Source organism: Podarcis cretensis (assembly GCF_951804945.1).
Source record: "Podarcis cretensis genome assembly, chromosome: 4".
Taxonomy (NCBI): domain Eukaryota; kingdom Metazoa; phylum Chordata; class Lepidosauria; order Squamata; family Lacertidae; genus Podarcis; species Podarcis cretensis.
In genome coordinates, this window is record NC_137173.1 from 80,160,621 (window position 1) to 80,416,209 (window position 255,589).

Here is a 255,589-nt window from a genome sequence, read left to right on the forward strand (position 1 = left end):
GCTGTGGGTTAAACCACAGAGCCTAGGGCTTGCTGATCAGAAGGTTGGAGTTTCAAATCCCTGTGACGGGGTGAGCTCCTGTTGCTCGGTCCCTGCTCCTGCCAACCTAGCAGTTCGAAAGCACATCAAAGTGCAAGTAGATAAATAGGTACCGCTCCGGCGGGAAGGTAAACGGCGTTTCCGTGCGCCAGAAGCGGCTTAGTCATGCTGGCCCCATGACCCGGAAACTGTACGCCGGCTCCCTCGGCCAGTAAAGAGAGATGAGCGCCGCAACCCCAGAGTCGTCTGCAACTGGACCAAAAGTCAGGGGTCCCTTTACCTTTAACAGGTATACTACAGTTCCTGGATTCATTGGGGGAAGACATGCTTTAAATGCAGATATTAGGGATGTATTTAGGCTGTATCATACATGCTCAGAGGTCTCCCCTCTTTATTATTTGGGTCTATGTTCTTGAGTGTCCTGGCTCATATTGAACTAGAACTGCACAACTTGTGATCCACCAAGCCAAGTGAAACCCACCAGTCATGTACAATGCCCCATCACGACTCAATAAACCTACTATATTTGCTTTGCCTAGATTAAAAAAGAAAGACTTACCTAGCATCTAGCTGGCCACAATGCATGACTGATGTGACGCATGGTGCTTTACAAGGTGGAGTTTCACCAGTTGACGTTATTTTGGCTGAGGTAGTGTGCTAAGATTTCCGAACAAGCTAAAGGAGAATGCACTGAGCAAGGGGACAACCTCAAAGCAAGGAATGTGTTCTGAAAGTTCAAGGATGCACAAAGTGTTATCTGGCAATCAGGTGACATCAGGAACACATTCTTCAAAGCTGAAGGAATGTATGAAGTGTGTGGGTTTGCTGCTGATTAAAGCGAGTCAGAAAATGATTCAAGTTATTTTTTCCTCTGGATATGTACACCTGGAAGATACAAATTTGAAACCATATTTAGAGTCCTTAAGGCAGTACAAACAGGATAAACCCTCTTGATTTATTCCACTTTTGCGTCAGCTTGTGTCCAGGCAGTAAAAGTTAAAAATTCACATGGATATTCCCACCCTACGAAGCTCAGTACTTTAGCACCCTTGACTGTGTAAAGAGCGGAGCTTTTCTCTCAGGCCCTGTAACTTCACAATGGTACAAAGAACTATTTAAGTTTCCCTTTTTTTCAGCATGCAGCATTTTGTTAAAGCTCCTCTGAATGAGAGAATAAAGGCTTCTCTCAAGGGCAGAAAGGGTCTTCTGTATTTCTTCTGACAAACTTTATAGTTCGCATCATAGAAAGTTGTCATCTTTACTAAAATATTTGTTTCATATCATCCATTTCCCCTCTGCAATATTAATAAATGTTTTTGTGCCTTGAGCAAGGCCTGTCTTGCCTTCTGTGCTCCTTCTTCAGCAGCCAGTGCAAAACAGCTGGTCTGGGGTTCCCATTCAGTCAACGGTGGCACATTATAACGGATGTAAAGATAGAAGTTTTCTGCTTCCACAGATAGTTGGGCCCTGCTTTTACTGTTCAGAACAGTGCTTGCACTTGTGAGCCTCTCGAGGCCAGCATGATGGGGTTTGCAGGGGATGTGCCCATGATGATTGCAGCAGTATACTATTGACTGCAGTGTAAAATGGACCAGTTTAAGGGAACAACCCAGTTGTGTGCTTAACAAGCAGTCTGGGTAAAAACTAGAGAAGTCCTGTGTTTGAGAGACCCCAGCTTTGGCTGCCCAAGTTTGATGAGACAGCAGGAAAAGACAGATAACTTTCAGGATGATGCAATGGCCCTTGCACCAGGGTGTCACAGAGTTAGGATTTACATTGGTCATTGAAAAGGCTATGGGATTTTCCTGTTAATTACTGCATAAGAACTACTGGCTCCCAGGAAGAAACTGCCACAGACTCAGGATGTAACCAAGGAGCAAAGCATGCTTTATGTTCATTCTCTTTTTTATTTTTTTAATGTGGGGTGCCTGACAAGGAATTTGCGCATTTAGAAAATCTGCTTTTAAAAAACCCCTTGATCTTGAAGCACAGTTCCTGCAGCAAAATAATACTTCCCTAGCCCATATGGCTGTGCAGCTTGTTGAATCTTGATTTAAAAATCTCATAAAGTGATGACAGCAGTGCCAGGGCTCTAAAGTTGCTGCTGCCACAACTTGTAGTGAGTTTTGCCCCCATCGAGTTGCAGCTAATTACTCGTCCTTTCCTTATTCTTGGCTCAAGGCCCAATGGACTCATTTCTTATCCCCTCCAGTTACAACTTGGATTCTGCTGCTCAGGGATTTATTCCATTAGACACCATCTTTCACACAGCTTAGCTCAGTTGGTTAAAGCGTGGAGCTGATAACACCGAGGTTGCAAGTTTGATCACCATATGGGACAGCTGCATATTTCTGCATTGCAGGGGGTTAGACTGGATGATCCTCAAGGTCCCTTCCAACTCTACAATTCCATGATTCTATAATTCTATTTCAATCCTTCCCTGCTAACCCTGAGCTGCCAAAAACACATACACACACCCTTCCTTTTGACTGTTACATCAAGCATGTGACATATCCTACAAACCACAGCCCCAGGGTTCCTTAATAAGGCCTGTAATGACATTCACCCTTCCTATTTCTCAGATAAGAGGGTATTCAACCAAGCAGTCGTGTTTTCATAGGTTTAGCTGAGAACTGCCAACAAAGCATTCCTAATTCATTCTTACATAATTAGGTGTACGGAAATGACTTACTAGAAAAGGGAGGATAGATCTCTGCCTTAACACAAAAATAACTGCCCACAGTCATGCTAACTTCAGATATTGTTGAATGAATGTGGAGGCCAAGGATTCTAGTGCATTTATACTTCAAGATAAGTGCATGTGAATTTAGATCCTTCCTCTAGGTAAAGGTAAAGGGACCCCTGACAGTTAAGTCTAGTCGCGAACGACTCTGGGGTTGTGGCGCTCATCTCGCTTTACAGGCCAAGGGAGCCGGCGTTTGTCCGCTCCACAGTTTTTTCGGGTCATGTGGCCAGTGTGACTAAGCCGCTTCTGGCACAATGGAACACTGACACCAGAGCAGCGCATGGAAATGCCGTTTACCTTCCCGCTGGAGCGGTACCTATTTATCTACTTGCACTTTTGGCGTGCTTTTAAACTGCTAGGTTGGCAGGAGCTGGGACTGAGCAACAGGAGCTCACCCCGTTGCGGGGATTCGAACCGCCAACCTTTTGAACGGCAAGCCCAAGGCTCAGTGGTTTAGACCACTCCTCTACTGTATTTCTGTTTAAATTATTTTAGAACAGCTGCATATATGTTTGTGTCTCTGTATGTACTATCTTTCTAGAAAAAGAGGTGCCAGAACTCTCCATGAACACCTCCCTTGTTCTCATATAATGGCAATGGTGCCCACCTGAGATGTGCCTGAACTCAGCTCCGACAAGTTCTGGTTGAAAAAAAAGCCCTGGTGTGTGTGTGTTCTGACTTTTACAATAATTAATTACAGGATGGATTATAAAACTCAAAAGCAATGAAAGCATCACATAATCAGTAAAAGCAATTCAGTCACAAAATGATCTGAAACGTGCCACTAAAATGTCTTCTTAGAAATCATGCTAGCTTGCACATATTAAAGCTAATCATTAAAGGCCCTCCCAAGTGAAATATTTCCTAAGTGCTTATATCTATAAAGAGGGGTGCTACTATAGAAAAGTTGTGTCTCTGTTACTCACTCTGGTTAGCAGGACACCAGGAGCTGGAATGAATAACTTTTTCAATTATCGCAATGGACAAAATTCAGCCAAAGACAAGTGCTTCTAAATCCTTTTGATATCAACAGAAGGGCAGGGTATAAATAAATTATTATTATTACTATTACTATTAATGAGTGCAAGTTTGGCTAAATCATACCCATGTTTCCAGTTTGATGGAAAACCATAACTAAATTTCCTCCTTTCATATTCTAAATTAGGTTTATTGTTGTTGAATATTTCCTCCAGTTTCCATTTGAAAAAAGGAGAGTAGCTCAGTTAAAAACAGAAGAAAACAAAATGAGCCATGTAATATTTTCTGAGCATTCTCTTTGTGTACGACCTATTAGATTATTGCAATGCCTGTAGTTGGGTTCTTCCTGGTAAAAGCGTAACAAATTTATTCATAAATAAAGAGTTGGCAAACTTAGCAAAATTACAAACAATGGATAATTATATAATCAACCTATTTTCCTCTTGCATGTTGGTCAGGTGTGTTTACTGAACTGCCTAAAACCAGGTGGTTATGTAAAATGCAGAAGAGTTGTCAGGCCAGCTTCTAATTTTGTAAGATGCGTACCTTAAATTATATGTATATTTAAAAATAACCAAGAAGAGCCAGACAGCACTGCAGGCCTCCTACTTCCTGTTCTGTATATGTTTAGGTTAAGTAATGTAGACTTGATTAAAATGATTACCCAGAAGCATGTAATTCTCAAAATGAAAACCAAACAGATTAAGGGGTTGCCTCTCAGTGCTGTTATTCTCTTTTATTAAGTATTGTTATTCATATCTATATTCCACCCTTTCCCCAAGGAAATAACATAGCATGCATGGTGTTTTCAGTTAATTAGGAAATGAATTCACATATTACAAGAAGGCTAGGTATACACTGTACATATCATGATTCAACCAAGGTTAAGCACTGTCTGTTCTGTTAAAATCAACTGAGTGTTAAGCACATGCCTAATTCCTCCAATGGAATTTAAAATTTCCTGAACTTTTACTGGATTATTCCCCCGTTTCCCCTCCAAAAAACAAATGATAGTTGGTATTTTTCACACAGCTTCCAAACAAAAAGGATAGGAGAGTAAACGCTTACTCCCTTTTACAATTCCTTACATACTGGAGAAGAGACTGGGACTCAGGATAGCAGAAATATATCTCACTGCAGCATGCTTTCAGCTTTCCACCTTAACAACTGAAGCCAGAAAATTTAATTGGAAAGAGACCTCCTCAGGCATCAGCTGTGGTAGTGATTAGGATGGTTCAGGTCGGTGGTTTCTTAAACATTCTGCTTTTGGGAAAACATTTCCACATCATCTTATCTGCTGTAAAATGGCTGTACCATTATTCCTGGGCATGTTTAAGGGTGCACAGTCAGTTTACAGAGTTTCATAGCTTGGCAAGCCTCTCTGGTCACATTTTTGCCCTGTGTGAACTGAAAGACCACGTCCAGGACTCTCTGCTGTGATGTGCACTGCAGGAGATTTGTGTCTTCCAAGAAATGTGTCTTATCATTACTAAACTTCTAATTCTGCTGGAATACCAGGGTTCCCTGAACCAAAGTTTTGGCTATGTGTGCCTCATTTTCTCTGTGGACCGTGAGTGTTCAAGCCAGGAAACTGTGGGATAGTTAACACATGTACAGTGGTACCTCTGGTTAAGAACTTAATTCGTTCTGGAGGTCCTGAAACTGTTCTTAACCTGAAGCACCACTTTAGCTAATGGAGCCTCCTGCTGCCGCAGCGCCGCCAGCACACGATTTCTGTTCTCATCCTGAAGCAATGTTCTTAACCCGGGGTACTATTTCTGGGTTAGCAGAGTCTGTAACCTGAAGCGTATGTAACTCAAGGTACCACTGTATATCCATAAACTTGAAGACAGCAGCATGCAGTGATGACTTCCATGTATGAATGGGTCATCCTTGGTGTAACACCACAAGCAGATCTTTTCCATATCTCCTTAAATATGTTTTTCAGCTTTCAGTCACCAACTGTATGATAACGAGTGCAGAGAAATTAAGCTTGTAGTTCTATACGTGCTGACCTAGAAGCAAATTCCATCTTAGATTTACTTCTGAGAAGACCTGCACAGGATTGCATTTGGAATAGCATGTGTGAATCAGGCCTGCGGCTTTTGTCCTTGTTTAATACTGCTGCTTCCCCTGAGCCCTTGGACTGTGCAAACCTAATGTAAGAAATGCCAGTGAACAAGCTCTGTTGATCTTACTGTTTTTGCAAAATCCCAGCAGACATTTGAGTTATTTGGATTTTAGAATCTTTACATTTGTGTTGTTTTTGTGCATGTGTTTAAATACTTTCATATTCTGGGCTGTCTTTCCATTTTTCAGGCTGCCAAGCATTTGTCTGCTGTGTGAGTCAGGGCCCCACCCATGGAAGCAAGGCTGTGCTTGCTTTGCATAGCAGATGGAAGCTGTCATGCCTAAAAATTCCATTATGGCAGGATTTATTGGAAATGAAACTTCTAACAGCTAGCTACCACGCCAGCAATTTTTTTTTAAAAAAAGTCAAGGCAGTGTTCTCTGTTAACTATAAATAAGATGGAAAATAAAGAGCGTATTCAAAACAGGAAGAAGGGCCATTCTGTTTGACCTCAAACATACCCTGTAACATTAAAGTTTTATTCCCATGTGATAATTCTGTTTAAGTTAGCAGTCTGCTCTCCCATGGAGTTTTATGGAGTTTTTCTATAAGTCAATAATTCATCCATGCTATGCAATTCTTGTCTTGATATGTGTGTTTAATTAATCATTTGGGTTACTTTCCACAGAAAGACAGCCAATGTGAAAAATATCATTGTCCAGATTGGCTTGCTGATAATTGGTGACACACTGAAGTTATTTCTGCTGAGAGCTGTAGTTGGTAACAAGTAGTGTACACCAGACATTCCCAGAAGAGTGAATGTGGACCTAGCAAAGAATTGTGAGAGACATTGGGGTGTGCTGTTTAGGGAATATTTTGTACCATTTCATAGTTATCAGCACTGTACAATAAGAATATTAATACATATTAATATTAGGGTCTGATCACAGAATTTTAAAGTTTTCTCAGATAAAGGGATTGAGTGAAAAATTAAGAAAATTGTATTATTAGTGTAAAGAAGGGTTACCCCTTCAGGTTGGTTTTTATAGAAGGTTTGATTTTATGTACATATTGATTGTAAAACTGAATGAACTGGTTGTTGCAATATTTGTGTAGAATTATCCAAGTACTCCCTACTCCAAAACAAATGCTGGCTTGCTAACTATCCTGGAATGCTTCACATTAGAGATGGCAATGAGACAGCACAAACTGGACACATTCCTTCACACAAAACTGCATCTCTAAGCAGATGAACTTGTCTGCTCATTGAACAAAAAAGGTCACCATTATTGCATATTCCTTCCACAGTTTGCTCTAAAGACAGCTCATAGACACTCTGAAGGCAGCATTTGGGACATTGTTTTAAGCTACAGTGGTACCTCGAGTTACATACGCTTCAGGTTACAGACTCCGCTAATCCAGAAATAGTACCTCAGGTTAAGAACTTTGCTTCAGGATGAAAACAGAAATCGTGCTCTGGCGGTGCTGCAGCAGCAGGAGGCCCCATTAGCTAAAGTGGTGCTTCAGGTTAAGAACAGTTTCAGGTTAAGAACGGACCTCTGGAACGAATTAAGTACTTAACCCGAGGTACCACTGTACATGTGTGAACAAAAATAAAATGCATAACACAATATGAAAGAGTTGCAGGGCTATATTTCATCAAAAGAGGAATGCAAAGTTAAAACTTTTAAGCAGAAACACATTTATTTGTTTTTTTGCTATCTACTTTTCTTTTTGTTCTTATCAAGGAATAATGTTTCTAGGGACAATCTCACAATGCGAGGACACAAGTTCACATCTCTATTCAGCCATGAAGTGACTACAATGACCATCTCTGAACTAAAATAGCTGCTCCTTAACCTCCCTGCTTCCTTGCCATAGCATTGTAGTTTCCGTTAACATTTATGTTGCATTGGGGACAAGGCCCTGAATCATACAAGTTCTGGGAATTATCACAGGAGCTGCAACCACACAGAGTTGCACCTGACAGGAACCCTGTTTCAGTTACTATTGATAGTGATATACAGCTAGTTCTGACCTATAGTAGTGAACATACCAAAAAGGTATCAGTAAAGACTTGTTGGTTAACACAGTCAATTACGCTCCCTCTTCCTTCCTAGAAACAGGATCCGACTGAAGGATACAACTTTACCTTGAAATAGCACTTCAGATTTCTGAATATATTTGAATATTCACATTTTGATCTGGAGCCAGTTTAGTTTATTCCGAATTCCCCACCATACCATACAGAAGTTTGTGCTGGTCTGTTTACAGTACTGATTATATTCTTAGCTTAGTTGCCAGGGAACAAAGCCTAGCTAAATCCTTGTGTAAATCAAAATACAATCTCTCTTTCTAATCCTGTTGTCTTACTCTTTATCACAATTCCTGAACCAGCCTTTAAACATACTATGAAATTTACATGGAACTGTTATTTCATTGAGACTGAGGAGGATCTGCGCTATTCTCAGGGTGTATATCCTCGTGGCATACCCATTTTGAATGAGGCACCAGAGTACATTTCCTATTTTCATTACTACTACTGAATCATATTTATTTATTTAACCTTTTGTTATAAGCTATCTGGGCAGAATTAAAAGTATCAAGTTATATATACAACAATAAAATAAGAATACAATAGAACATAATATATGAAGAATTAAGCTGTAAAAATAAATGTTAAAAGCTGCAACACGGTTTTAAAAGCTTGTGATTTTTTTGCTGGAAAGTAATTAGAACAGCCATTTATAATAAAAAGTAATAGTAATATAATAATTTATCAGGGCTACAACTGTTATAGATCATCACTAAAGTTACAATAATGTTTAAATGCATTTTGCTTAAGCTTACCTAATTCCATGAGAATTATAGCCTGCAGCTGATTAACAATGAGGCCACTTTTAAATCGCTGAGCCTAAGAATTAAGGGCATCTGTGCATCACATTTTTATCCTACATTTTCTTTCTGAGAGTAAAACTAGACCAAAAATAGGATAAAAACCCACATTTTGCTCTGTTGTAGACCAGCCCAGATTGGGAGCCAGATACTGATGACATTTCAGCAAGTTACCTAGAGTGTATGAGATAGAGAAGGGTATAAATAGTAATTAAGTCACAAGCTGAACTTAACCATCAAAGGTAATTGACTAGGGAAAAGTGAGGGCGAATATATGTACACCATGCCCTCCATACTCTGGCAACTGCTATTTAAAACTCACTTATATATTGTCATAACTTTTTTCATTATTTTTTTTAAAAGAAATTGGTCAACTGAACCCTGAATAAGAATGTCATTTGTGTTTATAATTTCCTTTGCTCCTTAAAATAACATTGTAAATGTTCTTGGGAAGCCATTCAAGATTTTGGGTGCAATGGTTAAGTCTTTTGTCACCAAAGCCTCAATAGCATTCTTTTTAAAAGAAAGAACAGTGAAAGGTCACCAGAGACAGTACCATATTGTTTGCTGAGAATTACAAAGGACAAAAGAGGAGAGTCATTTGACTTTAGCACACCTCCTTACTGAAATGGTTGCCAGTCACATAATTAACCAGACCTAGCAAGAAAAACAGAACAGTTTGACAGGACAGATGGTATCTATTAAAAGTTGTGTATTTATTTCACATACATTCTAACTAGCATTTAAAAAAATATTCTATAATTTAAAATGACTATCCAGCGATTTCTCCTTTTAAGTTTAAAAATTTTAGCTGAGAAAGGCCTATAGCCAATAAACAGCATACCTAATTAAACTATTTTATGCTTTTTAAAAAGAGAACATACAGACCCTGTCAACAATCTCCAAGCACAGATTTCAGGATTTATTTTCAAGCAGTTGTTATTGAACAACACAGGGATAGACAATTTGGTCGAGAGGCTGTTGATCTGAGATGGTTATGGTGAATTAACACTTTGCTATAATCAGAAAGCAAAAGCCAGGATTGTGGGCTGAAAGTGGAAGATGGTTGAAGAGATTGGCCATGCTTAGGAACAGAAAAGTCCGAACATCCCATGTTTTCTCATTGTTTAAAAGGACTTTGCTGGACCATAAAAATGAAGTCAGATTGTTCTGACCCCTTTAGATAATGCTGTTACAAGCAAATATGTGTCCACTGCCACAGCTGAACATTCTTAAGTGCTCTGGCATTGCCTGCCTAGAAATTCCTTTGCAAGAGACTCCCACGTTCTGGCAAAATATTCACTATTTTGGCTTCTGCACGTAAGATAATTTAAATGGCAGTTATAAGAAAAATGCTGTGTTGTATGAATAGTTCTAAAAATGTCTTGAGTGATGTTAACAGTAGTGCCTAAGAAGCAAAAGGCTGCTCAAATAGCTCATTGATAAAGTTTTTGCAGGCTTTTAACATAGGCAGGATGGGATGTGGGTGGCACTGTGGGTTAAACCACAGAGCCTAGGACTTGCTGATCAGAAGGTCGGCGGTTCGAATCCCCGCAATGGGGTGAGCTCCCATTGCTCGGTCCCTGCTCCTGCCAACCTAGCAGTTTGAAAGCACGTCAAAGTGCAAGTAGATAAATAGGTACCGCTCCAGCGGGAAGGTAAACAGCGTTTTCGTGCGCTGCTCTGATTCACCAGAAGCGGCTTAGTCATGCTGGCCACATGACCCGGAAGCTGTACACCAGCTCCCTCAGCCAATAAAGCGAGATGAGCACCGCAACCCCAGAGTCGGCCACGACTGGGCCTAATGGTCTAGGTGTCCCTTTACCTTTTAACATAGGCAGGCTAGAAAAAGTCTAGATCATCAAAGTTCTTTTTTTGCAATTTTAAAAGGGAACACACTTGAGACATAATTATGTCTTCTCATCAGTGGAAATGGTAGTCAGCTAATAGAGGTATATTAAAAAGAGAAACACCTAGCTCAGGAGAGCACAGCTTTTAAAATAAAAATTAATGGGGAAATAGCTTGAATTTTAGAGATTGCCTTGTCAAAACATTAAAAAAAAAAACGGGATCTGAGCAAACCCTATAAAGGCCTAGGAAAAGATGCCACTGTCAGAACTGTGAGATTTTTTTTTGTCTAAGAATTAACGTGAGAGCATGCTGTTTGCCACGGTTGCCAGGGCCACCTGACACATGCACATTCAATGACTACAGCAAATTGTGGCTTTGTATGTGTCAAGGAGCCATTAGGGATCAAACACCACAGACAGAACTTGCATATCACTTCATACACGATGCTTCTGAATGATACAAATGTGATCAAGTAATACATGTACATGTGTCACGCATGTACATTATGGTCTGCCTCGTCGTCTGCTAGCAACAATAGATCAACATCTTCCTAGTTTTGTGAAAAAGAAAAAAGTTAGGAAGCAGCAGATCAACTCCAATGCAAGCTAAATGCTAAATACTGCTGCCATCTAGCAGCTGAACTTAGCCACTGTCCTAAAGGATAACACAAGCAGAGTATCATATCCAGGTTATTTTGTTGGGGGCACAATTAAGTCCTTCTAATTACCTTTAAAGCCCTAAAGGGTTTGGATCCAGAATCAGCTACATCCTTCACCACTACTCTGCTTTGCTGCCCAAGATGTGGAGAGGCTCATCTCTATGTCTCACCTATGAAGGAAGATACGTGTCTGTGATAACAATGTCTATGCAGCTCCTCTTCTGTTCAATAGTTCAATATTTATTCCAGCAGGTTTCTGCCTGGCCCAGATGTTTTTATCTGTTTTTATTCTGCCTACCTCTGTTGCATAATATTGTTTGATATTGTTTCATGACACTGTGAATTTAATTGTTGACAGCTGCCCTGAGTAATAGATACGCACAAGGGCAGCCTAGAAATTGTTAATTAAAAAAAAAAAAACTTTTGTTCTATCCCTGCATCAACAGTTCATATCGTACAAAATGTTATAGATTCCCGTCATAAAATGCATTGTGGGATGTGGAAAAGATTATTAGACATTATTAGCAAAGCGCCAGTCCAGTTAATGCAAAGGAAATACTAATAAATTAACATATCATGTTTTCACCTAGCAGTGGTTAGTTATTTCATGGAATACCCAAATTCAATCCACTGAGCTCCCTGATAGAGCTGGCAAATGTAACCACAAAGTGCCAAAATGTAATCCCATCCATGCACACACCCTCCATGTTTTGCTAATAAGTTACATTTTATGAATTGGTGCTCTTGTTTTTGTTTTGTAAGCAGCTGTGTGTATGTTTAGAAAAAAAAACTATTCTAGCAGGGCATAAATGCCAAAATAATAAATATTTATCTGTACACATTTTCCTGTCATGGAACATCCAACTTCTACATACTATGAATACAACATAATTCACTTACATCTGTTCAAATCATAGTAATGGAAAAATCCAGACCTGTATGTTTTTACTTTTCCCAAGGGCACATGTCCTTACATACTTCAGAAAAACTAATCTACGATGAAAACAAAATGCAGATTAGGTGCTATTCTTAAAAAAAGGATCACATTGACCTTTTGGGGAATTCAAGCTGTGTAAATATGTTGGTACACAGTCAATGTTTTCATTTCTCACTTAGCTAAATTAATTTCAGATTCAATTTAATTCTTCTGCATCTTGACTAGAGTATGCTTGGCATGGGCACCTCCAATTATTTTTATAGTTCTATATGCAAGTTTTATGGCAGGAGACAGCCACAATTTTTTAAGCAAAGCTGAAGAGCAGATGAAGCAACTTAATTTAAAATACAGGTGAACGTTTCACCTATAGCTGCTTGTATTGCACCTCTGAAAACTCTGGTTGCAATTTAAGCAACCAGCTTGTCTCTTCTGCAGAGCAAAAAGCTGTAATGAGAGCTTCAAACAAATCTCAGGCTGTCCATATTCTCCTACTATGTACATACAAATCATGGGATCATATCCATGCACTGTGAAGATAATCCCCACTTCATGTTGGCACACTTAAAAAAAAATTATACCAGTAATATTTAACAATGCTTACACTGGGCTGAATTATATTAATGCCTTTGGAACTTTTCCATTTTATTACAACTTACATGATAAAGCAAGAAGTGTCAACCAGAAGTTACAACAAAAAAGTTTTAATAAAAATGTAAAAATCTATCCAGTGCCATAATACATAGGTTCTTTAAGAGTTACTACGCAGGTGGCGCTGTGGGTTAAAGCCTCAGCGCCTAGGGCTTGCCGATCGAAAGGTCGGCGGTTCGAATCCCTGCGGCGGGGTGCGCTCCCGCTGCTCGGTCCCAGCGCCTGCCAACCTAACAGTTCGAAAGCACCTCCGGGTGCAAGTAGATAAATAGGGACCGCTTACCAGCGGGAAGGTAAACGGCGTTTCCGTGTGCGGCTCTGGCTCGCCAGAGCAGCGATGTCACGCTGGCCACGTGACCCGGAAGTGTCTCCGGACAGCGCTGGCCCCTGGCCTCTTAAGTGAGATGGGCGCACAACCCCAGAGTCTGTCAAGACTGGCCCGTACGGGCAGGGGTACCTTTACCTTTACCTTTATGCTCTGCTTATTCAAGAGGTTGAATCAGCAGAACGGTATCTTTGGACTTCATTTCACTTCTGGTAAAATAAAAGGGTGCACACCATGAAGGATGAGATATGACACCTTCACATCTCAAACGACAAAAGGATAGAGCCGCCAGATTTCAACTGCTATGGGTCATGAACACAAGTAGTACTGTGGATTGGGAAAGATTGAGCCAATTTATCTACTAGCTGAATGGCACGGCTGCTACTTCCTACACAATTTTGTTGACATCTAAATCCATTTCTCATGTAGAACAAGCAGATCATGTATGATGTAACCACATGTGGTGTTGAATTTGAATCACAAGAGATTTGTATAGACTACCATTTAATTTTCTTTTTAAAAAATATTATTTACATTGTAAATGCTATCACTTACCTGCATTAGAGAACGCACAGAAATCTGTACTAATTCCAGTAATAAATATCTGAAGTAATAAAAGCTGATGAAACATTACCTAATACATACAATTTAACAATTATAATGCAGAGATTATTTTTATTGTTAGAATAGAAAACAATGCTTAAAACACATTCCCCAAATTATAAAGAACAATAATACAAGACAGCATATATATGTCCAATACATCTGACATTACTCCAGCTATTTCACACACATTAATATGCACTTCAAATAGAGTGAGAGCAGAAGCACAACTACTTAAAAAATCTAAACAAGCAAATTTATTGAGGTGCAAACACTGATTTTTCCTTGCAATACTTATAAAAATGATCACTACTTATGATTCTAGACAAACTACTATACTATTCCATGCACAATTTAAAACAATTTCAGTTTTGTGATGTTTATACTAAATATTGAGCTATTCAATATATTTCAAATAAAAAACTGGATTTTGAGAGTTAACTGAGTGGGCGAATTGCCGCATTTCTGCTATTCCACCTCCTTATTTTAGTAATTTAGTAAATCATAGTGAAAACCTATGATGTTGGGAGGGTTAGGAAAGTGCAAGCAAGGTGTAGCTAGCAGAATCTGGACAATTTAAGAACAGGACGAAACATATTAAAATTAAATTTCAAAGTGTTTGTGATCATGTCTCACAAGGTCTAGTGAAACTGAAATATTGCCCCAGTGAGAATATTGCTGATGGCATGCCCAAGGCTTTCAAGTTTCAGAAACATGAGAAATGTGTTTGCAATTGAGTCTGAATAAGCATACAGTGGTACCTCGAGTTAAGTACCTCATTTGTTCCGGAGGTCCGTTCCTAACCTGAAACTGTTCTTAACCTGAAGCACCACTTTAGCTAATGGGGCCTCCTGCTGCTGCCACGCCGCTGGAGCACGCTTTCTGTTCTCATCCTGAAACAAAGTTCTTAACCCGAGGTACTATTTCTGGGTTAGCGGAGTCTGTAACCTGAAGCCTCTGTAACCTGTATAAGTTTTTTGTGTATGCTCTAGTTCCGATAAGGACTGAGGGGGGTGTTTGTATATGTGAAACTAAAACTAGTAGTCATTCCGTATCTACACAGTATAATGTAAACAATATAGAAACAGATGGCTTCAGGGTCAGAAGCACGAAGTGTTCATGCGCAGTGTGTCTCTGGGCCTAGATAAGACTGAAAGGGTTGAGTTTGTTCATTTTTTCTCTCTGCTCTTTGTCCTGCCGCGAAGGGGAGAACCATCTCCAGATGCAGCATGCTAGCAACTGATGCATGGGTTAATGAAGTACAAAATCATTAAGCTGTAAACCGGAAATAAACCTTGCTGCCTGTACCGTGGGTGTGAAGTGAGTTTATTGCATCGGTGATTGACTCCACAAAAGGCTTGACAACGCTGCGCAGAGCGGAGCATGCAGAGGAGCATGCTGGACACCTTGTGAGATGGAAAAGATGCTCACAAATATTCAACAATCACAGGAGTCAGAGGATTCTGCAGCTGTCTCCCTCTTGCAGGCAAAGTCGTCTGTCCTTAGGAGCGCCCTTCCAGCTACCATTGAAAGGACTGCTACTGTTGCAGTGGAGAGGGCAAAAAGGAGCTGTTTGTCGGGGCATGTGGATCAGGGAATCAAAAGCCCACATTCCCTGGACATATACCCAGGATGTAGGGTGGAGAGAGATGTACACCACCTCTGGGCTCTGCTTCTGTCTCTCACCACCTCCAACCTTCTGCTCTGGGTAGCGAAGTACTGTCAGGGCTCAGAATCTGATAATTCTGTTGCCAGAGAATTTGTAACAACCCATTGACTGCTCTGTCCATGACTTAGTCTCCATTTTTTGTTTTAAAAACAGCACTCCATATAATCCAGTACAGACCTATTACTTTGGTAGTTCGGTGTTAACTATTTCTGCAAACTAATGGCTACAATATAGCACAGTTAAGCAAACTAGGGCCCATTCAAATAAATGAGTTAAGTGCACTTAATTTTGCATTTAATTGTGGCCATCATGTTTATTGTGACATGTTGATATACTTGCATAAAACAGTTAAACCGCATTACTGACCACAAGCTAACATTTTTGGAGATTCTTCAACTTCCAAATAAATATGATTAAGTCTGTGGTTCAGTAAGTGATTCGATAAGTGATTCGTTCAATGGTTCGGTGCCATCAACTGGCACCTTATTGGCCTCTTCACTCTGAGTAGGTGGCTCAGTTATGGTATCCATCTGTTTTTTATTGGCCTCTTCATTATGACGACTTTGGCAATGGGTTAGATGCTTCTTAAAGCCTCTAGGAAAGTTTGATTCAAAACTGCAACGTGGACATTTAAGCAAACTCTGACCATGAGCAGCAACATGGTTTTTAAGGTGAGATTCCAAGAGAAATGCCTTTCCACATATGTCACACTTGTACGGACTGTGAACATTATGCTTGTTAACCAAATGATGCAAAACAGCACCTTTTTTCATAGCCCGGCAGCAACAAATTTTGCAATAATATTTGCCTTTGCCACGCTTCATATATTTTGCTATTTCTTCTTCCGAGATAAAAGCTTCCTTTTCTTCAGTAAACTGCAGCACACACTGAGGCTGAGTGGGACTAGCTAAATCAATTTTAGTGTCTTTATTGAGGTCAGAAGTTTCTGGATCAAACTGTTCTTGATCACTGTTTGATTCCTGCTCCTTAACTTCAGAGGTATCCATTTCATTATTTCCACTCCCACTGTTATTTAGGTCTATATTTGCAGTTTCCTGATTTTCCTTCTTCAGTTTCTTCTTTGGACAAGAAAATAATACTTTTGTAGCTTCCTTGGCTTGTATAAGCTGCTCCTTTGGAGCTAACAGACTACTGAATGGATTCTCACCTTCTGGCTGCTCAGTGAAGAAATCTTTACCAGATTCGGAATGTACCTGCAAGTCTGAAAAAATGGGTGCAGCAGACTGACCGAAGTCAGAGACAGCAGTTTTGTGAACTTCTCTGCCTGCTGTTTCCAGTGGTCTGTGGACATCAGAACCAAAGTTCTGCTTTGGATCAGAAGGCATAGGAGTAGGTTTTTGGAGCTCAAGTGAAAGAGAACCTTTTGAAGGCTCAGCAAAGAAACCTTGCCGTTGTTTCTCAGGGGAACCAGAAAGTGCCTTCTGTGGGTCAGCGAAGCTTGCATGTTTCTGAATTTCAGGAGAAACTGAAGAAGCCTTCAGCACTTCATGAGTAAGAACAGGTGGTTTCTGAGGTTCTCCAAAGGGAACATGCTCTGCAACTTCAGGAGAAACTGCAACATGTTTCTGGGGCTCTTGGAAGAAGGCATGCTTTTGGGCCTCAGGTGAAACAGGAGGTGGTCTGTGAGGTTCAGAAAACAGGGCATGTTTTTGGACTTCAGGAAAAGACATGTGAGTTTCATGGAAGAATGGACGTTTTTGTACATCAGCAGAAGTAGGGGGAGGAACAGATTTCTTAGACTCTGGAAAAAGTGCCCGTTTTCGGGGTTCGGAAAACAAAGCACGTTTTTGGAACTCAGAAGAAACAAAAGCAGCAGGCTTCTGAGTGTCTGAAAAGAAAGGAGACTTCCGAGAGTCAGAAGGGAACTTCCAAGGGTCAGGAGACACAGGAGCTGGCTTACGTTGCTCAGGAAAGAACGAAGGTTTCCAAAGATCAGGTGACATTGGGGGACCAGACTTTCTAAGCTCTGTTGGCATGGGATGTGCAGAGGGTGGTACTGCTGGTGATGACCTCCATGTGTCAGGAGACAAGACAGGTTTCCAGCCTTCAGGATAAACAGAAGAAATGGGTTTCCAGGGCTCTGAGGAAACAAGACTAGATTTCTGAGACTCAGGCAAGGAGGTAGATTTCCAAGGCTCCGGCACAAACCTCTGAGGCTCTGGGGACATCATAGAACCTGGTCTTCGAGGTTCTGAGGCAGGCCTCCTAGACTCCATTGACATAGATGTGGGGGGTTTCGGGGACCAAGGTGACACAGTAATAGAAGACTTCTGTTGTTCGTGGGAAATATTAGGAGCAGGCCTCCAGGGCTCTGGAGCAATACTAGGAGCAGACCTCCAGTGATCGGATATTGGTGGTTCAGGTTTTCTTAGTTCAGGGGAAAGCGCTGAAGCAGGCCTCCGCATCGGAGGAATATGTCTGCGAGTTTCTGAGGATATAGCCGATGTAGATTTCTTTAGCTCAGGAGACACAGCTGGAGAGTGCCTGCGGGGCTCAGGAGACACTGCTGGAGAGTGCCTGCGAAGTTCAGGAGACACAGCCGGAGAGTGCTTGCGCGGCTCAGGAGACACAGCTGGAGAGTGCCTGCGAGGTTCAGGAGACACAGCCGGAGAATGCCTGCGAGGCTCGGGAGACACAGCCGGAGCAAATTTCTGTGGTTCAGATGCAGCCACAGGTGGAGATGCAGGCACAGCAGACTTCTGAGGTTCTGGGGATACAGGTTGTAGCGGTTTTTGTGGTTCTAGAGAAACAAGTGGTGCAGGCTTCTCTGACTCTGAGATAGATACATGCAGTTCTGGATGTACATTAGAGAAGGGTTTTTGTGGCTCAACATATGTGACTGTGCCAGGTTTCTGTGGCTCAGGGGAGATAGCAGATACAGGTTTTGATACATCTGAGGACTCCACCGGAGTGGGTTTCAGGGGCTCTGGAGCCACAAAAGGGACTGGTTTTGATGGCTCTGATGACACCACTGGAATAGGTTTTGGAAGCTCTGATGATGCAACAGAGATGGGTTTCTGTGGCTCTGTGCATGCAACTGGAGCAACCTTTGGTTGCTCCATGGATACAACTGAGATGGACTTTGGTATCTTGGAAGGTAACCCAACGTCAGGCTTGAGGGCTTCAGAGGAAGCCAGCTTCTGAGATTCGGGAGAAACAGTGGGTTTCAGTGACTCAGGAGGCGGAGAAGACTTCTGAGGTTCCACAAACTGAGGTTTCTTTACAGTTTCTGCGCCTGTTGCTAACAAATCTTTTTGCTCTTCTTTCCATTTGTCAGGCATTGCATGATGTGCTGTGATGTGATAATAAACGTTGCAATACATTTTGCTGGTAAAAAAACATTTGTGGCAGTGGAACAACTTTGCACTTTTCTGGTAAAATATAAGTTTCCCCAGTCCTGCAGTATCCATTTCATCACAAAACTCGGGGTGGATAGTACCCATATGAATCTGTATGTTTTCATAGTCAGACCCTCTGAAACTGCAGTGATCACATTCCAAGCGCTCTGTTGTTTTACGCAGGATCTTCAACATGTCCATTTTTCTATTGTCAACTTGCATAACACTACACATGTTTCAGACTGTAAGCTCCAGTATTCCTGAAATAAAAGTTAAAAAGTTAGCACACGACACACAGAAAAGTTTGTTCTTATTAAAGTAAAATTAACTAAATGAACACTCAGCTGAATAATTATATCTCCTAAGAAAAATCAAATCATTTAATCTTGTTAAGCTGTATATCACAATCACCCTATGTACAAATACTTCTGAATATAAATCTCTTCATTGTTTACAAAACCATCAGCAGTTGCTGAAGGCAATTTACTCTGTTTACCAATTCCAGATGGTTCTTTCTGTTGCAGAAAGCCTAACGAAACACACAATCTGCAGAGAATATTCTGCTAGTTCCAGACCCTTTTATTTAAATCCTACAGGCAAATTCCAATGGAATGGAGCTAGCAAATATATGGGTTGTGAATTTGGCTTGAAGTGAGCTGATCTTCCTGATTTCACTATTAAATTATGCTGTATTCTTCCTCATTCTGTATACCAACTAAACCAGTCAAAACCCAGAAGGGTCATTACATAGTAATGTAGATAACAGTTGTAAGGTACGAAAAAATAATTTTTATTATGAATATTTTGCTATGTGCCAGTAACACTCACTCTTAAAAGGGTTAAACTTATAGCTCTTTGCAGGTGTTACTATCTCCCATGTACAGTAACACGGAAGCAAGGAAATGAGCCATGCAGATTAAGTCCCATTCCCAATGCCACACACTCCATCCAGTGCTTCCCCAAAAACTTATGCATATGGCATAGACAGCTGCAGTAGAAGGGTCTTAGTCACAGCTGGAGCAAGGCAAACCATAAGCCCAGGTTCAGATGCAATGCTATGTCAAAGAATGACTTTGTTCCGGAGGTAGCATGGAAACAGGAGTCCTGGCAAGGAGCACAGTGACTGCAATCTTCCCCCTAGGAACCTGCATATTTTTTCATTCATGCTAAACCATGGGGTCACAGTAACCTTCATTCACTATTTCATCAAAAATAAAAACTAACCAGAACTTTTGATTTCCATGTTCACTGCTACATGGGACACCCCAGGATGCAACCTTAATGCCATTTCTCAAGGTACCATATACTACTCAGAGTATTTAGAATATTAAAATATTTGACACTGAAACTATTAGCAATGTAGAAGCACACTGACTCCATAGCTTTCAGGAAGCTAGTATTGTATAGTGTAGCAGGAAAATAATTTGTGAAACAGAAGCCTCCAGTCAAAATCTCAAATAAGCCCAAACTCACTGGATATTTTTTATTTCTCAGTCCACCATCTGCAAATGGGGATATGTGAGAACCTAAGAGGAGCCCACTGGATCAGGCCAATGACACATCTAGTTCAGCATCCTGTTCTCACAGTGGCCAACCAGATGCCTGTGGGAAACCCCAAAGCAGGACCCAAGCACAAGGGCACTCTCTCCTTCTGCCACTTCCAGCAATGGGTATTCAGAAGCATTATTGCCTCTGACTGTGGAAGCAGAGCACAGTCATCATGGCTAGTAGCCATTGATCCTCTTTTAAAGCCATAGTACTGGCTTGCCTCACAGGATTGTTAAGGACTACTGAGATAATGCATCTGAAGCACACTGAAAACTAAGGAAAAATGATGCATAAATACAAACTATTAAATATTTAAATATAAAATACTGTTTTCTTGATGACAGATAGGTGTGAAGCCACGACTGAGTTTTCTTAAGATTGGCAGGTACATACACTGCTAACATATTTATTAGTGAGGACCACAGTTCACAATATATCTCTTCTCCTGCAGATATTGTACACATCACTCCTCACCTACAGATATGACCCTTAAGAAATTGAGACTTGCTTTAGAAAGAAGTGCAAAGTATATCACGCTTGGGTGACCTCTGGAAGTTATTCTACCAGTAGTTATTTTTACCAGTGCCTTGGTTTATTTTTAATGATTGTACTATTTGCTTTTAATAAACAATAGTATTTATTAAAATGTTTTTAAATATTTATTTTTATTCTGTATTTTGGGTTTTTATATTGTGATTTTATGTTGTAGCTGCCCTGAGACCTGTGGGTATAGGGTGGTATACAAATTTAATTAATAATAATAATAATAATATGAAATACTAACATTAATATAATGTTCCTCCTGTGGCACAACGGGTCAGTGCATTTGGCTGTTAACCAGAAGGTTGGTGGTTCGTGCCCACCCAGGGACAGCTGTGGGTAGGATTGCTGCAGGGGGCTGGACCAGATGACCCTTGGGTTACCTCCCAACTCTACAATTCTATGATCTGTGTCTGTTTGCCCATAGCAGTACTAGTACTCATGATACATCAGGAAAGTAAAAATGGTTTGGGAAGTTACGGTTAAAAACATAGCACAGGTAACAACTAAACATAAGATTTTGTACTAACCGACTGGGATGAAATCTCCCCTCATCTAAGAACACCACATTTTTACTAAAAGAATCAGGGCACCACACTAGGAATATTTAATAGGATTAGATTAATGGTATGCCAAATGGTAGCCTAGTACATGCTGTCATTACTAAATGCACCAAAGCCAACCCCTTCACCTCATGCTGAAAAATGAATTCTACTCTTCCTACCCTACCCTCTATTCCACCATTCTCTCCGCCTCATTTCCAGCATTCCTGGTCCTGGTTTCAGAAAATCACATCTCCACAGGCAAGCATGTCACATCAGAAATCACAATGCAACTTAAGAACTTTCTTTTTAAAGTTTTGATGGGGCTACTTGTATCTGTCCTCAACAGATGAACAAGCATCAGCCAAACCTTTCAGTGTATACAAACTATCTGTTTGGTTATTTGTTGAATTAACTGCTTCCAGGCTCTGGAAACAGCAAACAGAACCACCTTAATAAAATGGCAGTACAGTTGTACCTCGGGTTAAGAACTTAATTTGTTCTGGGGGTCCGTTCTTAACCTGAAACTGTTCTTAATCTGAGGTACCACTTTAGCTAACGGGACCTCCTGCTGCGCCACCGCACGATTTCTGTTCTCATCCTGAAGCAAAGTTCTTAACCCGAGGTACTATTTCTGGGTTAGCAGAGTCTGTAACCTAAAGCGTCTGTAACCCGAGGTACCACTGTATAATATGCTTTCCATGAGACTATTTAAGCAATGGTATTTCCACCAACAGAATAAAACATGTCTTGAAATGTGCATCCCACTGCTGCAGTTAGGTGGAAAAAAATCCAAGTCGATGTTGGCCTTACACCAAGGATGGGGTGGGTACCTGTGGCTCTCGTGATGCAGGTGGTCCCCAACACCTAATGGGGCCTGATAACCCCCAGGCAGCAATTACAGTGGTACCTTGGGTTACAGACGCTTCAGGTTACAGACTCCACTAACCCAGAAATAGTGCTTCAGGTTAATAACTTTGCTTCAGGATGAGAACAGAAATTGTGCTCCAGCGGCGCAGCAGCAGCAGGAGGCTCCATTAGCTAAAGTGGTGCTTCAGGTTAAGAACAGTTTCAGGTTAAGAACGGACCTCCAGAACAAATTAAGTACTTAACCCGAGGTACCACTGTACTCCTAATCCTAAATAACTGAGCCTCGTAGTCCAGCCTTCAGGAAACAGCAACGACCTGCTACTGCGCATAAACGTTGAGAGCTTAGGGCCGACGGCAAGAACAGTTGAACACGGGGGAAAAAACAGAAACGGTTTGATCGTGTGCACGCACAAGTCTGCCAGCAACAAGCGGTTTGCAATATCAGTGCGGGAGGGAGAGAGGAGACAGACAAGAGGAGCTGTGCGCGCGCGCAGAGAACGGGGGGGGGGGGGGGGAAGGGAACCGAGCGCGCGCAAAACGCTATGCGAACGGAAAGGGGGAGGGGACAAAAAGGCTACTGTGGCGCGTTAAAAAAAAAAAAGGGGCGGGGAGGCGAGCCGAGCTTTTCACACCTGAGGTGAAAAGACGTCCCTCTTCCTTACCCTATTAAACTGGGCGGTCGAGGTGGGGGAGGAGGAGAAGGAGAAGAAGGAAGGAGGGGCTGAAGAAACGGCAAAGTACCTACCCGGGAGAAAACAACGGCGACGGAGAGAGAGGCGCTACAATGGCGGCTGCTCTCACAAGCCAGAGAGATGCCGGAGACTGTGGCGCTCGCAGGAGTGGGGGGGGGGGGGAGGCGTCGGCGGCTGAAGGCGCCAGGCGAAGGTACTGAGGCGGAGCGGTGGGTAGGCCGCGCAGCCACACAGGCGCCCTCTCATTGGCTCGCGCAGTCCAGCTGCTGCCCAACTGCTGCTTGAGTTCGCCCCGCCGCGCCCCGCCCCGCCGCTGTAGAATTCGGCGCAGGCGCGTGGCGGCGAGTAACGTCGTTGGAATGACGCTGTCGGCGAGGGAAAGAGACTGCTGGAGGCGCCATGATGCCGCCATCTTCCTGCGCTTCCCGACCCGTGAGGAGGAGATGGAAGTTGGGACTCCTCGGTCGTGGTGTTTACCTGACAGAGATTGCACGCTGCTTAGTTCTCGTGACTAGGTAGCCATCCTACAAGTTGGGGGCTCACGTGATTGGAATTAATTAATAATTATGATATTAAGTAATTATGATTGATAATTATTAATTTATAATATAATATTTTTTTCTGGCATTTGTGTGTTGGTTTGTATGAATAATGATAGAAAAGCAGAAGGTTGGCTCTTGGTTCTCTGATGTGGTATTTTTCAGTTTCGGACGAAATGCAGGTGAGAACTAGACATAAATTGTATGGCAGCCTCTCAATATGTCACAACCGAAGGGAAGGTTACCTGCATTCAACAGCCTGCTGAGGACGCCCTGGGTTGCGAAAGCATTTGTTGCATTTTGCAGAGGATTCTGATGAAATGGACACACCTTTACATCCTTTCATTTGTATGCCGCCTTAAAACCATGCTCAAGGCTGCTTACAACATTTTTTAAAATGACTTGATTGAATCTTTATACAGCCCTATACCCGGGGGTCTCGGAGCAGTTCACAGAATAAAATCAAGATACAAAACCACAAAATACATAATAAAAATAAAAACAACAACCAAATAGCCCCCCCAAAAACACATTTTAAACATAACCAAGGTTGTCATAAACACTAAATAAAACACCAAAAAGTACACAACCAAACTGAACGATTTCCACGTAAGTCATAATCAGATCTAAAACAAAGATACAAAAATAACAGGAACAAACTCTGCCCCAACAAAATCCCCTAAAATATACCTCAGCCCAAGAGTGTTCAGCAGCCTCAGCTTTTGTAGCTGGAGTCAGTCTGGGCCCTGGCATTTGAACTTCATATATAAATAGCACATACATGTGTGTTACATTTCATTTGTTGCGGGAGGGAAGGCTCCACAGCTTTTCTCCATAATGAATACAGTGTATAAAAATATATACCGTATACACACTAGCAGGCTTGTGCACAGCATTGCTTTGGAACCAGTGGCGTAGCATGGGTTGTCAGCACCCGGGGCAAGGCAAGTAATTTGCGCCCCCTAACCCCCAGATGTTGCGCCCGGTGCGGCCGGCCCCCCCTGCACCCCCCACACTACGCCACTGTTTGGAACTCTAAGAAACCGAAAAATCTGTGAAGTTTTGAAAGGTTCAGTCTTGATTCAAAATGGTGCCCAATTGTATCCAAACATAACACAGATGAAAACCTTGATCTCAGGAACCACCACACTAAATTTGGTTAAAATTAGTGTGATTTTGAGAGGCTCAGCCTGCCATCTTGATTCAAAGTAGCATGCAATAGTATCTAAATGAATAAAAAAAACCTGCTCCGTATCTCAGAAACTATGCAAAATTTGGTTATAATTCCTTAACAACCATCCAAATGCATAAGACAAACAACTTTTCAATATATATTCAATATTTGGCAACAGATATTATTACCTGAAAATAATCATGCATCTGATGAATTAGAGTCTACTTTATAAATGCTTATACCTCAATATTCCTGTTAAATTCTTAAGGTGCCACAAGATTATACGTGTATTCATTACACACACACACACACATTGATTCCTCAAAGTGCAGTGTTTGCTGACCTCTACCGGCTGATAACCTAAAAACAACAGTAACAAATCAGAGCTGAAAATTTGAAACATCCTTATTTGTATGGGGAAGAAATAATATATTTCTGCAACTAAAAGTGTATCATCTGGTGTTCTTATGTTACAAGAAAGGAAACTATTTTTGTTACTTTGTTGTGTTGCTTTTTTGCTGTTGCTTTTTTAAAAAACAAAACAAAACACCATGCTGTGATTTATTATTTCTGCTACTTTGAGTGAACTACACATAAAGGAGCATATTTTCCATTATCAACAAGCAGGTAAGGCCTTGCTTGTAGTACTGTGCAGTGCTGCAGTGCAGGGCCTCCTCTGTCATGGTGCTTTGGTTGTGGAATTCGCTTCCATTGGATACACATATGTTCCCCCACCCCATTGGTTGCTTTCAGACATCAGGTGAAGATGTATCTGTTCCTTTGAGTGTGGATGAGTTCAATAACTAGGTTATCTGCTTTAGGAGTATCTGTTTTATTGAAATGTTCTTGTCAATGGGTATTGGTTTTGTGGTTTTAACATACCTATTTTGCAAGGCTTTTGGTACTTAGTTCTGAAGGATATCAGTAAGAGGATATATTAACCATATTTAATCTTCCACAAATCCATGTATGTAGGTTAACACAAAGAAAAATGGTGTGTATCTGTTTTTAATATGTGGGGCTTGCGCATAAAGTAGCAGAATTTACATTCCATCATTAGGCAGATTTTGTGAAGTATAGGAATAGGTTTTTAAACTTTAAAAAAACAAACACAAAAAAAAATTATTATATTCCAGCACCTTAGGGCAGCTGGCTCCCTTTCCCCCTTTTTCAATGAAACAGACCACAGACTACAAGATAAGTTTAAAATAATTTACTTACAGTTACAGAGACTTGCATATTCCTAAGTAACAATAATAAAATGCAGGAAAATTTTCTTAAAGGTTGTGTTACCAATCTATTAATGATTTTAATTACTATTACTATTTTATTATTTTTGTGTTGTGTTTTAATATGGTTGTTATATATTCCTGCCTATAATAAATAAATGACTTATAAACTGAAGTTGACTCAATATAAAACAGAAGTTTTTAACAGGTAGCAGCTACTACATACTAGATGTAGGTTGCCTGCTTGGGTGGGGGCTAAAAGTCACATCTTGGCCATCAGAAGCTAGCCAGTGAACGAGATGAAAATCTGAGTTTTTGCAGCTTGTTGTTCTAAGGCTGTGTATTTTTGGGATGATGACAACAACAACTGATGTTCCTTTAACAAAATTCGTTGTGTGAATTAGTTAATGATTGCTTGTTTGATTTTGTATGCTCAGTTTTGAAGCCTAGAAAAAAAACAGATATGTTTTTGTTTTTTAAAAAAGAAATAAAAGGAAAAAAGTGCTGTCTTCTTCCAAGGTAATTGACTCTCTGTAATACTACTCCTGGAAAGTGGGGAGTGCAAAACATGCTTATGAAACCAGTGGGACTTGAAAAAAAAAACAATGCCTGCATAGAATTAGGCTGTGTTTTTTGTTTTTAATATTATCCTCCTGGTGATATAAATATTGAACACCTGAGTCCTCCTTGGGTAAAGAACCTGAGTTCAGGAATGCAAACACTAGCCATGTATTTATAGAGCACGTGGAGTGGGCTGAAGTCAAGCCCTTCTCCTTTAGAGTCCATAGAAACAACCTTGAGAGTCTGTGATCTCTATTGCAAGCTGAAAGCAAGTAGACAGTGTCAAAATGACTTCCCTGCTGCAAGAGAAACTCTATGAAGCTCACACTCAGGCACCTCCTCCCAGTAAAGACTTCCATCACTTGACCATCACAAAAAATGAGGTAAAAAATAGATTGATTTATTGCTCTCCCTGACTGGAATGTGTTTTACTGAAGAAAGCTCAAGAGAGGTGAGAAATCTGCATTTGTTGGATAGCTGATAAAGGCACAGGGTCTCTGCCAGGAAGAAAAAGGTGGGCAACCCCAAGCATGGTTGTTCAGGCAGATCTGCTAGGGAAAAGCAAACAAATGGTGGTAATCCTATCATTGTTTGCTTTTCTTTTTGTAAGAAATGTAATTAATTTCTGCACAGATCTAGATTATTACAAAGTCCTGCATTTTTTGCTTTATATCTGGACTGACTAGGCTTTTGACAAAATAAAATAGGACATAATAATGCCAAAACTGACTCATTATTTAAACCTGAATGCTTTAGGTTATCTGGCAGTCCTGGAGGATTACATTTCGACCAGATCGAGAAAGGATTTGCCCAAGAGAAGTTAAGAAACCCCATAGAGATTTTCTCTTGGATGAACCATTGCACAGCAAGTATTGAGTGGGCAAAGAAATAATAGAATTTTGATTACCCTCCCCTCTGGAAAAAAAGGTTGTGTCTAATGGTCATATTCGTGCTTTTACAACCTAATCACGTGCACGTTGACTCTGAAATAAACCCCGGTGAATTCAATGGGACTGTCTTATAACAGACTGATCCTATGTATGTTTACTTGGAAGTACATTGCATTGTTGAAGAGGATTTACTCTCAAGAAAGGGTGCATAGGATCACACAACCTTGGGATAAATATTTGGGCTGCAATCCTAGGCATACTTCCATGGGATGAAGTGCCACGAAACTCAGTTTGGTATTACATCTGAGTAAACTTGCTCAGGATTGGATTTCGGGTCTTAAATTTCTTATTAATAAACTTTGGCCGTGCAGGTGGAACATTCGTAAAAGTGAAACACTGAATTCCATCCACTTACTGGGAGTAAGACCCATTGAATTCAATAGGACTTATTTCTGGGTAGACACAGTTAGGATCGCAGCCTTGGTTGTTTGTGAATAGTCAGAGATACCTAAATGCTCCAAGTGCACTAGAAACATAAAGGACGCCTGGACGGTTAAATCCAGTTAAACTTGACTATAGGGTGCGGCACTCATCTTGCTTCAGACCGAGGGAGTCGGTTTTTGTCCACAGACAGCTTTCTGGGTTATGTGGCTCTCATGACTAAACCACTTCTGGTGCAACAGGACACCGTGACAGAAGTCAGAGTGCATGGAAATGCTGTTTACCTTCCTACTGCAGTGGTACCAATTTATCTACTTGCACTGGTATGCTTTCCAATTGCTAGGTTGGCAGTTTGAAACATAAAGTGAGATCACAGGAGTGTAACTGAAAACCTCAGATACTGTAATTCCCAAGTAGTCCATTTCATTGTTTTTATTTTTGTATTTATATTTGGGATTTTCAGTGGTTTTGTTTGTTTAACTGCATTTACATTCCTTCTGGAGATAGAGAATTGAAACTACAAATTATGGTTTAAGAAGTCAAGTCTGAATTTCAGATCAATATTGGATGGCTAATGTAAATAAACTGGATGGTAAACAATTGAGAATGACTGCATTGGGCTCTCAAAGTAAAATTACTTATTAAAATGCAGGGGGAGACAAATACACAGTGGTTAAACATACTAAGTTGCAGCATCAAAATACTTTTAAACAAATGAAAAGGGAAGCTAGTACTAAATGTCAAACTTATATGAATACTAAAAAGGGTTTTTTCTCCAAGTGTGCGCTATTGATGGGCCAGGTCTATAGAAATTATTGTGTAATATTCCATTCTGTAGGGCAGGGAATATGTAGCCTTTTAGGTGTCATTGGATTCAGATTCTCATCAGCTGAAGCCAACATAGCCAGTGGTCTGGGATGATGGGAGTGGTAGTCTAGAAGCATATGGAGGGTACCATGTTGGCTACCCCTGATATAGAGGAATATTTTTAATAAAAACCCTGCTAATTCCTTGTCACCTACTAAATCACAGTTTAATTATTTCTATTTATTTAGAAATTATACCCCATACTAAATAGAGTTATCCCTGCTCAGCAGTTGCATTATTGACAAAAGAGTTTCACTGACAAAGTCCCAAGGAGAATGACATCAAGACCTACAACGCATTGGCTTACTTCCTTATCTTCCTGTTTCCTGGCAAATAGCATAGTATTGCAATATGCTGAATAATGTTATCAACCAAGGTCATGCTATACAGTAGAACAGAACATTTAGTCAGGGAAAAACAGAAGACTAGTGGATTTTTAAAATGTAACCCTCAATTTGCCAAAAAATTCCATCAGTAGCCATATCGAGCCATATCCCTGCTGTCAGGTAATTCTTAGGCGTAAACTAGTCTTGCTGCAACTGATAATCTCTCCTCGCTTCTTGGGTTGGTTGATGTTGGGAAAGATAAATTTAGTGAGCAGGGAATTTCTGAAGGAAAATGAAAATGGGAGGTGTGCCTTAATGGATTGTTAGCTCCATTGCAATCCCCAATATGTAAATCAACTTTAATTTTTATTCAGTGGGAGAAATATGTCTTAAAAGATAAAAAGAGCTTTAAAAGTCAAATCTCTACATCAGTTCTTACAACCACCAGTGACATAATGTCAGGGCAGGTGTCATGTCCTCTGCCAATTGCACGACAGGCTGATGCTGCATGCATAACTCCATCCAAGTCGCTGCAAGCACTCAAAAAGCAACTCTTGCAGTGGTGTGTGAAAAGTCAGTCCAGGAAAAGTTCTGTGAGTGGCACTAGCCTTGATACAATCACCTGGGGCTGAAAAGAGCCAACTTGTAAACTACCCAAGAAACAGCTATAACCAGTGCTTTTTTTCTTTAAAAATGTTTGGGGGTACTCTCATTTTCCTACTCATATCGAAATACTGCCCCTCAAAGAGGCCAAAGTGAGATTCACAAAATATTTAGAGGTATGCATACTTCTGCATCCCCCCGGAAAAAAAGCACTGGATATAACATTGACTTTTGAGTACACACGTGTGTTAATGGCACTTAACCAGCATAAGCAAACCATCTTGGGGTGGTCACCATTTGATCCCAATAGGGTTTTCGTTGGTTTGTTTTGGCAAGTTAACACTAAACCTTTTTTCTTTCTTGATATTGTCACTACTTCTCCCTTTACCAAATGCCCATTGCACATGGCTCTTCCATGACATTTGTAGAATCAGATCTTAACTCTTAGAGTGCTTCCAGAATGTCACTATTTTCAGGAGGGATTCAATCATATACTAGCAAATTAAAGTTGATTTGGAACTTTTGCGTAACATACCTGCTTTGACAGAGGATTGAGTTTTTTTGTGGAAAGGAAAGCATGAGACAACTCTTTCTTCACCCAGTGCCATCCAGTCTCCCCACAAACCAATCAGGATGAAGACTTTAAAACAGGTTATCTGGAAGTGGCCTTAGTTGTGTATGAAGCATCAGTTGGATGTACTTTAAATGTATGGTACAGATCTGCCCAATCTCTCATTTTTTCCATGGAAATACTTCACATTAATGGAATGCAGTGTCAACTGCCAAGCAGTTAGTACATTTACTCCATAGGGTTAAATTTAATTTTGTTTTGTCCCCTGTTGCTTTTTAAGACATTCATTCCTTCTATAGACTTAGCTGTTTGTTCTGGTTATGTACTTAACGAATAGTGCTAGACCACATGGTGTGGTAGCTATGGAGAAATCCATTTATCATTCCTAATACCTTAAGCACACACAGCAAGCCTTCGTGCCTTTCTGATTAATATAATTATACTTCAAGTCAATTTTTATTTATATTTGGAACCTAAAAGGCTTCCAGAGTTCAAAGGGCTGCAGTGTGTGCATTGCGCTTAAGAACAAGAATTGCTTTAAACATGGTTGGTGAGTGCAAATAATATGCCTTTCAGTATGACATGCCTGGGCAATTCAGAATTAGTATTCTACTTAATGATTATCATGGCAGCTTGCCCTTTACTCTGTGCTAAATTGCCTATTCTTAGTATGATAGACTGAATTGCCCTTCTTGTATCAGGCTTTCCACCAACGCACAGGACTTATCCTTATCTGGCTTACGGGTGCTTCCAGACTATTGCTGTATTCAGGCTTGAATCAATCACATAGTGGCAAATTCAGGTTGCAGAATTAAAGCTGATTTGGCGTTCTTGTGCAAGAAACCCACTTCCCCACAAAAATTGACTTTTTACAAGAAGGAAAGTGAGAGGGAAATGCATTGGAAAGTGTGAGTTAACAATTGCTTGATATTTAACTTTCCTATAAACAAATCAGAATGAATGCTCAATAAACAGGTCATCTGGAAGTAGCCTAAGTTTCAGTCTTCACAGTCATCGGGTATCATATTAATTATATTTATTAATAGAACAACCATGCAATCCTATATATACTCAGAAGTAAACCATGTTGCGTTCAATGAGCCTTACTTCCAGGTAAGTTAGGAAACAGCAATAGAATAAAGTTTCTCTTTCTTTTTTTGTATGTGCCCTTTCCCATTTAGCTTAGCACAGTGCCTTTCACTTTGGCAGTATTCCTGTTTAAAATCTGTTTGCTTGTATATTTTTTCTTTTACTCAGAACAAATGCAAGGTGTCTTTGGGAAGAAAACGCTAGACTACATTCTCAGCTTATGTCAAGGACGCTATGACTTCCTCCATCGAATTCCTGACCATTTGATCATACACATCCTGTCATTTCTTAATACAGAGGATATAAGGCAATTGTCACAAACATGTAAAAGGTTTCGGCAGGTAAAAATTCTGACAAATGTGTAATCTTGATGCAATCTAAATAATTTTAGTAATATATAGACTTGGTTTCAATGGAGCTTTACAGAAGTAGCAAGTACGATCAGTTACCAGTGGCAGTTACCGTGTAGAACCAGAATGAGCTTAAGAGTAGACCAAAAGATTTGCAAGTTATGTTGCAGTCTGAAAAGCAAACAAATACATTGTAAAGAAAATGAGAATCTGGCCTACTCACACATATTATATATCATATATTGCAAATATTTATCTTTTAGCTATGCAATACTGAAGAATTTTGGGAAAGAAGAAAAAGAGTGCAAGATAAAGACACTCTTGATATACAAACTGTCAAGGTTTCAGCTTACAAGAAGCCAACTAATTTCAGACAAAGACCAGGCTTTTTGCCACGGATGCAAAGAAGGCAGACCACATTCTTCTGAAATTGATTGCAGATTATCTTGCAAGACTCCTGCATTCCACTTCAGCTAAAATAATCTAGGTACCAAAACTATCTTCAGAGGCAAGACTTGCAATTTCAAAAATTCACCAAGCTGGTACACAGGAATGAAAAAGCCTGCACCCAGTGATGCATGTAACAATATACAGAAAACAAAGCCGAAGCTACAAAGTGACATCGTAAAATCATATTCATAATGAAGAACACACAACATAGTAATGCATAGGCATTTTTGGACAATAAACGCTTCACAGCACCAGTGAGCTTTGGATCACAGAAATACTCCTCATGATGCAGAAGCGCATGGCGTTTCCCTTTTCAGATGCCTATGCATCTGTGTGTTCTAGAAGCGGCAAGAGCTCAGTTCACTAGCAGGAAATGTAGGGAAATGGCTTTTCAAGTTGTGTGTTGTTTACTTCTCAAAAACATGTTAAGATGTTGCAAATAATTGCACAATTTTTCTCAAATTCAGAAAAACAAGCGAGAGAATCATGTGTATAAATAATAAATGTAATGTGAGATCCAGTAGGTCCCTTATGTTTCTGCCTTTTCCAGGAGAAAGTGCACAATACAGTTTTAATCATATGCTGAAGACACTACTCTTTACCTTGGCCTTTGACACTTGAGATGTATATTTTTAGGCCCCATCATATTATTGTGAGAGTAATTTGTTTTAAATTCTTTTAAATGTATTTTATATTGTGACCTGCCCTGAGGCTTTAGGGTCAATTTTGTTATTGTTGTTATTAACCTTTGGTCTAGTTTTTCTGGTTTATCATCTGGGAAACAAAAGAATAGTTGAAATCAAGTGGAGAGTCAGATTAGCACAGTACTTTTGAAGCTGGTTTGGTGTTTTTAATCCATGATTTCTATTTTTTAATCGTTTTGGTATAGTAGTAAAACACACCAGGCAAAGCACTATTCAGATCATCAGATTTCAGTTTAATATTCTAGTGGTTGAAGGTCCAGATGATCCCCTTTATTTACATTAGAACAATCAAATGCTGATAGGATGACAGTAAAAAAAAGGTTGAGGACATGATGTAAAAAAGTAGTCAAAAGAAGATCTGTGTTTCAGGTAAACAAAAAGCATATCAGTATTGTCAGAGTGATGCTCTGATATCAAGGCCTGTGCAGTTGCTTACTAAGAACAAGAATATATACACAAAAAATGGATTCTTAACGAGCACAATAAACAGAGGGAACAGTCGTAGCAGTTTATTCCCTCAAACACATTCTATTTCCATAGCTTTTACCTATCAACATAAGTGTTTCCACTGGTGACTTATGTAAAAACATACTATAGGAAATATTAACATACGAAACAATGTCACTTATATCACATATTAAAAAGTGGCGAAACCTTTAAATATGCTATTTCATGACAGACACAGCATTAAATATTCAGGCTTTTCTCTGGTCTAAACATACAAAACCTTTTACAAGGCAAAAGCAACTCGGAAACAAAAGAACACAGACACTTACCTGATGTTCTAGCAAATGAAAGAGCAAATTAGACACTACAGCACCAGACCCATGGGTTGCTTCTGGATTCGTATAAAGCAGGATGGGCAGAAAGTGATGACCCACTCCCCCCCCCTTGAAAGTGCTTGCCCAAAGCTGGTTTTCTTCAGATGGGGTTTTGAGTCTGAAAGTAACTCCTGGTGGAAGAAAAGCACTTGGATGCAGGTGCAACTGACCCAGAGCTGCTTGCTGGGAGGGAGAAGCAGCTTTTGGCAAGAAGGAGGAAAGCTTTAGCACTCCCATCCTACCTGCACTTGCTAGGCCTTAATCTTCCCACTCTCCTTCACTAGAATTTGGCACAACCCCAAATATAATAGATGGATCATGCTGTCTTTCTGCCCCGTTTACCCTTGAAAACCAATGTAAATGGATTGAGGTACTGAGGCCTGCAGACACTGGACACAAATGTGCAAATTGTGCGTTTTAACCACCCATGATCCTGCGGTTGAGTACTGTCCTGTAATAATCATTTAAATATTATCTTAATTACAAGGGTAATTTGTTGTTTATAGTTCTTTATGCAGCAATGCACTTACTAAACTGGGACTTAACTCCTTACAGGACCAGGCTAATGTACTTGCGTGTTATTCTCTCGACTGATCTAAATACAGTTACACTCTGTATAATGTCTTATTCTCATGGTCTTGTCATACTGAGACCTGTTAATGCAATTTATAGAACATAAAATGCCTCAGTTAAAACTGATGGAAATGGATGCTTTAAAGAATTCCCCTAGAGTGGAACATTTCAGAAAAGCTTTATGCAAAACACAAACCTCAAAATATGCTTGGTACTATCAGAAGCTTCGAAATCCTGAATTCTACTGTAATATTCAATAACATTGTGTCATAAATACCCTTCCCAATTCTCAAGCCACAGTATGCCCTATGCCTATGTGAGCCATTACTCCATTATGTATAGAGGCACGTATTTGCGTAGCATGTCAGTGATGATAATGGCAATGAAATCCACCTGAAGAACTGCCTTTAAAAGTCATGCTATTACTATCATAACATACCATCAAATATGTATCTATATGCATAGGGATGAAAGATGCCTTCACATGCATATAGTTAGAAACAGAGTAAGTGCACAGTGATGATATTCTCTTGTAACATTTATGTAATGTTGCCTGTGGCCTAAACTTCTACTAGAAAACTAAAAAAAAAAAGTTTTCTTGGTAATGGTGGGCCAATTCCGAGAACATATAATATTTTGCGGGACACTAAATCTTAAATGCTGAAGTTTCTGTCCATGTTGTTTTATTCTGCCTCTTCGCTCTTCTCAGAGCCACCTCCAGGTGAATTGTCTGCTTCATACTTTCTATCATAAGCTTCTTCTGAAGACTTTTCAGTGCAGTCATAGGACCTACTTGTAGACCCCGTATGCGTTCGAATGCGAACTCCTGGCTGGTATAGTTGCATGGCTGGCCGATCCTGTGCAGAAAATAAGAAGAAAGGAGATTAAGGCTTGGAGAAAATCATTTATTATCCACACAGCAGATCTCAAAATGTCTTAACTGTCCTGTGAAAGAAAAGAGGACTGTTTTTGACAAACTGATTTAACAACAAATGGGAAAACTAGGTTATAAATATCTGACACTTATTACCTCACTCTTAGCCCCTGAGAGCCAAGAACTTTAAGCAAATTAAAAGAATATTGGACAAATTCAGATTGCTGTTTTGGGAGGAAAGTGATGCTTAAGAACACAGTACCAAAGATAGAAAATTTCTCAAAATTTTAATCCGTTGTAACAACTAGAAGAAATTTGACTGCAATCAAATATGGGCACAAACAGTTTCAAACACGAAGACAGTCCACAGTTTCCAAGGTATAAAGGTAGCATAATAACGCAATTGCTAAGCTTTCAGAGCTTGATTTAATAATCTAGCTAGCCAGTAAGGGTAACTTAACCATAACTTCTTGTTGATACAAACTCTCCCAGCTCACTAAACCCTATTACCTCTTCAGCTTTAACACCTCCTCTTACCAGTCTTCCCCCTCTTTTCCCTTCGACCACTCGTTGTGCTACCACCACCCCACAGGCTCTTAGCCTTCTTCCCACCATTCCTCTGTCTCCAACCAGTGAATGACAAGGCCTTACAGTAGCATAAGACCAAAGCTGCAATTCTGAACAAACCTATTGGGGAGCAAGCCCTATAGAAGTGAGTGGGACTTGATTTTCAGTAAACCTGTTTAGAATCATGCTGCACATCCCTGATAAATTGTAGTTAACAGCACAATCTCAACCACATCTACTCAGAAGTATGTCCTAAGGAATTAAATGTGGCTCAGTTCCAGGTAAGTGGAGCTGGGATTCCAAATGACAAGCAGCATAGCTGGGTTATCTAATGCACAAAGAATGCTGTTGTTGCTGGGTCACAGGAACTCATTCTTTGCAATGTTACAGCTACACATATCCACAGGGTCAAGTGCAAGAATGATACCCAGGTGTAAATTACCGATTTGCTGGGCTACATCAATATTAACAACAGCTAAACTGTTAAATTTCTTTACTTTGAAAATCTTCATAATACAGTCATACCTCAGAAGTCGAACACCTTGCCAGTTGGATGTTTTGGCTCCCGAACGTCGCAAACCCGGAAGTGATTGTTCCGTTTTGTGAACGTTCTTTGTAACCCGAACTTCCTTCATGGTTCTGTGGCTTCCGATTGGCTGCAGGAGCTTTCTGCAGTCAACCGGAAGCTGTGCCTGGGTTCTCGAACATTTTAGAAGTCGAATAGACTTCTGAGGTACCGCTGTATTAATTTCTGCTTTTTTTTTAAGATAACTATGTACTCAACTTAAGTAATGATCATGGTTTCTACCTCCTATTATTCAACTGGTAGCAACAGTACTTCAACTTAGATCATTTGGGCTATTGATTCCCTTAGCAGTAATATAGTAGGTCCAAACATAGGGGCACAATATTTTTGAGTGATTAGATGAGTATAGGTTATCAGGGAGAGCATAAGCATTCTGACATGTGTTTATTAAAGCAGATAAACATTTTTTTAAAACAACCCAGATTCTAAGAACTGTGCTTCATAAAAGCATGCATTTTAAAAATGCAAACAGAGGCATCATTAGCAGCAAAGACAGATTCCAATACCTATCACTTTAACAGCTTTTGCTGAGTTAAAAAAAATGGAGGTTTTCATTTTAGTGAAAATCAAATGTTTAAAAAGTTCATGCTGAGATGTCAAAAGCAAATCTTGTATGACCTTGAAGTAATTTTACTAATGAAAGATTATCCTAAATGAATAAAAGAACCTTATTTCTTATGCGCTCCTTTTTGGATGCCATGTCATCACACTTGTCCTCTTTACCCAGTTTGTCTACTGTGTCCACAGTGAAGCTGTAGTTGTAGTTCACTTTCTTCCCTCGATCTTGGCTGTATCCTTTTCCCCACTTCACCTCATCTTCATTCCTTCTCACAAACTTGTCAAATTCATAGTGACTTCTGTGTTTTCGGCTATCATCCAGGCGATACCTTTGTCTCTCAGGTTCTTTTTCACGAAATCTTCTCTCTGAATCTCTTTGCTCTTTATCACTATCATTTTGAGACCTGTGTTTAAAAAAAATGAAAAATCCAAACATAAAAAATAAACTACTTAAAACTCAGGTAACAAGGCATATGATGCCTAAACAAAGCTCCCAGTTTATTTAGTGGTGTTGGAGTAAGGGCCAGCTATGCCAACAGTGCAATACTATGTCTGCTCAGAAGTAAGCCCCATTGCCTTCAGTAAGGCTTACTCCTAGATAAGTATTTACTTCTGAGTATGCACAGGATTGTGCTACATATCTTGTTTCTAATTATTAAAGTTAAAAAGGAAGGGTTTTGGGAATTCAATAATTTATTTTGTATAAGGTAAAGACTTACAGATCCTAGGAGTCCCAGAATGTCAAGAGTTGGTTACTCCTTGCCTAGCTTTGGGTGTCAAATGTTGGTTATTTGATTGATTGATATAATGCCCTTCATCCTAAGTTCTCGGGGCGGGGGGGGGGTACAGAATAATATCAGCTCCCAGCAATGTGATATGAGCATGTTGGATGACCGAGAAAAAATTCATAAAGCATGAATTAAGGTTTGTTTGTTTCCCAAACCATAATTAATACTATTAATATAGTTTATTGGATTCAGATGACGTGCTGTGGTTACTTTTGGAAAAACCCAGAGGTTTTAAGTCAAAGAGATGTACCAATTTCAACTGCCTTGAGGATGCAACTCCATCTTCAAGATAAAGCACTACTTACTTTTCCTTAAGTTCCTTCAGCGAACCTTCCAGGGGCTTAGATTTTATACTCCCGTGCCCAGGTGATTTCTCCCATTTACTCTCGTCTATGTCAGCTTTTTCTTTTTCTCTGTGCTTTTCTGTGGCTTGCTCATCGCCCTTCTCAGGTTTCTTAAGAAGCTAATAAATATTTTTGTAAAATATATGACTATTATAAACGTTTTTTCTACATCTTTACAAATGTTAACATCTCACAGAATACACTGGTGTGCAGGAAAATCTACTTATCGCATACTTGCTTGATGTGTCTTTAGCCCCCCCCACCAAACCCCCACCCATATGACATCAGCTTTCAAAACCAATTAAAAAAGAATTTATCACGATCCAGCGACAATTAAGCATTTGAATAAGTATGCCTAATTTCAGTGAGAGAATTAACCACAGACCAAGATATCGCCTGTTGAAATAAACTACATTTTATAACTGCTTAGCACTGATGCAAGGCAGTTCTGCTGCTGTGGGTCTGAAATATACAGAAACCTCAAGAAGAAATGTCATATCTAGACCTAATAACTGTAAAAGTTACCAGCATCTCTTAATCCAAATTCAGCTAAATATATAAATAAATTATAGATAATATGGAAACTGATTGACAAAGCATTAACTCCCTCTAATGTTCTGGCATTCTCTGTTCAAACATGCGCTTCAAATATATTGACTTGTTTAACTATAATAGTATATGGTTAATGTTCAGAATGCAATGAATACACCATAAATGTATGATATTGTGTGTGTAGACATATGTAAGTATGTGGAAAGATATCCGTCTGCTTTTAAATGGGCACACAATTCATTCTGCCAGAAATGGGATGCTCTCTCTGTCCCCTGGACTTTTTCTAAAGAATCTCAAGAGGGAACCACAATTATTACTACGTGTATTAATTCATGCAAGGATATATTTTATTCAGTCCCTGATTGCCTTTTTATATGCCGACACTGATCCTAATGTACTATAATCTAAGGAAGCTCACAGTAGGAGTTTCACATATCCCCTATAACCTCTGAAAAGCCTCTCTGGAGACCCAGGGGCCCTTCTGAACAATGTATGATGGCACCCAGGAGCTGCTAGGTGGAGGAAGGAATTGAAAACTTTTCATTTGTGAGCTTCCTTAATGTATCTTTTGATCCAAGCCTAATTTTGGGTAATTCCACCATCCCACATCACCCTCTCCCTTGCTCCAAAGGTTTGGGGGTGGGGACTCAGGCAGCTGTAGGGATAAAAAGAGAGGTGGAAAACTTCATTCTATAACCTTCCTTAAGTTAATTTATCTTAGAATTCAAATCACTGTTGTGATGTTTCTCTGTTCGGTATATTAGTGGAGGGAAATAGCTTTTTTTTTTAAAAAAAAGATCTGATTATTAGTTTTGCAACATAAAATTTAATTCTGCTTTTACTTTCATGATTTGAAGAATTTCCAGAATTTGAAACCATATTTCATTGACACAGATAACTGCCAATGAAAACGGTTCAGTTAAAGAACTTCAAAATGGTAACTACTTTCTTGAGTTAGGAGTGGGAAATTTACGCATCTACTTTGCAATGAAAGACATAAGCCTAATGCAAGATTCAAGATAGGTTTGGCCCTCTAGAAAAAAAAACCCCTCTAAAAATAAAAATTCTGTAATAGGGAATCCAAATACTTGGCTGAACTCAGTGACTTGAATATACTTTCTGTGTTCCTAATGCTATAGTCCCAAGCCACTGACATGGAAGCACTGAAATCAATGAGACTTCTTCCACATGCATGAATTTAGGGTAAGGATACACATCAAGCTAACCTACTGTAACTCTGGTACATCTGAAAGATGGGAGATAGCAGGGAAAAAATACCTTGATCCTTATTTCTTTTTCAGCCATTTTCTTTTGCTTTTCAGCTTCTTTTCTTTTACGCCTTTCTTCCTCTCTGCGCTTCCGCTTCTCATCTTCCCTTAGGCGTTTTTTTTCTGATTCTCTTCTTCTTCGTTCTTCCCTTTTCTCTTCTCGGATTCTCTAAAACATTGGAAATGTTTTATGTAGATTTGTAGAAATATTAAAAAGAACTTAAAGCACAAAGTTTAGTGCTTAGTCCAAAACACAAACATACCTGTTTTTCTAATTTTCTATTTTTAATATATTCCAAAAGTGGTGTTGTTCTTCTAGCTAAAACACAAAAAGTGATATAGTATCTCGTTTCTAATACATAAGATTGATTATAAATGAGATTTCTTGTCATTCAAGCTTTAAAAATGTAATTACTATATGACAATGAACACAATTTTATAATGGGCCATATAGAAAGTCCCTGTTACTCTATTACATAAAAACACTCATTTCTTATCATAATAGTTTGGAAAATCAGTAAAACTAGATAAGTATCTGAGATTAATTGATGTCTATATCATATTTTATTTTTCTATAATTTTTTTAATGGATGCAACCATTTAAAGAAGGAAAAAACTGTGCTGCACAATACTGTTATACCATATTCTACCTGAGTGGTTGGTGTTTTGATTGCATGCAGTGGCCTCGAAAAGTTTGCCATTAATGAAATACACATTTGTGTAAAATTCTTCCTACAGATTTGTGCAAAAGTAGCATCTAGTTAACGGTTAAACTCCTGAAAACAGTGGGGGAAAGCTTTACCTGTGTACACAATCATTATTTTAATCTTGATCAAATAGTGATAGAAATGAGTGGCAAAAGCATTGGAACATCAATCTGCACACTTTTTTTTCTGATTGTCATGTAAAATTTAGCTTCTGATTCCTGTACGTTTTCACTGTAGACACAGCAGGTCAGTTGCAGGTAAAATCAATAATAATTTCCAAAGTGCTCAAAACACTTCTCATATATTTTCTCTACAATCCTTACAACAGGTGGATTAGGGAGAACTGATTCTGACCTGTGGGGCAGATTGTTCTCTCCCCACCCATAGTGGGCCAGGTTTGACAGGTAGGTAGGACTGTCCACCTGTCAATCACCTGATGATACGATAATGAGACAGTGCCAATACAGGTCTCACAGAGCGCTTTGCATGAGACTTGGCAACACCCGACAATCAGCTTCAAACCTCCTTTTAGCTGAGCACAATCATTATCTGCCCCACATCTGAAATTGCATATGACAGCTGTTGAGATGGTGCCTGTGCTTTGGCTGAAATGGCCTCATGGACTAAATGGGGAGGTCTGGCGAGCCTAAATCATCTATATAAACAGACCCACAGGCAGAAGGTTCCCTACACCAAACCTGTAAGGCAGTCTGTTGTAATAAACATTACAGATCTGGAGCTGAGAAATGGTCTAATGACAGCCAGTGAATCCACAACTGGCTAAAGATTTGAACCACATATGTTGAGCATACCTTGTGCTCTTATCTACCAGCTTACACCAGCACACTCATATTTAATGCCGTATTGACCCATAGTTAATTATCTGTATAAGTAAGTCCTTAAAATGTATACATTTTGGATCAAAATATAAGTTTGTGTAAATGGATATCAAAACTACTACTCCACCTCAAATCCTATAAACATCCAATTCATATATTATTGGAGCAGCATGGAAAGCAGTTCCACATTATCAGATCACCTACATTGGTTTGTTGAATGGTATGGTTCTTTGGCAGACATAAACTGTTCAGCAACCTAATGATAGGTAAAACTGTCAGTTCAGCTGACCCATGTTCCCTTTTTACAGGTGTTATTAATGTAATACAGGATGGGATAATGGGTTGAGGGGGAACTGTGGCTCTCCATATATTGTTGGAATACAACTCTCATCATCCTTGAACAGGCTGTCTGGGTCTTATGGGGGTATGAGTCACATTATCCACAAATATGTCCTCTCATATGTACATTATTAGGACTGAGATGTTATGGAAATGCCTTGTTATCTCTTTGATTGCACTGCATATTATTTAGATATTTTCCACACTCCATTTTATTAACCATCTGATTATCAAAGTAATTAGGATTTCTTCCACAATTTTGGTAAAATAAGATTACAGTATGTATTGAATATTATAAATACCCACAGTAATGGTCTGTATAACTTTTTTAATAATTAGGAAAGTTACTAATAACAAGCCAGGACTTTCATCCTAGAGATCATCCTCAGCATTCAATACTGAATGCTTATTAACTGCTGAATCTATATAAAGGAGTAGTTACTGTGTTGTTAAATGAATTATCTTACCGTGCTGGTAGCATTTTGAGCCCCCCCTCCAATTCCAGACCTTGAGTTTGCAAAGAGTTTGTTTTTATCTCATTCACTTTAATTGGGATCAAACTCCAATGCAAATCCCTTTCAGCAAAACTTCCCTTTCAGTGAAACTTTCAATTTTAAAATTAACATAATGGAAGACAGGGCTGAAACAACAGAGCAACCTCTTCTTTATTGTAGAATAATCTCTTGATTATAGAAGAAGTGGCACAGGTTGGGGAAAAGTTTTGTGTATTTCTGATAGCCAACTGGTGCCTTTTATGATCTCAAATAAGTATCAGTGTTATAGAGGCCAGTGTAACACACAAAACTTGCATTGCACACAATAAGTTATTAAATTAAGGAGTTTTAGGTTTAAAACCTTTTACATTTATACCCTTAGCCCACCAACAGTTCATGATCATAAAATACTACTAATGATATCTCACAAACCTCATAGCTATATGGACATAGTACAGGCCTGCAGAGTGCAAATCTGTTGTTCAGGTAATGTTTGAAAATAAACAGGGGATGTTCTTTTTATTAAGAACTTCTGAAATGGTGCTAGAGATAACCATAATTTAATGAATGTAACCTCAAGAGTGCTAATGTGGGACTAATAAAATATGATCATATAATTCAGAAGCATTCACTAATGGAGGAGATCAGCTTAACAGACCAATGAGTTCTCTTGTTTTTGCCTCAATCTCTCCCAGCAGAGTCTCAGGGTTAGCACATATTTTTTCTTCTTCTGCACAATAACTTTCTAGAAATTTTCTGTATTCTGGATCTATGAAAGAAAAAAACAATTGAAAAGAAAGTTAAGCATTGCATGTCAAATATATTACATGAGAAATTATCCATTAAGCACAGTAAATCAGGAAAATGTTTTCGCCATGAAAATGAGCTTACCATCTTCTATGCTTCCAGCTTTTGCATCTTTCTTCTTCAGTTTCTTTTTAGAAATCTTTTGGAATGGTGCAAATTCAACAACAGCTGGATATTCTAAACCTTGAAAGAACCACACATTGGTTGAGTGACTAAAAGTAAATAATATGCACATTTTGAGACTGAGAGGAACTTATTCCCAGGTCCCTCAGTATAAAAACCTGAATTAAAATGGGAAATTTTATTTTTCACTGACTTAGTTTATGACAAACTGTCTTGATCCAGAAGAAAAAAACCGTAGGCAAATACAAGCACAGATAGTGCCAATGCAGATAGATATGTGTTGGGTTGGTCACATCTGCATCACAATGTTTATTGAAATTTCACTACTCTAGCTAGATACATCTCTTAGTGCAAATGTAAATCTCAATCCATGGTCACTAGTATGCTTATAAGTAGAGGTGGACTGGAGACAATTTAAACAGTTGGCACATAAACCTTTTCATTTTTATTTCTTTAAACCTGGCAAAAAAAATGTAACATAGCTCAAAATAACTAATATATCAACAAAGATGCCAATACTGAATGATCAAAACATTCAGTATTGGCAACATAAGGTGCTACTGGAAGGAATTTTTTTATTTTGTCAAAACATTTAGATAATGTATGGTATGGTTATACTTCATTTTAAAGTGATTTATTCAGTCTCTTGTAATTCATAGGATAGCATTCCTACTTAAGGGTGAGGGATACATCATTTAATAAACAGATAAAATATATCAATAGCAGTTCACTACACAGACATTAACTTTATCTGAAAACTTCAACTGATTTCAAAGTACAACCTTGTCTTTCTCAATCACAGACCTATCAAGGTAATTTCCAGTTATATATACAAGGGCCCCATCAGTGGAAATGAATGTGCATAAAAGGATGGCTTTGAGTAGATTCCTGCTACTGAGAGAACCTTGAATGAAAACCAGTGAGGCCCCATCAAACTTTGTGTTCTTCTGAGTTTACCATAATCAAACATCATGCAACATTTTGGAGGTCAAGTAAGAATTCTCTGAAACTTTGATTTCTAAAACATGGTACACCTGTGGCAAGTTTGAACTTTGGAAATATTGACCTATCTTTTCCTTCATTACATGGAAAGATTAGCTATTGTTAAAGAAAAACAAACTATCTACCCTTTGAGCATGTAGAACTAGTTGTGTGGGTCTTAGATTTCTGGCCATAATAAGGAATGGGTTACCTTTACTGTCTATGAAGACATAGCCATCAAAGCGATCTCTAAAAAGAAGGATGTCATCAGGATTTCTAAAATTAATATATGCTCTTGAGTAGAGATGAGGATAAAGACTGAAACAAAAGTGAATGTTTTGTTAGTTATGTTTATCTTCTAAAAGGAAGAAAGGTAAAAGTATAAATTACATCAATTCTATTAATATTGATGTTTATCCACATTAGATTGGCATTTCAAAGTAGGCATGCTTTATATTTCTCCAAATTCAAATGAAATTGTTATTTTTATACTGCCGTTCATCCACAGATTTCAGGGTAGTTCACAACAATGGAATAGTGATTGTTGCTGTTCAGTCGTTTAGTCGTGTCCGACTCTTCGTGACCCCATGGATTACAATAAAAAATGATAATGAAGTAGAAATTTCTTAGCTAAAAACTCTTAAAAGCCATGAGATGCTTTGTTACATGCACAGACTAAGGTGTGGAATGTCTGGAGCCTAAATTCAGTACGTATAACTTTCCACTCAGTGTCCAAGTATGCTGTAATTCAACCAGCCCATCTTTTAGTCACTGTCCTCCTGCATCTTGCCTTCAAGGATACAGTGAATCCACTCATCCTTTGGCTGAGTAGTCTGAGTACAAAGGGCCTGAGAAACCATGAATGCTGGAAGATCTGACATGAGAGGGCTTTAAATGAAAGATAATGGAATGGTTTCATTGCAATGTGCCTAGAAGAGCACTGCAGCAGACATGGAAGAATGGTAGGGAAGGATATTTCTAATGAATTGTCTCTGCACCTTGCTTTCCATGAATACAGGATGTAGGATAGCAGCCATAGACTCCACAGCAAAATCAAACAAGACCAAATGATGTGTCTGGATCTATTTCGCACCAGCGCTGTTTTGGTGCCTCTAATTTGGGCTTCCAATATATCCCAAAATGACATAACAAAAGCTACTGAGATCCCACTTTCAGCAGGGATTACATGACCAGGCCACTGCAGTTCTACAATCATGTAACTTAAAAGCCTCATATCCTTACGAAATTTGCAAATGTTGGCAGTGTTTTTAAGTTTTGCTCTTTCTCATAGCCTAAACATTTTGTTCTATTTGAAGAAAGAGAAGAGCTGATAACTCACAGAACATGAGCTCTGAGAGGAAGGTAAAAGAAGAGCCATCCAAGCTTTAGAACTCTTATCACCTGTTCAATAAAATACCACTAGGACGACCCCTGCTTTCTCAGAGGCTTTGTAAGGACTTGTATGCCCTGAGGGGAGGTGAAAACATGTGAACTAGCCCTAAATGTCCTTAAACACACAAGTAGCTAGAGTGTGGCTCTAATAACCACAATATATAAAGTAGATTTTTAGAGAATCTTTCATCATATTCTCAAAGGTCAGTGTGTCACATCCAGACTAGTGGGAAGAAATCCATGATGTCACAGGCATACATCATGGTAGATAACAACAATAAGGCAGCTGGATTTCACACACATTCAACTCGTTAAAATGCTATAATATTATATATGTTTTTCATAATTCTGTTTGTTTTTAAAGTGTAGTATAGACGAATCTGGATCCTGTTGGTATTAATAGCGTGATGCAAGCATGTTTAAAATGCCTTCCCCCCCCCCCATAGAGACAATTGACTATGTTCTCACCTGGGATCAGAGGTACAAAATTCAAAATAATCGTGAGCAGGAAGTGGATGTAGCTGTTCCTCCAGCTGCTCCTTGGTAAAGCTAGGAGGTAGCCGCCGTATAACTACCTAGAAGCATCACATGTAAAACTGAGGGCAATCATTCAGGAGTATTTGTCTCATTATTTTTATTCCATGTCTGGGTAAATAAACACCTCCCATTAGTATTACTCAGAATTTCTTGGAAGACAAAATGATTCTAGTCCCCAGGTCTGGCCTCAACACATGTATTCCTGTCATGGAATTCTACTCAATATTGCTCCAGAGCAGAACTACAATGTATAGTTAGCAGAGTAAAACCTTAAACAAATGAACATAATGGTCTGCCAATCCTGAATGTATTGGATTTGTGACCGTTATGCTCTGTTGGATGAAATATTAATTGCCGCTGGTCAACTCTCACAATTCCTGGCATGCATTACATGGTGGCATACTGGCTCCCCTTCCTCCCTATAGCAACCCTGTGAGGTAGGTTAGGACGAAATGCCATGGCCCAGTGGAGATTTGAACCCCAACTGCTCACTACACAGCACTACATACTCTTTTAACATCGACTTGGAATCCCCTTTTGATAGTGAACGGGGTGGGTAATGGTGGCTAAGATATTGCCTGCCTCTTTAACCAGATGCGGAGGAGGGTCTGAGACAGACCGTGGCTTGTCCAAGGCGAAAAAGGTGGTCCGTGCCCTGTGGAACGCCCTCCCATCAGGTGTCAAGGAAATAAACAACTATCTGACTTTTAGAAGACATCTGACGGCAGCCCTGTTTAGGGAAGTTTTTAATGTCTGATGTTTGATTGTATTTTTAATATTTTGTTGAAAGCTGCTCAGATTGGCTGGGGAAACCCAGCCAGATGGGCGGGGTATAAATAAATAATAATAATCATAATTAACCAAGGTCCTGAGTCCCCTTGGCTAAAAAGCTGGGCCAGCAGGTGGAGGAGCGCGCAAAACGCCTTCCTCTCTGCGCATGCGTTTTTACCTGTCCGTCGGCCCTTTTCTAAGCGTTGCTCACCTTGGTGCGGGCGCGCGCGCGAGAGAGCACACATACACCCCGCCCCCCGCAGCTACTGCCCCGCCCTGCCTCGCGCGCTGTCCCTGGTGCTGGAAGGGAGCCCCGCCCACCTGTCCCGCCCCGCCCCGCCCCTCCCCCCTTCCCAACTGCTTCTCACTTTACTCAGAGCCGCTCTTTTCTCCTCCCGCTGCGGTTTGCCCGGCAGCGGCGGCAGGCTGGATGGCGGTGGTGGCAACGGGGGCGGCGGCAGCGGCGGCGGAGGAGGGGGCGGCGGCCCCGGGGACGTCGGAGGGGTCTCTGGTACCCGACGCGGGGATTCCCGCTGAAGCGGAGCCTCCATGGGGGGCCTCTCACAAAGCCCTCCGCCGGCCGTCAGCGACGGCGTCTCTGGCGCGCATCAGCGCCGCTCCGACCTCTCTCAGCGTCCTCATCCTCCTCCCCCCTCCCCCCACCACCTCCAGTCAGCCAACCGCCAACCCTTGCCGGGAAGCCTCGCGAGAGCCAGACCCCTCGTTCCTCAGGAATGTCTCGCGAGAGGTGAAAGGATGGGGTCGACAGCCTATAAGCGCCTTCCGAATCTCTCTCCGTTTCCGCCCCGCCCACGAGTCTATTTCAAAGATGCGACTACCACCTGTGCATCTATTCGGCCTCTCTTTCATGCGGGGCGGGGTTTAGAGCACAGGGTCTATTGTAGTCCCGTTTTGATTAGAAGAATCGAGGACCTTTGGGTTATACCCTTTTAAGTTTGCGGTGGGGTTTTTGTTCTTTTTTTTATTATGTATTTTGTGTGTTTTTTAACTCTTGCATTTTTAAGCTGTGAATTGCCCCGAGCTCTACGGGTGAAGGGCAGTATACAAATTAATAGGAATAATAATATTTGGTTCTGAAAGTAGCTTACATCACAATATCAGGAAATCACATATTGAGACATTCAATAGCAGCAGAACAGATCAAAGTGCAAAAACCCTAACTGCTGCCTTTTCAGAATTCTTGTGCAAGAGCAGCTCTCTCTCCCCCCCCCCCGTTCATTTTGCTGTTTTGCATAATGAGGAATGGGTGGTGGCTCTCCAGATGTCACTGGGCTTCTGATTTCCCTCAGCTCCAGCCTACAAGGCCACAATGCTCAGGGATCAGGAGAGTATGTAATCCATCAACATCTGGACAGCTGCCTCAACTGGTTCCTCATCCCTGATAAGAGATTATGTTAAAGAAGCATAATGTGATAAGCAGCCCTTTCAGTTCAAAAGGCTCACTTTAGAAATGTGGCTGGCAAAAAGTGTTTTTGAGCAAAGTACATTAATATGCAATGACCTTAGTTTTGAATTAGGGAATTGAAGCTGGGCAGCATAAAATAAGCATGACATAGCCACACCACCAGGTAGACATCCCCTACAACATGCCACAGAAATGAGTCTCATTGTCAAGCACACTGCCCTATGTTGCCTCACCACAGCAATTCATAATTATTAGGCTGCAAATGTTTTAAGCACGACACATTGTGTGCCTTCAATACTCTAGTTTATCCAGCATCTCCATTTAAGTATTATTGTAGAATACTGTAAGAATGTTTTCAAAGTGATTGGGGATTTGCTGTAACTTCTTGTGGTAGTTCTGGGCTGTATGTGTACACAGTGTGTTTCCACCTTTGGGGTTTGAAGCCAAGCATATAATGTTAACTAACCACAATCCATTTGTAGTAGTTTATTGAGAAATACTTTTGTTTGATGTGCTCCCATCTGATTTGAAAGTGTAAGCAGCAGTTAAGCTGTAGTGTGTACCTTTGAGTCAGCCATTGTGCATGTGCAGACAACAGTTTGACTGAAGAGTTAGGTGCAGGGAAATAAATTCGGCAATGCTCATTGGGTGAAGACATCTTGCCTGCCTCCCTCTCTGATGAGCACAGCAACATAAAGTGACTTGAAACACAGTGGCTGGAAACAACCTCACTGCATTTTAAGCCACTAATGTGTATACAGTGGTACCTTGGGTTACAGACGCTTCAGGTTACAGACTCCGCTAACCCAGAAATAGTACCTTGGGTTAAGAACTTTGCTTCAGGGTGAGAAATCGTGCGGTGGCAGCAGGAGGCCTCATTAGTTAAAGTGGCAGCTCAGGTTAAGAACAGCTTCAGGTTAAGAACGGACCTCCAGAACGAATTAAGTTCTTAACCCAAGGTACCACTGTATAGCCTAGATAGATGACAATAAGAAGTCTCTTGTGCCAGGGAACCATCAAAGCACACTGAGGTTCCCAAGAGTACATTGGATCTGCCACACATCTAATGTCCTAAAAGTGCAGCTTTTAGGAGACAGCCTCATGAGTTAAATTTGGATCTGTGGATTCTAATTACCGTATTTTTTGCACATAACACTCACTTTTTTTCCTCCTAGAAAGTAAGGGGAAATGTCTGTGCATGATATGGAACGAATGCCTGCGGGTGGCGGGGGGGATCTGCTACAGTCGTGAGCAGAGGATCCATGGTTCCCCTTCCTTCCCTCCTCCGTGGTTACAAAGCATAGATCCACATGGATCCTCAGGATTTTTGCATTGGGCTACTCCAAACTCACTGTCAGATCACATGTCTGTGGCCACAGCATGAACCACAAAAATCATATATCCACTATTTCGTTTAGAATATTTTTTTTTTCTTGTTTTCCTCCTCTAAAAACTACGTGCGTGTTATGGTCGGGTGCGTGTTATAGAGCGAAAAATACGGTAGGCCTGCAGGCTGAAGGATCCCTATGCCTGTTGTAAAAGTTTGTAGCGCAGCAGCACCTGAATTTTCATTTAACCAATAACCTGTGTTTGGATGTAACTTGTGTCAGGAAGATAGTGTGAAGAAGTAGTAAGGAATCTGAAATGACAAATGAGGCTAGACAAGAGTATTTACTTCCACACTTAAGACTTGGCAACAATTAAATTGGGGGGGGGGAATGCATTCAGGTGATAAGAATATTTTTTTACAATTGTGTGTATGAGTCAAACAGAGCAATGAAAACTTTAATTCTGGTTTAAAGAATAAAATATAGTATCAAATCATCAATTTTGCAGGGGGTTGTTATGACACATATTTAACATGGAAATATAGAAAGTTAGAAAGCCAAGGCAGGAATTCATCAGCTCTTGGACACAGAAAAAAAACATGTTGTAAACTAAACATTTTTCAACATTCACAGTCTTTTTTAGTAACAGATATCACAGGATGCAGTGAAGAGTTTAAAAATACATATGATTATTTTGCATAATAAAATTGGTATAAACAAACACACTGTCACAGTCATGGGCAGTTCTCTGATGTCAACAGCAGTTGAAGAAGGCATGAGGTGACAAAAATGCACATTACACGATGATGAATCTATTCTAGCATTTTAAAGTCAAGTACTGTGATCTGACATTGATGTTTCTAACATCATATCACTTTCATTCATTTCAATTTCAAAGGTTTCATCTAATGGAGGGGGTGCTTCCGTAGTTCTCCTCTGATGTGGTGCTTCCACTGCCATGATACTACTTTCTTCTAAGGTTTGCTTTTCTATATCAAATTCCAATACGTCCCAAGCAGGTGAAATAATGTTCTTTAATGTCTTCATAGTATGCACATCAAAGTCATAGCATCTTAATTTATCCTTAATTGCAGTTCCTGAAAGAGATTATTAATTTCCGCCATGAGATTACTTTCATGTAAAAATACTATTTCTGTCCAGTCCCATAGACTCTTAAAAGACGAAGTTCACTATCTATAGAATCACAGAATTATAGAACTGGAAGGGACCACAGGGACCATCAAGTACACCTGTCTGTGATTCATTTTTTACTTTATTATTACATTTTTATCCCCCCCCAAGGTGCTCAAGGTGATGTACATGGTTCTGCTCCTTTCCATTTTATCCTCACAACAGCCGTATGACGTAGTTTAAGCTGAGAAACAGTGACTGGCCCAAGGTCATCCAATAAGCTTCATGGCTGAGTAAGGATTTAAACCCTGGCCCTAAATACATCATAGATAATTAAGAATGCGCACAGTAATTCCTATGTCAAGAAAGTTAAACTTCTGTTGGTATTTATTTTATGGAACCGCACCCCCAGTGGCAGCATCATCATTAAACTTTGGCAATTGCAATGGTGAAAGAACTGCATGCAATGCATACTCTACTGCGTAAAGGTAAAGGTAAAGGGACCCCTGACCACTAGGTCCAGTCGTGACCGACTCTGGGGTTGCGGCGCTCATCTCGCTTTATTGGCCGAGGGAGCCGGCGTACAGCTTCCAGGTCATGTGGCCAGCATGACTAAGACGCTTCTGGTGAACTTGAGCAGCACACTGAAACGGCGTTTATCTTCCCGCCGGAGCGGTCCCTATTTATCTACTTGCACTTTGACGTGCTTTCGAACTGCTAGGTTGGCAGGAGCAGGGATGGGGCAACGGGAGCTCACCCCATCAAGGGCATTCGAACCACTGACCTTCTGATTGGCAAGTCCTAGGCTCTGTGGTTTAACCCACAGCGCCTCCCGAGTCCCACTCTACTGCGTAGGGGGGAGCAAAACTAATGTTTCCAAAGTTCAACACACAGATTCTTCAGATGGGGCTAAGAAAGATTCCTGTCTGAATCCATGGAGAGCTATGACTAGTTAGTGCTGGACAGCTTAGCTAGACAGTGCTAAGCTAGGTGAACCAATGGTCTGACCTGGTGTAAGCAGCCTCCCTCTGTTCTTAAACCAAGCTGTAATTTCTTACCAAAATAATTTAATAAAGCCATTGACCTTCTGCCTTCTTGGGGGACTCAGCAAATGGTTTACTAGTGATAAGTGTGCCAGTGCTCTTCATGGAAAAAATGTGTTAATGCTCTTCGTGAATGCACAGCCATAGCGCTGTGGGAACATCTGAATAGCTATAGAGCAGTAACAAAATCGCAGCTTACCAATGTAGGCTTCAGAATCTCCAATATACATTTCTATGCAATGTCCAAGCATAGTCACTGAAAACGTATCATCTCTTCTAAGACCGAGGGCCTGATTAAAAAGGACAAATTACAAAATCAAGAAAAGTGAAAGATCATACTGAGCACATCAAGCTTGACACCAATTCCCCCTCCCCAATTTTATAAAGATTACATACTGTATGAAAATAATCAATTGCACTTTCAAAATTTCCCATCAGACTGTGAATGTATCCAATGGAAGAATAAGTAGAAGCATTCTGAGGAATCAACACTAGAGCTTGACGATGGTATTCGAGAGCTTCTTCATACTTCCTATTAAGAAAAACATGGATAAGGATATAATAATAATAATAATAATAATAATAATAATAATAATTTATACCCCGCCCTTCTGGCTGGGTTTCCCCAGCTACTCTGGGCGACTTCCAACAGAACAGTAAAATACAATAACCTATTAAACATTAAAAGCTTCCCTAAACAGGGCCTTCAGATGTCTTCTAAAAGTTTGGTAGTTATTTTTCTCTTTGACATCTGGTGGGAGGGCGTTCCACAGGGCGGGTGCCACTACCAAAAAGGCACTCTGCCTGGTTCCCTGTAACCTGGGTTCTCGTAGCGAGGGAACCGCCAGAAGGCCCTCAGTGCTGGACCTCAGTGTCCGGGCAGAACAACTGAATATTGTTTCATTCACATTATTAGGAAATACAAATAGTAAACAATTGGCCATAAAAAAACACATGGTACACTGGGCTGGTTCAGATGTTAAAGCACCCTCCTAACATGGAAAGTAATCTCAGCAGAAGTTCTCCTGGCCATTTCAAAGAATCTCAGTTTAGCATTCCATGCAAACCAGGAATACTGGTTAAAAACAAACAATGGTTATTTGTTCAACAAGCTAATTTTAAACCATGGGTTATGAAGCTGGCTTTTAAATAAACCACTGGATTCACACTGTAAGGTGAACGAAGCTGAAATTATTTAAAACTGAAAATAAACTCAGCAGTAGTGTTCCTACCACCTGCATGAGAAAAGAGGAAAGGAGGGAGTGCATGAGCCTGACATTTCTTTAGCGATGCTTGTCCTATATGCTACTAAAACAATGGCTTGGCATTCACGCAAACCAGCCCACAGGGTGGAAAGAAGAATGCAGAAGGAAGGGAGGGAAGCTGTGAGATGACCTACTTGTGTAAGTAGGTGTTGGAAAACTATCTATGACTTTTGAAGGACAATGAAGTATCACATCCTGGCCTCAGGAACTCTATGCAGTACCTCAGGTCTCTGAGCTTTCACTGTTCTATCATAAAGACTAGAAGCTTGTTTTTTAAAAAATGCAATAGCTGAGATGTTTAGAATACCATGTTCCACAATACATTCCATTTCAATATATAATATGAACATGCCAGATGATAAATATGCCAGATTATAAATATAATTAAATGCATACAGAAGGTTTAGTAAAACTGGAATGCCATACCATTTGAGGATAAATACTTAAAATACTAAGTACTGGTAAAAATCGCTGTTCCACTTACTTAAGCTTTCTGCATACATGCCCCAGATTATTCAATAAAGGTTCCCACTTGTCAACCGTCACCTGCAAGACAAGCATCACATCTAAAGACAAAATTGTAATGCCTCTAAAACAAAATCTTGATTGAAGTAAACAAGCTATTCCATTGGCTGATTAAAAAAAATATCAACACCCATGCACCAAAGGATAACTTGTTATTTGAAAACTTTTGGGCAATACCATAGGTGAGAAGGTGGTGATCTGCATATGTATTACTTCTGGGATATGGGTAGCTTATAAGCAGAGCGCTTGGTGGGATTCTTCAAATGTAGCACTTTGGAGTCCTGCTATCAAACAGCTGAGATGAAATTATGGCCAATTCTATATATCTATAAATAAAAATAAAATACCTCATTTCCAATGGCTTTGATCTTTTCTAACGCATCAAGAAACCACTTTTCTGCAGTTTTCCAGCTGAAAGAAAATAAGTCACTAAGATAAAACACATTTAGAGGTCTCTGTCTTATGTCTCTTCAAATTAACAGCTTATCTATTTTATTACCTATAGGGCCTTGCGTCCAAAAATGCCATTAACATGTAGCATTGAAAGATGTATGTGTTTTGTTAATGATGCTTACTGTTCCAATGTAAAAATAATTCCCATGAGATACAAAAGCAGTGATAAGTACTTAGCTGTTTTTTGAAAACCGCATCTGATCACTGAAGGAAAAAATAATATATTTCCTAAACTACAGTTATCAGTGACTGTGATAAGTGGTGTAACTGCCATTGCATTGTCAACATGATATAGTTTATATATGAAATAGTTGAAGTCACACATTAATACTAGTACTAAGTTCATCAAGTGCACAAGTGGGTAGTATAATGGTTTCTAGGTTTTGGAGGGGGAGCTAACAAAGAAAGGAAATTATGTGCAGATATCTGGTACAAAGACAACCCAAAGTTAAAAATAGTAACTTACTCTCCATTTTGAAATGCTACCACCCCAACTTCATGCATCACAAAAGGGTCTTCGGGTGCAATACTTAAAGCTTGGCTGAAAAACCGCTCAGCTAATTTTGAGTTGTTGGTCAAGCCGTACTCCAGCCCAATATACAGCATTGGCAAATGGCAGCTACAAAAATAAAGAACACGAACAGTAATTAAAAAAAAACAACCTAAGACATGAGGACATTTGAGGCAGCACTGCATTTCATTTAAACAAATCTTTGATCTATAGTTTTAAAAATACTGCAAACACTTTTAAATGGGGGGGGGGACAGAATAGTTAAGTTTCCTTGTTTTGACAAGCATATCCATAATATTGGACTAGTAACTAATGTAAAGCTTACTTTCTAAGAGAAATATTAATATCGCTGCAAATACTGAATACATCTCTGATGGCAGATGTTTTCCCAGTAAATTATTATTTTTGTTTATTTTTCATCTAATATTAATACCCTTTGGTTAAGATGGTTTTATTGAACTACATCCCTATTTCCTGGCAATCTAATTTTGACCTACCCTTTCATCAGCTGGGCTGCAGTGAAATAAGCAGCCATTGCTTGGTCATGCTCACTTTCAACTGCAAATGAGTGCCCATATGCAATCCATGCTGGTCCGTATGTTCTCTCAAGAGTGGTGGCTTTGCTGAAACATAAAAACCAGGTACGTGAAATAAGAGCCAATGAAACCTGCAATGCTAAACGTAATGCTTAAAGCTGTAACTCTGAAGTACAACTACTCCGGGAATAGTTATTTACTGAAGTGTGCCAATACCAGTCTTCAGGCATACAGAAGGTTTCCTGGACCTTACTTAGTTCATCAGTGCTAACAGTACAAGGTTTCTTAAAATGGTAAACTTACAAGACAGCAACCCTTAGGACTACAGAAGACAAAGTGAGACTTACCTAAGGTATCTTCTGGCGTGTTCATTTTTATGGCCAACCATAAGATAATAACATCCTACAGCAAACCAGGAGACCTAATGGCCAGATAAAATTCAAGACACGTTAAAGCACACTACTGATATGACAAGTTTGTATGACCAAGTAAGCCAAACTATGGCTTACTGAGACTGTGCAAACATAGGGGTCCTGGAGAAGAGCTTGCAGCTACATTGCTTTCTCCTCCCTAACCACAAGCAGAAGCCCAAAGTAAGCCTTCGTGCAGTAAATAAGCAGTAAAAAGGACCAAGGAGAAGGAAGGTGGCTGCAGGCTATTTTCCATGGATCCGGATTGGTAAGCCTTGGTTTGGCTTACTGTGTCATGAAAACAAGGCCAATGTATGGGATCGGTTCCATTTCAAATGTAGGAACATAGTGGGTTCAAGCAAACAACATTAGAAATATGTTCCTTTTTTATCACTTTTTTCAAAAGGTAGCAAAGAGACATGTATCAGTTAACCAACCTTTCAGCAAGTACAACAAGTGCTCTGCAGTTACCAACATTTTATCCCTTTCCCAAAGGAAATGGTTTGCTGGACTGTTTCCTTATTTTTGTGGCACGGAGTCCACAATATTTAGTGGCTGAGAAAATGTGACTTTGTTGAGCAGCAGGTATACAATTTGTGATTGCCAGTGCTGTGCACACTGTGGTTCAACAACTTGTGGATTTGATTCCATGCGTGATGAGTAGTACAATCCCTTCTCTACCATGCCTATTCTATTTGTGAAATTTTAAAGATTGGGGAGGGAGGGTCAAAAGCTAAGCATTTTATGTACCATTAAGCTGAGGAATATTCATGTAGCCTATACAGAAAATTGGTACTACCAATAAGGCTAACATTCATTAAACTATTCATAAACATAACATTCATATTCATAACATTCATAAACTATTCATTACCATAATAATGGTAATAACATTTCACTTTAGATGTATATGGTACTATATGGGTCCTAACCTTTTAAACTTTTTTTTGATGGTATTCATAGCACATTTATGAAACAAAGAACAGAAGTACAACTTACAGGATTATTTGGGTACAAATCCACCAGTTTATGGGAAAGGTAGAAAAGTTCTAGGAAGAAGAAATATATTTATGTTAAGCAATAGTATATATGTAGCAGCTTGTGTTGAATGTTGATAAAATAAAGTGTTATGCCTTTTTGTTCACATTTTTATTGGATTGAAAATGATAATTAGAATAAAGCTGTCAACTGTTTCTCTCAAACTATCCCATATAATATATTCTTATGTTTTCAAGTCTATTTTCAAAGGCGCTCATTCATAAGTCATGCTAAGGCAAACTATGGTTTACCAAAACCATGCAAATGTGTTGGCTCTTGAAGACGACGGGCACCTGTTTTGCTTCTTGACAGTCCTTTAACCATAGCATGGCATGGCAGCCATGCCAGGGTTTAGCTTAGCATGCCATGTGAACCCAGGATTGTGGCTAAGGTCTCCACATTAACCATAGAGCAAACCTGGGCTAGCGATCATGGCTAAGGAGGAAAGATCTTAATCACAACCCTGCATTTGGGCATCACCATGGTTTAGCTGTTACATGCTAAAAGTTCTGGGCAGGGAGCTCCAGGAGCCAGGACATTTGTGAGGTCCTAATGAGTCACAGTCGGCTTACCATGCCATATGAACCAGGCCACTGACAGCCACTCTAGCCTGGCTGGCATCTTAACATAAAATATTCCGTAGACAATTTTTATTTAACATGTTATGGTTTAGTATAGTAGCTTTTTCATTTAGTAGTGTGGTTTCCAGTTTTCTTTACAATAGGATGCCAACTTTGTCACTAGAAACAAGGGGATCAGTAGTCCTCATCCCTTGGGGTGGGCCTTCCACTTAGCAAGATTTCACATTTCATTTAACTATTTTCCACTACGGATGACTCACTGTTACAATTTTTTTCCTGGCTCTCCACTGAAAGCATACACATTTCTCCTTTAAAAATTAAAAAAGGAGGAATTGATTTTAAGAATTGTATAATATTAACTACTTAAGTAGCATCTTAATAGCTGCAAATTATAAAGGCATAAAATGCAAATATACTGTCTAACAGGATGAATAATTTTCTGCCTTTAAATGAGAAAATGGACTCATTTCTACTGCAGAACCAGCAGAAATGTGTAGCAGGAAATCATCAATGAAAGAGTGAAATATTGCTGTATTAATTTTAGTTAATATCAAATCCATCATATATGGATTAACACACAAATATGGGTCCTTATGCATCAATATCTGTCTACAAAATCTCATATTTTATTTATTTATTAAGGCTTGCCTTCGATGCGGCTTGTCTAGGAGAGGAGCAGAATTCTACCCATGCAGCAGGACCCATGCTTCCCCCTGCAGGTTCCCTTGCATCCTAAAATTCTGCTCCAAAAAGCTGAGACACCCCCCCCCCCGGAGCAGATTTTGGGGGTGTGCAGGAGGAAGGAGATGAGGGTTAAATCCTGTTGAATGAGTAAAAAATCTGCTTGTTCTGTGTTGAATTCTGGCCTATGCAGCCAATCCTTCCTCCATGTGACAAGCCATGGTTCTCTCTCCTATACTATTTTATTTTCGCAACCACTTTGTGAAATAGGTTAGGCTGAGATTTAGAGACTAACCAAGGCCACCCAATGAGCTTCAGGGTGGAGTGGAAATTTGAACACACAGCTCTAGAACCCTGGTCCTTGTTCTACTCACCACACCATGCTAGCTTTTAACTCCTGAATTAGAGCTGAAAGGCCTATTCAGGAGTCAATGCAAAATATAAATAAACAAACAAACAAACAAATAAATAAATAAATACCAGGAATCCCTTTAAAAATAATTAATATTCAATTTGTATTAAAACACCTTCTCACCATTTGCTTTATTCAGCTCCACAAGTGTCCCAATATGCACAGGTAAACAACTGGCATGGAATGGATCCTTTTCCATTACTCTAAAAATAAGCGGAAATAAAAACCCTCAAGGGACAGTAACTTCATAAAAATTGAGGCGCAAATAGATCATTGTTCTTGCAAAATATGGTAGAATTGCTTATTACTTTGTATCCTTCCCATCATACAAAGTACTCAGAGAGGCACTAAAAGACTGTAGTTTTCAGCTCCAGATATTAAAGTTCTCCCCCCCCCCCTATTTTTTTAAAAATAGGAATATAGAAAGGTGCCCTATACTGAATCAGACCATTAATCCATTTAGCTGAGTATTGTCTACAATGACTGGCAACAGCTCTTGAGGGTTTCAGGCAGGAGTCTCTCCCACCCACACCTGGAGATACTGGGAAACTGAACCCAGGACATTCTGAACATGAGGAACTGAGCCACGGCCCTTCGCCGCTGGGGAAAGAAGATTAGACTTAGCATTCACTCAACAGGAGGCTCCATCCAGTCATGACTTGCTGACAAATGTTATCTGTGAATACAGTCATACCTCAGAAGTTGAATGGAATCTGTTCCGGAAGTCCGTTCAACTTCCAAAATGTTTGAGAACCAAGGTGTGGCTTCTGATTGGCTGCAAGAAGCTCCTGCAGCCAATCAGAAGCCGTGGAAGCCGCGAAGGATGTTCAGGTTCCAAAGAACATTCACAAACTGGAACAATCACTCTGGGTTTGCGGCATTTGGGAGCCAAAACGTTAGTCTCGCAAGATGTTCGACTTCCAAGGTACGACTCTACTATTTTACCTTGCTAGACATATTGTACACTTAAAAACACATTGTGTGAAATAGCTTTCTTTGTGCCCTGCTTAAAGTTATCCACTTCCAAATGCACATATTTGGTAAATGAATAGCTAAACCCAGAGCTGGGGAACCTGTGGCCCTCCAGATGTTGCCAGACCACCATGGATGAAAGAATGGATGAAATTTAAAGACTATTTAGTTAAATTTAGTTAAATATGCTAAGATAACTTAATTGGAAAAACTTGCAAATACCAGATAGGCTTAGGATTTAAATATGTGATGTTAGAGAATAATATGTTTAAAGTTAAAATGAAAAGAAAGAATGATGTTAAGTGATTAAGTTAATTTTATGAGAAATTTGGTTTTGGAAAACTGTTACAATGATATACACTGAAACTCAGCCGGGGGACTCGAGGAAGTCATTTAACAATGTTACTAAGATTGGATTAAGTACAGTTAAGATTTATATTTGTTTGTTTGTTTAAAAATTTTGGAAAATCAATTTTAAAAATTGGGAAAAAAACCAACCCAACAACTTGCACTATCCCCAACTATTGTCCCTGCTGGCAGCAGTTTATGGGAGTTGTAGTCCAGCAATATCTGGGGGACAAACCTCCCCAACCCTGATCTTATCTCATCAAAACTGTCATACAAGACACTTCAATGCGCCGAGCCCCAAACATTTATCCCCCAAACGTTTAGTAAAAGACTGAGAAAAGGCTAACAGGCAAGGTGTAAGTGATACAATGACAGCTGGTGGGATTCCAAACAGTAGCGACCAACAATTAACACATCCAGGCTTTACATTCATCTCCGCTCTATGAAAAGATGCTTTCAGTAAAGAGTGAACAATTATCTACTGGCTTCCACAATTGAGTGGTTTCAAATAAATGCTATTTCGTAACAGGCTGATGATATATGTACTCACAGAGAAGTGAGCTTGTAGCACATCTTGAAATCGCAGTTATAGTAATGCCTTTCTGCTAAAGACACGACGACATCCAGATTATCTTGGAGACCATCTACAGATTCAGGGATCAACGTTTCACTGGGTTTATTATACTGAAAGAGAGAAGAAAGGTCAAGAGAGAACCATGTGGTTGCTCAGATCCATAATACCATTATTGCTAGAGGGCAATGACATACCTCCTCCCGCCCCTATTAGACTTTGGTTCAGAAGCTTCCACTTTGTTTGGAAAGGTGGCAGGCAAGACCTAACAAGATGGCAAGAACCAGTAAATGCATTTTGCTCTAACACCTTCTTTTCAGATGGATGACGGAGTATCCATTAAACTCGGTTCTTAATCCAAACAAGGCCATGCTGTATCACCTATCAGTTGGCTTACTGAGTGCCCTGAGACAGGGTATCGACATTTAAAAAAAACACTGTAAAAGCCTCATAAATTCAAGCAGTCCTATTGTTAAGGGTGGTGACGGGGGTGGGTGGGGGTGGGGCGGAGATTGCCATCCTTTCTGTTCACATGAAAGACAATCTACCAGGATCATTCCGTTCTTCCATGGGTCTTTGTTTCTATAATAATAGCCAGATTGCCTGAATAGACCTATATGGTTTAGGAGGTAGTCTTCTCACACAATGAGGGTGGGAGTAGGGAAAGGGCATCTAGAGATGCCCTTCCTGCTATTCATATCAACAGCTACATTTTACAATTAAGGTTCTAAACTGTGTAGGGAGCCTTCATGAGTATAGCAGACTTGCTGCTGCAGATGTTTGCCCTTCAATGCATGACAAGTGGCAGGGGAATGTGATGGCAACACAGTGAAAGGCGCATAGCTAGCGAGAGCATCTATGCTCTCCACTGATGAGGTTCTAATTGTGTGAGGAGCAGAATACATACATAGGGCTACAGAGTTTTCCAAATGATAATCTGAACCTGATCTTAGCTTCATATTTTGAAAACTGTTTCCATTATAGCCATTATGACCCTTCTAGAATTATTAAATATACATTTTATATCATATTTGGATACACTGAAAGCTTTTGAGGGGTGAATTCTGATTGATTAATAAATAGTATGCAAGGTCACAATAACTGATGCAAACTGCTAAGACACAAAAAGAAGTAAATCGTAGGTGCTAAGATGCAAAATATTGGCTATTGGTTACATTATTGGTTACATTAAACAGAATGTTATCAAATTTACATTTGAATCAATGTAGATTTCTTTTAAACTACAGTACTATTACCTTTTTTAATTTGTTCTCAAACAGAAAATGTAACAATACTACTTCTTCTTCTGTGCACTGTTTTCCTAGAGGTAGAGATTCCAGCAGCTCTTTTTCTGAACACATCAGTTACAAAAGTGAATTCCAGAAGAATGGTAGAGAATAATAAAAACACAATAAAACATCAAACATTAAAAACTTCTCTAAATAGGGAGGGTAAGTGATACAATATACTTCGTGGCATTGTATTTGTATGGTGTAATTCATATGGATCAAATTACACATTGTTTGGGATGACATTTTCCATATTTGTACAATGGTATAAATGTGGTGCGTTATTTCACTGAACATGAGATTTGCGGCAGGAGCAGTGCTCAGGTAAAAATGTTTCAACTGCTACCACATACAGCATCATAAAACATGTTGCACTGAGATATAAGGTTCTGACATACAGTCAATCTTTCTAGAGAATTAGGAACACTCTGCTACTTCCTATGTATGTTTACCTGTCTTTGTCTATTCTGCTGGGAACTGCCCAGAGTGACTGGGGAAACCCAGCCAGATGGACAGGGTATAAATAATAAAGCTATTATTATTATTCTATAAATATGTCTCCAAAACTTTTAGAACCTGTGCTTCCCTTCTGAATTTCCTCTGCCCTGTGCCTTTCTCCTCTCTCCTGTCCTGCAAATCTTACAATCTGACATCAATAACACATTCCAGAAGTGAGCATGTGGAGTTATGTGCCATCATATGCAGTTATGTACCATTGATAGATTGGGGTGGAAAATAGAAGGGGAAAAGATTCCCCCCCCCCCAAATCACATTCAGCAGCACTTCCTTTTCGGGATGATAAAATAGCAGAGATGTGAATCACCGTCTTTTTTTCCCCAGGGAGACATGAGATCTTAGCTGGTAGGGTCGAAGGTTCCTAGAAATTCTCTCTCTCTTCCTGTAATTCCTTCTGCCTTAGAAACACCATACCCAAAAAGGGAGGCTTGCTTCATAATTTAATAAACACTAGCCTATTCATTGCAGGGAATGGTAGGGAAGCAGGATGACAATGGCATTCATACACCAGTTTGAAGGCTGTATTTTATATTCAGACTGATGAAATGCCTATCATTATGGCAGAAAAGAAGTAAAAGAGGATTTGCAGGATCATCATCAGTGGGGGAAGGTGCTGCTGGTTTTACCCCTAACTGCAACATTGCCTTCAAATTCATTTTCATGGGGGAAATAAAACGTACTTTAGCCATTTGCTAATACAAGGAAGGGAAAGTAAAGAGTACCGCATTCACGGGCGCAACTGAGCTGAGGGCTACCACAGTGAGCATGTTGCTATCACATGATGGCAGCAGTGCTGGCTGAGGATCCAGTAGATCCTGTGTCAGCCCAGCCTTTCCTCCACAAAAACACCCTGCTTTGGAGCATTCTGAAGTCTACAGCCACTAGGAACACCACAGCTGGCATCTTCCATCCAAACTCTGTTTGGATGGGCACACAAGGATGCTCCATGGTGACCGTACTTCCCTGCCAGTGGCAGAGTTGCTTCATTAGTGGAGGCTGGTGGCACCAGACAGTGCTGGGCAGAGGGACACCTCCACTTCAAAAACAAAACATTAAAAACCTCCAGCAAGGAAGATTGTGAGTTTGAGCTGCTCTGTTGGCTTTGGAGAATAACCAGCAAAATTTATTTATTTTGAAAACTGGTATCTCTAATCAGCGGCTGATATAATTTAATATTTTGTTGATTAAAACAGTTTTTTGGACAAAGAGAAATAATGTTTTAAAACTGGAGGGGTGATGAGAGTTCTCCAAACCTTCTTCTGCTGTCAGCATATGGTGTGATGTTAAAAGGTCAAATGCTTCGAAGCAGTAAACATCGAGTTTCAAGGCCTCTTTGTAGCTGAATGTTGCCAGGGTTCTGTTATCAAGTGCATCATAGATCTTCCCACGCAAAAGGCAAATAGAGCTCTTGATCTGATGGGAAAGGATAGGTGGAGGTCAGAGAAGGAATTGGTGTTTGCAGTTTGATTCTGAGCACAAATTAAAACTTAGAAACAAACAAAAAAATGCATTTTATTCATCAGATTGGACCATTCACACTGCATCATACTTCATAAAATTCATAGTTAAGTGTGTTATACATCTGTACAGTGATTAACCATGGCACAGCCCATGAGGTGTGTACTTGATTCATGTGTGTCTTTACTTTATTTATACAAACACGAACCTTTTAAAGATGAAATACTGTTTTTACAAAGCCAAAATTTAAAGACATAACACAAGGCTATTGCAAATTAACATCACCACAAAGCCTTCTAGTTACTTTTCCTGCAGCCTTGAATACATCATATGCTTACATTAATTTATATCTGTCAATATGTTACTCACTGAAGATTGTGAAACCTCCCAGTCATTGGAACAGTCCTTTGGACCACTTTCATCCTTACAATGTTTTTCAAACAGTCTTTTGTTGATTGGTTCTTCCATGTCAAGAATATCAAGAGCCTGTTGATATTCTTTTGCAGCATACTGTACAGAGAAACTCAAAGTTATGTTATGTTTAAAGTGGCCATGCAAAAAGTAATATTTTTTTTTAAGAGCTCATCCACCAGCAGTCTTACCTAATTCATTCTGAACAACAACTTTACACATATAAACACACATACCACTTTTGGTTGTTATACAGGCATACAAAGTCTAAACCCATCTCAACCTCAACGTCCACAGAGTTGCCTTTTTTTTTGTTAGTTTCATTTAGTCCCTACATTCTCTATTTCCCTTTAAACCTTTGCCACCATACCAAGACTAGCTTTCTGTGCTTATTACAGTGGTGCCCCGCAAGACGAATGCCTCGCAAGACGGAAAACCCGCTAGACGAAAGGGTTTTCCGTTTTGGAGGTGCTTCGCAAAACGAATTTCCTATGGGCTTGCTTCGCAAGACGAAAATGTCTTGTGAGTTCCTGCGGGTTCCCCCCCCCCCTTTTCTAAGCCGCTAAGCCGCTTATCCGCTAAGTGCCGCTAAAAGCCGCTAAGCCGCTAATAGCGCTAATCTGCTAAGCCGTCAATGGGCTTGCTTCGCAAGACAAAAAAAACCGCTAGACAAAGAGACTCGCGGAACGGATTCTTTTCGTCTTGCGAGGCACCACTGTACTTTGTTCTTCTGTTTCCCACAGAGCTGTATTTCCTATTGGGCTTACTGGCGAGTTGTGCCAGGGCGCTGGCCTCTCAGGGTGGCCTCCCCTTTCCCTGCACACCTGCCACCTGTGCGCTGTCAACCATATGGCTGGGGAGCGTGCAGCTTGCCTCCCAAGCCTCCACAGGAGGAGAGCGATCCCTGCAGAGGCTTAGGATGGAAGCTGCGCCCCACCAACTATATGGCTGGCAGGTGTGCAGCTTCCTTCCCAAGCCTCCGTGGGAGGAGAGCAATCCCCACAGAGGCTTGGGGAAAGGTCAACAACTCTGGGAAAGGCAGGGGGGTAGCACCGGAGGGATCTTTGAACCACGTGCCAGATATGCTTAAGACGGCCCTGGTTTCCCACCCTATTCCTACTGCATATTATTTAGATGTGAGCTTTCAAGAAAGGAATGTGTGTTTCCTTTATTCAATAGTGTTAACTGTCCTGAATCTTCAATAAGCACAGATTTAAAATAATTACAGTGGTGCCTCGCAAGATGAAAAGAATCCGTTCCGCGAGTCTCTTCGTCTTGCGGTTTTTTCATTTTGCGAAGCAAGCCCATTAGTGGCTTAGCGGATTAGCGCTATTAGCAGCTTAGCGGATCACCTGATAAGCGGCTTAGCAGCTTAGCAGATCAGCTGATAAGCGGCTTAGCGGCTCAGCTGATAAGCGGCTTAGCGGATCAGCTGTTTAGCGGCTTAGCGGCTCAGCTGATAAGCGGCTTAGCGGCTCAGCTGATAAGCGGCTTAGCGGCTTAGAAAAAGGGGGGGAAGGGGGGAAAAAACCAAAGGAACTCGCAAGACATTTTCGTCTTGCAAAGCAAACCCATAGGAAATTCGTTTTGCGAAGCACCTCCGAAACGGAGGTTTTCCGTCTTGCGAGGCATTCGTCTTGCGGGGCACCACTGTATAGCATTTAAACTACCATTTGAATTGCAGTATTTTTTAAGCTAGCAGTTACAAAATAGTTCAGGTTTTCACATTTCTATCTCAGCTGCAAATAATCCCTTCTGCCATGTGATTTTCTTATACATACTGGCTGCTTAGTGAAGAATCATTCTAATGTAAGGAAATACTTACATGACATCTAGCAGCAAGGTATCGACATGCTTCATATAACTAAGGGAGAAATTAAAATTGTTTAAATCATTTTGCACTTTGAAAAGGTATAACTTTTTAAAGAATAAAGATGGTGATGCCTGGCATAGCATTGTGATTCTTATACTTGGTACTTTCAATTTACAAGTCTGTTTATCATATTTTGTCCAGTTCCTTTAATACATTCTTCATGCCAAGAGTCAATTCTTTCACTGCCTTTCTAACTGAACTGCTCTCTGTCATCTTCTTTCTGCCAACATAGATCCTGCTGACTTAATTAATCTTGAAAGAATCCTATTTATCTACGTATTAAAAGAAAGAAAAAATCTAGTAAACAGAAGGAATGTTTTCAATAGAAATTGTCTTATGCTACTTTGCTTTTCTGTAATCACTACCCACCGCTGGCTTCAGCAAGACACCTGACAGCAAGTTAGCAGTTTATGTTACCACTTCTATGCTATTTATATTTCTTACTTTACTCCCATTGCTTCTACAGTACTGCAGTATTGGCTTAACTGCTATCAGCACCTACAATTTCAATAGTTCCTCATGTTCGATTCCATCTTATCCCTATTTGGTGCTTTGACTATTTTCTCATATGTTACCTATTTCATAAATTATTACAGAAGGTGCAGCAACCAGCATGTCTGACAATGCTCGACTTAGCAACTTGTACAATAAACCAAAAAGGCTAAAATGGAAGAAACAAGACTGGTCTGCAGTATCTTACCTTATCTAGTTTTCTTGACCTAAGGGCATGTGCTGCCCTGTGGTACTGAGCTGTGAGGTAAAGACACTGAGCCAGCCAATAGATATCCTGTGGGTCTTCTAAAAATGAAATAGCCACACAACTTTATTCAATATGATCCCCCACAAAACTCATGTGCTTTATCTTGCTTGTATGGGATACATTTTGTTCACAGCACGTTGAAAAAACAGCAACACTTAATTTACCAAAAGCAAGTATTTCTATAATTGATAAATTAAAGAATAAAAAATCCTATCTTTGTCAACCTGAGAAAAATGTCTAAGCACTAAGTTAAACCAGCCATTAGAATTTTGCATTGCATTTAACAGTCTTTTAGACATAAGGGTATAAACAATGGCCACATGACTGCAATTTTGGAGATAATGTGCATCAGATACAAGCATTAGAAACATTTACTGGGGAACTAGATATACTACCCTGTCATTTTTTTACACCAATGCAAGCCAGATTAGAGTTACTGTATCCCAGTGATGGTGAAACACCACAATGTTGGAAGTTTTTATTCATATAATTCAGTTATGGGAAATCTCTGGATGTGGACCTGCCATACCTCCTCATTTGGCCCACCAGCAGGTTTCCAACAAGTCACACCCTCCTGCTCTGCATGTGATGCTCTATATATGACATCAGTTGTAGGGCTGGTAAATATTTCTCTCCCTGATAAAAGCGGGATTTGCAAGCACAACCCATCACCGATCAGCTGACCATGAGTTCCTGTAAAGCGCTGCACTATGCAAGTGCTGTTGAAAAGCTGATCATTGATTTTTGCAAAATGCTGTGCCTTTGCCTGTGCAGTTTGATTTCAAACTGTGCTGGCAAAGGAAAATGGGTCCCCTGATGTCACTGTGACATACAGTAGTTTGGTTTACAGGTGGGCAGACCCACCCACCTGTCAAGCTTTGCCTGCAGGTGGTGGCGCAAGTAAGGATCCATCCTGCTGGCTTGATCCAGTTTCCCACCTCTGCTGTAAATACAGTACTTCAAAGGTATCAACCCAAGCAATCCAAGCCTGAAAGACATGTCATGGTCATTCTGAAGAAAAATAAACACAATATAGGAAAGGGAAATTCATTTAGATGACACTTCACAGAAATAGTTTTAGAAAAGGTGACTGCTGTATAATTAAAGTTAAATATGTAACTTACCATGAGACAATGAAGCTACTTTATCTGCCCAAAACAGAGCACTTTGATACTGTTGCTGTTTTTAGGAGCAAAGAAAGAACAAGTATTACACATGTTTTTCCTATAACAAATTGTATTGATTACATTTGGTTCCCACCCTTTATCCAAGGGACTCAAGGCGACATATATAGTACTCTCCCCCGCTGTCACCTCCCAGTTTTATCTTTTTATCTACTCTGTGAGGTAGATTAGGCTGAGATAGTGTGACTTGGCTCATGGTCACAGAGAGAATTTTATAGATGAGTGGGCATTTCAACCTATGTCTCCTTAGTGTTTCTCTAATAAAACTGGATTATTGCTTATACAAATAAGCAATGAACTTTTACTTGTCCACCAGGAGAGAACCAATCTGGTATTATTATATATACAATCCATTTGATCATTTTGCAAATGAGGAATTGAAGCTAAATGACCCACCCAGAACTATCAACACTTTGAGACACTGAACTATCGCCAAGAGAAGGACTGTCACTTTATATTGGAAGGGTCTCCTGTACGTTTAACTACAGCACAATGGACAGAAACTGTGCCACTCACTGAAACCGCCTCTATCCGCTAGGAAAGGCACAAAGCTTCTAACAGGTAAGTAATGTGGCGGTGGAAACCCGGGACTGGTACGGAGAAAGACAAGACAGGTGAACAATAGGTGGAGCCAGAGCCAACAACAGCAGGCACATCTAGCTAATTCTAGTTTGATAGAATCATAGAACCTGTAGAGCTGGAAGGGGCCACGAGGGTCATCTAGCCCAACACTCTAGCCGGGATTTATGTTGGGGAGGCAGGCTTTATGTTGGCGGGTGGGGCAGAAACCAAACTATTAGTTACCGGTAAGTATTTCTACTCACAGTGGTATTTTGGGTTACATATGCTTCAGGTTACAGACTCTGCTAACCCAGAAATATTACCTCGGGTTAAGAACTTTGCTTCAGGATGAGAACAGAAATTGTGCTCTGGCAGCACAGCAGCAGCAGGAGGCCCCATTAGCTAAAGTGGTGCTTCAGGTTAAGAACAGTTTCAGGTTAAGAACGGACCTCCGGAACGAATTAAGTATTTAACCTGAGGTACCACTGTACTTAAAAGGGAATGGTGTGGGTTGGGGGGGATAAGGTATTTATTTTGCAACGCAGATACTAATACATGGGGCTTCTTTTGCAGACAACTGCACTCAACTTGTGATAATCAGAGTACAGTGCAAAGTTCTTAACCTGAAGCACTATTTCTGGGTTAGCGGAGTCTTTAACCTGAAGCATATGTAGCCTGAAGCGTATTTAACCCGAGGTACCACTGTACTTGATTTAGGTCATGACTCCCCTGCAATGCAGGAATCATTTGCCCTGCAATGCAGGAATCATCGTGCGCCTCGAATCCACGACCCTATTAAGATCTACAAGCGCAACACCTTAGGAAGTGGCAGCTGGCTGGCTGCCTGCACCAACCCTTAGGCTGGCTGCAAGTAAGAAGAAGGCAGGCAATTGTGGGGGGGGGGAGGGTTTGAGAGGAGGGTGAGCTGAGGCTGAGCTTCCCGTCCAAAAAAGAGTGGGCGTCGGTGGCGGCTAAGGAGCGACGTTGGGGACCCCGAGAGAACGACGTGTGGGGGGGCAGCGTCTCCCCACCTTTCTCGCCTCGGCTCACCTGGTCTATGTACTGCCTCACCCGCTTCCGGAGGCGTTCCAGGTTCATTTCCCCGCACAGACCCCTCGGGGGAAGCCGGCCGGCCAAGCCGCCGCCTCGCCTCAAGCTCCTTCCCGTTAAACAACCGCCGCTCGCGGCTCCTCTGACAAGGTCCGTCGGCAATAGCGCTCCCCCGCGACATCGCCTCGGTGCAACAGTCATAATTGCACCCTCGGAAACGCTGGTCCTGCGCGCGACGTTCCGGCAGTTCCTAGAGGCGTGGAAAATACAAACCGCTTGCGTTTTTAAATGTGCACTGAGCGAGCTACGGGGGCGGGGGGGGGCGGCGTAAGTATTGTTTAGGCGGGCGACGGGGTTATTGATATTTGTTTTTCCGTATTCCCCCCCCCCAGATCCTTTGATTTATGTGGAAATATTGGTTTGTTTATATTTATTTGATGGATTGATTTATATACCGCCCTTCATCAGGGTGGTTCACAGACAGGGACGGATTTAGGTTTGATGAAGCCCTAAACTACTGAAGGTAATGGGGCCCTTTATATGTCCAGCTGTCCTTTGTCAACAACAAATTGTCGCTGGTTTTTGTGTTGAATAGATGCTATATGGTAATTTATGGACCTTGTTGTTGTTGTTGTTTAGTCGTTTAGTCGTGTCCGACTCTTTGTGACCCCATGCCAGGCACTCCTGTCTTCCACTGCCTCCCGCAGTTTGGTCAAACTCATGTTTGTAACTTCGAGAACACTGTCCAACCTGTCCTTTGTCAACAACAAATTGTCGCTGTTTTTTTGTGTTGAATAGATGCTATATGGTAATTTATGGACCTTACAGCTATCTAAAGCCATTTGCACATAACAAAATAATGTAGTTTTTATTTTATTTGTTTTTTTATCTTATATTTTGGAAATGTACATCCAGTGGTTTTTTTCCCCTTCAAATTTTTTTGGGGCTCCCAAGAGAGTGGGGCCTTAAGCTATAGCTTGTTTAGCTTATACGTAAATCCGGCACTGTTCACAGATACAGGATAAAAAACATGAAGTAAAACAGAACAGCAAAATGATAACACCACCACTATTCCCACAGACACATATTTAAAAAAAGGCTGTGAGGATATCAATTAGCAAAAGGCCTAGTTAAAGAGGAATATTTTTTTGCCTGGTGCCTAAAGACATATAATGAAGGCGCCAGGTGAGCCTCCCTGGGGAGAGCATCCCACAAATGTTGCCACCCTCTGGACTGTTTATATGGGGAGAGGAGGAGACTTCCGGGTTGACGCCATCGCCGAATGGCGGACTCCCTCCGAGCTCCGGAGGGAGCCTGCTCGGCAGGGGCTGGGTTCTACCGCGCCGGCGACGCGGGGACCCTCAAAAACCATGGGCGCTGAAACCCATGGGCATGGTGACTCGGCGGGCACCGTTTGCGCCCCCCGACCCGCGAAGGAGCCTTTTTAAAGGCTGCGGAGCGGGTGACAGGGGGGGTGGTGGTGCTGTGAGTCCTCCGCTTCCCCTGCCGAGCGGAGCCGCATGCCATTCGACGGAGAGCGCTGACTTCTTCCATTGAAAATTTGGTCTTTAAAAGAATAACCCGTGAGTAATTGGAACTTGGATTAAAAAAGGGGAAAAATTCTATTTAAATTCGGAGCGAGCGGGGGAGGTGCAAAAAGGAAGTCAGCCTCCCCCCTGTTGTAGAGGAGCTAAAGCAAAGGATTTGACAACTAAGATCGAGTGTAACCTTTTTTTGATAAAGTTATTAACTTCGCGATGGAAAATTATAAGACTGGGCTGGAGGAGAAAAGTGGAATGTGAATTAAAATGCAACACCCCCCCCCCCGGAAACCCCGGGAGCGATCTGAAAGAGCGCCGGGAGAGGAGAAATAGAGGTTTTGACAGCTGTCAAAGGAGCTGTCAAAGCGGAAGAACAAAAAGAGAACTTTGTTACGAGGACTTTGCTGGTCACATTTGTTACAAATTGGATATAAATTGTTTAAAACAAGGAATAATAAGTTACTTTGACTGTTGGGTGTGATCGGGAAGGAAACTGAGTTACTATAATCCCTCTAGAGGAGCTGTGGGACACTACAAGTATTGTTGGCATCAAATTTGAATAGGACTTTTTATCGCCTGGGAAACTGCAGAAATGGAACACTATTTTGTCTACAGAGGTCTACACACTAAAGGAGACAATAGATTTATCTATTGAAGAATGGAAGGGACTTGACGTAATGTTTTGTTCCTGAATAACCAAGCCTCTGCAGAGGAATTAGAAGCTTTTTGGAATTAGAACATTTGTGCAGGAGAGCAGGGGGAAAAAACAAAGAGGAGGAGAGAGAACAACAAGAACAATAAGAATAACAAGAACTGGACAAAGTTGGAAGATAGACTCCTTCCAAGATTGGACATGTGAAACCAAAGATGACCAAAAGATGGCAAAGACTAATAAAAAGACGGCAAAGCGGACTGGTGAAGGACTGTGGTTTAGATGTGGGAGCTCCAGGATGACAGTAGACATTGATGGACATTGGGAACGCAACCGGGAAAGGGGGGAGGGAAATTTGGAATCCAAAGGGTGTTAAATTACATTTTATTCTTTTTTTTATCTTTCTGTTTATCTTAATCTGTATTGCATATTAAAGACGGGAACTCGTGGAAGGGAACAGGTCGATTTTAGGGGATGGGAAAATATTTTTTTAAAATTGGGCCAATGATAATAATTTTAAAATTTGGGGTAAGAATTTGTTGAATCTATTTGAAAGAATTGGAATACAAGAGGGGGAGGGGAGGGGAAGTCCTGGAAAGATGCCAATGAAAATTAGGTTTTAAATTTGGCTGTTTTTCTTTTTCTGTTATATTTGAAAATCTTTAATAAATATTATTAAATATATATATATATATATATATGGGGAGAGGAGGTCCTAGGGTAATGCGGTCCTGAGCTCGATTCGGTTGTGTACTTTTGATGTGTTTTATTTATGGTTTATGACTACTTTTGTCCTGTTTGTGACTACGTGAATCTTTTTATGTTGTAAACCACTACGAGCGAGGTTTTAACTATGGAAAGGCGGCACACAGATAAAAGACTACTGTCAGGACAGGATGAAAGAATGAAGCAAGTCGTGGCTTAATAGCAGCAGTCCCAGAAGGATGTGATGAAACCAGTTGGTGATAAGATTCTAACTCCCATCATCCCTGACTACTGGCTATCTAAAGCTGATGGAAGCTGGAATCCAAAAACATTTAGAGAGGCACCAGTGCCCCATCCTTTGTGCACCCATTTTCTACAACCAAGTCTATTCTATTTGTTTTGGTAGCAGCCCTTCGTCTGCATGTAACCTGATTAATCAAGATGGGGTCTCAGAAGCTGGACAGGTTTGGGCCATTACATTACCACCTAAGTTTTTGTAGCAGACTCCAAAGAGAACACTTCATCTTTACTGTCACCAGAGGAAGACTTTAAACATTTTATGAAGACAACTGGCCTTTATTTCAATAGCACTTACTTTCAAGTAGTATGTTTCAACTTTTGTTTTTATCCAATGCCACTTTACTTCCACTAAGGGAACTCAAAGCAGCTAACATTAGATACAAATAATCAATACAAATATAAAGAAGCATGATAAAATAATAATAATAGTAATACCAATAATACTACAAATGAACTGAACAGATCATCAGTTCATCTTTTCCCAAAGTCATCTTAAGAGTCAGGTCTTCATTTGGCACCACAAAACATGTAGTATATGGGGATGTCAACACTATTTTATTTCTTGGCTGAATATCTTCTTTAGTTGCTTAATTTCTCTCTGCATAGCTTGACACAGGGAATCCTATGATGTTGATTGAGAATCAAAGGTGGATCTTAGGTTGAGACTGGTTGAAGAGCACTAACTAATTTCCTGCTCAGCTAACCCCCAACCCTAAGAACCAGAGGCATGTGCCCCTGCCACTGAGGGTTGTGCATATGGGAATGTCACCATCAGGCTGAAAAAGGTTAACCATCCATAATGTAGACTAACTCAGTGCCCCCCAAACCAGGCACTCAGAATAGTTAAACAGATTATATCTGAGATGTTTCAGTGATAATTGAATGAAGTTGGCTCATGAATGGAGAATCTCCCTTAAGCGTGAATAAAACCCTGTTTATAACTATTTGGGAAAACATTTTCCCCCTGGTAATTTTATTATTATTATTGTAAGTTTTGTTTTGGTGGAAATTCTTCATCTTTGGCTGTAGTCACAACCCAGATCCCTGCATTGCAGGGGGTTGGACGAGATGATCGTTGTGGTCTCTTACTACTCTACAATTCTGTGATTCTATATAATTCACCCAACCATGCTTTCTTGGAAGTAATTCCCACTGATTTCAATTGGATATACTTTCCAAGTACGTGTAGGATTGCTGCTCTGGCCAGCTTGCTTATATGCTCATAGCTGTCAAGTGTCCCTTATTTGAAGGGACAGTCCCTTATTCCAGCGCCATGCCCCGCTGCTGTCCCTTATTGATGGATGTCCCTTAAATGTCCCTTAAATGATGTCCCTTAAAAGGAAGCAGCTCCTCTCCCTCCCTCCCTGCCGGCCAGGGAGGAGGGAGGCTCCAACTGTGTTGTTTGGCTGTGTTGCTCACCCAATAAGAAGTCTAAGAACGACTGGGGGTGGAGCTTGCATGCCTTGTGTGTGGCTAGTTAATGCAAGCTGAGGGGTTTTTTGAATACTGGACGCCATTTTGTTGCATGTGCTGCTGCAAACTTTGCAGTGCCAAGCCAGGCCGGGGAGCCATCTTAAGTTGAGGCTGCATAGGCCTTGTGGTGCATGTGATTCAGATTCTATTCAGTTGAACCTCTGGTTACAAAGTTGGTTGGACAGTGTTCTCGAAGCTACCAGCATGAGTTTGACCAGACTGCAGGAGGACAGGGAGACTGGAGTGCCTGGAACAGGTGAGGCTGCAGGTCCCTTATTTTGGCCGCTGGTCCCTTATTTTCAAGGCTGCTGGTCCCTTATTTTCAAATCTGTAAGTTGACAGCTATGTATATGCTATATCTAAGAAGAATGTCTAGAACTTATTACAAATAAAGATTCTAATATCTACCCTTACTATAACCAAGATAATTTCTTAATTATGCATCCCCTTATATCAGGTCTTCCGTTTAGCAATATCCATTATCCAGAGTGTCATCTTAATGCATGGAATCACACTTTTTCTACTGGATTTTCTCTTTGGTGATCATTACTTGGTTTTTTTATTTGATGAATCAGTTCTTCTTCCTCTGGTTCCTCTGCTTTGTTTGTCACACACCTATCTTTCAGATCTCTTTTGTTCTTTCTGTCTCTTTCTGCTGTTGTTTTCTTTAATTTTAGTTCCTATGGAGGGACAAATAAATGATAAATTCATGTTTACTAGAATGAATATTTTTAGATGAATATTTTTAGGTAGATTTTTGTACGACTGCTGCAAAAAATGCTAAACTACTAGACCCTTTAAACTCTAAGAACAAAATATTATTAATCACAACTGTAAAACAAAACAAAACACCAATGTATTAAACACCAAGGAATTTAAATCAATAAATTGTTCTCTTTATTTGCCCTTTAGACGTCACATTAGGCTATATCTTGCACTGAGCTTTTCTTTATCATTTTTGTTGCTCAGACCAGTTTTCTCAAAGCACATGCCATTGCAATCTGAATTGAAATATATGGTATTTACACCTGAGGTGTGGGGATTACTAGTTTAGTTTTCTTGTAAAAGCAGTGATTCATGGGCTGAAGAATTTGAGTTTCAAGACGTTTTGCAATTTGTGATAAATGTAAGATAGATGGCAGCTTTGCAACTTGAAATTCGTTTCTTATGTGTTGCATTTAAATCTCCATTTGTTGCATGAAGATAACAGGCTTAAATCCTTCTTAGGGGAAGGTGCCTTTCCTTTTCTCCAACGTCTAAAAAATTGCTTCTGCTGATCTTTGAAGCCAGACCTGAAAGCATTACTCAAGAACATAAAAGCTGACCTTAGAGGGATGGGGAAGGCAAATGGACTCTCATTTTGGTGCTAATGGTATACTTCAGCAGAAAGAAAAAAGGCAGGAGTTAGAAAGATAAACGTTCTTCCTCTGACTAAGGAGAAAAGTGTATGTGCAAACTGTAACTCTAAGATGTAGGGCACTGGTTCTCAAACTTTTATTTTCAGGAAAAAAATTTGCTTGTGCCATGCCAAATATTTCTTGATAAGAAATACATTGGAAAACAAAAATAGATTCCTAGCAGTGTTTCATTTATAACACAGAACACAACTACTTTATAATATGATCATAGGACATCCAGAAAGTTTGAAACATTGCAGCTACCCAAGAACATTGAAATACCCTTTGGTGTAGGTAGAGTTTGCAGATTTTTAATCCATGTATGTACTCATTTTGTTCAGAAAAATAGTTTTCTGATGCTCTGGTGCATATGCATGGAGTTTTGAGCATAATATATTTCTGTGTCCTATTTCCTCTAGTCAACAGTGTGAGCTTCATCTTGCATCATTTAAAATCTCAACACTGCCTATCAGTTAGCTTCTGCAAACTGCCATATTAATTGGCCCAACAGTAGAAATAATAAGGCTAAGCAAAAATTGATACTGGAAGCAAATGCTGTTTCCACGCACATGCAAAATGTAGTTCATAATACTGAACCAACTGTTAAGTGGAGTTGTGTCTATGAAATTATGTAGACAATATTCTTGCAAACAGATTTGGGTCCATGTGCATTTTTCCTACCTATAATCCATCCTTTCTAGCTTAATTAAATTGGCTCAGAAATTTGACCTGTGGTATGATTCTGTAATGTTTAATCAATTGATTATTTGTTTAATCTGGAAACAGAAGACCAGGAGATATGGACCCACCAAACTGAAGAAATGTGTTCATATTTTAAAACTGGACTTACCTTTTGATCCTGCAACTTGCACAACCCACGAGGATATCTTGCAATACTGTTCATGTAGTTTTCAGCCTTTTGCCACTCTTCATTCCACTTTTGGACCGTATACTGAGGTTTGCAGTTCATAATTCTTTCCAGGATGACATGATTCTCCTGGCTTACTTTTCGAAATTCTCGTTCTCGTCTTTCTCTGTTTAAGCTAAAGGGGGGGGGTATTATATACTGTTGAAATAAAGACTCTATCCACAGCATGGAGGGGAAATACACCTATAGATATTCTTGGCAGCTACAACGCTTCATGTGCAGAAGAAAACGAAGATTAGCACAATTGAAAAAACACAGACATAAATACCATATACATACATACGTGTATAAACAGAGTACTAATATATTATGAGCAGTATATTATGGTTTGCCTTACCAAACCAATTTATAATAAGTAATTGAGTATATGTTTTATAAGAAAGATAGTATTATATATAGTACAATTTTTTCCACTAATAAAAACCCCACCCACCCTGGATAATGGATTCAAAAATTCTGCCTAGCATTCTCCTTAAGGGAAAATTATATCATGGCTCCCCTGTCTCATGCTAGTTGTCAAATTGATATGGTTCACTCCAAGTTCTACTGCTTGTGTACCAGAAGTTTGATATGAGATTGTTCCTTGCCGTAAGGAAATCTCTGGACAGCCAACAACCAGCCTCTGTGTGCCTATCCACAGTTGGATATCATATAGATATTGTGACATATCCCAATCATCACTTGGAAGATGTTATTGGTTAATACACTTTTGTACTATTGGAGGTCTCAACAGGGAACAATCCAAAATCTCAGTTTATTTTTATTTTTTAACTGTTTATAAAATTTTGTGTACAGGTAGGAGACACTATGGATAATATTGGGCTAGAACAACTCCTGTATTAGTCCCAAGTTAGTACTGAATCTAACTGCACCCTTTCGTTGGTCCCCCTTCTCTACCAATACATTTACCATCCTGCTCTGTTTTTGGACTATGCACATTTAAAAAAACACCTTTGTGGTTTAAAAAGTTTTTTAAAAAAGGAAAAAAGCTTAGTGTCACTTTCTAACATTTTCTATGTTTGAAGACCCCTTTCTTTGGATGATTAAATTGTCAAAACTCCCCACGCCAAAGGAATGGCAGCTGAAGTGGCCTTTACACAAACATCTGAAAGATGGCATGCCTGTAAAACAACCCCAGAGCTGCTGCTTATTATACAGGTCATTAAAGCGTAGGGTATTAAGTGCCATGGTCAATACTGTTAATGTAACTGGATAGCCTTATACCAGTTTGATTACAAGCCGTACCTTTTGGCCTCATACTCATTTTTGTTATCAATTCTTCCTTTGGTCCTCATGATACAAGACATCTTCTCTAGCAGCAAACGGTTCTCCCTCTCGATGATTGACAGGCGGTCCTTTTCCAGCTTAAAAGACAGGGGGATACTTAGGGAAATGAATTATGTTCCGTACATCCTCTCTTACCAAGGACAGCTACAGCACTTGATTCCCCCACTCCCTTCACGCTTGTAATTTTGCGTTCTGTGGAATATGACGGTAGAAATGCAATATTTCAGGATGAAATTCAAAAGTATATGAGCTCTGTACACACTTAGAACTTACTGAACTTGAGTCTTAAGTAATGCAGAAAACTATTAAAGTTATCAGGGTTAATAAGGGGGAGGGGAAATAAAAACTGCGTTCTTAAATCATACCAAAGACCCATCTCATTCAGTATGCTGCTTCCAACAGTAGTCAGTTAACTAGAGTCCCTCGGGTTGTTTTTTACTCAGGCCTTTGGTAGTTAAGTTAGTCTATAGTGTGTTTCTCATCTTTTAGTGGGGTGTGCTTCTTATTGTGTTGTTCTATGAGTTTGTGGGATGCGGGTGGCGCTGTGGGTTAAACCACAGAGCCTAGGACTTGCCGATCAGAAGGTCGGCAGTTCGAATCCGCGCGACGGGGTGAGCTCTTGTTGCTCGGTCCCTGCTCCTGCCAACCTAGCAGTTAAAAAGCACATCAAAGTGCAAGTAGATAAATAGGTACCGCTCTGGCGGGAAGGTAAACAGCGTTTCTGTGTGCTGCTCTGGTTCGCCAGAAGCAGCTTAGTCATGCAGGCCACATGACCCGGAAGCTGTATGCTGGCTCCTTCGGCCAATAAAGTAAGATGAGCGTCGCAACCCCAGAGTCGGCCACGACTGGACCTAATGGTCAGGGGTCGCTTTACCTTTACCTGTGAGCATTGTAGGAATTTTGTATTGTACATTCTTTTAAAGATTCTGGTTTTGAATTCATTTTACCTGTTCATATTTTATCTTATGTCACTTTGAGACCTTTTTTGTATAAAATAACAACAACTAATAATAATAATAATAAACTTCATTTAAAAATCAAAGCAGCAACATACCTTAAGTTTTCTTAACTTCAAATGAAGATGCCCATATGTTCGAGGAGTAGAGGTGTCCACCACAGGTTTGGTAGTCTGAATCTGCAGTGGAAAACAAAACACTCCTGGTTTTTAGTCTTTAAATGTGCCTATAGAATAGAAGGGAATTTCTATCGTGATTTAGGCGGCAAAGCCATTGTACACTATGCCCTCTCCCTAATCTTTGCTGATTGATTCTATTATGACAATGACCCCATAAGTAAGTACAAATATCAGACATGAAGACGGATCCACATAAGAACAGCTTGCTGAATCAGGCCAAATGACCCATGTCTAGCATCCTGTTTTCACAGGGGCCAACCAGATGTCTGTAGAAAAACCCAGAAGCAGAACATGAGCACAAGAGCACTACTGCCTCCAGTAGTATAACATACATGGCGGTAGAGCATAACAGACATGGCCATTGATAGTCCTCTTTCAAAGCCATCCAATTGGTGGCCATCACTGTCTCCTGTGGAAGCAACTTCCATCATTTAACTATGTGCTCTGTGAATTAGCTCTTTCTTTTACCTGTCCTGAATCTTACAACATTCAGCTTCTTTGAGAGCCAGTGTGGTGTAGTGGTTAAGAGCGGTACTCTCGTAATCTGGTGAACTGGGTTCGCTTCTCCGCTCCTCCACATGCAGCTGCTGGGTGACCTTGGGCCAGTCACACTTCTCTGAAGTCTCTCAGCCCCACTCACCTCACAGAGTGTTTGTTGTGGGGGAGGAAGGGAAAGGAGAATGTTAGCCGCTTTGAGACTCCTTAAAGGGAGTGAAAGGCGGGATATCAAATCCAAACTCTTTTTCTTCTTCTTCTCTTCTTTGGTTGTCCTTGAGTTGCTAGTGTTATGAGAGGGGTAGAAAAACGCAAAGTCCTACTTAACCATCTAGTCAGCAGGTGGGGGGGGGGGATGTGTAGAAATTATAAAAGATGGTGCAGTGCCAAAAACAAACAAACAGAAAGATTAGCACAAATAAACGATAGTGCCAGAGCAACCTACTTATTTGACTACCCAGGGACCAGCATTCGCCTCTGAACTTTGAAAAAAAGAGGTTGATGTTATAATCTAAATGCAAAAGCCATCCATATTGAGCAAAGGAAAAGCCCTAAATCAAAAAGGTTAATTTTCACCTTGAGTGCCAAAGTCAATGACATATTTCCTTCTGTTTGTATCAGTTTACAGCAAAAAAATATTACAAAGGATGATATCCAAGGAGTTCATTGATTTCAGTGGGTCTGCTATGAGTATGACAAATGTTGGCTATCACCCAAAAACTATAAACTCTAGAAAGCTAACATTTCTCCAATGGCTAGTTCTCATGTAGGTTTTCTGACACTAATTAACCTTTGTGCGTGTGTGGCTGTATAATTTGTAACAGAAGAATAGTGGTATGAGTTTTACTTTCCCCTGCGGACTCATAGCTTGGAGGAGCCCCCAGATCTGTATTTGTGGAATAAAAGAACACCCATTGATAAAAACCATTGATAAATGCAATCCCTTTTCGTCACGGAAATTAAAGGAGTGTAGGAAGTGGCCCACAGCGTTCGCGTGAAATGCTTATTAATTTTTCTTGGAACGATTTTGAGATTGGACCGTTTCTTTGTAAATAAATTCTTGGCATGGTAGCAATTCTTTGGTTTAAAGTGTGGAGGGGAGTCAAGAGGGAGCAATGTACAGTGCATACTAAAACAGCAAACTGAGCGGGGGCTAATTGTTATGTCCTTGGCAGAAATGCAAAGGCATTTCCTCTCAGCAAGTTTGGCTTTGTGCACGAAGCAGTTTGCGATGTTATAAGAGCGCCGCCACACTTACCTTTCTCTTGTGTTCTTCGTACGTTGCTTTGTCCCACTTTTGCTGAAGGTATTTATTGCCACACGGCAAAATTGGCTGGTAGGATCTGTGCATCTTAAAACAACATGAATTATCTCTAAAGAGATAATCTCAAAGAGAGTGCATCATTGGCCAGAAGCTTCTTGAGCGAAGCTCTAACAACTGTGGTGTGTTTGCAGCAGGTCATGTGGTGGTTGCTATGGTATCACTGAGGCAAAAAGTGAATAGCTGGTGATAGCATTTTCAACAATATGTTTGAGAAGTAGCAAGCAAGAACCAAGAATCTAAGACTGCAATCCTGTACACACTTTTAAGGAAGTATGCCCCACTGAAGACAATGTGACTTGCTTACTGAGAGTGTAGATATGTATAGGACTGAACTGTAAAACTAAGATTCCAAAGGATATCCTTTTCAACACATTAATTTCTGGAACAATTACACTTCTAATTTTTTTATAGCATTGCAAGCAAGTATAGATTTGCACAAAAGTAGGATGCGGGTGGCGCTGTGGGTTAAACCACTGAGCCTAGGACTTGCCGATCAGAAGGTTGGCGGTTCGAATCCCCGCGATGGGGTGAGCTCCCATTCCTCGGTCCCTGCTCCTGCCAACCTAGCAGTTCGAAAGCACGTCAAAGTGCAAGTAGATAAATAGGAACTGGTCCAAGCACATGTGGCAGGCCATACTGGATTGTTTACCTGGAAGAGGGTAATCTGGAAGTGGGCGGGTATTAACTTCAGTCCCTTGTCATGGTCAGATCACCTACTGTTGAAAGTCAGCCCTTTGAAAGTTTTTCCCTGGAGGACCTATGATAATGGTGATTAATTAAAGTTGTATACCACCCTTCATGGGACGCGGGTGGCGCTGTGGGTTAAACCACAGAGCCTAGGACTTGCCGATCAGAAGGTCGCCGGTTCAAATCCCCGCAACGGGGTGAGCTCCCGTTGCTCGGTCCCTGCTCCTGCCAACCAGCAGTTCGAAAGCATGTCAAAGTGCAAGTAGATAAATAGATACCACTCCAGCGGGAAGGTAAACGGTGTTTCCGTGCGCTGCTCTGGTTCGCCAGAAGCGGCTTAGTTACGCTGGCCACATGACCCGGAAGCTGTACACCGGCTCCCTCGGCCAGTAAAGCGAGATGAGCACCGCAACCCCAGAGTTGGGCACTAATGGTCAGGGGTCCCTTTACCTTTACCTAGGATATCAAAATCCCAGACACATAATGAAATGTGCCCTCTGTCATTTGTTAAAAATGGTTCTCTGCTAAAGACTATATTACACATTATTGTGTCGAAAAAAATCTTAGGTAGGAAATAATGAGAAGCAGCCTGTAGGATCATTGTATGTGACAATTCCACATATATGGGGTCTTTGTTCCCACCGCCGACAAGCACATGCACATACAGTGAGAAACCCACACAATTGTCACACACATCTGCATTGCATATAGAAAGCTTGCAATGTGTGCATGCACTTCCTACGACATTTAATTATATATTAGAAACCTTTATATCCTATTTAAGGATGACATCAGAAAAGTCCAGCATCCTGCTCTCACATTGGCCAACCAGTTGCCAATGAAAAGTCCATAAGTAGGAGCTGAATGCAAAGGAATTCTTCCCCAGTTCTGATTCCCAGCAGGTGATATACAGGGACATGCTGTCTCCAATGGTAGAGCATATTCATCATGGTTAGTAAGCCACTGGTAGCCTTAACTTCCATGAATTGTGATTACTTTTAATGGTCCCAGAGTATCAGAAGCTACTAGGGCTAAGACCAGTCAGGAACCCTTGTGTTTTGGTACAGCTGCCTCACGTGTTTCAGTTTGCTACCAGAGTTGCAGTTTAGGATGTCCCTAGGTAGCTAGGGATGAACGGCCTTTTATAGAAGTTAAACGTTTCTGCAGAAAACCAGTAAAAGGAGAGGGAGTATTTACTTATTACATGTTTTATCCCTTCCTTAGAACGAGGTGCTGTGAGTGAGCACATACTCTAAAAGTTTAAAGGAATTTGGAAACCATACTTCAAAGCACTGCAAATTATCCCCTTCTCAGATTCATGCTGGGACTGCCCAGACAACTAGAAAGGAGGAGAGACAATTGGTAGCAGCAGCAGTGGGCAGGCAGGAGGCAGTAGCAATAGTGTAAGATGTCACCCATGAATTACAGGAGGATAGCCCTGCAGGCAGTAGAGGGAGAACACGCCATCTGCTAGCAATACTGCACTGCTCAGTATGACTTATGATAGGACTCACCTTGCCTGATTCTGCCAGATTCTGCCAAAAATTTGTTAGATAGTGCAAGGTTTCACTTTGGAGCTGATGTTGATTTATCGAATTCCAGCCTTGGCTCCGCCTTAAATCCACCCAATTCCTCCAGGCTCCATCCCCGATCTCCCAGATTCTTTTCTGCGCTAGCTTTCACCCCACACCGCGGGACTGTATTTCTACCCTGCCTTAGTTCTGGCCCCACACAGAGGTATCTGCAGCCATGTGTCTTTTGTTCATTTATTGACTCTCCCTGCTGGAATGGGAATACTTTGTACAAAGGGGAAAGAGATTAAGTGCCTGTCAGGAACACTAAGCTAGGTGCTTTCTCTCTCTTGCTCTTTCCGTTTCTTTAAATTCTCAGAACGTTGCTGTGCGGTTCGATGTGGAGAACTGCTGAACATCAGGCATTGCAGTGCATTTATAGTAAAACTTTACACCAGAGCTTTCCCATTGCATTTAATGGCATTCCACGGCTGAAAGGCTGAATTCCCAATTCATGCACTCATAATCGTGTTTAAATGCGTCTTCCCACCCTCCTCAGGACTGGAATCTAACACATTGTATTTTGCAGGATTAGAGGCACTGAAAGTATGGAAAACAGCTCCTGCTCCACGCATCAAAAAAGAAATGTTGTGCAGACACACATAACAGGTCCTCTACATTTGTGGGTGATATTCCTAGTCTAACTGGTGTTAGAGAAGGAAAGGCATTATTCACAAGCCATCTTTATGCCAACTTTACCTCAGAGCCATTGTATTAAATGGCATAATTTAAAGAGCAGGCAGCTTACAAGTTCATGGGTTAGCTCTGGCTTCTGATTGAGGCTATTGGTGCCACTACCAAATTCTAAATAAGACGTGATGAAAGGTTTGATCCAAGGTTTTATTTATAAGGAAAACAAAGTTGTTTTCAAGTTTGAGGTGTAAAATATATATTATACCGTATTTCTTGCATGTCTATCTGCTCTCCCAGCTGGTGCTGTTTTTAGTAGACGTTACTGACACCCGAGTGGATCTGATTTGATTCAACTTTGCCTGCTTGAGTTCTTGGGGAAGCACATAGGTTGGAAGGGTGTGTGTGCAGTTTGTAGTCATCCATAGAAATTCCACATTCCTCACTAGGAAACCAACCTGTCTGGGAACAAGATGTGAATCTCCACTTGCTGTTGTGCCGGAAGGACATTTTATTGGTGTACTGTCAATCCTGTGGTTTTGGAGAACCCTTGAACAATAATCCTGGGAGTCTTAAATGTAGAAGCGGAGTCCACCTTATCTGGTCTGGCTCTGGACTTCATGGTCATCAAGACAACTGTGGATCTGCCTCAATGCATCACGGGTCAAGCACATGTTGCAGGTCATACTCCCAATTGGTCTTCAATACAGAGCAGACTGGGAGTGATCCAGTGCCGAGAAGGTGAGTGTCAAGCCCTGTCATAGACAGATCACTCCCAGGTGAGATTAGGGTTGGCTGTGACTGAGTCTACAGGATTAAGGGGACGGTTTTTGTTATGCAAGGCAGGGCCTTCCTGGTGGTGGTGCCCCAGTTCCTCCTGGGGAAATGTGCTTTCCTCCATGTTAAAAACTTTTTGGTGTCAACTGAAGATCCAGGTGTTGTATGAACTATTGGGACATAAAAGGAATTAACAATTTTAGCATCACTGTCTGCTGAACTATATTCTTCATTTTCTAAATATGTATTTTAGAAGTTTTAATAGTTTTGTGATGGTTGTATTTTGGAGTGTTGTGACTTCTGTGGCAGTACATAAATGCAATTGATGGTGACAATTGATGTTACACCTCTTTTTTATTTTACATGTAATATGTAAATGTAGACATTTGTATGTCATCCTATACCTGAGTGCAAGTGTCCCACAGTTAGAAACCCATTCCTGCTAGAGGGTGGCATCTTCATTGTGCAATGTGACTATTCACAAGTGGTTCAGCTTGTGCAGCAAAATATGCTTTTGTTCCACAAAACATTGTTTGTAGAACAGAGTAGCCCAAGGCAATACAGAAATTGGCTATTCCTGATTTGACTTCTGATGATAAACAGGAGAATATTAGAAGTGATTATCTCTTAACTGGTTTAAGCTTCAGCAGAAGCTGCAGCAAATACAGACACAGAATTAATCCAAAGCAGACCTCCTTATCCAAGCAGTATGTTGACAGACTTCATCTGCAAGATTCTGGTAAGCTCCCAGAATTGTTCACAGCATTCCAAATGAGACCATGCCAGTCCCAAGGTACTACTATTGCTTACTGAGTCACAGGAACAATGTTCCTGCCTATACAACCTAAAAATACCATTAGCTATCTGTGCCGTAACAGCACATTGTTGTTGCATACCCATCTTCTGCCCATTCTGCTAAAAGAAATACAGATAGAATGTACAGCAGTTGCAAATGCCATGGGTTTCATTCTGCCTCATCGTGTGAATGAATAGACTGTGTTAAATCATTAAAATATTAGGTGATGAAGCTGTATTAGGTGACATGATAGCTTCATCAGGGATGTGATTGGTTGGCTTTGGTGATGGGTCTTTGACAGAAGCAAGGCATCACTTCATATTACATTTATTCAAGTGGTGAACGTGCACCTACAAACTCAGCCCAAATCTTCAGTGTGCTGGCTTTTCAGTGCTGGATGTGGAAGTACGGTCAGTGCTGTGATACTCCCTGCATATAATAATACAGCCCATGTTTATACCACTTATCCTTGTTTTTTGATAATGAGAAATCTATTCCTGCATCGGCAGATGAGTATTACTTTGTTTGCGCTGCGTGCAAAATGATACAGTTGTGCTTATTTGTGTGTTTGCTCTTATGTTTGTGTTTCATTCATAGGAGACTAACCGCTATCTTTTGGGCTGAAACTTATTTGAGGTTTCACCATTTCCAGCAGGTGGTAGAAATCTAGGTAGAAATGGCTTGCTTATCTATTTATATAGCAATATTGTGCACTGTGACTTGTTTTATCCACAGCGATTAGACTGCATAATTGACACAGATTGGCAACAGCTGTAATTTATCTGTGTAACATGCAATTATCGTCCTAGGAATCAGAGAAAGCATGGAATTAAAGAACCACCCTAAAGAAAACAAACGTATTATATTAGGGACTGTGCCCCTGCTCACTTTGCTTGTCAATTCCACCTACCCCTGCCAAACCCCCTCTCAAAACCACCCACCCCTCCCTTTGTACCTTGCCAAAGTCACTCCCCTCCTCCCTTCATTCCACACTGAAGCTAGTACTTTTTCCAGTCACTGTTCCTACAAAGCATATAAACTGCCTCATAGAAAGGGACAGGGAGAAAAATGGCTTGGTTTGCATACCTCCCTAACTCACACTCCTTGAAATGATGTGCCAACTGAAACACAACATATCCTTAGTAATCCAAACTTCTCTGAATTTTGCAGTGCACTTCTCCACCCAATTAATGTGTACAAAAATGTATGCACAGGGGTAAAGCCAACTGGAAGCTGCAAAATCCCCATTGGACGTTCGGCTTCCAAAAATAGTTTGCAAACCAAAACAGTCACTTCCAGGTTTGCGGAGTTCGGGAGCCAAAATATTTGAGAACTAAGCTGTTTGTAAACCAAGGTATGACTGTAATAATAATAATAATAATAATAATAATAATGTATTACTGAAAACAACAAACAGAAAGGCATTGTTTTTGTTGCAAAAACATATATATGAGGCAAAATTGCATTTAACAATATACAGTGGTATCTCGGGTTAAGAACGTAATTTGTTCCGGAGGTCCGTTCTTAACCTGAAACTGTTCTTAACCTGAGGTACCACTTTAGCTAATGGGGCCTCCTGCTGCGCCACTGCTGCGCAATTTCTGTTCTCATCCTGAAGCAAAGTTCTTAACCTGAAGCACTATTTCTGGGATAGTGGAGTCTGTAACCTGAAGCGTATGTAACCTGAAGCATCTGTAACCCGAGGTACCACTGCATACCTTGACTTGCCAGCTAAACCAGGTGAGGGTAGCCTATAGGGACTTCCTCTGCATTCAAAGACGGCCTCCGGCAGATTGAGCGGATGAAACCAACAGTGGATCAAACGGTCAAGAAGCGGTTTCTGCACGGACTGTAGAGGGAAGTGAGGGGCAGATGGGGCTTGTCAACCTGGGAAGGTAGCCCATCTAGGAGAAGGAAAACTCTGATCCTAAACCTCCACTACCTTGCAGGATATCTTCAGGAGAAGAAAAGGCTAAGGAGTAAACTCTACACAAATCCAGAGTGGAGTCCCTAAGACAGTTGGATGGTGCCGTGTACACCAAGCAACTGCAGCCAAGCTGGTGCCAAATGTATTGCTTTGGACCACATCAGAGGGGGTTCTTGTCGACTGGGCAGCCCTCGACCTCCATATTGGGGAAGTCACTTGGGTGCTACTAACACAGCCGTTTGACTTCACCCCTGGAGGCGTCCTCCATTTTCTCTCAAGACAGATGGATGCTAACAACAACAGCAATATATATGGAGAAAACTACACTAAAATACTGACAATTTTTAATGGGGACCTTATTTTTTTAAAAATGCAAACTCATGTGGAAACGCAGAGAAAAGATTGGAGAAACCAGAAACTCTACTTCTGCTAAACTTCCAGATTTGACATTCAAAACAGATTTACATCTAACCAGAAGAGGGCGTAGAAACACTGCCTCCTGGATAGATGTATGAATCCTTTCTGAGGCAGGAAACAGTATCCGTGTTTCCTTTCAGCATAGGAATACTTAAAAAATAAATTAATTATACTGTTGCTCCATGTTCTTGAAGAATATGTTTGGAGAATCTCTTTCTGGCAACTACATTTAAAATGTTATATCTAAGAAATTTTGATATGTTCAGTTATGTACAGAGTGTTATGTGCTGTGTTCTCGTTAGCTGTTTCCATTATGTTGAAGTTAGGTAATTAGAAAATCTCCTAACTCTACTTCCTCTCAAGGGAAACCTCTCATCTAGATCACTGAAAGGAAGTGATTTCCTTGCCTGGCAGGAATGAGTCACAGAAAACGACCTTCTGTGTAAGTCTAATTGTGGCTTAATTTAGATTTCAGAACCCTCTGCAGTGTTATAATATGGACACATGTAGTTCTGAATACAGAGCCGCCGTGAAAGTTGGCCTCGATCCTGAAACTGTATAAATTCAGCAGAATTAAGTACAGAATAGTTTATAGGATACTGAAGTCAGGAAAGGAGGTACAGTGGTACCTCAGGCTAACTACTTAAATCGTTCCGGAGGTCCGTTCTTAACCTGAAACTGTTCTTAACCTGAAGCACCACTTTAGCTAATGGAGACTCCCACTGCCGCCGCACCGCCGGAGCATGATTTCTGTTCTCATCCTGAAGCAAAGTTCTTAACCCAAGGTACTATTTCTGGGTTAGCAGAGTCTGTAACCTGAAGCGTATGTAACCTGAAGCGTATGTAACCCGAGGTACCACTGTATTCTTTTTAGGTTCTTGTTTGAGAGAGCTACACAGCAAAATTATATGGGGAGATAGGGTGCCCTTAATTAAGTCCCACCACTGATTATACATGTATATTCCTGCTTCAAAACTAGGAACCATTTTTAATACTGTACAAATCTTTGGAACTGCACTGGAATTCAGTGGACGGCAGGATTTGCTGTCAAACAGAACTGCGCTATGCACAGCACAGAATCTTGAAAGCATTGGGTTGTTCTGCCATTTATGATATTTATATCCCAATCTCCAGATAGAGGTCTCCCAGAACAACTAAAAAGCAGCAGGAGGTCAAAATGGAACAAGATAGACTAAAAATCAAATAAAAGCTTAGTGAAATAAAAGGTGAATTAAAAAGGTAATTAAAACAACACCACCACCCAAACAGGCTCAGCACTAGGTGAGCCTCCTTGGAGGAACCATTCTATAGTTAGGATACCACAACTGTGAAGGCCCTATCTTTAGTCACCAGCATCTTGCCTCTGAAAGTAAGTGGGAGGGGGTGGGTTTGAAGAAGGAAGATCTTAGTAACTGGGCAGAGAAAAGTAGCCAGCCCCTCAAACACTATAAATCTTAAGAGCTTTAAAAGGTAAGATCCGTTTCATAAATGGACAGGAATCAGTACAGTTGTACTAAGGTTGATGAGGAAAGTTTCTTTTGCTCACTTTAGCCATTGCATTTTGAATATTCCAAACTGTCTTCAAAGGAAGCCGCAGAAAAAAAAACAAAACCCTGAGTATTACCAGCACGTGAATAATAGTGTTCAAGAGACCTCTGTCCTAAAGAGGCCACAGTTTGCATGCTAGCCTCTGCTGGCAAAAGGTGTGCCAGAGAGGATACTTGCGCATCTAAAGATATGATTGGACAAGGGGCCTCTGCCCCCTGCTCACTGCACATGCCAACCCCCCTGCCATACCCCCCCATTAACTCCCTAGAGCTTCCCTTCCCACCCCAGGCAACTACTACACCCCCTTTTCACCTTCCAAACCCTATTTCTGAAGCCACTTCTCTCCTCTGTGCTGCAGCCCCTCTTTGAACCTGTTTCCATCTTCACCCCCCCCGTGTCCCTTCCTTTTGTGCAACCCCCCTTACACTCAGACCACCCCATTAGTCCTGTATCTTCCTCCTCCCACATGTTGCAACTGCTACGCACCATTTCACCAGTTGCAAAGTCACCATCTCCTCCTGTTATTCTGCCCCCTTTGTACTCTATCTTTCTTCATCCCCCCCAGAGGTTGGTGGGGTTACCCATCTTCCACCTCACTTTTAGCTGCGGATTTTATTATGTTTGGATGTGCACAGGAATTCTGAGGACAACCCTACCTGTCCCTGCACTACCTTTTCTCTCTCTTTTTCTATTGCTTTTCTCTGCCACCTCACTCTCCCCCCCCCCACCTTCTTCAGTAAACTTATAATAGTCAGATAACCTGAACTTTTCAATTAATAAAACCATTCACATTTATTTAAATAAAACCATTTATTTAAGGTAGATAAGGACAAGACGAAATTATACAATTGAATGTAAATATAGATGGGAAATGGCTATGTATTGTGAGTGCTTATCTACTTTTAAAAACATTTCCATATATGATCTGTTCTTTTACTTTTTTATTCTCTCTTTGTTCCCTTTTTCTTTATTCTGATATCTTACATTTCATTTCACTGTGTTATCATGAATAGCATTTTATAGAGGTATAAATAACTGTAAATCTGAAAAGAGACAAAATATTCTCTAATTCCTTTTCCTTGGATAGATGTATTTGTTTTTCTCTTTTGTATTTTCTTTTGTTGTGAATATGTATGTATTTTAACTTGTATTGAATAAAAGTTTATTAAAAATTAAAATATAAAAAAAACCATTCACAAAATCTGTAAACTTCAACAGTGGCCTATTTACCAATACTGTATATGCAAAAATGTTTTTGCACTCCATCCCAGTTGTTACAGTATATATAACAAATTCTCATGCACCCCCTAGAGTGCCTCCCCTCTGCGCCCTTAACAAAACACTGGCTTAGGAATTTGCGTTCTCTTAAGTATACTTAAGGAATCCAGTCCTTGAATCTAATTTATTGGCGCTACTCTGAGAATCAAAAAGCTACAGCAAACACAGTCTAAGGGATGCAAACATTCCACAGCAACCAAATCACCTTGACTGACATAGAGAAAAAGAATATGAATGATCAGAATGTCATAGAATCCTAGGAGGAATTTCAGCTACATCATACATGGCAGTTGGCTATCCAACCTCTGTTTAAAAAAGGATAATACACATTCTCTTAGGGTAACAACTTGTGCAATATATGTCCCTCTCACCTCTTGTGTTGTTCTTGACATTTTATGAGTGACTGGGATGAGGATACAGCCAACAACACAGGTCCCCAGCTTGTGCAGCGATCTTCTACCCACCTGCTCTGTAATTGGGGCAAGCCCAGGGCCACTGTGTGCTGTGCAGCCTGCACAACGAAACAAGCAACTTCAGTGAGAGATTTGCAAGCACCACATATTACCTTGGACCTGGTTTTTAAACGAACTTTTTGATAAGGCACTGATGTGCTCAGCTGATTGGGAGTGTGTGTTGCAAGCGCTAAGGGGCACAAGAGAGAATTGGGGTTTTCTTTCAATGCTGGATGAACAACTCCAGCACATTTTCAGATATAACCTCTGAGCCTGTACCTCCCTCAACTGATAAATCTTGAATCTTGCACCATGGCATGTAATTCCTTCTCACTATGCTCTGTGGCTGAATTTCTTGTTGCTAGTTAAAAATAAATAAATTAAGGGTATGCCTGCATTAGTGTTCCTTGTTGTAGTACCTAAGAGGTTGCTTCTTATAGTTCCAGTACACTTTGTTCCATGGCACTTCCTGCTTTCTTTAATACTAGGCTCCTTTTGCGGCAAGCAAAGGATACGTTTTTATTTCTAATGTTGACGTTCTTCTGCAAATCTCAACAACACATTTTTCCCCCTGAATAATTATAACCCCCTAGTTCCTCTGTGAATTTTTCGCAGCTAACTTTCCCATGATTTTTTATCTTTCCCTGGATTTGGTACTTTGGTTGGAAAGGGGAACTTGCATATTACACAGCCACACAAGCCTATGTTTACCACTGGGTGCATACTCAACAGAGAGGCACAGCTACTCCTAGCTGAACATACCAATACAAATTTTGTTTTCTAGTGCACTTGGCACTGACAAAGCATCAACAGCATGCTGCTTTTCCCTATCAGTACCATCATTACAAGGGACGCAGGTGGCGCTGTGGGTTAAACCACAGAGCCTAGGACTTGCCGATCAGAAGGTCGGCGGTTTGAATCCCTGCAACGGGGTGAGCTCCCGTTGCTTGGTCCCTGCTCCTGCCAACCTAGCAGTTCGAAAGCACATCAAAGTGCAAGTAGATAAATAGGTACTGCTCTGGTGGGAAGGTAAACAGCATTTCTGTGCGCTGCTCTGGTTCACCAGAAGCGGCTTAGTCATGCTGGCCACATGACCCGGAAGCTGTATGCCGTCTCCCTCGGCCAATAAAGCCAGATGTGCGCTGCAACCCCAGAATCGGTCACAACTGGACCTAATGGTCAGGGGTCCCTTTACCTTTACCATCATTACAGTACTCTGCTATTTGGGTGACCAATATTGCTTTGCTGGGATCAATATCCATAAAATTACACCAATCTTCTGTCAGAAACAAGTCCGTATAAAGTCCTGTGCAAGTTGGAGTGAACTGTTAGCAAGAACCCGATCTGCGCAGACTTGGCAGAGTGTCAGCCCAAATGAATACAGCAGCTCATCCCCAGTAGGTCTGGCCCATGGATCAGTTGCAGTGGCTGAAAGTCTCTACCTCCCCGCAGCTCTCAAAGTACTCTCCTCTCCAGGGTTTCCCCCCCTCAAGCAATCGGAGACTGCACCTGTGGGAAGCTAACTTCTCCTCTGTCCTTTTTGTGCCTCTTCTGGAGATCTTCTAGATGCAGAATGTGCCAGTGGCAAAGGAACTCCAACCAGCCCACGGTGGTAGCAGGGAGGCTGCAGCAGCAAATGGGGTGCCTTAAAAGAGGGAACCGCAAGAGGTGGCAGCAGAGAATGGTTTCTGTGGCTCTGCACCTACAAGCCAATAGGAATTGCCAAGCCAGGTTTAAGATAGCAGTGGCGTAGCGTGGGTTGTCAGCACCCGGGGCAAGGCAAGTAATTTGCGCCCCCTAACCCGTGGATTTGCGCCCCCTAACCCTAACCCCCAGATGTTGCGCTTGGTGCGGCCAGCCCCCCCTGCACCCCCCACGCTACGCCACTGTAAGATAGTTCTAAGTTTTTCCTCCTAGGTGCATTTCCACAATAGTAATTTTAGCCAGTACTGTACTGGTTCAGCCTGTGAAGCTTAAGCAATCCCTTGAGTGAAGCCTTTCTCCAGACCAGTTCAGCCCTTCAATCTTTCATTCACAAGCAGAAAACGCCCTGCTCTCCTTGAGCAGATATGCGAAGCCTGCTTTGTGGAGGCAGCTTGAGCCAGCCTCATACTGACTGACAAGGGGAATGCAAGTGTCACCCTTCTGTTTGTTAAACTTATTCCAACCGTTTACATTAAAGCACAGGGTGCGACTCTACCCGACGTGCTCAGTCAGCAAAGCATAACACTCTTCATCTCAGCGTGGTGGGTTCGAGCCCCACGTCGGGAGAAAGATTCCTGCATTGCAGGGGGTTACATTAGATGAATTAGAATTAGATGAATTAGAATTAGATTACATTAGGGACGCAGGTGGCGCTGTGGGTTAAAGCCTCAGCGCCTAGGGCTTGCCGATCGAAAGGTCGGCGGTTCGAATCCCTGCGGCGGGGTGCGCTCCCGCTGCTCGGTCCCAGCGCCTGCCAACCTAGCAGTTCGAAAGCACCTCCGGGTGCAAGTAGATAAATAGGGACCGCTTACCAGCGGGAAGGTAAACGGCGTTTCCGTGTGCGGCTCTGGCTCTGGCCAGAGCAGCGATGTCACGCTGGCCACGTGACCCGGAAGTGTCTCCGGACAGCGCTGGCCCCTGGCCTCTTAAGTGAGATGGGCGCACAACCCCAGAGTCTGTCAAGACTGGCCCGTACGGGCAGGGGTACCTTTACCTTTACCTTTTACATTAGATGACCCTCCACAATTCTATGACTCTCTGCCTGGGTTCCGACACTACGTTTCCCCTGCACTTCCCGCTTCCACCACTCGATGGAGTGTGCTGTTCCTTCCCCACTCCTCGCCGCCGCCGCCCACAGCATTCTACTGCTTTTGCACACTGTTGCTAGGATATTCTGGCATCAGGCGACTCAGGATGACCGGAGCTCAGTGGCAAAATCGAATCACTGGGCCCATCCCATGCACAGAATTCTAGAATCGCAGAGTTGGAAGGGACCCCGAGGGAGATCTCGTTCAACCCCCTGCAATGCAATATCTCTCTATATATATTGCAGAATGGAGTGGGGGGGGGGAGGGGGAGAGGACAGACAGGCTCTTTTTTCCACGTCCTAACTGACTCACAGCCCGCGAACCGTCCTGTGGAAGTGCGGGGTAGTGGTAGGGCGAAAGGGCCTTCCAAGCATAGGAGCCGGGGTCCCTTAGTCCGTCCCCGTCCCCCAGAAAATATTTTAGGGGCTGGGACGGACCCCCCCCCCCAAAAAAAGTTGATGAGCATTAACATTCAAGCGGAGCGCGTGCACTCCAAGCTTCCAAGGGGTTTTCAAGGAAACACAGGCGACCCCGATCCTCCTTGGGCAGCCTTCTACTCGCGAGAGGCACGCCGCTCAGGTTTCATAAGCGGGAGGCGATAAAGCAAAAATATCTGGCTGCGGGCCATTTATTTGACTACTTTCCCCTTTCTCCCCCCCCCCTCTCGCCCACCACGCCTTCCTCCTTCAGCTCCCAATTTGGGCGGGTGCACTGAAGCAGAGGCGCTACAGAAGTCAAAGCTGCAGGACGCCCCCCCCCCCGCCAGCGCCCGCCCGTCCTCCCTCCATCCACCCACCAAGCTCTCCTCTCTCCTCTCTCTCCCTCCAGCTGTTTGGTTTTGCGCTTACAAATCTCTCCCCGCGTTTCTCCTTCTTTTCGCCCAATAGGGAGCGGCCCGCCCGGGCTGGACCAATGGAGGGCGCCGCACAGCCTTACCCCGCTCAGCCAATGGGAGGGCGGCCGTGGGGGCGGCCGCTGCCGGAGCCGTGTGTTCTTCTGCTCTTGCGAAGTGGAGCGCGAGGGTGGGGGCGGCGGCGGCCCAGTGCGCGCGCTCCCTCCCTCCCTCCCTCCCTCCCTCCCTCTTTCCCCGGGTCCCGCTTCAAGACCGCGCATTGTATCTCTCGGCGCGCGCGCTGCAGTCGCGGGGCTAAGAAGGCAGCCCTCTTTCCCGGCGGCGGGGGAGCTTTCCGCAAGAAAGGAGGCGAAGCCATGGCGGTGGAAGAAGAGGGGCTGCGGGTGTTCCAGAGCGTCAGGATTAAAATAGGTACCGGGGCGGAGGGAAGAAGGAGAAAGGAGTAACAAAGGGAAGGACGGGGAGCTGGGTGCTCCTTGCAAGCCGAGCAGGGGCTTTCCCCCCCTTGGGACGGGCAGCGGCGCCCCGTCGGCTGCCTGGGTTCCCCCAACCAGCAGCTAAGGCGGCAGCACCGGCCCGCCGCTCGCTCTTATCCGGCCCCTCGTTTGTTCCTTCCCGTGCAACCCGTCCCTGTGGAGAAACGACGGGTCCTCCTCGGGAAAGGGTGATGAATGGCGTGGAGTGGCTTGGAGAGGGGGCCCTGAAGTTTATATAGGGTGAAGTGGGGGGGGGGGGCGGAATATGCTGGCATAGGAGAGAGGCGGGCGAGGATGCTAAGGAGCGGAAGAAGGGATGGCAGTAAAGTGTAAAAAGAAGAAGTGTGGTTGTGGTGACGGGGGTGTGTGTGTGGGGGGGGGGGTGTTGTCGCCGCTTGTCCACTCGCAAGATGTAAAGGCAAGTGGCTCGCGCCCAATTTGCAGTGTGGGAACTGCTTTGCTGGGTCTTTCTAGTCGTTGCATGTGGCTCGTGCTCTTGCAGAAGCTCGGTTTGCCACTCTAAAATGCCGTTTAATTAATATGTGGGGCGGGATTGCCAAGTACGGCAGTGGCATGCTCAAGTCTGTGGGGTGTTCTTGCTTGCCAATGGGTGTACAGTTAATTTCAGTCCTGCTCTTCCCAACTCCGTTTATTCTATTTCTGATGACCGACTAGTTTATGCCTATTGTAGCTGTATGGATATCTCCTCTTTTTGGTACGCTTCTTACTGTCACTTATGTGTTTTATCTCTCTCTCTCCCCCCCCCCCCGCCTGCTTGGGTTTCTGTTGTGCCAATGTCATCCCACTGCTGCTTAGTAGCTTCCTGTTGGCATTCCTGCATCCTATATGCTCAAGAGGCAACCCATCTTCTTGCCATTTCCTGTTGGCACAGTGTGATATGGTGAAATGTCAATTTTGGTTCCTCTTTGTTACCACTGTCACTAATGAGTCTTAAAGCCTGTGTCATTTACACTTTAATCCTATGTATGTCTATTCAGTTCTTTGGGGCTTACAGTCATGTAAATCAGATGTATAGGATTGCTGCCACAATATAATTTTCATTATTATTTGTTGTATTTTGTACTTTGTTGTCCGTTACACTGTTTTTCACGCTTTTCTCAGAGTTCCCTCTGGTGATGGCCAATCTGATATTCATCTGCAAAGTCTTTATCAAATGACTGACATAGGTTGGACAAAGCAACATAAATCTCTTGTATCTATCTTAAAATATAGATGGTGATTTCTTCATATAATAATACTTTGAGCACAAACTTATCTGCTTCAGTTTCTGGGACATCTTTGACAGTTGTGGTTGAAAGAAACTCACCCCCCCCCCTTTTCTCTCTCTCCTCTTCTAATCTAGATGAACAGAGTTTGTGTCCTATATCCCCGAATAGCTCTTCATTATGCTAAGGTCTTTTGTTTGTTTATTATTATATTTATTTCCCGCTTTCCTTCATTAAATTCAAGGGTTGCCATATTCCCAAAGGTCAAAATCCAGACAGAGTTGTTGAGCTTTTATGGGGGGCTTTTCTTTGAAAACCCAGACGTATGATAGCCCTAGGCATACATGGTTCTCCACATTTTATCAACACAGCAACCCTGTGAGGTAGGTTAGGCTGAGAGAATGTGACCATTCTTTGTGTTTCAGGGCTGAGTAGGGATTTGAAGTCTGGTCTTCCAGGTGCTAGTCCAATACTTTTAACTAATAGTAAGGGTCAGTGGCCAGAAATGGTAGGAGTCATCAGCATCTCAAGGGTTGTATGTACAGTGGTACCTCAGGTTAAGTACTTAATTCGTTCCGGAGGTCCGTACTTAATCTGAAACTGTTCTTAACCTGAAGCACCACTTTAGCTAATGGGGCCTCCTGCTGCTGCTGCGCCGCCGGAGCACGATTTCTGTTCTCATCCTGAAGCAAAGTTCTTAACCTGAAGCACTATTTCTCGGTTAGCAGAGTCTGTAACCTGAAGTGTATGTAACCTGAAGTGTATGTAACCCGAGGTACCACTTTAATTTTGTCACAGAGCTGCTCCTGCCTGAAATGCATGCATTCCCCCCCCCCAAAAAAAAATCCCCTTATGATTTTTGATCAAACTTTTGCAAGTTTTTTGTAGTGATTTAGACCTACTTCATCTGACTACAGTAGCTAGGGGGAAAAAATAAAGTGTTACATGTGTAGTACCAATTCTACAGTACATATTGGCTGTAATTCTCTGAAACTTCCAGCTGTTCACAGCCAAGTTGGTTTGAATTGTATGCGGTGCACATATACAAATAATACTGGTGGACCAGTTTTGTGCTTAATGTACTGAACAGATCCTGGGAAAGTGTACATAAAATGACTAGTGGTAAACATAATAAAGATTTCCTGTATTCCAAGCTGCCAATGCTTCAGTCTGCTATTGACAATTCACAGCAAGCAGTTGCTCTGTGGCTTTCACAGAAGGTAGTTTTAATTTGTTTGAGAGATGTGCTATTATTTTGACTGTTGAATGACTTCCAGACCACATCATTAGAAAGTAAGTGACAGATGTCGCTGTTGTAGATTAAAACTCTCTCTGGTATTATTTTGACTATCCTGGGTTACAGGGCAAGTGCTATACCCTTAACAAATTAAATCCAGTGGGAGGACTCTATTCTGCTACCCCCCCTTTTTTTGCAGAAAGCTTGACTTGTTGATGCATGTAAAAGCAAATTCACACCCATCATATAATGCAAATCCGGGAGGGAAACATTACCCCGGTTTGGAAAAAAGATGATGTGAGAGCTTTCGCCAGAGTACTTTGATTCAGCATATGTTGTTTTGTAAAAATGCCATTTAAATACATTGGAAGTAGTCTGTGCAAGGCTGTTAAACCCATGCCTTTCAGAATGTTGATGAACCAGTATTGCCTTCTGGTTCCACAAATGAAAGAAGACCTCATCATAGTGATCACTTTGAGTTGGTGAGCCTGTCTGTAAAGAACGGATGCAGAGAAAAAGCAACAAAAACTTGTTAAAAATGAAAGCCTTGGCTGATGAAGAATGAGAACTATATATTTTTTTAATCGGAGCAATGGCCATATTGTCAGATGCTTATGGTTATAATATCTTAGTCCCACAATTCCAGGAGCAGTGGGGGAAGGAGTATTTCTTAAAACATGTGCACATGCCTACATTCTCAGTTCATGGGTCCTTCCCCAGGTTCTTTCAGAAGTAGTTTTACTTAATGGGGGATGGGAAACCTGTAGCCACCCAAATGCTGCTGGACTAAAACTGCTATTATCCCCGGCCATTAGCCATTTTTTGTTTTGTGGTTTAACCACCAGTGTTAGAAACTTATAAATATATATATATAGGTGCCAAATGGCTCCTTGAACCAAGATTACAGCCCCAAAAATGGAATGTCTAGTTGCCATTTTTGGGTAAGACATCTCTAAAGTCTTATTTTTCAAGTGATGGACTCACTGTGATTGATTCTTTTTTTTATATAATAATTTTTATTGAGTTTATATTATTTTTACCATAATCACAATCCGTTAGAATCATAACATCACCTATAGCCTTGCTCAAACTGAGCCTCAACTCCCCCCCCCCCCACTCCTTGGCTTTCATAAATATTCACTTACAACTTAGCATTTCTATATCAACCTATTTACCTTCTTTCATGCTTATAAAAGTTACCTTGATAATTGTAAAAAGGTTCCAAAAATTAAAATGACAAAACATTTTAGTTCAAATGTTTACAATGTTCTCTCATATATTGTATAAATTTACTCCAGTCCTTTTCAAACAGCTCGTTGGCGCTGGTTTTGGATCTTCCCCGTCAGCTTGGCCAGTTCTGCATATTCCATCATTTTAGTCTGCCATTCTTCCAATGTTGGAAGTTCCTGCTGCTTCCATTTTTGGGCTAAAAGTATCCTCGTGGCTGTGGTAGCATACATAAATAAATTTATATCTTTTTTTGGGAATTTCTTCTCCAATTATACACAACAAAAACACCTCTGGTTTTTTGATAAATGTATTTTTAAAAACCTTTTTCAGTTAATTATGTATCATATCCCAGTACGCTTTAACCTTAGTACAAGTCCACCACATATGGAAGAACCCCCCCCCCCTTTCCTTACATTTCCAACATTTCTTGTCCTGGATTTCTGTATATTTTAGCAAGTTTAGACGGCGTCAAATACCACCTATACATCACCTTCATTAAATTTTCCTTAAGTGCCGTACATGCAGTAAATTTAATTGTTTTAATCCACAATTTCCTCCACATTTCAAAATCAATATTGTGACCCAAATCTTGAGCCCATTTAATCACAACCTCTTTACTTCTTCATCCTTTGTATGCCATTCCAGTATTAACTTATACGTTCTTGACAGTGTTTTCCTTTTACTATCTAACAACTCAGTCTCTATTTTTGATTTAGTATTACCAAAACCATCACTGTGATTAATTCTTAGTTAAACATCTGCCTAGTTCAGATGACAACCTTGAGCTTGGTTAAGAACTTTGAGAACTTAAAAAGAAGAAAAATCACTTGATCCAGGGACAGTCCACATATATATTGGCTGATTCCAACCTCTTTTTCTTAATGGTGACTGCTCCTGCTCAGGCTGCACAGAAAAAGCAATTTGCTTCCCAAATTCATTCTGATTGTGCAGATGAAGTATAACTTGATAGAATTCTACAGTACGTGGTATTAGTTTGTGAAAACCGTCCAGATCCAATGATCCTCAGATAGTGGAGATGTCAGGTGCCACATCCTGGCACACAGGCATCTTCACTTGGTCACAAGTGGTCAAAACTGCCTTGGTCCAGTATACCTGAAGGAGCGCCTCCATCTCCATCATTCTGCCCAGACACTGAGGTCCAGCGCCGAGGGCCTTCTGGCGGTTCCCTTGCTGCGAGAAGCCAAGTTACAGGGAATCAAGCAGAGGTCCTTTTCGGTAGTGGCGCCCACCCTGTGGAACGCCCTCCCACCAGATGTCAGAGAGAAATATAACTACCAAACTTTTAGAAGGCATCTAAAGGCAGCCCTGTTTAGGGAAGCTTTTAATGTTTAATAGGTTATTGTATTTTAGTGTTTTGTTGGAAGCCACCCAGAGTGGCTGGGGAAACCCAGCCAGATGGGCGGGGTATAAACAATAATAATAATAAATAATAATAATAATAATAATAATAATAATAATAATACCAGGTGCAAATGTGCCAGGCACCTGGTTAATTTTGAACACTGCTGTTCATGTATTGGTGGGTATGGCACAAGACTGAATGTGCAGACTCCACTTGCACAGACTCCTTGCTGCATTGAGGGTCAATGTCTGAAAGGAGCTTTTAAGCATGTTTTCCTGAATGTCCTTAAAACTTCCCAGCAATTGTGAGTGTCCTTACAAGCCCACTTCAGATCTTGTTGCTCAACATGGCAAGGATGAGGGTAGCAGAGCCAGTGTGGAAAGCCCCATCCCTACATGTTTACTACATTATAATACCAGAAGAGGTGTATGATCATTAATTCCCTAAGTGAATGATTTTCATTTTCTAAATGACTTATTGCTTCTAATAGCTTATTCGCTCGTTAACCACACAGACAACTTCCTGGCTTGTTGGTACCTTCCTTGATCTGCCCTACACATTCTAGCTGAGCTTCTAATGTTTTGATTTTAAAACAACTACGAAGCGGTTTGTAGAGCTTTGATCCTCTTGACTTTCCCTTTCAACTTCCCTTTAAGCTATCTCCTCGTTTTTAGAAAGTTTTTCTTCTTCTTTTGAAGTCACTTGTAACTGTGTTGGATTTTCTTGACACTTTCCCAATAACTAATTTATCCCTCTGAACTTTACGTCATCATAATTCTTTTTATGGCTTCAGCATTATGAGTTGAGAGGTTTCATTGAAATCTACACTTTTCCCCAGTGGTTACAGCGATTGGGGTGATAGGATTTTTTTCCGCTTTCCTTGTGCAGCATTTCACATTTCATTTAGTTACGGTATGCTGAATCTCATCTGCTGTTCTCCTGTCAGTGCACACTGAATTTCGATGCTTTACAGTATGCTTTGCAATACTTACCGTCCTGAATAATTTGGTGTCATATAAAAACATAGCTAACTTTGCGTCCTGCCCAAGGAAGCTCTTGTTGGGTTGGCTATATAAATGCAGCTAATAAATCAATGCAAATAAATAATAATAATTTGACTAAGTTACAAAGCTGTGCCTGGGAGAAACTACACCATTTATACCTCGGTTGTGAAAACTGCTCATTTATTCCTATCCTGTTCCTCCATAGGATTTACAGCCTGAGTTTACTCAGCAGTGAATCTCACTTGCTTACCTGCCTCAAACTGAAGTTCCCCCAGTTCTCCTCTCCCATTGCAACCACCTTCCTCACATCCTTGGCCTTTCCTTAGAGTCTCCCTCCCCTCTGAAGAAGCTTATTGTGATGCAGGGGGAAACTGGGGAGATGAGGGGGTAAGGGACTTCCCTTCTGTGAGTTGTGTGCATTCGTGCTGCATTAAATACCGTGGTACCTCGGGTTACAGACTCCACTAACCCAGAAATAGTACCTCGGGTTAAGAACTTTGCTTCAGGATGAGAACAGAAATCGTGCTCTGGCGGTGGTGCAGCAGCAGCAGGAGGCCCCATTAGCTAAAGTGGTGCTTCAGGTTAAGAACAGTTTCAGGTTAAGAACGGACCTCCAAAATGAATTACTGGTAATTACTTAACTTGAGGTACCATTGTACCACTTATGCATCAGCTCTATTCACCTGTACCTATTGAAGCCACTGCACCTTGCATTTGGATATATGGATTGCATATATGTCTAGGTAAAGGTAAAGGTACACCTGCCCGTACGGGCCAGTCTTGACAGACTCTGGGGTTGTGCGCCCATCTCACTTAAGAGGCCGGGGGCCAGCGCTGTCCGGAGACACTTCCGGGTCACGTGGCCAGCGTGACAAAGCTGCATCTGGCGAGCCAGAGCCGCACACGGAAACGCCGTTTACCTTCCCGCTGGTAAGCGGTCCCTATTTATCTACTTGCACCCGGGGGTGCTTTCGAACTGCTAGGTTGGCAGGCGCTGGGACCGAGCAGCGGGAGCGCACCCCGCTGCGGGGATTCGAACCGCCGACCTTTCGATCGGCAAGCCCTAGGCGCTGAGGCTTTTACCCACAGCACCACCCGCATCCCTAGCGCCACCCGCATCCCTATATGTCTAACAGACCTTTAAACAACACTTTCTGCCCATTGACCTGAGCTAGAAGTTAGGCCAAAAATTCTGTGCCTTCTATTATCACTTTTTTAAACGGATAAGTAGGTTTGTCAATTTAGAGATGGTATAATTTGATTAAAACAAAAAACACCAATTAAGAGTGTCTTTTAAAAAATGAAACCATTGGATGCCATTCAGCTTCAGCAACTTCTTAATTTGTCAGTTCCAAAATATCACACCCACCCACACCATCACTTTCATTGTAATGGAGATTTTTCACACACATTGCTAACAGTTGCTAAAATTTGCCCACAAATTTTTGACTTGCTCCAGTAGGAAACTGGAAAACTGTGTTCATTAGTGCCCCCTCTCCCTGTGTAGCAAAGCCTCCTTGCTCCTGACCTCCATAGGCACCAGGAGCCATCTTCTAAAACTCTCTCTGGAAGCGCATTGTGAAAAGTAGCGCCATGTTTTTCCCCCTGCCTTTTGTGCTGGGGTGGAGGCCAGTAGTCATCTGCAGCAATGCTGCAGGGCACCTTGGAGACCACCTCTTTCCCACCCTCTGCTTTTCCCACTCATCAGCTCCAAGATGGAGAGGGAGAGAGGGGCTGGGGATAAATTCACCTGCTCCAGTGTTCTGGGACACTCACCAGGGTGAATGTGGGAAGTGGACCTTTGATGGTTGTAAAAGGGGTGGGGAAATGGCTCCAGGTGTGAGTATCCCCAGTTTTAATCATCTGCTGTAGCGATGAAATGACACTTATTGTTTTCTGCAGTCAGTGCTGCTTTCATACCTTGAAATCCAACTGTAGCGATAGAGAACACCCTTTGCATTGAGGAGGTATCTGGTTCAATTCCTGGCATCTCCAGTCAAAAGGATTTTGCCATAACAATGGGGAAGCCTCCTAACCAAAGCACTGGAGTTGGCAGTAATGGGCTGGATGGACTCTAATTTTTCTGTCTTAAGGGTGAAGGAGACGTTGTCTGAATTTCCCTGACTTCCTTGCTATATTGGCTTTCTGAAGTGTTTTTGCAACTAACCGTAAGTTCTATAGTGTTTGGGATTTTTATACTTTCTGGTGCATAAATGCACTGCCTTTGCTTGCTGTGTAAGGAACTTTTTCTAAAGTTATTGTGCATGTTTTATGTTGTTCCGGACTTGTGGTGTTCTGTTTGGTTCAGGTTATATATTTTGTTTTAATCCGTTCTGGAATCTATAGGATGGAGGAAATAAATACATTTTTTTTGTGTGTGTGTGTGTGTTTAATGTGAAAAGATGTGCCCTAAAAATAGGTCCCATTGCACCGTACATTAAAAGCTCAAAGAATCCTGGGCGCTGTAGTTTAAGGATGCTGGGAACTGTAGCTCTGTGAGTTAGCTTCCCACTAAAATCCTGGGAACAGTATGTGCTTTAAATGTATTGTGTGGATAAAGCTGTAGTCAGTGTCTGGACTAAGGAATGATTCAGAAGCTTGTTGCATCACTTGATAATTCATCCTTAAGTGGTTTGTCTCTGAAAGTTTCTTGCAGCTGATTATTAGAACTGTTGCCATTGAAAACCACTGTGTCTTTGATGTGTTGTAATATGAAAGCTGCATCTGATCTGTAATTGTGGTTCCACGCACACAGAGTCATGTGTAGCTGAGTGTTGATGAACTTGCTCTTATTCTAATCCTTTTTTGGAGAATTATTTTACAGTTGCATTTCTTTGGTTTCCTGCTTTTTTTATCCCTGAGCATATTTTCAGGGGTGTTACCTAGGTGTTGATTAGGTTGGCTCCCACCAAGGGGTTTGACCCGGGGGAGATGACACAAAAATGGTGCCTCTCCACTCTGGCTCAGAGCCTGCATGTCTGCCCATTCTTCTTGCCAAGGGTGCAAGGGAGCCTAAGTACACTTCTGTCTGCATGCTTTTGCTTGTATGCTGCTCAGAGGAGGTACTGAGTTCTGTTTTCAAGCATGAGCCCTTTTGTTTTGGTGCATAATAAGTAATGGTCCCTGCTCCTGCCAACCTAGCAGTTCGAAAGCACGTCAAAGTGCAAGTAGATAAATAGGTACCGCTCCAGTGGGAAGGTAACCGGCATTTCCGTGAGCTGCTCTGGTTCGCCAGATGCAGCTTAGTCATGCTGGCCACATGACCCGGAAGCTGTACGCCGGCTCCCTCGGCCAGTAAAGCGAGATAAGCGCCGCAACCCCAGAGCCGGTCACGACTGGACCTAATGCTCAGGGGTCCCTTTACCTTTACCTTTAAGTAATGGTCAACGAATGAAGACAGGTTCTCACTTGCTGTGAGTTTTTCAAGTGTGGCTCAAACCTAGTGTGCCAGTGGTAGCAGGGCTATCCGAGTTTTTCCTGGCCATGGACGCTAAGAGTTTTAGCATTGCTGTCCATTTCAGGGATCTTGGCAATTTACAATAACCAGCACGGAAAGTGATAGGTGTTGTGCAGTAATAGCCGGAGCACATTTCAGGATAATAAGCTCCATTTCCCCCAGCTATCAGTAGGTGGAAATATCAAGACAGGTGCAATGGTTTCATTCTCCGGTGTTGTGCCAACTGTTCTTAATCTACAGCCCTTAAAATCCTTAGGATTTCACTACTGCTTTCTACACCCACCTCTTTGCGCTCTGCTGCGAGTGAGGTAATCTCAAAGCTGCACCTGAAGCATTTGTGTACCTGGCAGCGAGAGTGGCTTTGAACATTATGGTGCAACGCTATTGAAGTGCAAGTCCTGAGCCATGGGACCTTAAATTAAAGTTGCTTTAATTTTAAGTATGAGCCAACTCTGGATGCGGGGAAAAAATTAGCTTGTACACATTATGCAACATTCTTTCAGTGTTACGGCGGAGATGTAGCTGGAGGGCTTGTTCAATGTTCTCCCAATAACTTCTGAAACTGTTTTCGTTCTGTCGAAATGCAGAGGGCTGACTTCCATGTGAACATATTGGCTCTACAAGTAGCCTACAGAAAGTACAATATTGTGTGGTGTTTGGGGGAAAGTGGAATGGTTCCGTAAGTGAAATTTAAATGGCTGCAAATAGTGTGCAATATTATCCTCCCATTAAAAGCAAATCCCTAAAAATAGACGTGCTTGTTGCTAGCAATAAGTTTGCTCTGCCATCTGATTTTTTAAAAAATAAAAAATCTTGCAAATGTGACTGAACGCCAAAAAAAAATCTACCGTATTTTTTGCTCTATAACACGCACCCGACCATAACACGCACGTAGTTTTTAGAGGAGGAAAATCCGTAGGCATGCCACCCGTAGGCATTTCCTCCATAACACGCACAGACATTTCCCCTTACTTTCTAGGAGGAAAAAAGTGAGTGTTATGGTGCAAAAAATACAGTAGATCATGTTTTGGATTAATATGACTACATTTCGCTGGTGCTGTTTGTCTTCAAAGCCTTCTCTAGATATAGATATGCTCCTTCTCTGCTGAAATAAATAGAATTTTGTTTTGTTTTTTGCTCAAATTCCTTGTACATAAACAAGACAGACGTGTCATGTGAGGCAAACAAACACTTCCTACAAGATTGCCACTTTGTGGAAGTGTGTGGCTGTGACATTTCCATGAGTCACGCAGAACCTCAAAGAAAACAACATATGGCATGTGGCAAATGACTGGTTGGGAGAACTACAAAGAGGTTACTTTTGCTTGGCAACTTAACTTGTTAATAAATATCATTAGGCACTCCTTAATTGCTATACTCTTTGATGTAATTGCACAAGTGTAACATGCATTCTGGGGAGTTTTACCAAAACCTATAACTTGAAGTAGAGAACCATCATTGACCTTGCTCTTAACATTCTGTGGTTGTCTTGAAATGCTCTGTTTGAGACTTCCAGGCAGTCAAGTTACGTTGCCATAGAGATCTTCTGTAGCTTTAATTTTGTTAACTTTAAACCAGGAATGGGGAACTTCAGCTATACAGGTGTTGTTAGACTCCAGCTTACAGCAAACCTAGGAATGATGGGAGTTATAGACCAACAAACCACTGTAGGGTCACAGGTTCCGATCCCTGCCTTAAACTATACTGTTGATATATAAAATAGTAGAATTCACATGCTCAGTTGAGGTAGCAATGCCAGCAATAGGTTTTGTCGTCATTCATCGGTTACTGAATGCAATGTGAGTTCTTGGTGATTAGTGAACTTGTGATGGCCATTGAGTCATTCCCCGCCCTCCTAAAAATCAAGTAGTATATAAATTTATTCTCTGAAATGCAATAGTGGATAGTCCACCTGAAGTCTTCCTTCTTAGTAAAAAAATTCTAGCTAAACCATTTTAAACTATGAGGCACCATTAAAACTTAAGGTTTTCAATTTCCTGATAGAGTGAGAAAGTCTTTGTTGGTTTCCCTCCCTCCCTTGCATCTCTACATTTTGTTTTTGAGATTTGTCAGAAGTGTCAGCCGTCCTCATTGTGGAGGACTTTGTACAGTAGAAACAAGTGAAATAGTCATTCTACACTGTTGTTAAATTTAAACTTATTCTCTCAGTAGCATAATTTTCTATTGTGTTGGTGGGTGGTCTGCAAAATCTGCAGTTCACCGTGATTTTTGCTACCTCTTAATTTTCTCCATTGCACTTAACAACCGCAGCCCTCTTTCTTAAGATGTGTGGCATAGCTCTCCCAGTCTCTCGTAACAAGGGTGTAGGATCAAATCCTTTATTCGATGCCTTGAATTAAATAAGGCTCCCTTGAGAGCAAAACTTGTGTAGGTGGAGCATTCATTATGTAGCTTGGCATGGTAGATACCTGTGCTGAGTAGCAACTAGGAACGGAAAAGCTAATAAGCACAGTTTGGAAACACTGTGCTTAAAAGAAGGCAGTTTAATTTGTTATGTGGCAATACTCTCAGAAGCGGAGGGCAATAAATCTTTAAAATGATGTGCATGTATAATTGCATGTACTAAGTGCACCAGATGAATTAATAATTCAGGAACGCAGGAAGCTGCTTATCCCGAGTCAGACCACAATTCCATCTAGCTCAGGATTGCCTGGGGCAACCTTTGCCAACCTGGTGCCCTCAATGCTGTTGGGCTAGAGCTCCCATCAGCCCCATTCAGTATGATGGGTGTTATAGTTCAACAACATCTGGAGGGCACCAGGTTGGCAAGGGCTGGCCTACACTGATCGTCAGTGGCTTTCTGGGTTTTCAGGCAGGGGTCTTTCCTGGCCCCACCTGGTGATGCCAGGACAGGACTTGGGGTCTTTTGTGTGCAAAATCACGTGCTCTAATAACACTGAGCTGAGGTACTTAATGGCCCTGGGACTCCAAAATGGAATATTTGAAAGTTGCCTCTTGGATCATGTTACTCTGCACTGGTAACAACTTGCTGCTGAAAGAATTAAATGTAAAGCCTCTTGTTGAAAAGCACATCGCAATATACAGAAAGCAAGAGGCCTTTGGCATGAAGTCAGTCAAAGTGACCTCCCCGGAGTGCAAGCCTGGGCAGTGTGTATGGAGGGTCTGGGCTGCCCAAGCAACGATACCCCTTTTTCAGCCTTGCTGTGGTCCAAATGAAAGCAGAGCTATACGTTTGGCAGCAGCTTGGCGGCAGGAGTTGCTGGAAGGAGGTGCTATCCAACCATCTTAGGGACTCCACTCTGGATTTGTCTAGGCCTGCTCCTTTGCCTGTTGTTCTCCCTAAGATACCCCAAAAGGCAGCGGAGGCTTAGGATCAGAGTTTTCCTTCTCCTAGATGGGCTACCCTCACTTCCCTCTACAGCAGGCACCCCCAACCTTTGGCCCTCCAGATGTTTTGGACTACAATTCCCATCATCCCTGACCACTGGTCCTGTGAGCTAGGGATCATGGGAGTTGTAGGCCAAAACATCTGGAGGGCCGCAGGTTGGGGGTGCCTGCTCTACAGCAATTGCAGAAACTGCCTGCTTGACTGTTGGACTAACGCTTGGTCTCACTTGCTCAATCTGCTGGAGACTGTCTTTGCATGCTGGGTGAAGTCCCTAGCTCATTAAGGATTTGAGGCTCATTGGGTACCCTTACCTGGTTTAGCTGGTCAGTCACAGCCAGGCTTCCTCAAACTCAGACCTCCAGATGCTTTTGGCCTACAACTCCCATGATCCCTAGCTAGCAGGACCAATGGTCAAGGATGATGGGAATTGTAGTCTCAAAACATCTGGAGGGCTGAGTTTGAGGAAGCCTGGTCACAGCCATTTCCCAAGGTGTGGTCGCTGTTGCATGCTGTGCAGCTTCTAGGAGCCAGTGGGGAGAGCCAAGTACAGGGTCGGGGACCAAAGGTGGACCAACAACCCCAGAAGGAGCACGATGTGTCACCCACCAGAGGTGCCACCCCTCCACCTGCACCCCATATAACCCACAAAGAGTCAGTAAGTTAAAATATAAAGGCCCAGAAGTATTGCTTATGGTGAGTGTTTCCTACCACTGGCAGGAAACCAAATCTTTTTGGTATCAGAAAGAATTAGTCCCGGTCTAAGGTGGAATGGTCCCCATTTCGATGAAGGATTCTGAATTGCAACAACCACAAGCTGGATGCCTAATGTCTAATGGGTCTAATGCATGAGGCAAAATAGCTCTTTTATTTTTCTGTTCCGCTCTTGAATTCCCAAAGGTGGCTTTACACTATTGGCCTTGCTTAACTGTATTTTATCGGTATAGGGTTCTTATGGTTATAACCTCCTTAATAAAGTATTGCATTTACTTTGGTGTGGTTACTTGAAGTCAGCCTGGCTCTGAATCTATGTACAGTACCTGGCTGCTTGGTCATATGCTGCTGAGTAACTTAAGGGCTTGGGGCTGTGGCTCTTGCCTTGTGAATCCCAAGAACATCCAGACAACAACCTGAGCTTCCCCTGTCTGAGGATTGTGGGACTACAGGGGTGGTGGCTGTACTACCTGGCAAGGTTGGTTTTTTTTACTGGTCCAGTTTACATGGTGAACAGCTTTGGGAAATGGGCACCAAAAAAAATCTATACATGGTAGTGTTTAAAACCTTTATTTGGCTGTACTTTACATGGTGGCAGACTTGTAACACATTTTTTCCTGATGCAGCTTGTGAAATAACCAAAACGTCTACACATCACCCTTGCAATATTAAATATATAATATGTGCACATATTAAATATATATGTATTGTTCTTGTATTTCATGATTCTTTGGATTTCCCCCCCTTTCAAATATCTGAATGACTGGCTATTCTTAATCGGAAAACAAATATAGGCAAATAAGGGCAAGCTTTCCTATTTAATTTTTTCTATGAAGCGAAGAGTGCAGGTTTTATTTGTTACCACTCTGTTTATGGCAATAAAATGAAACGAAATTGCGGGGCTGTCAGAATGGGTATGTGAAATTTGAAGTTGCTGCTGTCTGTGTCATCAGAGTGGGATGACTTTAGTGAATGTAGGATTGCTTGCACAGCTTTCAGTTTTAATTCAGGCTTCTATTTTGAGAGATCGAGGGATCCCCCCCCCCCGCCCACCCTTAGCCAAGAATACCTATCAGAATGAAAGATGTTTCTTCTGTGACACTAATCATGGTGGACAGGAACATTTGCCGTGGAGTTTTGCTGCTCCCACCTGGGAGAACTGTGAAGAAATATGAACCAAGGTCGCTGAAATGGCAAGTGCTCTTTAGGAACTTTCAGGTGTGCATGGCATTTTATGAACGTTGCAGAGAAGTGCTGAATTTAAAAAGCGGGGGAAGTCATCAAAACTTTTTAATTTATTTTGTGACTGAAAATGACTTCAGTATTAGATGTAAAAAGAAAAGGGTAAAGCTACTTAAAACCTAATGTTTTGAAAAGGCAGCTTAAGTGTTTTTAAGAATGCCTGGAAGGCCAGCTGAGCTACATGTTACATTTTGCACAGGGAAGCTACCGAGAATGGTATATTCTGTGGTGGGCCCTCATCCTCCTGACCATAACATCTATGTGTACTTTTCTGTGCAACTTGCATCTGTCAAAAAGTGAGCATTTCTTTCTGTGCTCATGTCCACTATGATTGTAGACCTGGGACAGTTACTATGTGATGCTACTGGAAACCCAGCCAGATGGGTGGGGTATAAATACATTATTATTATTATTATTATTATTATTATTATTATTATTACCACATGGTAGGATCTTGAAGATCAGGAGTGGGCCAGACACTCCTGTTTAGGCAGGAGTGAATTGAACTTGTGATTATGTTGTTTAAATTGTTACAGTTTTAAATTGTTTTATTGTATATTCTAATTAAGGATGCTTTAATGTGACATATTTTGATTATAGTTGTAAACCACTTAGAAGCGGTTCTGACATGTAAGCGATATACAAATTTAAAAATAACCCATACAGCAGCGTGATGAAGTAGACTAGTATTATTACCCCATATTATTATCATCTCATACTGAAGCCGAATGAGAGTGATTTGCATGAGGCTGTGTACAGTGGTGCCTCGCAAGACGAAAAGAATCCGTTCCGCGAGTCTCTTCGTCTAGCGGTTTTTTCGTCTTGCGAAGCAAGCCCATTGACGGATTAGCGCTATTAGCGGCTTTTAGCGGCTTATTGGCTTAGCGAATAAGCGGATAAGCGGCTTAGCGGCTTAGAAAAAGGGGGGGAAAGGAAAAAAACCCCGCAGGAACTCGCAAGACATTTTCGTCTTGCGAAGCAAGCCCATAGGAAATTCGTTTTGCGAAGCACCTCCAAAACGGAAAACCCTTTCGTCTAGCGAGTTTTCCGTCTTGCGAGGCGTTCGTCTTGCGGGGCACCACTGTACTAAGTTCATGGCTGGAATACACACTTTCGACCATGATAGTTCGCCAGCTCTCAGGCTTGCATATTTACTTTTGTAGTGCGCTTTCAAAGCAAATTTCAAGTTAGAACAGTCTGTCTTTCACAGCCCGTTCATAACACAACTCCCACCCTGGATGGGCAGCATTGTCTTGTGGGAGGCAGCTGGCCTCTTGCAAGACATCCATGTTTCACAGGATTGGGTTTCCCAGGACCCCTATTGATTTGGCAACATCACTGCTTCCTTAGGTCCCGCAGCTGGCTCAGTGTGCCTGTGGAAAAGAAGTCTGAATTGTCCCACCTAGGACAATAGGGTTGTATTCCCAAATAGCTCAAAGACCAGCTGAAAAGCTTCCATAGGCCAGGTGTGGCCTGCAGGCCATAGTGTTCCCGCTTCTGTTGTAGAGAACAGGATGGGGGAGTTATTGCCACAGGGATACCATTTTTGGCAGTTTTCCCATTACAAATGTAACTCATAGCCCAGCTCTTACTGATGATTAAAAAATATATTATAGACTCTCTCCTCCTCAATGTGAGGCCCTTTGTGGTTGTGTTAGGATGTGAGTCATCCTGCAGTATCAGGAGTAGCTGGAATGGAACAACAAATAATTCCAGTCAAGAAGCAAGGAATTATTCTGCAACTTGACCAAAAGCAGGAACTGAATAGGTCAGAATGTGGGAGTATTGTCAGGACCATAGCTAGGGGGTGGTGAGGTGGGCCCCTGCCAGGAGCGCAGGCGATGGGGGGGGGGCGTAAAATTGGCTAAAAATTTGTCCACAAATATCAATACAGTGGTACCTCGGGTTAAGTACATAATTCGTTCTGGAGGTCCGTTCTTAACCTGAAACTGTTCTTAACTTGAAGCACCACTTTAGCTAATGGGGCCTTCTGCTGCCGTCGCGCCGCTGGAGCACGATTTCTGTTCTCATCCTGAAGCAAAGTTCTTCACCTGAGGTAATATTTCTGGGTTAGCGGAGTCTGTAAGCTGAAGCGTATGTAACCTGAAGCGTATGTAACCCGAGGTACCACTGTATTGATTATTGCCTCATAAGGAATGGTTTTAAATAGAGGGTGAATTGGAAGGGGGGGTGTTGGAGGAAAGGCGGAAAGAAGAGCTAATTTGTCTGTGGCTAGGCTGCGCAATCTGGACGGTTCTGCCAGGGGCGCAAGATCACCTAGCTACGGCTCTGGGTATTGTGAGGAGGTATTGTGTATTATCAGAAAGATGAGGCTAGTATACTTCTAAGTCAGGAAGGAGAGGGCAAATCCGTCACGGGGTACTGTGCCAGCAGGTCTGTGCATAATCCGCATAAGGAGAAGTAGCTGCACAAGTGTTGAGACATGCGCAGTGGAAACTGAGCAGAAAGCTCGTTGCAAAGGCAGAGATTTGGCCAATGGCATTGATCTGACTGGAGGCCTCTATTATGATTTTTTTAAATATATACAGCATAAATACATCTAAACAGTATAACAATATATTAACCATATAGGATGACATCAGATTTCAGGCGCAAGTGAGGAGAATATTTTTGTGTTTCACTGGCATTTATGTCATCTTGGGGACTGTCCTTAAAAATAGTGCATTAAGGTGGCATACTCTTTCTCCGTGATTGCAGAGCCTGAAAGTTTGTTGTACTAGTTCTGGGTATTCAGTCCTGAAGCATTTCCCCAGTCCATCGAAGCTTCTGTTATTGAACGGCAAGTGTGGGTTGAGGAATTGCTGCAGTTGGTTCACTGTAAAAAGGACACTGTCTTGATCATTACAGTTTTGGTTTGAAGAATCACCCATTCCTTGCCTGTGGAATTTGGGGCATAACTCTTACCTTCTTCGGAAAAGAGGAAGAAAAGTGAAATGGGATTGGCTCCGGCTGATTAAATGTTTTAGTGACACCCCCCCCCCCATTTATCAGGTGCTACTGAACAAGCAGGGACGCGGGTAGCGCTGTGGTCTAAACCACAGAGCCTAGGGCTTGCCGATCAGAAGGTCGATGGTTCAAATTCCCGTGACGACGTGAGCTGCCATTGCTCAGTCCCAGCTCCTGCCAACCTAGCAGTTCGAAAGCACGTCAAAGTTCAAAGTAGATGAATAGGTACCACTTCAGTGGGAAGGTAAATGGCGTTTCCGTGCACTGTTCTGGTTTGCCAGAAGCAGCTTAGTCATGCTGGCCACATGACCCAGAAGCTGGCTCCCTTGGCCAGTAAAGCGAGATGAGCGTTGCAACCCCAGAGTCATCCGCAACTGGACTTAACGGTCAGGGGTATCTTTACCTTTACTGAACAAGCAAGCTTGCATTTAAGACCCTCTTCAAGTCACCTGTGTGTCTGCACTTCCTACAGAAAATGGATGTGTAAATTATGGCAGTGTAATCTGGCTGTATTTCAGTGCCCAGATCCTAAACAGGAAAAGAGAGGTTTTGTTTCCCAAGATTCAACTCTAGATACAGACAATGGGACAGTAGATTTATGTTGTAGCCTGACAATGAAGTACAGAGAGCTGTTTCTCCCCCCGCCCCCGCAATTACTGAGCAGCCCACACCATCTCAGCTAAGGTGTTCCACTGAGGGACTGTATGTATTGTGAAGTATGGCACAGTTTTAAAATAGTTTAAATATAAACCTATCACTTCTAGGTTCCTTTGGGCTAGGCTGTACTAGAGTATGTGTTGTGTAGCACGACACATCTAGCATAAATTTTTAATAGATGTAATGTGTAACTCATTTTGTATTTTACATGGAAGGAATATTGTTTTGGCACTTTCACCTCCTGCTACAAGGTAGGTGAAATGATACTGGTGTAAAAGAAGCTCTCTGTCTTATGCCTAAGGAAAGTAAGGTCCTCTTTTATTGGAATGTTCCTGCGCTAAAATACGTAGTGCATCGAGTTACATTAGCAACCTGTTGGGGCTATTAGTATTTCTTTTTTGTGAAGCTATTTAGAAGTAGAGGGTGTAGGGTTGTGGGGGTTGTGTAGGAGCTACTTAGCAGAAGAAAGATAAGAGGCACAGGGCAGCTCCCCCCCAAAAAAAACCCCCCAGAAATGGAACAGGGAAAGAGACGAAAATGGGCAAAGGCCAAGACAAGTGCAAGGTCTTCAAAAAAGTGTAAAATTCAAGGGGAGTTAAAGAGATCTGTTAGCGCTTGGTGCCAATAGATATACTAAATAAGAAAACACATATATGCCAATATTGAATAATTTGATAATTGTTTTATAATTAGAATTGTTTATAATTTTTTACTCTTCTTGCTTGATGTATGACATTCAGGGTGAAAGACGGTTGGGTTGTTGGCTCCCTGAGACTAAAGTCAGGGAAGGGTGCTAGAAAAACTGGTATGAAGTATAGATGGAAGGAGCAAATATGAAGGCTTCATGTGATTGGGAAAACAATCTCATTTAAACGTTATTCTGCTCATGCAGATGGTCAGACCAACTGTATTCTGGAAAATGTAGTTTTGAGCTTCTACATGGCTGAAATCAAAACACACACGCACCCTTGTCTTAGTTCACATGGTATGATTAACTGAAAACCATGCATTTTGTTGTTACTGCACCTTTATAGATAATAAAACTTTGCTTCATCTTTAGTTCACTTTGCCCTGGAGCCAGGCCTGTTGACATTGTGCTGTTTTCGAGATGGTTTCATAACCAGCAGCATTTGATTGGCAAAGTCTGTTCTAGAAGCCTCCATGTCTTGCGCATGTGTGTTCCTGTTTTGGAAGAGAACTTGCAAAATTCAAGCACATTAGATTACATCAATGGAAGAAGAAAGAATAGCCAAAAGTGCTGCAGGCACTCTTATGTGCTGCCTTCCTCAAAACCATTCTCCCTTTTAGGTTCATCATCAATAAGAATGTCTGCTACACAGTTCTCTGTTAAGGGGAGATGACAGAAAATGGGGAGGATAGTCAATGATTACATGTTGCTTATTTAACTGTGTATGTTTTCAGAAGGTGATCATAATTATATGACCTTGATAAATAATATTAAAGATTATGATTTAATATATGCACAAAGCCCACTTATGTGTGGATATGATGTTAGAAGGTGTGACATGGGTGACACTGTGGTCTAAACCACTGATCAGAAGGTTGGTAGTTTGAATCTGTGCAGTGGGGTGAGCTCCCGTTGCTCTGTCCCAGTTCTCCTCAACCTAGCAGTTCAAAAGCATACCAGTGCAAGTAGATAAATAGGTACTGTAGTGGTGGGAAGGTAAACAGCGTTTCCGTGGGCTCTTACACTCATCACAGTCCTCTGTGCGCCAGTAGTGGTTTAGTCATGGTGGCCACATGGCCCAGAAAGCTGTCTGTGGACAAACGCTGGCTCCCTCAGCTCAAAAAGTTGCCTTTAACTGGACTTAACCGTCCAAGGGTTCTTTACCTTTACCTTTAGAAGGTGGCAGTACACATGTGTGATGGATTAATGTCCTACTTGTCCGCTGCTACAGGGTGACTGGAGGAAGGAGATTGTTACCCTCATATACATACTTCTAAACTTAATGAGTTTCTCACATGAAAATGCAAAACAGCTAATTAGCAGTTACCCCAGGGGCTTTTGATAGTGAGGTTTGTTTTGAAAGTAGCTGATATAATCTTTAAAACCCTTTTTCCTCCATAGCTTTTCCAATGTGTTTTTGTTTTTTGGTAACTGACCGCAGATGAATGCAGATGCTGATTTCATTGTGGAAACATTAAGACGTTTATCTCTGGTTTGTTATTTTCCTTTTAAAAAACAAAAGTTCCCCTAAGAAAATGGACAGTAGTGGCCTTCATAAGGCCTTAATTTGATTTCTGGCTTGTACCTCACAGCTGGTGTTAGGGTACATCTGGAATCCATGAAATTCCTTTCTTTGTTCATCATTTCCTGCCTCATTTGTAGAATTGTACGTTGATTTCTTGACGTTGACATTGAATTTGCAGGGTAATTGTCTCCAATGAATACCTCTTGTAGTTTCTCAAAAGGTCAAATCATTTTATCTTGTGCTTATTACAGTATAGCTCTACTGCACTCTTAAACATCGAAAATGTGTCTCTTCTAGTTTTCTAGTCAAAGTTGAGCTAACCCTAGAGGCTCTCTAGCAATAGTTCAGCCTTAGGTAGAAAGAGGAAGAACAGTCTCTGCTAAATTGCATGAAAGACTCCTTTCTTAATACTGAGTAACTGCTGAACAGTCAGCAATGTGTATTCTTTGAAAATGGACAGTATTTTTAGGCAATGTAAACTGACTTGCATGGGTTTATATCTGTAATAAAGTAATTGCAGTGCAGTAAAATGAATGCCATCACAAAGCATCCAAGATTTTGTTTCTTAGATCATGCCTGAATATGGCTGGGGGGAAAATCTGACGCTTTGAGACAGAATGTTATTAAACAGGTTGGTAATCTTTGGTCCTTCAGATGTTGTTGGTTAACAGATCCCACCATTGCTAACCATGCCCATTAGGGTACATTGATTGATTGATTGATTGATTAATCAATTGATTATAACATTTATATCCCACCTTTCTCCAAGGTAGCATATAACCTTCTCCCCATCTCCATTTTATGATGTTTGAAGAGCCACAGGTTCCCCACTCCTTAGTGTGAGTGAAAGAGCAGAAATTATATAGTGCAATCTTACACATGCTTACTCAGAAATAAATCATACAGTGTTTGGTATCATTTATTCCCTTTAAGGGAGGAAAACTATGCAGATCTTATGTGGAAGAGACGTAAGATAGTTTAATTAATAACAAATATTTACTGTAGATTAGTAGTCCCACTGGTGGAGGACTTTAGCAGTAGTACTGATTGATATGAAGAGTATTCTGTTTGATTATGGATTACTGTAACTGCAGATTTGCCAGCTCTTTGCTGTGTGGAAGACAATCCACTATTAAGATGGATCTCTCTCCTCCCTCTTGGAAATCTGGTCTTTTGACTTCATTTGTTTGTGTCCTCAGTTTCCTCATCTTGGCGGTTTCCTGTGCTATATTACCACCAAGATCTGTGGCTGCTAGATCAAGATGTCTTTTGCACACAGCACTACACACTCAGTTGGGATTGTAACCTTTCTGCATACTAATGAATGTAGCTCATATCCAAATATTGTAAAATCAACTGTCTGAAAAAAAATTTGATTTGCACTATCTCTTGCTAGGGCTTAGCAGAGACTCCTAAATAGCTCCTTTTCTTAGCTTCTTTGCCATAAAGTAGATCATAAATTTAATTTCCCCTCTGAACTCACTATTTGCAACCCTCCACCTCCTAAACTGTACATACATAAATCAGTATCTCAGGATAATATTTCCATGCATGTGCTAAATTGGGCTATAGTTCATGAAATCTTGCAGCCACAATAAAACTGCTAGCCTTTAAGGTTCTACAATACACAATAGGCTACAATTTCCCTATGGGAATTGCTAGTATTGTGCGGTTTATGGTGGTAAGTTAAAAAATGGCAAATGAAAGTCACATGGACACAAATGACATATTAACCTTTATTCTGTAATTCTTTGTCAGCTGAGCTCCAGAACTGTTACGGGTTTCCTTAGGTGATGTTGCCCTTCTAAGAACCCTCCCAGCGGCTTGCTTCAGTGTTAGGAAATCATGTCTCTTGAATGCATACCATTAAAAAAAATGGGTCTCTTACAGAACCTTTCCCAGTAAGTGAAGTGTTCGCTGCATTCATTCATTCATTCATTCATTCATTCAGTATTTCACCATAGCCATGTGTGGATATATTTTCCACCATGGTAAATGTGCAGTGAGAGCAGGAGATAGTTCTGTAATGTGGAAATGAAACTTGTAGGTGCTAAATGCCGCTGTGTGCCTTGTGCTTAATATTCCTTCTGCCATAAATAGAGGAAGTGGTGATTCATGTTTAGCTCTTGATTCAGAGCCATGAAAGAACTTAGTATCTCTGGGACTGATCAGGCTCACTTGAGGTCATGAGCGTATTGTGCAATCTGTCTGGCAAGTCACAAAATTGAATCCTATTTCACAGCTGGAATGAAACTCAGCAATATGATTACTGGCCACTATTTTCATTAGCAATATTTTGCATTTCTTTTCTTTTTTTTAAAAAAAGAATTCACCCTGCAATGTATCATTACAGGCCTGCATAACTGAGGTGCACCAGCCTGATTGCTACTTGCCACCAGTCATATATTAGTGGTCCACCAAGGAATTGATAAAACTTCTGTTTTTGCTACCCTTGTGGCCTTGGAAAAATGAGCTGGGGTGTGTGCAAGCAGGTGCACAGCCAAATATAACACACTGCCCATGCCAAACATCCCCAGGTGTTTGGGGCAGTGCCTAAGTAATGAGACCAGATAGCTCTGTGGCTTGTGGGCTTGTCGGGAGAGTCTGGAATGCCTTTGGATTATTCTGATCCAAGACATTTCCAGGAAACCCCAACATGCTCACCTTATGGTCCTACTGATGCTGGAGCTCTGATGTTGGATGGGCCAGAGCACCAGAGAATCTGGTGACATTAGAAAGAGATGTTCCAACATTCGACACCCCTGTACGATATTTGGATATGTTGCAATCTGCGTGCACTCTTACTTTTCTGATTAGAATTACTGGGCTTTTAAGAAGAAACACATTTTCTGTTATTATGGTGTTAACGGCAGCTGCTTTCCCCTTTCATACTCAGTTGTTTTGAGTTTGTCAAAATCTTGTTCACAGATTTTTATATTGATTTACTTGTTTTGAAGTTGTGTTAGTTGGCTCAGTCCGTTGAGAGAGGGCAGGCAAAAATCAAAATCACATAATTTCTTTCTAAGAAAAGGTCAAGATATGCTATTTAAGGTAATGCAGCCCACAAAATCCTGGAGAGAGCCTTAACTCCTTTGACCTTTCTGCAGCCATTAATCTGAGATTGGATTAGGACAGGCAAAGGGTGTTATTGTTTACTAGGATATTCTACCACAAGGATTGGTGTGCGTATAGGAATTATATATTCAGAGTCCCCCTGCTTTTTATCTTTGTGCATTGGAGATACTGTTAGGGAGGAATTAGTTTCATTTCACTACCTCTTAGGAGGCAGCTGGGGAATAAATTTCCTAAGCTTCTTGACCAAGGCCATGGAAATCCTCCAATTTGATCATAATGATGAATGTATGCATGCCCAAACCTTCCAAACCTTCAGGGTTCATTTCTGTTTTGCTAGAGGCATCTTTTTTCACTCCCTTTCCGGCTTAGTTTGATACTCTCTGTTTCGTTTCAATGTTCTTCATGGCCAGAGAAATTCAGTGTCAAATTATATCATTGCTTCTGTAACAAATTTTATCTCCTTGTTTTCTGTTTAAAAAATATTTTCTTGGTTTACAAAAGTACATGTTTTGCCTCTTTTTTTCATGTTGTTTTTCCCCCGCCGCTTCTGGAGTTGGGTTGGGGGAATCCAGATTGGGAGGGTTCGGAATAAATAGGTTAGTTTGATCACTTTGATCATGGCTATTTTGTCTGAGAGGGTGAAGTTTGTGTTGTTCCATTTCCTCAGGTCTCTGTTGATTTGTCACCATAGGGGCTTGTAATCGTGGAGGTATATTTTGTTGAGGTTTCTGGTTATTTGAACCCCTAGGTACCTGAATTTGGTGCCGGCAGAGTTTTATATTTGTCATGCTGGTGAATTCCTTTTGGGTGTGGGTGTGTTGAAGTACATAGCCTCAGATTTTTCAAAGTTTACTTGTAGGCCTGACACCATTGTTGAATGTGTTGAGTTCTTTACTTAGGGTAGTTGCTGTGTTTATGGGGTCTGGTGTTGTGACCACCAGGTTGTCTGTGAAGAGCCCTAGTTTGTAGGTTTTACCTTTTATTTCCATACCCTTGATACTGGGGCTGCTCGGAGTCACGATTGCTAGAGGTTCCAGGGACAAGATGAATAGGAAGGGAGACAGTAGGCATCATTTTTTTGTGCCTCTTTGGATTGTTATGACACTGGAGTCCATACTGTTAATTCTGCATTTTGCTGAGGCTTGGGAGTAAATTTGTTTGAGGGTTTGTAGGAAGTTGGGGCCGAATTTAATGCTAGTTAATACTGCTAATAGATATTTCCATTCTAAGCAATCAAAGGCTTTCAGGATGCCTTGCGACATGATCATCAGTGGGAGTTTGGTCGTTTGTTCGGGGTAGCTTGGGCCATTTGGCTCCCAGCTGGTTGGTCCTATGTCTCAGCTGCCATGGATGACCTTGTTTGAGAACAGCCCCCCCCCTTTTGCTTGCGATAGGGGTGGGCCAGTGAGACACTGTCAAGTGCCTTTGTGGCGCTTCTCTTAGGTGTAAAGTTTATAAACAATGTTGTCAGTATTGTTAACCAACATTATTGGTTTGTTGGGTATTAGGGTGGGGATGTGAGTATTGGCATGCTCTGGCCCCATTCAACACATATGCCATTGCCCTGCTAGTTAACTATTCAGCAAATTCTGAAACCGTGGCTGATCTTTAGCAGTAGGAGACATTCCTGAGCATTTTTTGCAAAGTTTTCACGTTTGCCATGGTTAGGGGGCATTCTTTAACATCCACCCTACACATCCCTGCCTGGGAGCACAAATGACCACCTTTGCATGTGCTGTGATAGCCGAGGGCACTGTGTTGGCAACCACTGCCCTAGACAAAGACCAATTTGGACAAGGAAACCACAGATAATCTCAGCCACTGGCATGTTGGTTGTTCATTGAACTAATGTGCCATAGGTTCTGCTACTGCCAATTTATGTGCATTGCGAGTAACACCACAGCATACCTGAAAGGAGAGGGGGAACTGCCTACATGAAGGAATGGGGAATGCAAGTCTGCATTCTAATACACATAACCAGTCGCAGTAGGAGACGCACAAATACAGGTCATGCAACTTGCCCTCAGGTGAGATCATTCGTAAGACTGATTCACAAGCCAACATCTTCAAACAGAAATGATAGGAAGAATAAACTCCCAGCACTGTTGAAGGATCCACCCTCCTCCTAATGTTTCACACAGGGTTGTTGTTTTTAAGTTTATTCTAAATAGACAGTAGTGTTTGTGTGACCAAATGCTACTTAATGGAACTGCCAGGCTTGGGTGAGCCCTGTCCAGTCATTGGGTGAGGTCTTGGGAGGGAGACGAAAAGGCTGAACAGGGCAGAGTAAGGCTTGTTGGCGATAAACTCAGCCAAAGTAGAAGTAAGGAAGAGTTGCTCAGGTAAGGAAGAGCAAGCCTGATCTCCTGAGAGAGTTTGATAGGGGCCAGGCCTTAGAATGTGTCTTATCCTAGTCTGTGTTAGAAATTAGCTAGGCGCAAGGTGCATTGTGCACCTGGCTATCGGCCACTTGTGATCAGGTGAAGTTTCCTGAGCACCAGGATGGCACCTCACATCTTCACCATCTGGAGGTGTGTGCCTGGGGATCCGTGGATCTTGACTTTTCATACACTAATACCACATCCTGTAGAATTCTCTGTGTTAAGTTTTATCTGCCCAATCGGAATGAATTTCTGGAACCAACTTGCTTTTTTCACCATAGGCCAATATATATGTGGACTATCCCTGGATCAAGTGGTTTTTCTTCTTTTTAAGTTCTCAGAGTTCTTAACTTAGCTCAAGGGTGTCATCTGAAGTAAAAAGGTAAAGGACCCCTGATCATTAGGTCCAGTTGTGGCTGACTCTGGGGTTGTGGTGCTCATCTCGCTTTATTGGCTAAGGGAGCTAGCGTACAGCTTCCGGGTCATGTGGCCAGCATGATTAAGCCGCTTCTGGCGAACCAGAGCAGTGCACGGAAACGCCATTTATCTACTTGCACTTTGATGTGCTTTCGAACTGCTAGTTGGCAGGAGCAGGGACCGAGCAACGGGAGCTCACCCTGTCGCAGGGATTCGAACCGCCAACCTTCTGATCGGCAAGTCCAAGGCTCTGTGGTTTAACCCACAGCGCTACCCGCTGAAGTAGCCAGATGTTTAACTTAGAATCAATCACAGTCGGCCCATCATTTGAAAAAACAAGACTTTAGAGCTGTCTTTCCCAAAAATGGCACTCCATTTGGGCGACAATAACCTTGGTTTACGGAGCCATTTGGCACCTAGTTTGTATATGGGTTTCTAACACTGATCCTGGTCTTCTGCTGTTCAGGAGGCTTCTTTTGCTTTTCTTACGCTGAATTTGCCTTCTTTGGCTAGTGCTTGGTGGTAATGCTTTTTATTTCAGTACCCACTAACTGCAGGCTGAAGTCCTGCACAGGGTCCAATGTAATCATGCTTTGCTTGTGATTCATTGTTTTGCCAAAAGTGATCAGGGCTGTTTCAACTGTCATAATGCCAGATTGCATTTTGTGGCTGAGTTCTGCTGCTGTGTAGGCAGAGTCACAGCTGAGACCAGCATGGTATGGAAAGGTCTGTAGCATCCGTTGGGTGCTTCCCCCACTCCAGACTTTGTGTGTAAAATAAACAGAGCCTCATCCAGTGAAAAGTAAAGATTTCTGTTCAGGCACTTGCTTAACTCATTAAATCAGTGGGGTTTTATTTCCTTTTTACTGGATCATGCTACATGCACGCATACATGAACTGTGCCCTATCTCTCAGTCTCCTGGAGTCGCTTTAATAATGAGACAGAGGGGGCGCCTAAATTCAACTACCTCTCCCTGTTATGGTGCCATCTGTTTCTTCCTTCTATGGAGATTGTTGATAGCTATAGTAAATAAATCTCACTTCAGTGTTTTAATAAACTTCCCATGGCAGACCATGTTCTTTGGATGAAGGGTGGTAAGGTAAAGGTAAAGTGACCCCTGATCATTAGGTCCAGTCGTGGCCGACTCTGGGGTTGCGGCGCTCATCTCACTTTATTGGCTGAGGGAGCCGGCATACAGCTTCTGGGTCATGTGGCAAGCATGACTAAGCCGCTTCTGGCGAACCAGAGCAGCGCACGGAAACGCTGTTTACCTTCCCGCTGGAGTGGTATCTATTTATCTACTTGCACTTTGACATGGTTTCGAACTGCTGGTTGGCAGGAGCAGGGACCGAGCAACGGGAGCTCACCCCGTTGCGGGGATTTGAACCAGCGACCTTCTGATCGGCAAGTCCTAGGCTCTGTGGTCCCCCGCGTCCCATGAAGGGTGGTATACAACTTTCATTAATCACCATTATCATAGGTCCTCCAGGGAAAAACTTTCAAAGGGCTGACTTTCAACAGTAGGTGATCTGACCATGACAAGGGACTGAAGTTAATACCCGCCCACTTCCAGATTACCCTCTTCCAGGTAAACAATCCAGTATGGCCTGCCACATGTGCTTGGACCAGTGATATGTTGTGACAGCCCATGGTTTTCATGAATTCCTGCCATGGAGTTAGTGGGCCCAGAACCTGCAGTCTTCAAACACCACCTCTAAGACCAGCTGAGGAAGGGAAAGTGCTGCTGGGCAGCGAAGCCTTGATGCACGCTGTCCTTTCTGTGGAGACATTTTTAGAATTCAACCTCTGCTTGCAGGCCTTACTGCTGCAGAATGTTGAAGGGCAGATTATGGGCTTCAGTCTTCTAGGGTATTTTTCATATGATGACAGACTAGAGCCACCACATTCTTGGTTTGTTAATGGTTTATCTCTTCTGTGTGACACACCCAGATCAGAGACATTTATTCCTTATCCTATTTTTAGCAAGCCTTTTAAAAGAAACAAAATTGTAGTCTCTTCTGAGCATGCAGGCCATAAATGTGTTCTGTTGCAGCCTAGATTATACGCTTTACATAGTTGAGGCTATTCACTTGTGTGCCAAAAATTCTACCTTTTACTTTTTTGCTTAATGTAGTTTTGCTTAATGAATGTTAGGTTTTAAAATGTCACAAGATCTTCTTTGTGGTTGAAAGACTGTTTCCCAACAGTAGTGTGTCCTGTCTTTTCCTTCTTTTCAGTGGTTACTTATTTAATGTTATAGAGTTTGTACACACACACACACACACACACACATGGATAGATTGATAGATATAAATATAGATATGGCAGCAACAAATCCAGCCTACTTTTCAGTTATCTTATGGTGTTAAAGAGGAAGCTGCCTATGCAAAGGAAACTGATGACAAATGTTCATAAAACTTATTTTATCTCTACTTTATGCCTGTATAGCATATATTTCTGTAACCTACCCCCATTTTTATTTGCCCTGACACATACTACTTTATACATAATTGAACTTTTCTCTGGATATCTGTCTTTTGAAGACTGGGTTGGGGGGAAACTGCCACCAGCTTTTGGATGCTTGAGAAATGCAAGTTCTTTCATGTACATCAATACAGAGATATGTTAAATGAAGGGGAAAGTAATTCAGTTCAAGTTAATTGTGCACTTTTCGGGTCTAGCTTAACTCTGCATTGCACAATATCGGTTCAACTGAAATAGTGGGTGTGATGCATTTACTTAATATTACACAAATATGTATATCGTTGGAACGCTTGGGAACTTTTGTCATGGACTGCTGTGAAAGCCAGTGGCACTCCCACCAAGAGCCTGTTGCAGTTGCTCTCTTTGGAGGTCACTGACAAGGTCACTGTCTTTTTCAATGCATGCCTTAGTTTAGAGTACCAGCCAAAGCTGGAAAAAGGCACAAGTTGGCCCCTGTACATCTAAGCAAGGGTACCAGATGACAGTGGTACCTTGGTTCTCGAACTCAATCCGTTCTGGAAGTCCGTTTGACTTCCAAAATGTTCGCAAAGCAAGGCACGGCTTCTGGTTGGCTGATTGGCTCTGGAAACAACGGCGACAGCTGAAATGGATGTTTGGCTTCCAAAAAAACATTCGCAAACCGGAACACTTACTTCTGGGTTTGCAGCGTACAGGAGCCAATTTGTTCAGGAGCCAAGTCATTTGGGAACCAAGGTACCATTGTATTACTGTTTTTACTTTTGTTGTGGCTGGTTATATACTATGCCAGTCATGTAGAATTTAGAAAGCCATCTACTACTAAAAGGCAGCCAGCTGGGAAAAAATAAACAGCTTCAGGCTCTTGATTGATCCCTGTCATTTTGCCTTTTTTTTTTTTTTTGTCTGCTAAAAGGGGGGTCAACCTTAATGAATGGGATCATTCTGAAACAGCAGAACTAAGCTATCTTTCCCCTTTTCTACAGGGGGTTGTCTTGTCATGGGAGAAGACCCAATATCAGCTGGTGGCTTCAGATTATCCCTTGAGGTGGTGACGTGGTGAAACAACTGTAGGGTTTCAGCATTGTGATTGGTTTTCTGACTGTTGTGACATGCCTTGGAGATTGTGGCTAACCGCCTCCTTTTTATCCTACAAAGTCTAGTCTGAGCCAGGAGTTAGCGAGTCCCAATCTGTTATGTGTCTGTATGATGCACTAAAGTGTTTAAATGCCTTGTCACCATATGTCCATGAGGCAAACACACACTCACACCCTGCCTCATGGAGGTTTTGTTCCCAGTTAGCACTCCAGCTGCCACCTGCATCCACTACCAGGCCACATAATTTGTTTTAAATATTGAATTTATATTGTTGCAACCCATGCTGGGACCTGATGGTGAAAGATAGGTGATAACTTTAACTATACCTAGTTAATTGTGGAACACTAGAAAAGGTAAACAGTTTATCAGTGCATATACTAAGCTGTGCAGGCTTTTAAAAATTCAGGTTATCATATCTGAAGGAGACAATGAACTAGCAAAAGGAACTAAGCAATTATCCCAGGATCGCCTGTTATTGAAGTGTTAATTAAAGCGACACTGTGTGCCTCTGAAATATATAGAAAGAACTTTAAAACAGTAGCAGAAAGAACTAGTAAAATGTGGCGAGGGAGCCAAATTAGATACAATTTCAGAAATTCTCGTTTTGAGACTGCCATTTTCATTTTTGCACTGTAAGCAGTTGACCTTCACAGTTGTGGGACACCCCTTTGGAAACATGAGGAAAAAATTTGCTAAGGGATTGGAAATAAATGTCCAGTGCAGCCATAAACCATAACTGTAGTTTATTTTTAATTGTGATTAAGCATGATGGGTTGTATTCAGTGATGTTTTATAAAGAAGAGACCTGTTGAAATTAATGGACATAACTTAGTCATGCTCATTCATTTCCATGAGTCTACTCTTGAGTAACATTTTCTCAAGACCACCCTTATGTATGTATTTGGTATATTAACCAATATAGAAAATTCTTAAAACATGTCTGCACAGGACCACAGATTCATATAAAGTTCATATTTAAAATCAACTTTCATGTCACGATTTCCTTCGAGGTCTGAATCGGATTTCTGATTTGTCGGTGTAACTATCTGGCTTGAAAAAAGGAATTGAATCAATGACACCATCCTACGAAGCCTCCGTCTTCCCATGGTTCAAACTCAGTTTATTGGCCCTCGCCCAGTCCACCATTGCATTAAGGCACCTGTCCAGAGCTTGCTCAGCCTCTCCTGGTTCAGTTGTTATGGAGGAAATAGAGCTACATGTTGCCAATTTACCGATGGCACCATGCTCCAAAACTCCTAATGACCATTGTGCAAATAGCTTTATATAAATATTTTTTAAAAGCACAGGGGGACAAAATGTTGCCCCAAAGAACCCCATAACGCAAGTGCCAGGGGGTTGAAGAGTCACTCCCCCAATGCTACTCTATTGGATCAACCACATGGGGAGGAATGGAACTGCTGTAGAACAATTCCTCTGATACCAATACTATTCGGATACCATGTTCAAAAGCTGCTGAGAGCAGCAGGGTTACACTCTCCTTGTCACTCTCCCAATACAGGACACCTGTCAGGGTAACCAAAGCCAGTTCTGCCCCCAAACCAGGCCTTAAACCCCAACTGAAGTGGATCCAAATACTCAGTATCTTCCAGAAACACCACCACTCGGTTACAGAACGATGAGAGATACAAGCCAAGAATTTGGTTTGCATATGTAACCAAAGTAAAGCAAAACGAAAGGAAATCAAACCTGAAAAGAACAAACAAGTTGGCATAAATACACTTTTGCAGTAGGTTAAATATTATTTGTTAAATAGTATTTATGCCAAATTGCTGTTTGTCCTGTGCATATTTAACTAGCCATGCCTTCATATCATATTGTGTTGATGACCTCTAGACCAGCCCCCCCTCCCCCGCCACAATTCCTAAAGTGTCACTGAGAATGACTTCAAACTTGGTAAACCAGTGGGAAGATTTGTGTCATAATCAGTTGGAAGCCGCCCAGAGTGGCTGGGGAAACCCAGCCAGATGGGCGGGGTATAAATAAATTATTATTATTATTATTATTATTATTATTATTATTATTATTATTTATTTATTTTCCTCCTTGCATGCTTGTTTTGACTGTCCAGTGCTGAGCTTACACATCTGCCCCTGCCAAGCCCAACACAGAGAGAACACCCTCCTCTCACTATTATATCTAGGCATGGGAGGTTCAGGTGTTTCCTCTACCATAGGAGAACTTGTATGCTTCATTTCTTCTGCATGCTTTCAAAGCCTCTTTTAGCCCAAAGCAAAGATTAATTGATAAACAAAATTGTTTTGCTTTGCTTTGGTTTAAAAATACTTTATATGCTGACCTTCAGTTTGTTTCTGTGCATTTACAGCTTGCCATTCACTGTGCAGTCCATTAACGCATAAAATTTCTTAATGCCTGCTAAACCCATCAGTTAAACTGTACCAAACAGCAACCAAAGCTAGCAAAAGGAATCAAGAGAGAGATTCTGTGCTCATCCTCTGCTGCCCCAAAGTCCTAGGCAAAAAGATGCTTCTTGACTCGTGGTTGAAATGTACAGTGGTACCTTGGGTTACAGACGCTTCAGGTTACAGACGCTTCAGGTTACAGACTCCGCTAACCCATAAATAATACCTCGGGTTAAGAACTTTGCTTCAGGATGAGAACAAAAATCGCGCAGCTGTGGTGTGGCAGCAGCAGCGGGAGACCCCATTAGCTAAAGTGGTGCTTCAGGTTAAGAACAGTTTCAGGTTAAGAACGGACCTCCAGAATGAATTAAGTTCTTAACCCAAGGTTTCACTGTATACAGTGATGAGGGGAGGCATGCCTTGGAAGGGCGGGCATTCCACAACATGGGCCCACCATAGAGAAAGCGCTGTCTTGAACCACAGCCCCACAAACTTTACATGCATGCATTTTGACTTTTGTCCCTCTTTAAAAACAAAAGTAACACACAAACCCCGCCCAATCTGAATTGAAATGTTCTGTTCTAATAGCCTTAGTGGTAAACAATTTACTTCCTGACTACAAAGAGTTAAGGAGGGAGAGAGTAAGTAAACACATTCATGTTTCACTTAGAGATAAATTAACATTTGTGAAGCAAAACAATCTTAGCATTTGGCTTTCATCACATTCAATATACTATACGATGAATCAGTCTTGGTTGGAGTTCATTTCTCGGATCAAGACTCATGTGATATTTCGTCTCTCGCAGAGTTCAAATTAGTCACTTTTGGGGGGAATGTTGCCTTAAAAATGCATCATGCTGTGCGTTATTTGGTCTTTGATTTACAGTATGTGTTGAGTTTCTATGGCTGCTGCTTTCAGGCAGAGGAAAAACTATGCTTAGTTGTAAGAGTTTGGAACACGATATGGTTGCTCTTTGCATGATAATATCCTTTTTATGTTTTTATATTTGATAAGTGGAATGTTTTGCCTTCGTGCACATGAACCTTCATTCCATATCACTATTTTTAAAGCTCTCCTAATATGTAGCATAAATATTAGTGTTCCCTAGTTGTTTTTGCCACCATAGTACATATAGGAAAGACTATAGAAGAGCAAAGCAGTGGGTCTACGTATAGCCTACATATATTTACTTGGAAGACCCATATTATTCACCAGGACATGCTCACAAGTAAGTGTGCATAGAATTGGAGCTTCATACATGAACCACTGTCCTCGTCAAGTGTATACAAGCAAACTGGCAACCATTAGAAGTTGAAAAATACCTCCAGTTCGTTGTCTCTTCACATTCAGCCTGTGGACAACGCAAACAGAAATGTATACTTTGGATGAATTCTGTGGGTGGGGATGGTTAAAAAACTGGTTTCTAAAACAAAGTCAACTTCTATCACTAGCCAATGTCTGAAAAACCTTCTGTTGCAAGGAGGTCATTCCAATGTTGGATTCAAGCAGAATGAAGCTGGGATTTAAGTTCTTAGAGGTGTGCCTTTAAAAATAAATAAATGAAACTGATAATGACCCCATATTTCTTGCAGCAGTTGTGTTTGCTGCAGGAGCTAGAGTCCAGTCATCATTCTTGAGATGGCCCTGTACAAACTTGTTACGCAGGGCCCCTCCCACACATGATCCCATCCCTTAAGTACAATACCATTACTTATGGAAGAAAGAGCTTTATTTTTAATTCTGAAATAACACCAAGCCCCATTGGGAAGCTTTTTTGCCATGCACAAAACACACACTTGGGCACCAGGTTCATAGACACAGGGAAATAATTTTCCATAAATATCCCCAAGAATGACTTAAAACCAGCTGTCATGATAAACTACGATTGTGACATAGACACTCTGTGGTTAAAATAAATGAGAGCACACCACCATACTTTTGGGAAATGTCAGCCTTCGATTCAACTTCCTTCAAATACGCTGCCATTTGGTTTCTGTTTAGTTACTGAAGGCTGGATCCAGGCTATTGCAGCTATTTCCAGATAATCTGGTAATTTGAAATGGCAGTAGCCTGTTGGGTACCAAACATTTTGGCAAATCCTGTGCAATTCAAACCTGCCAGTCTGGAAGGAAACTTGTACAGTGGAACCTCCATTTTTTAACGTAAACTGTTCTGGAAGACTGTTTGGCTTCTGAAACGTTTGAAAACCGAGGATCGATGGACTGGCTGCAAAGTAAATGGGAGGGAAAAGAAAAACGCACCTTGGAAGCTGTTTGACTTTTGAGGAACCTTCAAAAACTGGTTATTTCCAGATTTTTGCTGTTCGGGAGCCAAAACATTCAAGAACGGAGCTGTTTGAGTTCTGAGGTTTGACTGTCTGTGATAAACCTATCCCATGGGAAACACTGTGAAGGTTGTGTACATTTCAAAGCCACAAATATAAGAATTTGCTTTATTCTGTTTTAAAACCAAAACACCTCAGTCCTTCTGTTGTTCTCTTTTGTTCTGAATGGCTTTGAACTTGCCTGCTAGCTTTTGAATGAAAGGAGTGATGTCTCTTAGCATTTTGGCAGTGCCCTATACTTATGAGAAAATATATCTTATTTGGGTCAATACAGTCTGATTTTTGCCTGTTCTGATTATGTAGTTCATTTATCCATGACAAAGCAGTTCATTGGCAGAGAAGCAGCTATCTCCTCTGAAAGTGGGCCATTGAATGCAGGACAGCTTAAGTGGTAAAATTATTAGAGTACTAAATGAAAAATTAGCCAGAACTGCTGAATATCCAGATTAATTCTATTCTGCCTTCCAACAGCATTTGTACCATATAGTATTTTATGGTGCAATTCGGTTTTTTGCTAAAGTGAGATTTCATCACGTTGCATTTCATAATTTACAACAAATTTGATATTCAGATGTTTGTTTATACTTTAGGTTCTGTAAAATTCATGCACACTTTTATTGAAAATATAACAAAAGCTGAAATGTTAGTTGGATGCATATAAGTGTCTTGTAGGAAAAAATAATGGTATCCACTAAAGCTGTTTACTGCTATGAAGATGTTTACACATTGTTGCAGTACTTTAATAAGAGTTTAAATGATGTGAATAGCAGAAGAAAAGAAAAAACATCAACATTATGAATGTCATTAACATTCAGAATGTAATTTCCTTTTGCATCTAGAAAGCTGCTGTAATAATGAGGAAAGTAAGTATATTGTTGGGTTTGGATGTGAGAAACTCATAAGTGGATCTGGGCAAGTCAACGTTCAACTTTATCAGCTGTTACAAAAATAAAATCGACATTGCGTTTCTTGAAGAGTGGGTGGGGCAAAAGATACTTTATTTTTAAAAAATACTCCACAAAGGAGATGTATTTGGTTGGTATATGGAACAATGGAGAATAGCAATGGACACTTATTCCATAGTCAGGGAACTATGAATTCCTGGAGTTGGTCCTGTTCAGTTCAATAGCATTCATTTCTGAATAGGCATGCATGTGATTGCATTGTTAATCTTACAGTATATAGGTCTTTATATGCAAGATTACATGCTTTTTTCCCCAGGAGGGCCAAGTTGCCTGAAGTAATTTATTGATATCTTACAAGACTAGTCATATATTGGCTTCCTGTTATGTCTTATAAGCTTTTCACTTATTATGTTCTTTTCATACAATGAAAGCAGCCACTGGAGAGGAGAGATCATAAATTGTTACATGTGTACAGTGGTACCTGGGGTTACATACGCTTCAGGTTACAGACACCGCTAACCCAGAAATAGTACCTCGGGTTAAGAACTTTGCTTCAGGATAAGAACAGAAATTGTGTTCCGGTGGCGTGGCGGCAGCGGGAGGCCCCATTAGCTAAAGTGGTGCTTCAGGTTAAGAACAGTTTCATGTTAAGAACGGACCTCCAGAACGAATTAAGTACTTAACCCGAGGTACCACTGTATGGACATCTCCCCGCCCCATACATCTAGTCTGGGAGTCAGTTATCAGGTAAGAACTACCGTATGTTCAAAGTTTCACTAAGCAATGGAGTCCCACCCACATGCGTGCTATGAGTTTTGTGCAGTTGGCACTATGAAATGATGCCTCTGTGGCCCACACAGTCTTTACAAAACTCTATCCACATTAAATGATGTGATCATTTAATGAGCTAGACTGTTTGCCCAGTGTAGCTTTAGCTATAGCAGTAGTTCCTGCCACCACCGAATGACTTCCCTCACTGTGGTACAGATGTGTTTGTTTATACCACTTGCCTTCTCTTCATAAAGAGAAGAAGCTCAAAGCCGATGCTTTAGCAGATAATTGAGAAGAAGTAAGCAAAGTATTTGTATGGCTCTCTTAACGTTTAGCTTTTGCCATACACATATATGGGTACTTCCTTTTAGCAGGGTTTGCTAACTTAGGCCTGCTATTTTTAAGGGAAATTGGCAAAAGGGACGCTGCCAGTATGTACGGATTTTCCCTGACATTTTGCTGATTTCCACCCAGACACTGCTTTGGACTGCAGTATTCCGGGTATGTCTGAGAAATTCCTGACGTAAGGCAACCCTAGCTAACTAAACTGCGGGATTTTATTTTATTTTTAAACAAAAGCAATTTAATAATTAGTAACATAATAACTCCTGGTGTTCATTTGCTTTTCACTTTTGTAGCATTTTCTGTTAGAGAAAAGGCTCTTTCTCTGAGAGCATGAAGTATTCAATGCAAACATCTCTGAGCAGATTTGGAAATTACAGCCACCGCTAAAACTTTTACCAGGTGGGATGCGTAATTAGCAAGAGAAGAATTGCTGGCAGGGGCCACATTTTACAGCTTTTATCATGTCTAGGAAGTCTTCCTGATTCTTGACTTGTAGTTTCCTGTCAGTGTATGGCTTCATAAGTTCACATTCTTACTCTTACACCCTTTGATGATTTGGTGATTTTGTAGCTACTGTCTTAGAGCAGGTGTTGCTAAATTTGATGTGAACTCAGGAATGTGGAGGTTGCTGCTCTGCTCAGAATCCCATTAAGGAAATGATTTCCCCCACACACACTTCTGCTGTGCATGTTCTAAAATGGGCAGCTTTACTTACACAGGTCTCAGAGCCCAGTGCATATGCAGTTGCCGTTCCTGTACATGAGGAACCTCCATTGGACGCCAAAAAAAAATGTCATTGTGTTCAAAGCAATGTGCTGAAATTTATAGCTTCATGCAGTTGTGGATAGGAGCTTGGCATCTCAGAGGCTGATATCCTCTGAGAGTTATAGGAAGGCAATCACATGATTTTGAGTTCTTTATCTTTCCTATACCTCAGAAAGAGAATACTGGACTAGATGGAATTCTTGTTCTCATGCAGCTACGCTGTATTTCTGATCACCATCCTCTTATAAATGACAGTTTGGGGATCTAGGACTGTAGTCAGAAATTTTTGAATGCCTGCAGTTTGGATCTATGTCAAATTTAGGCATGCATTAGTAGATGCTTAAGTTTCCTGTCTCAAACCGTTCATCTAAAAATAACTTTAACATGGTCACATTTAATTCCAAAAGAGGAAACCTCTAGGGGGAAGAAGCAGGTTAGTTAAAAGGAAGTTGGAAGGGAGGATCCAATCTCTTCTGGATCTTGAAGATCATTTAAAACCACTATAATAAAAGCTTAGCTGGAATGCACACCACAGATTAGGAAATGCACAGCCAACTTCAAGAGGACGCCAGCGTGGTTATTACGCTAAGTCAGAGAAACCATAAAATGGCAAGACAGCGTATGACATTTATTGTGGGCTCAAATAAGTCATTAGCAGTGCAATCCTATGCATGTCTACTGAAAAGTAATCTCTATTGAATTAAATGGTGCTTACTCCAGATAGGAGTGTATATGAGATGTGGAGACCCTTCATCCCTCCTAGATGTGCCTGAACTACAACTTCCATAATCCCTAATATTGGCTTGCTGGGGCTGATCCAAGTTGTGATTCACTTGCACCTGGTGTATACAAGCCTTAAGCTTTCCACCATCATCACCATCATCATCATCCGTATCCTTGCTTAAGGATATCTGCTGCCTGGTACCCAAAAGCTGCTTCTGATCTTCTGGAGCATTGGGCACCAAGCATGCTATTGCTGGATTCATAAGCTTGGTATAAAGAATGTCAGAGTGAAATCAGTTTTCTTGTGAATACCCACAAACACAAGTTTCTCTCTTCCCCTGGCTGTTTTGGTTGTGGCACCAGGATTGTTTTTTTTTTACAGAACTCTAAATGCTCTCTTGTGGAGACCTAGTTAAAGCATACTCTGCTTTTTGTTTTTAACCAATTATATGACTTTAATTGTTTTGCTTTTGTTGTATTTTTCTTGTAAACCACTCCAACCCTTTTAAATAGAAAAAAATAGGGTATAGATATCAAACAAAGTAAACTAGACCATGTCTCTTGTGTCCGATGGGGCTTATTCCCAGATAAAAGTGCACTCTATCTTTTGGCATCCATAACAGCTAATCTTAAAGTAGTGCAAAATGTGAGAGATACCCATCTCATCTTAGTCTAGGCAATCAGATAATACAAGAGGGAAAATGTTCTCACTCAGCCCAGAGCTTTAAAGTGCTGAAATTAGCATCTGTAAAAAAGCCTTCAAGCTGAGACCACGATAATGCATGATTAGGAAAGCTTAATATATGTGTATCTATCTGTTCACATAAAAATGAACTGAGAAGATTTTCACAAGCTTTAATGCTATGTGTGTAATTAACACGCTCCACTTTTTAAATAACTGCTGCCAAGCACTGCTGTGAAACTTCTAACAAGAACATCTGACCGAAATAGAAAATGAGATCACAGTTCCATGCTGTTAGATGTCGATATCAAGAACAGTGGAAATGCTAAAATGGCATACAAGCTGTGAAAGAGTAGTTTGGAATGATATTTATTGGTCTGGCTTGGTGGTGGAAATGAAAGAACAGCGGAGGCTTTTAAGCCCCATGCAGTTTTTCAGGCATTGCCGATGACAGGTTAAAAATAGGGGGCTGGGGAGCCAAGTTGTTTAACTGGTTCACGTATGTCTGAACTTGAATAGCAAAGGAGCTCCATTAGAGGAGACCACGAGAAGCAATATTTCATTGCATTTACTAGGAATACGATGCTGTTACATTAGGCGATTGTACTTCTTGAGCAGCCCAGAGTTCACCCCCCACCCCCACCCCCTTACCCGCCTTTGCTTCCTTTGGGCCAATTCCCAACTGCACATGCAGGAAACATTAAGTCAGAATTGAAAGGAAAACCCACTGCGGCTTGCCACAGAAAACAAAACGAAGAGATAATGCACATGTGCTTCATTTTAAAATAAATCTATGCATGTTGGCTTTAATGTTGCTTTGGTTCACATCCTATGTAATGCTGTCCGGTCCCAGTTCTTTTTTGTTTCATTCCAGGAGGTGTATCTTTGCAAGCAAAATGCAATCCTCTGTGATCATGGGCGTAGCCAGGAATTTTGCTAGGGGGTGCTGGCCTTTTGTTGGAGGGGAGCAGAACCGCAGTTAGCTATGTATTTTTATTTATTTTTGTTGATTGGGGGGGGCAGCTGCCCCTCCCTGTCCTTCCCCCGGCTGCCCATGGCTGTCATATTAAAATGGTGGTTCATTTTAATAAGAGTTGTGATTAAAATTAGTGCATTTCCTTAACTGGGATTATCTCTGGTGGTTTATTTCTGGATATTAAATAGAGCAAAAATCCTTAATGTGTGTGAATGGATGCATGTGCGTGCGCACACACACACACAGCCTCTAACTGTTGAAAGGCAGGCGGTATTAGGTTTCTAAATCAGGTCATGCACACAGCCATCTGCATACTGATTCGGCAGCCAGAACCCTAGATTTTCAACTGACCTGTTCCTAACTGAGCATTGCCTGCCAGCACCTTGTTATGTAGTGAAGCAGATTAAATTATGAGGTTTAGTGTGTGGCTTCCACCACACAGGGGTTTGTCTTTCATGCCTTCCTATGACACACATAAAAATCCAACTCCTCGCCCACTATTCATAAAAAAATGATTTATAAGGAGAATTCACTTCTTGGATATCATTTCTATGATTCTCTTCCTCCCTCCCCCTTCCCCGAATTACACTCCATCCATCCTGGGATAGGATATGAACCCAGGCTTTTAAGTGGAGCCGGAAGTTACCAGCACCCAATTTTGGGACTTAATAAGAACATTTCAGTGGGACGCGGGTGGCGGTGTAGTCTAAACCACTGAGCCTTGGGCTTGCCGATCAGAAGGTAGGCAGTTCGAATCCCTGCGATGGGGTGAGCTCCTGTTGCTCGGTCCCTGCTCCTGCCAACCCAGCAGTTCGAAAACACCCCCAAAAAGTGCAAGTAGATGAATAGGTACCGCTCCAGCGGGAAGGTAAACGGCATTTCCGTGCAATGTTCTTGTTTCGGTGTTCCATTGCGCCAGAAGGGGGTTAGTCATGCTGGCCACATGACCCGGAAAAACTGTCTGCGGACAAGCATCAGCTCCCTGAGATGAGCACCTCAACCCCAGAGTCATCTGTGACTGGACTTAACTGTCAGGGGTCCCTTTACCTTTTAAGAACATTTAAGCACATGCCTTTCCCTCGCTTGTAAGGAACTTGCTTGTGTGTTGCAGTTGTGTCACAGGGGTTTAGTCGATTGATTGATTGATTGATTGATTGTGCTTTTATATCACACCGTTCTTCCATTGTAAGGTCTCTGATAGGGCCCTAAAGTCCTCCTTCCTCTTTCCCGAAACCTAGTCAGTGCTTTCCCAAGTTTGGGAAAGGGGTTGGAAGGCTCTAGGGTCCAGCCAGAGCATTGCTTCTCCTTCCCAAAGACTGGTGCCTCAGCTGGCTTTGGGAAGGTGGGTTTGGGCAGAGAGGTGGGGTCAGATCTTTGCCTTGCCCCCTGAGCATGCAACAAGGCCATGTGCGACCTGTGGGTTCCATGTCAAAGTACTCTTGTGGTCCCACTTGGTATGAAAAGTTGGGCCGCTCTGTTATAGGTTTTTTGTTTTTTAGAAGTGCACACAGGTTCTGTGGCAGAGAAGTCGATGTGAAAAGCATTCACCAACACTAGGGCACCGGTTTCAGATTTTCTAGAGCGCTTGAGGCAACATCTATGCAGTTCACGCTGCATGGCAAGACGGTCTTATTAATGGCGGCGGTCTCCAGGATTTCAGAGCATCACTGTAAAATAATCTATGGAAACTGGAAATGGTTTGAGCATTCAAGAATATCTCACTGAAGAACTGACAAATTCCCACACATTACTGAAAAGACTGTCTCGTTTTTCAAGATGACGTGGTACTTCCTTTTTTATGCACTCATTTGTTAGAAAGTTAATCTCTTTCTTTTACTAATGTTCTGGTTTCAGGCTTGCGATGAAAAGCGTGAAAGCATTCACCTGATGTAGGCCTTTTGAATTGACTCATTCAAATGTTTTGGGGAATAGGATGGAAACGTATTCTCAAAACAGTTAAGCAAATGCAAGCCCTATGTGGGCATTTGGGTTACTCGCATGTAAACATCAGTGCAAGAGGGGAGCAAGCTCTAGTCTGTCGCCCTCATCCCATGTTACAACTCTCCTGGAATTTGAGGGTAAACATTGAAGCAGGGAACCTCCTTCCTGTACTTGTGGCAATTCCCCATGCAATCCAAAACCCTGACTGGGGAAAAGAGATGTGCTGGAGGAGGCAGGGCTTGGCAGCATGCCCATAAAGGTAAAGGGACCCCTGACCATTAGGTCCAGTTGTGGCCGACTCTGGGGTTGCGGCGCTCATCTCGCTTTATTGGCCAAGGGAGCCGGCGTACAGCTTCTGGGTCATGTGGCCAGCATGACTAAGCCGCTTCTGGCAAACCAGAGCAGCGCACGGAAACACCGTTTACCTTCCCGCTGGAGTGTTCCCTATTTATCTACTTGCACTTTGACGTGCTTTTGAACTGCTAGGTTGGCAGGAGCAGGGACCAAGGAACGGGAGCTCACCCCGTCGCGGGGGTTCAAACCGGCGACCTTCTGATCGGCAAGTCCTAGGCTCTGTGGTTTAACCCACAGCGCCACCCGCGTCCCTATTTTTACTTACATGTGAGTAAAAAAAACACTCAAATAGGACTTACAGTCCTGGGTAGAACCTAAAAGGAATGGTATTAGGAGGTATTAGCTCAAGAATTGCAAGATAGATAGTTTCTCATTAAAAGTCAACCCACCTTGCCTACAGCAGGTATTGTGCATAGTTAGGTAGTATCACTTGACTTATTTGGGCCTATTGTCGTAGTTATCGGTTGCTGTTGCTAGTCTCTCTCCAGTTCCTTCCTCCAGTTCCGTTGAAACTGGGTGGTGATGCATAGAGTGGATCCATGCCTGCCATCTCAATGGTTCCAATTGGAGACCTGAATCCTAACACATTCAGACGTGGTTGCAAATAAGATTCACCCATCCGCTCACAAACTGTTATCCCCTGGTATCTTATCAGGAGAGAGTGTTCTGGGTTTTGTGTGTCACTTGATGATAATCTCTCTCTCTCTACTGCAGAAACACAATGAAACATAGAGCTCTTGCTTCTGGAAATCCTCAAGGGAGCCGAAAAGGCTTCTCCTTGGAAGAAAACCATTTGCAAGTTTTAAGGGGTGAAAGGGAAAGTTGAATTCGTTTTCTAACGGGCTTCTGACTTCTACTGCACCAAACTGATTAGTGGACCCTTTCTGACATGGAAGCTGGTGCGCTATGACTCCTTGTTCTTGTGGAGGCAAAATGGCACCAGCCCTATGAAATGTGGGACAAATCCACGTTTTTACACTTTTTCCTGTGGCAGGAGTGGTTGATGCTGCTTTGAGAAGCTGCTGCACTGTGGAACACTCCTAGATGGTGTGCACTGAGACTTGCAAAGGAGTGTGGTTTTGTCGGCTCAGACAGTTTAGTATTGGCAGTTGTCAAAAGTAACGGTTTAGGGCGGTAGCTGGTGCAGTTGTTGTTTTTTTAAATTCAAAATTAAAACAAAACATATTATTCAGAAACATATCATCCTTATTTTCCCCCACATTTCCCGCCCAACCCCTCCGACTTCCCTCAGTTCCAGTCTTTGGTTTCTCTAAGAATGCTGTTTTCTGCATGTTACACAGTTGTATAGATCCTCAAACTATTTAGCTGATTATTATCAATAAAAAGTTTGTGAATGTTTATTCAAAGCCAGCCAAGGAGTCCAGTTTGCTTTGTTGCTTCTTCAAGTACTTTGTAAAGGGTTCCCATTCATCTTTAAAGTCGCAGTTATCCTTGTCTCGTAGCTTATATGTCAGTTTTGCCAGTTCTGCATAGTCCATCAATTTTTGCTGCCATGATTCTTTAGTTGGGGTTTCTTCAGTCTTCCATCCTTGTGCTATTAGAACTCTCGCGGCCGTTGTCACATACATGAAGATGCTTTTCAGCTGGTGCAGTTTTAAGAATGAGATGGCATTTTAAAATTACATGCTCAGTATTCTATGTTCCCAGTCAAATGTGATTTTACCGTGTGTGTGTGTGTGTGTGTGTGTGTGTGTACCTTCTCTGTCTCACTATGCACCTAATACAGTGCATATCTCCACATGGATACTTGATAAAAAAAGAGGCTCACTTCTTTCCACCTTTGTATGCTTTGTCATCTGTGAAGGGGAGGGGACACAATAGAGCCTTAGATAATGTTTGAACTGGTCAGAGATTGTGTGTGTGTGTGTGTGTGTGTGTGTGTGAAGTGAGTACAGTAAGGACTTACGCAGGGGTTATGTTCTGGGGATCGCTCCAAATTCGCATAAATAGTGGTACCTCGGGTTACATACACTTCAGGTTACATACGCTTCAGGTTACAGACTCCGCTAACCCAGAAATAGTGCTTCAGGTTAAGAACTTTGCTTCAGGATAAGAACAGAAATCGTGCTCTGGCGGCGCGGCGGCAGCAGGAGGCCCCGTTAGCTAAAGTGGTGCTTCAGGTTAAGAACCGTTTCAGGTTAAGAACGGACCACCGGAACGAATTAAGTACTTAACCCGAGGTACCACTGTAGTCAAAGTCCATTGGGTTCAATGGCGGGTGGAGTTGCCAAAGTCTTCCCTCGATGCCCACTTCCTTTAAATTTTAATTTATTTTATTTTTTAAATTGCCAAGCACGTAAAGCTGAAAGTATGGAAGGTAAAAGTGCGTTACTTGTGGGTTTACTGTACTCCACTCCTGTCAGTGTTGTTACCTCTTCAGGGGTTTTAGACAAGAAGCCGAACCCAAGTCCCCATTGTAATCCCATAGCTGAACCACAATACTAGGCATTTTAAATGTATATTCAATAGCAGTAAAAGCCTGAAAAGTACTCTGGTATATTCAATAGAAGCATCTCCTTTAGGTGATGATTGCCTCCCAGCTTCCACAAGTGGGACAACATTTTAAGAATTCCAAAATTTAACCATGCATTGTTTCTCCAAATACATTTCCCTAATTCTTTTCCTCTTCTTCTTTTTAGGAGAAGCTAAAAATCTTCCTACGTATCCAGGGCCAAACAAGATGAGGGATTGCTACTGTACTGTAAACCTGGACCAGGAAGAGGTTTTCAGGACCAAAATAGTGGAGAAATCACTATGGTAACAACATTTATTTTGAATTTAAAAGTATCCTAGCAGTTTTCTACTGTACATTTATTTGGAGTTCAAGATACTTTATTTTGCTTTCTGGAGAAGAGCTGCATCAAGCGTCTGTCACTTGTATAAATTGCCCAGTAGTATCTCAGAATCCTGGCATCTTGTATTTTTCCTTGTAAAGACACACATACAAAATGTTATTTTCTGTAGAAAACCCATTTGGTAGGGCTAAACTAGATGTATAGAACCCGGTTATACAGAATTTTGCATCATGGGGGGGGGGTGGAGCTTGTTTGTGTGTCGCAGGTTCCCCTTTACAAATGTGTCCCCCCACCCAAAGTGTGGATTGTGGGTATTGGGAGGGGGGCTGCCAGAGACATGACAAAGGGAAGTGTAGTCGAGTGGTTACGGTTTCACTTTTTCTGTCCAAAAACCATGGAACTTGCAAGTAAATGCTTCAGGTTTTTTCAGAGCACTCCTGTAGTTGTCTACTCAGAGGTAAGTCCGATTGAGTTCAGTGAATCTTATTCCCATGTATATGGGTGTAAGAGTGAATCCTTAACTCTCTTGTCAATTGAATCCTTCTCTCTTGCTCAGAGGATGAAGCTCCACGTATTTTTACATTTCAAAGATCATTAAAATGGCCCACAGGAGGGTTTATTGTCTTCATTGACGTCACTTTGCTGGACTAATCCAATAACCATTTCCTATTGAGAAAATAAGTCCTTTGAGGGTGGAGGGAAGAGGGGGGAAAATGTTATTTTTAGACATTCCTATAACATTAAACTGGTGCGTTGTAGCTTCTCTGCAATCATGATGTGCTTATTTCCAGCAAAAGCCCGTTTAGCTCTCAAGATGTGATCAGGGAATGTTTTCTCTCCCCCTGCCCCCCCCCCCAAGGCATCATGTCTTTCTCTCTAGCATACCCTTTCCTAATAACTTAGCGAGGGCAGGGATGACCAAATTTGCAAAGCTCAAGGTGGCAATCCTGTGCGCACTTATCTGAGAGTAAGCCCCACTGAACACAGAGCAAAGCATTCTTTCGTGTAGACATGTGCTGGATTATACTGTAAGAGCCTTTGTAGAAATCTGTGTACAGCAGAGGCAGCAGTTTTCACCAACATGTTTCCTCTGCCCCTTATTGAAGCAATTTCCCCTAGGTTTCATCTAACTTTGCTTTAGTATGATGAATGCGATAACTTTCTCAACTGCTAATGGCTTGTCCACGATGCTTATTTTTCTCTCTCTCCCAGCTACACTTGTGCCTCACCCACCCACCCACTCCTAACTCCCCAGCCCAAAATACAACCCCCAGATTGAGTTCTCACATGCATTCTGTCTCCTGAGCTTCTTGTGAGCTGAGAAATGGGAGTGGCGAAAGACACTGAGAAAACGGAATTAGGCAGAGGTGGGGCACAAGGAAGTGGTCCTGCCCTTCAGTTTTTTTGATGGCCACACCTGACACTCACAACAGAATTTGAACAACTCAGGAGCAGGTGAATGCAGTGCTGACTTGACCCACTTTCTGAGAATGAACATCCTTTCCTTTTCAAGCAAGGGTGGAGTGGAGGAATCAGAAAGGAAAGGATGATTAAGGTTGTCTGTCACTACTTGCAGAAACTGCTGAAATGCATTTAGGCTGCAATTAAGCAAACTTGTGGCCTGTTGATTTAGCCGCACTCAGGATTACAACCTTAGTGAGTTTAAGAGGTCTCTGCAAAGTGCAGTAAGAGGGAACAAAAGGTTTTGTTAAAGGTTTACTCATCGGCGAGACCATTTGGATCATCATGCTCAATATTATATTTAAGGAATCAAAGAATAGAATCTCCATCCCAATGAAAGAATGTGAATATTTGTTCACATCCCTTTCCACTCTCCTCTCTCTTCTTATGTTGGATGCTTATGTTTTCTTCTTATGTTGGATGCTAAGCTCCATGAAGCAGGAGCATATTCTATCTTTTTTTTTTAATGCTGTAAACTTCCTGTAAGTTGCTATTGGTGTGTAAATAATTATACACCAAGTTAACAGGCAGGCAAAACTTTTTGTGGCTCGAGGACATACATGCTTCCTTCCACTATCTACTGCAGAGTAATTTTCCACAGCAGGCTGACAATAGCACATGATCCATTCCTCTCTCTGTAGCTGTCGATGTAAGTTAGTGATGAGCACAGGTATCTGTTCCGGTCCATACCTCTTAACCATTTATTGACTTTAAAAGGTGGTGCGGAATGGTACCTTCAAGCAGAACATGTTTTACCCTGGACAGATAGCAGAAATTGCATCTGTTCTCCAGTTCCTTTAGGAACTTTGGCCGTGACTGACCAGTGGTAATTACTTAATGTTGCACTTCACTGGGGCAGATTGCAGACATCTAGGCATTCTTCACTCCATTGGAATCAAAGCTTTAAGGAGCGCACATTCTGTTGTGAATATCATTAAGGGTAGGGTTGTACAGACCGGAAACGTTTGACATTTTCCCTGGGAAGGTTCCACGTTTTTTTCAGCCCTTTCCCACCCTAAATCCCATCCAAGACCCTTAAAAAATGGAGATGGGAGAGATAAATGCTACATCCATCTGCAGTGCTCCTTCCTGGATTCTAAGGTACATAGTGGCATCAGGTTATCCTTATTCAGTACTTGCAGGTAGGCAGATAGCCATGTTGCATGGTGCCGGAAGCGAGAGCCATCGGTCCATCTAGAGAGTGTGGAGTGTGCCTCTGGGGGTGAAGTCAAACCACTGCATTAGAAGCACCTAAGTGACCACACCGGGGCACAAGCCTGGGCAAGTGTGTATGGAGGTCCTGGGCTGCCCAGATGACACGAACCGCCTCTCAGCCTTGCTGATATGGTCCAAAGGAAAAGAAAACAATACATTTGGCACTAGCTGGACTGCAGGAGTTGCTGGAAGGAGGCATACAAGAAGCCATCCAATTGACTTAGGGACTCTACTCTGGATTTGTGTAGGGGACACGGGTGGCGCTGTGGGTTAAACCTAGGGCTTGCTGATCAGAAGGTCGGTGGTTTGAATCCCTGCGATGGGATGAGCTCCCGTTGCTCGGTCCCTGCTCCTGCCAACCTAGCAGTTAAAAAGCATGTCAAAGTGCAAGTAGATAAATAGGTACCGCTCCAGCGGGAAGGTAAACAGCGTTTCTGTGGGCTGCTTTGGTTTGCCAGAAGCAGCTTAGTCATGATGGCCACATGACCCAGAAGCTGTACGCCGGCTCCCTTGGCCAATAAAGTGAGATGAGCGCCGCAACCCCAGAGTCGGCCACAACTGAACCTAATGGTCAGGGGTCCCTTTACTATACTTACTCCTTAGCCCAGGGGTCAGCCGTCTGCTCGGGGACCCCCGCTCGATTGGCTCCTGTGCGCTGCGCGAAACCAGCACAGAACAGAGCGGGGACCTCCTTCTGCGATGCTAGCCAGCTTCCCATTGGCTGCAGGAAGTTCCTACAGCCAATGGGAAGCTGTGCACGCCTCCTCCACGCCGGAAGGAGCGCCAGAAATAGTGTTTGTGCATGCGTGCGTGCGCACACACACACTCCGGCCCACCGCAGCGTGTGCGGGACCGTGAACCCGCCTAAGCCACAAAAACTTTGCCGACCCCTGCCTTAGCCTGTTCTTCTCCAGAAGATAACCTGCAAGGAAGTGGAGGTTAAGGATCAAGAGTTTTCCTTCTCCTAGATGGATTTAACCAAGAAAATGGGTTTAACAAATGAAATGCATCCCTAATAGGTCAGCCAAGCCAGTTGCAAATAATATAATATAAAATTAGACTTTCCTTCATTGAGAGTCTGGGGTGTTTTTTTTGGCTGTATAAACTGCTTGGACCAAATCTGGAAGTTAAGTAGAATCATACATAAATATTGAACTCCTGTGAATAAGCATATACAGTGGAACCTCGGGTTAAGAACTTAATTTGTTCTGGAGGTCCGTTCTTAACCTGAAACTGTTCTTAACCTGAAGACCACTTTAGTTGATGGGGCCTCCCGCTGCTGCCGTGCCGCTGCTGCACGATTTCTGTTCTCATCCTGAAGGAAAGTTCTTAACCCGAGGTAATATTTCTGGGTTAGTGGAGTCTGTAACATGAAGCATCTGTAACCTGAAGCATCTGTAACCCGAGGTACCACTGTATACATTTGCCCATATGAATTATCGACATTGCCACGTGTTGTGAAGTTCTTCTGCAGAAATTGATTCTCTAGGTGTGTATTCTTTCACGTTGTAGCTGGTCAGTCCTCTTATGGCGAAAAGAAGAATACTGGAGAAAGCTTTTGCAAAAGCAGTAGCTTTGGTTCCTGCCTCACACTTTGTCTACTAGTTCTACTTGGCTCTGAACCAGACCATCATGCTGAACGGGTGAACTGCTTAAGAAAGTGTGTCACAACAGGGCTGAAAAGATTTCAAATACCCAGAAGCTACTATCAAATATTTAGGAGCAATCACTATTCAGAGCTGAGAAAATGCTTAAACTAATCCATGAAAGCTTATGCCATAATAAATTTGTTACTGTTTTAATGTGCCACAAGGCACTTTGTAGTTCATAAATTTATAGTCATCCTGCCTTGGTTTTTTATAACCCCTCAGCACCTCAGATTTTTCCAGTCCTGCTATCCAAGGCTGGGGGCATGTATGTGTATGCGCTCTCCCCCCCCTCTCTCATTCATTCTGCAATGGGAAGTGCTGAGACGATCCAGAATTCAAAAGTAGCTGGATGAGCAGGGAAGAAATAGTATTGAAAGCAAAAGTATATTCAAAATACTAGGATTTACAAGTTATATTGTTGTCAGTATCCGTCTGTCTTGGGAGACGATGGAAGAGTGTGTCTTTGTGGGTAAAGTTTAACTGTTGGAGAGTTACAGCGCCTGCTGTGGCTGTAGATAGGGGAGAGACATGTTTTGTTGCAGCTGGGGCAGACGGAGGCTTCTGGGTTTTGCTGCTACAGGTGCACCATGGCGTTTCATCTCTTGCATTACTGTTGAACGCTGCTAATATAATTCAAATGAATACCTCATTTTTGCAAAATTCAAAACACTCACATTTGATCTAAATTTCTTTTAAGAGATTAATTCCCTCCTCACAAGAAATTAATGTTAACCCATTTATAATGAAACTCTCCTGGGAAGGACATGAGTTCATTGCTGGAGCTAGTCCAGAGGTAAATTCACTCAAGAGCGTTTTTTTATGATTATTATTTAAAGGATTTTATTCTCTGAACGGATATTTTTGGCCACTGATAGGATTGGTTTCGGCTTCAGTAAAGAAGAAAAGCTTCAAAGATTCTACCATGTCCTTTGATATTTTGATGGGTTGTAGCGAGCATTAGAAGTAAATGGTGTTTGAATGATGTCCAGTAGCATTGAGGCAATCCCTGCCCCCTTGAGGAGGCTGGCTTCCTCCATTCTGCTCCCAGACTGCCCAGGCCAGTCCTTCCTCCCTCCAGGCTATGCTAGGTTGGCTGCCTTTTGCACCTTACAATAATGGATGCTGGCATTTCTCTCAGCGTCTGAGACTTGGGAGCAAATAAATCTGCAGCTCTTAAAAAATAATAATAATGTGTTCCAAGTGTGGGGTGGAACGTTGCCCACCAAGACCTGCTTGTCCCAAGGATCTTCAACATGATTAGGGGAAAAAATATTTGCAATTTTAAAAATCATTTTTCAGCCAAATATGGGGATGTCATATTTCTCTAGTGTCACGCGGATGGCGCTGTGGTCTAAACCACTGAGCCTCTTGGGCTTGCTGATCAGAAGGTCAGCAGTTCAAATCCCCGTGATGGGGTGAGCTCCCGGTCCCTGCTCCTGCCAACCTAGCAGTTCGAAAGCACGTCAAAGTGTAAGTAGATAAATAGGTACTGCTCCGGCGGGAAGGTAAATGGCGTTTTCGTGCGCTGTTCTGGTTCACCAGAAGTGGCTTAGTCATGCTGGCCACATGATCTGGAAGCTGTACGCCGGCTCCCTCGGCCAGTAAAGCGAGATGAGCGCCGCAACCCCAAAGTCATTCACGACTGGACTTAACGGTCAGGAGTCCCTTTACCTTTATGCATCTCTAATTTTGGCAGTATGTTTTGTGAAACTCCTGTTCTTTATTCATTCTTGTTTGCCCCCCCTTTAGAATGATGCAGCCTGACTGTTGACAGTTTTGTAGGGAACCTAGGATTCAACATTACAGCAGCTTCAGTGGCCTTGTTTTGCTTGTCCATGGAGTGAAAAGGCAGAAATGACTTCCCGAGGCCGCCCCTTGTTCTCTTTAAGAATGCTACCTCAGAGGGCCCTTCCTGAATTTGGGAAAGTACTTTTTTTTGGGGGGGGTGCTGCTGCTGCTGCTGCTGCTACTTCAATGAGGAAGCTTATTTGAGACCTGTTGAATTGGCAGGATACATCTCTCGATTTCTACCATACTGAAGCCGCTTGGTCACTAGCAGGAGTTGGACTGAGGTCATGTGTGTATGAATGGAAGTTTCTCGTAGACGCTTTGAGTTGCAGGAGGCACCTTTTCCACAGCCCTGTTAATTTCCTTTATATTTGCATGTAGCTTACAGTTGCTAGGAAGTACTTTTCATTTGTTCCAAGAGAATGAATCAGGCATTTCTAAACATTGTAGACCAGTCAGAGGATGTAATATTTTCTGTGGCATTTTAATGACTTTTTTTAAAAGCACATTTAAAATCCACATGTAAGCAATTCTATTTGGGATGCTCCATTATTAGTCACTATATATATACATTTTTTCTTCCTCATTTCCATCTCAAACACGAGTAACATAATAAACATCAAGTCTGCTTTTTAAATCTCTAGCTGAGAATTAGATGCAATGTTTTTTGACTCCTAAACGGAGTGAATGGTTGTCGTCTGAGAGACTGAATGTTGTGAGAGAGCTTGTCATGCGAAATGTTTTAAGCGTTATTAAAGTTTTAAGTTCCTTAAACCATTTTGGTTAAGGCGCCACAAGAAGCCACTTACTACTGAGAGTAATTCCATAGACTCTGTCAAGAAGTCAATTGTGGGATTTACCTGTAATTGCTAAATTTCATTATGTTTCTGGGGTTAGAAGATTAACTCTGACAAGGTTTGCAGTTAAGGAATGCAGACTGTTACACCCACATATTTAATCGTTTTCTATCATTGCACCTGACTAATACTTCAATTAAGCTAGATCATCAATATTTTTTTTTTAAAGTGTACAAAAACTTAATGGGAAAAGAACCTTTCACTGGTTTCCCAGCCACAGCTCCTTCAGTTTCTGTGAATGATGGCAATGACAGCTGTTAGCAAGAGCAGCAGACACAATCAAGATGAGAAATAACTTTCAAATTAAAGACAGATTTGCAAATTACCCTGCAAAAATTCCTGGCTTCCACTTGCTGCTAATTTGCTTGTCCATATACACATGGAAGATAAAGTGGATTTTGATTTTCATTTATGTCACAAACGTATATTCCAACATTTATTCTTATATCCAGTCTTCGAAGCGGATGTCACATTTCAGTGCATTTCCTTTCCTTGGGGAATAGATGAATAAATAAATTGTGAATTGAAATTTAACATTCTGCCCCAGAAATGTGCATTCATCCTGATAAAGATGAATTTGAATTATCAAGGTGCAAACAAATAAAATGTTAAACTAGGTCTCGTTTTGATAGGTCATTAATATTGCTTAAAATTAAGGGCATGATGCAGCGAAAGCTAGGCGCTTTTAAATTCCATTGAACATCCAGTAATTTTAGGGATTTTCCCAGAAACAAGTTAATGTGAGTTTGTGCCCAATGAGTGCTAGTTATCATTTCTTTACAGTTCTGCTGCATAACTTTTCAAACAAGTGAATATAATCATTGTAAAATCTGTAACAATCTGGAAGCCAGAAAAATATATATTCTGTGCCCCGCCCCCCACTCCAATGTGCAGTAACATGATTCCAACTTATTGACTGTTATAAATGCTTTACAGATAATATTCAGGTTGTTTATAAATTGTTGGGATATATTTTAGGACAACTTAGGCCCCAAATACCTGAGAGACCACCTCCTTCCCTATCTCTGGGGTGGTAAGATCAGCAGAGGGGTTAGTTCTGCCACCCTTAGAAGTTGGAATGTATGTGACATGGAAGATGATGTTCTGTGTGGTAGCCCCTCAATGGTGGAATTCCCAGCCCGCAGAGCTGCATTTGGCAATCTTTGGCGAATACTCAAGGCACACACCTCTTTACCCTGCCAGCAACTCCTCTCCTCGTGACAGAAGCGAACAAACCAATAATTATTATAATTCCCCTTTCTATTTAACCAGAAAATTGTGTTTCATGGTTTCAGAACAAGTCACGATATTATGCCAACTTGAAACCATGGCTTTTTATAGCCTTATTTATTCCAAAGCTGTTGGCCATAGTTTCTACAGAGGACATGTGAGTGGCCGAATGGCTTGTTCTTCTCTCAGTCTTTTAAACCTGACATATAGGGTTGCCCAAATGTGGCCAGTTTTTACAACCTATTCAGTAGAATTTGTTTACTTTAAATGCATATTTGCAGACTCGCAACAGCTGCTTCTGATTCATGATTTGGTTTTATTGATGGGCCTCATATTGTTGGAATATGTTAGCAGCAAAGCGCTGCGAACATATAGCACGGAGCTATTTGTAGTCTTCTTTTGCACAATTATTTCACATTAAAATTGTGAATAATCACTCTGGGTTGGGGGTCTCTGTCTCCCTGCCCTGCCCTCAGTTAGTAGAATTCAAGGGGAGAAAGCCATTTGAGCCTCTTAACATTTTCCTTGTTTGGATGGAGTTTTATGTCTGTCCTGAATTCTATCTGATTCTTAAACCTAACTGATTGTGCCCTGTCTTCTGTCTATGTAGCACTTGTGCATCATTATAAAATATGTGGTGATGCATCACTTCAGGTTGCATCCAGTAGGGTTCCCTGGGAGCAGTGGGGCTGCCAAAGTTTCTCAAACAAAACAAAACAAAACAACAAAACAAAACGGGAAGCCCCATTGCACCCATGGAAGTCTATTGCACCAGTGGAACATTGAATATGGCTCATTCGATGTGGCCTGATATGTTGCAGTTGCCAAATTTTGGTTGTGTAAGCATTCCTCTTTCTTGTCTTCAGTTTTTCTTCATTGAGAAACAATTACTGGAGGTAATATTTTAATAATTAAAATATATTGTGTAGTTCAAATCGCTTTGCATTGCATCTCAGCCTTTGCAGTAGCGCAAAGAATAAGCCTGCGTGGATGCTGTATTCCATAACATCTATGGAAAGGCAGGCAGCTGGGTTCACTTGGAAGACGAAGCATGATGGAGAAAATGCAGCTGGCTTCTGATGTGGGAGGCAATGCATTCAGGGCATACTGCTTCCCCCTCTCCCTTGGCTAAAACATGCAAAGTAGTTGGGAAGAGAGGCATGTCCGTTTCAATACCATACGTGTGCATACAGGTAATCTGGGCGGGGTCTTTGTGCATTGATGGCCTATAGGGAAGCAAGTGGGATAAATGTATTGGGGGGGGAGAGGAATGGGAGTACAGCAAGAGTAGCTTATCATCACCAGGCAACTGCATTACGTAGACCAGAACTTCGTTGTTGATTTCCTGTTTCTAAATACTCTCATTTTTTTCTTTTGTTTTACGCAGTCCCTTTTATGGAGAAGACTTCTACTGTGAAATTCCACGAAGTTTTCGTCATCTGTCATTTTACATTTTTGATAGAGATGTCTTCCGTAGGGATTCAATTATTGGTATGTGCTGTTGATTTTTCCTTGTTACTTTCAATTCAGTTATAGCCTCCAGGAGCAGTTCTGTGCATTCTGACATTTCTTACATGTTGCAGTGAACATGACTAGGATTGTGAATTCTTTTTAGGGGTACAATTAATATTTCAGCATGCTGTTAATTATGGTCGAGTTTTAAGTAGCCTTGTGTGGGTTTAAATAAAATTCTATATAATAGAGGTAAAGAAGAAGAAAAGTGCATTCAAAACCAGGGTGTTCAAGATTTTTTCTTATTTCGGTGTGACGTAAAAACAACTTTAAAACACATTTAAAAAAAAAATAAATGAAAGAATTTACTTGAACATGCTATTAACTGCACGGTTTAAATTTATCTGTTAAGAAGGATAAAGGGATTAGTCAGCCCTGCTTATTGCTGAATGGATGCTTTGATTTTAAACTCTTGTTTTCATAAGCATAAACTTTCAGAATTGGTAATTGAAATATTTGGTTCTCCTTACAGCTTAAATAAACTATAAATTCAGCTCTGTAATCATTGTGTGTTTTCATAGTAAAGCAATGCATGGGGGTGGTTGTGTGTGATCATTCTGCTTCGGCACTTGAGGAGCCTGTAAGATACCAAATTGGAGAGGGGCTGGTGGGAGGAAGGCAGCAGGTATTGCAACATAAACTATAAAACGAAAGAGAAATCAGCATTCAGTATTCTGGAACAGGATGAAAGAGGTAAAAATGCATCGTGTCTAAAATTATTGCCATGACCAAGCATAATGAGTTGGTTTATAAGGGCCCATAAGTTCCTAATGTCAGATATAGGGCAATTTTTCAGTAGGAGGCATCTTTAAAAATTGTTTCCTGTTGTGTGAAATTTTGCAAAGGCTTCCTTTTCCCATCAAAATCAAAACCTGCTCTTACCGTCTAAGGAAGTTTTGTATTTATTGGGAAACCCAACACATTAAAAGACAATTTGAGAACAGTGAAATATTCAGTGTCGCTTCATTGACTGTCAGCTGGGCTGCCTGTTTCCTCTCTGATCTCTTTGCCAATCCCCACCCCACCCCACCCAGTTTTATTGTGGTGTGGTTTGCATACTGAGGAATACAAAGTCAGACATGGAACCCCCAAACACAACTTGATCACATTTCCTGTGCTTAATCAACATAAGTGACAAATCCAAAAATTGAGAAGCTGGTTGGCGAACAGATAATGATGGATGACCCGGAATTTATGGTGCTATTTGTCAATATGCTTTCATTTTCCTGACAATGAAGGCTGTTGATTTATAGAACAACATCAAATGTGTATTTGTGTATTTGTTATGTGGAGTTTCAGATGCCTTCCTTAAGGAGGTAGAACCTTGAGTCTTGAGGAAGTCACACCAGCATTTTGACAGCGATCAAATTGTGTAATGTATTGTTGCTTGGAAAAATGCCATTATTATTTCTTCATTATTTCAGGAAAATAGTTTGAAATGTGGCTATCAAAGTGTTCACAGGGACTTAATAGATAGTCACTTTGTTATCTGCAATGTGTGATCACAATGTGTGAACCTCTTCCAGCTCACACCCCTCCTGTTTATGTCATGTTGTGACATTAATGACCAATAGCCAACTTTCAGAGTAGACTTGAATGGGAGAGCCATCACACAGATTACATTATTATCATTTTAGCTTATGACAGAGTTATACTTTGCATGTTGAAGATTCTAGATTCATTTCCCAGAATCTGAGGTATTATGTATTGGAACAGGGCAGGCATCTGCCTGAGTCTTGGAACGCCATGCTGGAGAGAGTGGATAGTAATGAGCGAGAACCACCAATAGTCTTATTCTAATATAGAGCTTCATATGTTTGCTAACAAGATGCCACTGATGACTGGCTTCTCCAGACTCTCAGCTCCCATGAGAATTGTAATATGATAAATTGGAAAAAGCACTCTGCGATCCCAAACTTCTGTTTAAATTCTAAATATTAAAAACTGCTCTTGTTCCCCCAAATAAGATGTGTGTGTGTTTTCTCTGCCTATGTTCAGATAGTCAAAATCTTGGGTTTCATAAATAGAGATAACATGCAAGCTTCAGGCACCTTCAGCTGTTTCCTTCCTTCCTTTCCATGAGCCAGGAAACCATAGCTAACCATAGCGGCCCATTACACCTGAACTGCAAAACTATGGTTAATGGCTTGCAAGCAAGCCCAGAGTATGAAACTGTGGTTTAAAGTTGACTTCCATATTCCGGCTTTGTTTGGAAGCCATTAACCATAGTTTCCCCATTCATGTGTAATGGGGATCTATGATTAACTTTGGTGTCCTGAGTTGGTTCGCTGCTCATGTGAATGGAGGGGCAGTGTGGCTTCATGTTGTTTCATATTAAACTGGTGCATATCTTGAGTTAAGTCAAGATTGGAACTTCTGAACTTGGCCATTGTGTTAGAACAGAAAGAAAGAAAGATCTATATCAGTCCTATGTATCGGGAACTTTACATGTCAATGTATTTTGAATTTCCCCTTATTAATCTGGCAAACCGCTCAAGAGAAAATCAGTATAAAACTTAGATGTTTCAGGAAGGGACTTCAGAAGAACCTCAGGCCAAACCTAGAGATTAGCCAAATAACAGAATTCTCAGCAGGGCTGCAATAAACAGTTTGGCATCTGTGACTTTCAGTTGAAAACAGGAAACATGCTACATCATCTGATTGTTTAGCACTTCTCTGAAGGAATAAAGGAATCCTTATACTGGGTGTCCTTCATGTGACAGATATGCAATTATTTCTGGCCTAATTTACAAAGCAGAGAGCCAAATTAGAATTTAAAGCTTTTATTCATGTTGGAATCCCCTAAGTCCAAACTTGAGACTTTTCTCTTCACCATAACTTTTAGACTGGCTTATGATAGAGCCTGGGTTCAACAGGATACTGCTTGTAGCAACTGCCTTCTAAAGTGCTGGAAGACAGCATTGTCGGAAATCCACGGGCTGGTTTGGTTGGGTCAACCCTAGAGCCCAATCACTGTAACTTGCAGGTCAGACTCTGTGATAGCGCATTATGTCCTATCAGCATCTCAAAGGAGCTGATGCCGTGGCTGATTTATGAGAAAATAGCCATGTGATTCTCTTGTGCAATTCTACGAAATCCTGACAGCTTTGTGCACCCAAAAAGATATCTAGCAGAAATGCAGTTTCTGAAGGTATTATCACTGGGTATGTCTAGCTACCATCCTAAACGGCTCAGGACTGCTATACCTCAAGGACCGCCTCTTTCCATATGAACCTACCCGGACCCTGAGATCATCTTCTGAGGTCCTCCTTTGTGTGCCTCCTCCTCAAGAGAACGGGCCTTCTCCGCAGTGGCTCCCTGTTTGTGGAATGCTCTCCCCAGGGAAGTCTGCCTGGTGCCTTCATTATACATCTTTAGGCATCAGGCAAAAACGTTCCTTTTTAAGCTGGCCTTTGGTTGATCTGATTTACATCCTTTCCCCTTTTAAAATGTGTTTTTTTTTGGGGGGAGCTATTGACTTGTTCTTTTTATTTTTATTATGTATTTTGTGGTTTTATATCTTGATTTTATTCTGTGAACCGCCCTGAGACCCCCAGGTATAGGGTGGTATATAAATTCTATTATTTTTATTATTATTATTATTATTATTATTATTATTATTATTATTATTTCACTGCCACATAGCTATATTATACAGTCTCCCCTCCACCCTTTTTAATATGGACCTCTTGGATTGGTTAGAACATTGCCCCATCTGCTAAAAAGAAAAAGCCATGTTCTTTTTGGCAAAAACAAATTTAAACCTAAAGTGTGTGTGGGGGGGGGAGACCTGGCACAGCAAAAATTAAAAAAAAACAAACCCTGTTTAAACACGATCTTTGGTTTCAAGACCCTCTGAAATCTGTGATTTAAAAACAAAACAGAAGAACACCCAAGGAAAGTAGAAGTCTGGAAGAAAGAAGGATATTCTTTCAAGTGACATCCGTTCCACTTGGTTTTATGGTGAAAAGGTTATCTCAGATCAGCTATTGCAGGCAGGTTTCTTATCACATGAATGCAGTACTTGCCAATATAGATAGCATGGCCTGTCACTTGATAAGATTTGTCTGTTGACTTGGGTCCTGTGCTTTTGTGGGAAACCTATAGGAACTGAAAAGCTCATTGCTGCGTTTATAGATGCCTTGGTTCCACGTAAGAAAAATCCTAAGCTTGAGTGAGGCAGAACCTTCAATTGGACTAATAAATTTTCAAAATCGTGGAAGCGCCTGCTTTCGTTTTATATATGGAATTCCTCAGACATACCGTAGTTATGTTTTTGTTTTATCATGCTAAGCTGGTTCTATTTTCTATTTTTTTCTTTTACCATTTCCCTTCCGGACCGTAGTAAAATGTAGATTCGTTTACGGAAGCGAATGATAAAGGAAAAGAAATTTAAGTACAGCATATCTGAATGCATAACTTTGCAGAGTGCTAAACCTGAAATTAACACCAAACAATCATGACCTGGGAATAGGTGGTGTCAATAGCAAGTTTATGCCTTTCCCCGCCAAAAATAAAATTATCTTCAACTAGCCTGACGTTTGGGCTAAGAAGCCATGTCAATTAACTTTTTAAAAAACTTCCCTTTAAACTTTGCTTATATTATATATTAGAATCTTGAACAAATTTGTAATGAATTGTAACAGCATGGTAGATTAATGCTGTCAGTCATGCTAGTTACCATTAGATGGAAGTCAAGTCAGCAACAAAAAATGCTTCAGATTGAAATTCTTTATTGCCACTTGTACAACTTGTATACAATGAGTTTACACATTACACTCTTACAAATAAGAGTGTCTAAATAAGTTTTAAAAGCAGGGAGAAACTTGCCAAATAAAGGAGTGTTAACTGTGTAGAGAGAGCTGTAAGAAACAATCTGTGTTTAAGTTACCGTATTTTCCCGCGTACAAGGCGAAATTTCCCCCCAAAGTTTAAAATTGGGGGTCTTCTTATACACGGAACGTTGCAATTAAATATATAAATAAATACATGCCGCCATCCATATTCTTTTCCCCCAGCCTACCCTCACTATTGGCCTCACGACAAACCCTGGTCTGGTACTCCTCCCCCCAACTGCCCCCACTTCGGACACTGTCCCTTCCACCCGGTTCCCTCAGCTGCCCCTTGACTACCCAGACTCCCCATTCACTCATTTAGGCAGCTCTGGCAGTCGCACCTCCTCACAGCAGCGGAGGAATCCGCTCCGGCGCCTGGGGCGGGGCGAGCTGCCCATAGGGGCAGGGTACACCACGGGGCCTCCAGAGTCTGCCTGCCCTCTCCCACTGAGGCCTCCCTACTGCTGGGGGGAGGCAGCAGGCAGACCGTTTGGGCCCAAGGGGCAGAGTGCAGTTCACTCCCCTGGATGTTTGAGAGTGGAGTAGAAAAAAGCAGTTTGACTTCTGCAGCATACAAATTCCCTCTTAAAGGGTTCTTTAGCTATGATTCTTGCATTGCGGTGCCAACCAGTTCCTGGCCGTCGGGGACACGCTCTTGCTGCCCGGCTCCGTACCAGCGCTGCTCCAGTTCTTATCCTAATGCTGACTAAAAAAAAAAGGTACCCCTTACCATTAGGTCCAGTCACTGACGACTCTGGGGTTGCGCTCTCATCTCGCTCTATGGGCCGAGGGAGCTGGCGTACAGCTTCTGGGTCATGTGGCCAGCATGACTAAGCCGCTTCTGGCAAACCAGAGCAGCTCACGGAAACGCCGTTTACCTTCCCACCGGAGTGGTATCTATTTATCTACTTGCACTTTGATGTGCTTTCGAACTGCTAGGTTGGCAGGAGCTGGGACTGAACAAAGGGAGTTCACCCCGTTGTGGGGATTCGAACCGCCAACCTTCCGATCGGGAAGCCCTAGGCTCTGTGGTTTAGACCACAGCGCCACCTGCGTCCCGATGCTGACTAGCCCCCCAGAATAAAAAATATATTACCTACTGTAATTACGATACTAAATATATTGGTAAAGCTGTTCTGTTTGATGTTTAATTATACGGTACTAAATATACCAGTGTTTTGAATATTTAATAAAATAACAAAGTTGTTCTGTTTGGTGTTTAAAATATTTATTTCTTGATTTGGGGCTAAAAAAATAGGGCTCGTCTTTTACATGGGGGCATCTTATACACGGAAAAATACGGTATGTCCTGTCCGTAGAAGACTGGTGCAGTTGTTTTTCTGAACTGAACCTTTCCCCTGAAATGTATATCGAGATGCCTATATGTACTCAGCATGATATTTTATAATTTGATGTGTTTTCAGGAAAAGTAGCAATATTGAAAGAAGATTTGCAAAAGTACCATAACAGAGACACCTGGTTTCAGCTGCAACATGTTGATGCTGATTCAGAAGTACAGGTAAGATTGTTTCTTTCATTGCTATATCATAAGCTGCCGAGTGATTGTGAGCTTAGCAGTTCAAATGGAAAAGCTTTTGGATCCCTTTATTTTTTTAGTTGAGAACAGCAGGTAGGGGTTATTTGTAGGGTGTCTCAAGTACTCTCTGCATAATAGCAGTTCTGTGCAGACTAGCTCCAAGAAGTTAATTTTATAAAATGTTGTAAGAAGCATATATTAATCTGGTAGTGGTATCTGCACAAACAACCATATTTCCTTCTGCGTGGAAAGAGGAAATCGTACACTGCTTCTGATAACATTGTGTGCTTGCTTTTGTTAAATAGCTGCTGCAGTCTGCAACTAATCTTCATTATTATGTAGAATAATTTCCTTATTTAAAGCATTTCTTACCTGCTTTTCATTGCACGGCAGTTTCAAAGCAGGTTGCAAGGAAAACAGTTTCAGATGCACAAGACAGTTACTATAAACAAGGCAGGTACATGATGAGCTGCCAACTTTAAAAATACCAATACTGGTATTCCACAGAAGAAGACTGGGCATAGCCAGGGTCTTCATCTAAAAAGAACAGATAGAAGCCATATCACGAAGGGGAAGGGATTCTAAAACTGGGGCACCATAATTAAGAAGGCTCTCCCTTGCATATAGCAGACCTCAGCTACTGCTATAAGAGTCTACTGGCAAGAGAGCTCCCCTGGTAGACCTCACTCACCAGGCAGGTTGGTACAGGAGAAGCCTCTTAACACACAAGTCTTCAACTGATGGGTTGGGACCCATAGCTGGGTCATGGCTTGATCCAAGGTGGGTCACAATAGGAGCACGACCACCTTGCAAATATATGGTAAAAGACTAAGAAATGGGTCTCCAAATGGTTAAAAGTGGGACCTGGGTCTGAAAAGATTGAAGATACATGTGGGGAAACCTTTAGCCCTCCAGATGTTACTAGTCTCATCAACCCCAGCAAGTATGGCCTGTCATCAGGGGTGATGGAAGTTATAGCTCAACAACATCTGGAGGGCCAAGGAGTCCCCACTCCTGCTGTAGGAGCACGTCCAGACTACCAGACCTGTGGCTTCAGAGGGAGCTCAACCCCATCCAGGACAGACAGCAGCCTCCTCAAGTCCCAGATCTGGGAACTACCTACCCACAGGGCCTTTGTCTTATCAGGATTCACTCTCACCAAACCAAGCATTGGTTCAAGACCTACACAGCCTCGTCCGACTCTGTACAGAGAAATAGAGCCGGATATAACTGGTACACTGATGACCTCTCACTCCAAAGCCTGTAATGACTGGTCCGTCAGTTCCATATTATAGATGCTAAACACTGTTGGGGACAGAATTAAACCACAGTGGCACTCTGCAGCCAAAAGGTCAAGAGACTGAGCAGGCATTGCCCAATGCCATCTTCTGGAAGTGTCGTTTTAGGTTGGAGTACAACCAGAGCAACACAGTGGTCCCTGCTCAAAATTGCAAGAACCTCTCTAGAAGCTGAAATTTTGAGGGGAAGTTGTAGGGAACTCCCCTCTTCCCCCTTATGTTACTCTTAAAGTGCCATGTTTATTGGTGGCATTATGTAAATGAGTAACTACTAATCAGCTATGTAGGTTACTTGTTCAAAAAGGCTGTGAAAAGTGTGTGAGGGGGTAATTAGTGGTCTAAACCACTGAGCCTCTTGGGCTTGCCAATCAAAAGGTTGGTGGTTCAAATCCCCGCAACGGAGTGCTCTGTCCCAGCTTCTGCCAACCTAGCAGTTTGAAAGCACGCCAGTGCAAGGAGATAAATAGGTACCACTGTGGCGGGAAAGTAAATGGCGTTTCCGTGTGCTCTGGTTTCCATCACGGTGTTCTATTGCACCAGAAGCAGTTTAGTCATGCTGGTCACATGACCCAGAAAGCTGTCTGTGGACAAACGCCTTCTCCCTCGGCCTGAAAGCGAGATGAGCGCCGTACCCCATAGTCGCCTTTGACTGGACTTAACTGTCCAGGGGTCCTTTACCTTTACCTTTTTTCAGTGCACATGAAATGATACTGGATATTGGCCTCAGATAATTTTAAGAGCAGTAGTTAAACACACACATGCTCATGCACGGGCACACACAGAGACCCAGACAGTGCTAATGTTTGCTTCCTGTGGGAAATGCAGATTTCTCTTTATCATGTGGAGTGAGCCAATATTTATACAGCCCATGTCACTGTTGATATTTGCTGTACCATCTCAACATATTGAAGCTGTGGGAATTGTTTGTCCAGTGTTACTTTCCAGGAGACCGCTGGCTATTTATAACTCAAGCTCTTGTGTCTTGTCACAAATGTCTTGTGTTTAAAATTCTAGTTAGGCTCCAAATCCTAATTATAAACGCAGTACTATTTCTGTGCTGTTTATCACTTCCTCTATTTTTTGCTTTGTAAAAGCCCAACTTCTTGAAGCTACATTTGGAGCTCAGTGATAAGCATTTACTTCGAGTGGAATAGTTTGTTCAGTGTTCTTGTCCATTATGTGTAAAGTGTGCTGGCCTATTTTCCTAACAGAAAAGTACAACTTTCTAATACTGTTGAGTGGGATGCTTAAAGCAGGAGAAGATATATACTAAAATAAAATGCTAAATTTATATTTTCCTAAGAGTTTTTTTTTTTGTAAAGTAAATCTCATTCATGCAGTTGTGACGATTTGGTATCTATACCAAAGCAACAGCGCTGTGCGACATTGTTGTTGTTTAGTTGTTTAGTCGTGTCCGACTCTTCATGACCCCATGGACCAGAGCACACCAGGCACTCCTGTCTTCCACTGCCTCCCGCAGTTTAGTCAAACTCATGTTGGTAGCTTTGGGAACACTATCCAACCATCTCGCCCTCTGTCGTCCCCTTCTCCTTGTGCCCTCCATCTTTCCCAACATCAGGGTCTTTTCCAGGGAGTCTTCTCTTCTCATGAGGTGGCCAATGTATTGGAGCCTCAGCTTCAGGATCTGTCCTTCCGGTGAGCACTCAGGGCTGATTTCCTTCAGAATGGATAGGTTTGATCTTCTTGCAGTCCATGGGACTCTCAAGAGTCTCCTCCAGCACCAAGTGCGACATTACTAGGACTCTGGGTTGACTGGATGCTTTAAGGGCTGAGCTGCAGGCAGCTGAAACAAAGTTGAGCCAAGTACTGGCAAGAAGACTTGGGGGGTTTCTAACAAGTTCCAAGCACAGTTTGTCAGAAGATCAAAGCATAGGGAGGACCATATTGTCCCACTGGTTCCTTCTTCATTGCAAAGGCTCTAAAAGGGGGGGGGAGCAGGTGAAGGACAAGAGGGTGCTTAAACCTTCCCCTACCAGCTGCATTCCCCTGAAATGCCTCACAAGTTGCTTTTTCCCTCATGAGGTTCTGGGCCTGTGTTTGGCAGACAAACTTCTTATGTGGTAGGAAAAAGCTGGAGAAGATTTCCAGGATGTCTGGGTAAGAGTTAGATAACCCTTTCTCCTATCCCTTTTCTGATGTAAATTATCCTCTTCTTTGTCACGTGCAACTGAAGTGGAACAGAGAATTTGTCCCTTGGAATTGCTTCTTAGAATACATTGCCTGGTGTAACCTGCACCTAGAAGCAGGATGCAGGGAAGGGTGGCAGGCAGAAACCAGCAGGCTTAGGTCAGATGCCACAGGAAGGTAAAAGGAACCAAACGCTCTACAAAAGACATATACCTGACCTGGAAGCATTTACAACCACTTCAGAAAGGACCAATGGGCTGCTTGAAAGTGGAACAAACCTTGAGCAAGAGGATTTGCCTCCTCTTCACACACACACCCATCCATTTTGTTCACCACCAGACACTGTGGTGTCACTAATGCCTGCTAAGTATATGATTCTGAAATTAATGCAAGGCCTGCTTGACATTCACTGAAATGATAAAATGGTGCAAACAGAGATTAGCCATCGCTTGGGCTAATTCTTGCCACAGTAATTTTTACCCCCACCAGGATGGCTTCAGAGCTAGCATGTAACATACATCTAAAATTGATAGAGGCAGAATTTAGTGGACTAATGCATGCAGTGTTTTTACTCAGGATTTCAGAACCCTAGGTTTCATATTAAAACATGTTTCAACACTCATGGCAGAAAACAAAAGTTTAAATTGGAACATGCTTTCTTGAAGTGACGGAACAAGGTAATTATGAGTTTCCCTGTAATTTCACATTAAACATTTTTTTAAAAATTATCCCAGTTCCAACTCATGGTAGAGCTGCTGCACCCATGCCCTTTGCTCCTCTTCCATGCTGTGGGATGTCCCTGGCAAATAAAACCAGATTCTGAAAAATCCCCAGATAGGCATTAGTTACACATGAAGTCATGGTTATAAATAGAATAATAGTTGGATGCATGACATGGTAAAAGTCCAGATTGATTAATTGGCAATGAGAAATAACAGATTCTGAACATTTTTTTTTCTTTGAGGCCTGAATTTTGTTGTATACTTTATTGATTTTGGGAGCATTGCTCTCTCCAGTCTGACGTGAGGCAAATAATTTCACTCTCCCGCTTTGAGGTAGCATGAAATCTACTGTTGTGAAGAGATTCAAACCACCAAAAAGCATACAGTGGTACCTCAGGTTAAGTATTTAATTCGTTCCAGAGGTCCGTACTTAACCTGAAACTGTTCTTAACCTGAAGCACCACTTTAGCTAATGGGGCCTCCTGCTGCTGCCATACCACCAGGATGCTTCTCATCCTGAAGCAAAGTTCTTAACCTGAAGCACTATTTCTGGGTTAGCAGAGTCTTTAACCTGAAGCGTATGTAACCTGAAGCGTATGTAACCCGAGGTACCACTGTATTTAGTTGAACAGGAGGAAAGACCTAGGGCAAAAAAAAGCCTTACCCAGATTGAAAGCAGTAGATGAAACTGCTAGTTTAAAACAGTTCAAAAGCTGGCCCTCTCAATTTTTGCATTAGGTCATCCCTGCCAGGGACAGAGAGGAATGTGGAGGCTCCCCATAAGAGTTGGTAGAGAACCCCTCTGTTGAGCCACCATTCCTGGACATGCAAAATGAGAGTCAGACCTTTGATTTCATGGCATGATCTTCCACACCTCTCCTAAAGGCCTCTGCAAGTTCTTTCTTGTCTACAGGCCTTGGCACAGAGACTGATCCCAAGGAAAGCAGGAGTAGAGCCATTCGCTGGGACAGAACAATCTTGTGGGTGGTTGGCTGGGACACGTATTCAAATCATTGGTTTGGCCATAGTTCTGCATGCCCAGAAGGGCCTGGCAGGGGATGGGAAGGCTCGGAAGCAGCTCCAAAGAAGTTAACGACAACATTCAGCAAGCCTTTTGCCTTATTTTCTTTAATGTTGTATATGCAACTCTCCTAGGAAACTACCCTATCAAAACAAGGTTCTGTAGCTTGCATGCTTTGGTGTTAAAATGTGCACATCTATGTTACTTTGATTATAGTCTATATCTCTGATTTGTATCTCATGTAGTCTCGCTTGTATGCTAAGAAATAACTGAAAACGGTGAGGGCTGTTTTAACGGAGAAATTATTTGGATCCTTTGCAGAATGGTGTGTTTAGGACCATTGTAAACTGTTTTTTGAAAAAATACATAGTGTCGGTATTGTTCAGTAGTTGCCGTAATAAGGCTTGTTCAGCTTATTTACATGTATCTAGCAGAGAGCTTATTTGAACCGAGTTAATCATTTGCAAGATCAGAAAGGCCTTGTTGACTATAATGTAACCACAGATGATGTGAAAGTGAAAAAAGCTATTTCCGGGCCCCCCGGCCGTTACCCAACCAGGAAACAAAAGGGTGTAACCACTTTATCTAACAAACAATAGTTTTCATGTCTCTTGCTTTGTTAGTAGTAGGGTGTTAAGTGTGCATGTATCGTGGGCAAGAAAGTTTCTGAGATGTTGAAAACTAATGCAGTTTTTGAGTCTGGCATTTCAGTTTGGGATGCAGCTTTTCATGCTATAAGCTAATGCATTCCTGTTTACTCAGTGCTGATCCTCTTTAACCCAAACAATTATGGGGCAATTCATATTAGCAGTAATGTTGGGAGGCTCTTTTTTAGCTTCAGTCAGGAATTGAACCCACTGCAACAAGTGTTGAGGGGATGACCTAAGTCCTGGTAGGTGATTTTCCTAGCTTGTGTGTCCCACTAGGGTCTGGCAAAGGAGGGAACTGCAAGGTGACTGCAACACCAGATAAGCAAACCTCCATGCTCCAGTTGACCAGAGCAGTCAGCTGATAACTCCCTGACCCCTATCTGGATTAGGCTTCCTGCTGGTCTGTGGAACAAAGAATTTAGTCTTGCTGCTTTCAGATTTCCTTCTGCCCCCTGCCTTTCCTCCTCTCACCCAGCAGTCAGGTCCTGACACCTTCGTCTTCCCAAACTGTACAATGGGGCTGTAACTTGCATAAAGCAAAAGAGGACTATTGGTGTTGCCTGTTGGCTACCTCCTGCTCCCCATTGTGGTTTTAGTAGTTTTCCTCCTTACCCAGACTCCCATGCTTGAGCCAAGAGACAGGCAGATATTAATGGTGGAATGAATAATATGGAAGGTGCTGCCAGAGTTGTCTCTATGCCCTATCTGCACTTTACATATAAAGCAGTATCCTACCACTTTAAACAGCCATGGTTTCCCCCCCAAGGAATTCTGGGAGCGGTAGTTCATTAAGGGTCTTGAGAGTTTTTAGGACACCCCTGTTACCCTCCCAAGCTACAATTCCCAGAGTTCCTAGGAAGAAGGGGATAAACTCTTAAACTGGTAATTATAGCTTTGTGAGGGGAAGAGGGGTCTCCTAAAAGCTCTCAGACCCTTAACAAACTACAGTTCCCAAGAATCTTGCGGGGAGCCATGACAGTTTAAAGTGGTATAATACCACTTTAAATATATAGTGAAGATGGAACCTATTACTGTTCTGACTGAGGTGAATGGGATTAAAAAGCTCACATAAGGGGAAGTAGCATAGATTCCTAACTGGAAGGGCATGGAAATGGGGGTGGGCATGCTAAGATGCAGATGAAAAGATATTGGGAGAAGGGAGGCCCTTGACCTATCTCTACTCTCCAGTGAGCAATCTGATGGCTCATTGTGTGTTTTCTCTTAGGAAGCATCTTGGGAGTCTTGCCATTTTTTTACTCAGGGTCAAGAGAGAGCAACTTCTTCTTCCTCCTCCTCCTCCTCCTCTTCTTCTTCCTTCATATTGCACCCCACATAGTATTGTATACAGTGGTACCTTGGGTTACATACGCTTCAGGTTACATACGCTTCAGGTTACAGACTCCGCTAACCCAGAAATAGTACCTCAGGTTAAGAACTTTGCTTCAGGATGAGAACAGAAATCATGCTCCGGCGGTGCAGCAGCAGCGGGAGGCCCCATTAGCTAAAGTGGTGCTTCAGGTTAAGAACAGTTTCAGGTTAAGAACGGACCTCTGGAACGAATTAAGTACTTAACCCAAGGTACCACTGTAGTTGGAAGAGAACCCTAAGGATCATCTACTCCAACCCTGTGGAATGCAGAAATCTCAACCCACCAAGTATTTGAAGGCAGGTGCCTCACAAAATCTTCTACTGAGACATTAATCGCTCCCTCCCTTGTAAGAGTGGAGTCCAAGGCCTTAGCTGGTGCCAACAGTTCACTGCTTGAACTGCTATGTGTAGTTTCTTTGAACCAACAGTTTACAAACGAACTTCAACAGTTGTCGTAGACCACAACTGAGATGATTGCCCCATGTCACTGCAGTATCTTTGTATGTCAATGCAGTGCCATGGCCCAAAGGAAACTCTCCTTTAACCACACAGCAATCGTCAGCTAAAGGCTAAACTGGAAGGGGGGGGGGAGTTTTATAATTTCTGTGGCTCAACACAACAACTGTTGGATGAGAAAGATGCTGTTTGCAAGTCTAGTAACCGGATACATAGCCCTCCAACATTTCAGATGAAAATAACCACCCTATTTTCATACTTTCTGAGCCCCACCCTCTCCACAATTACACACCACTCGAAGGCTATTTACCACCTAGTTCTGTTCTGGGTCCATTTATTCAGCAGCACTCATGTGGCTTTGCAATGAGCACCTAGGATCAAAAATGGCATGTGAATATTCTTGGTTTCCTCCAGGTTAAAAGACTTGCTGTAGGTTCCAGGATCACCAAAATCCTTGAGCCATCACTGAGCTGGATTGACAAAGCTTCTCCACTACTCTTGAGTTGCTGCAATGCCAAGGCAGATGTGGGGGAAAGGAGAATTATACTGGAATTCAACAAAGTCTCCTATTATATTATTGTGGAGAAGCTAGTAAAATGTGGGCTATATGATGTTATTGCTAGGTAGATTTGTTGCTGTTTGACTGACCAAACCTAAAGAGTACTCCCCAATGCTTACTCATCAACCTGGGAAAGTGACTAGTGTTCAACATCTTTATAAAAGACTTGGATGAAGGAATTGAGGGGATGCTCATCAAATTGCAGGCAACACCAAACTGGGAGGGGCAGCTCTAATACCTCAGAAGATAGATTGAATCATGATTCATGAACAGACTGGAGAACTGGCCTGAACTTAACAAAATGAATTTCAATAAGGACAAATGTAAAGTTCTGCACTTAGGCAGGAATAATCAGGTGTACATATGGGAGACACCTGGCTTGCCAGCACATATTAAAAAAGATCTAGGGGGTCTTAGTAGACCACATGAGTCAGCATTGTGATGCAGCAAGGGAAGAACGCTAGTGCCCCTCTAAGCTGCATCAGCAGAAGTATAGTGCCCAGTTAACGGGAAGTAATAGTGCCACTCTCTTCTGCCTTGGCCAGTCTCCACCTGGAATACTGTGTCCAGGTTTGGGCACCACAGTGTAAGACGGATATCAACAAGCTGGAATGTGTGCAGAGGAGGGCAACCAAGATGATCAAGGGCCTGGAAACCAAGCCTTATGAGGAACTGTTGAGAGAGTTGGATATGTTTAGCCTGGAGAAGAGAAGACTGAGGTGATACGAGAGCTATCCTCAAATATCGAAAGGGCTGCTAGATGGAAGCTGGATCAAACTTGCTTTCTGGTGCTCCAGAGGGCAGGACCCGAACCAGTGGATTCAAGTTACAAAAAAGGAGGTGAGAGAAACGAAATTCATTGCACTATGCAATGTAACCTATATTTTTCACGTGTCTTCAGGAACAAGAAAACCACGCAGCGCCTTATTTCATGGATTCGTGGTAGCAGTTGCATCATTGCAATAATGTCAGTAAAAATCAGTAGTACAGCTAATCCAAGCTCTTGAGGTTACTGTATCACAAGGCAGTAGTCATGAGGAAGAGTTTGCAGTACATGTGTAAAATTATCATTGTGCTTCCTTTCCTCTTCCATACTTTCTTTAAACAACGCACCCCCTGTCATTTATTTGGAACAGGGGGTCGTCTAGTGTGTGCTTGCCTGGCTACGACAGTCAGTTCCTGGTTTTGCCCGGGGAGACTAATCACATGTGTTTCCAGACAACACCTATTGGTTTCTTCACTTATTGTAATGCCCTTAAAATAAATAAATGCCGAGCCTACCATAGCTTGAAGAGTCATTGATTTATCAGGGGCTCTGGCTGGTGGCAGGAATGAGGATGTAAGGTGTGGTTTTTTTTGTGACTTCTCCCTTTCTCTTCCAGCACCTCATGTCACCTCCCACACTGTTCTGGAAGGTTCCCCAACTCTTCAGAACAGACTTTAAAGAAACGGGGGGCTGAAGGGGGAAATCAGCGAAAAATGGTTGTCTTCTGTTTCTGTGGATCCAAATCATTGTATGCATTTGATCCAGTCAGAATAGAATAGAATAAATGAACTATCCCAGACCTTGTGGTCTTCATCAGAGGCCCTTCTCTGTGTGTCCCACCTGAGGGAGGTGTGGAGGCTAGTCACATGAGAACAGGCTTTTTCATCGGTGGCTTTCCTTAGGGAGATGCACCTGTCACCACCTTTGTCTGTCTTCAGGCACATTTTGTTTACCCAGGCCTTTGGCTAATTAACATTGCCTCCTCAAGTAGTGAGTGGTCTTTTAGTGGGGTTGGTAAGACTTGTTCTAATTAACATGTTTCTGGATGAGCATTTTATGTATTTTTTAATTGTACATTGCTTTAAATTTTTCTGGACTTGCATATCCTTGATGTGCTGTATGTGAAGTCATTTTGTATAAAGTGGTCGATTAATGTAATGAATAATTTTGACTTGATACATTTTACTTTGCTTTAAGTGTTGTAGATGTAATTTTGTTTAGTTCTTTCCCCTTTACTATCTTAAAGTGTATCTACATTTATATGATTCTGGTCTAGCTGATGACTGTTTATCTAGCTCTACATGTGCTTGAGATTGGGCCGATCAATCCAAAAATACACTTTTCATTTATAAATGTAAACATTTTTGGATGACCTGGTTATGAAGTAAATTTGCAAAGCAATCTGCTGTTCTCTAGTACTCTGGAGGCAGTTTGAATTAGAGCACCCATGAGAAAATTATTTAATGGTCCCTTGTGTTTTCCCTAAGGGCATAATTGTCATGGTTAGGAGCATGCTGTTTACATGGGAGTAGCATTTAGTGCATAACACATTATTGCAACAAGGATGCTTTTAAAGTACAGTAAATCCACACCTGGGTTCTGGAACTGGAAGTAACTGAGTATTTCAAGAATAATTATATTTATTCTTGTGATGCCATAGCACTTCAGTTGCCTTCAAGGGTATTATTATTGCATAAATACACTTGATTCTATTTAGAAAGCTGCAAGAAGGAATCACCACCCCAAGGCACAGTGCTTAGAGCAGTGTTTTTCAAACTTGGGCCCTTGGCTGTTGTTGGACTACAACTCCCATCATCCTTGACCAGTGGTCCTGCTAGCTAGGAATGATTGGAGTTGTAGTCCAACAACAGCTAGGGACCCAAGTTTGAGAAACACTGGATGTGAGAGTATATGCTGACATTATGTGTAACAGTGCACGTGAAAAGCAGTTGCTGTGAGCCTGAAAGACCATAGTTCAGATTCTTAGCCATATACTCCCTAGGTCAGTGGTTCACAGTTGGTTCACGAACTCCAGGGCGACTGCCAACCCACCCAGGGGCTCTGTGGTACCAGTCACATCAATAAAAAAAAACTACCACAGTGATATCAACTTTTTCAAAAGTAGGGGGTCCATGGCTTGGCTTTTGAAAAACAGGGGTTCTGCAGTAGTTAATTAATTGGGAACCACTGCCGTAGGTGACCTTGGGGGGAAACACAATCACTAGCTCTTCCCCACCATATGGAGTTAATAATTAGTGATGCTTGAGGAATTCAGTCCTTGTGTGTTCCAGGGTCAACTGACTTGATCCATGTCTCCCAAAAAAACATGTAGAATGGAACTTGGTTATCCACCAGCTTTCACTCATTCCAGATATTCCAACACAGTTCTTAACTCAAAATAGATATCAAAATAGGTTTAGAAATGTGCATTATAAGAAAATATACAGTTTGAAACAATAATAAGTTCAGAAATGTGCAGTTTGAGAGAAAATACTCTTAAAATGCAAATTTCAATGTAGAAATATTTTTTTGGCTTTTTTAAAAAAAGAATTGCACAGGTAGGCGCAGAAATAGTCTGAAACAGACTTATGAGTGAACACATGCAGAAGCAGAGTGATTTGTGCATCTGTAATGATAAGATTGCCTACCTAACAAGGCTGTGGAATAGATTTCTAAGATGTTGTATGTGAAAGACTTTGTGTGGTGGAAATGCACTGCATAAACGCAAAGCTTTGTTTGAAACTCTCTGCTCAACATGAACATGCCAGCATCTGTGCCTGAACGAAACGCAGCGGTTCAAAACCATACATTATGGTAAGGATGTTTTTGGTTTGCTACCAAAAATAGCCATGTATCAAATTTCTTCTGCTCTTGATACAATGTCTCATTAGGGAACTAAGTCTCTCCATTATACATTTCGCTATCCTTCCTCCTTGTAATAGGCAATCGGAGGAGATGGGAAAGCATGATAATCATTTAATGCATTTCTGTAAATTTGGATGGCAAACTTGACACATGGCTGCCATTTTCAGTTACAATCATGAGTTTTCAATAACGTCTGTTTGGCGCTTCTGGCAACTCTATCATTAACTGATTTTTTTCCGGGTGAACCCGAATCATTTCAGCCCGCATCTGTGTGTGCATGTAGTTGTTGACCTTGAGAACTTGACATATGGCAGCTTTTAAAATTTTATATTTCCTAGTTTGTGTTTGTGGGGGGAATAAGTTCTAGAGCAGGGGTCAGCAAACTTTTTCAGCAGGGGGCTGGTCCACTGTCCCTCAGACCTGATGGGGGGCTGGACTATATTTTGAGGGGGGGGGGAATGAACAAATTCCTATGCCCCACAAATAACCCAGAGATGCATTTTAAATAAAAGCACACATTCTACTCATGTAAAAACACCAGGCAGGCCCCACAAATAACCCAGAGGTGCATTTTAAATAAAAGGACACATTCTACTCATGTAAAAACACACTGATTCCTGGACCGTCCACGGGCCGGATCCGCCCCCCCAGGCCTTAGTTTGCCTACCCATGTTCTAGAGTCTCCAGAAACAGTCTTCTCAAGTGCAATCATATTTTTATTATCTGCTACAATAGCAAGCTTGAACCTTTTCTAGAATAAATCTTCTCGTTCTCTGCTAATCTTAGAACACAGATCTCGACATATAAATGGTATCCTTTAAACGGCATCCTTTGATTTTTCTTCCTTCTAAAAAAGCCCAGTTGCTTTTCCCTCTGACTCATCGTTATATTGGTCTTTTGAAAATCCATTACTGTGACTGGTTCTATAGTTACAATCTACTGCGTAGCATTTCCATGTGCTCAGGCCTCATGTGCCAATTATTTGGACTGGGGCAAATGCATCGAAACAAGACTCTGCTTCATTCCAGACATGGATCTGCGTCAGATCAGCAAAGTTGTGAAATTACGACTAATACAGTAAATCAAATATAGCATGCTGCATATAGGAATAACACAGAGTGCCTGTCTGCGTAGCTGTCACAATATCCTCTGCTCACCAACACAAGGCATATATGCTGTGTATATTATGAGACTCATGAAGGAAACTTACTTGGTAACAGTTAACAATGCCTGGTTGTTTTAAGAATTACATTAACGATATGCTATTTCCATAATGCTTTGCTATTTTTTATTTCAGGGCAAAGTCCATTTAGAACTGAGGCTGAGTGAAGTCATAACAGACACTGGGGTCATTTGCCATAAGCTTGCTACACGGTAAGACTGGTATTGATCCATATCTAGAATTTTGTAATATTAATTACAACAACTGTGAACTTATGCGAGTTTATTGCATGTAAAATATAAATAGGAATATTGGACCTGAAGACTCTACTTCTGTGATCTCAATAGGGCTTTCATCTAGTCTTTCTGTGAACAGCAGGCCCATTGCAACACACAGAAAACGGAGGGGAGGGACCATGTTGCGGGTAGAGACCTGGGACCTCCCAGTGACCCGGCTGTGGGTAGAGGGATGCTGCCCATGTCATTAGGACTCCCAGCCACTGCGTCCCTCCCCCCCCCCCGGCTGACCAATCAGGTTAGCCGGGGTGGCGGCCACGTGGCGTTTAAACTGCAGCGCGGCTGGGGAGGGCAATCTCCATTCATCTACGTATTTTTCGCTCTATTGGACGCAGTTTTTCCCCTCCAAAAATTGAGGGGAAATGAGTGTGTGTGTCCTATGGAGCGAATGCAGGCTTGTGCCATAGCCGCGCGCAACCCCTCCGGCAGGGAGAGGCTGAACAGGGCTATGGCTTCTTTAGCTCCACGCAGCCTCTCCCGGCAGGAAGAGGCTGCAGGGGCTAAAGAGGAAGCCCAAACAGCGAGCGGGATCCATCCCGTTCGCTGCCTTGGCTTGTTCCATAGCTGCGCGCAACCCCTCTGGCAAGGAGAGGCTGCATGGGGCTAAAGGGGAAGCCAAAACAGCGAGCGGGATCCATCCCGCTTGCTGCCTTGGCTTCTTCCATAGCTGCGTGCAACCCCTCCAGCAAGGAGAGGCTGCACGGGGCTATGGCTTCTTTAGCCCTGCGCAGCGTCTCCCGGCAAGGAGAGGTTGCGCGGGGCTAAAGAGGAAGCCAAAACAGCGAGCGGGATCTATCCTGCTTGCTGCCTTGGCTCGTGCCATAGCCGCGCGCAACCCCTCCGGCAGGGAGAGGTTGTGCGCAGCCTGTACGCTGCTCTTTGGGGCTGGGGGGGAGATTTTTTTTCTTGATCCCACCCCCTAAAAACTGGGTGCGCTCTATGGTCCGGTGCGCCCTATGGTGCGAAAAATACGGTACTTTGTCGGATCTGCAAGCTGCTGCTTCAGCCACCTCTGAGAACTTGCTAATGCCTTTAGACTTCTGTGGCGTCAGCACTTGCTTCAGCTTGCTTCAACAGTGAGCAACAGAGAGGCTACAGGGCATGATCAGTCTGCATTGGAAGACTGGACAGCCAGGGATCTGGTATTGTTGTGGTGTGTGTGAGGTGTGCTTGCTGGGGTGGTTGTTGTGAGACTGGCAAGAAACCATCTACTGCATGACCGCCACAGTTTGGGCTAGCTAAAAGGACATCTTTGAAAAACCTGTCCGCTGCTCATGAACTTTCTTCATACATTATATTTTGCAGGGATATATTTTAAGTTTACAAACTTTTAAAAGTCAACTTAAATTACCTGCATCAATTCTAGATGCCATGCAGATTTTACAACCTGCAATAGATGGAAGATACCCTTGAACCTGTCATATTAACATGTACACACTTCACTATAAACTGAGTAGTGATGCAACTTAGCACAAACAACACTATTGCAAAGGAATATTAACTGCCAGTGTTCCCATGACCTAATTTACTGTACGTTTAAAAACACTGAGGACATACAGAGCCTGTCTGCAGTGTTGAAAATGGGACAAATTGACCATAACTGCAATCACAGACATATATATTTTTTTAAATCACAGACAATATAAACTCAAAAGTGTTAATTGAGCTAATCTATTAACTGCATGTTTTAAAAAGTGGATTCATAATATTTCATTTTAAAATGAGTGTTGCCTTCTGCATGCAAAAACCATTGGTACTGCCATAGTTTGAAAACAAGCAATAAGCTTTGTTGCTTCCCAAGAAAGTGGTTTGCCTATGAAAGTTTTGCCTTGCGTTTCTGACAGCTATTGATGCTTGTAAGGATATTTTTACTTGGTCATCTATAGCAAATGTGAGTCATTCTCTTTAGTGACCAGGCAACACAGTTTTTATGACTGGTAGAAAAGTGGCTGTTTTTCACCACTCCCCCTTTTTCTTGAAGGTCACAATGTGTGGAGAATAGCATAAGCATTTATCAGCCGATGAGCTGGCAAGATTTTTGTGAGGTAGTAAGTTTTTGGGACTTATTTGCAAGGTACTAATTCAGATTGGTGAGCAGATTGATTGGCCAACTACAAGGAAAAATGCATGACATTGTTGCTAACCTTATACACTTGAATAATCATAAACTCACACCTTTAAATTCAGATAATCTAGTCTCTAATACAAAAGAATGGAGTCACGAATTATCCTTCATCTCTCTCACTCCCTTTTCCCCCCTTGCTGCTATGTTTAGTTCCCATTGTTTTAATGATGAGCATTTGAAATCTGACAAAAATGAGTTGAAGGTTCTGTTCCGACCCATATTTATGCATCCTTGAAATCTTGGGTACCGTTCACTGGGGATTTTTTGTGTATGAGCCAAATTGGAAGGGGTGCGAGAGCACAGATGTTCCAATGTACTGCTGCTGTTCATTACAGTGAGACTTTGAGTCAGTTTGTTTCTATACCTTTTAATGCTGGAAGTATATCTTAGGCAGGGTTATGAGGTAATCTGTGAATCTGAAGCAGGGGGAAATGTCTGAGATGATCACCACAGATACCTTGAATCCTGAACTAAGGCGCTCTTATCAGTGACTGTGTTAAACAGCCCATTTTTCAGTTCCTCACTAGCTGTCAGGAACAAAGAGATGAGACTCCAGGGCAGCTTCCTTTTCCTGTGGAGGGCCTTTCCGTTCTTTTATTTGATCTTCAGCTGATTTGAGCATTCCTTTCCTGGAGTGAATGGCCTGTAAAGTGGCTCAATGGCCCTTTTGCTTCATATTGTGGGTGTAAAAGTCTAGGAGAGATAATGGGAGCCCAGGGAAGATAAGCTTTAAAAGGCAACTACAACAAGACAGGATATATAATAAGATCAGGACCCCTCAGCACAGCAGTGCAAAGCTGGGGTGGGAAATCTCCAGCTCTCCAGATGTGGACTCCCAGCAGCCCCAGTCAATTTGGGAAGAAAGGGAAGCAAAGATAAGCAAACTTGAATGAGCCGGCATCAGAATGAACTGCAGTGCGGACATGCTCAAATAGCTCCCATCCCACAAGTTTTGATTTTTCCTGCATTGCAGGGCGTTGGACTAGATGACCCTTGGGTTGCCTTCCAACTCTGCAATTCTATGATTCTAGTGCATTTCCCAGACCTTCATTTACAGCTGTCTCTGACCTTTTGGTGTTCTAGCACACAGTTCCTGGGGGGAGAAGTTCCATGGCTCAGTGTTAGAGCAAATGTTTTGCATGCAGAAGATTGCAGGTTCAATCCAGCTTCTTTTGTTGTTGTTGTTTAGTCGTGTCTGACTCTTCGTGACCCCATGGACCAGAGCACGCTGGGCACTCCTGTCTTCCACTGCCTCCCGCAGTTTGGTCAGACTCATGCTGGTAGCTTCAAGAACACTGTCCAACCATCTCGTCCTCTGTTGTCCCCTTCTCCTTGTGCCCTCCATCTTCCCCAACATCAGGGTCTTTTCCAGGGAGTCTTCTCTTCTCATGAGGTGGCCAAAGTATTGGAGCCTCAGCTTCACAATCTGTCCTTCCAGTGAGCACTCAGGGCTGATTTCCTTCAGAATGGAGAGGTTTGATCTTCTTGCAGTCCATGGGACTCTTTCAAGAGTCTCCTCCAGCACCATAATTCAAAAGCATCAATTCTTCAGCGATCAGCCTTCTTTATGGTCCAGCTCTCACTTCCATACATCACTACTGGGAAAACCATAGCTTTAACTATACAGACCTTTGTTGGCAAGGTGATGTCTCTGCTTTTTAAGATGCTGTCTAGGTTTGTCATTGCTTTTAAGTAGTGCTAATAAAGGCCCCTTTCTGAAACCCCTAGAGAGTGACTGGCAGTCATTGTAGAAAATACTGAGCAAGGTGAGCCAGCGGGTCTGATTTGCTACACGGCAACTTCCAACGTTCCTAGTACACATCACTGAGCAACTGAATTGTTGCATACATGCTGTTAGCGCTTCCGGGACTCAGTGTGATATTGCGACAGGTGAGAGCGGTTTTCATAAGCCTTAGCAGTGAGTTAAAACAAAAGGCAGGATTTCAGCTTTCACAGACAGTAATGTCATCTCCTGCCCTCTCCCTCTCTGTGTCTCCAAATCAGCACATGCATTTTGGCCTAAATAGTTAAGCTGTTATTGTTTGAGCCCTGAGGCAGTGCTGGCTTCTAACAGATGCCACAGATTTCCACACACATCTTACTCCAACAGTGATTATGAGGTGAAAAAGCATTAGTGTTGATGGAAGGTTTGCCCTAAAACAGACGTGGTTGACCTGCCTTCTATTTCCAGCACTACCTAATAAAAGGCTCTTCCTAAATACTTTTTGAAGCATAAACCCGAGAGCTTCCCTGAAGATAATTCACAAGTATAAAACACTTTACGTACTGGAAATTGGTGTAAAGGTAAAGGTAAAGTGACCCCTGACCATTAGGTCCAGTCGTGACCGACTCTGGGGTTGCGGCGCTCATCTCGCTTTATTGGCCGAGGGAGCCAGCGTACAGCTTCTGGGTCATGTGGCCAGCATGACTAAGCCGCTTCTGGTGAACCAAAGCAGCTCATGGAAACACCGTTTACCTTCCCGCCGGAGTGGTACCTATTTATCTACTTGCACTTTGCCGTGCTTTCGAACTGCTAGGTTGGCAGGAGCAGGGACCGAGCAACGGGAGCTCACCCCGTCGCGGGGATTCAAACCACCGACCTTCTGATTAGCAAGTCCTAGACTCTGTGGTTTAACCCACAGCGCCACCCACGTCCCTGGAAATTGGTGTAGAAATTATTAAAATAAACATCATAAGGAGAACCTGGATGGCACTGGCCAGGGATGGGGAACCTGTTGCCTTACAGATGTTGTGAGATTCCCAGTTTAGTCCCAGCCAGTATGGCCACTGGTCATGGACGATGGGAGTTGTAGTTCAGCATCTGGTTCCCTACTTGTGGTGAAACCCAAAGCTCCAGTCTAGTACTCTTAACAAGTGGAATATATGAACACTGCCAAATGCATCTGCAAAACTGGTGAATGTCCCAGCATCTGATATTTAGAGATACACTGGACGTGAAGCCATTCCATTGCCCTACCATGACCAAAACAGTTGATAGACCAATCTGTCCCAAGAAGCTTGGTTCAAATGGAACCTGACACATGTGCCCTGAGACCGTGTGTTTGTGCTGACTGCCCTCGGAGCAGGGTCCTGATGATAGTGCATTTGAAACAGCTGGTGGCCAAGGTGATGGGAAGTTGTAGTTCAGCAACACCCAGTGGACCAGATACCATATTTTTCACTCTATAAGACGCACTTTTCCCCTCCTAAAAAGTAAGGGGAAATGTGTATGTGTCTTATGGAGCGAATGCAGGCGGGAGGCTCTGCTCAGCGCTCCCTTTAAATAGCTGCACGGAGTGTGTGTGCGGCTCTTGGGGGCTTTTCCCTGAGGAGGGAGAAGGGAAGCCTTCATCCCCCTGCCCGGAAGAGGCTGCGCGCGGCTATCCCATAAGCCAGGACAGCAAGAGGCTATCCCGGAAGCCAGATCCCTCTTGCTGTTCTGGCTTCTGGGATTCAGAATATTTTTTTTCTTGTTTTCCTCCTCCAAAAACTAGGTGCGTCTTATGGTCTGGTGTGTCTTATAGAGCGAAAAATATGGTACTTCCCACACATGCGCGAAGGTGAATCTTGGCTTTGCTCAGTGCTGCTGTGGCAGCAAAAAGGTCTGAAGAGGAGCAAAGCGGCCGCAAACTCCTTTCTCTGATACCACATGTGTGTGGTCTCACTTCTGTAGTGTTTGGTCCCAAGTGTACATAAGATTACAGCCTTGACCCCCCCCCATCATCTTTATTGGTTTCTCTTAATTTACATTCATAGAATCACATTATAACATCTCAACATCTCAGTTCTCTTATGGCTAAACATGTATTTCTAAATAATAATAAAGAAAACAAAAACAATTGCGTGATTCATTCGTATTCCTTTTATTTTTGACTTCCCTCCCCTTCTTACTTGGGTCCTCAGTTTTACTTATTTGAATGCCTCTCTTCACACGTCTGTGAGTTTGTTTTCCTGTTTTTCCACTATATTTTAGTATTTTTTTCTTACAGAAGTTATTCTAAACCAGTCAAAATTTCAATTTCCCCATAATAGTCTTTCAAATATTGTTTGAATATGTTCCAGTCTTTTTAATTTTTTTGTTTTGTTTGATCTCTTATCTGCCCAGTCAACTTGTCCATCTCCGCGTACTCCATTAATTTGGTCAACTAATCTTTTTTGGTCGGTAAACATTCCCTTTTCCACTTCTTTCTTTTATTTTCCCCATCTCAGTGTTTTTTTTTTTAACTGGGGTGGGATGGGATGTAGAGAGGGGGGTGTATGGCAAGTACAAATTATCTGTGTTTCCATCTCAGTGAATAGTGTAACCCCAGTCTCTCCAATATAATACGTGATGCACTGTTTTGCTTCAGAGAGCTTCTGACTCTGTCCCATGGAGCAATAACTATAGCAGGTCCCAAGGTCTCATATTCATTCACTAGTTATCAAAATGTTGGACTTGGGGTTTATTGTGGGATTTCATACTTAATGCACTGAAGCAGGGATGTTTTAATAACTGACCTTTAGCTGGAATTTACAGAGGACTCAACGCACAGCCTTTGATTCCCCGCTTTCCTTATTCACTTTTAATTATATGCACACAACTGGGATTAAACCTTTATACAGTTTTTATACAGATTTGATGTTCTCCAACTTGTGGATTATTCAAGAGTAGGCAACATGTTTATCACAGAGGAAACTGGGTATTAGCAGTGCTATTTTTCTAGAAAAAGAGGTGTTGGGACTTATCATGAATACCTTCCTTAGCTGGATCTACACTGATCTGAAAAAACAACACCGCTAAGAAAAAGTTTAACAGCACTCAATGGAATTTTCCATTGCCTGCTGTACAGCGCCCCCTGGTGCCACACTTTTATAAAGCATTTATAATGTTATAACGCAACAGTATAGATGAGTCCCTTGTTCTCTTAGAATGGCAATGGTGCCCATCTGAGATGTGCTAGAACTGTGTTCCCATGAGTTCCAGCTGAAAAAAAATGCCCTGAATATTAGGAAGATGAGCTGGAAGGCCGTAGCTCATGAGCTCATATTTTGGCGTTGTGCTAAGATTTTTTGAGAGGATCTTGAAAGGATCAGCTCTTGGGAAATTTCACACTCCTAGCATTTTTACCAAATACCGTATTTTTGTGTGTATAAGACTATATTTCCCCCCAAATTTTTTAAGTTTAAAAATTGGTGGTCCTCTTACACACGGAATGCTTAAAATATTAATTTCTTAATTTTGGGCTCAAAAAATATGGGTCATCATACATGGGGGTGTCTTATAGACAGAAAAATATGGTAATCATAACTGACTTACCAAGCCATTCAGAAGAACATTTATAAGCCAGCGGGGTCAACTGATGAAGTTTCTGAAGTGTCAAGTACTTCCCTTGATCTTTTATTATTTCTCTTCAAGGTTTTTAAGCAGAGTGGGGGGTGGGGGCATGACCTGTCAGGAATTCCACAGCAGTGATTGCTCCTCCACAGGGGGCGTTGGGTGATGACTCTTGGAGTTGCTTTACATTTCTATTATTCTATAGTCCAAAAAATCTGGAGAGTACCTGGTTGGCCAAGGTTGTTTATATTGGAGGTAGAGAAATAAGATTGCACCTGTTTCTCACACTATCTATCTATCTATCTATCTATCTATACATAAATCTTTTTAGACTGATTCAATCATTTAAACAGAACGCTGAATATGACTAGATTTGTATAGGAGAAGAAAAGGGAAACCCAAACTCTAAGGCTGCAAGGTTGAGATAGAAAGGTGAACTCCACCTTAACTGGGATAAGGAAATAGATCCTGATTATTCCTTATGTTTAATTAATATACTTCAGCCTCCTATCCTCCCAATAATCATATAAGGGGAAGGTTGGGTAACAAATCTAAACAAGAATAAAAACAAAAACAACAACTGTACAACAAATTCAACACCACAACAGAGTTAAGGATTAGTAACATTTCATTAAATGACAGTAAAGCCAAGTCTCTTAATTGCTTTTCTCCTCTCTGCATTTCCTGCTGTTATCGCTCTGAAACCCCAGTGCCTTTCATCGGACCAATTCCCTCCATCTCTTCAATATTTTAATAGTCTGCTAGCCTAACAGGGTTAAAAATCATGACCCTACGCAACTCTCCTGTCTATGATATGTGTCTTCTTTCTCTCAGTGTTTTTATTTCAGCTAACAGTGCACATTCTGAGGTCTTCACATTATAGCTTTGCACGTTCTCCTTGGATTTGAGGCTGTTTTAGAAACCAGCCTTTTCCCTGTAGTTTTTTCTTCATTCTAAATGTTAGAAATCTCTTCTTGTTTTCCTGCGCTTGAATTGTTCTCTCATGCAAAACAAAAATACCTGCATTAATCTAGCAGAAGCTGATTCCATAGTAGATACATTACAGCTAGTTCTGTATGTATTTTAAAAAGTTCACCAAATCAGCATTATGCTGAAAGCATCTCTGTTTAGTGCACGTGCGTTCATTAAAATTCTTGACACATCTGCAGTGAAGAAAATGCAATCTGACTTCTATAATAACAAACTGGAATGGAGAGACTTTCTGAATGGTCTTTATAAAAAATAATAATAAAAAGCTTAGAGCCGTTTTTTAATTGGCTCATAAAACAATTAAGCTACTAATGGACTAGGACAATATTATGATTGACAGTTTTATTTGTTTGCCGTCTATTAAGCATCCCAGATGGTGCTTCATGTTGTCAAAGCATATTTCTGAGGACTGCTTCATGCTTTACAACAGAAGATGGGTCCCTGCATTTCCAACAGTGACCAAACACTTAACTGTCAGTAATATTTGGTAGGTTGTGTATGCATTGAAACATACAGTAAATTTCTGTCCAGCAGCCCTAGACAGCCTGTTTCTGTGGCTTACTACATTGATGTTTGAAAAATGTATATTTTATTCGAGCATTTTGTCAGAGGTATTGTTGTTATTATTTATTAAATTTCTATACTGCCTTTCATCCAAGGATCACAGGGCAATTTACAGTATAAAAACGCAAAAATACATACCATAGGAGCAAACAGAAACAGTAGCCCCCTTGCAAAGAGTTTAAAAGGCCATAGATTCTTTAACTGGCCAAAGGCCTGGGAGAGGAGGTATGTTTTTGCCTGGCCAGTGTGGTGCCCTCCACATGTTGATGGTCTACAGCTGCCATCATTCTTGACCCCAGGGGTCAGCAACCTTTTTCAGCCGTGGGCTGAAAAACCCCTCAGACCATGTGGTGGGCCAGACTATATTTTGAAAAAAAATGAACTAGTTCCTATGCCCCACAAATAATCCAGAGATACATTTTAAATAACAGCACACATTCTACTCATGTAAAAACACCAGGCAGGCCCCACAAATAACCCAGAGATGCATTTTAAATAAAAGGACACATTCTACTCATGTAAAAACACGCTGGTTCCCAGACCGTCCGTGGGCCTGATTGAGAAGGCGATTGGGCTGCATCTAGCCCCCGGGCCTTAGGTTGCCTACCCCTGTTCTTGACCATTGGCTATGCTTGGGTTGGGCTGATGGAAGTTGGAGTCCAACATCTGGAGAGCAACTGGTTGCCCACACCTCATACATGCAGAATCCACTGTGTTGAAATAAGCTAGTTCTGGCAAACATTCACCTACAAAAAAACCCGCATACATTTTTGTGAGGCTACATCTCCCTGGGCGGCTGTAGGTAGCATGCTTCAGCTTTTTCTATGAAACAAATGGCTAATTCAATATGCAGAAGAGCATGTAAACTTTGTGGTTTTTAAGTTGAAATTGCAATTAGCATTTTAATTAGAAAGCTACTGTGCACATTAAAACAGTTGTCCAATTTTCAGCAGCTTAATGGATGTGTTGCAGTTAAATAACATGACATACTCAAAATGATTTTTTTCTTTTCTTTTTTGGCCAATTAAATCAGTGGCACCATGCCATTCACTTCAATTTTTCAGCAAGTCTTTTTATCAACCTGCAGTGGGAAGGCCACTATTCTTTTAGAAAGAAAAAGGCCTCCCACATGTTGTGGATCACACAGATGTCTTTCCACATCTCTTCCTTTTCATCACTACCACAACATCTGCGTGTGGGCTGTTTCTCTGCACTTCAGAATAGCTTTGCTGTGGACATATTATTTTGGCTGCAAACAAAAGTTTATGGGTGAATGTTGGGTAAATTTACATTACAAATCTCTACTAAGTAAACTGAAAATTATATCACGGCAAAAGGTGAAGTGTAGTCTGGCACAGGTGAAAAGAGAATACAATGCATGTGATGTTTAATTTTCTCTGTCTTCTTCTTCATCTTTTTGCCTCTCTCGGCAGCAGTAGACTAGGCTTATTCTTAAATCCATCACATTTGCAAATGATAAGTTAATAATAAAAATATGATGGCAGCTGTATCCCAAAAACTGAAAGGCCATAGGTTACCCGTCCCTGTCTTAAGAGTAAACTCTGTTTGTTTTTAAATGCTGTTTACAAAACTCCACTGATGCATCTTTTGTCCCTCCCTATCAGCAGTAATTTGTCATAAATCTTTGATATCAGCTTGTGGCATTTAACTTAGAAAGAAATCTCACAACCCACAGACTCCATGAGAGGAAAACCTTGCTGGCTGGATTTGTCGTTCTGTATTCTTGAAGTAAAAGGAAGACTTGAAAAAGTCATCTTCTGTTGTATCTCCAGGTATCTTGTGATGTTACTCTGTAATGATTTTCTTTCTTTTATTCAGAGTTCTTGAATGCCAAGGCTTGCCAATTGTGAATGGGCAGTGTGATCCTTATGCAACTGTTACCTTAACAGGACCATGCAGGTTAGTACTTAGTTGTTTATTCTGGTTTAGAATGATTTCTCTCTTGTCCAAAATTACTGGTACACATCCTAAGTGTGTAAAGGTAAAGGTAAAGGTACCCCTGCCCGTACGGGCCAGTCTTGACAGACTCTGGGGTTGTGCGCCCATCTCACTTAAGAGGCCAGGGGCCAGCGCTGTCCGGAGACACTTCCGGGTCACGTGGCCAGCGTGACATCGCTGCTCTGGCCAGAGCCAGAGCCAGAGCCGCACACGGAAACGCCGTTTACCTTCCCGCTGGTAAGCGGTCCCTATTTATCTACTTGCACCCGGAGGTGCTTTCAAACTGCTAGGTTGGCAGGCGCTGGGACCGAGCAGCGGGAGCGCACCCCGCCGCAGGGATTCGAACCGCCGACCTTTCGATCGGCAAGCCCTAGGCGCTGAGGCTTTAACCCACAGCGCCACCTTATCCTAAGTGTGTACCAGCCTTTATTCCTATTCAATCAATGAAGTCAGGAGAACTCCTTTGTTAGGTGACGCCCGGGGGGGATTAACCATTCATACATCAAAGTACCAAAAGAACTGATTATTGGAAAGCAAATGAATAAAGGGGGCTTAGTTTTTAGGAGCAGGAGAATTAGGAGGGATAGTACCAGGAAGTGGAGAAGGAACCATTTTGGGCAGGTTGCCTGAAGGGAGGCTGGGAGAGATGCAATGGACTCCAGTGCTGCACTGCTGTGGGGAACAAGCCCCTCCTGCGATGACCATGTCACAAGAGCATTACTCCTTCCATGTAGACTAAAGGTGTAAATATGTGTAATTAAACCGTATTTCTAAAGGCACGAAGGTCTCTGCTGCATCTTGATTCTCACAGGAACCATAGACCCTGGTTGAGTATTTGAAACCCCCTGGAATCTTGGCAGAGATTGGGGGTGGCATCCAGTTTTTGTAACACTGGTGTCAGAAGTGGGATGGTGTATAAAAGCATCGCAATTAAAAATGAAGCCAGGATCTTATTAAAGTACTGTGTGTTAGCATCAAATTGCTACAGACCTTTGTTGGTTGTTACTTTTTATTTTTGGTAACTTAATATTTTCATAGGCTAATTCTTTATATATGGGACTAACAACTTCACCCTTTTGGTGAACTGTTTTAAGGCACCTCAAGGTATCACTTTTGCTTTTCTTCTTACATTTGAGTTCTTCCTCCATCATGGGAAGAGAGAGTAGTACATCATTGGTCTTACCAAGGACCTGTTTAGAGCTCCCTCCTTTCCTATCTGCCATTTCTTTCTGTGTGCAGGGAGACTGGGAGCTAATCTTAGCTAATCACATACTTTCTTCCTTTGGCTTCCTCACTAAGGTAGGAAAGAAACCAGGAGGTGCTGCAATTATTTAAATACAGGCGCTTTCTTACTCTGAATATTGGAGGTGGTGGTTCCCCATTTAAATGTTTAGAACATGTTTTATTTTTTATTGTATTTTTTTTACTACTCAGGTGACTGCTGTCCTGAACTTCTTTGGGAGAATGGGTGGGATAGAAAGTTAATTATTATTATTATTTTGCATCGGCATTATGATCTCTTTAGATGCCAGTTCATCAGGACTTTTAATGGATAGTGAAAGGGTGAAACTTCAGAGTTATGAGAAACTAAAGCCTAAGGTCCGAGATTGGTTGCATTACCATCAAATAAATGAGACGTTTAAACAGGACAGGAAAATAGGATTTCAGAAAGAGAAGTCAAAATTAGAAACAGAATTGTTGGAACCCAATACTAAGAACTTATCAAAAATGTATAACTTGCTGCTAAAATGGAATACACAGGATGAAACGGTGAAATCAGCTATGATTAAATGGGCACAAGATATCGGTCATGATATTATGTTTGCTGACTGGGAACAGTTATGGACCACCGGTATTAAATTTACTGCATGTAATGCTTTAAGAGAAAATATTATGAAAATGATCTACCGGTGGTACATGACCCCAGTCAAGCTTGCAAAAATTTATCATTTGCCTAATAATAAGTGTTGGAAATGTAATGAGACTGAAGGCACTTTCTACCACCTTTGGTGGACCTGCCCAAAGGTTAAAGCTTTCTGGGAAATGATCTATAATGAAATTAAGAAGGTCCTTAAGTGGACTTTTCCTAAGAAACCAGAGGCTTTCCTCTTGGGCATGGTGGGCCAAGCGGTGTCAAGGAAGGATAGGACTTTCTTTATGTATGCCACTACAGCAGCAAGAATTCTACTGGCAAAGTATTGGAAGACGCAAGAACTACCTACTCTGGAAGAATGGCAAACAAAGGTGATTGACTTTATGGGACTGGCCGAGATGACGGGCAGAATCCGGGACCAGGGGAAAGAGACAATGGAAGAGGACTGGAAGAACTTCAAAATATATCTTAAAAATAATTGCAAAATTGAGGAATGTTAGGATGTCAGGGGGTAAGAAGTAAAGAATTGCAGCAGTAAACAAAAAAACTTAAGAAACTTCTACGAAAGGGAACTAAGACAATGGACTTAAGGGTTGCTAAAGAATTATTAAACAAGGATGCAGGGATGGGGAGGTATGGGGAAGTCAAAGAAAGAAGGGTAAGAACCGATGAGTATGATGTGATACTGTTTTATATTGTTCTTTATTATATGTGTGGAAATTAATAAAAATTATTATAAAAAAAAAAGGACTTTTAATGGATAATCTGCAATGTTTCCCTACTCTGTTTGCTTTTGCTTGCTTCTAAAATATTTTGCTGTTTTTTTAAAAGGAATGTTACAGATTTTTTTTATAGCTATTGCTATGAGTTACTGTTTGGACTGCTCTTTTAAATGTTGTGGGCCACTTTGCAAGCTGTTGAGTGGAAAACCAAATGTAGAAATTGTTTAATCAAATGAAAATGCTGCTTTTGGTTCAAAAAAACCCAATGAGATACCCATCATCTCATTTAGCAGGCAGTAAGGGAGGAGACCGTGTGTGGGACATGGGTGGCGCTGTGGGTTAAACCACAGAGCCTAGGACTTGCCGATCAGAAGATCAGCGGTTCAAATCCCTGCAATGGGGTGAGCTCCCATTGCTCGGTCCCTGCACCTGCCAACCTAGCAGTTCGAAAGCATGTTAAAGTGCAAGTAGATAAATAGCTATTGCTCCAGCGGGAAGGTAAACAGCATTTCCGTGCGCTGCTCTGGTTTGCCAGAAGCGGCTTAGTCATGCTGGCCACATGACCCGGAATCTGTACGCCGGCTCCCTCGGCTAATAAAGCGAGATGAGCGCCGCAACCCCAGAGCCAGTCATGACTGGACCTAATGGTCAGGGGTCCCTTTACCTTTTAAGGGAGGAGACTAAGCCCAGGGGCCCTGCTCCTAATCTTGCCGTTCAAGAGGTCAAGGTAGATGCAACATCCAAACAGGCTCAGAGCTAAGTACTTTTAAAGTGAAGCAGCAGACTTCACAGGTACAAAACAACTGGCTGTGTTTTGGGTAATCGTTTTTTCTGCCTTTTACTTTTTCCTGCAGATCAGATGTCAAGAAGACTAAAGTTAAAAAGAAGACAAACAACCCACAGTTCGATGAAGTGTTTTATTTTGAGGTTGGTATTTAAGAAGAAGGAGTGATAAATTGCAATGCTGTGTGCATTGAGCTGTCGCCACTGTTGCATGTTGGGCCAGTTGCAACCTTTTAGAGGGTGTTCAAAACAGAGCCCGAGGTAGCTGTCTGTTGAGGCAGAAGTGCATCACTTTTCCAGGTGAATGGAGTTCTTCTGCATAGCAATACCATCCCCCCTCCGCAACATGGCCCTTCTGAACCACTCATCCAAGTTTTGAATTAGTGCTGATAAGTGAGTGCTTTCTAGACTGTGGTTTTATAGCCTCTCCACCCTGTGTTTCTTGGTCAATGGTGGGAGGACTGTCTCACAGGAAATGTAAAAAAGCTTTAAAGGCAATAGCAACAAGCCATTCAAAATCTGAAGCTATTGGTTGCTTGCCAACATGCTGTAACACAAAAGCTCTCTCTTCGCTTCAATAGAAAGCACTCCCATTCCTCTGGAAATGCCTAGAACTTTGTGTAATAGGACCTTTTAAAAAAAAAAGATGAATGAAGGCAGGGCAAAGCCTAGCATCATTCAAAATTTTGCCACTCCCACCCACTTGTTTGTTGTTGTCTTGGTAGCGATCACAGTAGGAATACATGCAAACTTGGAACAGAACCTCAACCCAAACCTTGAATGAAGTTCACAATACTGTTTCCTCCTTGCATTGTGTTCTAAAAGAGCTTGTTGTAAAGCAAGCTTTAGCATTAGGTCTAAATAACTCATCACATTGCCTAGCATGCAGCTGCTAACCAGACATGAAGCTGCCTTGCCCTGAGTCAGATCATTAATCTAGCTCAGTGTTGTTGTCTGTTCCAGCCTCCCCCAACTTCTTGGCCTCAGATATTTTGGACTACAACTCCCATCATCCACAACCAGTCGTTTGGCCAAGCATCTGTTGCCTTCCAAATGTTGCTGGCCTACAGCTCCCATCATCATGGCTGGGGCTGTTGGGTGTTGGGAGTCCAGCAACATCTGGAGGTCTACAGATTCTCCATCCTTCACCTATATCATCTATTGTGCCTCAAAGCTACCTTTTAAGACTCTAAAGCAGTCTTGCCCAAAAATGGGTCTCCGGCTGCTTTTGGACTACAGTTCCCACCATCCCTGACCACTGGTCCTGGTAGCTAGGGATGATGGGAGTTGTAGTCCAAAAAAAAGCTTGGGAAACACTGCTCTAAAGCATGAGGTAAGGGTGTTTTGTCCTCAGAACTATAGGCCAGTTGTGGCATTTTTTAGCTGATTGACCGGCAATTTTTGAGAGGCACAGTCTGACAATCAGTGCCTCATATCTTCCCATCAACTATTAGCTTTTCAAACACACACATTCCTCTTCCCAACTGGGAACATGTCCAGTTTGTTGTTGGTGGTTTTTTTGCCGATCTCAAAGGTTCCATGTTGCTACCCCTACCATCCATTTCTGCCTAATGAGTTGATAACAGGGCCTAGCTGCTTTTGTCTTGGCATCTGTGTTCAGAACTAGAAATGGTGGAGGGAATAGACAAGTTGGTATTTGGCGCAAGGAGGCAGCAGCTAAGAAAGGCCGTATCAGAGTCTATCCTAGCAAATTATCTTGAGGCCATAAGGATGGCTGTGTCTGCAGCCTTAAAGACTTGGATTCGGAAGGCTATGACCAATTTTTAAAGCTCTAATTAAATCAAATTTCCTCTGAGTCTGCCCTCAGTAATAGTGTGGATGTGTCCAAAATGAAATTAATTTTGCAAGTAGCTGTGGAGAGGTTTTACAAAACAGTGCAATAATGATGCTGACATAGTTTGGTATATCGAATTACTGTACTCTGTTGCTCCAAGGTGCATTTAAGTTAAACACATAATTTAGAACTGCTTGTTTTCAGTGCTTCTACTACCCATTATTTTCACGATTTGCGGGAAATACCCTTTTAAACGTCTGTTTGTGTGGCTTTGTATTTGGAACAGTAATTTCACCTTCTTCAATTTTTTTTTTTAAATCAGTTAAATCATTCTGGTAATACGTTTAAAAAAGAAAAATGTATCGCCAAGTTACTTTTGTGTGTGGGAAAGAACCACTTCTGACCCATAGAAACATTTTTCTGTTTTACAACAGGGAGGAGCCTTTGAATATATTCACATCTCTCTCACAAGTACAGTTTAAGCTGTGGTTATTGCTGGGTGGGGTACTGTAGTGGTAGTTTCTGTGTCATCCTCTGGTTAGAACTGAAAACCTCAAAGCTTTTGTTGCTGCAATCATGTTATGAGAAAGATCTATAGATAACCCAAATGTTAAAACAGTTTCCTCCTATGCTTTGCACACGCAGCTGCCTGTGTACTATTATAAGTGCATTGTGAAGTGTGTGCTGTTAGTATATTCAGAAGATAACATCTATGTTAAATCAGAAAAACAGCTTTTAGGATATTTACCTTGATCCAAGAGAGTCAAGGTATCAACATGTAGATTTGCAGACAATATTGGTTTGGCTAACTTATGTCCCAAATACGATGAATTCAACAAAAGGAAAACAAAAACAGATAAATGCCGTTTGCTGTCTTTGAAACCCCTGTAATGACTGGCTCTAAGACCTATGGGTAAACTGGCAGGCAATTTACCCTGATACTATTTCTGCTGTCCTTTGCCCCCCCCCCTTCACCAGATGTTTTACCTCAACAATAAGGTAAGAAAAAGAAACTATGACACTCCAGGTGTAATCTAGGTGTAAAAAACAACCTGCTCCTTTTGTTTCCATTCCATTTTTAACAAAGGCAACCTGTATTTATTTTGTTTAATGTGTGCAATAGTGAGCTTGTTCCCCTCCCTTTTTATCCTGATGTCATCATAGCACGTGATTTTTGGTAGCTATATTGAATATCTTCCCTCCCTAATAAACATCCAACAATTTTAAAGGTTTTTAGAATTTAGGTTAGATTTGCCACTTTCCCACAAGATACTGCATTCAGAGTGGCTCACAATTAAGATTTCCAGGCTAACCTTTAGTTTTAATGTGTTTAATGGGAACAATTCCTTTTCCTTTTGAACACCAGTTATATGCCATCCTGGAGACACATGGGTGGGAGATTGAAATTTAAATTAGGGTGGTACTAAAGGTAAAGGACCCCTGGGTGGTTAAGTCCAGTCAAAGGCGACTATGGGGTTGCGATGCTCATCTCGCTTTCAGGCCGAGGGAGCCGCTGTTTGTCCACAGACAGCTTTCTGGGTCATGTGGCCAGCATGACTAAACCGCTTCTGGCACAACAGAAGACAGTGTTGGAAACCAGAGTGCACAGAAATGCTGTTTACCTTCCCAATGCAGTACCTGTTTATCTACTTGCGTGCTTTTGAACTGCTAGGTTGGCAGAAGCTGGGACAGAATAATGGGAGCTCACCCCGTCATGGGGACTTGAACCACCAGCATTCCGATCAGCAAGCCCAAGGGGCTCAGTGGTTTAGATGACAGCGCCACCCGCATCCTCTAGGGTGGTAGTAGCTAAGCTCTTGTGCTGGTAGGGCTTTGTTTCTGCCACAAGCCCTGTGTTTCTCAAGGGTGACTCCCGGGCATTGGTACCAGAAAAGGTTGTAGAGCAGATAATTTAGCAGTCGGTCTGTGAGCACTTAGAAACAGATGCTGTGGTAACTAAAACCCAGCACAGGTTTCTCAAAAGCAAGTTATGCATCATCAACATCCTTAACAAACCTCTACTTAGCTGGGAAGAAGCCCATTGAACCTCCAGTGTGGCTTTATTTTGAGTAGTTATGTATAGGACTGCATTGAAAATAAGTGAATAGCTGCAGAGAAACCATTTTCCAAATCAGATTGTCAGCTCTTCTCCTTTTTCCTTTTGTTTAAAGAAGTAAGTCTATGGTATGAAAATACGGACACTGTATTTTGAGGTTTAGCAATCATCATGATAAAATTGTTGTAGATCTGAGATTGTGGGACTCCACTTTCTTCTTCTTGCTGCCAGATTTCAAGGGAACACTTAGTATGGTTGACATTATGTGGTTTAAACTGGATAGTGGGATATACTTAAGTATGTATGTTCAGTAATTTATTACCTATTCTAAAAGCTTTTGGATATGGTGAAACAATAGGGGCTTTACACCTGTGAAACTAGAGCAGTGCGTAATCTGATTGTGCTTCCCTATATATAGTGACTGTTTAATGAGATTATTGTTAACTAATGAGATCCTACTATCTTAACATTTCTTACCTGCACTAGGTTACGAGACCCTGCAGCTATAACAAGAAATCTCATTTTGATATTGAAGATGCCGATGAAGTTGACAAGATGGAAATCAGGTAAATTCATTGCATGCACAAACAAAGGCACTCGCATCCCCATAAGGGTTGTGCAGAAAGTGTGAGCGGTCTCCACTTCTTCGTCATTTCTCTTTCGTATTTCTTCTCTGAGATAACTATTACTTTTGTTTCCTGGGCATTGTACATTGAGCATTTTCAGAGCTCATTGTATTCTGAAATTATGGTATGGGTTTGAGCCCAGCGTCAGCATACAACATGGCCAGCCAAGTGCTAGGGCCACAGGGAGACCTGCCATGGCTGATGCTGCCACCCCTTCAAACAAACAAACAAACAAATATTACTTTTATCGCCCAACACCAAGGGGAGAAGAAACCTGGAAGAGGCGCTGAAGTTGTCACTGTCTTTAGTTCATCATAATGGCTCTGGGCAGAGGAATGCTAGGTTGGATGTGTGGCCCAGAGGCATTGTGGGTGAATGAAAATGGCAGCAACTACAGTCAACAAACTACAATGTAGTCACTGCAGCTTCCGGTGACCCTTGCTAGAGTATTTGTGTACCAAATGTTAGGTAATTATTATTATTATTATTATTATTATTATTATTATTATTATTTGTACCCTGCCCATCTGGCTGGGTTTCCCCAGCCACTCTGGGCGGCTTCCATAGAAACCAAAAATACACTAAAATATCACACATTAAAAACTTTTAAAAAAGAGTAATTCATTGTCTGTTGCTGTGGTGAGACCAGCACCAAAAGGAATACTGGAACCTGAACCGACTGGTTAAAACTGGTCAGGTAGTAGTTTCATCACCACGACAAAGGTTGTTTCTTTGTTTTGAAGCTTGATGGGTGTGTTCCGCTTTCCGTTCCCCCCCATAAAGGTTGTTTCAATTATCTTTATATGACAGAATCTGAAAAGACTCTTTCATTGTGTCTAAGAACAATATAAAGCAGTTCCGAGTCTTGTTGGGAGCACAAAGATTGTATTGTATGGAGGTTTATTAAATGATGAGATGGTGCTTCAGTGATAATAGATAACGAAGCTGACTGGCAGTTGCTTGGGGTAGGGCAAACTCCTGGTTTTATTTTATTTTTTATCTTTAAATAATGGGAAGATCTGTTTTGTAAATGTTCATTCGGTGGATTGGATTCCTCTGAGTGTTGATTCGCTTTGAACTTACTATTCCTTTTTTTTTTAAAGCTTTTTGGTTCCCAGCAGAGATCAGCGCAGAGCAAGCAAAATGACAAGTGAATGGCTGAAGGTTAAGCCATTAAGAATATAATGTTCAGAAGGGGAGATAAAAGCTAAACTGGCAGTGTAGTGTAGTGGATATAGAGGGGCACATCACTGAAACTCACAGCGAAGACTTGAGCCTGTCTCTCTCTCATCCTAACCAACCACACCAGAGATTGTGAGGATAAAACAGAAGTGCCCCCCAGTGGCGTAGCGTGGGTTATCAGCACCCGGGGCAAGGCAAGTAATTTGCGCCCCCTAACCCATGGATTTGCGCCCCCTAACCCGTGGATTTGCGCCCCCCTAACCCGTGGATTTCCCTAACCCCCAGATGTTGCGCCCGGTGCGGCCGGCCCCCCCCCCTGCACCCCACACGCTATGCCACTGGTGCCCCCCAAACTATCCTGGTCGCCTTGAAAGAGGGATACAGCACAAACATGCTTTAAAATGCAAACCTATTGTAAAGGGTTGCTGTTGCTTCCTTTTTTCTTTTCTTTTTTTCTTTGAATGTGTATATCTTTATTGTTTTAAAATACATACATTTATGCCAGGAAAGCAAACAAACCAACAGACAAACAAACAATCAAACAAACAAACAAACAAACTATAAATTGACAGACAGTAGCAATATATGAAACAACACAATTCTTATAACTAACATCCTCTGTACCCCCAATGATGTGAAGGATTGTAAAACTTGTAAAACAAGAAATTAAAAATGACTTCCAATTAGTCTCGCTGTACTTTATCTGATTATCTTATACCGCACAGTTACATATTTCTTATATAGTTTCTGTTAACTTCCCTACAAACTTGTATTTATACAATGCAAGGTTCAGTGTAATTCTGCCAAGAAGCTTCCTTTTATACCATAATTTTTAAAGTATTCTTTAAAAATTCTCCAGTCCTTATAGACTGTTTTGTTTGGCCTCTTATCCTTCCTGTTGTCTTTGCTAGCTGCAGATATTCTACCATTAGGATTTGCCAATCCGCCATGCTAGGCATTGCTGCATTTTTCCAATTTATTGCTACTAAGATTCTGGCTGCACTAAGAGTCTGGCTTCAATTCCTTATTTCTCAACCCACCTAGCAAGAGAGGAAACTCTAACTTTGATTTTCACCATTCTTATCATACAGTGGTGCCCTGCAAGACGAATGCCTCGCAAGACGGAAAACCCGCTAGACAAAAGGGTTTTCCGTTTTGGAGGCGCTTTGCAAAACGAATTTCCCTATGGGCTTGCTTCGCAAGACAAAATGTCTTGTGAGTTTTTCCGACTTTTTTTTCCTTCCCCCCCTTTTTCTAAGCCGCTAAGCCGCTTATCTGCTTATCCGCTAAGCTTAAAAGCCGCTAATAGCGCTAATCCGCTAAGCCATCAATGGGCTTGCTTCGCAAGACGAAAAAACCGCTAGACGAAGAGAATCGCGGAACGGATTCTTTTCGTCTTGCTAGGCACCACTGTACATTGGCTGCCTCGTGCTAAAATGGTTACTGGGTAAAACGCCAAATAGGTTTTGCTGAGCTGCTTCAGTGGTGTACTTATTTTTTAACCTTCTGTTTCTTTCTGTTGAACAGGCCTACCCTGTGCTATTTTCAGCTGAGCGCTCTAGTGACTCTTTGAATACATTACTTCCTTTTAAGAATTTCTTTTTCTTTCCCCTGTTAGTAAACTAAGCCTTTAATTGCAGCCGACTCCTGTTACGCAGATTTATTTACACATCGTAAAACAAATCAGTTGCGTACTTTAAGAATGCTTGTCACTTCTCATATGCTTGCTGCCGTTTTGTTCTTAAGCCTGTTTTTAAAATCTGTGTTTTTAATTGAAAAAGAAAACATTTGTAGAGGAAGGAAAGCAATAGTATACAGAAATATAATTACTGGAAAGAGACCATCAGTATATCAGTGACTATGTTTGCCAGTAATGCTAAACAAAGGCTTGTTGTTGGCTACAGATTATGGTTAAGAAGGAGATGCCTTAACCACACCCCAAATTCAGATGGTATACTAAGCTACCCTGAGCTAAGCTAGGAGCAAAGTGGGTACAAGCTTCTGTTTGGGAGCCAGCACAGTAACAGCCTGATAAATCATAGTTTGGCCTACTGTGGTATGCAAACCAGAGCTCTACAGGACTCCTTATGCTATAAGCATTTCTGATCAGAATGGCTCATTATTTACAAATGGATTCAGCTGTTACCAATCATCCTAAAGAGCCTAAATCAGCCTATTTATTATTATTAGAGACTTGAGTTTGTCTTGTTACTTTGTTCAGTAAAGGACTCCAGACCTCCTCATAACTTTGTCAGGAATTGGTCTATGTGTGGATCATATAAGTGTTCAGTGCCGGATTTACATGTGGGAATATGGTCATTTGTCCATAAGAGCATGGGCAAAAGTTCTTATTATTGCAAGGTGATTTCATAGCAGAAAGCATTGCTTGGAGCATGATCAACGCGTGGAGAGCTCATGCTGCCCGATGATTGGCCCATGTAAGCATAGCCTGATCAAATACGTGGTCTGGTGTGATGGCATGAGACCGATGTATTGTATTGTCTTTTATCTGCTGACTGAGGCAAAGCGCTCTCCTTGAATTTGTATCGTTTCTTGGACACACAATAAATGTTGGGGCTGCAGCAGCTTCTGGGAGAGCTGCGGCCAGATTTCTGCAACCCATCTTGGTGTGAGACTGATTATTTACGGATGGCGAGCAGGTTCTCGTCGTTTACATAAAAGCTAAACAAGGTATAGCTTGGGGCCCCACTCTCTTGCCCCCCCCCTCCAAAAAATGTAAAGGGGAAAAAACCTGGATGTATGGTACATTTCCAAAATATAAGATAAAGAAACAATAAAATAAAACCTACATACAGCAACAGGACGCGGGTGGCGCTGTGGGTTAAACCACAGAGCCTAGGACTTGCTGATCAGAAAGTTGGCGGTTCAAATCCCTGCAACGGAGTGAGCTCCCGTTGCTCGGTCCCTGCTCCTGCCAACCTAGCAGTTCGAAAGCATGTTAAAGTGCAAGTAGATAAATAGCTATTGCTTCAGCGGGAAGGTAAACAGCGTTTCCGTGCGCTGCTCTGGTTCGCCAGAAGCGGCTTAGTCATGCTGGCCACATGACCCGGAAGCTGTACGCCGGCTCCCTCGGCCAATAAAGCGAGATGAGCGCCGCAACCTCAGAGTTGTCCGCGACTGGACCTAATGGTTAGGGGTCCCTTTACATACAGCAACAGTGTTTTGTGTTGTGTATGATGTACCGGTAAGTAATGGGCCCCACCTGCTAGCCTGCTCCCTAAAATATCACTGGTTTGCTCATTTCTGTATACAATGGTACCTTGGTTCTCAAACTTAATCCATTCCGGAAGCTTGTTCCAAAACCAAAGTGTTCCAAAACGAAGGCGCACTTTCCCATAGAAAGTAATGTAAAACGGATTAATCTGTTCCAGGCTTTTAAAAACAACCCCTAAAACATTGTATTTCACTATTAATGTACTTCTTAATTGTATTTCAGTTCAACAATTACTTTGATAAAATACATATTTTGTTATGTGCAAATGGCTTTAGATACCTATTAGGTCCATAAATTACCATGTAGCATATATTCAACACCAAAACAGCGACAATTTGTTGTTGACAAAGGACAGCTGGACATATAAAGGGCCCCATTACCTTTAGTAGTTTAGGGCTTCATCAAATCTAAATCCGGCCCTGTTAGTGTGTCTTTGTGTAAACTTTCTCTAGCTGTGATAGGTGTGAAGCAAGGCAACCTTCATTATGATTTAGGAGTCAATATCAAACTGTAATTTCCATGTAAGCATCTTTTTCAGCTGTTCAGTGCTGGGTCTCCAACCCTTCCTTGCCCACAGATATTACCATGTAGCACAAGATGTTTTGCCGTAATGGCCCAAGACAAATAAAGCCCAGCCCCCCCCCCTAAATATTCAGTAAGTATATAAATATAGAAAATTCAGGGTTAACAAAACTTACTACAGACATACAGGGGTGGAGCAAATCAATCATTATAAAATGGTAAGATGAAATACTGCAAATGCAATTTGCTGCAATATCTGATCCATTTCACCATCTGCATTTGTGCATACAAATTCTGTGAATGCACCGTGCTATCAATTCCTCCTTCACCGAATGATCCTACAGCAACGCAGACTATTTTGAACTTTAAAAGATATAATTTTCTGTCTCAGTGGTAGGTTTGGGCGGGGGACGGGGAGATGAAAGTAGTAAAGACACAGACAAACATTTCCTATTTCATATTCTCTCCCTCTCTCTGGTTATGTTACAGAGTTGACCTTTGGAATGCAAGCAACTTGAAGTTTGGAGATGAATTTCTCGGGGAACTAAGGCTACCTTTGAAATTTCTCCGGCAGTCCAGCTCTTATGAAGCATGGTACTTCATAAATATGCCTTATTATTTGCTTCCTTCCCCATACTTTTTATCATTACAGTACTATAAACTTAAATACTGCTTATCTCAAAAAATACTTTGTTGATCTGATGATGATGTTTATTACTACTACTACTGCCATTGACCCCATCATAGCTACCCAGTTTCAATATAGTAGTTGCCCAGCTATCACATGACTAGAGCTGGGTCATTTATCAATACATCATCTGAAACCAGCCTGAAGTTCAGATCGTGATAACTGTTTCGGAATTTTAGAGCTGGCAGTATATTTTTCAGTCCCCAGCTGCGGCCAATATAGCTCATTTTACTTCTGTGCGATGCTTGTGCCCGGCGAGGACATTCGATGCTCGCCGACTCCCTCCCTCAGCAGGGGGTGTCCAAGAAGCTGGTCCCCCTCCTACCTTTGCTGGAACAAACAGGCTGCCTGCTTTCTCCCTCCCTCCCTCCCTAGCCCAGCCACCCCTCCTTATTCCAGACATCGCGATATTTTGCTACATTGTGATGGTTAGCTGGTGATATATCACGATGTCAAAAGCCAGATATCACCCTGCCCTACGCGTGACATGACATTTTTTTGACATCTTTCTTTTTTTAACCCTCTAAAAAACCATGTTCTATGTGTTTTTCTCCCATCTGTTAGGTATTTTCTGCAACCCAGAGATAATGGAAACAAGTCACTGAAACCTGATGACCTGGGTTCCTTAAGGTTAAATGTGGTTTACACAGAAGACCATGTTTTCCCTTCAGATTATTACAGCCCTCTTAGAGACCTCTTATTCAAATCTGCAGATGTTGAGGTAAATTTTGCTTGCTGCTTACCCCTGTTCCATCTTTATCCTTCACAAATACTTGACATATCACTACAACCATAGGGGACAGTGCCCTCTACCTCTCTGTCAACCATAGTTAACAGATATCGGGTTCTGGAATACGCATTAGCTTCCTATGGAGGCTTCCCTCCTTGGAGCAAATTTCACCACGGTTAAAGTGTCCCCAAGTTTTTAAGAGTTTTCATTTTACTGCCCTCTTGTGATTAAATCACACAACCAACCCTTGGTAAGTGCCTCATAGGAATCTATGTTAAGTGAACACTGCAGCAAATATATTAGGAGCCTGGCTTGAATCAATAAAAAGTGGGTTAATTCTCTAGAGGGATACAGTCTTCAGAAGCTTTTATTTCTTTCTGTGTTTAGCCTGTTTCAGCATCTACTGCCCATATACTGGGCGAAGTCTGCAGGGAAAAGCAGGAGGCAGCCATACCCCTGGTCCGACTCTTCTTACACTATGGCAAAATTGTGCCTTTGATCAGTGCAATTGCAAACGCTGAAATAAAAAGAACTCAGTAAGTATAGCAGTGTGCTTATTTTGACATATGTTAGACTGAATGGGAAGTGATGGCTATGCGGCTTCCACTTAAGCGGGGAAGAAAAGAGAGCTCACCCCCCAGTACTACTTCTTTATAAGGGTTAGATAGCAACTATGTGTAATATGAACGAAGGCAGCAGCTATGGGGAAACCCATGGCCTCGGGGGGTGTCTGTGTGTGAAATCTACATGAGAGTCATTACGGCAGGGTGAGGACAGCAGAATTTTGAACACTGCAGCTATTAGTTGAATGGTTTGAAGAAAATCAAAACACTATTCATTTTAGGCTAAAAGGACCAGAGATAGGTAAGGCGTGTTTATTTAAATGCAAGCACCTATAAAATGAATGAAACCTACTTCCAATTAGTCTTAAGATGCATTTTTTTTTAATTGCTGATCTTACTTTAAAAGCCCCCCTCCCAAGACTTTTCAGCTTTTAAAATACATTTGAATTCAAATGCAGGACTTCCAGAGTCATAGGAGCCAATTCCTAGGGACCAAGGTCCCTTGCCCCCCCCCAATAAAATATTTGAGGGGTCCAGCCCCCCCCCCAGTTCATGGGCATTGCCATTCAAATGGTGTGTTGTGCTGTGTTATGTGATCAATTATGTGAGGTGAGACTTATCTCCCCATATTTTATCCAGGTTGGCACCCCTGCACAGAGTCACTTGGGTTTTGAAGGTGGATGGGGGGGGCAGCCCTATGTATGCTTTTCCTACATTATGTTTCCACTGCTCAGGTATTATCCAATCTGCCCTCTGCTTGCCAGTTCAACACTCCTTCCTTTCCTATCTGTCACACTGGTCCCTACGTATAAATCCCCCTCTACAAAAAAACTCAACTGGAATATGCTAGGGAATCAAAGATGTTTTTGTTTCTCTGCTCTATAACAGAGCTCTCTTAAATGCAGAAATTTTAAAACCAGGTTTCCCTGGTTTATGAACTGAGCTGCCCCATATCACAATCTTATGTGTTGATTTCTTCCCAATGCAAAGTATGAGGGTAAGACAAGACAGAAAGCACAGCAGTACAGTATAACTTGTCCCTTCTGATGTTTTCCCGATGTCCCTATTCCTTCATGCACCCTAGACCTGGTATGGTAGATGGAGTGGCTAGCCTTGGATTAGGACTGGGGAGACCTGGATTAATAGCCCCACTCTTCCATGAAACCTGCCGGGTAGCCTTGGTAAACTGATTTACATGATTAGTCTTAGGAATCAAATGAGATAACCTTGGAGAAGGAAGGGGGTGCAGATGTGATAGATAACTCATGACAGCCACAAGGCAGTACGACCGATTACTGTGTTCCATCAGGGCTGCTACAGAGCTGTGCATTTATTGTTTTACAGCCAGTTACCCAACCATCTCTCTCTACGAGAGGGAGCTTCTTCCTTCATTTACTTTTTCAAAAAGGATGCTCTTGTTTTGTTGGGCAGGCTTAACCGCCAGATAGCTGCTCTTTCCTTTCTTCCCACCTTTTCCCTCTAATCCTATTGCCCAGAATAGAACTGGGATAGAAGAGAGCACAGGTGGGCCTATCTTCTGCCCGGTTGCTGGGATAGAAGAAAACACACAGAATCATAGAGCTGGAAGGACCCCAAGAGTCATCTAGTGCAGGAATCTCAGCTAAAGCATCTATGGCAGACAGCTATCCAACCTCTGCTTAAAAACCTCCAATGTGCGTGCTTGCTTAAAGCTGGTAGATGTGCACACCAGTCTCCTTGCTGTTTTTAAGACTCATAAAGGAAAACTATATTAAATCACCTCATTTGGGAGCCATTGCGTGAGCTTCCTAGGAGCAAGAAGTGGATTGCAAACACCTGCTACTTTACTTCCTTTGTTGCATGCTGAAGTCGATGGCTGCCATTAGTCTCCACTTGTAATGAACTCCTAAGGCAGTGGATAGCAATTTTCTTATGCACATCTTAGGTCAGGAATGGGAAACCCGTGGCTGTCTAGATATTGCCGACTGCAGATCCCATCATTCCTGACCATAAATTGTGCTGGTTGGGGAAAGTGTGAGTTGGAACCCAACCGCAAGTTCCCCCCACCCGTGTCTCTGGTCTCATTCAGAGAAGATGGTTTATGTGCATTCATCTGCTCCAACTGCTGCTTTTATTTCACAATATTGGTGGTTTATCAAAAGAATGCTAAATGCTTGGAAACCGTCTGCTTTCAGAGACCCAAACACCATTTTCAGAGGAAACTCATTAACTTCCAAGTGCATTGATGAAACTATGAAACTGGCAGGGATGCATTACCTTCAAGTGACCCTGAAGCCAATTATTGACGAGGTAAGAGCACGTTCAAAAACCATGTACAGTCTTTTAAGAGACGCATGCACATGCTCTTTCTTGTCATTGTTCCACGGAGCTTATGCCTAAGGTATAGGAGGTTCTGACAGACCCATGTGCTAGTTACTTATCTAGTGAGTCAGTCATAACACTTGAATACCATGGATTTATATGAAATTAATGTTCTGCAGCACCCCTCAGATGCAAGCCTTGCATTACAAAAGCAAAGCATTTTGATTCTGGATAGGTATATAATGTGCATTAAAAAAAGAAAACAACTCATTTGAATTTGTGATTATTTTTAGAGGGTGCACGTGTTCTTGCTTGACACTCCGGCAGCGTTTCATTATCTCTGCCGCGCAGTTAGCTTGTCCTCCTAATGTTACAAATAAACAGGCCACAAATTTCCTTTAATTGATTCAGCACTTTCCTAACTGATCTGCAGATGCCACAACTTACCAAGAAGTCGTGTGTGTGTGTCCTCCCCCCCACGCAACCTTAAAAATAGTTTTGAAACATTGTTCTTCATAAACAAAAGGGGAGATTGGAAAATGCTGTTTCCTTAAATGCTTACTTGGTATTATCTCCTTTTTAGCCAGAAATTAATTTTTCACTGAAGTTCAGTGCAGATAATTATGTTAGCATTAGCTGGCTCCTTGGAAACTATGATTTCTAAATTGGTAGCCAGCCCCTCCTCCCTCCCGCTTGAATTCCTCCACCTTCCTTCATCTGCTCTAACCAAAATACAGGTTGTACACCTGTGCACATTTACCTGAGAGTAAATCCATTAAACTCAGTGGGGCTTAATTCTGTGTAGATGTGTATAGGTGTGTGCTCTTAGTGTTGTAATGTCAACACTAATTACACATAACAGTGTTTATCTTTAATGTCACTAACCATGGTCAGTTGAGGACTTCCCATCTGAACCAGTATTTTAAACCAGGGTTTGAAGTATGTTTGTTAAATTGTCTTGATGAGGCAGCCATGGTTAGTGATGTTGAATTACTAAGCCACATGGAAAAACATAAGGAAAAGACAGAAACTCACTTGACTGGGGCTTATTCCTGATTTGGAAAAAAAAAGTTTTGTTTTATATAGCGAAATTAATCTTCAGAGGAGCTAAGAAAAAATTAATTCTATGCTGTAAAAACAAAACAAAAAGCTAACCAGCCCAAAGCTGTTAAATTGCAATTTGTTAGATAAATAACTGATTCTAAGGGGTCAAATCTCACCCGAAGATAATTCAGTATATTGATTTTGAATTATTTCAATTTATTCTAGATTTGCCAAGTTCATAAATCTTGTGAAATTGATCCTGTGAAGTTGAAAGATGCTGAAAATTTGGATAATAACCGGGTATGCAGTTCATTTTGTAGATGAAAGCCCAGGTTTCCAGTTAATTCACTTACTACTATCTGATATGCATTTAGCATCAGTTGTGTGCTATGTGCTGTACAGGCCATTTTTTGCAGCTGGGTTAAGCGGCAGTGAGTAAATGTGCTACTCTTCTATACAATACTGGGCTGTATGATATATCTATAACAGTTTCCAGAAGTTTTCTGGCAGATATTGCCATATAAATACAACCAGAACTGTTTCATATGTTAACATGTCCATATATAAAACAAAAGAACATGCTGATGATAATGTCAGATGATATCTATGTGGGTATTTCACTGCACTGATTCACGCTGGAAAGTTGCAATTTCGAACATGAAAAATGGGTTGTGTACACAGCGAAACAAAGCAAACAATTTTTTCCACACATGTAGCATCATTTCACATGTCAATTTTATTTGGGCTTCCTTCATGCAAGCACCCTATTTGTGGGTATCCCATAATTCGTGATCTTAGGTTAGAAGTGCTTGCACGGTTGTTTTATCTATTATTATTATTATTATTATTATTATTATTATTATTTCCCCTCCTAGGAAAATCTTAGGCAATATGTAGACCGGATTTTCACAGTCATTACAAAGTCTGGGGTCCGTTGCCCTACAGTGATGTGTGATATCTTTTTTTCACTGAGGGAGTCTGCTGCCATACGCTTTCAAGGTACGTTCCTGTGTAAAGTTAAAATTGTAAAAATCTCCAAAAAGAATGTTAAGGTGATTATCGCAGTTGCACCAGCCAGAACACTACACACTCCTAATGTATGTGCAGTGATTGTGTGCTGCTAATAGCCTGACCAAACTGCGGGAGGCAGTGGAAGACAGGAGTGCCTGGCGTGCTCTGGTCCATGGGGTCACGAAGAGTTGGACACGACTAAATGACTAAACAACAACAATAGCCTGAATATGACGTGCCACACACGGTGTGTGTCTCTGTTATGAAGAAGTCAGGCTCCAGTTCTTGAAGAACTCTGGCTCTTCTCCGAGTTATTTCAGCCCGCCAACCCAGTGGTTTCTTTTATTTTCCATTTTCACCTTAAGAACAGTGTAAGTTGCTGAGTTAACTCTGACTGAGGGCCAGACTACACATTACTCTCAAGGTGAAGCATGCAGCTATTTCTCTGGTTTTTCTTAAATTAATTACATATATGTATGGAGGGGGCTTGTTCTCAAGACTGCAGAGCATGGGTTGTGGAAGTTTATCCCTGCCCTCCCCAGCCACAGCCCCTTCCACAGCGCCCCCCTTCTCATACACAGCTGTGAAGCTAAGCAAAAGAGTTTTCATTTGGGACTTTTTAAAAAGTAAGCCTTATAGCTGCACTTGTAGCTGCTGTCCCAGTAACAATCACCCCCTCTCCAAGCCTGTAGGTAACTACAGTGGTACCTCGGGTTACAGACGCTTCAGGTTACAGACCCAGAAATAGTACCTCGGGTTAAGAACTTTGCTTCAGGATGAGAACAGAAATCATGGCGCAGCGGCAGTGGGAGGCCCCATTAGCTAAAGTGGTACCTCAGGTTAGGAACAGTTTCAGGTTAAGACTGGACCTCCAGAACGAATTAAGTTCTTAACCCGAGGTACCACTGTACAGAAAAACAAGAGCATGAATGCAACACATTAAATGTAGCATGTTGCTTGACCAGTGTTAGAAACTAAGATAAATATGCTAGGCGCCTAATGGCTCCTTAAACCAGGGTTACAGTTGCCAAAACAGAATGCCTAGTTGCCATTTGGGAGCTAGACGGCTCAAAAGTAGTATTTTTCAATACAGCTTTTTGGTTCCTGAAATTCATTCAGATTGTGCAGATAAAATGTAATGGATAGAATTCTACAGGATGTGTTGCTAGTGTGTGAAAACAGTCAGGATCCTTCCCACGTGTCAAAAAAGGTTACAGTGGTACCTTGGGTTAAGAACTTAATTCATTCTGGAGGTCCGTTCTTAACCTGAAACTGTTCTTAACCTGAGGTACCACTTTAGCTAATGGGGCCTCCTGCTGCTGCCGTGCGATTTCTGTTCTCGTCCTGAAGCAAAGTTCTTAACCTGAGGTACTATTTCTGCGTTAGCGGAGTCTGTAGCCTGAAGCATCTGTAACCTGAAGCGTCTGTAACCCCGAGCTACCACTGTATTTGTGTTTTGTTAGCCCCAAAATGGAAAACAATTTAGGTCCCAACTAAAGAAGAATGGAAATGTAAACTGATAGAATAGGCGCAGCTTGCGGACCTCACATATAGAATAAGAGAACAAGAACAACATAGGTTTAAGGAAGATTGGAAAATATTTATTGCTTATATGGGGGAAATTGTGTATACTTGAAAACGTTGGCAGCATTAAGACGAATTCAACAGTGGAAATAAGTTTTGATGGATGTAATGGAATAATGAATGGTTTATGTAAAATATGCAGGGATTTGTGCTATGCCAAATGAACCATGGAAAGAGAAGGTGGGAAGTCATTAATATTTTAAAATTGTTTAAATGAATATTATAAAATGTAAAACAGAAAATTTAATAAAAATTATGGGGGGAGGGAGAAAACAGTCAAGATTCAAGGAACCCCTCGCATGCACCTCCAGATGGTAGAGATGTCGGGTGTCATCCTGGTACTCAGGCGTCTTTACTCACTCTTTGTGACTTTATCTAAAGCTTTTTAAGAGTGGAATTGTAACGGGCTTGTGTTGTGTTTTTAAAATTGCAGATGATCCAGATGTTAGGTATACAGCAGTAAGCAGCTTCATTTTTCTGAGATTCTTTGCACCTGCGATTCTTTCTCCAAATCTCTTTCATCTTACACCTCATCACCCGGTAAGTATTGCATCTTGTTGTCTTCTGCTGGAAGCCCTGTGCCTTACTTTCCACTGCTGGTAGTTTTTCTCCAGTCTGCCTCTTGAGTAAATAAGGATGAAAAGTTGTGCCTGGTTATGTATACACAACAGATGAATCCTTTTCATTTTGGACATGTCACAAGGCGCACAGAGACAAGAGGATTTGACTGCAGGGCCTTAAAACCTCAACCAGTTGCAAGGAAGATTCTGTCTCTTTGAAACTCCTTCTCCTCGCAATAGTTCAAGAGCATTAACGGCCAATCTGACAATGTATGATTTGTTTCCATAGCTGTAGCTCTGAACTATGAAACATCAAGGTAGTGGATGGCACAGAGCATTATAAGAATGCTGGGTTGCATCCAGTGATACTGTTTCTCAAATAGGAGGAGTCCTTCCATTCTTTGGAACAGAAGAGGAGGAGGGGGAGATTTTTGCAGCCCCTGAAAATCATCTCTAGAGGGTTAGGGAACTCTTTAGTTTGGGAAGTTGGTAAAGCAGTTAAAACTCCCGCCACCTCGCCTTCCATTAGCGGATGCCTCTGTGTGGCGACCACACAGGGTCCCCGGACGTTTGACGGTCTATTGATCCCTGTGCCACCACTGTGATTGCTTCCCCGCTGCCACCAACCCGTTTCTCTCGGGTACACAGGGAGTCCAGACAGTTGTTCACATTAAACCAAATAAACGAGTTTATTTTATAAGCCTTAACAAGTTTATGGTTTCAGATAATTTATCTTGTCAGTTTCTTAATCTTAGGTTCTTACCGGCCTATACCTTCCTAATAACTTCTAACTGATTATCCCAACTGTCTATCTGACTCCTCCTAACAGATTCTCTCACTCACTCACATCAAACTGTCCCAACCCACAGACTTCTCCTCCCTCTCTCTTCTCTAACACCTGACTGACTCCTTAATAACACTAACTCTAACTCCTCCCCTTGGGTTCCCACTAGCCAATCAGTTCACACTCATTTAACCCTTTCCTTATGACCCAGCATGATGTCACCTAGGAGGGCAAACGCCACACTCTGCTAAATCAAAAACTGTTATGTGGTCAAGACTCCTAGGGCACTATCAGAACCATCCCTCTGTTTTTGAAGATGCTGTAGAATGCTACCATTCCTAAGAAAATGACAATTATTCCTTTTTCTTTTCTAAATGAGTAATAACCGCACTGGAAATCATATTTGTGACATGCTGCTAGACCAGTTCTGCTCTCACAATAAATCAAAGAGATCTTGCTAGATAAGAATTGCCTTTACGTGAAACCAAGCTGAGCCCACCACCTTTCAGATGGTGGGCTGGAAACTGCTTTACGCTGGTTATAGGTGAACCCCACCTATAGGTTTATGTTTCTATGAGTTCCTGAACTCTAAAATGAGTTTTAATACCTACTGATAGGAAATAAAAATGTAGTACGTAGATCTTTTACTATGTTTAAAGCACCTTATGGCTTCTGTTGAGAGCCTAATAATTTCATTTCCATGTTTGTTCCTTCAGAAAGAGCTTTTGAAACGAATAAATAAGAGGTTCTGAAGGAGTGGAGGAACCCTTAGAATTCCCACAGAGAGATCAGGAATTTATCCAAAGTATTCAGCATGCACTTGCAAATTAGGTGAGGAGGCTGGAGGACCTTGCCACTTGCAAGAGGTTGAACTTCAGCCCTTCCTGTCTCTTCCAGCTTCATTTCTCTTGTGCTCCAGGGCAGGGAAGTGCTTTATTCTATGTGTAAAATAGAAAAAAGCATGGAAGTGTGGTGCAGCATTTGTAGTCTCCTGCGCTCTTTAACTATAATACAATGGTTTTCTCCTTTTCCTTTTCAGGATCCACAAACCTCAAGAACTCTGACGCTCATTTCCAAGACCATACAAACATTAGGCAGCTTATCGAAATCTAAGTCTGTAAGAATTTTGCATTCTTTCCCCCTTCCCTTTTCTGGGTTCTTGGGCATTCCCACCCACCTTTTAAATGTGTGTTCAATTGATTATGATGATAAAACACTTGGAGCACAGCCCTTCTCTATGAGGGCACAGCATCCTTGTAGAGACGGATCCTCAAAAGAGAACGATACAAACCTATGTCCTCTCCTCTCTGAATATGTGTGGGCAATGCACCAGGCACTTCTAGGGAATGCCAATTCCACCTCCTGTATCCCCATCATCCAGCCTTCCCTCTTTAGTTGGTTGTCGCATGAATATGAGCTCTAATGTTCCTAGACCAAGGAGGGAAATGCACTAGGATATGTATTCAGGTATTCAAGGAGCATGATCTGTGATCTAACAGTTCCCTGGGCTGGTGAAATAAGTTTCTGAGAACTGCTTCATGTGACCACTCAACACAGCCAGCCATTTTTTTTCTTGCCGTTGAAGTTTGCTTCTACTATACACACCATGTAAGGAGTTGGTACACCCATTTGTGGTGAAGCCTTGCAAAAACAAATCACATTTGGCAAGAGAAAACGGCAACCCAGGCCAGAAAAAGTGGTTCCTGCATAATTTGTTTATTTTGCAATAATATTGCATGATTGTAATAATATTGCATGATTGTAATAAAAACTTCTAAGCAGTTTGCAAAAAAACAGCCTAAAAATTAAAACATTCAAAATATCAATAAAAGACCATTAAAAACAGGTATATAACAACAATCTATTGGTAATTAAAGTCAACAGGAAGCAAAACAAGTTTGGAAAACCTACCAGCATTCTACATATTGGGATAGGCTTGCCTAAATGAAAATGTTCTAAGCAGGCTCTGAAAACAGCACAGCAAAGGGACCTGCCTGATGTTAATAGGCAGTTTCAGAGTGGAGGTGATGCCACACTGAGAGTGTTCTTAAAATGAGTACACATTGAGTTCATACAGTGCATCTCATATAGGTACAAGTGCACATAGTGTTCATGTGAATTGGTCCTGAGTTTGGCCATTAAACTGCTTGTGAACTGCATCCTTTGCCTTCTCTACCAAACCCCGATTGCCAGTTTAGAATGAATAGCCAACCTGAGTAAACAGAGTTTGAATTATATCCAAAATTTAAAAGGAAATGTCTTGATTTGTGAGCTTGGCATGTGTACCAGTACCTCTGCAATAAAATAAAATAAAATAGTCTATGCTGTAAGGAAAAAAGACATATGTCTATGAATGAATGAGTCTTAAGCTTTTTGCTGACTTTGGCGTTTTGAACTTCTGTATAAATTGTCATATTTCAAGATAAAAACCTGGTGGTGGTTTGTATTTCAGGCCAGTTTCAAGGAATCCTATATGGCTACATTTTATGACTACTTTAATGAGCAGAAATATGCAGATGCAGTCAAAAATGTAAGTATTATCAACAAACTCTTGCATACTTTGTAGGCTTAATAACATTAGCCAGTTGAATAAATACTTAAGTAGTTGCATATCTATATCCTGAAGAATCAGCTAAAAATGAAAATTAAGCATGCTGAAAGGGAATAGGTTGAAAAACATGAGAAGTATATCCATGATTGTGCTTTAGGACACAGATTTGAGGTTTTGCCTCCATCCATAGGCCTCTTAAGGGTTACAGCAAACTACGTGGAAAACATATTGTGGCGTAATTATTAGTGCCATACCAAAATCTGCCCTCTAGGTTCTGAAAAGTTTTCTGCAGGGGTGAAAAAAGCTTCCTTTTTATGTCTTCTCAGGGTGTTCTAGAATTTCTTTAGATTGCTGGTGAGTGTGGGGTTTTGAGTTTCACTTGCCATTGCAAGGTGGCCAAGGGTAGTATGGGTGTTTTTCTTTCCAATAAACATTTCTCCAGCAATCTGCAGCCTCCTTGGCTGCCCTCACTTTCCAATATTTTAAAACAAAACAAAACAAAACAAAACAAAACAAAACAAAACAAAACATGGGAGGAGTTACTTCATGACGACAGACAACCATGGGAGGAGTTACAACATGTGCAGAAAACCAGAGAGATGATTTGCAGATACAGACACCGTTTGGTGACCTAGAAATTAAGGTCAGCACAACAAAAATCCTGCATCCTACCCATGATATCAGGGTATGTATCTCCCCTTCATAATCAATCAGCAACTCATTCAGGCAGCAAGCCTTTAGATCACATATGGGTAACATGCAGCCCACCAAACAACTGTGGGAGGTGTGATATAGAGCAGACAATATTGAGTTAGGAGGACCAGCAAAGCAGCTTGCTATGACCTATAAGAATGTCTGAAGGAGGTCTGAGTGTGAGGTCAGGGGAAGAGGAGAGTTACATCTGTGTGTACACATATCTGTTTCTGTAAATGTTGGCAGAGCCGAAGGGCTGAGTTATATATCTAATGTGAAGGCCTACAGTATGATTCAGCGTAAGGCTCTAATCACATTCAATTTGGACATGGATCTTTGATTTGCTTGCATATAAAGCTTTTAAACATTCTTTTTCTTCTCATTAAATGTCAAATAATTAACCTTGTGAAATTCAGGTGTTTCCATTTGTGCTTTTTTTTTTATCAGCTCTGCCAGTACGAAATCTTATTTCATATATATATTTTCTCATCCAAGTTCTTAGATTTAATTTCATCCTCTGGAAGAAGAGACCACAAAAGTATAGAGCAGGCGATACTACTTAAAGAAGGGTGAGTATGCATCAGGCTTTAAAAACAAAACAAAACCTGGTGCAAATTCAATTAGTAAATAGTTCAGCACCTGCTTGGGGTGGAACATAGTTCCTTTTTTTTTTTTTTGGTAGTGCTGCCTCTAGTATATATTCATTAAGCAACGGGAAATTTCATTTTGTCAAATTTGGAGATGCTACCAAATTGTTAGGGATGGAAGTACCTTAGAGCAGTGTTTTCCAACCTTGTGCCTCCAGCTGTTTTTGGACTACAATTCCCATCATCCCTTGCCACTGGTCTTGCTAGTCAGGGATGATGGGAGTTGTAGTTCAAAAACAGCTGGAGGCACAAGGTTGGGAAACACTGCCTTAGAGGATATGATAATAACCGAAAATACAAGCAAATTTGTTTTCACCAGAAACATTTTCTGAGTTACCTAAAAGCTGAATAAGTGAACATGATAGAAAGCTGCCTATTTCTGAACATAATCTGAATAATGTTCCTGAATCTTGTTTGCCCCCTAAAAGTTAATTTTTGTCTTTTAGTTATTTGTGCTCACCTTCCTTTTGCTTTTTTAAAATAAGTTTGTATGATTTTTGTAATCGTCCCCTCCTGACTCTTAAATGTGAAATTTCTACATCTTTCTTTTGCTTCTGTCTGATTTTTTTCTGTCTCTCCTTGCTTGGCCTGCTGTGTTAAGGACTCTTAAACTAACAGTAAAGAAAGTTGATGATAATAGTTCATGCAGGTAAGATGGTGAAGGCAGTTGGTACTTGGCCACAGCTACCTGTCCATGGCAATATCAAGAGAGCGTATTCAACTGGGGTGGGGTGGAGTGGGGTGGGAGAAATTTGGATATCCATGCAGGGTGACTGAAAAATCAGATGGGGGTGTTTTTCTTCTCTATGCTGCATCAGTACCTACTGAACACACAGGAAGGTGCCTCATCAAAGGACATTTAGCATTCATTCTTAAAAAATCCATTAGAATCAGGGCGGTTTTTCAGTCGGAATGCTCCGGAACGGCATTCCGGCATCTCTCAGTTGGCCCCCAGAAGTGGGCGGGGGGGGGGGGTAGAGACGTGACCAGCCTCAGCAAAGCCCTGCTGCACCTCCAGCTCACAAGGAGACCCCCCCCCCCCGAGCCCAAAGGGGAATCATATACGGCCTTTGGAGAGAGGTCTCCTCATGAGCCAGAGGAGCAGCGGGGCTTTGCTGAGGTTCTTCAGCCTGACTTAGCTGTGATAGGGCCCCCCTTTCCTACTTCCCATCAGAATCTGCTGCTGTCATCTTCAGGACCACTGTATTTGGGTACCAAGTCCACATGACACTACAATGTAGGTGGGACTTGTCAAGATTGCCTCTCCTTATTACCTCAAGGGTTGTCTGGAAATGTTTTCGTATGTTTGGGTTTTACCTGAGTTTTGGTAGTTTAGTCCATCCTGAGCTGGAAGCTTTGATAAGGATTTTTTCTTGCTGGTAGATGATACAGAGTTTACCTGAAACATTTTGACATTTCTTTCCTCTTCCTGCCCCTGCTTTTTTTAAAAGCCGCTTCTTCTTCTTAGTTTCTTATTTATGTTTCTGTACAAGAACAATCAAAGTGGCTTTCGTGATTTCTTAAAACTGTGATTTATCTTGAACCGTTATGTGCCCAAGTTAAATTAACTTTCAGACTGGTTACAAAATGGTTGGAGATTATAATCATTCAATATCTAGTATGATCCCCCACCATCCTAGATTCGTATTTTCATGATCCCTTACACTCATAAGTTGATTAATCATAGCTAGAGTACTTTTACTTTTAATTCAGAAGTTAGAATGTAGTCAAAAATATGCTCTTTGCTTTCGCAACATTGAGTGCACTGCAAAATGGTTGGGTTGGTTTCTTCTTTCCTTTCAACAGCCACTCTTGCTTTCTAACTTACCAGATAAAAACTACCTGTGCAACAAGTGACTTGGTGTTTATTTACAAGAGATGCCCTTCTGCCTAGTATAGAGGTTAACAAAATTCTACATGTTCTGTATTAGAGTATGCTGACATAGCCATTACTTTTAGCGACTGGGCCTGTCTTTCAAAACGAATCAAAGAGAAAAGCAGGGTAGAGAAGATTTGAAAGTTTAAACAAGAACACATTTTACTCTACAATGTACATGCAGTTCTACCACTGCAGAATGTCTGTGGGCAATCACTTCTTCCATAAAATTTCCATGCCAGCAACTTGCATGTGGGAAAGTTTCTTAATTACCCATGTAAAGTACTGGTTTGAAACGTGGATGTTTTCAAACATGCAACCGCCTGCAAGCAGTATGAGGAGTGACTTGCTAAATTGATCTACTAAGTGATGCCTGGAACCTTCCTAAAACTGGACTTAGCACCTATTGGTTAAGCCTATTCCATTCAGTGCATCCTCATTGTGGCATATTTCACAGTGTCCCCTTGTCTCTGAGGGTACAGTCTCTTGCTTACTACCAGGGAATATAGATATAAATTCAATAAATAAAAATAAAAATATAATTCTGTCACCTTCTCCTTTGCAATAGGTTCATGATCAAGAGGGCACAAGGTAGGAAACGATTTGGTATGAAGAACTTCAAGAAGAGGTGGTTTCGACTTACCAACCATGAATTTACCTATCAGAAAAGCAAAGGTATTAAAGATGCTGCCATTTTCATTAACGCTTAGCTAATTTAAATGTTTTATAATGATGCAAAATGCAGTGCTGGTATGCTGTTGTGACATCCTACTCTCTTCTCTCTACGGTACAAAGGAATAAGGACTCATTTCAATGCATTTTAAAATCGTTTTTAGGGTGTGTTTTTTAAGCGTTCTCCTTTAAAAGCTGAGCTTTTATTTACTCGCTGTGTTTCTATCTAGTTCCTGTGGCGGTCATAAAATCAGTGTTTAAGGATAAGAGCACAATCTGGGGGAGAGGAGGGTGGCTGTTCAGGTAGAGTGCTACAGTTGGTCTCTGCTCATTATGATCAGGCGCCAGTTCCTAGCAAAGGGCTGGTGTGTGTCCTCTGCCATCTTCTGCCCTTGGTTGTGGGCTGTTTCGGCAAGCGTGGCGGAAGCCAGGAGTCTCCGAGTAGCAGTGCTTGGCCTCAGACGTGCAGTACTGTTACTACAGAAAGGATGCTGCAGAAGTCTTAGCCCGAGGCAATGTGCCCCCCCCCCCTTCATACCAAGTGTTTCTTTTAAAGCAGAGGTTGGATGGCCGTCTGCCATGGATACTTGAGATTCCTGCACTGTGGGGGGTTGGACTAGATGACCCTCGGGGTCCCTTCCAACCCTACAGTTCTCTGATCCTGTTTTTCTGCATTTGCCTACTGCAGGTGACCATCCACTGTGCAACATTCCAATTGAAAACATTCTGGCAGTAGAAAAATTGGAGGAGGAGTCCTTCAAAATGAAAAATGTAAGCTACTCCCCCCCCTCTTTCTGTTTTTAAGAACCATGTCTTTATTAATGTCAGCTTATGTCAGTACTTGTAGAGAACAGGTGTTTCTAACACAACCATGTCAGGAATCACAAGACCACAGCAAGAACGCCTCTGCTCCCGCTCTAGCAACAACATCCCAAAATACAGCCCATTCGGATGAAATTGTTACAAACCTTGGCTTGCTTATAGTTGATCTCTTCTGTAATAACTAAGTTTATGATATCTGAACTTTATGTAATTGTGGTGTTTTTGAAATTGCCCTGTCTTACATATATGGGGGTGAAATTCCATCATTTAGTCTTGGAGAGCATGCATTGCACAATACAAGTCAGTATAAATGCAACAAATCCCTGTGGTTATTTCATGAGAGTGCAGAGACGAAAGTTTCTGTGTGAATTCACAACCAATATAAAAGCACCTCTTTTATCTGGAAGCATAAATCATGAGTTTCATGTTTACACTTGTGCATTTTTTGTATATTTTTATAGGCTGGCTGGGGTATACATTTTTTACATTTATATATATATAGAGAGAGAGCGCGTGCACTAAGCAACCAGAATAGTAGCACTTCCTCTGCAAAAGCTTGATTTATGAATTACATTATACTACCACTGTTTTTAGATTATATTGTTTTCAACGTTGGGTTTCATGTGTTTTGTTTTTAAAACCGTGTAGCCAGTTTGTTTTCTATGGTACAATGGTGGGATTTGTTTAAATAAACAAGCATTTTAAATCCTAAACTGCTTGTAATTAAATGAGAAGAAACTGGGCATACTGAACTGTGACTTCCTGTGAGCCGTGTCGGCTTGTTCTTCTAAACAGTTGTAAAACATCAGGCATTTTTATCATTGCAACAAACCTGTGTTAGGTTGATGGGCCTAAAGCTACCTATTGAGCTTCATCTCTGGGCAAGGATTTCCTTGGCTTACGTTCTTAACTCTTTTACCCCATACTGTCTAAAATAGGGTCCCCCTTTCAGGTTTCTTTCTGTAAAAGATAAGGATTTAAGCAGACTTTCTTGTTGGTCATTGGTTTTTCTTCTGCCTGCCTTTCAGATGTTCCAAGTAATTCAGCCCGAAAGAGTTCTCTATATCCAGGCAAATAATTGTGTTGAAGCCAAGGACTGGATTGATATCCTCACCAAAGTTAGCCAGTGTAACAAGAAACGCCTCGCTGTCTACCACCCCTCTGCATACCTTAATGGGCACTGGCTGTGCTGCAAAGCGACAGCAGATAATACCCCTGGCTGTACTCCCTGCACTGGGTAAGGACTTTCTAGGATATATTTCCTGTTCTAAATTTGGCTTTGAAGCAACTTGGTGATGAAATGTGTATCCTGCAGACGTCTGAAAGAGTGAGGGAGCTGATTCTAAGTGGTAGGAAGCTGAATCTATGTCGGTGTCCAATGCAATCACTTGTTTTCTCAGCCTAGTTTTCCTTGCCTGTTTACAACACTTACAAATCTCTGTAGCTAAGCGATATAGGAATAAGAATGAAAGTGTGCTGCTGGGTTTTTAGTACAAGACAAGTAGCCGCAATGGGACGGAATGCTAAACCATGGTTTAGTGCAAGGGTGCTGGAATAGATTTGTCAGCCACCTGACATCAAACCCTTGTGGTCAAAACAAAACCTGCAGGCAAAGCGCCAACAATTAGCTGATCATTGGGTCTTGCAAAGCTAGATTATTCATATTCACATTTATGCAGATTTAACCAATTAATCCATCTGTTAATTAAGCTCTCGTTATTAATGATTCACAACTGAGCTAAAAAGACATGAAAATACTTCTAGACATTAAGCCATCTTCTGGCTGGTTGCAAATGATATGTTATTTTAATAAGATTCTGGCAATAGGAATACCCCACACTATTATGGTTCAGTTTTGGAATGCCTCTCCAACTGAATTATAACTTTTAACTTTAATATCCAACATTAACCGTATTCAAGAGTAGACCCACTGAAATAAGCCACTGATTTCAGTAGGTCTGCCCTGCAAACGATTAACATTAGATATCGCCCCTTCTCTTTAAAATTGATTATACTTCTGTTATCTCATATTGTACCATTTTGAAATCTTGCTGTTCTGTTAATCAGGTGCCCTTTTAAACCATAATGGAAAAGTAGAAACTCTCAGTTTCTTAACATATGATTCTTAAAGTGTTATTCTAAATTATTCTGCAGGGGCCTCCCAGCAAATATCCAATTAGACATAGATGGAGACAGAGAAACTGAACGTATCTATTCCCTTTTCAATTTGTATATGGTTAAACTGGAGAAAATGCAAGGTGGGTATACAAATGAAGTATTCCTTTGTCTGTACATGTCATTTTAAATTAAAATTATATTTTAAAGAATGTTATTTATTTACAAAATCCTACGACTGTTAAGCTATACACTGCAGGTAGTTTGTTCAGAATAGCAAATGATACCTTTTGGTGTCTGCTTCAATATTTCACACCTGTTTTCTGTGATTATTTTGTTCTATGCTTGGTTCTGCATTTTAATAACATAAAAAATAAAGAAAAGAAGCAGCTAATAGATTTTTGTAGTACACACTTCTCTTATCTGCTAGTATGCCTGTATTTTTCCTTAATTCTTTTAGGTCTCAATAGACTTCTTTTTGCACATTAATCAATGAAATCTGAGTGTCAAACAGACGGAGTATTCAATGAATGTAAAAGGAGGGTAGAAGAATCACATGACTACTGCGTTTTTTGGCATTCTAGAAAGCTATTTTTGAACAGCAGCTTAGCCAAACTTCAGGTTCTGCTTCAGCACAGGGACAGAGGCTGGATATCTTAAGCTAAAATATAAATATAACTTTGTAGGATGTAAGCCAATAGTGCCAGATATATTTAAACTTCCTCCGACCCCATGTAATTGCAAACCTGTGAACTCTCTTTCCATGTCTGAGCTGGCCATCCATTTGCCCTTAGTTCCCTGCTTTGAATACAAAAAGCACTTTGCCAGTGAAGAACCACTGTTGCCTCAGGCACTTGTGTGCTCCTTAGGAACAAGTTAATCATATGACTGGCCTTTGCATGATTCTCTCCCCCCCCCCCCCGTTACTAAATAGCAGCCATGGAGGACCATGGTCATGATTGGGACTATAGCATCAGGGGTGTCTCTGTGTTAGCCATTTGCCCCACCATAGTCCCAATCCAAATCGTTCCCCAACAACTGTGGCTGCCCTTTACCCTGACAGCAAAGCTCCCATTGTCACCAATGGGAGTTTACTTCTTGACGCAAACAGCAGGCATGGGAGGGAAGTGTTCAGAACAGGCCTGTGATAGAAGCAGGAGGACTCATTCCTTACTTTGGCCCAACATAGATACCGTATTTTTCGCCCCATAGGACGCACCGCCCTATAGGACACACCTAGTTTTTTTTGGGGGGGGGGGAATAAAGAAAAAAAATTATTTCCCCCCCAGGCACGGCGCTGGCGTGGGGGAAGCCCGAGCTTCCCACGACCCCAGCCCCCAGAAGAGCCTGCTATCCGCAAGCCTAGGGAGCCGCGCCAGTCTCCCCAGGCTTGCGGACAGCTGTGCGAAGCCCGGGCGCGCTGAGGCTTCCTAATGCAGGCAGCTCTGCGCAACCCTCCGGAGCCCGGTGCAGCTTGGCGCCGGGCTCCGGAGGGTCGCGCAGAGCTGCGTGGACCCCGGGAGGGCAGGCAGCTCTGCGCGACCATCCGGAGCCCAGCGCGGCTTCGCGCCGGGCTCCGGAGGGTTGCGCAGAGCTTCCTGAAGCCTGGAGAGCGAGAGCCTCTCGCTCTCCAGGCTTCAGCGAAAGCCTGTATTCGCCCCATAGGACGCACCCACATTTCCCCTTCATTTTTGGAGGGGAAAAAGTGCGTCCTATAGGGCGAAAAATACGGTAAGTGTGAAGAGCAAGGCAAAAAGCAAAGGCATCCCAATGCAATAGATAGCAGGATGAAGCACTTCATTCCCCACGCACGCATGCAAAAGTTGACAGCGCCCAAGACTGCTTTGAGTATAATTTGGGTTTACAAACACACACACACACACACACAATTTCAGCAGTATGTTTGCTGACTTTTGCCGAAATGTGTTCAAAGGTAGTTCTCCACCTGAATCCATCTTAAATGAAAGATTGGCTGCAATTATTCCCTATTCCAGATATTCACATTTGTAGTTGTAGCTATTAGTTTGCATGGATTAGGCAAATTAATGGAAAAGATGACTTTCAATGGCTGTGAAAACCATGATAGCTAAAAGGAACCTCGGGGTTCAGAAGTAGTGTCTCTTTAAACATGAGGTGCTGGGGACACACTGTGGGAGGCTATTGTCTTCATTCCCCATTTGCGAGTTCCCAGAGGCACTAGATTGCCCACTGTACACATATCATATATAACTGCAGAGTTGGAAGGGCCCACAAGGGCCATCTAGTCCACCCCCTGCAATGCAAGAATCTTTTGCACAACCCTGAAATTAAGAGTCTCATGCTCTACTGACCGAGCTTCCAAGAGATGCTTGGCCCCTGGGCTGAAATCGCAGAGCTCTTTTTAAGTTTGCTTTGGGGTGGGGTGGGGGAGTGTCTTACCCCTTTTTGGTGATGCTGTTTGACCTTCATGAGAGCTGGATTTTTCTTCATCTTTTTTCAACAGAGGCTTGTGGCAGTAAATCTGTGTACGATGGACCAGAGCAGGAAGAGTATTCAACCTTTGTTATCGATGACCCTCAGGAGACCTACAAGACACTAAAGCAGATTGTAGATAATGTTAAAACCCTCGAGCAAGAACATGCCCAGTACAAGAGGGATAAATTCAAGAAGACAAAATATGGAAGCCAGTAAGTGTGGGTTGCTCTGGGTGGGTGTGATCTTTAATAATGCACAGAAAGCTTTTTTTCAGAGGAGATGTAGCTTGGTGTGTTCTACATCCAGACCTGGCTAGTCATTCAGTTTGGGGAAAGTTGCAGTTCTAATGGTACAGCACATATTTCGCCTGCAGAAGACCCCAGGTTCCTTCTCCAGGGAGGGCTGGAAAACCCTTGAAAACCTGAAGAGTTGCTAAACACTCCGTGTAGAGCTAGATGGAGCAGTGATTTGACTTTGTATAAGGCAGCTTTCTATGTTCCTGTGCCAAGCTAGGCAATTCAGCCCCACAATCCACAACTGCCCTTTCCTACTCAAAATATAAAAGTCCTCAACTTCCTGCCTGCAGATATTTTCTATGCAGTAGAGCACCCTCCTGTAAAATTATTCACAGGCTCAGGGTATCCTGCAGTTCTCACCTTGCTCCCTGGTCCTGCCAAAATGCCACCTGCAGTATTATCGGGTTGCTTCCCAAGCCCCCTGCCCCTCGACCATCTAAAATGAACTGCAGCCTGTAATTTTGGAAACCAAAGATGTCTCTTGTTCGCTTTCATGAGTTCCCACGACGCTGTCACTCAGGCCAGATCTCTTTCCTAAAGCGTGTGTGAGGAACTGGTCCTCCCGATGTTGCTGGACTACAACTCCCATCATCCCTGACCATTGGCCATGCTTGCTGTGGCCAATGGGAGATGTTGATCAGTGACATTTGGAAGGCCAAAGTATCATGACCTAGAGGGTGAAAGGTAAAAACCCTTCTCCTTTTGGGGGGTTTGTTGTTTTGCTTCAGGTCTGCCTTCTTTAGACCTGCAGCTTCAGAAGCAAAACCTCCCTGTTTTCTCCTTTGTCGCTTTTCTCCTCCTTCTCTAGGGAACACCCCATCGGTGACAAGAGCTTCCAGAGCTACATCAGGCAGCAGTCGGAAATCTCAGCGCATTCCATTTGAAGTCTGAAGGAATTTACAAGGCAGTGATGTTGACGGGTCGAAATGAGAGAAAGGAAAAGAATGAAACGAACAAAGAGAAGCCAACCAGTAGCGGGATGTACCTACCTAAACATCGAGCTCGCTGAGGCTTGCTAAGTGTTTTCTCTCTCTCTATCTCTCTCCAAGAACTGTTACAATAGTTGCTATGCACTTTATTCATCTGATAACAAACAGATGAAGGAACTCTGCCTTCTAGGCAATTTTCATTGTATGTGTTGTGTTTGAGCTGTTTTTTCTTTTTTAAAAAAAATGTTGCTCTGGTTTCTTGGAATCTAGTGATCAGTTCAATGATCAAGGTGTGTGGATTTCATATTGACAACTTCCACAGTCCTGTACATGGTTGAGAGCATTCTTTTAGATTTCTTATTTTTTGGTTGCTGACTACTTTCTTTTCTATGCCACACAGCAATTAGCGAAGGCTTTGCAGCACTTGCTTTTTTTATGGCTATGTTTAAAACTTAAGCGGAGATGAGCTCTTTTTGGTTTTTAGTGCAGTCTCCCCACAAGCAGGTTGAAAAGCAGGGTATTTTGGTCTTCACATCAGCCGTGTAATATTTGGTTAAGAGCTGGCTTTTTAAGGTAAAATTCTAATATTTAAATGGTACTCTTTGATATTTTTGAGATACAAAATCGTTTCCACCAAGGCATTCTGTCGATTTCTATTTTTGCTATATAGTGGTGCCATTAAGAATAATGGAAATTAATTCAAAGTGTAAATAGTACAAGAATACATGGAAGACTGGTCCGAGAAAGTTCGGTTTGCATTTCTGAATTACTGCCTCTTATTTGTTTCCATGTTCCTAAGGGCCATTTCCAATGCAGCAATTTTTCTATATCAAAAGTATTTCCATGTAGAAAAAAAAGTGTTTGTGCCGTGAGCAGTTTGTCGTGTGCGATAAGAACATGTGTTCTGTTTGAACTGCGCACATGCTGAAGAAAGCAGAGTTAAAATCAATAGTTGAAAATGGTCTTGCTGTGTAGCACGGTAGCCCTAAATTGTTTTTGAACCTCACCAGGTTCTTCCTCAGGGAAATTTTGAAAGAAAAAAAAAGCTAGGAACTGCTGTATTCTCTCATAATAACTTTACCAGAGAGATTTGATTGCTGCAAACTAAATACCAATGCATTTCAGACAGGGAAATGGATGCGACGGAAGTAGACTCCTGCATTCTGATTCCCTCTACCACATGGTTTGCACAACCTACAAAGAAGTATTATCCACGTAGGAAAACATTCCTTTTAAAGCAGGCTGAAGATGGACAGAGCTGTAACTTAAGAGTAGCTTGTTATAATTAGGAAATAGTGCTGCCTTAACTCTGCAGGAGAAGAGTGTTGGGGGGAAGGGCATACAGAGTCCATAACAAAAAAGTTGTAAAAGCTTTTTTCTTTTTTCTTTTTTGGACTGAATTATGTTTGAAACTGAAGTTCATGTTCTCCTAGCACTACTCGATTGTTTGGGATGAGAGTTGTACTTTTTACAAAAGTGTTTCAATAATAGAGATGTGTTTCATTGTTTTGTTTTAAATTGCATCGATACAAAGGTGTATCTTGTTAATATGCGTGTAGATGAAGTGGACTGAGTTATGAACCTCATAAAAAACAAGTAAACGTTGTCAAAGAGGAGGAATGAAGACGACTTGTGTGCATGTGTGTGTGATGTATGTATGTATGTAGTGACTGGGATTCAGACGAAGTGATACTTAGGTCTCATTGAAATCACTGTGAAAAAAATAATCTTGATTATCTGAAGTCCCATGGATTTCAGTGGACCTAAGTATAATGAACAGTGTTGATCCAACCCTGTGTGTCTGTGTGAGTGTGTATCTATCTATAGATATATGCACACACAGTATATTGCTGTTTAGCTATATGTCATAGCCTCCTTAAAAGTCTGGTTCAATGCATGCTGGGCTTTGATGAAAGTCTAAGTAATGTAACAGAAGTTATGGGGTGTGGGCGTATTTTTGGACCATAATTAATGAGCTTTCAGCTTGATGAGAAGATTCCATACTTCTGCATAATAGCAAGTCTGTAATGTTCGCCAGGCACTTGAAGCAGAAAAGAAATATAGAAAACAAATGTCGGCAATCCAGCCCCACAATGCTCAAATCCCATGAAAATAAGGAATGAGAACTTTTACACAACCTCTGTTTTTTAGTGGTTACAGATTTTATTCTTCTTAGCAGTTGAGTATATTAGAAGCCTATGAGAACTGATATCTTATCGGTTGCCAACAGGAAGGCTGGACAAAGAACTGTACTATATGTGCCGTGAACTGCCATTTGAATGCCAGTCTTGTTTTTTTGTTTTTTAAAAAAGTGTATTTGTAACTTAATAGTCTTTTAATTAAATACTAATGACCTGCAATGTGTGTTCTATTTGCCAATTAAAAGAAGTGTTTTATTTCTGAAAAGTGTATGTGTGCATATGTTATACGCTAAATAGTGCCAGGCCTTTTTTGGAAAGGAAAGGCTGATGCTTACTGCATTTTCCTAAGGTACAGCAGCAAAAAATTTATTTGTAGTTGGAAAGGCTGCGAGCTTTAATCTAGGAGTTAAGCACCATTGAATTCAGTGGGACTTCCTTGCAAGCAATTAGGATTGGACTTGCACTGTTTTGGGCAACAGCGAGAGCCAGTTTGAATTGGCATACTGAGATTAGAAGGCACATTTTTACTTTATTTTTTACTTGAGGCTACTTTGGTTCTGGGACGTTGTTTCTGTGATATTGGATACAAAAAGGAAAATATTAAAGATGGTGTTTTCTTCTTACCACGAGTAGTATCTTTTATTACCTAATAATCTCTCCCACTCCCTTCAGTATCTAAACAAAAGCACCTATATTAAATTTTGGCAATATAAAAATAGATTTAAAGAAATAATGGTGTAGTTTTCTCAGCCACAGACAGGCGGCACTGCGAACTACAGTGTGTTTGACAAACTGGGCTCTCAAAGTTGCAGCCATGTTGGAGGGTGAAGAGGAAACCAGAGATAGAGATGTGAATGGGTGGCCCCAGGCCAGGGAGCAGCTAGCCTGGTCAGTAGCTGTTGCTTTGGGCAAATCTAGCAGTCTAAAAGGGGTTGGTGTCAGATGCATCCTCTTGGATCCTGCCTCTCTGCCTGTCCTCACATGGAAAACCTGCATCCTTTTTTGCTTCCCTCCCTTTCAGTTCAAAAGTTCTTTCCCTTAATATTGCCCAGTTTCAGGAATATCCTCTTTTCACACCAGCTTTTGCATCCTTAAAGATCATGCAATGATTTTATAAAGCTGTGGGAGGAGGACCATGTAGGTTACTTTGTAAAAAAATAAAATAAAAATAAATCATCAGTGATGATAGTTGGAATAGCCAAAGATGGCGCCAGGTGGGGAGAATGTGGTCTTCCAGATGTTGCTAAATTGCAGCTTTCATTACTGCCAATCATTGACAGTACTTGCTGAAGCAGGTGAGAGTTGGGATCCAACAACATATGGAGAACCATGGTACCACCATGGCACACAATTCATTCCAATTAGAGCCATAGCTGATAACATACAGTTAAAAGATCTTTCCCCAGCGCTTGGTGGCCAAAGGAACAATCCTGGTATGGGTACTTACCAAACAAACATAGAAGAATGTGTAAGGTGATCTTTCAATCCGCGAAGCAGCCTTGGTGGATGAGGCAATGGTTTCAGTCTACCATTTGTGATGTCATAGAAGCTTCACGACAACCCTGTGTGAACAAAAGTCACATGTTTTCAAGGCAACACATTTAAGAAATGTATCAACAGAGAGTCCTACATCATTTCTCCATGTTCAGCTAACATGAAGAACCAAAAGATGTCAAAGGCTGCAAGCATAGCACACAGGAAGCGTTTGCAAGGTGTGCCTTTTGCAACAAAACTATCGCCAGGGTCCCACCGGATTGCAGAAACGTCAGATCTTCACAAATGCAAGACGGTTAGGCTCAGTGGTCACACGCTTAAGCCTGAGCTAGCTGGCCTAATCGAAAAGACATTGCAGGAAGCTGGTAAGTAACTTAGCAAGCAAATCTGTTTATGTATAAAATCTAAGAAAGGAATAGCTTTTGATTCATCTCTCTGTTTCCTTACTGTCCTACAGTCCTGGAAAGCAATTAGTGTTGCCAGAGAGCAAATCTGAGAAGGGATTGGCCAGTGTCACACTTTCCACCTTCAAAGTGGACCATTAGCTGGCTCTTTCATTCTTGTGTTGATACCTGTGGGAGGCCAGGTATCTTTTCCAGAAACAGATAAGGCCCATAGTTCATCAGTTGCCAAGCCCCAGTATGCACTATTCATTTGTTATACAAAAAACATCTCACGACAGCTTACAGCAAAAATACAAATACAAAAAATCATGCAAGAGATTAAAAGGCAGCAAACAACAAAACGCTAACTATCAAATGCCTGGGAGGAAAGTACCCTAAGCAATGAACCTGATTCTTCAGGGGTAGTGCAGCCCCAGGCAGAACGGATGCCACTTATCCTGGCAGAGGAACCACCTATTCACAGTGTCAACAGTGTTAACAGAGCTTCAGTTTGATGGCCCTTATCCAGTCCAACACCAAAGTCAGGCACCGTGGTGTTAAGCATATTCACCACCACTTGAGATTAAAATATATTGATATATATTCTGCCCTTCCTCCCATGGAGCCCAGGGTGGGCAACACAGAAATGATGATACAATTAATACATGGGGAAACAATTCCAGTTCAGATGCAGATAGATAACATACTCCAAAATTCCCGATGCTCCCACACAACAGTTTTATGTAGATGTTGAATAAAATGGGAGTCCAGGCTGAACCCTGCAGAACCCCATGCAGCGGCACTTTTTCACCCTGGCACCATTGGGCCGGCCCTCACTTAAATATAGTGCAACCACCTCACAGTACACCAATTACACGAATTTCTACAAATTACCCCAGATTATCTAATGGGGGACTTGTGTGGAGGAAAACTTAATGATTTGGAGTCTCAGGCAGGATTTGAGCAAACAAACAAGAAAGGTTTTATTAAACAAAGGAAGTTTATGACACAAAGTGGATGCTTCAAGTTATGTTATTTCAGGTAACCGTTCACCTAATAATATTTATACTAAATCTAACTGCTGTTACGGACTTCTAATCAAGCGCAGCTTCTTTTAAACTTCAGTTGCTTATGTTCAGTTACTTCGCTTCAGGTGGATGTTACAGGTTTTTAGACTAAAGAATAAATGCTCAGCTTATTTCTAGCTATTTCACTTCAGTTCTTTCTCAGTTGTTGCACAGCTGTTGCCGCTTAATACTTTGGTTCTTAGACAAGGTGGTATTTCCTGTCAGTTACACACCCCTTCGACAACCCTACTCCTGAGGTACTCCAAGTAACAGACCCAACGGGACCACACCACCCCTCTTAACTGGTTTGGGAGTTTTCTCTTTTTGAGACCTAAGTAGACTGTATCTTTCCAGCTTCTACTTCTCCTGGCTCAGCCTCCCAGTTAATTCCTGGCCTATTACTCTTACTACACACTGTCCTGCACACTAAGCGCAGAGACTCCTTTCTCTAGCTTGTGATACATTCCTCAAGAGTGGATGTTTCTACCCAGAACTAACTCTCTCTTGCCTCACTCCCTATCTCCCAACCTGAAACCTGTCTCTCCAAATCCTCTCCTTTTTCAACTCCCCCTCCTGGAACCCTGGCCAATCAGAAGCTGCTGTTCGTTAACCGTTTGCTGGCAGGGAAAAAGAAAAAGAAAATACCTGGTGACCCAACCTGTCCAGCAAAACAAACTTTTCTGTCACACCCCACGAGGAAGGCTCTGTGGGTTGAATTATCTTCCCACAGCACTACCTTCTGATCTGAAGGGGGTCCTCAACACTATTTCTGAGGCCACCTCTGTCATCTCAAGACAGGGAAATTGCTAGGCAGCAGGTTGAGCAGTACACCAGCAGAATCTCGAATCAGCTCATCCAACACAAGATGTAAACGTTCTAGATTTGCTCCCTCCTTTCTGCATTTCCACTCCTGTTGTTTCAGGTCCCTGAATTTCCTCCTGCTCTCTATCTAGACTGCCCTATTTCACTCATGTTCCCAACTACTATCTCTTGCTAGGAGCCAGTATAAATATTTTTCTCCCCGCCACTTTTCTGACAGCAATATACATACATCTCTGTCTCCTTAGGTCCCTGTAAGCATTTTCCTATCCTGCAGCATGTCAACTTTAACCACTTCCCTGTGTTCTATGCCTTCCTCAGGCCTTAGGTTTCTACAAATTCCATTGATTTATTATCAACCAAGGCAGCAGGTGAGGAAGGCTTCATTTCTCTTGGTTTTACTAGACTAAGTTTAGCTTCCCATCTGCTGTCCAGTCACTACCATCTTCCACAACCATTCATGATGCACACTGCATTGTTGGCTCTACTAGGGTACCTTGGGGTTGTTTTGTTTTATGATGGGAGAATGTAGCCCTCAAAAAGGAAAAGCTCGATTTCTGCCTATATGTGACACTGTTTATGGAACCTTTATTTCCCCTTTTCTAGATGTTTCGGGCACAGAGAAAGGCGCACAGAGGACAGAAGAAGACCTTAGCTGGTAACAGAGTGTAGCTCAGCCTAGTCTAAACAGAGTTATGCACAGGGGGCTAGAATAAAGAGTAATCTTCAGTAAAGAGCCATTTGCCTCACTTCAGTGTGCTTCACGACAAGCAGGAGACATATCCTAGGTGCTGTGAATTCCTGTAGTACAGTAGCTCAGAGACTGAGCTATGAATCAGAAGCCCCTGGTTTCAATCTTGCCTCTGCCATGAACCCACTAGGCAGCCTTGGGAAAGCTGCTTGCTCTTCACTTCAGTTCTTCCCTCTACAATACTGGGGAAGATTATTATCTTGGTGAACATACAGGGTTGTTGTAAGGATTATCTCATTATAATGCAAGCGAAGTGCTTAATTATTACACCTAATGTTATAATTGTATTTACATCAGGATGGGTTAGCATCTCCTCTCTTGCACACACAAACATGTGTAAGTTGCAATGAGCAGGGTCCAGATTTAAAAGCATGTTCTTTTTGCCCTACATGACTGTTTAAATAAGGTGAGAAATGCCAGCGGAAACTTTTTGCTGTGAATTAAATACCTCCGTTCAGTTGTTCAACCGGATCACTATAATAAAACTGTTGATATGTCAATATCTCTTCCTGTGCAGTCTTAAAGAGATCAAGAAGAAAGTGTATGACAATAAAAAGGATAAAGAAAGTGGTCGTGAGCAAGATGAATCTGTTAAAGTGGAAATCAGTGAAAAAACGGTCAGGAAACACAAAAATTCTAAGTACAAGTAGTTCTGTGTTTGTTTACATGAGGGGTTGGGGAACTTCTCCATCCTCAAGTGGGAAACCTTCCAAGGACCACATGCCAGTTTGGAGTTCCAGTTTGGACTCCAAACCCATTCCCATAAGTGGTGTGTGTGTGTGGACAGCTAGATTATATATCATGTTCTAGGATAGTCATCCAGAATTATTTCATACCCGCCAACATTTCTTTGATGAAAATAGGGATGTCCTATTCCTTTATTTATTTATTATTTAGTATTCTATTTTATTTATACTCCACCCATCTGACTGGTTTGCCCCAGCCACTCTGGGTGGCTTCCAACATAAATAAAAACATAATTAAACATTTTAAAAAAACCTTCCCTATACAGTGGTACCTCAGGTTACAGACGCTTCATGTTACAGACTCTGCTAACCCAGAAATAGTACCCTGGGTTAAGAACTTTGCTTCAGGATGAGAACAGAAATTGTGTAGCGGTGGCGGCAGGAGGCCCCATTAGCTAAAGTGGTACCTCAGGTTAAGAACAGTTTCAGGTGAAGAACAGACCTCCAGAAGGAATTAAGTTCTTAACCCGAGGTACCACTGTACAGGGCTGCCTTCAGGTGCCTTCTATAGGTTGTATAGTTACTTATCTCCTTGGCTCGGGTGTCACGTTACTCCATACACTCCAACATTTCTCCAATGAAAATAGGGACATCCTAAGGAAAAGCAGGACATTCCAATATCAAATCAGAAACTGGGACAGCTTTCTGTAAATCTGGGACTGTCCCTGGAAAATAGGGACACTTGGAGGGCCTGTTGTTTTCCTGATGTATCCAGTTATTAAGTATTTTACTGAAGCCAAATAGAAATAGCATCAGACCAAAGCAGCAGCATTCAAAACAAAATGTTGCTCAACAAGGCCACCCCGGATATTTAATTTACTTGAGCTATTTATATGCCACTAAATCACTGGAGTTTCTAAGTGGTGCACATAAAAAGAAAAATTCAAAAACATGCAGTGGTCCAAATAAAGTCAATCTTAAAAGCCTACTTGGGATAGAAAAGTAAATAGGGCAACCCTACAGCCATTCTACAAGGAGGGCCCTGTTGGATCAGGCCCACCACAGACGTGTAAGAGGGGAAAGGGGGAAATACAGATTGTATGGGAAACTCTAGGAGTTGCAGTTCTTGGGAGAAATGTACTTTCCCTGCAGAACGTGCTCCTTCAAGGAATACAAGTCCCAGAGTTCTTCAGTCCCAGGCAGTTTTCCTGTGCACAGACAAGGAGAAGCCAATAGGTTGTGACCGCAATAAGGGGTTTCACTGAGATTTCAGGGCCAGAGGGAGCCAGGATGGCTGCTTGAACTGACAGGCCTTGCAACAGGTGTGGGTAAATGAGTCCGGCCTCTGCTCCCCATAGATCCCAGGAACATGGTCTAAAGGGCATTTGTCACTTGTGGGTTATATACAAACACACACACACCATGTTGCTATGGCTGGCTCGAAACACTAACCAGGTCGCCATAAATACAACAGCATGGATTTTTCTGTTAGTTTTCCCAAAACGCACAAGGGTTTTTATGTAGCTTGGGGAAAGGGAGCCTGTGCTATAAGTTCATAGTGGGCCCAGACTAGAGAAATTAGGCTTGCTTGCCTCTTAAAAACGCAACACACTTAACCTTCTGCTTTTTAAATCTGTAGAAAGCAAAGTCAGATGCTGAAATGGAAGACGTTCTTCTGGAGATGAAGGCAAGTAATACTCTCGGAAAGAATGGCTCAATGTTCAGTTTTACTTTCATCAGCAGTGAAGCAAAAGGATTGTTTTGAGAGATACCAAGCGTGTGGACGGAATCTGAAAGAAGATTTCTCAAATCTGTTCCAGTCCACAAAGTGCTTCCTTCTCGTGGCTATTTGTCTGGTGTATGTGTATCCGAGAGACTGTGCTATCTCTGCAGTAGATAATAGGCTAGCCACCTTTTCTACCTGACGCAGATTCTGTCCTATAAAATATGGGGCAAATTCTGCATCCATTTTCTTGATCATGTTTATAACAACCTCAAGGAAAATATACAACCAACCAGTGTAACTTTTGCTAATGCAGAGCAGAAATGAACTTTGATTTTACAATTAAGATAGTTGGTGCAGAAAAATTTGCTGCCGATCATCACAGTAGGATCCCTGAGCACTTTCTCCTGTGTAACAGAGTCCATTTTGGCCCCTTGATATACCCAAGAGCTGAGGCCAATGAAGTTGGTGTGCAGCTTGAAAAAAGTAGAGAAAAACTCCAGACAAATACAATAGAACACTGTTGAGTGCTGATTATCAAGCTTACTCAGCTGCAGCAAAGATGGCAAAAATCTTTTGTATTTTGCTATAAATGAAAAAGTGCTCAAATATATGTAATGTACCTCCAAGCAGAGAACCAGAGAAGTAAGAATATCTCTGTCCAGAATGCTGTCATTATAGGTACATTCTATCTTCTTGTATTTTAGTTCCAATCCTATAAAAAATCTTCAAACTATATACCAAATGTGTAGGCTTGCAGCTCTGCTGATTTATTTTATTTTATATTTAGACTGCAGTTCCCATCATCTCTCATCAATGGTCATGCTGACGGGGACTGATGGGAAGGCCAAACGTTCGCCATCCCCGATTTAAGAGATTAATACCCAATCCTTCAACATTTAAGCATTAAGCCTGCAATGAAATAAGTTAAGCCAAAAACATGACGATAAGCTTGGTGATGGCTGAAATGACTTTGCCATAGCCACTTTTCTGCCCCTTCCACACCCCACTGTTGTCCTGATACCATCTATCTTATCAATTATTTTGCAAGTTGCAGGGATACCATTTATGAAGGTAGCTTTGCTGACCTCACATACCCTCCTGCACTACCACCATGTTCCAATTTTGCTCCCAAGGCCGCCAATGTTAACAGAAGATGACACTGACTTAACACAAACACATGTGATAAAAGCCTTAAGGACTTCCCTAATGCTCTTCTAAGGGCCTAACTCACTTTACATGCAAGCCGTGTAACATGAGGCCGCCATATGTTTTTTCCCTAGGAAGAGCACTTGTGACGTTTTCATTACACCCATATGTGTGTAATGTGTAGTTTCATCTTAAAGGTACCTTACAATTTGGTTCTCTCTTATTTTATGTTCCTCTTGCAGAAAGACTTGTCATTTGTGGAGATTGATTTGAGAGATAGAGTCGAAGAGGTAGGCATAAGTTGTGTGAACATACTTTTGACTTGCTATATTTTCGTGAAGGGAAGATGCAAGTGTGATGAATGGATACATGCAGGCAGTGCTATTTTTCTAGAAAAAGAGTTGTAGGAACTCACTATGAATGCCTCCTTTGTTCTCTTATAATGGCAATGACACCCACCTGAGAGGTGCCGGAACTGAGTTCCGGCTCAGGGGGAAAGCCCTGCATGCAGGCAACCATGGCTTCTTCCCGCTATGTTAAATTTCATTTATTAAATTGCATTTATTGAAAATATTTATATCCTGCCTTTCGACAACAGATGTTGATAGGTGGCAAAAAAAACACAGAATGAAAACAAGTTGTTTTTCTTAAAGGCTATGATAATTGACGAAGGCTTCTGGGGACTGATGATATAAAATATCCAAATGCAATATTATTCACTTATGTTCTGTAGTGTGCTGTATGACCAGAATGCTTCCCATTTTAGATATCATTTATTTTTAGTAACGCAGATCGTGGGAAGTCATTAGCTGAATTCAAACTCCCTTGGCATTTATAAAGAGCAGTAATTCACCAGGAGCTGAGTGGGCTCTTTCTGCAGCATCTTACGTTTGTTGGCTGAAAGGTGATCAGTGGTGTTGATTATTAGGAAGAAATTGCTAAGAAGTGGGGAATTTTTTTTAGTTCAGGCAACCTGAAAGTAAGGGAATGTGATAGTCATGAAATTACTAATGGTGCAAAGAATGTGAAGGAATTTTTTTTTAAAAAAAATTATTTATTCAGACTGCCTTATACCCTACCTACTAACTGAGGTTTTTGAGGGGCTTCCAATATATTTAAAATATAGTAAACTAAGTGTATGATCACAAAAATAGCATTTAAGCTTCCCTTGGCCCAGAAATGGCTGTCAAAGCAGCTGGATGACAGATCAGGGCTTCCTCACCCAGCTGTTGCTGAGCTTGCCTTCTGGCTATGGTAACAGATGCAGAAGGAGCTAGTGCAACAAAGGTGTCAGAAGCCTCCTCTCAGTCCCCTAAGTTTCTTCAAAATGACTGCTGTTAATCCCTCCCAGGCCAAAGTTTCCTCACTGGACAGCAGTTGCTCCAGTCCTCCAGTGCCACTCTGCAGCACTTCTGGCCTGGAAATGGCTGCCTGAAGCAGCCAGGTATTAGTCGTTCACAGAGCAGGACTTCCTCACCTGCTTCTGATGTCTCTCACAGCTTTGGGCTCTGGTGGTGGCAGATGCAGAAGGTGCTGGAACGTTCTCCAATATTCCAGCTTCTGCTTTGCAGCTGAATTTGCTGGCCTGGAAATGGCTGCCAAAGCACTTATCCCAAACCCTCCAAGTGTCCCTATTTTCCAGGGACAGTCCTGCATTTACAGAAGCTGTTCTGGTTTCTGATTTGATCCCAGAAAGTCCTGCTTTTCCTTAGCACGTCCCCATTTTCATCGGAGAAATGTTGGAGCTATGTAACCCTGGGGCCAAGGAGATATGTAACTATACAACCTTAAGAAGACATCTGAAGGCAGCCCTGTATAGGAAAGTTTTTTTAATGTTTAATGTTTAGTTATGGTTTTATATGTGTTGGAAGCTGCCCAGTGTGCTGCCCAGATGAGTGGGTATAAATAATAAAATAATAGTTATTATTATTATTATTATTATTATTATTATTAAATAGGACATCCCTATTTTCGTCAGAGAAATGTTGGAATGTCATCCAATGAGTGTGAGAAAGGAAGTATTTTTTCACGCTGCATTGTTACCTTATAGAGCTACTTTGGACATAATATTGTTCAGAAATATGACAAAAAGCCTCAGTGACCCTCAGACCTATATGCTTCCCATCTTGGAAACTGAATGCTAGACACCATTGGGTCTGATCCAGCAAGACAACAGCTATCTTATTAAGATACAGTGGTACCTCGGGTTAAGTACTTAATTCGTTCTGGAGGTCTGTTCTTAACCTGAAACTGTTCTTTAACCTGAAGCACCACTTTGGCTAATGGGGCCTCCTGCTGCTGCTGCGCCGCTGGAGCACAATTTCTGTTCTCATCCTGAAGCAAAGTTCTTAACCTGAAGCACTATTTCTGGGTTAGCGGAGTCTGTAACCTGAAGCGTATGTAACCTGAAGCGTATGTAACCTGAAGCGTATGTAAACCGAGGTACCACTGTACTGTGTTGTCTGGTGACTTTTGACACAGTACTAATCACAAAATAGCATTGCGGCACTAGGTTCATGAGCTCTTGATTTGTCAAAGACTTGCGCCTCACATTTAGATGCAAATCCTCCAGGCATCTTTCAAGTCATATTTGTGTGTTCACACATACCTGAAAGTATGCAACAAAATTCATGTCACTGTGGATACTGTGAAATGTTTTTTTGTGGGAGAAGGTAGAAAACACGGCATCACACTTCATATAAAATGTGATGACTCCACATTTCACTGTATGCAGCGTAAACGTAACTTCAGTTTAGGATTAGCTGACAGCACTCTTGGGTGGACAGAAAGGCTCTCATCTGTCTGTATCAATAAACACATTCATCCTGATTAGGTTGTATAACCAATTTTTCTTGCAGGCTTGGGGTAAATGCCTTGTTGCACTTCAATACGAACACTATTACCTGCCTTTCTGTCAGACCCTTAAGGCAGCTTACAATACAAAATTTGAAGATAATTTTAAAATGTCAGCAGTATAAAATATTACTAATGAGGGGGGAGGGCAGGAATGAAACTTATCAGAATTATAATAGCATGTTTGGCAAAAGGAACCTTAAATCTAAAAGTCTAGTTGAATTGCCTCATGTTCACATATCATAAACAATCAAGCCTTGCAAGTAGAAAGAAATTGTTTCAGCGTTGCCTAGCCAGGATTGAAAGCGCTTTTCCATGACATACAAAGAGAGGCCTGAATTAAATACACCATTTGTCCAAAGCTAGTAATGCAATGAAGCTTTTTTCTTTTCTTTTTAAGGAATAGTTTCACTGAAGTCACATGTTTTGAACTGTGCATGACCCTGGAGCAAGGTTTTTTTTTTAGCAAAAAGTTTCCCAGAAAAGAACTCTGCTTGTTTTCACTGTTATAGATTATTAGCATTAACAAAGAATTCACTATTTCTTAAAATTTCTCAGAAAACTGAAGAAATCTTGACAGAGGAGAAGCAGCATGAAAAGGAAGAGGAATCTCCTGAAACGCTGTATGGCGATATTTTTACTTGTTGTGCTAGACATTGGTGGGAAAGGCCAGCTTAAAAATGCTTAGTTTTACAAAAATGTGGTTGTGGGTCCAGAATAGTGGAAGGCATTTCATTCCTAAATCCCAAATATGTTTGCTTAGCTCTTTTTGACACACTAATTTCATTGCTGCTTACTTCCTAGTAAAGCAGGCTTAGGCTAACGGCTGTAGGTTTTGCTCTCTAGACATTTTTTTGCACGCTATCTTTCCCAGTTGGCAAAAAAAGGTGTTTACATTTGTTCATATGCAGGAAAATATGTCATGCTACTTGTGGTTCCCAATCAACAACAACAGTGGGCAGATCTATACCAGGCACCTAAAGCACGCTCAATGTAAATGTAAAGCACACAGCTTCTCCCAAAGAATCCTGGGAGATGTAGTTTGTTCAGGGTTGCTGGGAAATGTAGTTCTTTGAGAGGGCAATTACAGTGGTACCTTGGGATGCGAACAGGATCCATTCCAGAGCCCCGTTTGCATCCAGAAGCAAACCTAACTAGCGACGGCACGTCTGCGCATGCGTGCATCACTTTTCACCACTTTTGCACATGCACGTTACGTCAGTTTGAGCATCTGTGCATGCGTGAGCGGCGAAACCCAGAAGTAACACACTCCGTTACTTTTGGGTTGCCGCGGAGCGCAATCTGTACGCGCACAACTTGAAGCATATTCAACCTGTATGACTGTACAGTTCCAGGAATGCTTTGAGGGAAGTCATGTGCTTTAAATATGCCTTAAATGTATGGTGTGGTAAAGGTGTTAGTACATGATGCTACTATTCAGAGAGTAGTATATAGCACTTGCTAGATATCATCAGAGGGAGAGTGTTCATGCCCTCTTGTGGGCTTTGCATAGGCACTGTGGGCACAGAATGCTGGGACATTCTGCACTGCAGGGGGTTGGGCTTGATGACCGTTGGGGGTCCCCTTCCAGCTCTACAATTCTATGATTCTATGGACATAAGAGGAGTTCTCCTGGATCAGACCAAAAGCCCATCTAGTCCAGCATCTTGTTCTCACAATGGCCAACCATTGTGGTAAAGTGCAATATACAATTGTGACACTAGGCATGGCGACTGTGAGCTACAGCAAATTCAACGCATTTTTCAAAACGGTTTTTTTAAAAAGCATTTTTCAAAACGTTTTTAACATGCATCTAGATTCCACACCCAGGTGGTTTCTGTGGCTGTTGGACTATCTGGGATAATAAATCAGGTGCTATTAAATGGGCTTACTGATTGGGCTCGTGCAGAACTCCTGTTAGTGGCTGGTTATAAACATTTCAAAAATTATATTTGGAATAGCAGCAACCTGGTAAATGATTGATATTTTCCCATCCCAGTCTTCCCCATCCATCCATTCCTGATAACACTGATTGCTAGATACTTTGACCACTAGGAGGAGCAGGTCCCATATGCTAACTGCTATGGCCTATGTACACTGCTTTGTCTTCAAATAATACATGTTACAAATATTATGTTAGAACATTATTAGCTGCGTGTTGTCTGTGGTTGTTCAGAGTTGTCTTCAAAGGGCTGCAGGCTGACCCTTGCATTAGATAGCTGGCTTACCTGATTTTACTGCCAGGGAGGATGGCAGGTGGTCAGGGGAAGCTCAGGGGCAAAGCATGCACTTTGCATGCACAAAGTTCCAGGTTCAATCCCCAGCATCCCGAAGGAGGTCTGGGAATGTCCTCTGCCTGAAAACCCTAGAGGGATGCTGCCAGTCAGTGTTGGCAATGCTGGGGTAGATAAACCAATGGTCTGACTCAGTTTAAGGCAGCTTCCTATGTTCCAATAAGATTTTCTGCTTCAGGCGCCAAAATAACTTGGGTACACACTTTGAATTGATTGGGGAGGGCAGGGAATGCTATTTGCTGCTCTGCCTCAGGCAGTAAAATATATAGGGCTGTCTCTGCTTAGCGGTACTTTCTTTTTTATTAAAAAAAACAGAACCCCAAACAAGTTATGGATTGTTCTGCTTTTAAGTGTGCCTAGAATTGCAGTCTCACTTGACTTCTTGCTTCTGTTTGTTAAGATGAGTCAGTGAAGCCAACAGTTGAATAACGTGAGAAAACTCTGTAATTTGTTTGCAGGAATATGGCTCTGTCATATGACGGGTTCCCAAAACAGTGGTTCATTATTGGTGCTTTGCCTCTGAGCTACACAATCCTTCCTCTGAGCATATGTCAATCAAATCAATGGGATTTATTTATTTTTAACAATTTCAATAGGTGCTGGATTGTAATCATCACTCTATAGCCTTAGCCTGTGAGAGGGATGGGCTTGTGTGCTTGTAGGTCAGGGCTGCTACTCAGTCTTTGAAATTCTCATTCAGCACATGTATTACTACTATTCATTACTACATTTGTAACACATCTTCCCCTTGAGGAGGTCAGGGCAGTGTGATTGGGGGTTTCCTCATTTGTTCCTAACCTATGAGGTAGGTTAGGTTGAGAGACAGTGATTCACCCACTGGTAAGCCAGTGAACCTCATGACTAAGCAGAGATTTGAACCCGGCTCTGCTTTGTCCAAGTCCAACACTATCTACCACACAATGCTGACTCATTCCACCTGCCTTTAGAATAGTGTGGGTCCACTTAAATGGATACTAGGCATTTGCTATTTGTGTTCTTCCAGATGGGATCCTCATCCAATGCTATTATACAGGGCGAGCCAGCATGGTGTAGCGGTTAGAGAGTTGGACTAGGAGTGGAGAGATCCACATTCAGATCCCCACTTGGCTATGAAGCTCACTCGGACCATCAGTCATCCCCTCTCAACCTAACCTACCTCACAGGTTGGTTGTGGAGATAAAATGGAGATAGCCAGTGAGGAAGAACCACAGAGGTTGTGCTAAGACTCAGAGGAAGGGCAGAATATGAATATTAAAATATAAGTATCTTATGCCACCAGATCTCCTTCCCAACACTGCTGCTGTCACCAAGCCACATAGGTAAAGGAAGAAAAATGTTCTGCAGAGCCTTGTTGAGAGGTTCATGGAGGAATATTCTCAATTCAGGACTGGGTTCTTTTCATCTTTCCTTATTGTACTTGTTGGCTATTGTACTTGTTGGCTATCTCTTGCCTTTATGCTGCCCTAATTTAGTTGGTTTCCCCTTTGGAGCCACATTCTTGACTCCTAAGAAACCTTTGTTCCAGATTATGTCCTTATATATGTAGAAATGAACTGTGGGAATTTACATTTGCAGGCCCGAAAGCAGCTGGCTGTGCTGTTTTCCCATCTGGATGAGGCAGAAGAAGCGGAAGGAAAAACAGGAGTAGCCAGAAAATGGTTAATATCACCACACGGGTAGCACTGGGAGGCGTGAATATATGAGATACTTATGGGGGTGGTGGGGTGCCGAGGCATTGGGGATAAGGAAGGAAATTGTGGCGGCTGTAACAGCCTCATTCAGCACCTCCCTATAGCACTGGGCTGAGGGAGTTTTAGGCAGCTGGAGCTGCGCTGCTTTCTGTGCTGCCACCAGTCTCCCTTTGCCATTTGCTGCCGCAGCCACCCATCCCATTCCACCCTTTGGTAAGATTTCAGGGTGAGAGGCACCAGCAAACAACAAACCCAAGAGCAAATCATTGTTTCTGACCCTGGCTTGTTTGGATAAAAGCATAGCTAAAACTAGCCCCAGTTCTCCTGTTTGGATGAAACAATGAATTGCAGTTATCTAAGAAAATTGGAAACGAACTCTTCTGTGTGCACATAATGCTAAACTATCGTATAGTGTTGTGTCCAAAACTTCAAACCAGGTTACACAGTTAAGCATGCCTATGAACATGTTTTATTCTGTGTTGACCCTAACCTATGCCCTCAGTGCTTTTGCACATTTTAGACTCGCTTGGAGCAATCTTCAAACAAGCTGAACAAAAAGATACAAAACAGTTTCCATCTAATATTTTGTTTGTACCTGTGTGTGCTTTTTGGAGCATAATGGGTGCAGACATTAAGTCAGAATCCTCTTTCACCCTTCCCCTTAACACAGGCATAGGCAAACGTGGCCCTCCAGATGTTTTGGGACTACAACTCCCATCATCCCTAGCTAACAGGACCAGTGGTCAGGGATGATGGGAGTTTGAATCCCAAAACATCTGGAGGGCCAAGTTTGCCTATGCCTGCCTTAAAAGATTGTAAGTGCTCACAAGAAATCTCTTTTAGTCTTAGAGTTGCCAACTATTCATTTCGAAAAGACTAGCCTTCCAGGTGAGAGGCCAGGGGGGTGAAGGATTCAGCAGACTGGTGTGTTATGATGGTAGATTCTGCCAAGCGCAAGGTGCCAACTCTAACAATAAATTTGATAAGAGTTGTATCTACGGTAACTTGTCATGCTCAGAGTAGACCCATTGAAATTAATAGACATGACCAGCTAAGTTCTGAGTAGAACTTAGTTGGATACAATCCTCAGTCTTTAAGTTACCACATGACTCTTGCTTTTACTGTAATATAGAAATTACAACAAGCCTTCTTCAAGCTGGCTCCAGAGTTCACTGACTCAACACTTTTTAAACTGCTAGACAAGACCGGTTATACAAACCAGACCAGTAAAATTCTGGCCAGCTGGCAATCCTATCCATTCCACAAAAATATATTTGCCTGTTTGCAAGAAGAGGTTTGTTTAATGGTGAGCTCATGGTTTCAAAATGTTTATTGGTCATCTCAGAATCACCCAAGTGGAGTCAGTGGAAGATAGCCAGGGCAGGGAAGATGCAGGAACTTTGTATTGGGTATATCTGTTTGAAAGTCGAATTACCTCTGTTGTACATGCTGATTATTCTGTATGACCTTCAATCCATACAGGACTCCAGCTTTTTAGAATACAAGGCCCAATATGAAATGGAAGGAAGACCAGTGCGGAATGGTCAGCTGATGAATAAGCGATGAATAAACTCAAATTCAGAACTAGACTCGTTGTTCCTTCACTTTATCTGAGGTACCACAAGAGGCTACCGGTCTTTGCATTCTGATAGAGACAGTGGATTCAAAAGATATAGCATGGGGTGGAAACACAGTGGTACCTCGGTTGTCGAACATAATCCATTCTGGAAGACCGGTCAACTTCTGAAACGTTTGACAACCGAGGCGCAAAGGGCTGGTTGCAAAGTCAATGGAGAAAATTGGGGAAAAACTGCAGCAGAAGCCATTCTGCTTCCAAGGCACATTCGAAAACGGAAGCAATTACCACTACTTCTGGGTTTTCAGCGTTTGAAAACTGAAATGTTCGGCTTCCGAGATGCTTGAAAACCAAGATACCACTGTATAAGAAAAACAGTCCTTAGTGTTTGGTCATGTATATGTAAATGTGAACATACAAAGCAATGAATCTAAGACCATTAGACCCTTAGTCCACATATCTCAGTGTTGTCCGCTTTCAAAGTTTACCCTAACTTCAGGTTATTTATGAACAAGTTTAAAATGTTACAAGTTAAAATTGCATTGAGAATTTATTGTGAAACTAATGTAACCTGGGGGTGCAAATCTCAAGGGAATGCCTTTTCACAAAGCTACATTAAATGCAAAGAAGTTTGCTTTTAATGGGTGTTGGAAAGAGGCTGTTAAAAAGGAAACCTTGCACAGATTGTGGGGCAGGTAACTAAATTCCATGATCTTTCCAGAGGAACTTGACATATGTGCAGTATTTATCTCCTTAAAACTTCACTCTTATCTATGCAATTCAAACCTACTTGCAATGCAAGTTCTTTTCCAAGTACCAGGGTGTTTAATACAGCTAAATCTGTTTTAAAATCAAGAATATATATATATATATATATATATATATATATAGGCTATGGATCAAGCTGAAAAGGTGTTTCATTATCAGAAAGTTGCAAAACGCCCTCATTGCTATCACACAAGCCTCATTTCCAAATGCTATGAAAAGCTTATTTGGCCTTGAAGCAATTCCACTGGATATGAATTCTGTTTGCAGTGCTGGTGCACATACAGGCTTTCAAAGTCGTAAACTGGAGTTTTAGATAACTTAGCAGAGCTGAATTGGGGAGATCATTTCATTTACACAGAAAAGGCAAAGCCCCTACCCTCCCGGTTTTGGGAAAGTTTGCACACTTTTGTAAAAAGGTGTAAAACTTTATAAAGAGGTGGGTCTCAAGAAGCAAAGGGAACTGCTGAGACACGACACTCTTCTGCCCCTGTTGCATGTTGTTTACTATTAGCTGGGGTAGTTGGGAGTGTGCATGACTGTGCCACAGAAAATAATGTCGTGCAAATGGACTGTATCCCTATTCAGATGCCCACCTGAATCAGAGTGTTGTCCATCTATATATGTGCATCTCTATATTCACATTCTGACTCATAGAATCATAGAATCATAGAGTTGGAAGAGACCACAAGGGCCATTGAGTCCAATCCCCTGCCAAGCAGGAAACACCATCAGAGCACTCCTGACATATGGTTGTCAAGCCTCTGCTTAAAGACCTCCAAAGAAGGAGACTCCACCACACTCCTTGGCAGCAAATTCCACTCATCTAAACTTAAATAAAACGTTATGACCAGAGCTGGATCCTGACAAATTATTGCAGTGAAATATCCAATACAGCATAGCCTGGAAATAAGGGCACATTACTTCTCCCTCACTCCTGCTGTCAGGGTGAGACCAATGGGGTTTTTTTTTAACCCCAGTGGCATTGTCATACAGCAAAATCTGAGAGCCTGCATGTTCCATGATTGGTTATGATCAAGTAGTAAAGAAGCCCTTTCGAGTTAGACAACATCAGACTAAGGGGAAATAGCCATGAAAAGGCATGAAAGAAGAGAATAAACGTCGTTGGTTGGGGTTGTTTTTTTTTTCCCCCAGACCCTTCACCTCCCTACTTCCTGAAGCACCAACTTTTGCACCTAAAATCAATCCCTCGCCCCCAATTGCCATCACACTAGTTTTAAACATGAAATCTTCCAGCATAGATGTGGAGAGTGTATAGAAAATGCCTATTCCTAAGGTGTGAGATGCAACACTTTCATCATTTCCTGAGTGAAAAACAAGGTCTTGCTTTCCTTCCCCTCCAAAATTTCATTTTCAGACCCTTTCTGTGCACGGCATATTTATTCTAGATACAGATATATAAATAGCCTTTACCGAACCAGTAACCATGGGAATTAATAGAGTTCACAGCTGGGTTCTAAATGGACTCCTTACATTTCCCTCCCCTACTCTCTTCAGAACACTTCTCTTTCAAAGAGCGAGAAGAGTCGTTTGGAAAGAGATATGGAGAGAGACTACGGCCAGACCTGCAGACGAAGGATCTCCACCAGCCCTCTCGCTTTAAAGCTTAAACAGTGTGTCAGGGGCTCAGGAGCAGAGGCACAGGGAAGAGAGGAGATGGAGAGCGAAGGGGAAGAATCCGAGGGGAGCGTAGGAGAAGAGGACAGTGGACCGAGGGATTCCATGAGCCTCTCCAGCGAATCGGAAGATTCACAGAAGGGGGCGCCAGTGGCCAGGGGTAGGGGGTTCCCAAGGGGAACGCCCCAGGAGCAAGGGGGCAGCAGGGACTCCCAGAGCAGTAGCTGGAAATCAGGACCAGCTTCCCCACCAGAGCAGAGGGGGGGGGGAAGAGTCCCAAGGATCGGGGCCAGTGCATTCCCCACCAGGGAGAGAAGATAAGGCAGGGCTGACCACGCCTCCATCAGAAAGTCGGACAACGGAGGAGAGGTCAGATCCGGCCAGTGTCCCGGAAGAGGGAAGCAGTGACCGAAGTAGTGTAACGGTTAGGAGAAAGGTCACTGGGTTGGCGCGAGAGGCAAGTTCAAATGTACAGGAGCGCGGGACAGCAGAGAATGAGGATTGGGAACCAGGTCCTAAAGCCCGCCGGAGGGAGGGGGAGGAGCTAAGCGACTCAGCGTCGGAAGAGTCCAGAAAGGGCAATGCCCCAGCGGGCAGGAGGACCCAGAGGAGGAGAGAGCAGCGTAAAAGGTGGAGCAGGGCTAGGATCTTAAACTGGTGTCATAGGGGAGGAGACTCAGACGGGACTTCGCCGATCTAGGGTTTAAGACGTAGGGCTGCACGCTGTGGCTTTGAAATGGAAACTGAACTTCAATAAAGACTTTTGCACATTACTACAGCCTAGCGTTGGTCCTCTATGAGCTGGAACCTAGAGGAAGCTTTGACACAGTGTTATTCAGACAACCCCTGACACTTCCTGGTACATGTTCTTTTTTCCTTCTGGCAACAATATGAAAACAATAGGCCTGATTCTACTCTACTGTAAACTGGTGGTGATAGGGATCCAAGAGGACTCATTTAAGAAGAGCTGCGTTAATTCAGAAGTGCATAATATGGTGCTTCTTTCCAGGCAGGCTCATCCATAGGTAATCTCTTGTTCCCATACACCAAGGGATAGCTGGGTCCTGTACTTAGTAGAAAGCAAGCTCCTTGAATATACGGAACCAAGAGAACAAGTTGGGAAGCTGTAGGTTCTACTTAACCAGAGAAGTCAATGGCTGGCCTTAAACAAGCCAACCTAACCTACTTTTCATAGATTATCTATGAAATAATCTCACCCTTGGAGAAAGGATGAGGTGCAGATGTGGGAAATAAATACATCTCACTTTCATTGCATTACCTCAGGGGTAGCTATACTTGTGGCATGCAGATGTTGGACTACAAATCTCATCAACTCTGGCTATCATGGGACCATCTGGAGAGCCCAATGTTGGCCACCTCTGGTACAGCACTTGTCCTATTCTAATACAGTGGTACCTCGGGTTAAGTACTTAATTCGTTCCAGAGGTCCGGTCTTAACCTGAAACTGTTCTTAATCTGAAGCACCACTTTAGCTAATGGGGCCTCCCGCTGCTGCTGCTGCACCACCGCAGCATGATTTCTGTTCTCATCCTGAAGCAAAGTTCTTAACCCGAGGTACTATTTCTGGGTTAGCGGAGTCTGTAACCTGAAGTGTAGGTAACCTGAAGCGTATGTAACCCGAGGTAACACTGTACGCTAAAGTGTTTTTAATTCTATTCGTTTTTGTGACTACTGTTACTACTAGATGTTAATTTCCTTCTCCCAGAAAGGCCAATACATTTTGTTAACCCAATGAAGTTAACACAGCCATCAACTTTCTATCCAATTTTTTAAAAAATACAATTGTTTTTATTACAGATTATCTTGGGTTGCAACCTTTTTGGACATCAGTCCTATAAGAAATATGCAACATAATGAAACAGGTATTAGAAGACACCCCAGAACTAGCTCTACTGAATATTTTCCAATTCAATAGCACACACTCACACCACAAAGCGCTTATTACCCAACTTACTCTCAGCAGCCAGGAGCATCATAGCGAGAACATGGAGGGACCTGTCAGATGGAACCATGGACCACTGGTACCAAACTGTATGGGAAACAGCCTTACTAGAAAAGCTAATCAACAAACCAAAAATGGGGACAAATAAGACAGGATGCCTTCACCCCAGTGTGGCTCCCCTTTATTACACACATGGTCCAACAAGACTTTCCATCCAATCTTCAGTGTCTACACATGTAATTTATGGAAAGCTTGAGGTTAGGTTTTTTGGCAAGGTCTCAGATAGATCAACAGAGACATCTGCTGGTCAAAGGAAACATAAGAGTTGCAAAAATATCTCTGCTTGTATTGGGTGGTGTTTTAAAACAAACATACTACTCTGTCTACACACAACTGCTGATGCCACACAGCTGCTGCAGATACAGTATTTTGATGCTGTACCACCGTTCACCCACAGCAAACCACACAGGACCTGAGAGAGCAGGGTTCAAATCCTGACTCAGCTGCAAAGCTCACTGGGTGATTTTGGGCTAGTCACTTACTCTCAGCCTAACCTACCACAGAAGATGGTTGTGAGAATAAAACAGGAAAAGAGAATCATGTACTCCACTTTGAGCTTTGTGGAGGAAATGTGGGTTAGAAATGTAAGAAACTGAACAAACAAATCCGTATCTTTAAACACCTGTGTGTGTGCCTGGAAGCTCAGATTGAGCCGGGAGTTCCTGATGTGTGAACATGGGTGTTTAAACATGCAGGCATGGTCATCTATGTGTTACAATTGGGAGTTTACAATTGGAAGATTCAAACCTTTTGTCTTTGATATGCTTTTATTTGTCAAAGTGCATAAACAGGACACTTTATCTTGGCTTTGGTTTAAGCAGGGCAATTTAAAATGCTATTTGCTAGTTCTTCCCACAATTGACAAAATGCAGGCAGATCAGCAAAAAATAAATGAAAACAGTAATATATCCTGAAATTTGGAACATTGGGAACTGTAGTTTGAGCTGTATTTCTGTGACAGGGAATCTATAGCTCCCAACGTTCTTTGGGGGAAGTCATGTGCACGTTTCCGAACACAATTCAAAGTGTTGGTGCTGACCTTTAAAGCCCTAAACTGCCTCGGTCCAGTATACCTGAAGGAGCGTCTCCACCTCCATCGTTCTGCCCGGACGCTGAGGTCCAGCGCCGAGGGCCTTCTGGCGGTTCCCTCACTGCGAGAAGCCAAGTTACAGGGAACCAGGCAGAGGGCCTTCTCGGTAGTGGCACCCGCCCTGTGGAACGCTCTCCCACCAGATGTCAAAGAGAAAAATAACTACCAAACTTTTAGAAGACATCTGAAGGCAGCCCTGCTTAGGGAAGCTTTTAATGTTTAATAGGTTATTGTATTTTAGTGTTTTGTTGGAAGCTTCCCAGAGTGGCTGGGGGGGACCCAGCCAGATGGGCGGGGTATAAATAATAAATTATGATTATGATGATTATTATGATTTAAATGTACATTGCACAGGCTTCAAATTTGCAGTGTGGATCTGTCTTAACAAAATAGCACCTGACTCTGCTGAGGATTGCTGCATAACCTTGAGCAGGTCACCTTCTTTTTTGCCATTTCCCTCCCATGTTTACTTTGACGGTGTTGGTATACTGCCTAGCACAATAAGGCTCATAATGTGCGGTTGCTTTGCCTCCAGGGACAACATTCAGGCAAACAACAACACAGGCAGCCAGCATTGCCCATTTTGTTACTGCTTTTCTGTCCATTCACATGTTGTGAGCATCAACAATTATTGCTAGTTAATCTTCAACATGTCTGAATGCCACAAACTGGAAGCTGTTTCTTCACTTACATCTATTTGCTACATATGGCTCTTTAAAAGCTGGATTTAGGAGGTTAAGAATACAAACCATGTGAGTGAACTGGCGGTTTTTATGGATCGTATGATCTGTCAGTCACTTGCCCGTGTGACATGTCAGCACCTGTCTGTAATTTTTTACAAAACAGGAACGCTATCATGATTTTACATCTGTAGTAATTGTGCTGCCCTCTTTTGTTTCATTCAGTTCTCCAGTTACAACTTTTCTTATATCATATTCAACAGAAGTTGGAGGCAGTCCAGTCTTTGTTTAAATGGTTTACATAACAGCTCTGAAAGGTACATAATAAAAATACGTTTCTTTTGCACCTGCAATCTTAACTCAGAGCTTGAAACTAATTGCTGGGTAGATTCAAATAGTAGCAGCACCTCGGATTAAGTTTTTAAAACCATTTGTTTTCACATAGCTACAAAAAATAAAAGAATATTTATTGTGGTCGATAGTAGGTTTTTTTTGTTAAAAGAATATCAGGTGCCAGTACTCTTATCCCAATCTAAATGTCAAGGGTGCCACCACAAAATGCCTACTTATGGGCAGCAAAAAGAAAGAAAGAAAGAAAGGGACTTCCGGGTTGGCGCCATCGCCGAATGGCGGACTCCCTCCGAGCTCCGGAGGGAGCCTGCTGGGCAGGGGTTGGGTCCCGCCGCGCCGGCGACGCGGGGACCCTCAAAAACCATGGGCGGTGATGCCCATGGACTTGGTGACTTGGCGGGCACCATTTGCGCCCCCCCGACCTGCGAAGGAGCCTTTTTAAAGGCTGCGGAGCGGGTGACGGGGGTGTGGTGCTATGAGTCCACTGCTTCCCCTGCCTAGCGAAGCCGCATGCCATTCGACGGAGAGCACCGACTTCTTAATTTGAAAATTTGGATTAAAAAGAACAACCCGTGAGTAAATTTATCGGACTTAAAAGGAAAATTTGTTTTACGAATTCGGAGCGAGCGGGGGAGGTGCAAAAAGGAAGTCCCCCCCCCCTGTTGTAGATGTTCTAATGCAAGGATTTGACAACTAAGATCGAGAGAAGAATCTGTTTATTTGAAAAAAGTTATTAACTTCATGAAGGGAAATTACAAGTAATTGTGCTGGAGGAGAAGAGTGGTTTGTGAGAACTAAAGTGTAACCCCCCGGGAACCGGGAGCGATCCGTTATGAGAGACTGGTGAAGAGATATAGAAATTTTGACAGCTGTCAAAGTATTATTTTGTCTACAGAGGTCTCTACACTAAAGGAGACAATGGATTTATCTATTGAAGAAAGGAAGGGACTTGACGTAAGTTTGTGTTCCTGAACAAATAAAGCCTCTGTAGAGGAACTAGAATTTTTTTGAATTAGAAGGTTTTTGCAGCGGAACAGGAAAAGAAACCTGAGGAATAAAAACTGGACCAAGCTCGAAGTTGGAACATTTGGGACATCCAGACTTTAAAAGGATCAAGAAACAGAATTTGAGTTATACTCTTAAATATAGAGGTCTGGATGGAAGAAGAATGATCTTTTCTGAGAGTTTCTCTAAGATTGGGCCTTCTGAAATTAAAGACTACCAAAAAGACGGCAAAGTGGAATTGAGAGAGATTTAGACATGGACGTGGGATCTCCAGGCTGGCAGTAGACAGATGGATGGATTTTGGGGATCGAAACCGGGAAAGGGGGGAGGGAGATTTGGAACCCAAAGGCTGTAAAATTATATCTTTTTATTTTTTATTGTTTTACTTTGTGTGACAAAAAAAGGGGAATTCGTGGAAGGGAACTGGGGTCGATCTTAGGGAAGTACAAAAAATATAAAGAGAAATGGTTATACAAGATAAACTAAATTTGAATAATGGGCTAATTATAATTATAATAAGGTTTTAAAATTTGGGGTAAGAATTTGTGGAACTAATCTAATGGAAATGGAATACAAGAGGGGGAGGGGGGGAGTCCTGGAAAGATGTTAATGAAAGTAAGGTTTTAAATGCAAACTTTATCTTTTTCTTTCTTCTTTTTTTTTCTTTTTTATTCTGGATTTTTTGAAAATTTCAATAAATATCATTTAAAAGAAAGAAAGAAAGAAAGAAAGAAAGAAAGAAAGAACAACCCATTTTAATTACTGAGGGAGATACTAAATCAGAGAGTTGCTTATTTATTTAGGCTCTACAATAATTCTGGCATATTATTGTAATATGGAATTACAGTCATACCTTGGCTTACAGCCGCTTCAGGTTGCGTTTTTTCAGGTTACACACCCACCGAAACCCGGAAGTACCAGAACGGGTTGCTTCCGGGTTTCAGTGGTCGCACGTGCGCAGAAGCACTAAATTGCACTTTGGGCATGTGTAGAAGCACTGAATCGCAACCTGTGCATGCACAGACACGCCGCTGTGTGTTGAGAACGCTGCAGGTTGCAGAGGTGCATCCCGCACGGATTATGTTCACAACCCGAGCGTCCACTGTACAGAGACAAATATTAAAGATGATGTTCCATTAACAAGTGGTGGTAACGTAAAATTTAATGATCAAAATGTATTCCACTCTTCTTCAGTATTTCAAAAATACTGAAGATATACTCCCTATATTACTGTTCTGACAATAAGTAAAGTTATCTAAATTTGATTAATAACTAATTAAAAGGCAGGAGATTCAGCGTCCAAAATGTTTTAATCAGTTGATGTCCCTAGATTTGTTTGTTTGTTTAAACCATTTCTGTAAAATTAAGACAGTGGAAATTGATGTGTGATTATGCTTCTCATGTAAAAGTGATGAAGCATTTCTGGCTGGAGCAACTCAGTAAAATGAGCGGGGTATAAATAATAAAATGACTACGATGGTGATATCTGAAAGCCAGGCATTTAGGGGGGAAATATTGCTATGACAACTCACTTCTCTGAAGTAGTGAGAAGTTCCAAATCAACCTGGGTTTGATTTTTGTTTGGAAACTTACTGGTGCTTTGTGTAATATTTGCATTTATTTACAACTACAGTTTGAGCATAGGTTGGAACACAGCTTAGTGATCCGAAAAATACGAAAAGTCTACTGTTCCCACATCAAGGGAGAGCCAGTACCCTGAAATGTCCAAACTCAGCTCTTTGTTTTTCCTTATGGGTGCACTTTCAGACAGTTGTTATTCATGGGAAGGGCTCCATTGCATATCAGCAAATTCAGCTTGCACAATTAAAGTGGATTTGGAGGTCTTGCACAAGAAACTCACTTCCCCAAAAGATCGTACTTTTGCGGTTATTAAAATGGGATAATGTCTAACCTTCCCACAAACAAACAGGAATGAATGTTCAATAAATAGTTCACAACCTCCCTGCAAACAGATCGGGATGCTCAATAAACAGGTTGTCTGTCTGACTGTTGTTCTTTTCACACAGAGACCTTGGCTCCTCCCCATTATCTATCATGAAGATGAATCATCTCTTCTTTCTGTCAACAGTCTTTTTGTCATGTTACAGATACTGGCCAGGTATTACTTCAGGACAACCCACACACTGGTAGATGCTGTTATGAGTTTCCTAATAAAACAGTTGTTTGTTGGACAGTTGCAGAATGACCTCATCTGATTTTTACGGGATTTACATGTAAAGGTTCAGATAAGGGCTGTCCTCACTGTGACCTGAAGTGAGTTTGCTGGAAATGTTTTCAGCATTTCTCACAACAGGTCAAACTGACGGGCCATGCAGAAGAGAACCAGCTAATACTATTAATACACAGCTTTCAGCTTTATTGACATTATTATTATTATTTCTTAAATTCCAAACAACCCTTCATCTAAGGATCACAGGGTGGTTCACAATATAAAAATACCATAGTAATAAGCAACAACCCCTTTAAATCAAAATTAAGCCTCTTTAAATCCCCAACTTCAATAGAAGAGTTAAGCAAAAACTGTAAACAATGGGACTTGAAAGGATGCAACTATGGTTTAAGTAAACAATGGTTAATTTACTACATTAAGTTACAAGATTAACTTGCACAGCACCATATAAGGATGGTCACTTTTGTGATAACCCAAGCAATCTATTAATTGTCTTTGTTCCCATATTTTTCAAGCTGCAATCCCATCAAATCTTACCTGAGAGTATATGAGGGAACCTATTGTATGGCTTTTATCTTTTTGACATTGTAAACCACTTTGATATTTTTTATGATTTAGTAAATAGATATTTTAATAAATAATAATAATAATAATAATAATAATAATAATAATAATAATAAACCCAATGAACTCAATTGGACTTGCTACTGACTCTGAGCCAATGTGCATAGGGCTGGACTGTGTGCCCGGAAGATTTTTTTGGCAGTAAAATCGGTTTAGGTCTGAACCTCTAAATCAGGAGTCGGCAAACTAAGGTCCGCAGGCCGGATCAGGCCCACCTGGGTCGTAAATCCAGCCCGCACCCTGCAGCCGAGACTCCCAGTGATGGCAATGTGAGGAAGAAGCCGAGCAGTGGTGGCTCTGTCACTCAATCGCCACGCCTGGTTTACCTCAGCGTAGTGCGGGGACGTCTGCCAATCAAACGCTGTGCCTGGTTTACCTCAGCAACGTTCGATTGGCAGAGCCGCCACCTCTCGGCCTCATCCTCTAATCACAAGGAGGCAAGGCAGTGCCCACCGCCAGCTCCGGCTCCTCCTGTCTTGCCACCTCCGGAAATCCGCTTTCCCTTCTGCGTCAGCTTCCACCTGCACCGCCAGGAGATGCCGCGTCTCGGCGCGTAGCTGCCCCCTGCCCTGCCGTTTGATGCACGGACACTAACAGCCCTAAAGATGCGCTTACTCGCAAGTAAGCCGCAATTGTTTCAAGGCCGCTTGTTCAGCGCCTGAAGAACTGCTCAAGCCCACTGAGATAAAATGCACTACAGATCGCGCCCCTGGGAAGGTAAGCGCAGCAGCTGCAGGTGGGGCTGGAGAGGGCGACTACTTGCCCCCCCTTGCCTCTTCTTCCAGCTCTCCCCCCCCCCACCGTGCCACTTCCCTGGCCCTCCATAAGCTCTGAGGGACAGTGGACCGGCCTGCGGCTAAAAAAACATTGCCAACCCCTGCTCTAAATAATCCTGCTTTCCCCCACCATGAATGTTAAAAGAAAAAGAACAGGTTATAGTGTTAGTCCTGAGTTATTTGATGGGTTAAAATTAATAATAATGAAGGATGGAAATTAACATAGAGGTTGGCTGACATCACAGTATCATCCCGGCGTCCGGGTTCAAAGACAATGTACGTTTTCTTAAGGGATGCCAAATGAACTCACTTTTTCCGTATTGCTCAATCTCCAGTACAACGAGGGCAGAGCCATGCCTGTGCCAGGGTTGTTTCTGCAGTTGCTGCAATTACGTGCTCTGCACATTCCAATATGTTTTAGAGCATTCCTTTTAAAAAGATTTTGAAGATACCAAGTTTCGGTTTTCTTTCATGCCCTCATGTGTGTGAGAGGGGGAGCCTTGGTAACAACTGTGGGCAGGTGAGTCTGCCTGGAGCATAAATAGGTTAGATTGAATAGGTATTACCCCTCCCCCCCCATTATAGCTGAAAGAGGCACCTTTGAAACTCTGTCTAAGTTAGGCTGTTGTTTAGGAATCCAACAACAGGCTCCTAGTTAAACACAATGGTGTGAAGCTGTGGAGGACATGATGATGATCTCCTTCTACTGATCCACAATAGAAAGTGTCCTTTCATACTGCATCACGGTGTGGTACGCTGGTTTGACATCAACTGATAGGAAGTGCCTACAGAGGGTGGTGAATGCAGCACAAGTTATTATGGGCTGTCCCGGGAATCTGCTGGATGAAATAGAGGAAGAACGTTGCCCTAGGAGAGTGAGGAAAATTCTCAGGGATGATTCACACCCTGGGCGGCACTTTCTTGATCTCCTGCCCTCAGGCAGAAGATATAGAAGCATGATTAGTCATACCAACAGGGTAAAGAACAGCTTCTATCCGTCGGCTGTTAGGCTGCTGAATGAAAAGATAACAACAGGACAACTGACTTTCAGGTTTGGTGGGTGTGCATTAGTAAACGAGGAGAATTAAGACTAAGAGAGCTGAATGGGGGGTGCTTGTGTAATCTCACTGTATACAAGTTGTACAAGTGACAATAAAGTATTTCAGTTTCAATTATGTAAATCTTTTCATGTTGTAAGCCGTCTTGAGCATTGTTTTAACTATGGAAAGGTGGCATACAAATAAAATGATGGTGATGATGATGATGACCCTGCCTAAGAATGCTATTTTATTTTATGTTATATCAGACATATATTACTTTGCAAAGCCTCTATAACAGGGGTCCCCAAACTAGGGCCCATGGGCCGGACAAGGCCTGAGGGACTCATTTATCCAGCTCCGCGGCAACCCCCACCACCCGCTGCCGCCGCCCACTCTTACCAGCGCTGCGCAGCTGCCCACTTCCAGGTCGGAGGAGCACCGGAAATTGCTTGTGTGCATGTGCAAGCGTTATTTGCGCATGTGGAAGCATTATTTCCAGTGCACATCCAGGTTGGAGGAGGTCCGTGCACATGCGCACAAGCCATTTCCGGTGCTTCTCCAACCCGGAAGTGCACCAGAAATAGTGTGTGCGCACGCGTATGGGCACGCGCTCCCCTGCCCTCCAGCCCGCCATGCGATCGGTGCTGGAGACACTGGCCTGAGGCGCGGTAAGTTTGCTGACCCCTGCTCTATAAGTATGCATCCTCCACAAAATCCTGCATTGTCATTAGGACTCGCTCCCAATATTTAAACTCATCAGCTACAGTGCTACAAAAACTCTCTGCAACTAGCTAGCTATAGTAGAGCTTTCCAAACTGTGTGTCGCGACATGTTAAGTGTGTCGGCTGCAGTGTGTAGGTGTGTTGTGCGAACATTCCCCACGCTCCTCATGGGGCTGGAAAGGGGTTAGTTTAACCTCCGGTTTGCTAGTAAAACTGAATGACTGTCATGAAACGATGCATGGCTTAGAAAAGTATGCCACAAACATGAAAAGCTTGGAAAGCTCTGAGCTACAGCATGTGCCCAATGCAGTGATATGTAAATGCAAACCAACTTCTAATAAAACGTTGGAGAAATGTAGCATCAAGTTGCTGCTGAGTGAAGGCTTTGGAAGTTTACCCGGCCAAATTAATAACATATGCTCCAATCTAGCCTAGTGACTTACTTGTATCTTTGGGTTTAATGAGATGTAGTTGTGGCTAATATAAACTGGACCTAAGCCACATATCTGTCTCTTGCACATCAATTAAATGCAGCAAACACCAGATTGTATTTTTAAAGGACAAAATGCCTGACCGCTCTGCAGAGAGCAGCCTAAAGGCTCTTTAAATAGGCTCTCTCCAGTGGGCTGGTATAAAGCCATTATTTTTCGATGCCATCTCCCTTTTCAGCACTGAGCAGCAATGTAGCAAGTCTCTAGGGTGCCTGGGATGGACGCATGCGCCCTACATGTGTGCCACCCATGCATCCCTCCCAGGCACACTTCACCTGGGCGTGTTGCATGTGCACCAACCCAGCATGCCTGCAAAAGCAACATGGGGCTGGAGCCTGAGCTGCCATGTTCCTCCCTGGTGCCCTCCAGCTGGAGGGTGGCTGAGGGGGAGGTGGCAGGCAGACGCCAGCTCCGCTCTGCTTTTTCAGGTAGTGCGGGGCCTGCAGGCATCCGAGCCACCATGTCACTCCCAGGCACCTTCCTGCTGGAGGGCACCCAGGAGAGACACCATGGCTCAGGCTCACTGCAGGTCCAGTGCCTAAAAAAAGAATTGAATTTGGGATCTTCTGCACACAAGTCATGTGCTCTGCTGTTGAGCTGTTCATCTAGTTTGAACTGTTGTATTTCAAAGGTATGGTGAAGGCTGCAATCAAACTGTATCTGTGTTGCAAAGTTTTAAAAAAACTGAGATACAATCAGTGGCATTCATCCTCTGCCACATAAGCCATTTCCTGAATGATAATATCCCACATGCTGTTCCCTTCTAGCTCCTGAAATACTACAAGAGAGTTGCCTTCTAACCTGGCAGTTCTTCTAACCTAGCACAGGGGGCAGGGTTTTGCCCATAGAGGTTGCCTCTGGACTGCCAGTATTTTGTGGGAAGAATTCAAGCTAATACTGAGATTTGGGGTTTGTGCAGTTGAAGTGTTCTGTAGTCCTGGCACAACAAATCCACTTAAAAATAAACAAGCCTGGGTGCACACATAATACTAACCTATGTTTAGTGTTAACCAAGGTTGATAAAGGACATGTGTGTCCTTTAACCATAGTTAACCCTAGTTTAGCCTCATGGCCAGGTTCAGACAATCAACTTTAATAATGGTTAACAAAACTATGGTTTACAAACCATGGTTTAGTGTTGTGTGCAAGCCATGCCAATGAATATTGGATTGCATTAATTTAGTCCAACCTTGGGCAATCCCTCTTTCACTCACACAGTATTGTTTATCTCAGTTTAACCATTCCACTTCTGAGTAGGCATGCATAGGATTGCACTAAGCAATCCACAATCTTTTCGCCCCTGTGCTGTTCTTCTCTTCTTCATCTGCAAGTGCAGACAGCAGTATTGAATCTTAGGCTTGGTGGTTTTGGGGTGTAAAAATGGCGAAAAACTTCCTTCAACAACTTTGCGGGTGTCAGGAACTTTATGAAATATGGCAACAGTGGGTCTCCAGCTGTTTTTGGACTACAATTCCCATCATCCCTGACCACTGGTCCTGCTAGTTAGGGATGATGGGAGTTGTAGTACAACAACAGCTGGAGACCCAAGTTTGGGAAACCCTGATCTAGAAGGGCTTCCACATAGGGCAGTATAAACAAACAGCCAATCCAGGGATGGAGGGAAAGCTGGATAGGGACTGTGGCATAGAAAGAGGGGATTTTCAACACCTTGCTCCTGTTGCAGTGCAAATCAGAATAGGGGGATCTTGAGCCTGCCATTCACAATGGAAGGAAAGCTGCTGAATGTCTGCACCCCTTGAGAAATATGAGTTGTTTTTATTTTAGTTCATTTTTTTGGGTTGCAAATGGAAGGGAGACCAACAGGAAGGGGTGGTCTACCACCTAGACTTTACATGATAATTTCCAACCATGGAACGTAAAATAAATATGGAGCTGGCTTTAGATGAAATTCCAAACCAAAACACAATTGTAGCTGAGCGGAACTCCAAGAGGAACTCTGAATGAGGTGTTACTTGTCACACATCTATGGAATCTATGTAAAATTCCAAGAATACAGGGAACAGACAGAACAGGGACAGAGAAAGGTGACACGGGCACTCAGCTTCAGTACAGCGAAGAAATGAGGCAATAGTAAGAAACTTCAGCCAGGGTAATGCCAGCTCAAAGTTTGGCTCACAAGGACCTGCCTGACTTGCATCTCCTCTCAGTACAATTGTTTGCAAAAGTGTGGTTTTGAAGGCAGCCAAACCATATCTATGCAATTTGCCAGTTGTTTGCACTGGGGGTGGGGGGTAGAAAGGACAAACCTTTCAAATAGAAGGTGCATTGGACCCAACTCATCTGCCCCTGAGTTGCACCTTCCCCTGTCATTAAATCTAATATTTAATTTTCAGCCAAGCGCAAGATTTCAGGGTGCTTGGGCTTCAGTCATGCAAAGAAGTAGCTACAGGCTGACCCAGTGGTGGAGGAAGGGGGTTCCGGTGGGTGCAGGCTGCTCCGGGTGTCATCACTGAGGGGGTGACAAAAATATATGAGTTTTAAAAAATTAAAATTGGGCTCATGAAACTTTTTAGTTCAGCCAAGAAACGTAATGAAACGCGGCTGGCACTGGACGCCACACCGCGGGGGCTGGCACTTAACATGGGGCCTGCAGTGCGCCCGAGCCACACGTCTCCCCTGGGAGAGACATGGTGGCTTGGGCACCTGCAGGTTCCGTGCTGCCTGAAATGGCAGCATGGGGCTTGCATCTGCCCTCTGCCTCTCCCTCAGCCGCCCTATAGCTTAGGGGGAGGTGGCGGAGAGGCTCCATACAGCTCGCCCCACCCCCGGCTGCAGGATGCACGTGCCACACTAGGCACCCGAGTGGCTAGCTACGCCGTTGGGCTGACCACTAATAGAAAATATTAATGCTTTTGCATGAGTTTCTTTTAGCACAGTTGATGCTTTTTTTCTTCTTTTGCAATTGCAAATTGAGGGTCCCACACAGCACCAGGTAGACCACTAGATTATTCTGCAATGCCCCCATGACCAAGATCCTTCTAAAACATCTACTCAGAAGTAAGCTCCATTTAGCAAATGTTATCTTAATATTAATCAAAAGTGATTTCATTACTTTAAAAATGAGGGGAAATGGAGTGAAATAAGTAATTAAAGTGTCCACCCCCGTCATGGGAAGAGAAACTGACATTCTGGCAATTTAGAGGGCCTATTCAAGGTCCAGATCAGAGGCTTTTTATCACTAATCTCCTAGCCTGGATCAGCATGAAGCAATAAAATGGGTTGTGAATTTGCAAAAAAAAGGAAGTGTAAAGCCACAGTTTAAAACCACAGAAGCCTATCCAGTGCCTTTGCCTGTCCAGATTAGATACGATAGTGTTCAAATTGCATCTTTATAATTTTTATAATCTCCAAATTGTCACAAATCCAGTATGGGGAAAAACTGGAGGGATTATTCAAAAAGCACTGGCATGCAACAGGCCAGCAGGACATCACCTGGAGAGAGAGAGAGAGAGAGAGAGAGAGAGAGAGAGAGAGAGAGAGAGAGATGGAATGAATATAAAAGATAAGAACGTAATAAGAGCTCTGCGGATCAGGCCAAGCCAAGGCCCATCTAGGCCTACATCCCTTCCCCACAGTGGCCAACCATGTGGTTTCCCAAGTCAGCAAGCAGGACCAGAGTGCAAGCGCACAGTCTCCACTTGTGATTTTCATAACAGGTCTTCAAGGGCATATTGCTTCTGGCAATGGAGATAGTAACTACATTGCAACTAATAACTACTAACAGTCTTATCTGTGAATTTTTCTAATCCTCTTTTAAAGCCATCCAAGATGGCCATCACTAGGGATGGGAAAAGGTCTGTCCATTTTGGATCTCTCAGTTTCTCATTTTTCTAATCTTAAATTCAGTTCTACATATTTTGCAGCAATTTCTCATTTTTATTTTTATCTTTTAAGAAAAGAATCCTAATGAAAATTCACTAGCATCTTAGTGCAATTTTCTCCCAATAAACACATTTTTATATGTAGCTTGGATTAATGTACATATCTTTCCCCTAATATAATGCATTTTTGTATGTTATTTTCACTGATACCTTAACAAATAATTTTATGTACATTTTCCTCTAATATATGCATTTTTGTAAACGTAACAAAATTTGGGTGCATGCAAAGTTCAAAGGACGGCTGTGTTTCAGTTCAGATAGAATTTGAGAAACCGACAATTTGATAATTCGGCTTTAAATGCATACTGAAACCAATTTATCCTCTATCCCATACCTTCTTACAAGAGCAAATTCCATTAAGTATACTTTAAAGGAATAGCAATTCTAGGTAGATTATGGTAGCGTAGATGCACCCTACGTGTGGGTCACTCATAGAATCATAGAATCATAGAGTTGGAAGAGACCACAAGGGCCATCGAGTCCAACCCCCTGCCAAGCAGGAAACACCATCAGAGCACTCCTGACATATGGTTGTCAAGCCTCTGCTTAAAGACCTCCAAAGAAGGAGACTCCACCACACTCCTTGGCAGCAAATTCCACTGTCAAACAGCTCTTACTGTCAGGAAGTTCTTCCTAATGTTTAGGTGGAATCTTTTTTCTTGTAGTTTGGAACCATTGCTCCGTGTCCGCTTCTCTGGAGCAGCAGAAAACAACCTTTCTCCCTCCTCTATGTGACATCCTTTTATATATTTGAACATGGCTATCATATCACCCCTTAACCTCCTCTTCTCCAGGCACTTCTCCTTTTAGCCAGTTCACATTCTCAGCAAAGGCAACTGTTTTCTCCATGCTATGGCAATCTACCTTTTAACATTTACATGATGAGTATCACTGGATCACTGTGGCAAACGGCTGCCTGCAATTGGTGAAAATTCCCATAAATTGCTTTGAAAAAGTCCATTATGCTTGTTTGCATTAAACCAATCCGCACACAAACACTGGTGTGGACATAGCCTAAACTATTGTGGCTGTAACCCACAAGCAACCTTCTGTTAAACCCACTGTAATCATAATCATCATCTGTTTATTTACAGCATCATCTGCTTTTTATTTCACTGACCTGATTACTCAGCAATATATTGTTAAAAGTGTGTCTGTGGTTATATTGCTTTTGCTGCATCAATCCAAGAGGTATCACTCTTGTCCACAGTTTCTCTTCCTTCACTGCTTGAAAAAAATACCTAAATATATTCACAAGCTGGAAGTAGTCAAGTATTTCTTCCCAGAATCGGAACACAGATACTGTGGATAACCACAAATTTATCATCCGCATTCCTTTATGATAGTGCATAGAAATGAAATGGTTTCAAAACCAGAAGTAACTTCAGTGTATGCCAAACCTTAGTATGCATTGCATATATTGGTCAAACAGAATATTTTAAGGTTCCACCTAGATTATAGTAAAAACTGGCTCTGAAAAAGCAACATTTGCACGATTCAGAATTTACTGTGAAAACATTGCAAGATACCTATGAGATGTTCTTATAAACCAAATAGGACATGTGGAGATGTTTAACAGCACATAGAATGTGCTTCGATAAACTAATTTCAAGAACTGGAGAATTTGGCAAAATTGACAGCAGCAGCATTTTATAACTTAGAAATTGATATCCTGGTTGCAATCAAGTTTACAAACTTCATAGCATGGTAGTGTTAAACCAAAACCAAACAACACAATTCATCTTTCAGTAGCTAGGACTCTATCAGTGTCCTTGAAACTATTCAGTTTCTTACCGGAAAGCAATAATCAAATTCTAGTGGAGTGCAATACCATGCATATTTACTCAGAAGTAAGCCTGACTATGTTCAATGGAGCTTACATTCATAGAAGTGTGCACAGAATTACAGTTGTGCAATACAATCCTATGCATGTTTACTTGGAAATAAGTCTCACTGTTTGCAATAATGCTGACTCCCTGTATGCCCTTACCTGGGAGTAGGTTCAACTGAACTGAATGAGACTCAGTTCTGAGCAAATTAGATAGATAGATAGATAGATAGATTCTTTATTGTCATTACACAAGTGCAACATTGCACAGTGCAACGAAATTGGATGTCATCCCTTAAAAAAACAACAAAAGCAAAACAGCAACAACAACCAAACAAACCACATTCCAGCCACACCCACACCCACACCCATCAAACTCCCAGGTCACACTATCGAGTTACAGCATTCAAAAAGGCCACAGCTCTTGGATAGAAACTATTTTTCAGTCTATTTGTCCTTGACTTGATGTTTCTATATCTCCTGCCAGAAGGCAGTAGTGCAAACAGACTGTATCCCGGGTGAGATGCATCCTGCAGGATGTTGTTTGCTTTCCTAAGACAACGGGAACCGTACAGTTCTTCCAAAGATGGGAGAGGATGACCAATAATCCTTTGGGCTGTGGTTATGACCTTCTGGAGCACCTTCTTCTCCCTAGCTGTACAACTGGAGAACCAAGCACAAATACAGTATGTGAGAATGCTCTCTATGGAGCCTCGGTAGAAGGACACCAGCAGTTTCTCACTCAGATTGTTCTTCTTTAAAAGTCTGAGGAAATAAATTCTCTGCTGAGCCCTCTTCACCAGAGCAGTGGTATTTGCGCTCCAAGTCATGCCCTGATCGATAGTCACTCCCAAAAACCTGAATTCCGCCACCCTCTCCACCCGTTCCCCGTTGATATACAAGGGCTGAATGACCGCCTTTTTTGTCCTGTAATCCATCACCAATTCCTTGGTCTTAGCTGTATTAAGAGCCAGATTGTTCTCTCCACACCAAACACAGAGCCGCTCCACCTCGTCCCGATAGGCGGACTCATCCCCTCCTGAAATGAGCCCCACCACCGTAGTGTCATCAGCAAACTTGATGATTTTGTTGCTGGAATAGATGGCTGTACAGTCATACGTATAGAGAGTAAAGAGCAGGGGACTCAACACACAACCCTGTGGTGAGCCGGTGTTAAGGCTAAGGGCTTTGGACATATGTGACCCTACTCTAACCCTCTGAGAACGTTCTGACAAAAAATCCAAAACCCAGAGACAGGTGGAGTTGGAGAGTCCAATCGCCTCTAGCTTGGACACCAGTCTATGGGGGAGGATAGTGTTAAAAGCAGAGCTAAAATCCACAAACAGCAGCCTCACATAACTCCCCGGCTGCTCCAGATGGGACAGAGCAGCATGGAGAGTGGTGGTGATAGCGTCTTCTGTGGATCTATTTGCCCTGTATGCAAACTGGTAGTTGTCAAAAATTGGTGGAAGACAGGAAATAATGTGACGGCGCACCAGTTTCTCAAAGCACTTCATGATGATTGGAGTCAGTGCAACTGGTCTGTAGTCATTCAAACTACTGATTGTGGGTTTTTTAGGCAGAGGAACAATAGTTGACGACTTCAGGCAGGGTGGGACAATAGACTGGTGTAAGGACTTGTTGAAGATCTTAGTAAAGACCCTCGCCAGCTGATCCGCACAGCCCTTCAACACCTTTCCAGTGATGCCATCAGGTCCATGTATGGGATTGCAATGTCAGTTGTCATTATTATTAAAAACAGTTATCTATCAAGTAGAATCTCCTATTAACAGTAAAAGGAACCCCTGACCATTAGGTCCAGTCATGGCCGACTCTGGGGCTGCAGCACTCATCTTGCTTTATTGGCCAAGGGAGCCGGCGTACAGCTTCCGGGTCTTGTGGCCAGCATGACTAAGCCGCTTCTGGTGAACCAGAACAGCGCACAGAAACGCCATTTACCTTCCCGCCGGAGCAGTACCTATTTATCTACTTGCACTTTGATGTGCTTTCAAACTGTTAGGTTGGCAGGAGCAGGGACCGAGCAACAGGAGCTCACCCCGTCGCGGGGATTCGAACCAGCGACCTTCTGATCGGCAAGTCCTAGGCTCTGTGGTTTAACCCACAGCGCCACCCGCATCCCTAGAATCTCCTATTAGATAACAGCTAATTTTTCCAAAGTTACTAAAGAGAAGAACTTACAAACGTCTTCTAAGTTTCAAAACTATTTTTACTTCTCAGGAAATAAAATATTGGCCACACATCTTTGACACAACTTTAAGTCAATCTTTGGAATGAGAGCAGCCCAAAATGGGCTGAAAAGGTTTCTGGCTGCAGTTCCAATCACATGAAATCATTGTAAAGCTTGTGGCTGGGATCTATACATCATTAGTCATGGCCAAGCACTGAATGTGCTGAGTGGGATTTCATGGGTTGTTCCTCCTTTGAGTAGCTATTTCAAATGATGTGCCATGGCACTACATGTATGCAAAGAAAGTGAGCAAACTGATAAACATAAATTCCTTTGGTAGGTCCCATGAGAATTAATTGTATTTTTAAAAATATACAGTGGTACCTTGGGTTAAGTACTTAATTCGTTCTGGAGGTCCGTTCTTAACCTGAAACTGGTCTTAACCTGAAGCACCACTTTAGCTAATGGGGCCTCCTGCTGCCACCACACGATTTCTGTTCTCATCTTGAAGCAAAGTTCTTAACCCGAGGTACTATTTCTGGGTCAGCGAGGTCTGTAACCTGAAGCATCTGTAACCTGAAGCGTATGTAACCCAAGGTGCCATTGTACTGTAT

The 255,589-nt window shown here is 41.9% G+C and overlaps 7 protein-coding genes and 1 long non-coding RNA gene across 11 annotated transcripts; 3 read left to right on the forward strand and 5 right to left on the reverse strand.

The window, feature by feature from the left end:
• Positions 1–13,795: 13,795 nt before the first annotated feature.
• Positions 13,796–19,013, reverse strand: CHAMP1 (chromosome alignment maintaining phosphoprotein 1; the record flags this gene model as incomplete). The annotated part of the gene is made up of 1 exon (XM_079972514.1): positions 13,796–19,013. The coding sequence occupies one exon, from the start codon at positions 19,011–19,013 to the stop codon at positions 15,834–15,836; it is 3,180 nt and encodes a 1,059-aa protein (XP_079828640.1). The 3' UTR covers positions 13,796–15,833.
• A 7,440-nt stretch (positions 19,014–26,453) lies between these two features.
• Positions 26,454–32,581, forward strand: LOC307214319 (F-box only protein 36-like). The gene is made up of 4 exons (XM_079973151.1): positions 26,454–26,857; positions 27,231–27,339; positions 31,430–31,602; positions 31,875–32,581. Exons 1-4 carry the CDS (start codon positions 26,762–26,764, stop codon positions 32,037–32,039), a joined length of 543 nt encoding a protein of 180 aa, XP_079829277.1. The 5' UTR covers positions 26,454–26,761; the 3' UTR covers positions 32,040–32,581.
• Positions 32,582–32,977: 396 nt separating this feature from the next.
• On the reverse strand, positions 32,978–47,360 carry UPF3A (UPF3A regulator of nonsense mediated mRNA decay). 2 transcript variants are annotated; one of them, XM_079972856.1, is made up of 10 exons: positions 47,055–47,360; positions 45,847–45,953; positions 44,198–44,304; positions 42,967–43,065; positions 42,734–42,844; positions 39,960–40,015; positions 39,707–39,865; positions 37,838–37,995; positions 36,910–37,148; positions 32,978–35,016 (listed from the first exon to the last, which is right to left on the reverse strand). In XM_079972856.1, exons 1-10 carry the CDS (start codon positions 47,235–47,237, stop codon positions 34,949–34,951), a joined length of 1,287 nt encoding a protein of 428 aa, XP_079828982.1. In that variant the 5' UTR covers positions 47,238–47,360; the 3' UTR covers positions 32,978–34,948. The 2 variants fall into 2 exon arrangements, with proteins under 2 accessions (XP_079828982.1, XP_079828981.1); XM_079972855.1 differs by having other exon boundaries at positions 36,854–37,148.
• Positions 47,361–49,764: 2,404 nt separating this feature from the next.
• On the reverse strand, positions 49,765–69,186 carry CDC16 (cell division cycle 16). 2 transcript variants are annotated; one of them, XM_079972689.1, is made up of 19 exons: positions 69,020–69,186; positions 67,349–67,403; positions 67,093–67,235; positions 66,165–66,262; positions 65,417–65,455; positions 63,550–63,690; positions 62,976–63,135; positions 61,174–61,268; positions 59,897–60,030; positions 58,150–58,229; positions 56,314–56,363; positions 55,252–55,325; positions 54,866–54,991; positions 54,324–54,476; positions 53,752–53,815; positions 53,364–53,425; positions 52,011–52,146; positions 51,814–51,904; positions 49,765–50,537 (listed from the first exon to the last, which is right to left on the reverse strand). In XM_079972689.1, the coding sequence occupies exons 6-19, from the start codon at positions 63,646–63,648 to the stop codon at positions 50,272–50,274; spliced, it is 1,590 nt and encodes a 529-aa protein (XP_079828815.1). In that variant the 5' UTR covers positions 63,649–63,690; positions 65,417–65,455; positions 66,165–66,262; positions 67,093–67,235; positions 67,349–67,403; positions 69,020–69,186; the 3' UTR covers positions 49,765–50,271. The 2 variants fall into 2 exon arrangements, with proteins under 2 accessions (XP_079828815.1, XP_079828814.1); XM_079972688.1 differs by lacking the exon at positions 67,093–67,235.
• Positions 69,187–74,043: 4,857 nt separating this feature from the next.
• Positions 74,044–80,549, reverse strand: CFAP97D2 (CFAP97 domain containing 2). Its single transcript, XM_079973102.1, has 5 exons — positions 80,191–80,549; positions 78,357–78,437; positions 77,261–77,379; positions 75,938–76,130; positions 74,044–74,370 (listed from the first exon to the last, which is right to left on the reverse strand). Exons 1-5 carry the CDS (start codon positions 80,281–80,283, stop codon positions 74,200–74,202), a joined length of 657 nt encoding a protein of 218 aa, XP_079829228.1. The 5' UTR covers positions 80,284–80,549; the 3' UTR covers positions 74,044–74,199.
• A 13,618-nt stretch (positions 80,550–94,167) lies between these two features.
• RASA3 (RAS p21 protein activator 3) lies at positions 94,168–217,440 on the forward strand. Its single transcript, XM_079972572.1, has 24 exons — positions 94,168–94,395; positions 139,418–139,535; positions 149,161–149,264; positions 155,545–155,639; positions 168,808–168,884; positions 179,801–179,881; positions 183,370–183,442; positions 187,636–187,715; positions 193,204–193,308; positions 193,967–194,123; positions 194,520–194,668; positions 196,870–196,984; positions 198,266–198,340; positions 198,916–199,039; positions 201,069–201,175; positions 203,019–203,096; positions 204,432–204,509; positions 205,719–205,792; positions 208,315–208,421; positions 209,107–209,189; positions 210,269–210,477; positions 211,395–211,498; positions 213,838–214,021; positions 214,914–217,440. The coding sequence occupies exons 1-24, from the start codon at positions 94,341–94,343 to the stop codon at positions 214,987–214,989; spliced, it is 2,508 nt and encodes an 835-aa protein (XP_079828698.1). The 5' UTR covers positions 94,168–94,340; the 3' UTR covers positions 214,990–217,440.
• LOC307214335 lies at positions 205,800–220,412 on the reverse strand. Its single transcript, XR_013837930.1, has 6 exons — positions 219,760–220,412; positions 218,623–218,737; positions 213,774–213,929; positions 208,298–208,404; positions 206,139–207,354; positions 205,800–205,994 (listed from the first exon to the last, which is right to left on the reverse strand). It is a non-coding gene; the product is annotated as an uncharacterized lncRNA (long non-coding RNA).
• On the forward strand, positions 218,742–233,674 carry LOC307214286 (uncharacterized protein). 2 transcript variants are annotated; one of them, XM_079973106.1, is made up of 8 exons: positions 218,746–219,034; positions 221,545–221,596; positions 222,207–222,306; positions 224,015–224,066; positions 225,494–225,537; positions 228,659–228,723; positions 231,970–232,052; positions 233,568–233,674. In XM_079973106.1, exons 1-7 carry the CDS (start codon positions 218,830–218,832, stop codon positions 232,040–232,042), a joined length of 591 nt encoding a protein of 196 aa, XP_079829232.1. In that variant the 5' UTR covers positions 218,746–218,829; the 3' UTR covers positions 232,043–232,052; positions 233,568–233,674. The 2 variants fall into 2 exon arrangements, with proteins under 2 accessions (XP_079829233.1, XP_079829232.1); XM_079973107.1 differs by lacking the exon at positions 228,659–228,723 and having other exon boundaries at positions 218,742–219,034.
• The last annotated feature ends 21,915 nt before the right edge of the window (positions 233,675–255,589 follow it).

Excerpts from the sequence above, each read along its gene's own strand:
- RASA3 (XM_079972572.1), top strand. The coding sequence starts at position 94,341 with ATGGCGGTGGAAGAAGAGGGGCTGCGGGTGTTCCAGAGCGTCAGGATT. Across the intron at positions 183,443-187,635 it reads ATGAAGTGTTTTATTTTGAG|GTTACGAGACCCTGCAGCTA; the intron begins GTTGGTATTTAA and ends TACCTGCACTAG. Across the intron at positions 187,716-193,203 it reads GTTGACAAGATGGAAATCAG|AGTTGACCTTTGGAATGCAA; the intron begins GTAAATTCATTG and ends GTTATGTTACAG.
- LOC307214286 (XM_079973106.1), top strand. The coding sequence starts at position 218,830 with ATGAAGAACCAAAAGATGTCAAAGGCTGCAAGCATAGCACACAGGAAG. Across the intron at positions 221,597-222,206 it reads ACAGAAGAAGACCTTAGCTG|TCTTAAAGAGATCAAGAAGA; the intron begins GTAACAGAGTGT and ends CTTCCTGTGCAG. Across the intron at positions 224,067-225,493 it reads TCTTCTGGAGATGAAGGCAA|ACTTGTCATTTGTGGAGATT; the intron begins GTAATACTCTCG and ends TCTTGCAGAAAG.
- CFAP97D2 (XM_079973102.1), bottom strand. The coding sequence starts at position 80,283 with ATGCACAGATCCTACCAGCCAATTTTGCCGTGTGGCAATAAATACCTT. Across the intron at positions 78,438-80,190 it reads ACGAAGAACACAAGAGAAAG|ATTCAGACTACCAAACCTGT; the intron begins GTAAGTGTGGCG and ends TTTCCACTGCAG. Across the intron at positions 77,380-78,356 it reads TGAAGTTAAGAAAACTTAAG|CTGGAAAAGGACCGCCTGTC; the intron begins GTATGTTGCTGC and ends CTGTCTTTTAAG.
- LOC307214319 (XM_079973151.1), top strand. The coding sequence starts at position 26,762 with ATGACTTCCCTGCTGCAAGAGAAACTCTATGAAGCTCACACTCAGGCA. Across the intron at positions 26,858-27,230 it reads TGACCATCACAAAAAATGAG|GTTATCTGGCAGTCCTGGAG; the intron begins GTAAAAAATAGA and ends TGAATGCTTTAG. Across the intron at positions 27,340-31,429 it reads CTTGGATGAACCATTGCACA|AACAAATGCAAGGTGTCTTT; the intron begins GCAAGTATTGAG and ends TCTTTTACTCAG.
- UPF3A (XM_079972855.1), bottom strand. The coding sequence starts at position 47,237 with ATGGAGGCTCCGCTTCAGCGGGAATCCCCGCGTCGGGTACCAGAGACC. Across the intron at positions 39,866-39,959 it reads ATAGAAAATTAGAAAAACAG|AGAATCCGAGAAGAGAAAAG; the intron begins GTATGTTTGTGT and ends CCAATGTTTTAG. Across the intron at positions 35,017-36,853 it reads AGGAGCGCATAAGAAATAAG|GATCGGCCAGCCATGCAACT; the intron begins GTTCTTTTATTC and ends TTTTCTGCACAG.
- CDC16 (XM_079972688.1), bottom strand. The coding sequence starts at position 69,067 with ATGAACCTGGAACGCCTCCGGAAGCGGGTGAGGCAGTACATAGACCAG. Across the intron at positions 66,263-67,348 it reads AGTAGCTTCATTGTCTCATG|AAGACCCACAGGATATCTAT; the intron begins GTAAGTTACATA and ends TTTCATTTTTAG. Across the intron at positions 51,905-52,010 it reads CAATTGATTATTTTCATACA|GCCCTCGGTCTTAGAAGAGA; the intron begins GTATGTAATCTT and ends CTTTTTAATCAG.